The 243,793-nt window shown below is 41.0% G+C and overlaps 1 protein-coding gene across 6 annotated transcripts; it reads right to left on the bottom strand.

Moving 5' to 3' along the window:
* Window positions 1-1,570: 1,570 nt before the first annotated feature.
* On the bottom strand, window positions 1,571-203,968 carry Aig1 (androgen induced 1). 6 transcript variants are annotated; one of them, XM_027401987.2, is made up of 7 exons: window positions 203,687-203,968; window positions 164,227-164,382; window positions 144,106-144,207; window positions 38,181-38,296; window positions 7,280-7,443; window positions 6,727-6,858; window positions 1,571-2,223 (listed from the first exon to the last, which is right to left on the bottom strand). In XM_027401987.2, the coding sequence occupies exons 1-6, from the start codon at window positions 203,825-203,827 to the stop codon at window positions 6,752-6,754; spliced, it is 786 nt and encodes a 261-aa protein (XP_027257788.1). In that variant the 5' UTR covers window positions 203,828-203,968; the 3' UTR covers window positions 1,571-2,223; window positions 6,727-6,751. The 6 variants fall into 6 exon arrangements, with proteins under 6 accessions (XP_027257788.1, XP_027257789.1, XP_027257790.1 ...); XM_027401988.2 differs by lacking the exon at window positions 6,727-6,858; XM_027401989.2 differs by lacking the exons at window positions 1,571-2,223; window positions 6,727-6,858; window positions 7,280-7,443 and adding an exon at window positions 30,625-31,238.
* Window positions 203,969-243,793: the final 39,825 nt, after the last annotated feature.

Genomic DNA, 243,793 nt, shown 5'->3' with positions numbered 1-243,793 from the left:
CCTCCTCCTCCTCCTCCTCCTCCTCCTCCTCCTCCTTCTTCTTCTTCATCTTCTCCTTCCTTTCTAAGTCCATTAGTATTTTGTATATAGGCACAGATAGTTTACTAGGAGTTTCATAAGAAAATACAGAGTGATAGCTTCAATAAAGGCAATTTAGCTTCCTCAGTTCTGGAGGCTGTAGTCTAAGACTGAGACTTAGCTGGTTTAGCTTCTCTCTGTGACTTGCAGTTAGATTGAATTAGAGGCCTGTCAATGGCCCTATTTTAACTTAAACACTCCTTAAAAGGTATTATCTCCAAATACAGTCACATTCTGACTTACCAGACATTAAGGCTTCAACATGTGAATTGTAGGCAGTACAACTCAATTTGTACTTTGAATGTGTTCTTTGTTCAAAAGGGTGAGTTAAAGGCAGTTGTGAAGGTAACCACCAACTCAGGATCCTTCTGTCCTTGGCAATGACACTATTAATTTATAGGAGCTGCCCAAGGATGTGGTATTGCTTTGCTTTCCTGTTTCAGTAGATTTTTGCATGATCTTTTCCTATGATGTAGGGAACCAATATGGCAATGCCTCTCAGGTCAGCCATATTTCTGCCAATTATACCTCTAGAGATGGGACTTATAAATGAGTGAGTTCACCATTGAGGAAGTGGGTCTGGATTTCAGAAACCTTTGTTTCTGTTTCCTTTGGTTTCCGCTTTCTCCAGATGTCCTCTTTGCAGTCTTGCAGGATGAAGTCACTTTGTGTCTATTTTGCGATGTACAGGGTTAAGTTGTGTTTTCTTTTGAAAACTGTCCTAAAATCTAGTTCTTTCAGTACATAAATTAAAATATTTTATGGTCATTGATAGTGATATGTTTGGAATTCTTCCAAAATATTTTATGCTACTTGTTAAGAGTTTTTTGTTTTGTTTTGTTTATATTTTTTGGTAAGCATGGTTGTTAATTGAATTTTTCTTCTGGTTGAAATTTTTAATAAAATAGTGTTTAAAATTGGGTATATATTCTGTAATGTATGAACACATTTAGCACTAAAGCACATGTCTTTGAATTATCTGCCAATAAATCACCAGGAGCCTCATAAGACATTCTTTCTTCAGGGAATCCTGAGCCCTTTCTAGTAGTCAATTGGGGGGGAGGGTAATCAGGCTCCTTTATGAAGTGGTGGTTGTAGATAAAACAAGAGAACACATTTCTAGGTGCCCATGGGGGTGGGTTTTCTAGCACTTTCTAATTTGTATCATCAAATCAAGTCATTTTTTAGAACAAATGGTTTGATATTAATTGTTGATCTATCTTAGCATGTACAACCAATAGTTATACTAAGTAATGTTTTATAATTGGTATAACACTATTTTCCACCTTTCAAATAATCATGGTCAAGAGTTTATAAGTTAGATTCTTGAAGTATTCTTTCTAGAATTCTGAAAACATACCACTTTTAAAATGAAAATCATAGGAATGAATGGGGTATAGTCCATCTTCTTTTAACAGGTCTGCTTCAATAGAAACAAATAAGAATAGACACTTAAACCAGGTTGTTAAGACTGAGATGGACCATGCAGACATCACATTTGATTGGTTGATCTTTATTAACAGTAACGTTTGCATGTGGGGAGTATTTACATATTAAATAGGAGGATTCAAGCACACTTATCAATTTGACTAAATTGATACTATTACTAACACTGCTCACTTGAGGCAACCATGACTCTGTCACCACAGGAATCACCTTTCCTGCCTCCTCTTGGGCCCATATTGTGTCCCAGAGTCATTACTGAAGCCACATTTTAAGACTAAATATGAATACCTTGATCCACACCTGCCCCTCCAACTTTATCATACTCCTCAACAAGAAACAATCCATTTTTCTTGATTAAATGGAGTTATTATTGCAGAAATGAAAATTCAATGACCAACTTTAGTTTTAAAGCTAGAAAAGAGGTAAAAATGTCATCAATAATGAATTTGGACAGAGTACTTAAAACAACAAGGATGAGTTATTTTTGAAAGCAATACATCCTATTTTGCACATATTTGTATATAAAAGTTGTCCTCCCTCAGGGTCAGGGAGATAGGGTTGATGCTATGGCCCCTTTGAAGTTTTGTCTCCTCACTGCTGGTGCCAGGGCCAAAAGAATTCAAGGGTAGCTCCTTCCTGCTTCTCCTTTTAGATTTGGATCTCATTCCAGTTTAGGCTTCTCTTTCTCTTCTTCCATACCTAAAAATACAAACAAAAAGATTTATTTGAGCATCAGATGCAGCACTATTGGGGGGGGAGGTGTTCAGAGAACCTCTGTCTCCTATAGCTTACTTCCACCCACCTTTCCATCCCCTCCTGCTTCTCCTAGCTAAGAAGAAAAGCAATTTACAATGTTTTCTAGAAACGCCCTTAGTGGCCTCTCTCCCCACGCTTTCCTGACATCTCTATGACACAGTCTGGTCCTCGTGTTTCTGGGAGTAGGACCCTGGGGCAGGATGACTCCTGACTCATTGGTTTGCGTGATGGATACTCCAGCCGGATTGTTTCTTAACCAGCCCCCAGCAGCAGGAGCCATGTAGCTGATGCATTTAAACAGCTTCATTTATTTTTCACTTCAGAGTTTGGTCCATTCTCAAAGCTTGGATTTTGGGTTTCTGAAAGCCTAAGAGCTTTTCTTTTTGAAATTTACTATTTTTAAAAAAGTTCAAGGAGGCTTAATTAGTCACAGGAGCTGTTTCTGTTTACACACACACACACACACACACACACACACACACACACACACACACACACACACACACACACACACTTAACCCTACCCCTTGCCCCATGGTAGGGCATGAACCTGGAGCCTCAGTCATGCTAGGAATCACTGTACCCCTGACTATACTTTGGTCCCATACTTGTGTATGCTGAAACTCAAGTTCTGCCTGCTGGAGCCAACCCATCCTGATCTGCTTTTCCTGAAGGACCTGTATGTACTGGATCAGGAAGTCTCTGTCTATTGTCTGTAGTGAATGTTTGGTGATGGTTCATTTTCCTGGAGATGAAATTGTTCAGTCTGCTCTTGTAAGTTATACTTCAATCCAGAAATCCCACCAACTTCTTTTTTTCTTTTGCTTCTAGATTAACATTTTTCTAATCTCCCCCAAAGTTTTTGAATACTTCTTGTGTTTGTTTCAATAGTGATAAAAAACAAAGAAATTCAAAATACTGTCTTTCTGGTCCTGTTTGTATTCTTTTATAAATGCACAGATCTTTAGGGGCAGAGATCTTTAAGGGCAAAATTGTTTATGATTTTTTTTTTCCTTACTTACAGCCCTAGTGCTTGGCAGTGTCTATTTCATAGTGTCTGTGCAGCTAATCTTCGTTGGTAATAAATACACTTAGAGGAGGAGGTCTCTGAAAGCAGGACTAGCAGAAAAGCAATACACAACATAATAGAACCTCACAGTGATCAATCATAAACCCACCCTCAGTGGGTGGCAATTATTCTAGGGGTAATTAGGGCTCCCCCTCCTCCACCACTCCCAGCCAGCCTCATGGAGTCTGGAAGAGGCAGTGGAATGTGAATCAATGCTCTGAGAAGGTATCTTCTCTCATGGTCGATTTTCACAGGCCAAGAACCGGCTGAGATCTAAAACTGTTTCTAAAATACTTCCCATGGCTCACGTGAGGGAAACATCACATCTAGGCACAAGGGCTCAAGGAGAGAGGAGCTGGCTGAAAGGAAGAGCATACACTGCATCTCCGTTGTTGGGTAGGTAACCAAGGCAAAGACAGTAAACAATACAGTTTCCCTTCAGACAGCATGCACACACCCGAGTCCCCACTTCTGTCCCATGTTCTCTGCACAGGAATAAAGAAGCTGGGGATGGACGGGATGGAAAATCGTTCCTTATTGTTTGTTTGTTTTTGGTCTCTTTCCTCCAGAATATTCTGCTGATGGGTTGGTGTGGCAGCAATGGTGGAATCTTCAAAGGAGGACAGAGGAGGAGGATCTGGGCTTCCCTGACTTGGAAGGGAAATGGCTCTTCACATATACTGATTTTGCAGAGGGCAAAAATCACACAGCCATAAAAAACCAAACTAATCCAAACCAAACTAAACCAATGCCCCCCAAACAAACAAACAAACAAACAAACAGAAACCCATCAAAGAGCTAAGGCAGGCTGTTCCTGTGGAACACAGGGGCCAAGACTAACCCTAAGGGAGGTATCCACACATATTATCAAGCAGGGAGATGGTTCCACTAGGGTGTAGTGCTCAGAAAGTGAGAGCCTGAGGCTTCTGCCAGGGGTCAGGCACCCTGGCTGGTGTTGCAGGGAAGGGGCCTATCCCTGCATATGGAGGCCTGTGCCTAACTCCCTCCCCGGAGCCCCTCATGCCTATTCTCTCCGTCCTTGTCCCTACCTTTCACTCTTGAGCACTCGTGTTTCTGGTCTTCTAAAATTTGACTCTCGTAAGAGCAGCTGCTTTAGTCAGAGTTGCCAGAGTTAAAACAGAGTCTTAGCTGAAGAACAGAAATGCTTCAGGTGTCATGGGTTGAATTGCACAATCATATGCCAAAGTCCTGACCCACCGTACTTCAAAATGGGAGAGATTGCCCAGGGTGTGGCCAGATAATTGTTCTTAAAGAAATTAGGCATCTGACTCATGGATCCAAGCAATGGCTGCAGCACAAGCCAGAATGAGAGGCAGTCATCCAGAAAAACCTTCTGAAGGATGATGTTCTTCTCCTCGAATTGCAGGAGACACCAGCATTGTCTTTGAGAGTTTTATACTCAAAGAAATTACCAACCTGAACAAAAGGCTCAGACACAGCATGAACCTGAGGGCCAGTGACACAAGGACTTTCATTCCCTACCTCTTCCTTGGTTCCAGAGCACCCTGTCCCCAGACACAAACACCATGATCCCTGTCCAGGATTTGGGAGAGGGTGGATCTTCTATTCTCCAGGGTTTGGAAGGCAGGGCCCGACTCCTCCTCGTGAACCTCAGGGCTAAAGCATCCAGCCAAAGAGGATTATTCTCAAGCCTTTAAATTAAAGGAAATTTCCTCTGCTTGCTTTTAGACTTGCTTGGGGAGAGCCCTTCTACCTCCTTCATTTCTCCCATTTGGAAGGGGACTGTACATCCTAGGCCTGCTACACCACCATGTTTTAGAAGGAGGTAACTTTGTGTCTGGTTTTATAGGTTTACATGAACCAAATTTTATCCATACATGATTTGTAGGTTTATGTCATACTTCAGAAAAGACCTTTCTTTCTCTTTATCCCTTCCTTCCTTCCTTCCTTCCTTCCTTCCTTCCTTCCTTCCTTCCTTCCTTCCTTCCTTCCTTCTCTCTCTCTCTCTCTCTCTCTCTCTCTCTCTCTCTCTTTCTTTCTTTCTTTCTTTCTTTCTTCTTTGGATTAAACAGTTGATCCCAGAATGGCTTTTGGGGGCTACTAGAGTGAGGAGAATGCACTTCACAACAACAACAACAAAATTCTGATTTTTAAGTGTTGGTGCATTAAAAAAAATCTCGCTACATAGATAGAATAAAATGTTTTGGTATGGAAATTTAGTATGAAGGACTACAAAAATGGCTTAGTTGGGAAAGTACTTGACTTGCAAGCATGACCCCTGATTCATCTCCAGAGAACTTGTAATCCCAGTTGCTGAGGAGGCATATGAGTGTCAGACAAACATATTCACATACACACACACACACACACACACACACACACACACACACACACACACACACAGTTGTGAGAAGTCCATCAGTGGAAAGATGCTGGTTTGACACAAACAACAGTCCCTAAGGACTCCACTAAATAAATGTAGACAAAATTAATCTCTAAAGAGAAATAAGCTATAAACTGGTGACTGACTTTCATGCATGCCATGTAAGAAAACAACAGAGACCAGCAAAGCTGCACAGACAGTTCAGAAAACTCAGTGTTGCTATTCATTTTTAACTCCTTATTCAGCGTGGCTGGTAAGCAACATTCTTTAGTCTAGATTGGATATTTATCTCTTCTGCCATTCAGGCAACTCCTCAAGGAAGAAGCAGAGTTATGGTCAAATATCAGCCAGAATTGAGTACATCCAGGGGACAGAGGACGCCAGAAATTTTTTCCCAGGACTGCACATATTAGCCATTCTCTGAAGACAGTGAGGAAACAGTCTTGCATTTTATTTCAAGAACATTTTTAAGGGCACCAAATAATTCTATAATTTTAAAAGAGAAAGATCACTGCTTCCTTTGAATGGAGGAAACATCATGAAAAGACTAATGTCTGGTTCTCCAAGCTGTGGTCTGAAGGGATTAAAACCGGGGCCCATTTAGCATTGGCTGACATGTTTACTCACACCATCTCAGAAAAGCACACACAAAAACAATCAGATTCAATGACTGTGCAACCTCTGCTTTATTAGTCAAGTGGACTGAGCTCCTGCACAGTGACTGGCCTTCAGTCATGTGATCAACATTGGTGGCATCTAGAATGACAGACCATGTCTGAGGAGATGTCCAGATCTCCCTGAAACTCCCATAACAGCCTCAGGATGTGTTTCCATGCAGGACTCAGATCACTACATGGCCAAGGTCTTGCCTTTCCACCTTCCAATGTTTATGTATTCTTACATAGATTTTGGACAGGTTTGGCACAGCTTAGATAAGATTGTATGTCTTTCCAAGAAGGAGGCTTTGCTATAAATAGAAACAAAAGCGAAGTCAAGTCAAAGGTTAAGGGACCTTTAGCAGCAATGAAATATATTCTTTAGTGACTGCATCTCTCTGTGACCTTCCACTCTGGCAAAGGGCAGCCACCTGGACTGTTTATAGTTCTGGCTTCATGGTCACGAGATTCCTTTGAGGCTACCGCATCTATGAAAAGATGACATAAAGAGTGAGATCTGGTGACTTTTATGGAGGCTCTTCCAACAACTTACTATTTAATTTAGGGTCCTTTGGCTATGGCAGAATTCTGTTAATCATAACTGGCTTCACTTTTGTTTTCCTGTTAACACTGTGTTTTTTTCAATATAATTTTACAAACATGCTTCTTTTATCTTCAGGTTTGGATGTTTTACTACCTAATAAGACCAAGTGAGAAATAAACCTTTCAGGTAACATTGCCAACAGCTCCTAAATTAACACTGTAATAATAATAATAAAATACAAAAATGAAGCTTCCATGGAGAGCCCATGTGGAAGACTGAAGAGGAGGCTGCCGCAGAAGTTTTCCTTGGCCAAGGCTCTCGCAGGCAGTACTGTTCTTGTTTTATGTGCCCTGAACGATACTCACTTCTCTGTGTATCCCAGATATAGCTGTTCAGTACTTCTCCCAGCAGGTACAGGAAGTTCATTAGAATTGTTGTTGACCCAAAGAAGATGATCCTGGCTCCTGAGCCAATATGTTCCAGGAAAGGGTACACCCACATGCCGGTGACATGATGTATCCAGCACACCCTGCATTGGAATTGGAAAGGAGACAAAGATGGTGTCACGGCCATGACAGATGTCAAAGCTGTTGTGTTACCAATGCATGCCCATCACACCAATGAGGAGCTCCTGTATGGCCCACACTTAGGCTGTTAACATCTTGTAGAATTCTAGGACAGTTACTCCAAGCAAGAAGTCAACATTGATCTGTCAGTACCAACCCAACTGCTGCCTTTCTTTGCCTTTCTCTGCTGTGTGCTTCCTCTGTCCCAGGAACTGTGTCAGGACCCCACACTGCACTGAGTGACACGTCTCCCTAGTCTCCTCCTTCCTGGCAGTGTTTTCTCATCTTTAATGACACTTAAGAGGTTTTGGTCAGGTATTAGAAACTTCTGGGTGATTTAATACTGTTATACAATCCTTTTAATCTCTTCTTTATACAATGGAACAATGTAACATTAGGCAATCACCGTGTAATAAAGCTGAGTGAGTATAGGCCAGCTATCTTGCCATACAACCTTTCAGTGAGACAGGGACATGAATTGCAAGCACTGGAGCCACCAGCCCATCATGCTGCAGATACAGGCTTCCTGCTTCTCTAATCTACAGATCCTGTACTCACTTCTCCTCTAAACATTTGTGCATGCTTACTTGGAACCATCTTGTTTCTAGGCTGGATGTTTCTGGCTCTGTGGGAACACCAACATCAACCAGCATTGCTTCCCAGAGCTTAGTTGCAACATCTGCTTTACTATCTCCATCCTGGCATGGATACTGGTAGTGGTTTTCTGTATTATTTAGGGTTCACTATTTTACCAAAGAGTACCAGTTTTGGAGAGTGGAGAAAGTACAAATAACTATTACATTGGGAAGAAAGATTACTTTCTATATTTTAGAGTTTAAGAATGCGAACCCCCCCCACACACACACACGAAGGCTTCATCAGTGGCAGGAAACCATGGCTCTTCACTACAGAGCTTGCATTATCCAGGTGGGCAAAGCCATGGAGGCAGAACTTTGGGTGGTGATGCTGAAAGAATTTCACTTTTGAAATGAGCATAGCACGGACACACAAAGTCCAAATCACACATGAGTACTTTCATATGCATGTAAACATGCACATTTATGGTATTGAAACTTTAGAATTAGAATTCTAAACTTTAGTTTAGAATTCTGCTTTATCTCCAGAATAATTAAAAGTGGATCCTGTAACATCAATACATTAACACTCAGAGCAGTCAAAGTTTAAAGCAACCCACGTCCATCAAGAGATGAATGAATACACCAAGGGCTGTATATAATACACAATGGAATGCTATTTTGTATAAGGAAGAATACAACTTTAGTAAACACTACAGCATACTGAACCTTGAAAACATGATAATAAATAAATCACAGGACAGCTTCTGACAATTCCATTTATATGAGCCACTGAAGTAGGCAAACCGAGATACAGAGAGTACCATAGAAATCGCCATGTATTACATCTCTGTCAAGAATGCTCCCCACAACCCATGTATTGAAGGCTTAGTCTTTAAAGCAGCAGTATCTGTGGTGGGGCCTCTGGGAAGTGAATGGATCATGAGGACTTGGAACTAATCAATGGATTAACCCATTAATGAATTCTTAATAAGTCAACTCGCTACTGGGAAGTTGAGCAGGCTATAAGAGTTGAGCAGGCTATAAGATGTGGAGTCTAGTTAGAGCAAACAGGCTTCTGCGGCTTTTTTTTTTTTTTTTAAGATTTATTTTTTATGTATACAGTGTTCTGCCCTGCATGCCAGAAGAGGGCACCAGATCTCATGACAGATGGTTGTGAGCCACCATGTGGTTGCTGGGAATTAAACTCAGGACCTCTGGAAGAACAGCCAGTGCTCTTAACTGCTGAGCCATCTCTCCAGCCCCTGGGACATGCTTTTGAAGGGTACACTTCATCCCTGGCCCCTTCCCTCTCTCTTCCTTCCAGTTTCCATGAGATGAGCACCTTTCTAGCTCTACTGCTCCCTCATGGAAGCTGTCAGGCCAGTGGACCATGGGCTGAAACCTTTGAGATTGTGATGGACGAGAACCCTTTCCTCCTTTTACACTGTTTTATCTCAGGGGCTGAGGGGACTGGAGGAACAGGGAGTTTGTACTGAAGATGGTGAAAAATTTGGGGGCTAGATATAGTAACTATGTCATGTAAGTGCACATTTAGAAATGGCTGTTTCCATGGTATTGACTTACTCAAGGCAAAATACTTCTTTTAAAACAAAGTTAGCAAAAAAATTTTTTAAGCTGAAGCATTTGTGGAGGCCAACAAAAATTAAATTGTTGGAATTAGATTGTGGAGTTTGATAGGACCTGTCCTGCTAGTTCATAAATCACTGGCAGTTGGATCTTCCTTGTCTAGTTTCAACTAAGGTAAGGAGGTAGTATTGCAGGAACTAAGTGGCACCCGTGTAGAAAATATGCAATCTACCCAACTTAATGTCATGAGATAGTAAATTATTTTTACACATCAATTACAAAATTGTGACTTGACTCACTGCAAATGTTTCCTCCACTAGGCAAACTGGGGGCACGATTCAACTATGAATGTTAATTATACTCTGTATATCTGCTCTGGTGCTCTACTTGCCTTTGGTGGACTGAGCCTTTCATTTGCAGCTCTTAAAGATCACTTCTGATGCCAGGCCTGAGACTATAATGCACTTTTGATCTCATTGCAACCAAACTACAATGCCAAATGATAAAACCACTGTCATAATCTATGTGTCTTTAGACGACTTCTAAATTTCTATCTCCCAGGTGGGATCTTGGACAAATGATAATTCCAACTTAAGCTTTCCATGCCTCATCCTTGTACTACAGGACTTTCACATTATCTGTCATTTTTTTATTATCTTATAAAACCCCTTACAAGGGATATTTATCCTCATTTCACAAGTTAAAAAAAATCTGAGGCCAAATTAAATGACATAAAAAGCTTGAAAAGCTAGGAAAGAAACACACAACTGAGTTCCCTTTAAAATATTTTAGTGAATTTTTGATAAATTCACACATGTATATAATTCATTACAACCACACTCACCATCCCCTAATTACCCTTTCTTATCTCCCTCCATTCCCTTGGAACCGTTTCTTGCCAACAAGTCCTGGTTCTAGCTTCCTGCCTCTTCTTTCCTTGAATGAGAATAATTAGGATGCCTGTATGAGCATGGGTGCGGGGGATATTTGCTGGCTCTCGGGGAACTGAACGGTGCCCGCACTACTGAAGAAAAAAGCACCTCAGCAGACATTAATTGCCAATAGCTCTCCAATTAGGAGCGGGGTCTCAAGAGCCCCTCTCCCACCCATGCTTGGTTACCTTTTTGTTGTCTGGACTTGCTTTCCTTAAGGCACTTGATATTGTCTTAAACTACTCATATCTCTTCCCCCTTTCTGACTTTTTTCTTTTGATTTGGTAGGTCATCAGCTCATCCCAGGCATAGATGCAGAAGTCCTGTTATTTGGGGTTACACCTGGATTAGTGTGAATGATATACCCACTTGTCCTAACAGGCTATGATTTCATCATTTGTTTCCTTGACATTATCACAGTTAAAGTCTGCACAAAGATGACTCACGGCCTTGCTCATCTGTGAGTGGAGAGTTCTTAGTTCTTGGGTTGCTTTCAATTGCTGTCTCATTTTTAAAGCTTTCTCATCTAAGTGCCCGAATATGCTTAAGGCAATGGCACTTGCATTAAAATTTTTATCTTCAACCACAGTGTATGTGTGCATGCATGCCTGTGTATACATATATTTGTACACATTTATTAGTATTATAAGGCTTATGGATTATCCTCTTTATTAAGTATACCTCTAATCCATTTACTTGAAATTTGCAAGTGAAAGAAAATGACACTTACCCATGTCTCCCATTTGAGCACTTTGCAAACAGATCCAGCAGTAAACGAGGCAAGGGCAATGCCTGTCCTTGTGAGTCCAGTCTAGTGGGAGACCAAGTTATTACAAGAGCACTTGTAAGAGTATGGGTACAACTGCAGAAGGTCAGGAGCTGGAGAGCTGGCTCAGCTGTTAAAGGCTAAGGCTCCCAACAATGACAAAGGCCAGGATAGGATTGCCATGGGTGCATAGGGATTATTTCCCACTGTTACAAAGATTGCTCATGTTCAACTAGACATATTTGGATATTCTCTTGAATATTCAGCTTTCTTTCAAGCCATTCTTTCATAGCTGATATGTTTAAATGCCTTTCATCAATGTACAATACAATGTTTCCAACAATTTCACAACCATTGCTCTTTGTCTCTCCTCTCCAAGGCAAACTCTTAACTGGTGAATAATCACTGACTCCTCGTCTTTACTGTGTATTGCTCTTCTGCCAACATGCCTTAATTCTTTTTAAATATATAGATTTTATTTTATTGTGTTTGAGTGTTTTGCCTGAATGTCTGTGCACTATGTGTGTACAGAATCTATGCAGGCCAGAGGAGGGCATCAAATCCCCTGGGACTAGAGGTACAGACAGTTGGGAGTTACGATGGGGGTGCTGGGAATTGAGCACAGGTCCTCTTGAAAAATGCTCTTAACTACTGAGCCATCTCTCCTGTCCCTCAGCTTCATTTTTGATGTCCCCATACATCATGCTGGCTGGTTTGAACACCACTTCTCTCTCCTTTTTCCCTCTGCCACTTTGATCACTCTTTTTCTCCGTCTGTAAGTTCACTATTCATTACTCTACATTAAATGTGAATTTTATGGTTTTATTTTAAGTGCAGTACTGGTTGCCTTCAGCATGTAAGTGTATCACATGCTTTTTTGGGGCTATCAGAAGCCAGGAGAGGCTGTCAGATACCCTGGATTGGTGTTACAAAGGTTGTGAGTTACAAAGTGCATGCTGGGAACTGGACTCAGGTCCTCTGAGGGAGCAGTAAGTACTTTTAATGCTGAGCCATCTCTATAGCTATGAACTTTCCCTGAGGCTAGTTTCTAACTTTTTTTAAAAAAATGCTATACATTCCCTGTTGATAAATTCATTCACCGCCATGGTTTTACACCCACCACAGGCGAAGATATTTCACAAACTTTTATCCCTATCCAGTTCTGTTCTATGTTCTAGAAAACCTTCTCAGCTCTGAAAGCATCTCATTTTGCACATCTTAAATGCACTAATTCAGTCTATCTACAGCCAAAGTTATTTCCATTTCTCTCCAGACCTCCCAAATTTCTCATCTCTGATAATGGTTCAGCTTTGCAATTCCAACACCTGTCAACATTTCTCCCTTTCATCACACAGTCACTGCCCTGCCTTGTCTGATCAAGGCTACCCCAATCAACTCCACAAAACACTGATTTTTTCCAATTTCTGTCACCATCTTAATTTGTATGACAATTATCTCAGTCCAGAAGACTGTAATAGTTTCTAATTTGTGTCTTCTTCTCTCCGCCCACCCCCACCCCCCTTTATAATTGTCGTGGTGGGCACAGTGAGCTTTCTTAATCAGAAAAATGAACACATTATTACCCGGTGTCACGCTTTTAACAGGACAGTGGTCCTCCATTTTTGTTACAGACAGGAAGTGCAGACACCTGCCTCACAATGGCCTGCACCTGTCTGTCTGGCTTCAGGTCTCCTTGCTGCTCTTTACTCTCTAGTCATATCAATTTTCACCTGGCTCCCTGATTTTCCATGTTCCCTCCTTGCCATGCAGATTTTTATCTGCACCTCTTCCTACCTATGCTGGTAGTTACTCATACTATAGACCAGTGAAGTTGTATTTATCTTCAGATATCCTATTCGTGCTGTGACAATTCTGCAGCCAACACTTTTTTGCTCAGGAAATTTTCCCTGATCTGCCAGGTTAGTTCAAATGTAGTATGTTCTTAGAGAACCATGATCTTTGTGATTTTTAAAGCTCTTTGACTCGTACTTAAGCTTGAGTGATTACTTGAACTAGAGTACATATTTTGTGAAGTGAAAAGCTATAGCTATCTTTATTCCCCTTTGTCACCTTAGCACTTACCACCTTGCCTGTCACATGGCAGGAAAGTAGGTTGTTGACTGGAAGTCATTTAAGCTGTGACAGATGAGGGAGAATTAGTTGATTAAAGAAGGGAGGAAAGAACTTTCTAGCTAAAAGGAATATCCAAAGACTCAAGAAAAAGGAAAAACTCTAAGACAGTGAAGTAGAAAACATTGTTGCTGAGACAGGGATGGAGTACAGAAGGGGCTGGTGTCAGACTGTGGGTGGTCTTTTTAATCTTTCAAAAGTTAGACTACCAAGTGTCAAGAGAAAGAAGGGTTTGAAGCATATTAAATAAATGTGGGCAGATGGAACTGAAAACCAATTCTACCCAAAACAGTGGTGGCCTAAATAGAAGTGGTAGTTATTGGAAATGAAAATTAAAGGGTAGTTTCATAAGATATGTAGACCAGTATCAATCAAAGTATAGGTCATAAGCAATGACATGCTGGAAGTGAGAGCTAATTGTTATGAGTTTAGGAAGTCTGTGAGTTGGCTAGATGGTGGCTTGGATTCAACCATAGTGAGACTGTTTATACAAGGGCAAACAGTATACCTCAGGTGTCCTTTCTGTTCCCTGAAGCACTGGTTGTTCAGTATACACCAGTAACCATTGGTTACAAACATTAAAAACAAAAACAAGATAACAGAACAGAAAAAAGTCAGAAGGACTTGCATATAGTGATCAAAATTGGCTTGTAAAATGGAAATTTCAGTCATATGGAAATGCATGCATGAGTGTACACATACCACACCCCACACACACACACTAGGTCACAACACAAAATGTGTATTTTAAATTCATAGTAAAAATTAAAAATAAAAAGTACTGATTTCAGAAATAGAATTAGAGGACTTGGTGATTGACTGGGCTTATGCTGTGGGGCACTGGGATGAGTTAAGGATTAATCATAGATTCCTGGCTTGATGAGCCAGGTAGAAAGGGCTGCCATTTCCTGAGATAGGAAATAAGGCTTTGAGGGAGCTGCCTGCAGGGGATGAGGAGTTTTGTCTGGACATGCTCAGTGTGAATGTCCAAACAATATCCAAGTGGAGTTGTCCTGAAGGCTGTTAGCTACATGGGTTTGATGTGGCAACATGGACCTCAGGCTCATTGACAACAAGATGATAGTGGGATCTATCAGAACAGATTGTGACCATCCACGTGAGTGTGCATACTAAACATCAGGATAATGGTTCACAGAAGAGCTCCAAAAGGGTGAGAATGAGACTAAACAGCAAAATCATGGAATGTGGGTAAGTGATATGGAACAAGAAGGGGAGTACGGTTTCCTGAGGCCAGGGACTGGGTCAAAGACAGTGTCTATTAACACAGAAATGGAGAAGCAAGAGTTACTAGAACAATGGCTTTCCACTTCTAACGTGGAAGCAAGGACACTTTTAGATTGTGTGTGTGTGCGATTTGAATATTGACAGCATATTACATATCGGTATGTTACAACAAACTGACTTTCTCAAATCTCACAGCTCATTTGGCTACGTGGACAAAGATCACTTTGCTACAAAAATCATGAACTGGGACAGTGACAAGACGACCTGAGATATCATAATGAGGGCCACGTGTCACCCTTCCGTTTCCTGGCCGTTACCCTTATTTATCCTCAATGAACACAAGTAGCTATTGTAGCACCAGGAACCTTTTTATTTTCCTGATTATTTGAGAAGATTAAAAGGTTACTATTCAAATTTACATAAAGTGGCTTATGTAGGGAGCTGCCAGCAGGGGATGAGGAGTTTTGTCTGGACATGCTCAGTGTGAATGTCCAAACAATATCCAAGTGGAGTTGTCCATTTCAAGCCAAATAGCAGCTTGCAGCCAACTACACTTGAAAGGCTGGTGACAGGCACTGTATTTTACGGGACCACTTGTCTGCGAAAGGTGTTATATTTATGTCTTTTTGTAGCTGAGAACACTGAGGCCCAGTAAGTTTGAGGAGTGGAGAAGCTGGGGCCTGCATCTCAGAAGTTCAGTTCTCAGCTGTGTAGTTGGCTCTTCTACTGCTCCAGAGGTTAGCCGGTGATGGATGGGAACAGGGCCCCAGAATGCCTTTCATATGCTTAGAACCCAAAAGATGATTTAGGCAGGAAATCTCTCTATAAAGTATTTTTTTTACCCCCTCTGACTATAAAACTAATTCACATGATCGTTACGGAAAATGTGCGAGATGCAGAGCTGTTGCAAAATGCAAGATAAATCACTTTAAGTGAAGTTTTAACCCAAGACTGAATGTCTTATAAAACTCAAAGATCAGACTTTATAGCTTCCTTTGAGGAGAGGGAAACCACTGCACGGATGAAACACTCCTCCAGAAAAGGCGATGACTTATCTCTTCAACAGTCACACCATGTTTAACCCGTGGGGACTCACTACACTTGTCAGGCATAGCCTGGTTCCTGGGTAGGGCTGAGTGTGGACATCAGCTTCTGGCTTACTGTGTTTCTCTGGCTTACTGATGCTTCTGAAGGATGGTTCACAGGCAAGCTTGGCTGTCAGCTACTGTGTTGACCAAACTGTCTGTAGATATGTTCAATTTGAGGATTATTCTGAAGGTCCCATGGACTTTCTCCCAAGTGCTAATTTCACCAGGAACTGTTTGATTGCATTTTGGGAACTCTGGAAGTTTTTGTTTGTTTGTTTGTTTGTTTGTTCATAGACTCCTCCATTTGTTTAACACACGAGTCTCCACTTGTGGCATGAACAGTAGTGGCATGCTTAGGTTTGGTAATGAGAATGCAGTGTGGTGAGTTTGTCAAGACTTGCTACTACTGAATAGAGACTGTCAGACTATGTGAAGGGATACTTGTTTAGATGGGAAATGGGCTCAAATGTTCTCTCAAGTGAGGTCTGTGTAGAGCTAGAAACTGCAACAGTTTACAGATAAACACTAAGCAGACAGATTCAACTCTGAGTAGTGTTGAAATACCAGTAGGCTTACAAATACAGCTGCAGAAGCCTATTTTTGCACATTAGGGGCATTTTTCAAAGAAATACCTTGAGGCATAATAATGTAATACTCATTTACAATTTTTGATTATTTTCAATGAAGCTAATCCCACAGACCCTGGGAAGGCTTTCTGGGTGTGTGTGCCATGTAGTCACACAGTGCTCAGTGCTCAGAAGGTCCTAGACTTGTGTTAATAATCCACAATAACCATTTTGTATTCTTAATAATTTTTTAAACAAAGGTGTCCTCCTATTAGTTTTCACTGGGCCTCACAAATTACATACTCCTGTGTAAGTAGCTATGTCCTCTATACTTTGGAACAACTTCTAGCTTATTTATGTATTTTTGGGTCATCTCAAACATTATGAAATGTCTTTGATAGTGTTTCCAGGTTAGTAGAGAAGTTTAACCACTGCCTAATAATATGATCTAAATATGTGCCTGAGGTAGAAGTTGACACCGAGAATAGAGAGAACAGCAGAAACACAGGGCCAAGTACATAAATCGTGATGTGATTGGCAGATCACTAGTTACAAGCACCACCAACTTAAGTTAATTTTTTAATACCCAAGCAAATCAAACAAGCAATGACAAAAGCCTTTCCAGTGCTTCTCCTTATGTGGAAGTATATAACATTTTCCTGTACTCCATACAAGAATATTTTCAAGGTTACAAGTCCCTCCACCCATCCCTAGGGAAAGCGGCAAATTGTGCAAGCCTTTCGGAATGAATTCCTGTCATGAGGTCATGAGGGAATGTGTTTTCTTCCTGATTCTACATCACAAATATCGGAGCGATTTATCCATGAAGGCAGGCCAGTAATCGACTTCAGAAAGTTTCCCTTTCACACATCTCCTGGCACATGTCTACACTGGTTGCAAATGATTCGTTTCCATCGAGTCCCGCTCTCTCCAGTCTACCTGATTTTATGGTGATGTTTTCCTGGAGAGAATTCAATCTGAATGTCCCTCAATAAAACTCATGACTGGTTTTTTTCTTAACTTTAATCACTTGGAACTTCTCAAAGCACATCAAGCTGTCATATTGAACACCGGAGGGAACATGTGTTCTTTCAGGAGGGGGGTGGGCACTCAGCAAGGGACCATTACGGTCCATGCGATCATCAGAGTTGGCTGCTGAGGGGAGCCACACATTCAAACTGGGAGGTGAGGCAGGACTGCCTGAATTCCATAGTAGATATCATCACAATTCTTCGGAAATTAACTGCACTTACTAGTCTAACACTCAACCACATTAAATACTTTTCATTAGGACAATTAAAAATTCCTAATTGTCCTCTTGATTGCCTATTCCACTCCTCATTTCTCTGGATCAGTGGTTCTCAACCTTCCTAATGCTGTGACTCTTTAATACAGTTCCTCATGTTGTGTTGACCCCCAGCCATTAAAATCATTTTTGTTGCTACTTCATAACTGTAGTTTTTGCTACTGATATGAAACATAATTTAACCATCTGATATGAAGGTTATCTGAAAGGGTTGTTTGATCCCCCAGAGGGGTCGAGACGCACTGGTTGAGAAACGCTACTCTGGATACTTCTGGAGCTCCTGTATTAAGCAGTCCCCAGTGTCATGCTGTGCGGTGAGACCATCTCTGCTACCGTCACAGCAGCACTTCTCCCAGTGAGAAATGCTCGGTTTAATTCCTTTTCACTCACCATCTATGTAAAAAGCCTTTGTAGTGTCAGAGATGGGAACGCAACAGTAGACTGGTCTGTGACCCAGAACTAGCAGTCCCAGTCTCCGAGCAACATGGCTCTCATGTGACATGTGACACTCCCACAACTGTGCAAGACAGCTAGAGAAAGTTGCTGTTTCTTTCTAAAGTTTATTTGATGTTTGTTTCTCTGAATCAAACAATCAAAAGATTCAAAAGCTTTATTTTTCAAAAAGCAGAAAACTCCCTGCCTGCAGAATTGTGGCCCTTAGCCTCCTCCATATGCCTGGTTCTGCCCCTCAAGGAAAGCCACACCTAATTCCTTCAGCTATTTCTTCAAGCTTTTAGCATGTATTTATTTCTTTAAAGAGTGTGCTATAGGCACACCACCCCTAGCTGAGGGGCTATTGCATCTGATATTTTCTGTGAGAAAACAGTTTTCTTTAGTGATATGACCCTTGATAAGGTGATCACACACCAAGGTAGGCCCAACTCCCAAGAACATCTGGGCAACACAAACTAGAATTGATGGAGAAAGAAGAAGAAAAAAGAGTTAACCTCAAATTTGGGTGGTGTCCTGGCTAGTTTTATGTTGATTTGGTACAAGCTAGAGTCCTTTGAAAAGAGGGAATCTTAATTGAGAAAATACCCTTACTGGATTAGCCTGTGGGCAAGGCTGTGGTCCATTTTCTCAGTTGGTGAGTGATATGGGAAGGGCCAGCCCACTGGGAGTGCTGACACCCTTGGGCTGGGTGCTGTAAGAAAGCAGATTGATGCACCTCGCTAGGGCAGCACAATAGAGCCAACCCTGTTAGGGAAGGTGTGGGTGAGCCAACCCTGCCCAAAATTGTGAGCATGGGAGAGCTGTCCATATTACCCATCTGTCTTGTGGCACCATGGGTAGAGGAGCGTTTCCCTCCTTCACTATGCCCATTAACATCTGGGGAAGGTGGGAGAGCTGGCTCTGTGGTCATAACAGTGTGAGAGCCACCTCTGTTAGTGCAGGTGTGGATGATCCAGCCCCGAAGTTATGAGCATGAGAGAGCTGCCCCGATCTGGTGGACCAAGCTATCCAGGCCCAGACCTAAGGTTATAACTTGAAAGTAAAGATATATGGTCAAAGGGGTTTTCAGCGTTACTCACTGTATTACACTATAGCTTCCATAATGAGATTTTTAACATTTCCCCTTATTTTATCTTCATTTTTTTCTCTTAAATTTTGTTTTACTTGGGGTGTGTGCTGGGGTGGAGGGAGGACGAAAAGGGACAGGGAAATGAATGGGATCAAGATACATAATGTAAAAGACACATAGAATATATAAATAGATAGATATATAAAAGAGAAAGCAGATTGAGCAAGTCATGTACAGCAAGCCAGTAAGCAGCACTCCTCCATGGTCTCTGCTTCAGTTCCTGCATCCAGGTTCCTGTCCTGGACATAGACCAGTCTTCCACAAGTCACTTTTGATCATGGTGTTTTATCACAGCAACTGAAACACTAACTTGTAATATGAATTAGTAAGAGATTCAGAGAGAGGTATTGGGGTTCAATCTGAAGATCAGGGAAGCAAAGCAGCCAAGCTACCAGAGAGCTCTTACCTCTAACAGGGCTAGGGCTTTCCTATTCTCAATGTGGCTGGAGAATGAATGCCTGATACTGAGTCCTTGCTCCTGTCTTATATACTTCCCTAATGCTGGGATTAAAGGTATATCATCCCAGCAATGGGATTCCATTGAGATCATCTTTGTGTGAGCTGTTTCTCTTTAGGACTGGATCAATCTTGTGGAGTTGTGTGGCCTTGCACTCACGGAGATCCTTCTACCTCTTAATCCTTAGTCTTAGGATTAAGGTGTGTAGTATCACCTCCTCCTAGCTTCTGGTTGTTGGGATTAAAGGTGTGTGCCTGGCTTGTATGGCTTGTGGCTGACTTTGCTTTCTGAATCTTCAGGCTTTAATAAATCATAAATAATATATCGCCACACTAATATAGGTGTAAAGATATGGAAGGGTGGTTATGGAAGGAGATTGGGTTGAATATGTTTAAATTTTTGAAAAAGAAACAAATTGTTAAATAAAAAGAAATACAACTTCTTAAAGACAAGAAAAAGTTTCCTGTTGGTATGGGATGGGACATTCTGTGAGGTCCATAGATCTCCAGTGCTGCTCTAGTCTGTCCACATTATTAGTTTTCTGTCTGCACATATGTCTTTTGACATTGAAGTATTGATGTAACTTACAATGATAGTATTGCTATCCATTTCTCCTTTTAAGTTATGCAGTTTGTGTAACATATTTAGATACTTAAATATTAGACACATATTATTTATAATATGCTAATTTTTCCCATTAAGTTGATACTCTTATAATATGATGGCATTCTCTGGCTCTTGAAAGCAGATTTTGACTTAAAGTCTGTCTAATTTGATATACACATATACATATGTGTGTGAGTGTGCATGTGTGTGAGTGTGCATGTATGTATGTGTGTGTGTGTGTGTGTGTGTGTGTGTGTGTGTGTGTGTGTAGTTTCCCTTTATTCCTCCCTTTCCTATTTGTCTCCTCCTTTATTTATTTCTTCTCTTTTGTATTCTTATTTTTGAGATAAAGTCTCAGCTCATATTGGCTTCAAATTCACAATCTTACTGCCTTGGTCCCACAGTGTTGAGATTATATCTACCTCTTTCTTTGACAATCATCTGCATGTCATGCCTCTTTGTACCCCTTCAAATTCAGCCTGTGTCCCTAAATCTAGGTGAATTCCTTGTAGACAACATAAGTTGTATCCATAAATTGCATCTTGTTTCTTCTTAAATCCATTTAGACTCACTATATATCTTTTGACTGATGAGCTTAATCCATTCATATTTAAAGTACTTAGTGACGGGTAAAATATTCTTACCATTTTGCTGATCTTTTTTGTGTTTGTAATTTGCTTGTTCTCCTATCTTTTGTTGCTTCTCATAGTGGTTTGAGGATTTCTTTCTTCCTTTTTTGTTTTAAATAGTGGCATGTTTTTATTCTTATCTCTCTGTAATTATGTTTCTGTTATAAGCCCCTTCCTTTCATACTTATCAATATCTTGCTTCAAAATTCTTTTTTTAATTTGAATTAGAAAGATTATTTTACATGTCAATCCCAGTTTTCTCTCCCTCTCCTCCTTCCCTACTCCCCAACTAACATCCTACCTATCCCATACACTTTCTGCTCCTCAGGGAGAATGAGGCTTTTTATAGGGGTCTTCAGAGTCTGTCATATCCTTTGGGATAGGGCCTAGGCCTGTCCCCATGTGTCTAGGCTCAGGGAGTGTCCCTCCATGTAGGATGGGCTCCCAAAATCCATTCCTATGCTAGGGATAAGTACTGATGCACTACAAGGGGCCCCATAGATTTCCAAGGTCTCCTCACTGACACCCACGTCCATGGGGTCTAGATCAGTTCCATGCTGGTTTCCCAGCTATCAGTCTGGGAACCAAGAGTTCTCCCTTATTCAAGTCAGCTGATTCTGTGGGTTTCACCAGCCTGGTCTGGACCCCTTTGCTCATCACTCCTCCTTTTCTGAAACTGGATTGCAGTTCAGTTCAGTGTTTAGCTGTGGATGTCTGCTTCCACTTGCACCAGCTGCTGGATGAAGGCTATAGGATGGCATATAAGTCAGTCATCAATCTCATTATCAGGGGAGGGCATTTAAGGTAGCCTCTCCTCTGTTGCTTAGATTGTTAGTTGGGGTCATCTTTGTGGATCTCCAGACATTTCCCTAGTGCCTGATTTCTCTTTAAATCTATAATGTCTCCCTCTATTATGGTATCTCATATCTTGCTCTCTTCTGTTCTTCCCCCAACTCAACCTTCCTGTCCCCTCATGTCCTCCTCACCCCTCCTCTTCTCCCCTTCTCATTCTCCTAGTTCCCCCTCCCCCATGCTCCCAATTTGCTCAGGAGATCTTGTCCCTTTCCACATCTCTGGGGGACCATGTATATCTCTCTTGGGGTCCTCCTTGTTTCCTAGCTTCTCTGGCGGTGTGGATTGTAGGCTGGTATTCCTTTACTCTATGTCTAAAATCCACATATCAGTGAATACATACCCTATTTGTCTTTCTATGACTGGGTTACTTCGATCCCATGTTGTTGGATAGGATCAACATAGTAAAAATGGCAATCTTGCCAAAAGCAATCTACAGATTCAATGCAATTCCCATCAAAATTCTTATTACTCTGTTTGGAGTTGATGGCAACTCACCTTTAATCACATATAAATTTATGCACTTCTACTACCAACATTTATGTTCCTGACACCAGAGCCTTGTTTTTTGTATGTGTATCTACTCAGGGATCCTTGTGTTATTTTCTCAACACACTTACTTTTTGACTTTTGTACTAGTGATATTTGCTCCTTCATATGCTTCATACCACTGGCCATTATTTGTTCCAATTTGATACTGCTTTTTATTGATTTTGTAAAGCTTGACTCCTGGTCATGAACTCCTTATTGCTTCTTTGCTTTCTCTATAGGAGACTTTTTTCTTCATTTGTGAAATACAGTGTCTCTAGGTATAGTGTCACTGGCTGAGTTTTCTTTTTTTATAGTAGTTTGAACAGATCATTTTGTTTAGCGATATATTAGTTTGATAAAGAAATAACTTGTATGCAATGATGTGACTTTTTCCTTTTTTGCTGGAACACTTTTCTCTTTGACTTTGGTATTTTGCAATTTACTTCTAAGGATTCTTGGCTTAGACCTCTTTAAGTTCACCCTAATTATAAGCTTTATGAGGTTCAAAAATTTGAAATACATTTCTCTCCCCAGTTTGGGGGAGCTTTAAGCCACTATTTCTTTAAGTAGTCTCCCCCCAAAAAACCCTCCCATATTCCATATATTAATTCAGTTCCTGGAATCCCATTTGTCCTGAACAGATCCTCACTCTTTTACTCTGCTCTGCCTCTGCACCTGCTATCTCATGTTCTCATTGGTTGACGGGGTGGATACTGTCTGTTAGTGAACAGGTCTCCTGAATTTCTAGTTCTGTTGACCTTCAATTTCTCTGTGCACTGGAAACATCCACATTCCCATACCGTCTGCCCTAAAGGTACATGGAAACGTCAGAAAACTTTAAGCTACACTCCTTTAGCTTCTGATTTACTTTAACACTTCAATCCTGAGTCCTCAGTAACCCCACTTATGCTAAATATCATTATTTCTATACTTCATTCTCCTGTTTAAGTTTTCCTGTTTAAAATATTAAAAAGAGATAGTTTCTACATGACAGAAGCTTTTATATATCTTCATGAATGTGGCACCCACCTAAACCATTTATATTGAAGATTAAAACTATACCTAAAACCATGCCATGACCTATGTGGATTTCATGATTAAAGTAGCAGGAACAGAAGTACTACAGATGTACTGTTTCATAAATACTTTCCAATCTCCCAGCCTATGAGGGGCAGAAAGGAAAATCAAATGAAATATGATTAAGAGTTGTTTCTCCACTCATCTAAGAGGAAGGTGTGGTGTTTTATATGAGTGAGTAGCAGGATAATGTTGAGCCCTGGTAAGTCCTCTTTGGCTGGATAACTGAGTACTGTTTGACATCACTGTTCATTTCCTGAAGAATAAGAAGGGTTCATAGTCCATCCTGTATATGCAGCTAACAGATAAAATCATCAACTTACAACAAAAAGGAGGTGATATCACAATGCATTTATTTTAGGTAATAAGGACCATGAGAAAACCCAGGTGTTGAGACTCTGGGAAATATGAACACATACTTGGACTCAACAACAGCCAAACATTTTCATTCTCCGATGTTACTATTTCTTCCATACCGTTACATTGAATTCTTATGATCTTAGAATTACAAGCCTATCTACTGTAATAATCAGCTTTGATGAAATGGTTTTACTTCTCATTTAGTTCTACTTATTTCTATAGCAATAGTATGAGATGACTGGAGGCCATTACCATGCAAGAAGATCAAAGGGACACCAGTCCTCCTTAGCAGATCACTGCTTGAAAAGAAGACCTGAACAGACAACCTGCTTCACGTTGGAGTAGCACCTGGAGACCAGCCCTGACTACTGGCGTTCCCAATATTCCATTTCCTTTTCATTAAGTGGTAGCACGGTGAGTGTTCAGATTCGATCTGTTAGAAATGTGATGACAAAAGAAGGCTGCTACCATGGAAACCTACCAATGGCCTTTGTGGTGAGCTCCCTGCTACTCAGAAGCTAGCAAACTTCATACAATACAGGGGCGGTCAATGTTGGCCATGCAGCTTTCTCACAAGAGCCCTGATGATTAACGATAATGAATACCTTGAACGTGGCCATCTGAGGGAACATTATTTTTGTCTCATCTTATTGTTAGATAAGCACAGGGGAAGATGCCTTAAGACATGCTTTGGACTGCAAAGAGAGAGCCAATTCAAGACTGTTGCCCGCTATTTGTCTCATGAAAACAAACTACATCATTGCTTTAAGGAACTACATACTGAGGAATAAACTATTGAAAGCAAACAGAAAGAGAACCATTGCCTGCTTTTATTCAACAGATCAAGTTCACTTAGTTATCTGTATATCAGTTACTTCTATAGTGTAACTCCTTCAAGGGAAACTTCCACTCAACGGTTTAGTGGACAGTGTTATAAATCAAATTTTATTTTCTCTGTGTGGCTATTTCACTTATTCACATTTAGGCCACATCTCTACTGATTTAATATATGATTGAAAAACTTGTATTTTCTATAATTTGGTACCTTAAGAAGCATGTGTGCACAGTCAAAATATTAACTGAGTCAGCCAGTCTTTGTAGGTGATGGGAGCAGGCAACTGCTAGTAAATAGTGAAAAACACTTTCACCCTCTCTGATGTGTGTTAGGGTAGTGTTTCTTTTATTATTGTGGGTGTGCGCATATGCGTGTGTGTGTGTGTGTGTGTGTGTGTGTGTGTGTGTGTGTGTGTGTGTGTGTGCATATACTATGATTTGAGTATGGATACACTGGGAGCCTATCCTCATCTTCCACTTTTTGAGACAGGGTGTCTTATTTGCTGCAGAGTATGCCAAACTAGCTGGCCCACAAACTTTTGGGGATCCTCCTGTCTCCACCTCCCAGCACCCCACAGGAATGCTGAAATCACAGATGCATGCACTTCCACATCTGTCCTTCTGTGGCTTCTGGGGATTCAAACTTGCACTGGCACAGCAAGCACTGTAACTAGGGAGCCATCATCCTAGTCCTTCAGAGGCCATTTCGAGTGATGGGTTAGATTGGAAATCCTAGCTACTATTGTGCATTTCTCTGTCAGTGTGTAGCTCTATGAACATCCTCTTTCCTTTTTCCACTTGGATATGGAAATTATCACTGAGAGCGGGATGCTCGGTGTGGACAAAGAAAGAAAATGAGAGAGCTGATAATTTAATCATTTCTAACAACTCATTCTCAACGCTTTCTAGAAAGACAAATATGTTTTGACAAACATTACTTACTCTAGTTCTCACTTATTTTTTAAAGACACAGAATTCATCTCTGGTGAAATGCGACTGCCGGTTTGTGGGAAAGGCACCCACCCATCTGTTCTGTCCTGCATCTTAGATTTATCAACGTCCATGGATTTAAGTGGTCTATTTGTTGTTGCTCCCTCCCCTTTTTGAGGCAAGATCTTCCTTTGAGGCATTGACATGATAGCATTCCCACATCAGTCTCTAAGTGCTTGGATTACAGATGTGATCCTGCCTGGAATGAAGTTTTTGACAGCATACACTATCCCTTTGTTCTACTATTAATTATTTTGACTTAGAAAGCTCCTTCCAGACATTAGGCATTCCCCCAGGCCATGTGGCTAATGTGGGGAGTTCCATAGTTCTTGCCCATAAGATTACAGCCTGGTTGTGGTGTAGCTGGTGTGTGGGTAGATCAAAGCTGTGTCACCGAGGATGTTATGAGAGTCCTTGAAAGGGGAACTACAGGTGAGTCACAGTGTCAGCGATTCTTTGGAGTAGGCAATATCTGATCTGAGACTCCAAGACAGATTAAGAATGATGGCAAGGTCCAGACAAAGTAGTTCAGGCGGAGTGATGAACGTAACATGTGTCAGAGGTGAGTTCATGGAACTTCAAGTAGTTTAATGGAACTGTTATGTAGAGCTCCATAGAGGAGGCTTTTCTTATACTGTGTTCTCTAAGTTCAGCCAGGAATTTCCTATGTATGAGATCACCCACTCCCGTTCTCCATCAGCTCTCTCTCTGTGTCTCTGTCTCTGTCTCTCTCTCTTTCTCTCTCACTTGTGTGTTTGATACTTTCAAAGTTCCATCTCTATAAAAAAAATCTAACAAGAGAGTTGTCCAACAATTGAAAAATGCATAAATGAAATGTTACTTTGGGCTGGGGTGACAGTTAAGTCCCATAGTCAACCTGTATAGTACTTAAGCATAAGAACTCAAATCCCCCAGAATTCACACTTAAAGTCTGTTCTTGTAACCCCAGTCATGGGGGTAAAGACAGGAAGATCCTTGGGGGCTTGCTGGCCACCTGGCCTAAATTACTTGACCAGCTCCTTGTCTTGTGACCATCTTAGTTTCTGAGGCAGTACAGGTTGAAAACCCCTGTGCTGAAGTGGTGGAGATAGGAAGGTTCAACACCAAGTCTTTGGAGCTGGAAAGATGGCTCAACAGGTAAAGTGTTTGCCATTCAAGTTTGGTGACCTGAGTTTCATATCTGGAATACATATCAAGGTTGACACAGAGAACAGATAACACAAAGCCGTCCTCTGACCTCAGACATATGACATTTCATGGTGTACCCTTTTACTCCTGCATATTATGCATGTATACAACAATAATTTTAAAACGTGAGGTGGGTATTATCTAAGGAACACACACACACACACACACACACACACATACACACACACACAAGCACACATGCATGCACAAACATACTCAGGCACATATGCACATGCACTCACACAAAATGTCCACCTGTACCCAAATATACACATGCACCAGAACACACATGTACACACACACACACACACACACACACACACACTCTCACTCAGAATGTGGTATGTCTGTATATGAAGTATTATTCATAAAAAGGAGGGAGTTGCTCATACAAATTACAACATGCTAAATAAAAGAAGCCAATCATGAAAAGGCACACACTGTATATAATGTCCAGAATAGTCAAATGCATGTCGAGTGAAAACAGATTAGTCATTGCCACTGGTTGAGGGGTGGGGTGGGTAGACAATAAGGAGAAAAAGATTCTTCTGGGGATGGAACAAATGTCTGGGCGTTAGAGTAGTGATGATACATCTACAGCCTAGCACACGGATGGTGCATGTTAAAGGACGATTCGTGGTATGCAAATGATTTTCCTCTAAAACAAAGACAGCAAGGTAGAATTAATTATAGATAAAACAAGTTTCATCCTGTGTTGATAGTTGTTGAAAATAGATGATGGGGAGAAACTACACCATTCCCCCCAAATAAAACGAACAGACAAAAATCCAGATGCCTAACGGTTTACAAACCTTGATGCTCACATTTAGAACATTTCATATCAAAAAAGAAAGCCACAGTCAGAAGATAGCAAGTCTCATGATGGACTGTCATCAAACCTTAGCATTATGTTGTCTCTTCATTCATTCATTTCTGCAATTAACAAAGGCTCTAAGCTACACAATCTGCTCAAATAGTGGTTCTCAACATGTGGGGCGCAACTGCTTTGGGGGGGTCTCATATCAGATATTTGCATGACAATTCACAACAGTAGCAAAATTACAGTTATGAAATGCCAACAAAATAATTTTATGGTTGGGGGCCACCACAACAAGAGGCACTGTACTAAAGGGTCACAGCATTAGGCAGATTGAGCACTGCTGTGCTAGAAGGTTAGGCTACAGCCACAAACAGAAGAGGCATAGTCCTTACATTGAGATGTTTGGCAGAATGGAAGCCACTTAAGGGACAATTCCAATAAGTGACTGGGAAGAGGAAGCCCAGACCCAAGAAAGTTAGGGAATCAGGAGTTTTCTTGGAAGAAGTGTTGTTGTGGGTGGCAGCTAAGTAGGTCAGGGGATGGGATTGGAAGCAGAGTGACAGCTGAGAAGAAAAATGTGGAAAGCATGTGACGTCTGAAGGGAAGGAAGTGTGGCATGTGTATTAGATGGTTCACCAGAGTTACAGAAAGAGGTTTATTTGGGAGGAACTGGCTCACAGAGGAAGCATCTGCAAAGTCCCACTGTTCACTGTCTGGAAGCAGAAGGTCCAGAGTATCTCTTTCTCAATTTCATCATAAAAGAAAAAAAAATCACTAAGTCCATTTAGTGCTGCACACCCACTCGGGCAGTGGTTTTCAACTGTGGGTCACAAACCCTTTAGAGGTCAAATAACCCTTTCTCAGGGGTCACATATCAGATATCTGGCATATCAGGTGTTTACATCACATTTCATATCAGTAGCAAAATTACAGTTATGAAGTAGCAAGGAAATGACTCTATGGTTGGGGGTCACCACAGCATGAGGAACTGTATTAAAGGGATGTAGCATTAGGAAGGCTGAGAACCACTCATTAAGGCACCTATCAATGGCTGACCTCTTTCCACAAAGAATATCGAGTTCCTCACTCAGCAGCCATTAGCTCCTCAGAGAGGGGTAGGTATCCATAGTCCCTTCCCCATCCATACCAGAATTTTATCTTTCTTGTTCTTGATCTTTTCGTGGTCTTATTCGGGTAACAAGAGCTGCCACATGTTCATGTGTGTGACTGCCAGGTCATCAAGTCTGACGTCAGGTGCCTTAAGCCATCTTGTCAACACAATACTTTTCTAAAGTTTTTAATGGATTTTTGGTTAAAGTTTCATATATGTGGTGGGTAGCAAAGGGAAACCAAGGATCATGTGTTTCTGAAAGGGACTTCATCTGAAGTGACAACTCTTTGGCTCAGTGACAACTTCTCTTTTTTTTTCTTAATTTAAATTAGAAACAAGCTTGTTTTACATGTTAATCCCAGTTCCCTCTTCCTTCCCTCCTTCCCTGCCCCCCAACAATTTCTCATGAGTTACTCACCCCTCTAGGGAATGAACAGATCCAAAGAGAGTCCTCATGACAATTCTTGGATTCTCAAGAGGCTGGCAAGAATTTATGAATGAATTGTCACCTTTTTCTTGCAATCTCCTAGCAGAGTTTAGAAATCAGCTAATCTAAACCACAGGATTCCATTTACTTCTTATCCAATGTTTTTCCAACCAGATGTCATGGGGCTAAGTCACTTATTGCTCTTGCAAAATGGTTTGTATTTGTACCTGCAAATTTATGCATTGTCTCAATTTATGTAAGTTTTTTTGTATGTCATTCTCAGATTTTAGAGATGACTTACACATTTGCTTTTTCTATTTTCATGTGAAAATTTCATAGCCCACGGATACGTCATCATGCAAAGAAAAATAAAAGTGATAACAAAATGGAAATGTCCTCAAAAACTTCAAACTAGGAAAAACAAACTGTTGGGGGAGTTTTCAGTAGAAGAACTAACATGATAAAATCTGAATTTTAAAAACAAACTTTCTTGCCAAGCAGTGGAAAATGCATAGGAGACTGTGACAGGTTGCTAAGAAATTAGAGCAATGGGGAGGGGCTGGAAGAATAGGGCCCATAGAGCAGGCTGGGGACTGTCCACAAAAATGGGTGGCACAGGAAGGGGATAAAACACCTACCCACCCAGCTAGCTAGCTACCAACCATTAGAGAACCCACTCAAGGAAGGATGTTGTGATAAGACTGAAAAGAAAAAAAAATAAAAAAGAACTGAGGAGATGGCTAGGTTGGTAAAATGCCTGCTGAGCAAACATGGGAATTTTCTTTCCAGCATTTATATAAAAACATCTGGACCTGGTGAAAGCACCTGCAGTCCCATAGGTAGGGAGGAGGCCGAGACAGGTGGATGCCTGCAGTTTCCCGGCTAGTCAATCCAGCTGGATCCAGGAGCTCTAGCTTTAGTGAGACATCCTCTCTCAAAAACTGAGCTGGGGACTGGTTGAAGAAGAAACCCAAATTAGCACACACACACACACACACACACACACACACACACACACACACACACACACACGCGCGCGCACACACACACACACACACACACACACACCTCACACGAACGCACCATTATCAGAGAGAACTGAGGTTGAATTTATGCTGCTGCAATTACATTAAGTGTCAAAAGTTTTTGACTCTGTTTATACCCCATATATTTGGCTGTCCAATGAAGACCTCCTCTCTTTTGCCAGAAGGACATCTTCTTCTCTCTGGATTTTTTCAAAGTTTAATTCTTGTTCCTCCTCAATGGAGCACTGTATATGTCACTTCTGTGGGCAAGCTTTAGGTGACTCCCTAGCTAGGTCAGGGAACCTTGCATTTAATTTTACTGTATCCTGCAGAAGACCGCCATCTTTGTGAACAGAGCAAACGTTCTGCAAACTGCTTTCTTCTCCCATCTACACACTGCCTGGTATATGGAAGAACTCAATAGACACTTGTTTGAGAAAGTTAATGAACTTCGTGCTGTATCAACACATTCATATATTTCCGAATATGGAAGAATAAAAATATTATGGATAATGATGTCCAAAACAGCTGCTTCTCTACCTCTGCAAATTATTACGGGAGAGTCTCTTTAAACTGTTGGTAGTTCAAGTTTTTATGGTGATTTAAGAACAAGTTTTGCTTGTTATTTTCATTCATCTCCACTTTACATTCCATTTAGTCTTGACTGTGTACAGCTGTCCATTCTTCTGAGTTGGTAACTTTATTATTTTCAATTAGTTTTTATTTTGTGTCTCCAACACTGCTTAGTGTTACAAGAGAGGCACCTGTGTCCCTCTGGGTGATTGCTGGCTGTGGATGCCATGTGAGCCTGGGCAAGCCTAAAGCTACTGTAAAGGCATGCATGGAAACCCTCACATGCAGCCCACCAGAGGACATGCTCTGAGACTTCAGGTGCTCTCATGGTCTCAGAAGTCCAAGACAGATCTCCTCAGGAAAGCTAGGAGACTGTCAGTAAGTAAATTCTTCCTCTACTTGAAATGTTTCCAGTGTTTAAACTGGATCACCTCCCGAATGGGCTGTCGCTCCAGCAGAGTGTGGCCTTCGGGGTTTCTTCTTGAAGTTTATGAGCTTCTGTTGGCAATTTAAGTAAATCAGGCAGGTGGGAAAAGAGACAATAAAGCAGAGATTCAATCTTAGAGAAATGGGTGGCAGGGACATCGCAGACACTTTATGTGGTTATTATGGAGCAAAGTGTAAGACAGGTATGATGCATGTACATGTAATATATTCATTTCCATACTTTGCTTTCATTTAAAACTCACATACCATTATAATTTCACTTATTAAGCTAATGCAAGAATATTTTCTACATCATTCTGACTGTTGTCAAGTCCAAAGATTATTAACACTTAGAACCTAGAACCTGTAGACAAGGAGGCTCTATTTTCTTTAAGACTTCAGTTTTTGTTTTGTTTTGTTTTGTTTTGTTTTACTCTGGATAATGAGGGGAAGGGACTCGGAGAACAAATACTGAAACAAAATCAAAACCCCACAACTCTAGCTAGTTTTAAAATCCCATGATGAGAATTAATAAGAGACACCAATAATGCCCTATGGAGAAGCTAAACCAAATGTGGGGCACAAGAGAAGGATCCCTGAAAACAAGGCTGGGGCCTGAATGATGAGCAGGACTTACAGAGGTATGAGTGGGACTCCTAGTCTGGAAGAAGTGAGCTGGGCGGAGGTATGGAGAAAGGGAAAGCTTCAAGGCTGGGAGGAACTTACTCTGCTTTACAAGGGTGGCTGGATGACTAAGCCAAAGGGGAAGAGGAAAAGGACAGCAGAGTCAGCAGGATCAGGTAGTGAAGAGAAGCCTAAACTGTGAAAGGAAATTTGGACTTAGTCCATAGAAGCAAAGAGAAATCTACATAGTCAGCATATTTTTTAAGTGATATGATCTCTAGCCAGGCAGGAGAATGAGAGTGGTTCAGGATTTCAGATCAGAGTGTTAACCATGGAGGCAGAGCACAGTGTGAGGATTCGGAAGATGCCAAATGGCTGGTGGCCTGTTATACACTTCAGGATGTCCCGTGTATTTCTGGCATGACTACCAGGTGGGTGAGGATGCTGGGGGTGGGGGTGGGGGTGGGGGATGTGAGTTTGTAGATGGGATAGGGAGATCAGGTATGGCCTGAGGTGGTTTTGTAATTGGTAAGTGAGTAGATACAGTACTAGCTTGGAGTTTTTGACCTTATGGTCTGGAATGGAGGTATTGCAGTCACAGGAAAGACAGGCTGAGTTGGGGAGAATAAATGAGGCACTGGGCTCTGAAGAACTCCACCGTGGTATTTTGGGTAGATGGGAGAACTAGGAAACTCACCTGACCTGTGTCCCATTGGGGGCCTGGAGCAAACCACTCTCAGCTGTGATGCCCCTTTGTCCACAGAGACTCCTCATTAGAATAAAAGAAAACAATGCTTTCTCAAGCAAGTGCTTGTGAAAAATGAGCAGATTGGAATAATGGGAAAGCAATGACATTCTCAACTCTCAGGGGAAAGCTGAGCTCTGGAAATAACTTAATACATGAACCATAGGAACATTTCAGAAAAAACGCTTTCCACATTCCTAATAAGCTGCAGAGACACAATCAGCAAGGAGATTCAAGACCCATGAGAAGACGACGGCACAAAATGAAAATAAAAAAAGTTTGGGGATGAGAAAGAGACTCTGCAGACATGCAGGGTTTTGTTGTTGTTGTTGCTGCCTAGAGAGAATGCAGACCTTCCTGCAGGTCCCTATGTGTTCTTTAGTCTTCACAACTCAGAGCGACAGGTGCTTAGCTTATTCCCATTTTATAGGAGGCAACAATGAGGCCAAGAAAAGAACAGGAATTTTCCCCAAGTAGAGCACCCGCAACATCTATAGACTAATCCTATCCTCTGAGGAATGGAGCAATGAGGAAGGGCACTCAGGTGCCTCAGTGATTCAGCATGCTTGGAGAATGAAGAGGCCAAAGATGGCTACTGCATGGAGCAGCAGTGGTATGGTGGCCGATGTATGCCAGTTTCTCTGATTGGTGTATGTGTTGTACACGTGTGTGGTGCATACATGAACACAAGTGTAAGGGGTGTATGTATCCTTGCATGTACACATGAAGGCTAGGGAAGTTTGTCAGGTGTCTTCCTTTCCTCTCTCAGTTTCTACTTCTTACTACCTTGAGACAAGGTCACTTGTTGAACTGGAAGCTCATTGTTTTGGATAGGCTGGCTAGCCACAACTTCTCAGGATCTGCCTGTCTCTACCTGTCAGTGCTGGGGTTTGAGGCCTGTGGGGCTATGCATAGCTTTTCACATGTGTGCTGAGAATTCAAAATCAAGGGCTCATAATTACAAAGCAAGTGCCCCTTCTTACCCACTGAGTCATGGAAATCCTGACTAACTACCTCCATCTTTTTTCTTGACAAGGGCATTGAGGACCACAGGAGTCATGGCTGGTTCCCTTGACCTCTGACTGTGACAGTACACACATACTCCTCTCTCTCTCTCTCTCTCTCTCTCTCTCTCTCTCTCTCTCTCTCTCTTTCTCTCTCTTGCTTGCTCTTGAGAAATTTCTTGCCTCAAGGCTTCACTTGTCATTGGGCCACTGAGACACCTCAGTGCCAAACTTTCCTCTGTGAGCCAGATTCCCATGAAGCTTACCCATCTCTTGTACACAAATGGAAGAGCAATGGCTGTCTCACGGCTGTACCCACCTCCCCTCACTTGCCATGTCCCTCTGGGCTGTCTGACAGCTGTCCCTTCCCTCCCCTGCTGTGTCCTTTCTGGCTCTAGTGTGACAACTGAGGAAGGCTCTTAGATCAGATTCCAGCCTCAGCCCCACCATTTCCCAAGGATTCTCTCATGCTTGCCTTCAGTGAGTGTGTGGAACTTCTTCCTTCTCAGAAGGCTCCCCAGAACTCAAAGTCAGTTAGCAATGACACTCTTCCCCTTTCCTGGCTAGGCTGGGAGCAGAGAGTTGGGGAGATGCTGAGAGTCATGGTGAAGAGTGGGCTATTTGGTGATGGGGATGGAAGCTGAGTCCCTGGCTACCCCTACTTCTACCCCTTCACAAGCCCCAGGAGAGGCATCTCGCTTCAGAATTTGAGGCACTTATAACCTGGTTCTTTAAGCTTTGGCCCAGTTCTGCAATGCCAGAAAATAAGAAAAAAAAACACCCTCAAATACTATGGGATACATAAAAGTCAACAGGGAAGACTGTTTTGATGGAAGAAACTGTTGAGATTGAGCAGGGAAAAATGCAATCTTCTGGTTAAAGCACAATTCCATGTTGGCCATATTTGCTTGATTGTGGCTTTCATGTGATCTGAATTCCATTTTCTTTCTAGTTTTTCCTCATGTCTAAGAATATTATGTTTCAGAGTACATTTTAATATTTTTGTCAAAAAATCTTTTGTGTGTTTGAAGTAGATGCATATAAAGAGAAATGTGTTTTCAGCATGAGCTTGAGAAAAATACAGAAAGGTGCCAATAAGAGAACAAGACATAATCCAGGATTCTGTGGCTGTGATGAGTTTGGTGGGACATAGAATTCAGATCTGGAACCATGTGGGATTGGACCATAAAAGGGAAATCACACTGCATTCTGATTTTACTTTATTTTTTTTATGTTGGGAAGTTGTTTAATGAACACATTTGGGATAATGAGATTTGGAATATGGAATCTGTCTAAAACCATCAGGGCTGTGAGACAATAAAAATGATATTTTCGTGTCCCTCAGAGTTGTTTTGGACTTCTAAAGTGAAGACTGTGTGAATGAGGATTGTGAATCTCAGAGGCGGGTAGAGCTTAACACCCTAACTTGGATTCTCAAACCCTCAAGAAAAAACATTAGGAGCTTTTACTGCCATTTGTTGTGGGGCTTTTGACAACCAACTGCAGCAAAAAGAGAAAGGGTTTACTATGATGGTGGCCTTGTTCTCAGGGCTCCATTAAAGCATGGGGTAACCTCAACCCATGTGTACCCCCACCATCCTCTTCCATAATTTCAATCCAAGGAAGCTGGGGTCCAAAATGGTGAAGCAGGGGAGTGGGGCCCTAACTCAAGAAAGGGGCTTAATTCCTAGACTTGACTGCATTTGATGTTTTCTTCAAAACACACAAAAAAGCAAAAACTCACATAATAAATCAATCCATGGGACTACTCTTCACACAGGAGGAGGCAGCAGAGGGCATAGTTAATGGTGTAGACTCTGAACCATGTACCTGGGCTTGCACTATTGTTTTGACAATAGGCTCTTAGTTTGTCTTAGGCAAGCTAAGTATCCTCTGTGAGATTTCATTCCTTCTCTGTGAAATGGGTAAGACATGCCTATGTTGTAGAGTTATCTGAAGGAATTTAAATTAAATTAAAAGGAATTTGAACAAACACATGCATGGTGTCTGTCTCCATGGCTCTACTGAAGACCAAGCCCCGGCCCCCTCCGCATGCTCAGCATCCTACAAAAGGGTACAGAGACATGTATAGGAGGTGATGACAACGGGGAGGTGGCTAATAAAGGAGTAGAGAACTCCCCAGCAATGGACAGGAGGATATTTGTGTCTCTAACACTTGAGCAGCTGAGAGGGAAACTCAGCAGGCAGGCAGAAGTGCTTATGAGGAGTCTGGAGTGACCTTGGGAAGCTAAACTTGGAGAAGACCCACATGGAGTTGGGAGACATACATGCACGGTTGTGCCACCCATTGAAGGTATCTCTTCCTCACTTTCTCAACAATCCTATCTAAACGTAGGGGAGAACAGCTTAAGATGGAAAAGGAGACCTAGGAAATTGGAGAGTCAGAGTCCAACAAGAGTAGCCAGACAGCCTGGCCAGCAGCCCTGAGGCACAGTCAACTTGCCATACTCAGCATTGTAAAGGAGACCCATTTATTTTATAATTAGAACACGATAAGAGAAATGGTTTCCCCAATCTTGGCTTGAGGGTGGGTTCTGGAATGTTCGGTTACAACACTGGTATGCTATCATAAGATTTCATTTCCTGAATCTTTCACTGTTGTGTCACTGGTATGTTGGGCTCCAGGACAGCCTGGAAGGGAGCAAAAGCCAGTACCTTTTGACAACAATTAAACCCTTGAATTTATACAATGTGACATGACTCAAGGGGCATTGTTTAGCTTTTGGCAGAGCTATATAAATGCCTAGGGCAGAACACCAAAGGAAAAAAGTCTACTTTGAAAGCTCTCTCAGAACAAATCTGAGGGAATTTGCTGGTTAATGCAAGTACATGTCTAAACAAGTACTGGTTTGCCGAGGGAGTACATGGAGCTGGCAAGCCTCACTTGGCACAGAGAACATGAGTAATGCTTCATTTTAACGAGGGATCTTGGGGGTCTATAATGAGGCCTGTGTGGTATTTCCCATGTGTCTCTTTGGAACGTGGGCTGATTGTATACCCAGCGGAAGAAAAGCCATCAGGAAGAACATAGTTCGTGAAACCTCCAGGCTCTGCAAGATCATTTCACAGCACATGAATAAATTCTCAGAAATCCACCATAACTCCCAGAGAGAGCTTCCCTACCCTCACATAAGTCAATGCACTGCAGTGATGAGCTTGTGGAACAAGTGTTGGGGAAGAGAGCTGACTTTTAAGGCCAAAGGAAGTTCCAGATAGCACAGCTGAATGACTGTGCAACTTCCACATTTGATTCTTCTGAAAGCTAACAGTCTTTGAATGTCAAGTTCATATTCATAAAGCATGTAAGTTCATTTCTAAGATACAACATTATTTATTTCCATATCATCAGTGAGATAAATCTCTTGGACTTTTTCTATCAGAGAAAGTCTATATTTAAGAATCTGGGCAGGAAGGAAAAAAAATAAACAAGCAAACAAATAAACAAAAACAATGCCAACTATAAAGTAAGTGAATAGGAAAACAAACTTCCCAAGTCCTCATGAATAGTCTTTCACTAGTTGGTGGTCTGGCCAAAGGCAGATGTGGTGAACTCTATTGCCTGCATATTCTGAGGTCTGTACTCTGAGTATCACTTATATCCAGACACACATTTTTTTTCCCCTGGTGGTCAATCTTCTTTCTTCTCAGGCCTGTGATATCATATTGTTGTTCATATGAAGTGTGTGAAGTCTTATCCTGACTACTCTCTTCAATAGTTCTAGACTGGCTAGAGAAAAATGCTCCATGGAGACTGGGCCTCTGAGAGAGCTTAGGTTTTGAGCTGGGTTAAAAACCATTGTGAGGTATTTGGAAGAATGTTATCCAGTGTTCCAGGCTGAAAAGAGGGGATGGTGACCCCAAAACCCAGGACAAGAGAGTCTCAAGAGGAAGAGATACAGGAGGAAGCCTCTCTTTCTGGGTTAATATATCAAAGAGAACTTGGAATTATAAAGAGAAATTTGAAAATTCTTGGTGATAAATAAATGAGTATATGAAAGTGTTGAAACATGATAAAAACTGAAGTTAATATGAAGCAAAAATTCTTATCAGATACATTTGGCACCACAAGCTTGAGACTTAAGTGTGCCCAACAGATAACATGGAGATCTCATGTGGTTTATTTACCCCAATATCCTAAAACAAGTAAGCTAAATGCATTCTACTTATAATTCATCACTTTTGAATAGGTTTTGAGTAGGTCCATAAAATGTACATTTCACTTACATTGGTTGGTTCATTTGCTTTCACTCGTGTTTGTTGCAATCCCCACTCCCCCAACAAAAGCAACAACAAAAACAAAATCCCCAGCAAAAGAAAAAGCCTTTAAGCTATAAAACTAGTGTCCAAGAAAAACATTTAGTTTGAAAACAAGTTGAAAAACGTAGCCTTGGAAGGCGCACTGCTTACATGGGATTGTTCAACAAATTCCTGCTGTGTGAGGTTTGGCATATATTTCTAAAAATATAAGCATCTGGTGAAACAAGACAAAGCCCAGGTCTTGGACCAAATGAGGCACGCGGTGTGAATCTGTTAGTGATTATATCCATAATGCAATATGTGCCCACATTTAGCATTGCAGAATCTAATACAGTATGAACGCCCAGCAGGCACAGTCCTTACCATAATATATAGGCCACGGAGAAGGTACATATGGCGGCGAGTCCGCTGCTCCTGCTGGGATACTGATGGTGGGATGTCCTCATCTCGATTAATATAAAGGGTAAAACCGTTGTGTGCTGGAAAAGAGCAGGGAAGACTAGATTCTTATCATTGCCTCTTTGCAGTAATTTCTCTCCAACAGGAGAATGAATGGTATAAATTCCCAGGGAAGACCCACAACAGACAGCCGTGCATCACTTTCCCATGATAGAATGGATATAAAAACACGCATTGCCATTGCCGCAACTGTTCCATTAGTACTTTTTGTCGGTATCTAAAGTTCTGAAGTTTTATTTTATTTGATATTCACAATGGGAAATGTTTATAACATCAAAGAAAAACAAAAGGGGGACTTAAGAAAAGATACAAAGAGACCAAGAGACAGTTAAGTACATTGTCATGCTCCACTCACTCTCCATTTATACAGTCCAGGGCCCCTGCCAAGGGAATGGTCCTGCTCACCGTTGAAATAGGTCTTCTCACATCAAGCAATGTAATCAAGATACCCCCACCTCCCATAGGTATGTCAAGGTGACGATGAACACCAGCAGTCACGGTGTGTGTGCTAGTTTTTCTTTTTTGTGCACACTCCCTACATAGTTAAGATCACACTGTGAATACAGGTTTGTTTTGGGCTTACCACAGTTCAAGAATACTTAAAAAAATTAAGTTAAACACGTCCCCCCCATGTGTGTGTGTGTGTGTGTGAAATGAAAACAGCATTTCTTTTTTCCTTTTATTGAAGATAGATTTTTTTGTCTCTGATTACAGTTTTCCCTTTCTCTACTCCTCTGAGTTCTTGCTCATCTCTCCTCCCATCTGGATTCACACCCTTTCTGTCTCTCGTTAGAAAACAAACAGGCATCTAAAGGATAATCATAAAATATAATAAGATACAACAATTACAAATTGGACTAGGTCAAAACAAACAGAAGAGTCCAAGAAAAGGCACAAGAAATACAAACAGATGCAGAGACACACACTCAAAAATCCCATTTAAATTCAAAACTGGAAGTGATAACACATAAACCTGTAGGGTAATAAACAAACAAATAAACAAATAGAATTAAAACAACAAAAGCCCTGATATCATCTGTATATATTTTTAAATAAACACAGAGTGTTTCCATGTGGTCTTTCAAACATCCTTACTGTTTTTTATCTTTCTTCCCCCTTCCCCGTCTTCCCCTACATCCAGTTAAGTCGTGTCTGACTTTTCCCCCTTTCTACCTCCAAAACACTTATGATCTACTATTACCCTCCTTAGAGAGCTTTCTCCAACCCTCTTCTCCCAAAGGTCATTTTCTACTTTCTTGGCTTCTGTGGTTACTGCAGGTTATATATTCAAATCTACAGATTTGGAGCTATGATCTGTAAGTAAGAGAACACACCATTTGTCTTTCTGGCTCTGGGTTACCTCACTTAGTATAGGATTTCCCGGTTCTGTTCATTTACCTGCAAATTGGGTGATTATACTTTTCTTTACCTCTGAAAAGAATTCTATTGTGTATTTGCACCACATTTTCATTATCCATTCACCAGTTGCCAGAGATGCAGGCAGCTTCTATTTCCTGCATATCGTGAATAGAGCAGCAATAAACGTGGTCAAACACATCTCTGTAGTAGGATGTTGAGTTCTTCAGATATACGCCAAGGCATGCTACAATTCGGCTATAAGATAAATCTGTTTTCAGTTTTTTAAGAATTCTCCACACAGATTTTTACAGTGACTGCACCAGTTTGCATTCCCACCAACAGTGAATGACGGTTCCTTGTTCCCACATCCTTGCCAGCATTTATTGCCAGTTGTTTTCTTTATCTTAGCCATTCTGACTGGGGTCCAATGAAATCCCAAAGTAGTTTTAATTTGCTTTTTTCTTGATTGCTAAGCATGTTAGACACTTTCAAGGATATTTTTTTAATCATGTAAAAGATTCAATATGATAAAAGGCCTAGAGAATAGGAAAGGAGAGAACATATCTCAACATAAAGGATATATATGACAATCATCCTCCATCATCCTAAATGGAGAAAGACTTGAAGCAATCTCATTAAAACCAGAAAAAAGATGGGGCTGTGTACTGTTATTGCTCATTTATGACGTTTTAACATGCCATTCTAGAAGTCCCTTAAGAATGCCAGTCTTGACCTAAACTGTCTAAAAGTTGCTATGTATCCACATAGCAAATTTATATAACCAATTCCTGTTCTTGGGCAGCAAGGGACAAAAGGCTTTCAGCTTTTCATTTATTTTAAGTGTCATGGTATACATCCCTTCTTTTGAACATTAGATTGTTCTTTAGCATGAGAGGCAATGAAGACTTCAAGGCTCCTGACACACACTCTCAAATCTTATGTGTAGCAGCATCATGTGGGAAAAGGATGAGTTTGTACCAGTTTGCACCTGCACTGTGTAGCTATAGATGTGACTTCTGAAAGGAGAATCCCAAGGAGCTGAATGAAACATTCCTTTGTCCTGTCCTAGTGGCTCCTGTACATCCCAAGCATGGTGGAACTGACCACATTCGGAAGGCTAAAAAGAAGAAAACTGCCAAGTTTCTGAATTCCCCAAAGATCAAATAGTCTTGGTATGGGACTCTAACAGAAAGACATGTATGGTTTGAGTCTTACAGAAAATGCATGCTCCCTACACCCACACATCTTCTACCTTTGGAGACATGTTTGAGAGTGCAAAGGTGACAAAACTGACAATGGACCTATCAGTAGAATCTTTGTCCGGATCTTACTGCTATATTGTTTGTATATTCAAGGAAAAGGCAGGAAATCGAATGTTATGATTTTCAAACTCCATCATTTTAGCAATGGAATCAGGTGGCAGGTAAGTGTTGGCAGGTGAAAGACACGTTGGGGATATCAAAATAAGTATTTTTGGAAAAAGTTTCTGGCTCATATTTGTAGAGAAAATAGAAAGCTGCGGTTTTGTAATAAGTAGTAAAGTGCTGGTCATTCTTGGCCTCAGCATTCTCTTCTATATATCTCTGAGTATTCATTAGCAACAGTGTGACATTCCATGGATGTAAGGTGAGTGACTCCACAGATGGCTAGCTTTATATTTCATCTTCTATTTTTCCTATTGTCGTTGCTATTTTTGAAACAGTGCAATCAGCTCTGTAGTGAACTATGCAAGAAGCACTGTGTGCTAATGCAGAGCAGAACGCATTTTAGCGATGGATTCCACTGAAATTTCTCTTTTAATCTAGTTACCTCAGATGACACTGGCTGAGAATTTCACCAGCAGTTTGAGATATCAGAAGTAATATTACAGTATAAAAATCAAAATGCATGTCTCATCAAATGTTACACAGAAAAAAATCTGCAAGTTGTACTTTTACTCTGAGTACAATGTTGAACCTGAAGGCTTGGGTGGATTATAAGTGGCAGTGCTATGATTTGAGCTGGCTATTATGAAGAAATTTCTAAATTCTACTTCTTCATTCATTGATCCAAAATGAGTAGAAAATGAACCAACTGCAAATATGCTCTGCTGCCCAGTTACTTTCTTGTACCTAGCATGCCTGATGATGATCAGATGCTGTGTTTGGCAAGGTCACAGTGTGTGCTCTGCTGATTCCACCCAGGAAGTGGTTTGAAAAAAGGAAGATCTGATAGATCACCGCATCACTGGCATCCATTGCATGAAAAGGGGGCAATGAATTCCTTCAGTGCAGTGCCATGACCACTGACAAGAGTCCTTAGTGTGGCGAGCTGAATATATGGCCAGTGGCAAATTCAAAGGGAAATTTTATTTTAGCAATTTATTTCATCACTCATAATTTTCATACACAAGAGAATATACAGTCTTCCATCCAAACATTTTTGGTGCAAATTAGTCTTACTTATATATAGTATATATCAATAAGACAAACACAGTGCTAAGTATTTACTCCAAATATAAATGTTGCCTTAAAAATAAAAGTTTTATGAAATAAAAAAATGGTAGGTTATGTGTGCTCCAGCAATAACTGAGCTGGAAGACCAAGTCTGGCACAATAGAATGATGCTTACTTTACAACTATATGTACAAGGCTCCCAGTGTCAGCTGACTCCCAGGTAGCACTCCACCTCAAAGACTTGAGCACCAGGATATATTTTCAATTAGGACCATGGCTGCATGGGAATGGAAAGCTTGCCCTTTGCTTGCTGGGATACCTGTAGCACTTAGAAAAGACCCTGGCCTGTAGGACATATGGTAAATATGTGGTGATAATTTTTGAAATCATGTTCTAAGAGGATACTATTATATCCATTCTGCAGACCAGACAACAAAAGGCTCAGGTTATCCTCTACGAGTATCCCAGAGCTGCTAAGTGTGGAAGGATGATTAAAACCAGGCTGTTTTGAGTCCACCTCCAGTTCTTCACTTTGCATTAGAATCATATGTATATGAACCTAGAGCCTCACACATCCTAGGCAAGTGCTATACCAACGAGCTACATCCCTACCTTCCCACCTCCTTTCACTTGTTATTTTAATACAAGGTTTCACTAAGTCACTCTGAGTGAAGTCACTATGGTCTTAAACAAATTCTCCAGTCTAAGCGGGCCTTGAACTTTTGGTTCTTTTGCCTCAGCCCCAAGTGACTGGAATTATAGACCTGTGTCACCAGGCGTGCTCCAGAGTTGTATTTTAGGAAGACACCTGAGTTGAATAATACTAGACTTAGTAACCCTATAACAGAGATCATGGACATTGTCTTCCAACAGACCAAGTTATTTGAGGTTCATAAGAACCCACAAGGACCTTGTTGCAGAAAAAAATGATTTTTTTGTAGTCCCAGTAGCACACTGTCATTTCAATAACAGGAAACAAAAAAACCAGCTACCATGAAGCCATAATGAAGTGGTGTGGTGACAGTTATGGGTAGCTGGAAGCAGAACGAAAAATGATCTATTTTCTAAACATGAGTAATCATTGAAATTCTAGAGTGTTCTTCAGTAGAAGAAATACACTTTGGAGAAAGAAACATGGAGACAGTTTTGTCACCAGCTTGAAAGAATTACAGTGGATTGTTCTTTGCAATTGTTGTTACTATGAGCTGGATATGGCTTGTTCCCTCAGGGCTCGTGTGTCAGGAGATATGGTCTTTTGTGTAGTGAAGCAGGGACAGTGAACCTTTAAGAGGTGGAGACTAGCAATAAGTCCTTATGTCATTAGAGGCATACTCTTGGAAGAATTTATGAAACCCAACCTTTCTGCATAGAAATGTGGTCTCTTCCATCTGTTTACACTCCAGTTTGAGATACCACCTATCGTGATGTTATTACCAAGACTGAATCCCCATAATTATGGGCTAAATGCACCTCTTCCCTTTATAAAGTTTACCTGACTTATTAGGTAACTAATTATAGCAGAGAAAAGAGATTAACACAATTATCAGGAAACAACTCCTGAGTGACTGAGTTTGACTTGTTTCTGGGTACTATGGGGATGGCTGACTGCCAAATGATCTCAACTTTTTATCTGATCAATATAGAAGTTTCATTTTAGGAAACACTTGTCTAAGATATAAGTGGTCACCATGTACCAAACTCTGCTATTCACTATTACTACTTTTGATGACTAGTTGTATTTGGAAGACTGTATCCCAAATAGGGAAGCCTGAATCTCTCATGGACCATTCTATCTGTGTGTTTTCTTAAGGGGTTTGGATCGGTTCCCTGTGGTGCAGCAGAGTACTTCTGCCACTAACTGATCAATATCATGTGGCAAAGGTTTAACACAGAGTGGATACATGGGTTATGGTCTCCCCCCGCACAGAGCAGTCCTCAGACCCAACAGAGATATAGATACATAGAAGGACCTATGATTTACCTGTTACACGGTAAGTGAAGTGACAGAGGAGGCAAAAAGAGTGCTTTCAGAAGGTGCTCAAGGAACAGTATGGTGTAGTGATCCAGGACAATTAGAACACTGCCCTGTGGGACCTCGTATGGCCCCCACCTGCAGTCTTTGATAAGGAGGCACGGGACCCATTAGTAGATCTCCCATGCCCGTGCCTCCTTATCAAAGCTTGCAGGTGGGAAACTTGCACATTCTGAAGCTTAAAATCACACTTTGCAGAATAAGGGGACGGACTGACTTAATGCCTGTCAGTCATTAATAGAGGATAATGTTCTAAGTTTGGTTTGCACATGTATCAGAACTGAGTAATATACAGCTAGGCACAAAAGACACTGACCCAAGGCCCACGATGCTTTTAGGGACCCATAAATAAATTATTAACTTCTTTTGAGGCCCGAGGGAAAGACGGAACTTCAGAGTTGAAGATTATGCTCACTTTCTCCCACGACGTCCAAACAGCATACGGATAGATGAAAAGCTCTCTGAACACAAAACGGCCTAGGCCTAAAAACTAAGAAGAAGGCCTTGCTATAGCTGCTGGATTTAAAACAAACAAAACATTTTTTCTCGTTCAATTCACATCTTCTTAAATATATCTAAAGGGAAACTATTTATGCCTTAGAAATAGAATATCCCTTGCCATAAAGAAAAAAATAACCTCAAAACCAAATACAGTAAAAAATGAATCAACGTAAGGTGTTCACCAGACATGTTTGCTGGTCCAAGATCTTGATTACAAGGCCTTGCATGTATTAAATAGGGATGTTAATAGGCATTAAAGACACATTAACATGAAATAGAAACTTTCCTAATGGAATCAGAAGGACAATGAACAGGGTGATTTAAATCACTCTGTGATTTAGGAATATTTAATTCCAGGGCTCTGTGCCATACAGCTTACCTTGCATATTCCTTGGGCTTTGGCTATAAGTAGGAACTCTCCCCAAGGAGCCATGTGGTAAAGGCTTGATTCCCAGCTTGAGGCTGTTGGGATATGGTAGAAACTTGAAGAGGTGGGATCTGGTGGGAGGTATTCAGGTCACCAGGAGTGTGCACGAGAAAGACGCTGCGGGAACCTGGTCCCTTTTCCTTCTGTGCGTCACTTCTTGGCCATGAGGGTAGTTAGTGGCTTTGCTCTGCCTCCTATGCCTGCCAAGAGCAGCAGGACCAGCTAATTACAGACTGAAACTCCAAAACTCAGAGCCAAAACAAACCTTTGCTCCTCTCCATTGATTATCTCAGAAGTTCATTAGAGTAACCATGAATTGATTAATACAAATACAACCTGTACACTGGGATACCCTGGAAGAGGTTGTGCATAAGATAGAGAACTACCAGATTATTTGTGAATGGATGGGTTTCTGCCAAAAATACGGGGAGGTGTGCAAGTAGCAAGACCAGGTACTTATGCAGGAAGAATGTACTGTTCTGTAACAGTATTAAAGAAAAGGTTTATGCTGTGCATGGATACAGACTAAGACTTTTATGACTACTTGTGATGGCAGCCTATACACAAAGAGAAGTTTAAAAAGCAACCTCTATTATTGACTCAGAGAGGGATAAAACTACCAATGGTGGCACGAAGTCAGGGGAAGAGAGACGGTGGACTTGAGGACATCTCAAGATCATTTTATGTTCCTAGAACTGACAGCTGTAATCAAAACCAGAGATAAATAAGATTCAGAGACTGCTCAATGCCATTTCTGTAATCATTTTCCTCTATGAAACACCCCACCCCCATAGGGGAATACTTCTCTCTTACCATGTGGGAAAGCGGGACACAAAAAAGCAGCTTTGTTCAGTAACAGAGAAAAAATACTCCAGTGTCCACCTTTATGCATCTAGAGGGCATGGGTAGGCTCCATGGAGTTGTCACAGTCATAGGTCCATCACCTATCAGGTAAGTGTGTTCCTCTTTCATGTGAGGGCATCTAGGTTTCTTACATTCCCATGACAACAGATGATCACAAATCAAAGGATGTCCCTGCACATGTGCTTGTGAACATCCCTGTGTGCATCATATGTCAGTGTGCACCTGGGTGCCTTGGTGCACCCAGACTGAGGGCATGAGCAGACATGTGATTGAGCTTGCCTGAGAGGATAGAGTGAAGGGGTCCTTAATGAGGTCCATTAGGGTTACAGGTCCAGCAAAAATAAAGCAACGTGAAACCCTGCCCTAGTGCATTAAAAAAAAATGCAGACTCAGATTTCAACTTGAAATTTTTTTTCTTTTATCGCCTTGGTCACTTACATAAGAAAAGGGGATTAAACTGAGAAATCTTTATTTGGTAATAAACCAAGAAGGAACTTCCAGGTTTAAGAAATGAAGTCATATAATTTGAAGTGATACAAAGGGTAACATCATAAAAAAAATAGGAAAACCACAAGACATTGGTTGATTCACTGTCCAGCTGACTTCTGCACTCTGAACAGAAGCCCTGTGCTGGATGAGCATGGGAAAACCTCTTGTGGCCACTGTGGATTCAGAAGCAGTGAAGCTTGTCTCCTGTTGCAGGGAGATGGAACCAAGACACCAGGCAGCTTGGAAACAAACTGATGCAGGTTCATTTGAGTGACCTGAAGTTCTCAGGGTGTGGTCCAGTGGCAGGCATGGGGGATGGCAGTGGGAGTGGGGGTGGGGAGGCACACCCATTGTAAAGGCTCCACAAGGCTGGCTGACTGATAAGAACTTGTGCCATTAGGGAGAGCTAAAAAGTTGCCACCCTGAAATCTATTTATCTTACGTTCTCTTCATCTGCCCTAGCATCCTTGAGACTATAAAATACACTATTTTTTTTCGAAAGCACAAATAAAGGGTTAGGGTTCACCAATCCAAAAGCTAAAATATGTTATAAAAAAATAGCTTGACTTATGACTTCGTGTTCTGTTACTATAAAAACATCATAAAAGTGTCACCATATTGGACATGTTACTTGAGGTAACTAAATTGTTGTTTCTGAGCCATAGTGGTCATATTTGACTCCAGCATTGGTCTTTCCTTATTCTCTGTGAGGTAAGAGCAGTGTTTTCCAATGGGCAGTAGCAAACCCAAAATCTTACTTCTAAATTTGACTGAATGTTTTATTCTGAAATTCTATTATTTCTATTAAATGGTCAGTTCAAGGTGTGCCACCCCTGAGCTGACATACTAGGGAGTCCACAATGGAAGGAACTGCTGGTTTCAACTGCTCTGGTCTCATTTTTTCCAGATGCTTCCTCTTGTCATGGGCTTTTCTTTCCTAGGTGCGGAGGTACTGGTTTTAGTTTGGCAGTGCCTGTGAACATGATGTAGAATCTATTTTGATGGTGTCTTTGTGGCATAGTGTTGACCATCTGTTCCTGATTGCTGTGACGTCAAGTCAAATGACTTTTTACTCAGGAACAATCTCCTGTTTGAAATGAGATTAAAATTTTGTGACCCAGGGTCAAAGCACAGGTTCAGGTGTAACCAACACAACTGTCTGAATGTTCCAGGCACTTGCCAACTTCTTCATAGCCTGAGTTCTCTGTTTCAGATGCATTCAGATCTGACATCAGTTCCAACAACTCCTAGGATATGGTTTTAATCACTAGAACAAATCAACTAAATAGTGTCACACATTAAACACAGACTTGCATATTTTCGCATCATGGAAACAATTACACTGGGACAGTAACAAACTAGAGGGGCTGTTATAAAAGATACATTCACATGTATATTTAAAGAGACATGATGATAGTAAATTCCTTTTGCTGAATCTTCCTAATAATTGTTTTCATGTGGCGCTGAAGGTCTACAGCACTATACTGGGTACCATTGTGCTGTACATTTTCTCCTTATTTGCAGTCCAGTATCTTAAGGACCAACATTTGTAGCTTTTTTTTTAAAAAATGGATGCCAGAGATGGTGTACACTGTATTATAAAATGTTACAGTGGAGTTTTCAGTGGCCTACCTTTCATTACTGGGAACATCCCATAATTAGCATTGGTCATTCTCATAGCCTAGCCCCTCTAATTGTACCCTTAGACAGAAAGTGATGAGTGTGGTGAGCTCCAGGCATGGGAGACATGGTGACTTGTCCCCCAAACCTCTAAACTAATTTGGTGGATCAAGAAAAAATTACACACAGCAGCACACCTCCAAGCTGGATTTCTACAAGGGTCTAAAGGTAGACGTGCAGAAAAATGGGTCAGGGAAAGAGTTGGTGACAGGAGTAAAAGTAAGTCATGAGAATGCATGGCACAGTGCACCAGAGGGACATTACAATTGCATAACCTCAGAATACACGAGTGAAATGAGTGATGAAGGCAGCTGTGGGCTAAATTGTAGGGAATTTTTTTTTTCATGCATCATGCCAAGATCTTCTTCCTCCGTAAGCCTAAATTTCTGATGTGGAATTTAAAATACATGAAGACAAGGGAAACCAATTGGATATCAATAATAGAAAGACCAAGCTAGAGGCAGAGTTGAGGATGGTACAAGGAGAGGAGGGACTTACTTGCCATGGTATGCTCCTCTCTGACTTGTTTCTGTCCTGGTGGTTTTTGTCAAGGAAGGAACTCACTGCTCCTTTGGACTTTGTCTATTTCTTGCCTTCCTTCTAAGTCTCTCACCTTGTCTTTTCTACTTCTCTGTCTCACCTACAAGTCTCTACTCTGCTTTTTTCTCTCCTTAACCTTAATAATAAATGTGATACAAAACAAGCAAATGAGGAAAAGATAGAAAATACCTGCTGGTCTATAACTTTAAGTAATATCTATTTGAATACATGGAAATGGGACTTTTTCCATCCCTCTGTGTCAAAAATACTTCCCTCACTTTTAATTGACATGCTTGTATATGCTCCATCTACTGAGCTGATGCATGCTGAGTTTAGAGTAGATAATTTCCACTTTAATCTTACTCAATTTACATCAAAAATCCTTGTACAGTGGCTATATTCACCTTCATTTTCTATGTGAGGAACAGAGGATCAGGGGATTAACTTGTTAAAGAAAGTGCAGAATTCACATATTGTGCAACCAGTGTTTATCCAGATCTCCCTAACTCCTAAGCTGAGGTTTTCAACCAAGACACATGCTTCACATGTTCTTTTTTTCCCCCAGTGTTTTGAGACAGGGTTTCTTTGTGTAGCTTTGGATCCTGTCCTAGCACTCACTCTGTAAACCACGCTGGCCTCGAACTCACAGAGATCTGCCTGCCTTTGTCTCCTGAGTTCTGGTACTAAAGGTGTGTGCCACTACTGTCATGTCTCACACGTTCTTTTGTTCACTCATTTGTTCATACGTTCACTTAGTAAATATACTGACAGTACCTATCCAATCACAGGTACTTAAAACAGAAACTCAAAACATAGTCGGTGAAGATTCTTATTGGCCAGCTGTCAATGGGGATGCCTTTTAATTAGCCAAATACAAATGTGAAGTCTCTCACCTTGGAGAAAACATAATTCATTAGGGTTGCTAGCATGAGATCCTATGATAAAACTGGCTTATGTAATGCCTACAAATAATGATGTATTTTGTGAATTCCTTTATTGCATGCCAGGGGCTGTTCATATACATCAAAACCCAGGTATTTCTCAAATAACCCTCTAAGGGATATTCATTATTACTATCATAATCAAATCCATTTTATATAAAATAAAGCACAGGAAAGTTAGGAAAATTGCTCAGGTTTACCCAAGTAGAAGGTGCTGGATTTGAGCACAAATTCATGTAGTCTGCATTCTGGGTCTCACTGTGAATCTTTATGGTCTATGTTGTCTGTGAGACACCAGGAAATATGGTGGGGCAAGAGTCAATGGAAGAGCTTGTATTACTACAGAAGCATAATTGTCCTTGTCACAGATATGTCAGACAGAAGGAAGATGTAGCCCTGCCTTATCTATTCAAGCTGGCAAGATTCCAGGGGCTCAGGGCTGCCTGGACTCTGCTTTTAAACAGCAGAACATTCTTGATGCTTCTACGGGGAAGCAATGCTCATGTGTAGAGCCCTCGTTTAAGTAGAGAGGGAGGATGAGAGTAACCCCAGGGCATCATCCTAGAGAAGCTCTCAACCATGGGTGAGCCTTTCTTGTCTCTTCAAAAGTCTGTTCTCCTTAAAAGTATTTTGAATGGCAAGGAGAATACAGGCAAGGAACATCAATGAGACACAGTATAGGTGGAAGGTCAGGGAAACAGTATTCCTTGAATGACCAGGGCATCACAATACTTCCATCTGGGTCCTGAGGAAATACACTTAGGAGGGACTACTGAAGTTCATAGTTAAGAAAGGAAAGCTAACACATTTAACAACATACAGAACACAGAACAACACGCATCTGTGTTCTCGGACATTACTTTCTCAGCAGAATCCACTCATCTAGATGTATCAGCATCTCCAGTGTCAGAGTTTGGCTCTAAGAGTATGATTCTGGTCACCCGACTCCATTCTCTAACACCTACCAGCTACTTTCAAATGAGCTGATGCTTAGCATTGCCTTCAAAGGTCCTCACGATGGGATACAACCTACTTTGCAGATCAATTTCTTATAATTCTGGACTAACTGCTCTGTCACTAAAGACCTCAGGTTTTCACGTGTTTGTTTAGGTTCCACGATCTGACCAGATAGTTGGGATCTTTTCTTTGCCATGTACTTCAAGCAGTCATCTTCTACTCATTGACATATAGCTCACACTTTTCATGATAACACCCGTTAAACACTGGGTTTTAAATTAGTGGAGGTTGTGTGGACACTTGCAGATTGGTGTGTCTCAAGCTGCTGTGGATTTAGTCTCTCTTCTCTGCCATACTGTTCTGATACTCTAGATGATGGGACCTCAAGATAGACTCTGTCCAAATCCCTGAGTTATAACCTGGAAGGGAATTGCCCTGAGAGTCAAGGAGACTGCTGAAGACTTTGTGTGAGTGAGGAATAAATTCTGTAGGTTTGATCTATGGAGACTTCAGTGTTACACTGCTATATCTTAGGATAAACTGGTCTATCCTGACTAATGTAAGTCCATATTGCCAGACTTGCCTTAGAAATATTAGGCCCTGTTTTGATTTGCATGGCTACTGTCTACCTACATGATGATACTGGGTGACTTTATGTCAACCCATAGTTATGACTATGCAAGTGCATCAGTAATGTACTACATAGTGCTATAATCAGCCTGAGGGAAGGTGGCCCTGATATGCTGGGCACATGGGCACTTCCAGAAAGCATGAGTCAAATAAACTACAGTATGCTCAACTTTTGTTGTAGGGATTTCTAAGTCTCATATCCTTAAACAAGTCTTATTTTTCATTAGTTTTTATTAGAATCCCACCTGCAATTCATGAGAAATAAAAAAAAACACAAGTTCCTGAATGTAATATATAATGAGTAAATTTAAAAATACATTCAGTTTCAAGGGATAAAATTTATAATTATATATTTTAGGAAAGTGATTAAATATTTTATTCCAAATCATAGTCAGATGGGACTAAATCAGCAAGTAAACGCTACACATGCACAAAGTATAGAGAGGCATTAATTTTTGGAGTTAATAGTAACAATGCTTCCATCATTTAAAAAAAAATGTCATCGCAGCTCTCTGTCACAGCACTGAAGCAAGATTTCAGAGAATCTAAAGAGGGCTCTTCACCAAGTCCTCAAGTACAATGATTTCAAATGGTTTTAATTTAGCCTTGTTTATGATCAAATAAATGTTATTTTGATTGATTGGCAAACATCTACGACCAGCAATAAGAACAATTATGTTTGACATGGTGACATAAGAAAATCTATAACCCAAACCTTTAAAGCCTGATTTCAAATGTCAAATCTGACTTATGAGAACCAGCCATAATCCTGCTTCATGCAAAAAGCATGAGGTTAATCTGGAGCAAAGGACTGCTGCCAAGCATGCCCTGGCATAATTAATCAAGGATATTTCAGAAACATATCGTCTCCAAGAGATTATTGATTTGCTGTCACGATGAGTTTTTCTCGTGGCTGTGCTGGCGCTCTGGAGCTAGGCTGCACTGGCATGCATTTTCCCGTCGCTAAGCCTTGATCTGTCCTCCTGGACTCCTGCCTTCCTCGTGCTGACATCTGCAAACACTCACACTTGACAGCCTCATGCCCAAGTGTGGTGGCTTCCAAGTTGATTAGGATTATTTCAGAAGGGGTTTGGACTATTCTGAGTGTAATTGAAAGCAGAGAGCCATGAGTCTTGAGAGAGTAACATGCACTCGCAAATGGCATCATGTTCACAGAGAATTTGCATGTACACACACACACACACACACACTCACAAGCAGACACTGTATACTCACCTGTACTCATTCACATACATGGAAGCACTACCCATAAACACACAAGCACACACACACACACACACACACACACACACACACACACACACACACACATATATATATATATATATATGAATACATGTGAAAAGATACAATCATACTCACCCATGCACACCTAAGCATGCATCTATGGAAACAGATGCAAATACACATGTGCACATACTCCCAAGCATAACACATACCTCATGCATACCCATGTTGCAAGTATATATCTATGCAGACATATTCAATAAGCATACTCTCATGCATGCACACACAAGCACACAGTCATGTATGTAATTGCACACATACTTGTATAAGCACAGCTTCATATATTCAGAGACACATCGGTACAGGAGACCACTTCCTGAACATAACACCAGTAGCACAGACACTGAGATCAACAATTAACAAATGGGACCTCCTGAAACTGAGAAGTTTCGGTAAGGCAAAGGACATAGTCAGCAAGACAAAACGACAGCCCACAGACTGGGAAAAGATATTCACCAACCCCACATCTGACAGAGGGCTGATCTCCAAAATATACAAGAACTCAAGAAGCTAGTCTCCAAAACACCAAACAATCCAATTAAAAATGGGGTACAGAACTAAATAGACAATTCTCAATAGAGGAATCTAAAATGGCTGAAAGACACGTGAGAAAGTGTTCAACATCCTTAGCCATCAGGGAAATGCAAATCAAAACAACTCTGAGATACCATCTTACTCCTGTCAGAATGGCTAAAATCAAAAATACCAATGATGGTTTATGCTGGAGAGGATGCCGAGAAAGAGGAACACTCCTCCACTGCTGGTGGGTGTGCCAACTTGTACAGCCATTGTGGAAATCAGTATGGCGACTCCTCAAGAAAATGGGAATCAGTCTACCACAAGATCCAGCAATTCCACTCCTAGGCATACACCCAAAAGAAGCACATTCATATAACAAGGAATCTGTTCAATGATGTTCATAGCAGCACTATTTGTAATAGCCAGAAACTGGAAGCAGCCTAGATGCCCCTCAACCAAAGAATGGATAGAGAAATTGTGGTACATTTACACAATGGAGTACTACTCAGCAGAAAAAAACAATGGAATCTTGAAATTTGCAGGAAAATGGATGGAACTTGAAGAAACCATTCTGAGCAAGGTAACCCAATCACAAAAAGACAAACATGATATGTACTCACTCATATGTGGACCTGCTTTATGATACATAGTAGTGCTTTATCAGAGCTGTTTTTAATGATGTTGCTCAGAATGGTTTCCTCCCAGATGATGATTGAGAAGCTAATTTAAAAAAAAAATGGTGCCAAGTACCACAAGAGTAACAGAACTGTGCTGTTTTCTGGGATTTTGTTTTTTACTTTGTTGTTGTTGTTTGTTTGTTTGTTTTATGGAGTGTGCTGCATGTCTCTACAATTTTGTTCAAATTACTGCAGAACCTGGAAAAACTGTTGCTGCTATTGATGCATAACATATTGCCATTATTGGCATATATATATATATATATATATATATATATATATATATATATATATATATGCTAATTGAAACTCAAATATGTGATGAATCCAAGGTGTTTCAGTGAGTGCTCACCTGTGCATGCAAATTTGATTTCATCTTTAGTAAGTAGTAAAGTTATATGCTTGCCAAAAAAAAAATAAGTGACACACTGGAAGACAAATGTCACACAACTTCAATTTTATGTGTAACCTAGAAATGATGAACTTATGGGAACAGAGAGCAGAATTGTGGCTATTAGGCTTCAATGTGGGTCATTTAACATTGGGGAAATGATTGGTTTAAGGTTATAAAACTGCAGTTGGACAAGAGGCATGGACTCTGTGGTGTCTTGAGGTCTACTGAGAGCATGATAAATATGGTTGATAACAATATGCTATATTTTAAAAGTTGTGAGATAGTATACTTTAAGAGTTCTCAAAACAAAAATGATGAATATGTGTGATATAACATGTTAATTGGTTTAATTTAGCCATGCCATTGTGAACATACTCTATTATGTATCATAATTGTGCATGACTTTATTTATGAGCTAAATAAATGAATGGAAAAAATAGGTAAAAAAGTGCATATGCATACATGTAAAGGAAATGCCCATGTACTCATACACATGTACATATACATGCTACACACTTAAGGAATGTAGGTTTCAGTTTTAATCTTCAAGGTCATCTCTCACCTATTAGAAAAAATTGAAGTGGCTAGAGAAAGCACTATTTTAACTAAGGAAAGCCACTATAAATTAGCTCTTCTCCACAGTGTTTCTATAGCATCTGACTGGGCTGTCAGAAAGAGTTCTTGAAGTACAAAGTAGTAAAGTTTCTCCCAAGATGACAGGGGGAAATCAGGGAGGAAAGAGACATTTACCTCACAGCTCAAAACTTTTCTCCTTCCACTTTGCTTTTGCAAGGAGAGGATGACAGATTTTGATATAAGGCAATGTTAATGGTTATGGAAGTATAGATAGGTAGACAGTAGGCAACAGGTGAGTAAAGAACTCTCAGAATGGATAACACCTCTGTTACCCGGGGCACGGTATATCAAACGCTCATGCATTTTCTCATCTCTGCCCCTACACATTGCATGCCTTGCTTAGGCAACCCTCATGTTCACACAGACAACACTGAGCCCACATGGATGGGAACTCAAAGACCAAAAGGACTTTGCTCTTTGTGTGGAGGTGGGAAGAGGTTTAAGAACACTTGGCATTCTCCAAATCTAGTCCAGCTGGGGCCACTGGACACCAGGCCTGGCATCTGTAAAAGCCTGCAACAGTGTAAGGGAGGACTCTGTTCATGACTCAGGAATTTGTGTCTGTATTTGACTAATGCACTTGGTTGTCTTCAGAACCTCTACCCACGCTTCAGCCTTTATCTAGTTTGAGTAGAACACATACAAAGAAAAACAGACTAAGGATAAGCATCCAGAAGACCAGTGTACATTCACAAAGTCAACTGAAATCTATAATCAAATCGTGGATCAGGAAAAAGCCAAAGCTCCCAGACAATCACCTTCAGACCCCACTGTATCACAACTAATCCCCTCAAAGTTAACCAATATCCTGACTTCAGAGATGGCCAAGCAGTCGTGTGTGCTCTTGGCATTTTTATGAATGGAATTATTCCTGTGCATCTTGCTTTTGCTCCTCATCATTACATCTGAAACTCAAGCACATTGTACGTTTTCATTCTCATTGCAGATCAGTGAACTGAAACTCCTAGAGAAAGCTATACCTATGTTAAAAATTCTTTCAGGCTCATTGACAGATTAGGAGTTTGAGGCTGTGAAGAGTTGGAATGTTAAAGATCCAGGTCCAAACTATCTCCAGCTATCTTAAGTTCCCTTACCAGCTATTCACTGCTTATCTCTGTGTCTGGCCTAACCTCCTTCTGTCGGGTACAACACTTTGGAATGTATTAATTAAACCAGTAACTAATACCACCAACCCAACAGGAAGAATGTTATCGGGCAGCTCCTCAAGCATACAGCAGAGATTTCCCACTTGGCTGTAATGTGGGGTCTCCACCCTGTATTTGAAATGTGCCTTGATTTATGGCTTCCTTTTGTTCCAAAACTATAAAGACGTCACGATACCATTTCCACATTGGAATATTTTTTGGGCCAACCTGAATCAGTATTCCTGGACCATGGTCACTCATACTTGGCTCCAGAACAGGCACCATCTCTTATACTTGTGAGGGAAGAGCAGTGTTTTATGTCAACCATCTCCTGCCTTTGTGTGACTACAAGATAATTGATGAGTCAATTCTATCCTTAATGATATCTTTGCGGATTTGCGCATGCAGAAAGAAGGCTTCTGCATCTGGTCTTGTGAGTTCTTCTTTTGGTGATGGTCAGAGTAAACTCATTTCCTTGGGGCTTTACATGACCATCACTTTGGGGGAGCAGAGGTTACCATGGTGGCCTCCAGAATACTGGGATCCTTAGTTATGGGAATAAAATAAACAGGGTAGTACAGTGATAACTAGGTCATACTGATGGCAATTGGACTTTTACTCTTATAGAAGGAGTTGGAGTGTTGCTGGACCTGCACCTGAGATTCCAGCATTCCATGTGCCCACCCCACCCCCATCCCCTATAGCTACGTATGATTTTAGGGAGTCCTAAATTCAGGATGTGGAAGATTAACAGGGGCCAGGACTTCAGTAATGTAACTTGTATGAGGTCATCACTCATGCTGGGTGGGAGTTTCCAGTGACCGAGTTGTTTCTGAGCCACCCAACCATCTGTAAGTAACCCTTGCCATGCTCTGTAAGTTCGTCTGAGAAATCCATTGGTTTCCCAAGGTAGACTCAGTTGGCAGAAATGTTTTTTTGCCTGTTGTTGGTGCCCTGTCTGGAGCTAACCAATTTAGGTCTCTCCAGGAAAGGTAGAGTGACAATGAACTTGTCTGTGTAATTTCTGGACCATATGTGCTAGGGTGTGGAATTGCTGAGTCATATGACATGATCCAAGACACTTGCCTTGAAAAACCAAGTAAAACAAAAGAGCTTTGCAAAGTCATGTGACCATTTCCCTCCCTTCTGAGGACTGTGAGTTTCACTTGTTCTTATAGCCTTTAAATTACAAGGTTACAATTGCAAGTCTTCCTCATATCATCTTTTGATCCAAGCTACCCAGACGTCCATGATATTGTAGGTCATCAGGTTCCTTGGGAAGCTAGCTCTGAGGTGGAATATAGCACGCATTAGTTTCTTAGGGAGGAGGGTTCTGGAGAACCACCACTTTTCAGAAGGAAAAGAAGGAAGGGTAATAAACCTGGGGAAAAAATGGGCTTGTGCAGCAGCCTCAACAAAGGGCCAAGGCAACCCATCAGGGACCTTGAAGTAAAGAGGGTACCCCAGAGCTAACACAAAATGCAAGCACGGCTAAGTCTTTAGACTCTTATCATGAACCAGTTATAGGTTGTAGGTTGCCATAGGAAAGATGCTCAAGGCAGTGCTTTTCATATGATAACTGTTCTTGAAGGTTTAGGCAGAAGGTGGAAGTCTATAGTACCCCCAGGCACTGGGGCAAGGAGTTGTTTGGTGCTTCAATAGGGGCCTATATGGCATAACATAGTCATCTGCCAGACGTGGTTAGCTCTATGCCAAGGGATCCAGCTGGTTTGAATCTCTGCTTGTAAAATCCGTGGAATAAAAACTACATTGAGCAGAGTGACAATGCTACAGGGCTAGGAGTTAGCCTGTGCTGTCTTTATGAGGATTTTTGTTTTCAGGGAGGAAGAAGCTGGTTAGTATACAGTGACATTCCTTGTTGATAACCACTGAATGCTATTGTCAGCTACTGAATGTGCATATATAGTTCTCCATGGCAAATAAACCTCTTGACATGCAACTGGACTGCCTGTTAGCCATGGCCTAGCTGATATGTCACACTCTTTTCAAGCTCATTAGCTTTCTACAGCTGAACAAGATACAGGCTAGACCATCGATTGGTGAGCATACACTTGTGGGAATAAGGCTAGACAGAAGCATGCTTCTAGCTCTTCGACAGGAGTACTACCAGTTAGCTGTTGTTCCCATTTCTCTTCATGACCTTAGGTTTTACCCACCTTCCAATATTTTTAACAACTTTATTTGATAAATCACACACACACACACACACACACACACACACACACACACACACACACACACAATGTGCCATAATACTCTCCATTTTGTTATGTTAATCAAAGCAATTGCTCGTGGCTGGCTTCAGAACAGAATGAGAATGGAGGCATGATGCACTCTGCTTCAGGAGCTCAGCTAAATCAAGAAAGCCTGGCATTTTCATTAGCTTCCACAGCCTGATCAAGGTGGAGATACATTTTTACAAATCATCGATTGGTAATTTATGGCTTCCTATACTTAAGGCTTGTGCACAGCTATGAACCCTCCTCCATACCTGTTTTTGTTGGTCTCTATCTAGGAGGTAGGATCCCAGTGAATGACTAAGTAAACAGAAAAATCCCCAAGGTATGACTGGTGAGTGGAAAGCATGTTTCTTCCCCCCATGAAGCCATCCTCACTCATGGAGACTAGATCTTGAAGTAAGGCAGTATAGAAGGGGAGGGAGATCAGAGAGAAAGTTCAGTGGCTAAGGGCACTTGCTCATGCAAAAGACCATATCTGGTGAATAAAACTAAAAACAAAATCAAAGTAAGATAGGGAAAACTAAGGGGACGTGAGAATGGACAAGGAGCCCTCATCCTGGAGCCTGGCTGAAGTCTCTAATCAGAGTCAAGAATATTGACACAGCTAACAAGATCCACTGTGGAGACTGACGCTATAGAAATGGTATTTTTTTATAATGACATTTTCAATAAAAATGTTAAAATAGCAACAAACTATAAAGTCTAAGAGGAGATGACTTTGAGTTTCCCACTCCCAAACTTGTAATTTTCTCACCAACAAAGCTACAAACATTATTTATAGTCAAAACATATGCTTGACTTTCTTTTAACTTACAGATAATAAGGCTCCCTATGACCTGTCTGAGCTGGGTTCTCATTTTATGAGCTTTCCATCCTGACCAGCATGCTTCAGAAACAAGCCCATGATGTCATTCACCAAAAAAACCAAAGCAACAAAAAAAAAACAAACAGAAAGAAGTTTCCTAGAAATTCTTTAAACAATGTGATTTCAGAAGGCACCAAAATTGGGAACACGGCTGTTTTTATGAGTTGAGTAGCTGTCTTGGGAAGCCCACTCCTGTGTCTTGCACGTGTAATGTCCTTTTCCTAAGAAATCCCTTCCCCCACATAACAGTCATGTTTGAATCTATGTTAAAACCATTCTTTAATTAAGTCCAGCTTTGCTTCATTTTGACTTATACTGAAATTCTTGTCTGTGGTGAAGTCACAAATCCAAACTTTATCTTAGACGAGGTCCCTCAAAATGTCTCCCCCAATCTTTTATAACTGGCAGCATTGAGCCGTGTCTCCTGCTTTCACTGCCACTGACATAAGAGCTGAGGTGGTGGCCCGTTCCCCTTGAGTCCACCTCTGGCTCCAGCCAGTACACTTCCCTGAGTGTATCTGTTCTCACTTTGATTGTTAAGAATCCAAGATATGTGGGAGCTCCTGAAGAAGAGAACAGGGTGTGGTTGGAGATAACTTTTAGCCTTGAGAATTTCTGTAGCTCTGGGTCTTAGTAAAGATGAAGTGGGGTAGGGACCAACCATGGGGGAAAGACTGTCCAAAACGTTTACAGTGAGGAATACTATGGGCTAGATGAACTTAGCATAACAGCTAGTTCCTAGAACATGGGGGTAAAAGGAGGAAGAGGGTTAAGGTATGAAAAAAAAAAGGTGCACCATCCTGTAGTGAGAACCAGTTCATGGGTCGTGAAAAAGAAACTGGCCAAATGCATTGGTTGGTTTAAGAGATGTTTGCATCAATTGGTGAAAATAATCAAAGAGGAAAGAATGGCTAGGAGAAATAAGGGTGATTAGAGAGGGAGGGGAAGGGGGAGTGGAGAAGGAGTAGGAGAGGAAGAGGAGAGGGCGAGGAGAATGGAAGGGGAAGAGTGGGGAGGGAAGGGAAGAGGGGGTAAGAGCAAAGTTGGGAAGAGTAATACTTTTCTGGTTCATATGTGAATGGCTTGAGCTTAAATTCTTTGAGCTGTACTTGAACTGATTCTTGACTGCATTGTCGTTGTTCAGTTGATGGTTGCCTTTCCACCTTCACTGAGGTACAATTGACAGAGGAAAATTGAATACAACTTGATGTTTTGATGAATGTATATATTGTAAATGATTGTCCAAACCAAGCAAATTAACATATCCATCACTGTAAGTGCTGGTGTGTGTGTGTGTGTGTGTGTGTGTGTAATAGTCAAGGACCACATATAAGGTCATCTTAGGGGCCTTGTGTCTAACATGAGGTGACTAGGCCATATTCTTATTTTAATTTCCTTTTAACTCAACACCTTTGGAATATCCCAGAGAAGCAGGGTTGTAAGTCAGAGTGAAGAAAAGAAATGTTACTGAACGACACTTAGAAGCCCCTGGCTTGGTGACAGCTAACCTTCAGTAAAGTGAATTACACATGCATTCTAAGGCTGAACTTCATGTCCTCTCGGGGACAGACAGGAAAAAAAAAATGAACTTAGAATTATCAGACACATGTGGCTTCTTAATGCATTCTTGGGAAGTGAGGGCATGGGTGAGGACTGCGCAGACACACCGGGGACTCAGAAAGCATGACCCGGGACTTTCTGTCATTGTAAGTTCACAGGGAGGGCAGAGGGATGCCTGGTCCTTCCCGCAGGTCTCTCAGAAATCCGTCTCCTCCCAGCGAAGTAAACGGTGTGCAGCCCTTGCCAAACTTAAATTGCATCCATGTTATAGAGGAAAGAGGCTTTAGCACATTCCTTTGGGGAATGGCAGCAATTTATTTTGTTTGTTTCTAATGGAGAGGGTTAGTTCCAGAATCTCACTGTGAGGTCTGAGAGGCTGAGTTGAAGACCTCCAGGAAACAAGAAGGAGAGAGAGAGAGACAAGGCAAGGAGAGGCTTTCGGACTTTATCGGGTGATGGAGACAGCAGGACCATCCGTTTTTACAGCCAAGTCATAAAGTATAGTTCCCAAATTTACATCAGGAATACAATAAGCCCAATACTGTATGGTTAGTATTTTCCTGATTCTATTACTTAGAAAATAGATCACTAAATAGATCGTGTGTGTGTGTGTGTGTGTGTGTGTGTGTGTGTGTGTGTGTGTGTGTGTGTGTAATAGAGAGAGTATGTGTGTGTTTGTATGATTGTGTGTGCATGTGTGTGAGTAGGTATGTGTGCATATGTGTTTGCACATAGAAGCCAGATGTCCACAGGGGTATCTCCCTCTGTCACTCCTCATCTTATGTTCTTGAGGCAGTCACTCCAATTAGTGACCTGAACCTCACTAATTCAGCTGCCTGGCCATCAAGCCTCAAGATCTTCCTATCTACCTACCTCCCTAGTGACTCTGCATCCTGCTTTTATTGGGTGCTGGGGATCCAAACTCAGGCTCTCATTGCTTGTGCAGGAGGCACTTCACCAGCAGCACCATCTTCCTATCACTGATGTTTGCTTTTTGTTTTTAAATTAACTCTATCTCCACAACCCAGCAATTGACTGCAGCATCTTTGGGGGCTGTGTGTGTGTGTGTGTGTGTGTGTGTGTGTGTGTGTGTGTGTGTGTGTGTGTGTGTGTGTGGTTTTGTTTTTCTCTCCTTGCCACTCAGAATGTAAATGTCTTTGAGCCTGTGGCTTGTCCATCTTTTAGGGGGAAAGATCATAAATGCAAACAACCTGGGTGATGACATGAATCTGAAAAGACCCAGACTTCCCAGCATGAGTTGAGGGTGGGTGTGGGTGTGGGTGTTAGAAACATTAGCACAAGTTCTCACCTACTGGTCTCCCTAGAAAGCTGGTTTTATAATATAATTTAGTTTTGAAGGGTGAGCTCTGTCTCCTAATAAGAGAGGCATGTTGTCACGGAAAAGCAGCGAGCATCAGTATACCGCTTCAAGGTCAACACGGGTGGCATAAATAAGAAGAAAAACATCTCCCTCTCAGCCTTCCCAAGCCTGTAATGAGACGCTGGTGGCTTCTATGATAGATGGCCCTTTTTTAGTTTCAGCAGAGAGCAGTATGCTTTGGGTCTTCCGAATACTGTTTGATAGCTTCACAGAAACCAATCAATAACATACAGGTAACATTTTCTACAAGGCACATAAATCCTAGCCTAGGGAGACCAGCTGTTGTGAGATTCTGGATGGGTTCCAGTTTCCAACTGGGGCGTCTCAAGGAAATGATCCTGAATGTGGGGCTTTGTTTGGATTTCAATGGAACATAATCGGGTGACATCTGGTCCCCCACCTTGTGCTGGCTTGGCCACACTTCATCCACCATGGCTCTGGGCACCTCCTGCAGGGCTTCCTGCTAGTGCCAAGAACCAGCATCCCGCCCATCACCAGCTGCCAATCAGTTTTTCACAGTGGGGGACAAAAAGCAAACTTGGGGCCTTGAAGATGCCTGCTGGGAACAACTCATGAAAATGATCTTAAAATGCAATTTGGATCCCACTGCCGCCCTCCAAGTTACTGGACATCAGACAAAAGAGGGTTACAAAAATAACTTTGACAGGAGGAAGAAGGCTCAGGAGAGAATAAGGAAGGGACTGGAGATGAGCAGTGTGGGTATAAGCTGCTGGAAAGGAGGAGGAAGAGGAGTGAAAGAATTAGCAAAGAGGAGCAGTGAACAAACATACAGAGATGCAACTCTCGCACTAATCCATTTTCATGTGCAGAGTCCACTGACCTTTCCTTTAAAATAAAATCACCCAATGATGTGAGAATAAGGCAAAAAGCATGTTGCTGTGGTCACAGGACAAAGAATATGCCACTGACTCGACAGTACATGTACCCTATTACAAAGGGTCCTAAATCCCAACCCAAGGACAGCCATTCAATTTCTGGGAATCTATGTTAAAGAAATAACCATCCGCCTACATTAAAAAAAACAAATATACGATAAAACACAGACTTCCTCAGCTGCATTGCAAAACTATTTCTTTATGCTCTAAACACTAGCAAAATTATGAAAATAATCTCAGTTATCTGTAAGGCGCGAATGGCTGTTAAATTAAGGTATAGTCAGTTATTCATGGACTAACAAGATATTTAAAAAAGTAGACACTGAATATTAGCTATCAGATTCAGTCTAATTGATCATTCTTGTAAAGCTGTCTAAAATGAATACAATTATAACATCAACAGCTAGTAACATTGACCTTTCCTGTTTGTATTCATACATGTGTGGGAGTCAGAGGGCAGCTTTGTGGGATGACTCAGTTCTCTCCTTCCACCAGGTGAGTGCAAGGTATTGAATTCAGGTTTCAAACATGGCAGCAAGCACCTTGATCTGCTGAGCCATTTGTTGACCCTGTTTTTGTATTTTTTGAGATATTCTTTATGTATATAAAGCTATTATTACGGATAAATTAATGAAAACACTAGACGTCCATAGGGAACTGAAATAGGGAGCATTTTTTTGAGACAAGGTTTCTCTGTGGCTTTGGAGGTTGTCCTGGAACTAGCTCTTGTAGACCAGGCTGGTCTCAAACTCACAAAGATCTGCCTGACTCTGCCTCCCGAGTTCTGGGATTAAAGGCGTGTGCCACCAACACCCAACTAATAGCATTTTTAAAGATACAGAATTATGAAGAAACAGGGCAAGGCTTAGAACAATCACTGAGACAATCGGTAAAAGATGGAACCAATGGAAAGATTTTCAAATCAGAAATAAACTGGGGCGAGAAGAAAAACCCAGTATCAGATACATGAAGAACAAATAAGGGGAATTATCAAATGAAAGTGCTACAACTTAACACAGGTCACCTTTACTCTAGGATAAGGCCACACCGACTTCTCAACCTGGAAAAGCCCAGGACAACCTTGCTGAGGGCGGTTGTGCTCATCTAATCTTTCCTTACTTCTTGTACACAGTCATAGAGTCATTCCAAGTTCCAAGTGGGTCTCCTGGGACTCCAGTGCCCTCATACATATTCCTGTGGCTGCCAACTTGATTATTAGCCTCCCGCTTACTTCTGGTGTTAGTTTTGTGACAGATACTTCAGGCTAGCTGTGCATATTTGTTTGAGCTGTAACAGCAAGAGAAGAACACTAGAAAGGATTCTAATAACTATTTATATTAAAATGTTCTGAAAATGTGACCACAATGGCAAGGCAGAAAAGTGTAAATTGCCTGACTTTTGTCTGTGGTTCCATTGCAGCCATTTTCTATCCCTAGACTGGTCCCTTGGGAAACCCTAATGGAGTCATTAATTATTATGTGTTCAAAATATCTACTTGCTAGATTATAAAGCTTAAAAAAATAAAGAAGAGAAGCGAGTTGGGGATGGTGCAGTTGGCAAACTGTTTGTTCTACAAGCATAACGACCCTATTTCAAATATCCAGTACCCATGGGAAAAGCCGCCTTCTCAGATTGGGTCTGGAATCCCAGCATGGGAGAAGCAGAAACTGGTGGATCCCTAGGGCTAACTGGCAGCCAGCCTAGATGAATCAGTGAGTTTCAGGTTTAGAGAGACCTTACCTTAAATTAAAAAATAAGGCGGAGTGTAATCGAGGAAGACACCAAATGCTGACCTCTGTGTGTACATGCAGGTGTGTACACACCTACACAAACACATGCACCTCATACCACAAACACAACCACATGCCACACACACACACACACACACACACACACACACACACACACACACGCATGCACATACTCACACACACACTGACACATACATGCGTATATTTGCACACACAGAGTCTTCAGTTTCTGTTGTGATATTCTTTGACTTCCACTACCTCTTCATAGCCTATATAAATCTCTTCCACCATTCTAGAGACCTGGCAGCTCCCCTACTTCTTAAAACTCATGCATTTTCAAGTAGTACGTTAATATGCTTCCTGGCAATGGTTTCCTTCTTGTACAGGTAATAGCTTCTCAGAATTCCTTTGTTTTCTCTCTCTTCCCATTTTTCACTGCAGCTTGAAAAGCTATGACGAGATGAATTAGGCACCTCTTGTCTTCCAGCTCTACCATAGACACAAGGAGAGGTAGTGAGCATGCCGAGTCTTCCCAGCGCAAGCGATCCTTCCTGCCTTTTATGTGCAGATGGAGACATCAATTTTCAAAAGGAAAGGGTACCTTGAAAATGATGTAACTGTGTTTTGACAGCATAAAGTATTTGATATTTCCTATGCTATTTGGATTGGGCAAGCCATTTGCCTTCCTCGGGCACAGGTTAAATTCACAAGTGGATTTCATAAACAGCTGCTTTTACAAAGTGATATGAGGAAAATGCTTCCTATTGCAAATTCTTCTATTACTTACTTCACTCAACACCTGACCTGTAGTGGTTGCTGATAGCCTCTTAGCAGCTGTCCTTGGAACACATCATCCTATTCGATCTCTCAACAGCAAGGTACGTTAAGAGGCTGTGGCTCATAACTCACACTTGGTGAAAGATAGTCATTCAAAGAAATTGACCATAAGCTGACAACAGTTTGCTGATCTTAGAGTCCAAAGGTTATTGACCAACTTAAATTTATTGCTATAGAACCAAGGAGGGAAAAGACCTTCCAAAAGACCCATAGCTTACTACAAGGTTAGAACTTTGGTTTAAGGGGTGGTTGACCAGATTTCTTTTCTTCCTAGGAATGGGTGGCTGTTTGGGGGAAGTTGTTTTGGGAAATGCTTCAAGTGTAGCATTTATTGATTGGCTGGCTGCAGTTTTGGATCTTGGACCCAGGGTCTTGTTCCTGCTAAGCAAGTCCTCTGCCACAGAGCAACACCAACTGTATATACTGGAGAACTTAAAAGCAGGGCCGGAGAGGTAAGAAAAGTTAGGATTGCAATTTGTGTATATTTCCCAGCAGCTATCTTACTTGCCCTTAGATCCCCACATTTAACCAAAGCTCCTCTTGCTGTTTAGGCCAAAGCCATCGTTCTTCACACACCTTGTACCAATCCAGCTTCATGTGATCTGGAAGACTACACTCAAAAGCTACCAGGCTTCTTTGTTCTCTGTTCTTCAGGAACAAGTAAGATTCCAGTGAGTGTCACACGTTTGTGTTCAGGATGAGCATCTATGCATCTGAAACTGACTTGTCTATATATTAGAATTCTATTTTCCCCTTCTGAAGTGAAAATGTTGAAATCAAGACGAAGGATCCTTTGTTGTTGTGGTTGCTGACAGTGAGCAAAAGGAAGAAATTGATACCTTGGGACTTCCCCAGGCAAAGCAAAATGAACTGTCTAATGAATTGAAAGTTGTGGACAGTGGGAGGGCACTGAAGTAAGTTCTGAGCTGGAATTTAACATTATATTTATCAGTTTTGTGAACTTAGGGAAGATACTTAACTTCCATAAGCATCAGTTTGCACAGCTACAAATCGGGAAGAAGATGAGTATGCTAGCTGTTTTTGTTTTGTTTCGTCTTTTGTCAACTTGACACAAGCTAGTCATTGGAGAGGTGGGAGCCTCAAGTGAGAAAATGCCTCCATAAGACCAGGATGTAAGCAAGCTTGTAGGTCATTCTTAATTAGTGATTGATGGGATGGGGTGCCCAGACCATTGTGGGTGGTGACACCCCTGGTAGTACTGGTTCTATATGAAAGCAGGCTGAGCAAGCCATGGGGAGGAAGCCAGTAAGCAGCACCCCTCCATGGCCTCTGCATCAGCTTCTCCCTCCAGGTTCCAGCCCTGCCTGAGTTCCTGCCCTGACTTCTTTTGAGATGAACAATGATGTGGAATTGTAAGCCAAATAAACCCTTTCTTCCCCAAGTTGCTTTTGTTCACGGTATATTATTACAGCAATAAAAACCCTAACTGAGATAAGGAGTAGCCATCTACTTGGCAGTACATTAGCTTGTGCATACTAGACATTCCTGAGAGGGACTGGCAGGCAGGGACCATGGAATGTTTGTGTTACCATCATTTTATTGCTTCAGCTAGATTCTTCTTTGTGACCACAGCACTCCAAAGATTTCCCAGCGATTTTGAGATAGACTAGATATAACTGGCTCATAGAGGAATATGTAATTATGGATGAGTAGATGAATGGGCAGATTAAGTTTACTGCTTCCCAAAAGAAAGCAGAAGAAGAAAGTTCCAAGTATTTAAAAAAATAATGTATTCTTTTGCATGTGTGCACACATAGGTGTCTTCCTCAACAGTCTGTCACCTTTTTTTTTTTTTTTAAAGACAGGTCTCTCACTAAACTTGGAGCTCACTGATTCAGCTAGGCTGACTTGTCAGTAGGTTCCAGGGATTCAGCTGTCTCTGCCTCCCTAGAACAGGGGACTACGATCATGCAGAGTCAGGCCATGCAGCTTTTTCTGTGGGTGCCCAGGATCTGAATTCAGGTCTTCATGCATGCATGACAAGCACCTCACTGACCAATCTATCCCTCCAACTAGTTAATAAACACACATTATAATTATGCACACTGAACTGATGTAGTGGGATGGGATGAAGCATGGTGTTGTACTATACAGAAGATCTTGACTGCGATACAACTTTAGCCTAAAATTTATTGTAACTTTCATTTGGCCTCCAAATCACTACATCTAAATTCTATGGTTCAGAAGCCTTCCACCAGCTCCATCAAAGTTAAGTCCAAAGCCAATCTATGGTCAGCTCGTTTGCTTCATTATCTAAGCAACTGAAGCCCAAGGAGTCATTCTTGACTCCTTCCTTTTGTGTTTCTGGCTTGTAGTCCTAGACAGGGGACACTGGGAATAGAACAGTTTGGGAGGGATACTAATTTTGATTATGAGCATATTAAAAGTGAGAGACATTTAAGATCTGATTCAAGTAGGTCTAGAGGACACACATTACTAGAGGAAAAAAGAAGTTCTTTCATTAAGACAGAAGAGGTTAGGTAGGCACTAATGAGGTGGCTCCAAGGCTCAGAATGTTTGCTGCTTTTCTAGAGGACTGAATTTTAGTTTCCAGCCCTCTGGCAGGTATCTCAGAACCACCTCTAACTCCAGGTTCAGGAATCCAATGGCCTCCAAGGGCACTTACATATGGGGAATAGATACACAAGTGGGCACAGATTAAAACAAAATGAATAACTAAAAATGAAAAGAAAAAATCCAAGCAGTAAAGATAGACTGGGAGTATGGCTCAGTGGTGAAGCACTTGACTAGAATGTAAAAGGCTCTGGGTTCAATTCCAAGCACTGCGAATAAAACAAGTGAACAGAACTGAAAGTCTAACAGTAAATGTCGAGAAACTGCATGCTTAGGACCAGGTGGCTAAAGATGAGCCTGCAATACTAAGTAGAGAATGGGGCCAGAGAAATGAGAGGAAAGACAGAGGATGTAGCATCAAGGGAATCCATGGAGGGAATAAAGAGAAAGAATGGTCAGTGGCATTCAATACTCCTAAAAAGGCACAATGGGGACTGCAAAGTGTCACGTGATATCCCATTCAAATGGAGATTAGAGTCCTTATCAAAGTCTATTCCAGCTGACTCTGAGGATAGAAGACAAAGGCACAGTGGCTCTTGTTCTCCTATATCAACCTTAACTCTTAGGTCTAGAATTTAAGACCTTTCAGCCACACTCCCAAATTCTTGTCAACTTGAGGTTTCCTTTAGAGATGTGAGCATCTGAGCCTCAGGTACACCAAACTTTTCTAAGTTCTCTCTCCATACTCTACACATGGCCCCCTTTGATTTTCTCTGCCATCTCAGACCATGAAAGATTTGTAGCAGTGATCAGGGGCTGCTGGATAGCATGCATTGAAGAGAAGAACAATCTTAAACAAATAGGTTGAGTGAATTTCCCCAAAGAGCAAAGAATGAGGTTGTGGATAGCAGGTGCTATGTTCCTCAATGCTAGCAACAGCTAGTATGGTATCTCTATGCTGGGATCACTGAATTTGTCCTGAATCAGCACAAACAGATCTATTGATGTTCTGATGCTCAATGTGCTGGTGGTTGTTTTCAACTCATAAAAAGCCTGAATGGTCTCAAGCTTTTGTGAATCCATCTGGCCACATCTACCACTCTCCCTAAAGAGCTGTCTAGTAAGGACAGAGACTGATCTCTCCTGAAGGAGAGACTTAGGGCCTCCATTCTCTAGCACTGTATAGATATGCTTCACTCTCATGGGGGATGCCTGGGTTTTGTCTTTGGGAAAAATTAAACTCAAATACTACCAGTGCTCCTAGGTCAAGTTAGAGGATCCTGGACATCAACTTAATTTTTTTTTTGTCAAATGGGGATAATAATATCATCCTTGTGGGATTGTTGTGAAGATTAAATTACATAAATCCATGTCTTGGTTTATAACAGGCAGTCAGTAATAATTAGCTTTGCTCCTCCTTCATTTGCTTATACAATTCCAGTTATAAAAAGCAGAATGCCACACACAGTCCTTAAGCTAAAGCCTGGTCTGAAGTGATGAACACTTAGGATCTCAGCCTCTCATTAAGGCACACACCTCTTTTAGAATCATCTCCATCTGCAGACGTCCCTAGGTACAGGTGAGAGTTAGAATGAATGGAGAGATTACCAAGGTTTATTCCAGTCAAGAGGGCTTGTTCAATCAAGTGTGTGTGTGTGTGTGTGTGTGTGTGTGTGTGTGTGTGTGTGTGTGTGTGTGTGTGTGAAGAGAGGAGCCCCAGCTCTATAGTTCCATGTCTTTATGATACTTACTACTGTACCAGAACCCTAATGATAACTCAAGATACAAACGTCCATGTGTTGGTAAGTTAAAGCAGCAGTTTATAAATCTCAGTTTACAAGCTCTTCAAGGCCTAGAGCAAATACCACAAAGCACTCTGCCTTTATTCTTTGCTGGGTCTTTGGGGCTAGAAATGTGAGGAACAAAAACAGTAAAGATACCTTTCCAACTGGAAAGTTAAAAAGCAAGTATAGGGCTGGAGAGGTGGCTCAGTGGTTAAGAGTGTTTGCTGCTTTCACAGAAGACCTAGGTTTGGCTCTCAGCACCCACATGGTAGCTTACAACCCAACCATCCTTAACTCCAGTTCCAGGGGCTCTGAATGCTTCTCCCAGCTGTGAAAGCATCACACATATGTGGTACATACACATGTATGCAGGTATACATTAAAAATAAATCTTTATAAGAAATCAGATAGAAAGCCTTTGAAAAACTTTCCATACTGAACTATGAGTTCAAGGATGCTGAACTTCAGCACTGCAGAAACCATGCCTTGTGGTGCTTTCCCAGAACCTCAGAACTTCAGATGTGGAGGGTTCAGAAATTTGAGGTCATCCTTGACTACATTTGAACTTGAGGCCAGTTTGAGCTATATGGAATCTTGTCATACAAACAGAAACAAAACAAACAAACAAACAAAAAATGACAAGGGCCTTTGACATGATTCTTTCAAAAATAGCCACTCATGAGCAAGTCACAGCACATCTTAAATACATAGGTTTTGTCCCACTGTTTATGAGACTTTGGTGAAAATAAGACCAAAGATTAAGGCGTTAACAAAGCCGATCATAAGATTTTAAGATTAACAGTCCCTCTCTTTCACTGTCCTAAATAGAAAAGGGGAAGTAAGAATTATCTAATATTTCTATCTGACACTTTTATAAGAGTTTATGGTCAAAGAGAGTAGATTGGTTCCAGACAATTTTGCTTTTTCAAAGAAAACATAATTTTTTCCTACTGATACTTTAATATACACAAAGTGCTAAATAAACAGGACAAGAATCTGTTACACATTAATGATATAATAAAGATTTATATCTTAGAGGACCCCTCCCCATTCTCTTTTCTTTCAGTTATAGCTTTTCCATTTTTATTTGCTTGGCATCTGTGAAAGATTTTGTTTGGATTAAGAGCTCAATAACTCAAGTAGAAATTGAAAAATCACTGTGCAAGAAATATGGCTAAATCTATCAAAATAGAATTTCTCAATGGCAACTAAAAATCCATTGTTTGAGTTTAAGATATCTGTCAGTCAATAGTCCAAGTGTGTAATAAAATAGTAGTTGCAGATATAAGCATAAAAATGGACCCAACTAAAGTTGTAGGCTTGGACAGGAAAGATAGAAGACAGTGGTGGGAGTAATTTAAACCCGGCTGGAGTCTGCTTACCTTATGAGAACAAATGTGACAGACAGCCTTCAGGGTGGTATGGCTGAAGATGGAAAGAAGTTGTATTCATATTGAATTTCTTGACAAAAATGTCCTAGCTTTCCATGGTACCCATTTCCTGGTTACTTGTCTTCATCCATAACATTAGATGTGAATACATTGCCTACAGTGCAGGAAGCCTCACAGGGAAACTACTCTAGGAATGGCTTCCTTAGAAGGCAAAACAAGACATTCTTTAATATAGCTAAAAGTGGATCTATGTATAGACTTATACTTCCATCCATCCACCCATCCATACAATTCAAATTGCAAAACCAAAATAACAATAGAATTAACTGGAAAGACCACAGTCAACACTTAAGAATGTAAGGAAAGAACAAAGAAGAAAAAGAAGGTAGAGGAAGAGGAGGAAGCAAGGCATCCCCGAGTTTGTGCTTCAGGTTGTGTTTAGAGCCAGCTGAGCAGACCCTCCAACAGGAACTGCAGGGTTTGGTCTCTTGGTGGTCTATTTACATACCAGAGGAAGGTTCCCATTTAAATGGTTTAGTTGTTTTACATTTCCCATGATTCCCCTGGGAAGGCAATCTACTCTGAAAGTTCCATTCATCCATGGGTAATTTTAGGTGCTACTTTCTGTGGCATGTGGGACTAGTGAGGACCAGGCACGTTAAGACTCTTGCCTCTCTCTAAGTCACATTCTTGAAGTGGCTTTGTTTTCTTGCCCGTACTTTCCTCAGCTCTCTCAATAAAGAACCCCTTATTATTCTTTTGTTTATTGCCTCATACATTGGCAGACCCAGGTAATGGAGGAACCTGCCACTTTCAAGATATATTTTCTCCTTGAACAGAAGGGAACAGGTCTTTGAGGAGAAGTAGGTCAGCAGGAACTGAGTTCAAAGCATTCCTCAGTCATTAGTGTCTAAAAGAAAGATAATGTATTCTGTTGCATTTCTGGAAGGCTGAAATCATACAAGGCGGTACTGTGGGGTTGCTACCACCTCAGGTCTTGGGGAGAGAATCAAAGCTGGCTCATTCAGAACTCTGGAGAATGCTGGCAATCCTGGCTTATAGTGGCACCTCTATCTCTGACACTGTGGTCCATGGACTCCAACTCTTTTGGATATGTCGACTTTCCCTCCAGAGTTCTCATAAATAGACACTTGTGATGGCCCCTTTCCCATCCTGCACCTCAGGTTATCTAGGATAAACTCGACATAGGATCTTCAACTTAATTCTATCTTTTGCCACAGACAGACAGATTATCTTCTAGGTTCTGTGTGGATTTTTTAAAAAAGAAATGTTTGTGTTTCAATATAAATCATTCACAGGATCCCTTGAGATTAAAGTGTCCTTTTTGGCATTTTACTTTGCTCATGCCCAAACCAGAGTACTTGGTGTGAAAATATTTAAAACAGAAAAGACTATATGATTGTTTCAAGGACTGAAGGAAGGGATGAAAAGATACAAAGATGCTAGTGACAAGGACTATGGATAGAGGCACCAGAGAACCCAGGCTATGGGCACAAGGCTTAAATCAGAGGACCTTGCTGGGGCAAAGGCAGCCTGGCCACTGATGGAGTGCACCTCCCTCTGGATAGCCACAGTGTTATTGCCCATTCCCTCAATCTGTCTTTCCATTCCCTCCCCCACTCTTTTCTACCCCCTTTCTCTGTCTCTGTCCTTCTCCCTCCCTCCCCTCTCTCCCCTCTCATTCTCTCCCCCATGAACCCCCACCCTTGCTGTTCACTCACTCACATTTGTTTTGACGATCGAACCCAGGACTGTACATGCCAGGCCAATGCTCCACTACTGAGCTATAGTCCTCAGCCTGTTAAAAATTTTTCTTTTTTTTTCTTTTCCTTTTTCTTTTGAGACAGGGTCTCATTAAATTTTCCAGGCTGGTCTTGAACTTGCAAGCACCTTGCCTCAGATTCTCAATACTTGGGATCACATGTGGCACCAGGCTTCACTCACCAGTGCTGCTTTCTAAGAAGCTCCATGGTCCTCATCAAGTTCATAGTTTCTCTCTTTCTAGATTTCTAATGCATGGCTTCCTCGGCAGTATATCTTTAATTCCACTTTCTCCATAAACACTGGATAGAGGTAAAACCAGTACTCCACCCATGACAGCCTTCTGCACACAGGCACTGCTTTGTTGAAACCTGATAATTGTACTATAAATTTGCCGGGGGGCGGGAATGCTATGGATCATGTCTGGCGATGTCATTACATTCTTGCGTTTAGAGACTTTAAATGTATGACATTCAAAGAACATTAACAAATGGCAGAGATGCAGCAAGAGATACGGAGGGTGACAATAAGCAGATGTGACAAGATAGGAGTAGCTCTGAAAGTTCCACGATGGAGAAGTGCTCAACAGCACCAAAACCTGGAGTCCAGAGAAGAACAGGGAGGGAAGAGCTGAACTTGGAACTTGAGAAGCTCCCAGCTTGCTGGTGGGTTTCCAAAGCAACCAGCTGCAAGCAGCTCGGGTCCAGGGTCCAGTGTTGGCCTTAACAATGGTCCACTTCACTTCTCTATAAGCTTGGCTGTGAGGCTGCCTAGCAGGTTGCATGATTTCTCTTGCTTTCTTACCTACTATGGCTGTACTAACATTAGCAACCCATGCTTATTTCTTTCTCACAACCTAGGAGAATTGCATGCCCCTCATTGGTGTCAACAAATATCGACTGATTATGCATGACACTGTGACAGTAGTACACTGAGGAAGTCGCTTCCAGCCATCCTTTTGTTCCAGCAGAAGCTGAGCTGCATTAACCAAAGAACAAGAACACCTGGGAGAGACTTAAGGGGACTTTGCAACCAAGGTCATTAACGCCCAGTGTGAAAACACTGTAAAAGCTGAAACAGGTCGATAAAAACTCATATTACTCCATGGCATGCTTACTGCAATTTTTAACATGTTCACATGATTTAACTACTTGTTCTTTCCTTTTTAAGTAACAGAAGAGCCCCTATTACAAACCCAAATTAAACATAAGTGGAAGTTGGCTGCTCCATTTCCCCTTAAAGGAGGGCACAGCCTTCCAGGCTGGGAACTACCATCAAAGAATAGTTCGTTCTGCCTCCCTTCTTTTGGCAAGATCAAGACTTTAGATGCTGGCATTGTTCCAGATCTATTACCCTTGTGAAGGACCCCATGCTTCTGAATCTCCTGTGGAACTTAAAAAACAAACCTACTTCCTTATGACTTTCTTTGGGAGATTCTGATGGAGGCTTCGAACTAACTGATCATGTGAGGAGGAAGTGGAGGGTGAAGTACACTTTTTTTTTTTTGCTTTATTTTTGCCTTATTTAACTCAGAGCTTCAGTCCTGCCCAAGGGATGAGCTGGCCTTGCACATGGCATAGCAGCTCTGCAGGTGGGAGGTGCCCGCCCCTTGGATTTTCATCAATGATCCGTTCTATGTTTGCAGTGGTTTCCTATAAAAGCTGGTCTCTGAGGGTGGTAGGGAGTGTGAGTGTCCTCCCACTAAACTCCAAAACACTATCTGGGCCTGACAAGTAACTGAGAGACTGTCTTTAAAGAAACAAGCTGTAGCTTGGTATCTATTATTACACCCTAAATTTCAGGGTATTGGAGACAGCCTCCAAGATATAACTGTGCATTCAAAACTCTGTGAGGGAGTAATCCCTTATACACACAGCTGAGATGTGCCCGGTGCAAGTCAGATGCCAACCCTAACTCTGTCTTCTTAATCCTTAAATTAACTGATCATAAGACCATCAATATCATCTGGCTATAAACTCGAATTACTATGTTGATGTATTCTGGTATTTCCCCAAGCCCACAGAAACATTGGTATTACAGACAATATTATTATCAAGTCTAATAAAAACCTATTCACTCTTACTGCTTTAAGGTACTCTAGGGGAACCTCCCAGGTTCACTGTTGAGACAGATGCAAGTACTCAAGGCTTAGTTTACCAGTAGGGGCTTCTAGCAACCTCACCTAGAAAGCAGCAAGAGTCTATAAACAATGTTCTGAGAGGCCCTCACATCTTTGCAGAGGAACACAAAGGGGCAGAAGAACACAAAGAGATCAAGAACCCCCTGGATCAGATCCACCCAGGCTCAAATCCATGACCTACCATTTACCAGAAGTCTGGTTTTGTGAGAAACTATGAACATCCCTAGGTAGCAAAAAGTCATGTTCACATGTTCCTGAGAAAGACTGCCCAGAAGTGGGTCTTGGCTCTCACTCACCAGCTCAGAATTTCATGACCACTCCATGTTTGCATTTTTCATCTATCACATGCAAATTACATTAGTAGTGAAAACTCAACTTTACTCAACTTTACTTGGGTTTTGTTCTCCAGGTCCTTGCAATGTCCTGCTAATAGACCTGATTTTGTTAGTCTCTGAGTTTTTTGATAGCTTCACAAAGTGTCTTACAATGAGGACTTTGGGCCACTTCCATTGGTAGTATCTTAAATGGTCCCCAAAAGTGTGTATGTCAAAGGCTTGGCACTACTGGGATGAGGCAGAAACTCCTTAGGATATGGGGCCTTAGGTGAGCAAGTTAGATCATTGGCATGTGCTTGAAGTAGCTATTGAGACTCTGGCCCTTCCTTTCTCTTCTTTTGCTTGCCACTCTCCATGAAGTGAGCATTTTGCTTTGCCAAATACTCCTTGCTACTATATTGTGCTTTCCTGCAGGGTCAAATGTGACACGATTATAAAAGACCCAGAGACTGATATTGGAGTTGAAGCTTCAAGCTGAAGATCAGAGAAGCAAAACAGCCGGCCACTAGCTCTTACCTTGACCTGTGATCAGGCCAAAGGGGCAGTCCTCAGACTGCTCCTGACTTCATTGCTCCTCAGATTCACACAGACTGCTATGCCCTCCTCAACGTGGCTAGAGACTAATCTCAGACTGAATGCCTCTACCTTTTATAACTCTCAAATCCTGGAATTAAAGGTGTGAACTCTGATTCACTCTCTGGTAGCCCAGGGTGATCTTGGACTCAGAGCTCTATCTGCCTTTCTCCTAAATCCTGGGATTAAAGGTGTGTGCCACCACTGCCCAGCTTCTATAGCTAACTAGTGCGGCTGACTTGACTTTCTGAATCCTTAGGCAAGCTTTAATAAATCATAAATAATATACCACCACACTCAAAAGCAACAGAACCAGCTGCTTGTAGATTGAAAACCTCTCAAATCATGAATCAAGATAAAGATTTCCTTTCAAATTATCTCAGATATTTGGTCACAGTGATCATCAGTTCTACCTCTAGAAAGAACTGAAAACTAAAGGTCAGTCACATCATAATACATGATTGAGTTACTCCTGAACTCTGGGCCCCAAAGGTCATGTGAGATTCCTAGTTGGCAATACCCATAGAGCAAGGACAAGTATAAGCCCCACACCTGGACTCTGCTGGGCTTTGTTCCACATGCCTCATCCACTGGATGGTTTTAGCAGTACCTTTCTTTTTCATAAACCACATCCCTGGACATAACAGCTTTCCTACGTTCTATAAAGCCTTTTAGCAGATCTTTGTAACTCAAATTGGTTTGGAATTCTGCACTAAAGGCTGGTATTGGAAGTGAGGATGATGCTTTGTGAACACTCTTTCCTCTAACTTCAATTGGCTAATTGTTGAAAAAATTTGGTTCTCTCACATGGTTATTGAGAAGGTTATATGAGTTTGATCACATGAGACGCATTTAAGCTCCTTGGCAAATGTTAGGTTGATGAACTTCACTTATTAACATTCACTACTAATTTTTGCACTACTCCTTAATGTATATTGGTTTCTGTGTGGAATGACTCAGATGAATTGTTGAGTTTAATTCCTAGCTAACTCTGGAAAGAAACCTGAAAGAGACTCAGAGGGCTTCAACAGCTTCCCTACAAAGAGGCGATTGTTGGGCTTCAACAACTTTCCTGTGAAGAGGCAACTGTTAAGCAGAAGCAAAGGCTTGAATCCTGATCTTTGTGACCTGAACGAAAGCCTTATGTCTTGAACGTTTATGCTTCCAGTTGATCAGCTATATTTCTTCATAATATAGCCCCTCAGGAGGCCTGCATCAACCATGTTACTACTGTTGAAGTATTCAGATAATGCTTACAGGCTCAGACACCACCGAAGGGGAGCAGGAGCTCTTGGCTTTTCAATATTTATCCTTGCAGGGTATAAACTGAATCTACTGCAAGAAAATCTGGAAGAAGAGTTGCATGTTTGGGACTGCTTCACTGGCTCATGGTAAAGGAGAACACCCTCATCCCAAACTTGTTTATTTCCTTGCAAAGCAATTATCATTCTGTACAAATGGAGCTTCCAGAGGAGCAATAATTTCTCTTGATTGGATTTTGTACTGACATGCGAAATGAATAAACATTTTAGTTTCTGAATTAGAGTGTATCAAATTCCATTATAGTATCAATAAAATGAAAGAAGCAGTACATTTAGTGCAAAGCCCGGGGGGAAAAATTCAAATCACCATGAAATGTTGCATACTTAGAATCTATTTGAGCTAAGAGCTTCCCCCCACACTACACACACACACACACACACAGAGGGGGGTGGATCTAGATACTTAATTCTATCTGTTATACAATCTGTATCCATAAATACTTGTATTTTGTTCGTGTCATGTCAAAATAGAACACTGAGGACAGAAGCCCTCTTTCCTGGGTGTCTTCAACTGTTATTAGTATAAGCTGTGTGTGTTCTTAGAGGTGACAACATTGGCATATGCACCTGTCTAAGGCACTTCCTCCATTATCAAAGGCCACTCATCAGTATCCTATGATATAAAGTTCTTGGGAATATCTCTTGGCATCCAAGGATGTCACATGCTTCTGATTTAGTTTTTTTTTGACAAGAAAAAACCCTTAGCAAATTACTTGGCAATTAGAGAAGTCACACTCTTAACTTGAAACCTATTCCCCAGCTCCTGTCAGTGCCCTGCTTTAATCCAGGCTGAGAAAGGTCTTTGTAGGCCATGCAACTTAGATGCCCCATGCTTCACACACCTTGACTGAAAAGGGAACTAACTGCCTTGTCATTTCAATCTCATCCAGTCTCATTTCCTCTCAGAAACACTCACCCTTTCTGTCAGGAATAATCTGCTATTCCTTTATCTGTATGACAATGTCATTCAACTTAGAAATTTCATCATTTTCCCTCCTACTATTGTAGTAACTGTTGCCAGGTCTATTTCAGGAACTGTGTTTTATTCAGTTTTTTGCATTACCAATGCTAAACAGAAAAAGAAAACTTATTTCAATTTATAGTCTACCTGTTATAGTTGGAGAGGACATTCCTGGAGCACTGAAATGGAAGGATTTTTTTTTTTTAAAACCTAAATCCAAGTTTGGCAGAAAAGAGTGCTATGATTGATTAGTTATGTCTGTGTTGGGAGCAGGAGGGAAGACTTGAAGTGTGAGTGCCATATGTGCATCCTTCCTAGAGTGCAATAACGCCTGAGTGTGAAAGGGGTTTGCTTTAAAGTGAATGAGCATCTAGAATTAACAAAAGAGACTCGAAAACAGGTCAAAAATATTTATGATAGTTTTCCCCCTTCAACTCTGTCCAGAAAATCCTCATTCATTAAATCTTCTTCCCCCGCTTCTGTAAGGCAAAGGACACAGTCAGCAAGACAAAACGGCAGCCCACAGACTGGGAAAAGATATTCACCAACCCCACATCTGACAGAGGGCTGATCTCCAAAATATACAAAGAACTCAAGAAGCTAGTCTCCAAAACACCAAACAATCCAATTAAAAAGTGGGGTACAGAACTAAATAGACAATTTTCAATAGAGGAATCTAAAATGGCTGAAAGACATATAGAAAGTGTTCAACATCCTTAGCCATCAGGGAAATGCAAATCAAAACAACTCTGAGATACCATCTTGCTCCTGTCAGAATGGCTAAAATAAAAACACCAATGACAGTTTATGCTGGAGAGGATGTGGAGAAAGGGGAACACTTCTCCACTGCTGGTGGGAGTGCCAACTTGTACAGCCACTTTGGAAATCAGTATGGCGACTCCTCAAGAAAATGGGAATCAGTCTACCACAAGATCCAGCAATTCCACTCTTAGGCATACCCAAAAGAAGCACATTCATACAACAAGGACATCTGTTCAATGATGTTCATAGCAGCACTATTTGTAATAGCCAGAAACTGGAAGCAGCCTAGATGCCCCTCAACTGAAGAACAGATAGAGAAAATGTGGTACATTTACACAATGGAGTACTACTCAGCATAAAAAAAACAATGGACTCTTGAAATTTGCAGGAAAATGGATGGAACTAGAAGAAACCATTCTGATCGAGGTAACCCAATCACAAAAAGACAAACATGGTATGTACTCACTCATATGCGGATTTTAGACATAGAGCAAAGGATTACCAGCAGACAATCCACACTGCCAGAGAAGCTAAGAAACAAGGAGGACTCTAAGAGAGACATACGTGGTCCCCTGAAGAAGGGGAAAGGGACAAGATCTCCTGAGGAAATTGGGAGCACAGGAAGATGGGGGAAGGAGCTAGGAGAATGGGAAGGGGAGAAGAGGAGGGGTGAGGAAGATATGAGGGAGCAGAAAGGTTGAGTCAGGGGAAGAATTGAAGAAAACAAGAATGGAGATACCATAATAGAGGAGACATTTTAGGTTTACAGAGAAATCAGGCACTAGGGAAATGTCTGGAGAGCTACAAAGATGATACCAGCTAACAATCTAAGCAACAGAGGAGAGGCTACCTTAAATGCCCTCCTCTGATAATGAGATTGATGAGTGACTTATATGCCACCCGATACCACTCATCCAGCAGCTGGTGGAAGTAGAAGCCGACACCCACAACTAATCACTGAACTGAACTGGAATCCAGTTGCAGAGAAGGACGAGTGATGAGCAAAGGGGTCCAGACCAGGCTGGTGAAACCCACAGAAACAGCTGACCTGAACAACAGACTGATAGCTGGGATACCAACATGGGATCCAGACCCCAGGAACATGGGCTTCAATGAGGAAACCTCAGAAATCTACTGGACCTCTTGTAGTAGTTCAGTACTTATCCCCAGCATAGGTGTAGACTTTGGGAGCCCATTCCACATAGAGGGATACTCCCTGAGCCAAGACACACAGGGGTGGGCCTAGGCCCTATCCCAAAGGACACAATAGACTCCGATGACACCCTATGGAAGGCCTCACCCTCCAGTAGAAGCAGAAAGGATATATGATAGGTAGGGTTTTAGTTGGGGAGGGTGGTAGGGGAGGATGGGAGGGACAAGGGAACTGGGATTGACAGGTAAAACTATCTTGTTTTCTAATTCAAATAAAAAAAAAAAAACTTCTTTCCTGAAGCCCTTTATACTAAAGGGGATTTCTTTTCCTATTCTACACTCAGTAGTCATGAGGCAATCCTTTAGAATCATATAGCCAGGTAGCAATTAAGAATTCTTCCTGTTCTTAAGGAAATCACTGAAAGTCTTTTTACCCCCTCCACTGTGTTAAAGCAATCAATACATTGAAAATATTGACGATATCACTGTCTGTCACCTAATAAAATGTACAAGTTAAATCAAGGCAACTTAGGATAATGTATCTTGCAATAAGAGAGATCACCTGGTGGTTAGTAAGTACCAGGGATACTTTTGTGGTTCTTTATACTTGGCAGATCACTCTAAGAAAGATAAAGCTAGGATTCTATGCAACTTTTTAATTACCGGGAAGCACCTAGAGAATTCCAAGAATGCAAGGGCTTTCATTGGAGGGAACTCCTCAATGTTTTCACGATTCATTTGCCTTTGCAATAATATCACTCTAGTTGACACATTTTCAAATCACTTGGCTCTTATTAACTTTTCATTGAATTGTTTTAGACAAACTGTGAACTTGATAGATCCAGTATTAATCCTGTTTTACATGATGTTACCATCTTCAAATGTTCCCACCTAATCGATTTCTTGTTTACTAAAAATGGAAAAGAAGCTGAATAATTCTAAGGGAGAATGAAAATATACACGCTCTGTGGAGTAATGAAAACACTCTCTAGCCTGGCTTCACTGACCAGCTCCTTCTGTCCACGAACTCTATGTAGAACTAAGATGGAAATAATGCTGGTGGCACTATAAATAACTCTAGTGGGTCATCCATCCAGGGTATCAGATAGGCACGAGGCTCAGTAACAGCCTACTGCTTCCAACAGACCGCTTGTGACCCGATACAAAAATCCAAGGTAATAAGATAAAGACATGATAAGCAAGACACTCAACAGGGACGTATGCCCAATATTCCTCTTACGGAGGCATTACCACTTGTATGAAACAAAATGTACTATAGCGAGTTAATGGGTACCAGTTTAGCTTTCTTATATTCTTGTGATTAAAAAAAAAACTAGTTTAATTCTGTCTGGGCCTTAAACCTAAAAGCATAGGTTGGTAAAAAATGATCCATGGTTAGGGGTTAGACAGAGCTGGATGTGAAATTAGGTTCTGCTAATCATGGGCTAATCATTAACCTCAGTGACACTTTACTAACGTTTTCATATACAAAACGAGGCTAGCACTGTCTCCTTCACACAGTTATGGGGAGTAGACACTACACAAAAATGAAAATTCAAATTCAAATTTAAAAAGCATATCCACTTTATTATTGTTATCACAACACACGTACTTTCATGCCCTGGAATATGAATTGGAAATAAAATATAATTTTGATTGTTTTTTTTTTTCTTATGGCCCACTAATTCTTGTTTGTTTTTCCTTACCAGAGACTAGGATGCCTTGTGTTCCTTTCTCATCCCAGCACTCTTGTTTCTCTTGGAGTGTTAAGGTTTGAATATAAAGAACTTCTTGCAGCTGACGCACTGAAGGCTTGGTACCCAGTTGCTGGTGCTGTTCTGGTAGATGATTCAAACTTTAGGAAGTGGAACATGCCTGGAAGAAGCAAGGAACTGAAGAGATGGAAAGATACAACTGGCCCCCTGGCCCTGACTTCCTGACCAACACAAGGTGAACAGCCACACTCCAGTGTGCCATGAGGTTTGATCTCATCTCAGGCTTAAAGGAACACAATCAAGTGACCACGAATTGATATCCCTGAAATGATAAGTCCAGCTGAATCTTTCTTCCCTTAAATCATTGTTCTGGTGTGTACGGTCAAGGCAGGGAAAGAGAAAGACCAACACACAAGCTGTAGCTCAATTCTCCCCACTCTGCTGGAGGGGAGTTCTTCTTCTGGTTTTCTTCCTTACTGTCGGGGAAAAGACATGTAGACTGGATCAAAGCCTACCCATGGAGATATATGGTTATATGGACATATGAATTGACAGACAGACAGATATTCATGTATGGATATGTGAAATATCCTGTGTGTTTGTCTCCTCATCCATATACAATAGCAAGCATACTAGGCACTTCCTAGGGTTACTCTGGGGCTTAAATAAGTGGATATTTGCAAATTCTTTAGCCCAGTGGCTGACACACAAGTACTCACTAAAAAGAGAGATTGAAATGAAAGAGTAAAGTCATAGTCAGGATATGCAACAGCCGTGCTACATGGAAATAAGTTCTCTCCACCTAGTCTTCCTATTTGCTTCTTAGCACCCCAGTCAAGAAGTGGTTAAATGAAGATGGCCCAACTGGAGCATGTATGTGGAGCAAATGCTGGCAACCAGCAAGTCTGGTTTTAGCAGGGAGTGCAGGCTGGAGTGAGGAAGGGATCCACAGGATTCTAAGGTGGTTCAATCTTGCCCATGACATTAGAGACTCCATACAAGGATCTGGGAGAGTTCTGTGTTGAATTGATGTTTCTAGAATATACCCAGAGCCTGTCCTCTTCAAGTAATCACTTGAGACTTTCAAAGTTAATATTTTCCTTGTGTTTAGCACAGGGTCAGGTGTAAAGGCTGTGGCTCTTCACTGTTGAATATTTTCAGGTAAGGTTTTAGTTGTTCTCTGATGACAGACCATCTTGAAACATGGCTGATGTTCATAAAGGAAAATCTACAGAAACCCCAGTGATTTTTCCATAAGCTGAGAGCCAGCAGGAGCATGTGCTGCTTCCACCTGAGCAGTAAGTCTCTGTGGGAGTCCTGAAACGAGTTGCTGAGAGTATGGGCTGCAGTCAGGGCACCAGACATAGTTACAGAGCCGCAAAAGGAAGCACAGGAATTGTGACTGACACATACAAATTTCTTTAGCAACTTTCTCAAAGAATTTAATTACATAAAAGGTAGGGCTTGGGTTTCATTTGCCTAGTTTTTAGTTTTTTAAATTCATTTAAATATTTTTTAATGTTTGTTCATGTTAGACGATGGCTTTTGTTTTTGTTTTTTTGAGATAGGATCATACTCGGTAGCTCAGGCTGGCCTAAAACTTGCCACGTACACTAGGTTGGCCTCAACACTAAAGCATCCTCTTGCCTTGACCTTCTGAGTATGATGCTGAGATCACAGAGGCATGGACTGAAACTTAACCCAACCTGGTTGGATTAAAGATTAGCAAAATACAGCACAACAGACAAGCAAAAGAAAACCTCACAAACCAAAACCCAAAGCAAATGCTCCTTTACCGCCAGTAGCTAGGTTAGAAAATTCTGTTCACCCTTGGTCCAGAGAGAAGGGACAGAATTTTTGCTCAAGTCTGTGCTTTCATAATTCCATAATCCTGAAGAAAGGGGTGCCTGTGACTGTGGTGTTTGTTAGAAAAAAATGAGTATATTAAGGAAATGCCCCTATAAAGCCCCAGCTATTCCCTAACCATGTTATGATTGGATTTTTTGGTAAGGATCATTTGAGGGGGTAGTATGGACCTAATATACCAGAAGCTTCCCAACACACGCGTGCACACACGCACACACACACACGTATATGAAGGCAATATAAGTAAAATCCCCAAATAATAGGGAAGATAGAGCCCCAAGCCATCTTTTCTCACCAAAGGAAGCTTCCAGTACCAGGATTGAGTTATATATCTAATTGAGTTGTTGGCCAAAGGGGCCCCATGGGAACTCCAAACAACCCAGGATGTTGCCAAGACAATAGTTTCTTTTCACAAAGTGATGGCAAGGCCCCATTGCTGAAGACAATACCTACACAACACATTGAACATGAAGCAGTCACCCCTATGTTCTACAGTCTTAGGTACAGGAAGGTGCTCTGCTCACTATGAAAGGCAAAATACAAACATCAACCCAGCCTCAAACCCTTTGACTAAGAATGATGTCCTGCCTGCAAGAAATGCTAGGGCAATGATGGCACAATGTAGTAAACAATTAATACCTGATTTGACAGAAAGCCCACTCTGTTGTGATTTAAAAAAAAAAGTGGCATAAAAGAGAAAGATGCCATGAGACAGAGTTCAAATGGAGGGGTTTATTATTAGGGAAAGGGACCATAAAAGGGGGAAAGAGGAGGGGGAGACTGGCCTCCAGGGACAGGAGCAGCAGGAGAAAGGAAAAAAGGAGAGAGAGGGACAGGGAGAGGGACAGGGAGAGGGACAGGGACAGGGAGAAAGGAGGCTGGGAGGTAGCCAGGATCCTTTTAAAAGGGAATGTAGTGAATGTGCACAGGTGATGCTTGCTCTTAGTGGCTGCAGCTGAGGGTGTATCCTGTCAGAACCCCAAGGACAGGCCAGCAAAGTCTGAACACTAACACACTCCATGAGATGGAACCCACAACCGACACAATTTGGGTAGCCAAGAACCTGAGACTAGACAGCCCAGGATTCTAGGGTGTAACCAAATACTATTGGTCTAAAAACAAAAACAAGAAATGTAGCAATAAAATGGCATTCTGCTAAACTCATAGATCAGTGCTTTGTTCGGCCATCATCTTAGAAGCTTCCTCCTGAAGCAGATTGGAACAAATACAGATACTCACAGCTAGAAATTATGTACAGAGTGAGAGACTTTGGAACGAACACTCAGCCCTAAACAGGATGTCTTCAACAGATCCCTCCCCTCAGGGCTCAGGGAGCCCTGCTCAAGAGGAGTGTCCTTTGTGTATACATTAAGGCTTCTGGTTTAGCACTTTATGGGATTCCTGAGTGTGCAAATGACTGTATGTCTGTTTCTCATGCATTTTCTTGGACTCTTTCCTTCTGTTTGTTTGTTTTGTCCCATCCTGGTGGGTTAGGCTTTGTTTTCCCTTGTCTTTTATATTATATTATATTATATTTTGTTTTTATTCCTTAGAAGACCGTTTTACAATGAGAGACAGAAAGGGCATGGATTTGGATGATTTTCCCTTATAACAAAATCTTGGTAGACAGTGACAGATTTATTATAGGATCTGCCTCAGTATTCATGTGTGGCGTGTTCTTACTCATCACCGTTTCTCTTGTAGGTGGTTCCAAGACCAAGTAGCCACAGCTGGCCATAGTCACTAACTATTTCCTCTTCTCTCTTTTAACCCCACTGTTTCTTTTGCAAATATATTATAGCTTCCAGTTTAGTGTTCTTATGGAATTCCTCAGAGTGCAAACCAATGAGTCCGCATCTATATCTGTTTGTCGTGCCCTTTCTTAAGCTTTTTCTTCTGTCATCCATGGCATCCGAATCCAGCTAGGTCAGACACCATTAATTAGCTTCTCACTTTCTTCCTTGCAAATTAAACACAGACTTCACAGCTTCTGGAGAATCCCAGGATGTAGAAGAAGAACAGCAACTTCTATTCTAGATCTAAAGGATGGATTATCATTGGCTTGGAGCTTGGCATCTGACCTGGTTCTAACTAGCGAGCTAAAAAGGAGACTAGTAGGGCATGGCTCCCCTTCTGAAAGCAAAAAGCAAAAGCAAATGTCACAGCAGGAGGAAGGCTTTCTTCCTAAGATCTTTCTGCTTGGACAGTTATGAAAAAACAAGCCTGGGAATAACAGGGGCATCCTGTGGGCACAGAAGAAAGGATGTGTAGAGGGAAGGCTCATACACTAAGGGTGGCATGTCAAAACTAGAAAGAAATAACCTCCTGGCAACACTGTTAGAAACTTAAATAACACTGGAAAGTACCATCTGACTTCTTCCTGAGTGAGAAAATACATTTTCAAGCTGTTGGCCATCATCCTTTCTGCTATTTGCAAGCAAGAGTTTTCTGGTAGATGCCAATTCTCCAGACCTTAGCTTAGCCTTGTGTCTTTTCTGTTCCTCCACACTTCCAACCTCCAGCCTTCCTTCAAAGGTAAAGTTTAATAGAAAGTGGTTATTTAGAAATGAAGGGGACTCACAAGTTCTTATTAAATAACAGGAGAAAACACGGGAAAGAGAGGTTCAATGATTTTGGCAGGGCATCCAAACCAAACGTAGGCTCTACTATCCAGCTCTTTGGATTCTTAGCTTCCAGAAAGGCACCCAGAGCAGAGCCATGAACTCATGTGACAGTACCTCAGCCTTGCATGCTATATGACCTCAGCCTTGCATTTACATGACCTCAGCCTTGCATACTATATGACCTCAGCCTTACATGTTATATGACCTCAGCCTTGCGTGTTGCATGCTCTGTAGAAGGGTGATCTGATGAGTAGATGTATCCACAAGTTAATGCTTCCCAAGACAAAATTCTTTAATGTTGTATACTCAGGGCTCCACACAATGTAGCACACACAGCAGCGCTCTAAAATACATCTGGATGGATGAGTGAGTAGGCACCATTCATTGATATACGATGCTATAATGAAGATCTGAAGGGTGAACTTATAAAGGCACTGAAACTCAAGCCATGGTATTATTAATGCTAGGCAGTAAACAATCAGACTGTTGTTTTCTGGAGCCAGGCAGAGAGCTATAATTTTAGAGGAATTATTTACTAGTCACATGGTCACAGCAAGTTACCCCACTGGTTGGAGCCCCAAATTTCCTTAGATAGAGAAGTAAAGATAGTAACGGTCTCTCCTTCAAGGGGATATGATCTCTCCTAGTGAAAGCATGAAAATGGAATATGGTTCAGTACAGGCACAGCATCTATTGGGGTTGCTTGAAGCAAATGTGGTTAGCTATCGAGTGCTGAGTTGGATGTGGGTTGGCGGCTCATTTTGCTTACTGTTGAAGAGGGGACAAGTTAAGCAGATGGACAGATGACACAAGGATTGGAGCCTACTTTGTCAGAGGTTGTAAAAGTGAACCTCATGGCTGCCAGCTTGGCTGTTCTTCAAACAAGTCCTAACAAAGACTGTAAGTGGCTTCCAAGGGGGTAGGTACTCGGTGGGATGCTCTCTAAAGGGCAAAGGACAATATCAGTACATTCACAGCAGCTGGACACAGCACTAGCAATGGGCCTGGCCACAGGCTGATGAGACAGTAAGTCAGAGACTTGCCATCAGGGCACCTCACTCAGGGGTGCCTGAGAATGAGTCCTCCGAAAATCCTGACTCCAGAAAAACGACAAATTACCAACAGATGGCGTGAGTCACAGACGTGGAGTCCAAATGAGGCATCCGCACACGCAGGCAGAGGCCCTGCCCTGCTGGGCTGAGCTGGACAGCCGCAGCTCCAGGCCCAGATGGCTGCGAAGGTCACCAGGAGGGACACCAGCCGTATGTGCTCTACTGGCAAGCCTTCGAAATCACAGAAGCTTACAGGATCAAAGAACCAAAGTGTCCAAGGCAGGTAAAACAAATTCCTCTTGAGCTAATTGCTTGCAAGGTGTTCAGGACAGTCAGTTGCAAAATACTCTACGCTAAAGGTATGGAAGAAAATGGAAGAACTGGGAAGTCACTAGGCTCATAGGCAGCCTCTTTTCTAAAGCTGTCCATAAGCCTTGGAAGAGTTTGCTGGCCTTCCCTTGAAGAAGGTGAGAAAACCTCCACTAGAGAACACCACTCTGCCCCCGTCCCCAGAAGAAAGGAGCCTAGATTCTGAGCAAACATGCCTCGCTATACTTCCTATACTTAATTACCACGGGATCACACCTTTTGTTTATTTTATTTTATTAGTTCAAATTAGGCACAAGCTTGCTTCAGATGTCAATCCCTTCTCCCTCTCCCTCCCCTCCCCACCAACATCCCACCTGCCCCTAGCCATCCCCCCTCCACTCCCCAGGCAGAATAAGGCCTTCAAAAGGGGCTCCCCAAAGACTACCACATCATCCTGGGCCAGGCCTAGGTCCTTCCCCATGGGGATCACACCTTTTTAAGGCAGTCGTGTTATTCTGTTTTTCACCAACCCAAGCATTAAAAGAAATGCACAGGTTTATGGGGTTCTAGTTTTCTTTATGAGACTCCTGTGTCATGGAAAACTTACATACATTTGTAAGTATTTCTTTCATTCCATATTTTTTCAATATGGGCCTTAGCTATGGGTCTAGATTTTTATGTTTCCTATGAAGGTAGCAGGGAATGAAGAAGTTGGGAGCAAGGCATGCCAGGAAGGCATTTAGCATGAAAGGGCACTGTTTTCCTGAAGCGTATTCGATGGACTTCCTTTCTCATGCACTGGGTTAGAAGCCCTTCAGATACGTGCATTTCCCACGTATTTTCTTTGCCACTATTCTATAAAATGAAGCACACAATGAAAAACTTATCTAAACAGATTTCAGACTTGTTTTCTTCTTCCATCATCACAGACACACATTTCTATACAAAATCTCCCAGAGACCCATAGCGATGAAAGGAAATACTGAATTTTATTCAAGGAAAAACAAAACAAAACAAAACAAAAAAACACACATTGCCTGGAAGTTCTCACAGAATCCTGCTTGAAGGAAAGTCTGTCTTCTGGGTTCCTATAGTGACTTACATACAATGCAAGGTGGTTTCCTTGCAGGAAAATGCTTGTGCCCATTTCTATCACAAGAGCTTCAGCTGCTTGTACACCGTCACCTTTAAATTATGGATATTGAGCACACAGGTTTTTAGTGGGTCCTCAATAATAACAGATGGATGAAAGATTGAACAAACACATATACACACACAAGCCTATGTAGTCATAGCTTGAGTTTCTTATCCCCCACAAGTGAAGTGTGTTATGCTAAGAGGGACAGCTCCTTTTGTCAGAGTCCAAGATAATCTGACCATAATTCATTTCACCGTCTTGTAACCCTAACTTCTGGGGAAAAAGCTTGGGATCTTGGCAAGCTCCAACAAATTACACCTGGCCACTCTTCCCAATACGCCAACTGAATAGATTAATAAATTAAAAAATCAGAGAAGAGATGTGAACAGATAAAGTGACCCCAATTCTGTTTTGGGGTGATGACTTGGGCTTTGGGTTTAAGGAGAACTAGGGCAGGGGAATGAGAAGTCTGCATCAGTTATACAGTTGAGGACTAGGTTGTCTCCTTGATCACTGCCTCATATCCAGCCCTGTGAGGTGGCCTAAACAAGCCCTGTTGCTAGAGGAGACGAGGCAGTTCTGGGGGGATGATTACTTTTGTTTCTGGGTGAGATTTTGCCCTCAAGGATTACTGCCACAGACTAGGGGTGCTCTGTCCTGCTAGGTTCTGGTTTCCCTGGAAGCCAAGGTGACAATGACTATCTCTGTGCCTTCACCTTTGAAAAGGGATGTGACTGGTTAGACACACTCTAGAGTACTGACATTAGTTGAAAGACTAACATGCCATCTGCAGAAGTAAGCAGGAGACTTAGGAATGGAGACAGACAAACACAAGATGCAGGTAGAGAAATTAGGGTTTTACCCTATACTTACTTACCTTGCTTGCCCAAGGTTTGTTTTTAAAGCAAAAGTGGCTTCTTCTTCATCTCCTGCTTAAGCAAAAGTGGACATTTCCATCTCCTAACTGGATTTTGTTCATGTTATATTATGGATATTCACCACTACACTCAGAAAGGCCATTCTTTAAGTTAAATTTTACACACTTATTTCCCACTCATCAATGGTGTTGAGATTTACATTCTAGAGAGGAGGGGAGGGGAAGAGAAGGGAGGGGAGAGGTGGAGAAAGGAGGTTAAGGGAGAGGTAGGGTAGGGAAGGGAGGGGAGGGGAAAAGTGGGAAGAAGAGGGCAGGGAAGGGGAAGGGAAGGGAGGGACCAAGGTAAGCCCAGACTTGGGCTCTTTCCTTCCATTACTATTTATTTCTCTAGCATGTGAAAGCTTTGTTTGCCACTAAGGACAGCAGATCTGGTCAGAGTTCAATCAGTACTTCCTTCTCCTTTGAAACAGCTTCTGAGATGCTTTGATGTCCCCAGACAGATGGAAAGTCTATGGATCCTCTCTTTTCTTTGGCAGAAACCCTTAGGGGTACCCACGGGCATATCACTAGTCACCCTAATCTATCTCTGAAAAAGAGTCACTGCCGAAAGCCACAGCTTCCCACAGCATTGCTGCAGTTTTGTGGCGTGGATGTACTTGTCCTTCTTTTGAGCACCTGTGATGAAGAGAAGGAAATCTGTTCCTTGGAAAAAGCTCCTTGCCTGGTGGGTGTTTCATTTAATGATGTGGAAAGCAAAGGCCAAGCCTTCCCTCCACATGAAGATAATGGTCTCCCCAACAGTACAGACAGACTTGCATCCTCAAGGGTCTTTAGCTGGGTGCCCCTCAAGCACCATGGACAGAGGTCAAACAGTCAAGAGTTGGCTTCCCAACATAACTCAGACTATTGATTCTGTTCTTAAAAGAAAAACAAAGGGACCTGTTGGACAACTTCCTCACTCAGTAATATGTAGAGAAGAATAACAGCTATTCACACTGGGCTCAGCGAAGTGACAGTGTCCACTTTACTAGTACATGGGACTATTAACTGTTGCAGTTTCCTGGTCTCTGATGTGAACAAAACAAAAATAACCATCCAAGTTTTTTTCATCTCAGGACTTGACTTTGAAAGTTAAGATTTTAAATTTTATCTTTAAGTTATAAGTTGTAAGAACTAACTAGGAGGGTGGTTAGATGGTGATGGCCAGGAGTGACATCTCTTACTTCAGCCACTTTCAGGGCTATCGAGACAAAGGAGTTGGGAGGTGCATGGAGTGCTGCAGACCCCAGGTGTCCAGAAATGGGGCACAGGACGGACACCTTTTCAATAAAAAGAGAAACACAGTAAGGTATCTGCCCTTGGCTTCTGAGCTTGTGGGCTGCTTAGTTAACAAGCATGTTTGAAGGCTGTTGAGGATAGACCCCTTCATCGTAATCAGCAACCTTTAAAACCAGGAACTGGAACTGGGAGCCTTTGACTGCTGGTTAAAAGACAGGATTCTATCTATAGCTCTGCCTCTTTGTAGAGATGGCATCCAAAACTGCCCAGAAGATCCTAAGATTACTACCCAATAAGAGGTGTTCTGGCGAGTAACAAAGACTTGCATTTTTTCCTCCCAAATGGACCTGTTGATCACCCTCAGAAAAAATGACCCTATGAAAGCTGTTGTAAAAAACTTGAGAAATAGTATTAAAGCCAACTTTAAAATGTAGGTTGGCTAAGTGAGTTCCCTTTCCATTGCTCGTTGTCAGCTTTTGTTTCCCTCCACAGGACCCCTACTTGTTGCCTACTCTCATCTGTGACTGTTTCCCTCTGAAATGCTCCTTTGGTTATGTCCAGCCTCCCCTTGTGAGTATCTCACATTATTCTGCCTCTCACCTATATTATCCTCTGTGACTTGTCTAAATTCCAAAAGATCATGAGGATGGAGGAGCAGAAGGCAGGCCAACAGTAACATTTGTCGCTTCCATCATGATGATTAGGGAGACTAGCAGAGGCCTGGGAGCACCCAGAACAGAGGAAAAAGAGCAGGGCCAACATGTCACTCTGCAAGAACGCCACTTTCAGGTTCATCTGCTCCATATTCTACATATAAATGTGCATTGCTATGAAGCATTTTGAACAAGAAAATAGCGGAACTCAAAGAGTTATTGGGAGGCAAAACATCAGAAAGGTAGACCAGAAAGCATAAGGAAAAGTCCCTGCAAAGTAGGTAAGCCTGAGAAGAAGATCCAGGATGCTTATCTTTGGCCTTAAGAGAACATGATAGAGAACCCAATTAGGTGCTGGATGTGATCATCAAATGCATGTCCTACTCAACACATCTGTCATTTCAGAAAAAGATGGTAAGGCAGTTTTATCAGAAAAGAAAGGCATTGTTATCTAGCATATTGGCAAAAAGGTGTGTGATTGTGCATTTCCCACTTATAGGACAGCCAGCCTGACACATGGACTTGGTGATGGCACACTGCCTGTGCTGAGAGACTGTGGAGAACTATCTGCCTAGGAAATATGAAACATGTCCCATTTAGCCTGTACCTAATGGTGTCCATATCCAAAGACTCCCCACCATAACCTTAATTATTGTTAGTCTAGAATATGACTCAGATTCAGAAAGCATTGAAGAATTGAGATGTCTGTTAATGAACAGGGTTTATATATATCAAAAAAAACCCTTATGAAGCAGAAACAGAGCACATAGAGAAGCATAGTTTTGCACCATGCCATCCTAATCCATGTTCATATAGTTGCCAGAACAACCTCCCAGATCCTCAAATTATACCCATATAATGTGTTTTAACAGCATCAAAGGCTTCATAGTATCTTCATGGGTAAACTGAAGCTTTGCTCCCTTGGCATCTAAGGGATCCCAGCCTGGATTCCGTCTACCTTTCCTTTTGCTCTACCAGCACCCACATACAACCTGGGCTATAGGCATATCAAAGAAACCACATTTGTCAACATTCAGTCATCTGTATCTGTGCTGCCAAATCCAGTGGGTACCAGACACAAGTGAGTCCCTGAGCACTTGGAAAATGGTTAGGTGGACAGAACAAGGACAATCAGTGTGAAATACACACCAGATTTTAAGGAGCTAACAAAATAAGGAATATGAAATACTGTAAATACTGGTTACCTGCTATTTTTCTGTTGCTGTAATAAAGTTCTCTGATAAAAGAAACTTATGGGGAAAGGGGGTTATTTTGGTTTACAGTTTTAGAAGGATAGAGTTCACCATTGTGGGAAAGGCATGGGGACAGAGCAGGAGGCCAGCTTGTCACATCGCATCAGCATTCAGGAAGCAGAGGAAACAGGAAGTGGGCCAGGCTATGAAACCTCAAAGGCAGTTGCCAGTGACGCACTTCCTCCAGATAAGCCCTACTTCCTAAATGTGCTATAATTTACTGCCACCTAAGTACCCAGTGTTCAAACACACGAGTTTATGGGTTATTATTTTACACTTACACCACAACAGCTACTAAATAAATGATAACATTTACTATATGTTTAATAAAATATAATACTCTATTTAATTTCAACCATCCCTGTATATTTTTGATTAGTCTACCTTGCATTATATTTCTGTTGGACAGTGTTGGCCTTCAGTTATTCCCATATTCTCAGCTGAGAGGCCCTCCTGTCTTTGAACAAGAGATGGTCCCATTGCTTTCTGTATGATTCAGCTTCAAGGGCTAGGGATACGGCTCAGCCAGAGGCGTGATGATTGCCTAGCACGCACCATGCCTAGATGTGATCCCCAAAACCACATAAGATAAACATGGTGGTGCAAACCTGTGACGTTAGGGCTTGAGTAACAGGAAGATCAGAAATTCAAAGTCATCTGTGATTTTTATATAGCCTGGGATACATGAGACCCTTTGTCTTAAAAACAAATATACATACTTACTTACAACGTACAAACCAACTTTGCATGTGCAAGGAACCTTTAGGAATGTTTTCAAGCTTGGAATGTTATTTTAAATTGAGCTTTAAAGCAGAGAGATCAAGAAATGACCTGTAGAGTCTGATGTCTTGTTATTTACTATCTCTAAATGATAAAGCCTTTGGAAATCTGAAGGCTGTACATAAAGTGCTATTGTATAATATACAGTAGCCACATTCATCCTTGACTATATCCAGAGAGAATATTTCTGAAAGTCTAATACCAGAATCATCCAAACAATAACACTATTATATAAAAAAAGACTAAGAAAAAACCTAATGGCACCGTCCTGGTCATCATTTTAAGGGGAAAGTAGACCACGAACATGGTATTAGCTGCTAAATACGAATGACGAGTCCACACTGCATGGTGCCTAGGCCATTTGAGGTGTATAATCAAGAGTGACATCATTGGGCTGTAGAGAGGCTCAGCAGTTTGTTCCCAAGGACCAGGTTAGGTTACCAACACATATATCACATGGCTCACAAACACCTGTATCTATAGTTCCAGGGGGCTCCAGTGCCCTCTCATGGCCTCTGAGGATACGTGCACATGTGTGGTGCATGTACAAACAAGGGCGTGTGTGCGCATGTGCACACACACACACACACACACACACACACACACACACACACACACACACACAAACACTTAAATTGTTTTAAGTGACATATAGCATATAGCATTGGTAATCATTTCTATAGTCCAGTGAGATTTAAAGCATTATGTTTCCAATATGAAGACACACATTATATAACAAAGTATATCTCCTTGCATCTTCCAACAAGTTGTACTTCTGGAGCAGAACTGATGTTGGGGTGTTGTGAATGGCTCACAGGCACACTCAACCTGTAATGTAGCAACTATGGAAACTCCAAGGCTATGTAGAGGAACACACTACATAAGCAGTCTCACAACAGTTAAAACGTTAAGTCTCCTCAGACTAATTCCTTATTTGGAATTAGGAGTGTTGAGGACAACCAGTTCTAACTATGCATGACACTCAGCTGTTTCTATGTTCCCAATAGGGCCATAAAGACACATTTGGCAGGTATCCTGAAATCAGATTTTGTCCCCACTGAAGGCATGGGATACACTTGGGGCAACATTCTGCTTCCTAAAGCTGAAGGCATCCCAGGTTCTTCCATTAGCCCCAAATCTGTATTTCTGTAATGGTACCAGAATCTTTGCCTGGCATACCTCTAGGTCATGTTTCATGTGGCTACAGAAGCAACTTGTACCTTTTGCAGGGACTACACATCAAACTCTGAAATGGGGAAAGAGCTGGTGTTTCGTTCTGATACCTTGATAAGAGAAAGAACATATTTGAAATATCTCCATACCTCTCTAGGCAGACAGACGAGGGATACTCTTCTTTTGCCTGCTCTCCAGAACAGACTCACCTTAGGACTGAAATCCCACATCACTGACTAATGGTGTGGATGTCAACTGCTTTTGCATTTGGTGTGGATATCCCAGTGATTGTCAAGTCCAAGCTCCTGAACACCCTTTGTTTGTACAAGTAACACTGGTTCGGCTCTCACTAATGGCTGCTTAGCCCCTCCTTCCTGTATCTCAGCTGTTCTCTCCTTCTAGGTGGCCTGTCATGGCTAGACGATGCCTCTACTCTCTATAATTGCCAGTGTACCACTCCATCGTCATTGAGGCTAGACTTGGTAGCCCTACAACCTATGAAGAGCCACTGCCTTAGCTAGCCAAATTTTCTCTTCTAACTGGAACCTGAGTTGGTTGTTCCTCTCAAGAATAGTCCCATCTGAAGGTCAAAGTTGATCTAGCTTACAAAACAACATTTCAAGGTCAACTTGGGATACATGAGACCCTGTCTTAAACAAACAAACAAATGAGGAGGAGGAGGGTGGAGAAACAGCAGTGTTTGAAGTGTTTTCCTCACTAGGCAAGAAGAAAATATAAGCAGAGGGCAAAAAGCTAAATAATTGATGCCCAAAATATAGAGGAGGATGAAGTAGGCCTCAGAGTACAGCTAAGCTGTAGGATAGATGGCAAGGTGCTGACACTTCCGATGGATCTGCAGCTTCCCTGCTCGGTGGCCCCAACTCCTTCCAGGCAGTCTAGGGTTCCCAGACTGTAGGAATTTACAGACTGCTGAGGACCCAAGGCAGCCAAGGAAGTCTGAGTTTGATGAACGAATCCTGAAGTACTTGTGAGGCTTCTCTACATGAAAAGATTTAATCCCAAAGACATAAAGACATGACCTCCACCTGTTTTTACTGTGATGTGTCAGGCTGTCAAAGAGCCTGTTTGGTATTGGCATTTTTGTTTGTTTAATTTGTGTTGGTTTCTATCAATTTTATAGTCTCTTAGATCAAAGTGCACATTCCTCCAGGTCCCAAACTACAGAATACATACCATGTATTTGTTTTTAAACAACTACCTCCTAATACCATCCAGGCAAAATCAGGATGAAGAAGGAGCCTGGGACAGAGGCATTGCTGCCACAATGACAGCCCCTTTCCATTAAGCACTATATAGCACAATCAAGTCATACTTGCCAGGTTCCCATTGTATCTTCAAATTTTCAACTGGTACCCTGTGTGGCCCCAGCACTGACTACACATTTTCTGACAGGCAGGTTGACTGGGTGGAGTTAAAATTCTTGTTTTCTGAGTACAAGTTGCTATGTTTTATCCTTATTAAAAATACTAACTCAATGGTTCACCTTTAGACAGTGAATTAAAATATCATTCTCCAGAGGAGGAAGTAGACAATGGAGACAAGATGCTCATCAGCTGAACTTGACATCCAATAGTGCCCTGAGATGCAATTTGAATGAGCTATACTCCTCTGTAACTCTAGCAATATTTTAAGGGCCACTCAAATTAAGCAGTTTCTATGTAGTTTTCATAAAACTGTATTTGTTTGGAGGATTAAGCATTGAAAAGTCAATAAAAGTAAACTATCCATATTTGTTAACCCCAGGAACTCATGCTGAGATGAAAGTGATTTAAAAATATTCAGAGCAGTAAAAAAAAAAAAGAAAAACTAATTGAACAATTATTTAATGTAAGGAAAACCTTATGAATTAAGGGGGGTCTAGAACTGTCCTTTCAAGACAAGACTCAACAGATGACACCCACTTCCCTACGTCAGAGCACATTCCAAAGTCAAACACATACATAAATGTTGAATCACGAAAACTCAGAAAATGACAGGATTCCTTTTTGTAGCCTTACATGGATTTACCAGCAATTCCAAACTCTTTTCAGATAGAGCTTGCTATAAGAGATTGGGGAAAATAGAAAATGTCTTCTTTTTAATTTATAAAATTAAATTTTGGGAGCATTGGAGAGATGGACCAGCCATTTAGAGTGTTTGCCCTATCTTCCAAAGGACCAGAGTTTGGTTCCCACCCTCCACATTGGACAACTCACACCCACCTATAACTCCAGCTCCAGAAGATCAGATGCCCTCTTGTGGTCCCTGTGGGTGTCTACATGCATATGACATATACTTATACACATATGCATAAATAAAAAAATCATTAAAAATATAGCATCTTAACCACAGATGTTCTCTTGAAAAGCAAAACTCCAACTTTATCTTATTGAATACAACACAATTGCAAAATCTAGTATGTCAAAAAAGAAATAGTAGAGTCAAATGGTCTTTGTGCATGTGTGTATGCATGTTCATGAGTATTTATTTGTGGGTGTGTATACATTCTTATGTGTAATGAGTGCTTATGCACTGTGTGCAAGGAAGCAGAAGTCAGAGGAAAACATCAGGTACCATCTATCCTGTGTTTTTAGGCAGTGTCTCTTACTGGCTTGGAACTTAGCAAATAGGCTAGGCTGACAAACAAGTGAGTCCCAGGGAGTCCTTCTTGTCTCCATATCCCCAGAGCTGGGATTAGAAATATATGCCTCCGTGCTTTGCGTTTTCACATGGGTTTTGAGGACTGTATACTTGCAAGGCAAGTACTTTGCCAGATGAGCTATCCTCCAGCCCTTGGGTCACAATTCGAAGCATCTCACATTGGAGTTTGGGAACAGTCATCATGGAGACCAATTTTTTAAATTATATTTATTATTACTATAATTATCTCAGTCCAATATACACAAGCCCCCTACATTTACTGTCTCCCACCCTTTTTCTGATGTGATATCTAAGGCATAAACCTGTTTCACTACAACAAAAAGGAGAGCGAACATCAATGCTTAGGCTAGGAGGGAAACTTCTAGAAAAGTCTGAAGGTAAAGAGAGGCTAGGAAAAGTGGCTCTTCTTTATGAAGGAACAAGAAGGGGAGGCAGGAAAGCTCCATTTATCAGGGACAACATCTAGGCAAAAACACAGAGAAGACAAGGTGGGTAGGAGATGGTTGTGTTCTCCAAGAACATGGTAGGAAAATCAGTCTTTGGAATTGAGCTGAATAGAGTTGTTAATCCCAAGGAAGACACTGAAATGCCATCTTGGGAAGCTTTATCTGTTTGAAGTGAGCCATGAGAATTATTAAGGGAACTAGAGGCAGAGGATAGATTAAGAGATGTAGCTTCAGAACATTAATCTGGCAACAATACATAGAAACATTAGAGGGGAAAATGGAAAGCAAGGAGCCAGGCAGATACATACTACTACTGTCTAAGGAACAAGCACTATGGACACGGAGATAGGATCAGGAAGAGTGACACGGAAGGAGAAACAGAAATCTCTAGAGACAAACACCATTGGAGCAGGGAGGAAGGGAAAAGGAAAGAATGTTTACTGAGGATCCACCACATACCACACTACCATCCACAGGATGAACAGCACTGCTTGCCTTCGGACAGTTCAAATTTATGCCATGGGATAATTACCAATATGGTCACCTTCACCCTCCATGTGCTCTGATTTGGATGATATATTTAAAAAGCATGTTTAATTAATTAATTAATTAATTAATTGTTTATTCATTGCAGTATTGGAAATTGAAACCAGCATGTTAGATAAGTGCTCTGCCACTTGGCTATACCTCAGCCCCACACATGCATGTTTTATAACATAATTCCCTCTTTTTTCTCAACACAATCCACCAGATCACACATCCAGAAGCCGAGGCTCTGACAAGTGATTTATATAATGGTGTGTGACTGGTCAGTGGTAATATCTAGATAAGAATCTAGTTCTATACTCTTCCTAAACCCATGGACTTTCTACCTGTGTCTACTTAAGTGGTTGTTTGTGGCCTGTAGCATGTAGGGACGTAAGCATGAACAAAGGTAGTGTGTGTGTGTGTGCGCCTGTGTGTGTGTGTCTGTGTGTGTGTGTGTGTGTGTGTGTGTGTGTGTGTGTGTGTGTGGTGCATCCTAGTTGGAGGTGTGGTCTCTTGGGCTATGGAAGGACACTGCAGCAGTTGGAGACACTGGCTGGAGCTCATTTACAAAGTGACACTCTTGTTAGAGATGTATGAGCTTTCTAAATGAACAGATGTAGGAATTGAAACCCTGGGATCAAATGACATCACCACACATGAGCCATGGGACAAAGGGCATAACTGATGCCTGCAGCAGCCATGCACACATAACACAGTGAAAGGCAAGAGGACAGTGGAGAGGGGCAGGAAAAACTGTCTGTAAGAATGAGCGAATATTTCCCCTGGAAACAATCTGCACTTTGAGACAGAAATAACACATGCACTAAAATGATGGCCTATCTCTTTTAGTTATTACTTTTTAGACAAGATCTCACTATGTAATCAGTTCCAAATCCCCATGATCCTCTGTTGCTTGAGCTTTGTGTCCGGGCAGTCCCGGGACCCCAGTAATGCCCCAGCTTGTTGTTACTCCTTTGGCAGCATCACCACTCAACGGCTCAAATTCTAAAGTTGTATGTATATATTACCATGCCCAGCAGCAGCACACTCTGAAAAATATTTACGTTTATTTATTTATGAGTGTTTGCATGCACCACACTGCAGCACGCATGCCACAGCAATCCTGTGACCAAAGGACAATTTGAAGGAGTGGGTTCTCACCTTCTACATGGGTTCTGGGGACTAAATTCAATTCATCAAGCTTGATGGCAAGTGCCTTTACCTGCTGAGTCATCTTGTATATCCAGTAGCTCATTTCCTAATAAAATTTCACAAACAGAATACTTTCTGATATTTTAATGGACAAGACATTGTAATTACTTTACCTAAAGAAGTTATTTTGGTAGAAGTCTCACTAACAGAATATTCTAAGCTATACTCATTCAATTTTTGCCCTCTTTTTCATCCTAGGATATAGAATTAGATACTTAAAAAATGCAATGAGTTTATAGCAATATCACTAGCATTTTACAAGTGGGATAAGACAAAGTGCAGTGTTTTTATTGTTCAAGCATAGGTGAATACAACTCAGATGCTATTGTCATGAATGTGTAGTGAGGATGGAAAGGGAATTGGAGACAAAAGAACAAAGTAGGGAAAGCATTTGAAAAGTAATACTTAGGCTACACATAGCACTTCATGTCTGCCATCCCAGCACCCAGGAAGCTAAGGAGAATCGCCATGAGTTCAAGGCTAGCCTGGATTTTGTCGTTCAGTTTCAAGAAAACCAGTAAGTAAATGAATAACAATGCCCTCAAACTTAAAATCCACTTACATATAGAAAAAGTGACTTTATTAACAAGAACCTGAGTTACATATCTTGTTATTACTTCATACTTTAAGCCCCTATGAGTCAAAGGTTCTCAAATCTGAGCCTAATCACCCAGATCCTCAATGATGACAGTCCAGATGGCTGAATCACATCTTAGGAGGTTTGGATACAATTGGTCAGGATGGTCCCTGAGAATACCTGTCTCTAACCAGGGACCAGGAATGCCAATGCTCCTAGTCCAGGGACCTCACTCCCATAGCCACTGGCTTACACTCCAGTCTTTGTGTCAGGCAGAGGCTGGCTGGATGCTGCTGCCTCATGCACAATGACAATGGAGCACAGGCATCCGCAAAGGCTGGGCTTCTCATGGCACTCTGGAAAATGATTCAACAACATGACTTGGAAGAGTGGTCCAACTTTTTGCCTCATTGTCTGTGTTCTGAATCCAACCTAGTTTAATATTTTGGAAAATGTTACCCTTTTCCGTACCAAGCAAAGTAAATATTTGGTCAGTTGTTAAGGATGAGCTGCAGAGCGAGACCTAAAGATGTATCCAAATTCAGCAGGAAGGCTGGGAGCTGCTTTGCAACTTTCTCCAGACTGTGATTTGTAATGGGCTTCAGGAGCCAGAAGAAATACCAACCATTTGATCTATTAAGAAAAGGCTGAATGAACCTTTTCACAGCAGAATATTTTTTTCCACACTGACTCTTCATTACACTTGGCAGTGAGAGGAGAAAAGGGAGACCAAATGCTTTTCTGTCAGGAGGATTCTATATGGGCATTGTTCTCAGATGGCTAAGTCAGAAGCAGCAAGTTTCAAATTGGAAGAAATTTTTAACAACCCATGTGGTTTGACAATCGACACAACTAGGGCCCAGGGAAGGTCAATGCCATTTACCAGAAAAACCAGACGGTGACAGAATTGAAGCTCAGAGGTGACAGAATAAAACTCAGAGGCTCTTGACCCTGGACCAACACTTATCTTACCACAACCCCCCAATTCTCAGAGATAAGAATAACAGTGAGTTGGGCCAGTGAGATGTCTCAGCAGGTAAAGGTGCTTGTCTGGGATACATGGGAAGAATAGACTCCTATCAGCTGTCCTCTGTCGTAGCACAGGTAGTATGGCATGTGCACATCGCGCGCACGCGCGCGCACACACACACACACACACACACACACACACACACACACACACACTGATATATATATATATATATATATATATATATATATATATGAAAAAGTTTTAAAGCTGAAACCCAAATTCTCGTGACTGTATCTTTATGTAGCATGTATCCTGATAATCAATAACCCAATTGCTTGCTGAGGGTGTTGATACAAGGGTTCTCAAGACTCCTTTTCTTCCTTTCTAAGCATTTTCTAATTTGCCATCTACTGCGATGATTTGGACCTCTTTAGCATAACTGTGTGACGAAGAAGTATAGAAATAGGATCCTAATTATGATGAAATTCACATTTTTGTCAAGAAACTATCTGGGGAAATGGTATGGGTTTTATGTGTCTCCAGCAAAGCACATGTTAGAAGCTAAGTCCTCAAAGTTATGTGTGGATGGTCTTCTGAGGTGAAGTCATTGAAAGAAAATTGGCACTAGATAAGGCCAATTGAGTTTGGATTCTGCTATGGCTAATCTTGGTTGTCAACTTGACACATCTAGAAGAAGGGAACTTCAATTGAGAAACTCCCTCTATCAGACTTGCCTGTGGGCATGTCTGTGGGGCATCTTGGTTGCTTGTTGATGGAGGAGAAGCCAGCCTATTATGGGTTGTACCATTCTGAGGCAGGTGGGTCTAGACTATATAAGAAAAGTAACTAACCATGAGGCTAGGAGCAAGGCAGTAAACAGTGTCCCTCCAGGGTTTCTACTTCAGCCCCTGCTTCAGTTCCCATCTTAACTTCCCTCAGTGATGGATTGTGACAACCTTGGAGTTGTATTCTGAAATAACCCATTTCCTCCTCAAGTTGCTTTTGGTCAGTGTTTTTTTTTTTTGTTTTTTGTTTTTTGCTTAATTTTCTTTCTTTGTTCCCTCCCTTCTTTCTTTCTTTCTTTCTTTCTTTCTTTCTTTCTTTCTTTCTTTCTTTCTTTCTTTCTTTCTTTCTTTTAGCTCAAATTAGGAACAAGCTTGCTTTACATATTAATCCCTTCTCCCTCTCCCTCTCCTCCCCCCCTTCCCCAGCCCCTCACCAGCCCTCCACTCCATCCTCCCTCCGCTCTTGGTCAGTGTTTTATACAAAGCAACGGGAAAACAAACTAGAGCAGGCCTTCAGAGGCATTAGTGGTGAGAAGAACAGAGAGCAGAGCCATCATTCTAGCTCTGTCTGCCACGTAATGCTCTCTGCCACACTATTGCCATGTGTTTGGATGTCTCATCTTCCATAGGCATGAGCTTAATAAACTTATTTATAAATTACCTCATATGATATTCAGTAATAGCAACAGAAAATTGACTAGAATGGGAGCCTATACAGGGGGTAAGGGATATTATCACAAAGGATAATAGATCAATTTGGTTTTACTAATGTGCATTTCATCTCCAACTGGTAGCTAGAGAGAATCTACTGCATTGTTATAGAGGGATAAAATGGGGTCAGCAGTGCCATAAAGCAATTTCCTCAGAATTGAAACCTTCCCTAGAGGGAGGAGCAAGGAGGCCCATGAAACTCTAGATGTAAACATACTCAGCATATCTACGAAAACTGAAGCCTAGGGGCTTCACCAGGGCCAGTTGAACTGCTATACAAGCAGTTCATAGGTGCTGGGGGGAGAAGACTTACCAAAAGAGGGGAGAGAGAGGCTTCTCCAACCTGTCCATTGCAAAGCTGCCTGCCAGTCATGCAGAGAGCTTTCCCTAAGAGCTTTCTGTGAGTGGTTAACCATGTTGGGGTGGGCTTTTTGATAATGCCATTACATCTGAGCCATCCCTGTTCCTGGCAGTAACCCCTCACCCGCACATTTATATCCAATCTTAATAAAAACTAATTGATTCTCCAAGTTAATAGACTCATTATTTGGGTCTATCACGGGTTCCCTATGTGGTGTGAGGTGACACTATGCATTGTGATTCCCCAAGAAAACTCTCCTAACAAGGGCTAAGTGAAAGATGCACAATTGTAAACATCTGCTCAAGGTATGAAAGAACCCTGGACAAAGAAGAGGTTTCCAATAGTGATCTTGCTGCAGCTAAGAGGAAGTATGCTTTACTGTTGATCAAAGAGAGCTCCCATAACACCAAGAGTGAACAGCAATTGGTATGAAAAATCTCACTGCATTTTATTCTTGTTCCATCAGGTAGATATGGACATCAATGAGAGTTGAGAATGGCTGCATGAAATGCCAAAAGGGCAGTCAAGATCTGTTCTTAGGTCAAACATGACTTGAAATCCAGACTCTGAAATTTAGTGCTGATGTGACTTAGGGTTGCCAGGTAACCTCTGTATGCCTCACCTTCTTCACCCACACCAGAGAGACAACAATACCTAGTTCTCCATTTTGTTGATTCACTCTCCAGGTACTTACAAAGCATCCACCATGAGCTTAGCATGTCTCAAGGTGCCAGGTGATGGAGAAGACATCTAAGATCTCTGTGCTTTATGGATTCACCCTTTGGCATGTGCAGAGGGATGAAGAAAATATTCAAATATGATGAGTGAATTAAATTCATTGAGAGCCATTAATGCTGTGAACAAGATGAAACAACATCTCTTAGAAGGTGTTATATAAATGAAAACTTGAAAGATAAGGAAGGGCCAGCTTTGAGATACTCTGGAGAGGAGCAGTAACTAGGCCTGCTGACCACAATCCCCTGTCTCTGCTGCCTTTGTGTTTCCTGAGTGGAAACGAGGATTTGACGATGCAGCTGGTGGCAAGGGCTAAGGGAAAAAAGGTAAGGTAGAATGACTGGCAGATTAGCTCACCGTACAAAGGAAGTACTTTGTAAGAGGTATCATTGAGTCATTATTCAAACTTTTAAAAAAGCTTTCGTGATTTATTAGTGTCCCCCGTAAAGCCAGACATAGGCTATTGCTTTTCCAACCTGTGACACCTATATCCAGGCCTTGCTACACAGGAAGGGCTGGCTCCATGCCACTTTGTTTATCTCACCTGCTCAATACAACCCCAGCAGGACTATATTTTAACAAGCAGAACATACAGGTTTTAGACTTGGAAATGAAGTTGGTCTGGAGGGATTTCAATTTTCATATCATGACGAGATGTTTGAAGCTTTCTTGGAGCAGCCTTAGAAGTCCTGAGGAACAGCGGGTTAGGGGAGGCAAGGAGGGAAGGACTCCAGGTCTTAAGCTTGTATTTCAACCAAGGGAGTTCCAAAGATGTCTATTTTATGTTTTATTTTTTTCACTGAAATTCTAAGTTGTGCTTCTAGAAGACAAACAAACACAAAGAAAGCCTAACAACTGAAAGCCACTAATTGACTCTCAAAGTTACTCAGGGTCATTGGTTAAACAGAGATGACCTGAAACTAGCATAGCTCCTGACTCTCAAGGTAATACTTTCTCATGTGCTTTGTAACATGACATAACAATGTCTATTTTGATCTTGATAGATAGGGAACCTAAGGCTCGACTTTGTGTTGGTCAGTATGTACTGCCTTTCACAGATGCATCTACCTGAGGTCTGATGTTCCCCCAAACGCCACTTCCATCTCGTTGGTTTTTACGACAACTGACAGACTTGCTTCTAGGGTCTTGCAGTTCACAAAGGCTTCATTGGAATCAGCGTGTTTCAGTTAGAATGTTTTGAAGAGATTTGAAGAAAAACAAGAGTAATTTATGAGAGGACTATACAAATGTTGCCTTGCTTTTTTTTTTTTTTCCCCACTTGAGGGGAAATTAAGGCTGAAAATTGTTGAGAGAGAAAACTACAGAATCCGAGGCAAGAAAGTCGCAGGAGTTTAGGAATGCAAGAACAGATGTGATTTTCAAATGCGGAGCTCGGATAAAGGGTCCACCAAACCGGAACCACTAACTTAGAATACGGGAATTGTTTATGTTGTTTAAACTCAAGTTTAGAGGTGGGTCCCGCCTTTTAAGACATTAGCGGCAGAGTTAGAGAGATAATGAATTCTGCAAAGATTTGAAAAGACATGTTAAACACTTGCTTTAGGGACAAGAAACGAGGCGGGAGGGCAGGATCACTTGGTAGCAACTTTCCTATTCGGAAAAGAATTGTAACAATGGAGAAAATACATCTTGTGCTTTGGATCACAAAAAGTAATACTGACTTCAAAAGGGGCACTCTACCATGCTTCCCAGATAAGCTGCCTATTGTTGTCTATGTTACCCTCCTTTGGTGACTTATTGCTAGTAGCTAAAGCAGGTGTATTTTCAAGTTCAAGTTACTCTCAGAAAGGCTAACAAGTTTCTTTTCAAAGGAGAATAAAGATGTTTCCCAAGGATCACACAACTACACTGAAAAGCAAACTCCCACAGAAGAGTGTCCTAGTAACCCATATTACTGCATTCACACTCTTTGCCTTTCATTCAAGTTTCTAAAGAGTAGTGAATTCACAAGCCAGAAGATTCAACTAGCAATATACACATTAGAAATGTGGGGAATACAGCAAGGCAGGCTTCCTTCCATCACATGAATGCTGGCAGGGGTGTGGAGAGTATGGCTTCCTGAATGGCAGTGGGTGTCATAGATCAACACAGGCCTGCTGGAACATAGTTTGGTAATACACACTGAGCTATAAACATGGCCAGACCATGTGACCAGCAATCCCTCTTCTGGGAATGTATCTTAAATAACTAAAAGTATAAGAAAATTTCTATGCATAAAGATCTTTAAAAATCACAATTTTAGAATAGGTGAGATTATTATTTTTTAACTCAGTTCAATAAAAGCTGCTTGGATACTAGGAGCTCAATATAATAGGAATTGTATATTTACAACTTAATACTTGTGCTCTTTGGAATATCATACAACCCTAGGAAAGGAATCTGTTGAAATACTCAGAGGTCAAAATGTATGTGATGAGCTGAATTTCAAAAGCTAATCACCAGCAACCAATTTAACACAGTTCTTGGGAATAAAAGTATGTGGAAGGATCCAGAAGGAAACAGAGCAAAATGATCACAATGATGGAATAGTAGTAGGTCATGTTTCCCTGTTCTTTATTTTCTTATAATGTGATTCTATTGCCTTTTAAGTAGTGATAATGGAAACAAGAATAGAAATACTGAAAATACAAAGCAGCAGCAGAAGGGGGAAGAAAGGAAGAAACTGGAGATAAAGAACAAATACACTCTAGAACTTTGTTTCATGGAAACTGCTTTTGTTATATTTCTTTAGCAGCTGGTTATTAATGATGATTTGTTAATTCAATAAACTAGTTTATTTTTTGATGGAGACTTATAAAGGCTTTAAACCAGAGATTTACTGTCCTCTGCTCATGGAGGTCTTCAGAGTTTCACATAAACAAGAGTTCCTCTGTAAATGAGCTAAGGGAACACCTAAAATGATTCACACTTCAAGCAAATAATAAAATAGACCTACAAAGGGTCTGACCAGCTGGCTGGCAAGGATTCAGACATCCACGAACACAGTAAAAGTACCTTGTAACAGGCCAAAATCAGTTTGCAACTGAAAAACAAGTGATATCCTGGCATCTCCACCAAGATGGGCAACTGCTTTCTGTCCAGGTGGTGAGATAAAGAGGGGAAGGGAGCCCAAGGTGGAAAGAACCGCCAAGTCTGAGAGCAAAAGGGACTCATTGTGGGGGAGGGGCTCACTCTGGGGAGGGGCTCACCATGGGGGAGGGCTCACTGTGGGGGGTCTCACTGTGAGGGAGGGCTCCCAGTATGCTGAGTCTCCCAAAGCACTGAGTCCAGCTAACCTGGCTCTGCTCCCCTCAGGAGACCTGGAGACCCTGAGGTCAACTGAGAATGGGACTCAAATGCACACCTGCTGAAACAGGGTAGGATTGTTTAGATCTGGATGGTTTGGGGTTTGATGCTTCTGTTTCAAGGCCATATTTTTACAAAGTCTTCCTTAAAGGGCCTTGAAAACTCTTGGATTTCTCTTCCGTCTTTAACCAAGCACAGATGGATTTGAACTTCATGTTCCTTGTAGCGACTTTTGTCTTCTGTGGTGGTTGTCATCCAAACACTGGCCCTGGATGGCCAGTTGATAGTAGCTGACGTTAGCTGGACTGAACTAGGCGGTCCACTACTAGGTGCTGTATGCTGCTGGAACCACATTCTGGATATTAAGACATCTCTGCATCCAACCTAATCTACAATATCAATTCCAGATACTCTGTTTCTCTGTGAGCCTGCTTCCCAGATCCTTTTCCCTAGGAATTTCCTTGTCAATCTATTATTGTTCCTATCTACAGGCAGTAGACATTGACTCTGGACATCATAAAAATAATAAGCAGAAAGCTGGCATTATAGGATATAATGGAGTCTGAATGCTTAAACTCCCACAGTGTTGCCAACGAGATAGCTAGAAGTTTTGCAGGGAGAATCAAGCAAGTATCCCACTCAGAAACTTTGTGTCAGAAAAAAAAATGTAATTAATGAAAAGTATAAAAGCATTTCAATACAGTTTCTGTAGCAGTACCCAGTGACAAGCCACTGATGGCTTCTATAGTGGCTTTCCCATTAATGATTCTGCCCACCCTGCTGGAGCTACTTTCATATCTGATAAAGCCATCTGTAAAATAATGAGCCTAATTACAGACTCTCTCAACTGTGGTTCCCTTCTTGCTAACATGTTGCTTGAGCTCTGTCAGTAGTGGCCACTTCCTTCCACCTATTCCCATGTACCTGGAGATGACACAGGTAAGGAAGCCCTGACCTATGTTAGTAAAGCTCAGATGCAGTCCTAGGGTCCTTTGCATCCCAAGGTCTAGTTCCCTCCATGTGCCAGGTGGCATTTGCTATTCCTACTCTGTTCTCCATTGTTCTTCTTTTATAGGCGAGCTAAACCAGAGAACCCAAGGCATCCTGACAACATCAGACAAAGTCTTTGCTGAAAAGAATCTCCAAGAGCAGATCTTGCCCTGCTGCTAAACATCAATTCTACTTGTACAGTCTCCCTGGTAACAGAGAAGAGAGTAATAAGTCAGCATCCTGGAAGCTGAAAGTTTTGTCACATAATTCAAACAGGTTTCAGGGCCTCTCGGCATGGTGCTCTTCATTCAGGTCGCACAGAAGGAGCCTTTTGTCCTCCATGTCCCTGTCCACACACCTGATGACTTCCCCATTTAGATCCTGCAGGAATCCTCAGAAAGGAACACAATTGAACTCAGAGAAACTCAGAAAAGCCCCAGATCTGATTCAGCTGGTCTTCATAATCAAGGGGCTTGAAAAAGGACATGTCAGAACTCTGTATAGAACGGGAGAAAGGAGAGGAAGTCTACTGAAGGGGGGGGAGAGAAAAGAAACAAGAAAAATTGTAGTTTCTCCAATTTAAATCCATCTTCAGCTCAACAAATAAGATGTATTCACCAGACTGGAGAAGGCTACATGTCCATCAGAAAGACTCAAGGTCACAGTGCCTCAGAACAGCGTTCAAGAAAGGATAGCTAATGGGAAAAATGCAACCTGGACTTGCCTTTTAATTACAATTTTATTTCAGCAGTCACCCCTTCATTTCTGTGTCATCTATGGCTGCTCTTGCATTATAGCCAAAGTGAACAGTTAGGGCAGAGACTGTGTGGCCTGCAAAGCTTGTAATATTTAGTATCTGGTCTTTTACAGAAAAAAAAAAGACTAACCATTTTCTTGTAGTGTTAATTTATGTGTTTCATATGAGGAAGTACAGAGGGCAGGAACACAGGACAAATCAGGACATTAAAGGCAAGGCTGTTTTTTATCATGGTTCTCATCTCTAGGTGACTTCATGGTCCACAGTAGCTGCATGGGCTAGTCAAAAAGTTAAAATTCAGGTCAGAAGCAAGAGGGAAAAACAGATGGTTTGGGGTCCGTTCCATCTCTCTGAGAGTCGACTTCTCCATTAACTGGCCTTCCTGGTGATTCCATAAAACTTCCTTTTAATTCTGTTTGCTACACTCTAGTGATTTGCTATGTCTCACAGAAAAGGGCATGAGATATATAAAGATTTTGTCTGTTGGTTAATTTTACTCAGCTAAAAAACAGGAATCCATTGTTCTGGAGAAAGGAGAGAAACTTAGTTACAAATTCTGGTTAGTGGTATCACAAGTAACAGGATTTATGGATAACCCATACTCTTTCCATTTGGGAGTAGAAATTTATAAAAAAGGAAGAATTTGCATTCTCACTATAAAAGCTTTTGTTTGCTACTTAGCAACTGTGCATATTAACCAATGATATATTGGTCAGTAACTGAGCAATTAATTCCTTCAACAGGACTTGCTGAGCAGCCACCATGCTCCAGGCACAGGGTGAAGGACATAAAGTGCAGTCACCCCTAATTTCTGTCATCTGGAGGTCCGGGGTCAATGTGGGAGAGAAATCTGTAAATATGGAACGGTTCTTTGTAGGTTCATGGGAGGAACATTCTCAGGCTATGCACACTGATCCAACAAAGAAAACACATAAGAAAGGTGTGAGACTCATTGAATACTAAAGAAACATTTGTGGGGTAAGAAAGAGAGGCATGTATCTTTTAATATTAGGAAGCAGTGTGTATAGAAGTCTGGAGAGATTGAAAGCATGACTATATGGGTCCCAGCACTGGTATGTGATGGATGGATGGGAGTCAGTCTGAGATAGACAAAGACAACTTCTGGTACAGAAGCAAACGTAGCACAAAGACCTTGCATCTAATCTAGGTATTAATGAGTAACCACTGATATTTCAGAAGGATCATTCTGGTCAGTGGGGAGGGTTGAGGTGGAACAGCAGGCAGGAAGATAGGGAAGAAGATTTCAATTTACACAATTATTACACATTGTGCCCTCCCCACAATTAAGTTAAAGTGGGATTTCATGCCTTTGAATGGGATCTATTCACCTAATAGCTAAGTAAAGAGATACAATGGATAGTAAAACGCAGTACTTATCTAATTATCCCAGTCACCTTAAGGAACCTTATCATACAGAGTAACCTGGGCATCAGAACACTGGAATGGTTTGCTTCTGTTCTCACAGGCAGTGGGCGGTGGAGCAGAGCTTACACTGAGGTCTTCTGAGCCCAAGACCAGGGCTCTTTCTGGGACATGTCAAGAGCAATGAACATTCCAGACTCAACCTGTCACCCATAAATCCAACCCAGCCAGTCCTATTTGCATGCTTTGGCAGTCACATATGCTAGTGGCATTAGTTTAGGAAAACGCTGAAGCATTTCCCTTCCATTGCTTTCTGAGGCACGATATCAAGAGTATTTTATTAGGCTCTGGCAAAGACTCTTCTTAGGAAAAATCAAGCATATATTTTATTATTCTTTTGTTTAGTGATGTGGCATTTATTCAAACACACATAAAAGATCTATTTCTCTATCATTCTAACTCTATTTGATTATAGTCTACCTTCCATCATTTATATAAGGAGCCATATGGATCCCCATTGATCTTGGTTAAAGCTGCTAGTCAACAAAAATTTACAGTATTTTAATTTTGAGCTATTTTTACAATTTTCATTTCAGAAAAATCCGTCTAGATACCCTTTGATTTTCAAGTTCAGTTTCACTTAAAATACTGCCCCTCATTTACTATGATACACAATACATTGTCAAAGCATTCAAAACCCTGCCTGCTATTGACCATTTCTGTCTTTTTTCCTGACTGGACAGTAAAATCCTTACCCTTGTTTCTGCACTACCACTAGATGAAAAGTATGGGGAACTGGGGGTGTATCTCAGCAGTAGAGAACCTGCACAACTCACACCAATACTGTATCTTTTTTGGGGGGGGCATCAACTGTGTTAGTATTGAACATGCATAAATGACTCCTTCTCTTTGCCATTAATTCCAAACAAGGACTAATTATTCATATAGAACCTACATTGTATTGAGGAACATATATAGGGATGTTGAAATGTACATTGTATTATTGAAGTGAATGCTATAGGTCATTACAAAGTACTGCTAAGTATTTACATCTGTAAGCATGGAAAAGGTACAACGAAAGTACCAGAGGACAGACATTTTCAGCTTTACTACATCTACTGGGATCACAGGGGTTTTCATTGCTCACCCCTGAGCTACACTGTTGTGTGGAACATGATTATAAATATTCATGGGTGATGAAAGTATCTAAAGGCAAAGATAGGGTTAAAGCAAAGATCTTTCAGGCTCAGAGGTACCCTTCTGTAATTACCAATACATGTCCTTCATACTCCAGAGGCTGAGGGAAGAGTATCGAGACTGAGGTCAACCTGGGCTATACAGTAAGACCCTGTTCAAAGGAGGTAGAGGAGAGGAAATCTGTCCACAGACTATCAAATTAAAAAGGAAAATAACATAAAACACCATAGCTTTCACCAACAAGACATTTAGACATGTATGCTTTTTTTTTCCTTTGACACCTAAGTGAAATAGAAATGTTTGTTAATATTTATAGGAAGAAAAGAACTGAAAATCTTAACAATGGGCATGTGTTTGCCATATGGATTTTGCTTTACAATAAATGCTCTATTGAGCTTCTCTCCTTGGTCTGGTTTCCTTATATTTATTGCTACAGGTTAATTTCATTTTTATTATCTCCTGGTAAAAATTGACTGAAGGCACTGTGGTAAATCACCCTAAAAAGGAATTGAACAGCTCTCTGTGGTTGAACACCACCAGTCGTCTTCCTGTATATAAGGCACTCATTCCACAGTTGTACATCTTTCCTGATCTCAAGGCTCTGTCAAGCACACAGCAAGTTTGCCTTTTAATTGTTTTATAATTGATATCTTCTGAAACTTTCATCTACTCCTCTGGTTCCTGGTTTTTCACTCATTTTCTTTTTTATTTGTTTATTTCCTGTATGTGCATTTCCAAAAGCTCCAGGGAGGGAAGTGGGCTAGACAATCATTCATTCACATGCACATAATTACTCACGGGACACTGAAGAGGAATATGAGGAGCACTACTAAAATACTCTGGAGATCTGTTCCTAGAGCCTGGGTTATAGAAGTGAACCCAGCAAGACACTGTCTTCCTTGAGTATGATGGGGAGGGACTGGAGAAGCTACTGAACAGCTGGAGAGGGAGCTTAATCATTGACCTGCTGGAGTGGCAGAGGCAGGAGGGTCCCCAGAGCTCACTTTCAAGCCTATTTTCCCAATTGGATGACACCAAGGACAGTGAGAGACCCTGTCTCAAAAAGAAAGAAAAAAAAAGATGGATGGTGTCTGTTCAACGAGCCAGAGGTTGTCTTCTGGTCTCCACAAGTCTACTTGTGTATGTTCACATGAACACACTCATACATACACATGTACATATGGTGTCAGGGTGGTTAGTGAACAGGGAATCTTTAATAGAGCTCTGAGGGAAATCAACTGCAGAATTGTGTTTAGTTCCTGTGACTGCTGTACTAAATTGCAACCACCAATGGCAATTGATGACTTTAAAGTTCTGGAGGTTAAAGTCAAACAGGCCTCAATAAGAAGGATCTGAAGTATTTTCAATCCCATGTTTCTCGTGAAAATTCTACAGCGCAGCCTTTGTTTGTTTTGCCAGTCCTATGTCTACAGGGGCCCCTTGATTCACAGTTCTCCTCCATCTTTAAAACCATCACTTCTCATCTCAGAGTGGACTCTGTGATTACACAGGGCCAATTGGACAATCCAGAGCTGATAGCAATGTAAATTTCACCCACAATTTACTTTTTTAGACATGGTCTGACTATGAAGCCCAAGCTGGCCTGAAACTCATGATTCCCCTTCCAAGTGCTGTTATCACAGGTGTGTAATACCTTCAATTTTTATTCTCTCTTTGTCATATAATATATTCAAAGATTTGGGCGTTAAGACAACAAGGTCTTTGGGGGAGTCATTCAACTGTCTCCTACAGTGACACAATAGAACTATGATTCTAGCATCTTGCTTAGTATATACAGAGAATATTTGGTGAATGATTCAGAGCTATGTATTTGCTTCTCAGTAAATGGTGAGAACATGAGCTGTTTTCTTGACTGAAGGAGCTGCAGAGGTGAAGTGGTTGTTTTTCAACGTTTCAGATTAATTGAATGTTCCCAGTACAGAGAAATGTTCGGGGCACACAACAGCAGGCTCTGGGGGAGCTTTCTGGTAGCTGTTCCCCTTTTCTTGGTTGCTCTTGGAAGCCAGCTGGGACCTAGTAGCTAGTGCAGGACTCTGGTGGTCCTCTCCTCTCCTCTCCTCCCCTCTCCTCTCCTCCCCTCCCCTCCACTCTCTCCTCTCCTCTCCTCTCCTCTCTCTCCTCTCCTCTCCTCTCCTCTCCTCTTCTCTCCTCTCCTCTCCCTCCCCCTTGCTTCTGCTGCTTCCCCTAGAGCTTTCTCACCCTGATTTCTGTTCTCTCAGCAATCTGCCTGAATTATAAATGGGAATTTTCTTCCTGAGATCATTTTCCAGAAAATAAGACTAAGTTTGAACATAGCTAGGGAAACGAAAATAGTTCAGAGAGGCCTCTGAGAGGTGAACGTTGGGCTCCGGTAGTTTCTGTGGGGCTCCTTTGGTGAACATGTTGGTGGTGAGTTTAAATTTGAATTTCTGCAGTGGAGGCTTGATTTTATGATGGTACTATTTTGCTGGATGCAGCTGAAGCATCCTATTCCTCTGACTAAATTACAGCCTTCTGTTCCTAAAAAGGTCTCATAAGGATTAAGCCTTGACAGTCCAACAAAACCTAGTGGCATTGACCCTTCCTCCCCCTGATTATATAATATTGTTGGCAGCGTATGTGCCACCCTGCTTCACTTATTTGCAGCCATCCATTTCACTATGGATTCTTGGCTGTCTTTTCCACGCAACTGTAAGCTCTCAGCAGGAAGAAGGAAGCAGCCCATCTCTTATGTTGCTGGTACTTCACACAGTGGCATCTGAGTACTACAGCTAGAAGTTGCTGTATTTGATGATTTCATAATGAGTGTTGCTGGAAAACACTATAGAAAAAAAATTGACTTCCTCTGTTGCTTTTACCTGTGCAATGGGCTATGGACTGTGTCCATCAAGAAGATATTGGCATTCATTTCTCAGAGGAAACAGGTGATGACAAGGTAAAGGGGAACATCCATGAATAGCAGCAGCAGCCATGTGAAGACAATGCCCTGTAGAGCATGTCTTAGCATACTTCCTCAAGATACCATTCTCCTTTCCTTTTCTACTGAGTTTGATCAATCTAGACAGACAAACACTTACACTTTGACACAGAATGAAGAATACACATAATACCTTCAAGCAGTAAGTCCGTCTACTTAATTTGAGAGAATAAGCCTTCCAAGCTAACTTAACATGTGCATCAGTGTTTGGTTTATGTTCAGCCAAATAAGCTATGAAAAACTGGAAATGTTCTCTGATTCCCCTCTGATTTGTCCTTAAGTTCACTCCCAGAACTAAATGCCAGTAGATACTCATTTATTTTGCATTCTATGGCCAAGAACAAGAGTAGCCTAGGGTTGTTTCTTTTTTTTTTCCTTCTGCTATGAGAACCCAAAGAACTGATGTCATATTTTTTTTAGAAATGAGGGTCTAGCAAATTATATCAAATGTATAATTACATTTAGAAGGTGTGTGTGTGTGTGTGTGTGTGTGTGTGTGTGTGTGTGTGTTGTCATGGTTTCAAAAGATCTAAAATGAAACTCTTCTTCATGTAGCTATAACATTCACTTGGATGGTTGGTTGCCTTCTGTAAACAGGCTTTCCTACAAAGCTGTAGCTTGCTGCTATGGAAGCAATGCCATTAACAGAAATAACAGTGGTGCCACAAATCTTCAGGGATTTTTTTTAATGGAAAGGAAAATTCTAAAACTAAAAATACACTTTTTATTTGCAACTATGGGAATACAAACACTAGAAAAACACAAGAGGACTGTATAATTAAGACATGGAAGGTATTCTATGGTGGTTTTAAAGAAAGGGGAGTCATACAATGGAATCTCTAGAGCAAAGGAGGAAAAAGAAAAAGATTTCACTAAAGAGAGAGCCAGGAGGGGGTAACATCTCTTACAAGTTTCTTCAGAGCACACCCAATGTGGAATTTCTATAGATCTGAGTATGGCAGCGATGCACACTCACCCGAATACCTTTAGAGTTTACATTATGGATTACACCATGGACCCTGCACCCACAAAGAGAAACAACCCTCTATCATAGAGACCTAGTCACGGTCCCCTGACCCTAATTGTTAATTTACCACCTTGATTGACAAGTACTTTACAGAATCCACTAAAATGTATCAAGGTATAAAAATGCTAAAATACATGAGAAACACTCTCTTTTTTTTAGAAAGCAAAGTTTTTATTTCATTTTTTTTATGTGGGGAGGGGACACAGCACAAGTATTGGAGCTCAGATGAATGGTTTCAGTAGTCACTCTCCCATCCACCATGTTGGTCCTGGGGAGGACACTCAGGTCACTAGACTTGGTGGCAGGCATCTTTGACCTCTGATCAGCTCAGTGGCTCAACACCCTATTGCTGTTGATATTATTTAATAGTTTCATACATGTACATATTGGGTTTTGATCAGTTTGATCCCTTATTCCTACCCTCTCACTACTTTCCCCTTCAAATTTTATGTGGTCTTTTTTAACCCTACCCAATCCACTTAGTGCTGACTGGATGTGCGTGGGTGTGGGATCATCTAGTAGAGCTCAGACAGCTTATCAGGGACCATATCAATGAAGAAAACTGCCTGTCCCCCAGCAGCCAGGTGGCAATAGCACCTCAGCTTAATGTTGGGACTTCACAAGCACCTCTCTCCCCTTTTTATGCTGAGGTTGTGGATGGTTTGGCTTTGTGCAGGTCTTGGCAGGTAGACACAGATGATGTGAGTTCATTATAGCACCCTCCTCTTCATTTCCATTCTATAAACCAAGCCCACCTGGACTTCTGAAGGCATAGTATCAACATCAGTAGTCTAGCTCATTTAAATAATGCGTGTATTAACATTATAAGCAGAGCCCACAAAATGATGTTCTGCATGCTTAAACTTAATGATCTTATTATGTTAGCTGTAAATTATTTATACAAATGTTCATTCATAAACTTTCATTGCTGAACTTTTTTCCTTTAATTAAGCGGGTCTTCTTCTTTTTTCCTTTTTGGATCTTTTGCTTTCTTTGGAATTTAAAAGCTTTCTGATGATTAAAAGGAGAAATCCTGTTTTCTATACCAAAGTCACTGTGAGGCTATGGTAGAGTTGTAGTGGAAAAGCAAAGCCTTCCTTATATTTTTCTTATCAAATAGATGTTTGAAAATCCTAAAAATATAAGAAAAAAAGTAGAACTGGTTCCGTGAGCAGTCTGGCGGCTACCTTTTCATTTATAAAGTTGAGTGTGTTCTACCCAGGATGTTTTTATTCACTTAAATTTTCAATGGTGAATGGATTTAAAATATTATTGAAGATTTTTATAATAGGGAAATATAGTTAATGATTAAAAAAATACCCTAAGAAGGAAATAAAGGTAGTTATGACTTAAATTAGATGTAGAAAGATTCCTGGCCAACATTACATCAGTGCAGCACGGTAGAGAGCTGCCAGCCACGTACAATGGACAGTGAAGAATTCAATTTTAATTTTAGTAGCTAATGATATGTCACACACATGGCTATGTCGGCTTTGCTAACCTCTTGGATCTGATAGTACCACTGGGCAAGCAATAGAAGCAAGTACACACTTCAAAAGGAGAAGTAAAGTGTGACCAATACTGTCATGTTGTCTTGCTCCTCTAAAGACAGATAAAACAAATAATACATGCAGATGATGGTAAATGATTTGGAAGAGTAAACCTACATAACAATTTCACTGTATTTCTATTGGCAGGTCCATCAAAATTAATTCCTCAAGCATTGTGCTATCCATAAATCCTCAGGTTGGTGTTTATCATCTGATCCTCACCACGATAATTATTTTACCCCACAATCTGTATTTTATTAAAAACTTTAGATTGAAGAATTCTTTGCTGTTAGCTGGAAGAAATCATGAAGACCTCAGAGTGTTGTAACAGCACATTAATGAAATATTACATTAATCAATGACACCACAGACACACAGCCTTTTAAAAGAAAACAACTGTAAAAAATCCACATCTGTGTTGTATGTGCAAGTGTGATCCTGATTTGGCAAGATGTCACATTCCAAATTCAGCTGTTCTGAAGCCAATCCAATGTGTGTACTTTGTATCAGCAACAGAAAACATGGATTGGGCAAAGGTAATATATTTATGTATTCATCATCTATCACTGGGATGCACAATATGAAAATAATTAGCTGCAGAGCCAAAGACAGTCATTCCTTTAAAATTAATTAGCATGCTTCTAAAGATCTTTATCAAAAGATTGCAAACAGACATAGCTGCAAGAGTCCCCTCAACTGAGCAGCAATATGACAATCTAACATCAGGGTAGCTATGAATACTTGCCAAACTGTCACCCTTGTGTGGCTGACTTTCCAGGAGAGGGCTGCTAGAAGTTATCTGGATAATTTGTAGAAAGCAGCTTTCACATTTTACCGCTCAAGCCCCCAGCCTGTGGCTAGTCAGCTCTGGGAAGTATGCCACAGACGAGATTATTTTCCAGGGTTGTCAAGATACCACCACTTATGTGCTCTACCAACCTGACTGAACTACCCAAGAGTTTCACATGGTACATGAGATATGCAAAGAACATCAACAACCTAAACCAGCAGGCTTGGAAACCATGCCTTTATATAGAACTCTGTGACACATACTAGTTAAACAGTGATATGGGTACTCTCAGAATGAGTAGATGTCCTGCAGGTGGCCTGTGGACAGCAGGTAAGCAGCAGAACCTTCATTACATGACCCTCTCGTCCTGGATTCTACCCACGCTACTTTAACTGATGACATTCCTTGGCACAGGAAACCCCATTAAATGTGTTGGTGGTATTCTCTCACCAGAGCTTTAAGGCCCTCTGTTCCCCTCCCAGGGCAATCTCTGGGGACACAACACAGTGAAACCAGATCCTTCTATGCTGCCTGGACTCCTCAATCCATCATAAACAGGTTTGCTCTCTGCTATTGTGATGCTTCTTTCCTGAGGAGAATGTTCCAGAATTCAAGATCCAGGTCCCCTTTACTGTGGGAATTCCCTGTCACTTCTAGTGTTTCCCAAAGAGGAGGCAGGTCTAGTAGCACAAATGTGTCAATGAGGTTTTGTATAGACTGCTGGAAAACAAGTCAGCTATGTTCTGGGTCTTCCTTTCTGAAGGAATTTGGAGACCCAAGGCCAAATTATTTGATTTATCATTCAAGAGCCCAGGAGGCAAGCCACCTCAGTCATTCTGGTACTCCACTCATCCATACTCCAGAGGCCCAGAAGTGGAAGTGATGGACAGGAGGCACTGGAAGTCTCTAAACTGTAGAATCTCCTTCCAGGAGTTAAAAGATCATCCCTGGGATAGGAAACATCCCCAACACCATGTTTTTTTTTCTCCTCAGCTCTTTTTCTGATGGGGCTGTTAGGCTCTTCCTCCCCAGAAAAGACCCTTTATTTGTGTTTCAAAATATTGACTTATAATTAACAAAACTAAACCCCAACTCTCCAATCTCTTATGAATTGTGAGACTCAATTTCAGAAGTAATCAACCAAGAATTTACACATTTTCTGCAATTAGCCTGACCCTAAAGCTGAAAATCTCCAGGATGTGAGGTAAAAGGGAATTATCAAGAATAAAAACAATGGTTAGAGTTTCAAAAGACAAACCTTGTCTAACTACACTTGACTTGAGAATGCTTACTTTATACCTGCAAACTGCTACTACATTAAACTCCTGATACATCTTACATCAATGATACACCAGCAGCGAGGGGGTAAAGACAATTAGAGGAATTCTCTTTGAAACACAGCATTGCAAGAATACAGCAGGCTGAATTTGAAGCCTGGTGTTGCACTAGTTTCACACTTGGGGCAGTCAGTAGCTTCTCAGGCCTCAGGTCCCTCCTCAATTAAATGGTAACACAATAACTTAGGGGTTCTTAGGGTTAGATGAACTCACTCAGGCAGTACCCTGGTGCCCAGGAACATCTTTTTTTGATGTAGGAGAAGATGTAGGAAAGAAAGACATCATTAATTAGTTTTACAATGACTTGCTAGCTTCCAAGGTAGAACCAGAGCTTTCTATTTCCTCCAAATCATTGTCTTTCCCAAGAACTATAGAAGTTGAAGAGAAAAACACAAGCCTGCTTTAACTGCATTCCCCTTCTGTCCTGGTAGAAGAGGAAGAAAATGACTTTCCATTCCTCACTAGAGAATTACAGCAGATTATTAATTTCTTGATAAGAGGGACAACCACATTTCTCAGATTTCTAAGGTCCCTTCTACTTCTGGGGCCCACTGATACTGTTCCTGTCACCAAATGTAGTTCTATTCACTCTAAGTAGCCCACAAGATTCTTTAAAAACATACACAGCCAATCTCAAATTTGAAGTAGAAGGTGATATAGTGATGCCTACAGCACAGTGTTGGGCTACAGTAGAGTTACATCAGAGAGCTCTGCTTTTAGGGCCTATACAACTCAGTTATATTAGGGAATGTTCTGGGCAAATAACATTGAATAAAGCAATAGCATTTGCTCAGGGACTTCCTAGTGGAGTACAGACAGTATGGACTTACAGTCTTTGTAACCCAATGACTCACTGTAATGGCTTGAGCGGGAAAGTTGACAGTGCTGCTATTTCCTGAGATGAAGAACGGGTTTTGAGTAGCCGTGGTGGCTCACACTTATAGTCCCATCACTGAAGTGAGGGTGTGTGTGTGTGTGTGTGTGTGTGTGTGTGTGTGGAAGAAGTAGAATGATTGTTTTATGAGACTACCTTGAGTTACATGATGAGTTCCAAACTGAGTGAGGATGTTTCAAATGTTTTAAGAGAATGAGAGTTGAGAGTGTGTGTGGGGGAAGGTGGGGAGCTGCAAGTGGTTCATGAGGCAGGACCAAAGCTTAAATAAAATATAAACACAAGAGCTTCCTCTACTTAGGTGAAGCCACGGAGTATCAAGAGATCCTCCAGGAGGCTGTAGGAAGAGAAGAGAATCCAGCCTTGGTCCCGATGCTCTTGGCTTGTGAGTATTCCATATAGGAGAGACCTACCGGGAAATTAGAGTAGTCTCTAGAAGAAAAACCAGAGGCTGGAAAGAGGGACTCAAGGAAAACTGGCCAATTAAGTTTTTCAAAATTGCTGAGTCGAGGTACAGTAAGAAGTTCTGAGTTGCACAGCAGCACTTGACTCGGCAGTCACTGATAGCTCTGCCAATCAGTGCTGGTAGAATAAATACAGAGGTTTGCTGATGGGCAGACTAGCCAAAACACATGAGCTCTAGGTTCAGGGAGAGACCCTGCCTCAAAGGAATAAGGTGGGGGGAGCAATAGAGGAGGACATCTCCTTCCTCTGGTTTCCTCGAGCACAGGTGTGCACACCTGCATACACACGTGCACAAAAGATGTTCTGAGAACTCAGTGTGTGGAGGAGGGAGAAAATACAGTGATTGTTCTATCAATGACTCATATCATCCATAGTGTCAGCTGTAATCATTGCATCACTTCCATAGCGATGCAGTCATCAGGACTCCCATTTGCTAACAACACTGCCTTGGAAAACACTCTTTTTCCCAACCGCTTTAGTACTAAACTTCTCATCAGCCTCCAGCTTCAGCTATCAGCTTCAGCCATCAACCACCCACATGACTCTGTGTATCCTCAACACCATGGTTGACACGGGCATTTCATCTTACCTCTCACGAGAACCTCACTCAACGCTTCAGGTCCCTGAAAAAGCATCACTCCTGCAACACCGTTTCTGTATTTTCTGCCTTCTTTTTACAAGGGCATCCAGGTACTCACACTCAAAATCCCCTGCCTCTGTTTGCTGTCAGCAAGGGGCCAGCTCATGGTATCTGGCTCAGAGCCTCTCCCTTGGTGGTCCCTGCCCGGACCTTTCTCCATACCACCTGCATCTGTCACAAGCCTACTCCTCCCTCACGGTTTACAAGCATCCTTTCCAAGAAACTTTTTCTCATCTTTTCAGTTTGATGTGCTCTCCTCACACAGGCCGTCTAGTTGATTTCTCTTCAGTGAGATGTGAGGGAATGTCTGATCTTCCAGATTAGATTTTATTCGACAAAAAGGGGCATCGCCTCACACTCATGTTTACCTTCCCCTTATTACTGCACACAGCAGTCATGAAATTTTTATTTAATTAACTCAAAAATAAACTGTTAACAAGTGTTGTATATAAAAATAAAATTTATAAAAGGCAGCCACCCTCTTGTGTCTTTCCCAATAAATCTCTTGTGTGAAAAAAAAAAGTAAAATTTATGAGTGCATGTATTCACACAGATGAAATGATAGGCTGGGAAGTTTAGAAGGAACTTAACGAGAGCACAGCCCTGACAGCATACGAACACTGAGACATAGCCAAATATTGTTTTTATTTCTTGGAACTAGAATTTATTTAACTTTTATTATGGAACATTTCAGATATAGAGTAAGAAAGAATAGCTTACTGCCCAGCACACAGCTTAAATCAATGGTATGTTCCCAATCTAGTCTATTTTGTCTCCTTGGATTCTTTCCTTTCTTTTTCTACTTCATGTTGCTAGGATCTTTCTTATTAGCACCTTCATCAGGGAGGGTGTGTCAAAGGCTGTTATTGCCCCACATCATATCATCTCCTATCCCCCTCTTCTATGAAAGTAAAACTCCTGGCATCAAAAAACTTTATTTCCTAGACTCCTCCACTGCTTTGTATCTGTGGGACCAAGCAACTATGCTAAGCAAAGATGATGTGCAATTTTGAGTTCATGCCTTGACCAGAAAGAAAGGTGCTTTCTTTTTCCTTGAGGTCCTTACAGCAGGCTGGTATGCAGATACAGAGCAAACTCGTAATGTATAAGAATATATTATATATAAAATATATTGAATCTATAAGACATTTCAAAAATCAATACAATGATAGGCCTCCCTAAGATATTAATTATGGAAAATAAATAAGGCTGTTTGTATTATGAAAGATAGCACAGTACTTGGTGATATATACATGGAAGTATCAATAAATTTCCCTCCCTTGGGTCCCCAAGTACACCTTAGTTAGAATGTCAGACATTTTCCAGTATCTGCTATCAAGGGATTCTTACAAAGCAGCAGATTTGTCACCGATTAGGGGACCTTGCAACTTACAAAGCTGGCTTCCTTTTAAAAAACAGTGAAAGCAGCTATGGGAGATACTTGTGAACAAAAACCTTGGGACTTCTCTATGGCTACCACTGCCCATTTAAAACTGATGCTTATCGGGGTACATCGTTTGAGTCACAGTAACTGATATAATATGCAACCCTGTTAATTCAGAAATGAGGCTGGGGAAGTCTAAATGGGAAACTCTTATTGGTTAGACCAGTAAAGAATATACAGTAATCCATTGGGGCTGGTGCGAGGATCCAGTAAATAATGAAATCTAAGAGGCTTTAGTCTCTTATGTGACTATGCGCTCATGCTCCTGTATACAAGCCCTGTGGGGTTATATTACTTATGATTTAATAAAGTTCGCCTGAGGGCTCAGGATGCAAAGCCAGCCACAACTATAGAGGTCAGGCTGTGGTGGCACACACCTTTAATTCCAGGTCTTGGGAGACAGAGGCAGACAGATCTCTGTTAATGCAAGGCCACACTGAGCTACACAAAATTGATCCAGTCTAAAAGGGAAACAGCTCATAAAAGGTGATCTCAGCACATGGGATCACATGCCTTTAATCCCAGCTCTAGGGAGGTGGAGACAGGAGTGATATGGCTGGGTAGAGAGAGGAATTTAAGGAGGGAGGAAACAGGAACTGGAAGCATTTTGCCTCTGAGGATTCGTGGAGACAGGATCAGCCATTTTGGTCTGAGGTAGAAGTAAGAGCTGGTGGCTTGGCTGCTTTGCTTCTCTGATCTTCAGCTTGAAGCTTGAACTCCAATATCCGTCTCTGGGTTTTTATTAATCGTGTTACAAATCACCTCTAGTTCACCTATATACAAATAAGTGATCAAGGCAGATGAATTTTTTTCAAATGAATAAAGTTCAATGAATAATTTGTTGAATTAGGGATGAACAACACATGGATCCAAAGCACTTAAAGTAACATCCAATCCCACCTCAGTGTCCTACGAGTCACATGGTTACATCTAACAGATGAAAAATGTAGCTGGCCTAAATGCCAGGAAGAAGAGAGGAGGACATGGAGATCCATTGGCAACTTCTGCCACTGTCAGCAATTAGCATGAAAAACAATTCAGTGATCTACGTTATTCACCTTCAACTGCAGTAGGAGGAAAATATACTTAGAAAACTTGCTCAGAAATGCCACTAACAGCACCTTTTTAAAAAACACCTCTTATGGAGGTGAGTTGGACAAGAGCCCCAGCAGTTAAGAGCATTTATTGTACTTACAGAGAATCTGGGTTTGGTTCCTAGTACCCACTGTGACTTATAATCATCCTTAACTCCAGTTGCAGGTGATCCAACCCCCTTTTCTAACCTCCATGGGTACCAGGCATGCATGTGCATGGGTACCAGACATACATGTGCATGAGTATCAGCCATACAACATACATGCAAGCCAAACACATACATAAAAATAAATAACTATTTTATTCCCTCAAGTGATACACAAACAAAATTCAGTAAATATAACTTGTTAAAGAATTGGTTAGAAAAAATAAACAAACAGTCCTGAACTCCTAGAAATAATTTCTCTAAGTATTATGTTATTAATTTAAAAGGCGGTTTTCATATACAAAACACTAAAATGTTTAGTTACAAAAAGATTCAATTCTTAGATTATTTTCTTATAGTTAAAAAAAGAAATGCTTTGCTGGAGAACATCTGAACTTTTAAGAGTTATTAATTTCAAGTTCTCTTTTCCTAAATGGTGATGTTCTAGATCCTGGGCCTGCAACACACTGGTGGCTCCCAACCACACACATTCATCACAACTGCTGTCAGAGTCTCCGAGCCACACTGGAGAAACTTGCTAAGAGTCTGATGTCTATTATGCTTCACAATGATGATGTTTCCAGAAATGAAGGGAATTACACATTAATAAAGCAATGAAGCTATGCAGGTAACCATAACAACTTGTCTAAACTCAAAAACAATCTATGTTCCTGAAGTTTTCATTTCATTCTTTCCTCTCTTTCTTTCTCTTTCTTTCTTTCTTTCTCTGTCTTTCTTTCTCTGTCTTTCGTTCTTTCTTTCTTTCTTTCTTTCTTTCTTTCTTTCTTTCTTTCTTTCTTTCTCTTGCCTTTTAATTGCCAATAGGATCAGAGAAATTGGTGAAAAGAAGCAGTGCTTAGCCCACTGTGACACGCCTGCCAGGAACTTCCAATTGCCTCATGGTTCCTACATGCCTATATATACCTTGAAGAATAACAAAAACCTGGACCCTTGCCCAGCATCTGTACAGAACTTGTGGCCAGAGAACAAATTCACCAAATTGAGTCCTGTTTCATTTATTTCCCACCTTTTGAATCTCCATAAAAACAAGTGGTTGATCTCCAGCAGCACATCGTTAGAAATTCTCAAGGTTCCTCAAGATCTAAATCACAGACTGGAAACTTCAAAGGACAAGGATTATTCAAAGCTTCCGTTCACAGTTTCTGACTTATGTGAATCCCAAATTGGTCAGTTCTGGAAACACACACACACACACACACACACACACACACACACACACGAGTGTGCGCACATACTGAGGAGATCTTTTTTTTTTTTTTTTTCATTGATTTCTGTCTGCTGTCTGCACCGACTCTGTTTTCCTGGCTCCTTTCTTTGTAGTCACTGGACTCTGCTTAGCAGGCATGCAAGCAGCTGTGCCTTTGTATCCCAGGTGGCTCGCTTTTTCTGGAAATGCTCCTCTTCTTAGTTTTCTTGGGACCTTCTCCCAGAGATAGTCCTTCGTCCCTGCAAAGACCCCGTCCTAGTCTCCCTTCACTAGCTCCTCTGCCACCCTCCCCTAGTGTGGGCACTAGCCAAGGCTCCATGCTTAACCTTCTCTCCCTTCTCCAACCCTGGCTGCTCTCTTCAGTTCTTCCCCTTCAATCCTGGAGGACGAAGTCTTGGAAAGATTGTCTGAACCATCTTCCACTTGCTCAAAACTTTCTCACAACCCTGTCAGCTGGTAGGATAAAACTGCATCCCTTTGGCCAGGACAAGAGAGTATAGTTGGCTGCCCTGGGTGAGCCTAGGGCTTCCCCCCTTTGCAGGTCAGTTTGAGGAGGACCATGTTTCTGTGCTGTTTCCAACACCACACATGCAGTTTGTAGGATGGGGTCACCTTCCCTTTCACGTCCTATCTGTCTACCACACACACATATCCAAATATCTTGCTCATGCAAGACTTTCACTAGCCTCTTGTTTCTTGAAAGATAAACCCCAAACCTCTTTTTGGTGACAGGACTCTCGTAGATCAGAGCCTCTCCTTAATTTTCTAACCACCTTTCCCTCCACGTTTAGTTACACTGGATTAAAGTTCCCTAATCTCAGCATAAATGGAAATTGCTCTTATCATTCAACATTCCCAGTTTCAGTGGTTCAGACTTATCACCACAGGCTTCAGTCCTCCCTCCTCAGAATGTTCATTTTTCATTCTCCCTAAAAGGAACCACATCAGCACCCAGAACGGTCCCAGGCAGAGGGGGGCTATCTGATCCCCATAAATATGCTGGTCCTTACTATGACTCCTCTGCCTTCTCTGAGTGACACCCACTTCCTAATGACCCTGGAACAGTACTTTTTACAGGAAAGCTTCTCCCCTGTCAGCATGACTAGGTGGAACAAACTTGTTCCTATGGCACTCTGTGACATGTTGGGTGTGTCATGAAAACATCTGGGAGCGGCTCATAGAAATCATACGGGGATACCCCCACGTAGAGGCAGAGTAGCTGATTCACAGCAGGTCCTCTTCACTCACCAGCTGCATCTGAGATGTGTTGTCATGAGCCCTTGCAAATCGGTGTGAATCCTAATGTTCTTGCAATGGCTTTTTTCGAGGAGATAGATGAATCACAATCCTAATCATGTGATTGCACTCCTTTCCGCTCACTGAGCATAAATCTCACAGGGAGAATGGGGCTTCCTGCTTTGTCTGATAGCATGAATGGCAAGTACTATCTACCTGCTAGACTCTAGCAGAAGGTATCTCTCCCATCAAGATTTACAGTAGGAGGAAATGAATCACAGGTTTTGAGGACTCACTGGAGTGGCCACTTTCGGTGGCCATGCACAGCTGCTCCCTTGATTGACACTCTCAAATAACCACACGAGGTATCTGAAGAGCCTCCGGCTCCCCAGATCACATCTGTTTCCACTCCTCTGCCAGTGTTCAAGTTGCAAGATTCTAGGGATTGCAATGACTGATGTTATTGATTTGATGCTTCACGTCTACCAGGTTTCACATCTACTGTTCAGCATTGCTAATGCCCAAAATGATTCACCTTTAGACAGAATGGAAAGGATGGATAAAGCTAGCCTTAAAAATTATCACTTATTATATAACAAAAGTTTTGTGGGGAAACTATTTTGAGTTATAAGTACTAGTGTATGCATGCACTCAAACAGACACACACACACAATTCTGAGACTTAACTCATTTGTACTTCAAGGCTGCCTAGTACATATCACTAAAATAAAAGCTTCACCTCTATATTGCCATTAAGTTTAAAAAAAAAAAAACAGGATCTAAAGCAAAATGTTTTCTTTCCTTCCCCTTCCTTGCTTGCTTCCTTCCCTCCTTTTCTCTCTTCCCTGTTTCCTTATTCTCACCTTTCTTTCACTCCTCTTCCTACCCAGGCTTTCCCAAGCATACTTTCCTTGAAAATCTCCTCTAGTCTAAGCTGAATTGGCAGGAGAACCTCCAAAACAGCGTTATGACCATGACTCACTTCATTGTAATTCTGCTTATAGGATTTATGGAAAAGAGTGGGATCCAAGAAAATAAAATAAAACTTTAAAAATCCCTCTGACAAGTAAAAGAAAAACCCTTTCTAAGGGAAATAGAGTTATATAAAAGATTTATATTTTGTTTCATGTAACAGAGGAAACCCATATCCCCTGTTAACTGCAGTCTCTAATTAGTTACAGACCATTGAACTCCATAAATATTTTTAAGGATTAATAGCAAGTGACACATATAGTATACATTTAATCTTTAATAAGTGGTAATATTAATTCATTTTTCCTAAAATCTAGACAGAGTGCCAGTATATTAGTCCCCTAGAAACCAAGGCAAAGAAGCCATGTTGTCAACCAGCCCATTAGAGTTGAGTGTGGCTGGGTGTTTCTACTTACACATTTGTCTCTTTGCCACCACACTTACATCCAGTTTAACTCCAGAGGTCACCAAGATGGCTTACCTCTTTGTTTTTATTCCACAAGTATCTTTCCTTGAACTTCAAGGATGCTACAGAGACAAATCCAAAGGTACTGAAACCTGCTTCAAAACCATGTTTAAAAAGCACAGGGGGTATGCAAGTCTTTTCAGAATCTGTGAGCTCTTATGTAGATGATGCCTGGGCCAACAGGAATCCAAACTAATGACTCAGAAAAAGAAAGGATGTTGTGTAGATCGCTACTGATGGACCTGGCTTCTAAAGGAAATGAGATTGCAGTAGGGATCATATATTTTTTAACCATCTGTATTGGCATAAATGCAAATGAAGAAAACATCTGACAGATACAGTAGCACCCTACATGTGGTTTATTCTCCAACACCCCAGTAGATGCCTGAAACCTCAGCAAGTTCCCAATGACAAGATATAAAAGCAGAGAGGACAAAGAGTCACCACCATGTTAGAACAGCTTTGGGAAGGAGGCTCCTGTTCAGTTTGGACCTGAGCAAAGATGTGAAAAGAAGCCTTTCAATAAGTCCCTACGAGGATGCAGGAGATGGCGCCATGGTGAGCTTCCAGGCAAGCATGAGGCCCTATCTCAAAAACCAAGGTGAACAGCTTGAGTAATGACAAGCATTTCCTCTACAAACACATACTCACATAGTACCTCTTACAACACACACACACACACACACACACACACAAATATGCACAACAAAAACTGCTTTACAATTTACTTGTGTGTGTATATAAACCATTTCACGAGTCTAAAAAGCCTATAATAGTGAAATTCTGAATATGGCTTTCAATGTCAAGTACTATTTGACTCCTTTGAATAACAATAAGAACCCTTCTTCCCTAATACCTAAAATATTTACTAAAGAGATAATGAAAATATCAACAGAACAAGAAAGGAAGTGGGATTTCGGAGGTCATCGGGCACCTGAGCACAGAAACTGTACCATTAAATTTCACTGCTTGGACCTTTTCTTTTTATTGTGCCTCTTGGCTTTTCTGATCTATGGTGTGTGACATCAAATACCAGAAGTTCTGGTGTTCTCCGCCTCCCTTTCCTTATGCTCTCCTGAAGAATTATAAACATTGTGTTCTCTCAAACATGTTAGGCACAACCTTGGTGGCGATGAGGTCATGAGGGCAGTACACTGGTGAAGGGGATTAATAGCCTTATAAAAGGGCTGAGGGAAACTTTTGCACCTTTAGCCATTTGAAGGCACAGTGAAAAAAAAATGGTCTGGAACCCAGAAAAGTGCCCTTATCAGGTCCTAACCATGATGGCATCCTGACCTGAACTTCCAGCATCCAAACTGTGGGAAACAGCCTAGCATATTATCCTCAGCAGAACTTTATGAAAAAACACCCAGTTTGACCTCAAGATAATGGCTGTGGTTTTTGTGAATGTGTTGTTTGCTTGCTTGCCTGCCTGCCTGCTGGCTTGCTTTTGTTTCTCTGAGACATGGTTTCATGTAACCTATGCTGGCACTGAACTCTATTAAGCAAAGGATGACCTCAAGCTCCTTGTGATCTGGTCACCTCCTTCCAAGTGTTGGGTTCAGGTATGTGCCCCCACACTCAGCAGCATCACCGGTTTAAATATGTTTTGGTATAAAGTGAGCAGTTGTGTGATTGACAATCACAATGCATAATTTTGATCTTTTGCTCATCTGCATGACTTACTTGGAGAACTCTAAAATGACGATTATGGAAGACTTGAGCTTATAAGCAAAAATGCCATCATTTTAGAGATTCCAACTTACAGATTTGAACTTACAGAAATACCAAATTAGTTACTGAAAAAGAAAATCCCAGATGAAGTAACAAGAAAGCTGCTGCTTGTAGTATGGCTCCTTTGTTATACAGAGGCACACTGAGCAGGATAGTCATTGTTTGGAAAGCTGTCCTAATTGTACAAGTACAAGTGACTTTAGTCTTCTCAGAGTTCTAGGAGAGTTGAATGGTCTTTATTACCTTTTGTAAAAGAAGTGCATAATGTTATTTTGCATAAAACTGAGAGCTGTCCAATGAGAATATCCAACCCTCCCCAGTGTTCCTTGCCCTGGCACCATGCCTAACCAGATCTTAGACAACCTTGATCCTACCACAGGCCAAGCAAGATCCCAGGAAAGTGAAGTGGAGACAGAAGAGGCACTTGCAAAGTCATATGAATCAGGACTTCTAAACAAGGTTAAAGCATGACTTCATTTTATCCAGATTCTTGGAGCCAGCCTACTTGCCAGGATGAGAAGTGCAATGGGGTAACATCATGAGCCACACAGATAGTACTTGGTAATGTGGAAAACGACAGAATAGAAACTATGGTCACCAGCAACTAATGTGTTTAAATAGCAACACAGTTTACTGTGTAGCTAAGCACAGTAAGAGGAGAAGAAATGCTGCCTTCCTGGATCCTAGATCCCATGGATCAAAATCCCACCCACGGGCAGCTTACAACTAAAAGGAGAGTTACCTAATCCTACTTGCCCACTAATTGCATCTTTATCTTCATCTCTCTCTCTTTTTTTTTTGAGATTCACACTCATTAGTTCTCATCTCTCAATTTAAGACATACATACATACATACATACATACATACATACATACATAATACATACAATGCCTCTGTATTTCCTCCAGCAAATGGTTGGGAGAAGTGGAGAGACTTACCTAAGGGAAACAACAGGAAGACATCAGTTTTCTTCATTACCTAATTTTTCCAGCATTTTACAATGTGCATCATCAGAAGCCAAGAGTGAGCATCATTGCACAGAGATGTTAAGATCTGGTAATCCAATACCCAACTCAGAGCACTAGTTCTGACAGCACTGCACATATTCTCCAACTCATTAGAAAGCCGGTACTTCTTGAAGGCCCATATTTCATGTATTTGGCAAAACTCTATTTCAAGGTCATTTTCAACTGCTCTTCTTGGGCAGAGCTGTGTGCATGGAACAGCACCAGCATGGCACCAGGTCAACACTTTAGTCATCACAGGAGCAAGCTTTCTGTGGAGAGGCAGCCTGCTTCAAAGTCAGACGGGCACTTAGAAAATATAGCAAGAAAAGTCAAAGATTGGAAATGTTATAGAGAAGAAGGTCGCAATGTCTTGAATTGCTTGCTCTCCTTGCAGAAGGTTGCTTTTCATATTTTAGACAGACAGTACAGGTCTACCCCAGTGTGAAAAACTTTTTTTTTTTAAATGTGGTAAGTGAATCTGTGCATATGTCTTCAATTGAATTTGGTGCCGAGTGCCAAGAGTCCACCAAGCTGATCATACTGTGGGTCTCTGTAAAAGCCTACCATGGTGGAATCTAGTTGCTATAGCTGCAAATCAAACAAATAAATGAGACATCGTGGAATGTAGCAAAATAGCTGTGGTCTGAGTAGTCCACATTTGCCATATGTGTGAAGATTAGCAGTCAAATTTGAATCTAAGCAGCACTCTTTGCAATAGGTGCAACTGAGGAGAAATGCTAAAATATGCTCAAGGAATTTGTGAATTCCTGGTCCAAGGACAAATGCCTTATATCATATATACACTTTTTAGAAATTTTTGTAATCTTTTCATGTAAGAAGTATGTACAAATGCAGTGTTTCTGCAATTACAAAATTTCTATCAGCATTTTCCTTGGAATTTCAGAGTTTGACACTAACTCACTATTGACTATATGACAAGAAAGAATGATTTGCTATAGGGAGGATTGATATTTTATTTTATTTTATTTTATGGGACTATAGTTAATGGACCTACTATGTATGAGGTCCTGTGATTTGCATGTCCGTAGTGTACCTCATGATTCCCATAACAAGCTGCAAGTTCCTCATAATAGAATTCAGCTGAGACACACATGACTTTGATAGTGAACTATATTTTGACCAACCTCATACATCATTTATATCAAGCTATTTTTCAAGAATAATAAAACCAGGGAAAACTCTAGAGGTCACTTGATTCATTCCCCTTTTCAGATGACTCCAAAGTTGGTAGCTATGGGAAGTATAAGCTGGAGAAATATGTAGGCATCTTTTGGAGTGAGTTAAAGGGAGGCTATAAAAGTCACATTGCTGCATATGTAGCGATGGCAACAGAGTTGTAGCACATACAGGAAGTAGCTCATGAGCACCAGTACCTGGATGTGTAAGACAACCAGGTTATTGTAAGACCAAATAGATTAATGTAGGTAAAGATAAGAGGGATTACAATTAAGGGAAAACAATCCCACCAATCAGAGCTAATTTTCATTCTTCGTTTAAAGCAAATCTTAATTAGTGCACTTTGTGCAAACTCATCCCTGGTTATGGATCCAAAGACAAAGAGAACAATAGGAAATTGTCATTGCTTGGATGAAAAGAAAAATCTATTTTCCTTTTGTTTATCAAAAGAATAATGGATATTTATCAATGTCCTAATATCAGACACTAAATGCTTAAGTTTTAGTGAAACATGTTTGATGAAATAGAACAATAATTTACACTTAAACGCATCTCCTTAACTAGATGTTACAAGGCTCTTGAAGACTTCCCAAGAAACAAAGGTAACAAGCAGGGTACTGGGTGGGTCACTCCCAATCTGAAGACCTTCTGGATTTGTAAGCATGGGCAGGTTGTCATACTGCCACACAATTCTGATGTAAAGAGAAAAGACTGGTACTGGAGATTGTCATCTGTCAATGAGTCCAACAGGGATGCACAAGACTTTAGAATGGATTGCAGAAAGGCTAGATTATGGAACATGAAAATGAAATGGCAATCATAAAGTACAAGTTTAGGGCCACATGAAGAAAATAGTACATGTTCAGTTCAGATAGTATCACCAGAGTATGAAAGCAGGGATCCATCCATCCATCCATCCATCCATCCTAGAATATTTCCTGAGTGCTACTATATCCCAGGTACTGAGTCAGATATACCAATACATAGAAAAAGCTGAGAACTGTGTAGCAGGGGTACCTGAGGAGCAAAAAGGCTTGTAAATCATAGAAAGTCAATGGAGAGGTGTTGCTTACATGGAAAGACTCAGGGAGAGTTGAGTTTTAGCAGAAGAATCAGAAATTGGTATAGACTTGGTCCTGGGGAGAGTTTAGAGGAGACTTGTGGCTAGGGTCCCCTGTTACTGACAGTATTGTAGGGGAGAATACTGAAGACCAAACCTTACCTTGTGAAGAGCATAAATGAGCTCAGGGAAGTCAGACAAGCACATCTGTATCACCAAAGGATGGGGACAAATTGAGTATTTAGAGTCAGAATCAAACAGCCATGAGGAGTGTGTGGGAAGGAGGCTAGGACAAACACTTTGAAATGGATTTCTACACTCTGCATGCTTGGAAATAGAAGCACACACTTATGACAAGAATGTGGAGACCACCAGCATATTCTTGCTTTCCTCCATGATCCATAGCCACTGTGAGGGCCTGTGATGATGCTTTTCAATTCTCAGACTGTGGTCAGCACAAGGACCCCTCAAGAACTCTAGATACCTAGAGTCCAATCAGCCGAGGAGGCCAACATTGACCTTTCTCTGCAGGCTTTGACTCTAGGCAACCATTTGTTTCCTGCCCATTCCAGCCCCACCTGTTCCCTCATGAGTTCCTTTATAATGTTACTCTTTCTCCACATAGGCATGCATACGCATAGTTATTCCATGTTTCTCCAATCCTACTACTGTGTCTTACCTGTCCCTTCTGCCACTACACAACTATCTCTATCAAATGTGCATGTCTCCAGGCAAGGTGACTGTGGATTTAGTATTTTCTGGTCAAAATGTCAAATATTTTCTTGCTGATTTTATGCACCTTCTCCCAGTAAAGCAACTTCAACTCAATGGTGCTACTCTAGGCACCAAAATTGAAAGCAAATGCATTATTTTGTTAAATTCCAATATAGTCACTCACTGATCACCAAATTCTTTGTAGTGGCTTCTCCATAGACCATCCTACATTTACACTGAGTTTGACAAAATAGAATCCACTAGGAATATAATTAAGGGTTATACGGTTGAGAGAAAAAACATCAGCAATGATGTTAAACCTTATCCTACTCACATCAGATAAAAAGGGCATAAAAGTTTTGATGCCGAGTATAATTAACCTCAAAAATGTTTAGGCAATACCAATAAGCAAGGATAATGGTTACATTGCTTTACTGTGTGTTGTGCAAAGTCCATATGATACTGAAAAATGGGTACAGGCAAGATGAGGCACCATAAAAAGGGACTAAGCATGACAAAGAGGAACCTCCATAGCATTTCCTCACTAGCATTTACTGAGTGTGTGGCACTTCTAGAATTTTTAGAAAGGATTTGTGGGGATAAGGGACTGCTTTTCCTTTGGCCTAAAAGCCACTGTGTAGAGTAAACAATAAATGGAAAGCAAGCAATGCATGGATAAAGCCACGTTGCACAGTACAGAGCCTACTTGACTTAGGAGACCAAGATTCCCTTCACTCACAGTTGATCCCTGAGCAAGAAATGTACTAGAAGCTACTAGAACATCCATTCTCTGTGAAGGGTAGCCTAGGTTATCAAAAGGACTGGCTAAAGATAAACAGAGGAGACTGGGAAAGGAAAGAAGGTGCAGCAGGAGGAGAAAAGGCCAGCTGCCACAGCTCAGTTAAGGAACTGAAACCTCAAAGTGAAGTGGGTACAGTGGGTATAAGAAGAGACCTGAGTAAGTTTGGAAGATCTAATAGGATTCAACTGTGGAGATGTATTACAAGGGAACTCATGGATACATCTGGCTATGCTGCAATGGCAACACATGGTGAGTGACAAGATTTAGAGGAGAGGGAATTAATGAATTGGTTTTAATATGTCAAAATTAGAGTATGATGGCCCGCACTGAAACCAGAAGACACAGACATGGAATGGTTCCTATGTCTATTTCCAAGTGGAAATCATCACCAGAAGGGGGAACCTGCTCAGAGAATATATGAGAGCAACCCAGAGGACAGGTGTTCAGATCCTACATGAAGACAGTTGGCTGACCTGAACTGGAGAAAAGCCTTTGTCCAACCCTGTGATAGTGTTTTCCATAGGGGATAAACTCCCATGGCCATGGCTCCCCATTGGCTCTCCATTCTTGGATATGCCCAATTAGAGGCCACTACCAGGAATTAATCAGAGATTGCTCTGAAGCTTTTGTATTACATGGAATATACACTGGAGGACCTTAGAATCACAAGTGTCAGATTCTGGGACTGTCTGGCTGGGACACCAATGTGGATTTTTGTTTTTCCTCTTTACTTTCTTTGGCAAATGCACTGATGTTAGCTGAGGTTGGCACTTCAATTAAAAGGGAACTGGGAAGGATATGGGTTTTGGAATTCTGCCAAGGAATTGGGTTGTGACTCATAAATGATCTGTCTGTGGCATGAAGGAGGAAGCCAGTGCATAGGACAGCACCTTCCTGCCTGCCACCACCCCTCCACAAAATATGAAGATCCAGCAACAAATGAATGGAAAACAGATGAATTAAATTTATTTGAAATATCTCTGGATTTAAGGATTAAGGGGAAAGGCCCTTAAGTGAACCACACTTTGGGTTTTGATGGCCCCAAGAGCTCTGAACAGAGCTTAGAGGGCTGTTTGGAACTAATACCACTGCTGGGCCTCTTCATATTTTAAATGAAGGGGGATAGTGACATTAAAAAAGAAGAAGAATTAAATCCCCAACATTAAAATTTAATGCTGCAAAACTTAACATGAAAGAATTGAACTTGGGAGTGCATATAGTTATGAAAGAAAATTCAGAGTGGAGGAAGCAATTCCTGTAAAACGTGATGCTCAGAAAGGGTCTGTCATGCAGCCTCCATTTATTTTAGTTTTCAGGGCCTTATTTGTTTGGAGGATTCCTAAAAAGTTTTTGACCTCTGTTTATGCTTCTAATTTTTATTTCCCAAGATTTTTAGATGTCTTCTAGTTACTTTAGAATGAATGCAAAAGCAAAACAAAACAAAACAAAAAACAAAACCAAACAAAAAAAAACAAACAAAAAAACGAGAAAAGCCCATTCTTATCTCTGGTGTGTTTATAACAGTCTTATTTCCACCAGCAACTCCCTTCATGCAGTGTCTCATATGAGAGAGGCACAGACGCTATGGACCATGAGTTGCACAATCTGTGAATCCCAAGGCTGAAAACATTCCATAAGTCATGTTATCTACCAAAATAATGTCAGATCTTGAGTTCTTGCAAAACCAACCATAATGCAAGTAGCACTTAATGCCTTCTCTTCTGGGAAAACCAGATGTAGAAAGCCTTTCATAGCTACCAAATGTCAAATAATATTGAACAGAATAAATACTTGCCTAAATTATGCCTCTTGTGGGGATCAGTTAAATATAACAAGACATGACAAATCAAGTATGAGAAGGGGTAAGGTTTATTTTTTTCGTTGTAAATTATATGGTGAGTGAACATTCTTGCTGTGATTATTACAATATAAAGAAAGATTCTGCCTGCTTTTGGATCTGTTCTAATGATGATGATGATAATGCCCTAACCTTCCACACGGTTTTGCCCAGCATTTTCAATCATTAAACAAGGTCTTCCACAGCAGAGGCATGTCTCATTATTGGTTCTTTGCTGAAAGTCTGCAATCTTCCTAGATCTGAAATATTTATGCAGTGCTTTTCATGACACCACTGGCAATGCCTGAAAAGTCTAACTTTGGATGAAAAGAAAGGTTCTGGGCTCAATTTTCACAACCCACAGACAGATCAGAAAACATGAGCTTTTCTCTGTCCGAGTGAAAAATGGTCCTGCAGAGACTACTCTGTCCTTGCAGCATTGCTCTCTACATATTGCAAACATATTCAAACACAGCATCTGCATCCTTTGACACCGTTCCCCTACCCCTGTGTTTTTCTCATCCTGTAACCCCAGAATGCCCAACAGTCTATTGTAAATAAGGAAGGTTTTCAAAACGTTTTCTGGGTTGTATTAGCATTTGGTCTCTACTGGTTGCAGGCCTTCCAAAAAACTCAACTACATCTGTCTGTGATCAAAATCAGTAGTTGGGTACTGTGGTGACTTGAATAAGAATGGTCCTCATAGGCTCAAATATTTGAATGCTTAGTCACACGAGAATGGCAGTATTTGAAGGGATTAAAAGGACAAGGATAGTTTCAGAGGTTTAGCCCATTTTTCTCATGGTGGAAAGCATGGCAGCATGCAGGTGGGTACTGCAGCAGTACCTGAGATCCATATCAAGGTCTCATGGTCTGTAAGTAGAGAAAGACAGACTTCGGACTTGACATGGGATATTTGCTTGCATTTCTGTATTCATTTTGTGTAGTTATCAGTGGTAGGAAGATACAAGTGTATAATTCTTCTAAGCACCCATGGCAAATATATCAAATATCCTTCCACGTCAATGCTTGCCAAATGTCTTATCAGTATACTCTGTGGGTGGAGCTGTTGGGAATACAAATGCAAATAGGGTTCAAGACAGAAGAAATTTGTATTGCATTTTAAACATGGGCTGAAATAAAATATGCTATTGTATAGTTTATATTTTTCATTATAATAAATTAAATTTAGGGGCTATTTTGGAGAGCACAGAGGCAAATTCTTAGCTATACAACGGGGTTGAGTTAGTGTTGTCACTCACATATTGACCCATTTCCCCCGCTTTGATTCAAATAAAATCTAGGATAAGTTCCTCTGGACAACAGGAGCAGATAGAACACTCCCCTTTAGTAAGAAGTGAGTCTAACTTTTGGCATCACTAACATTAATTAAAATAAATGACTTGTGAATTTCAGATCCTGTGAGTCCAGAGTCAGTCACCTCACTGATTTTATGCCCAGCATTTCCATGTTTCAATTCCAGAGTTGGTGATATTCTTTGCAATGGGGCTAGGATTTACTTACAAGCTTTATCCCAGTTCTGTGATCCCTGTGCTCTAGATCCCTAGAAAATATTTAGGGAATCTTCAGTGAATATGCACAAGAACAGGCACGTTCTTTCTTGGGGTGCTTTTAACTATATATATTTAAGTACTATGGTAATCTGTTATAACTTTCTTGAATTGGTATTTTACTAGTGTTTTGACATTCCTCAAAAATAGGTAGTGGACATTTATCACCCATGTCACCTCTGGTTCCTGCAACCAAGCTCCTATTCTTTCCCCCGATTTAACCATGATGTTGACATTTTAATACTACAATAAAACCCATTCACAACTATTGCTCGTCTACTCTACCTTTATGACTAATACAAGCATTGGATGTGAGAGAAAGCTTTATCACCCTCTGCAAGATGTTTCCTCCCATTTGGACCCTGCTTATTTGGTTTGGCAGGATTAGTGCAAATAAGAACCCCTTAAATTGACTATACCTCTCCCACTGAGACTTCCACAACCATGTTAGAAAGGTCCTTGATGACTCCAACAAGAAACTTAAGCCCCCACACTAACAAAAGAGGCAGATAGGCCTGGAAAGCCAGTACTATTACAGAATTACTGAAAGTTACTAGTTAAGCAAATGAACTAAGACACACCATATCCTTCTACATTTTCAGCTGTGTTTTCATAAAACAAACCAGGGAAATCTGTGACTGGCTGATCCAGTGGTTTAAATGAGACATGTCCCTCATAAGCTCAAGTATTTGCACACGTGGTCCTCACTTGTTGGTGCTGCTGGGGAAGTTTGTGGAACCTTTGGGAAACAGAGCATTTCTGGATAAAGTATGTCACTGAGAGAACACTCTAAGAGTTCACAGTCTTGCCTTGCTTCCTGTTAACTTCCCTGTTGAGCTTGAACTCTCAGCTTCCTGCTCATGCCTATAGCTTGCTGATATTCCTCCTGCCATGATGGACTCTCCTCCCTCTGGAACTGTAAGCCCAAATAAACTTTTTCTTCCTTAAGTTACCTTGGTCATTTTACTACAGCAATAGAAAGGTAACTAACAAATAAGTATTGTAAAAGTGATATATTTTTACTCTACTATATTTTAATCTACAAATATAGTAGTAAAATATTTCAAACTTTAACATTTGAACCTAACTGAACATATTTAATTTTTAAAATTGCGTATCTCTTATAACACATTTTTATAAAAATTAATTTTTGTGATTCCAGAAATTATCAAACTAAAGAATCAACATAATATTCTATTTAATTAATGTTTGCAGTAAAATATATATGAAATAAGAGAAAGGTGAATGAAAATTGAGGGATATTCCTCAGCTACCATGTACTGCTACCATGTGCAAGTTCTTTGGTCATTAATTCTGGGATCATGAATTGTAACATGCAAAGAAATGGCCATTTATCTCTGCTGGGTAATCAAATTCAATGTGAAAGAATCTACTGACCTACAAATCTCAGAGGATTTGACAGGTTAGTTAATTTATCTTTCCTCTTTCTTAAATATTCGTGTCATTCAATTCCTCCTTGCGTTTCTAAGTTGCCCCACATTTTCCAAAAGAAAAACCATTAACTTTTTCAAGTAAGTTTGGAGGAAAACCTGAGCCAAGTTCAAGTTCTAATGGCTACATATAAGGTTAATAAGCCCTTTGTCTGAAACATTAAAACTTCAGAGCAAGGATCTGCAAATGAAATAATTAATTCTCTGATCTGGAGATAACACTGTGCAGTACAAGGATGTAAATAATAAGCCAAATAGGACAAGTGTGAGGTTGACAATAATGATGTCATTATGTTTCTACCTAAAACCTCCTAGCATTAACAGGGGTACACTGTATTCCCCTACTGGGGAGTAGGCAACTGTTTCAGAGAGCTCCCTTTCCTAATTCACTCAGTTTGGATTCCTAATAAAAACTGCCATGAGCCCCTAACACTTTTCCTCATATTTGGAGATACTATGACAAAATTTGTTTCATTTTTAGATAAAAACAAGCTTGATAGTGACCAAAGCCTGCTCCTAACAATGTATTTGATTTAGTATCTATAGTGTCAAGGGCATCTCTATTTATATTCTTGCTTTGAGGAGCAACAAATGGCATGAAATATTTTTCCTAAAATGCCTAGTTAATTGTCTGGTTTTTCTTCAACAGCTGCACTACGCCATACAGTTTGAAACAAAACTTCAAAATACTTTCAAAATATTTCTTCTGCATTTTGACCTACACTTGTAAACACTATAAAAATTAACATTTTTAAAGAGTTAGTTAATGTCTCACATATTCATACAAAACACAAACTATTAATAAGTGTATACATTTGAAACTAAATAGGCATGAGCTCAGATCTCATGCTATCACCCTAGCTAAGTGATTTGGGGAAGAGTATATAATTTTTGAGCCTTGGTTTTTTCATCATTTATAAATGAGGTAACTAATTACTTGTTCATAGAGGCACTATGAAAAATTAAAGATGTAATCACTGTAGAATTCCTAACACAAAATGGTCTAAAGAAACAAAGGCAATCAGATATAAGTAGATAGCATTGTGAAAACCTACAGTACTTAATTCATCCCTCAATTTATCAAGCACATATTGACCCTAGCATATGCAAGGCATCTGGGCAAAGGGCTTAGGATTCAAAGGCTGATGCTTTGTACAGGACCTTAACATTTTTATGAGGGTAAACACATTTATATTACAAATAGGGTAGTGTGTACAAACATGAAAAGCAGAACAGCAAAGTTTGCTTGGGGAGTTTGGAAATATTTCATAAGACAATAAATAATTGACCTAATTGGATGAACAGGAGTGTGGTGGTTTGAATAAGAATGACCCTCATAGGCTCATTTTTTTGAATGCTTAGTCACCAGGATATGCAACTGTTTAAAAGGATTAGAAGGATTAGGAGATGTGGCTTTTTTAGAGAAGATGTGGCCTTGTTGTAGGAACTGTGTCAAAGGGGCAGGCTGTGAGGTTTCAAAAGTCCATTTGTAGCCCAGACTCTACCCTCTCCATCCTGCTGCCTACTGATCAGTTTCCACCCACTCCATCCTGCTGCCCACTGATCAAGATATAGAAGTCTTAGCTACTTCTCCAGCACCATATCTGCCTGTTTGCCTCAATTCTCCATGCCATGATAATGGACAAAGCCTCTGAAACTGTAAACAAAGACCCAACTAAAGGTTTTCTCCTATAAGAACTGCATTGGCATATGGGTGGAACTCTCAAAAAAAAAATCATCCAGAGTGAGGGTAACCCAGACCCAAAAAAAGGATAAATATATTATGTATTCACTCATATGTGGATATTAGCTGATAAGTACATGATAACCAATTTACAGTCCATACACCCAGAGAAGTTAGCTATAAAGGAAGAGACTGGGGAGATACATGGGTCTCCCTGGGAGTAAGAAATAGAATGAATTCTATGAGAGAATTGGAGGATGGTAATAGGATGATGAGATTGGAAGAGGGAAAGGGTTGAGGGAGGGAATGTGGATTTAATTTAGGGGTGGTAAAGAAATCTAGTGCAGTGGAATCTTCCTGAAATATATGAAAGCAATCACAATGATTTGTCCAAATAATGGGAAAGACAGAGTCCCAACTGGCCATATCTTGCTAGCAAATGAAGCTTCCAGTACAAGGACTGGGTTATACTCAATGGAATTGTTGACCAAAGGGATCCCATGGAAATTCCCAAACAACTAAGGCTGTTGCCAAAACTATGGCTGCTCTCCACAAACTGACAGCAAGGTCCCATGAAGACATCACCCACACTATTCATTGAACATGGAGAGGTTTAGCTGGTGCTGACATAGAACCTTCACCTCTATGTTACAGTGGTACTCTGCAGGCTACCAAAAGGGAAATGTAAACACCAACCCAACCACAAACCCTTTGATCTACAATGCTGTCCTGCCTGCAAGACATGCTAGGATGATGGTGTCACAAAGCTTATGGGAGTAACCAACAAACATCTGATTTGACTTAAGACACACTCTATGAGATGGAGCCCATACCCAACACAGCTTGGATGACTAAGAACCAGAAACTAGATAGCCCAGAGACCTGCCATAAGAACAAAGTAGTGATAAATGACTCCTGATGATATTCCGCTATACTCATAGATCAGTGCCTTGTTCAGCCATCATCAGAGAAGCTTCTTCCTATAGCACATGAGAACAAATACAGTCAGACATTATGCAGACCTTGGAACACACAGCTCTAAATTGGACGTCTCCACTAAACCCATCCACTTGGTGCTCCGGAAACCCCTTGGAAGAGGAGGTAGAAAAAGTGTAAGAACCAGAGTAGATCGAAGGCACCAGGAAAACAAGTCCTTCTAAATCACAAGATGGAACCAGCAAGCACAGAGCCAGTCTGGATTCCACCAGGTCTTCTGCATATATATTAAAGCTTTCAGTTTAGTGTTTTATGGGACTCCTGAGTGTGTGAATAAGCGGGTCTCCTGTACTTATGTCTTCTCTTGAATTTTTTGCTTCTGTTGATTTGCCTTGTCCAACTTTCATGTGATAGTTTTTGTTTTAACTTCTTATATTTTATTGTGTTATTATCTCTTAGAAGCCTGTTCTTTTCTAATAAGAGACATTGGGGAAATGGATCTGTATGGGAAGGGAGGTGGGGAGGAACTAGGAGGAGTAGGGGGAGTAGAAACTGTAATCAGGATGCACTGTAAATCTATTTTCAGTGAAAGGGGGCGGGGGAGTTGCCTTGGTCATGGTGTCTCTTCACATCAATGGAAACCCAAGGTAAGACAAAGATTCTGTAGAGAACATGAGGGGGACTTGGGGCAGGAAATGATAAAGACTAACAAGACCCGGCTTTTATGTAGGAAATTAGATCAACAGGTTAATTTTTCAGCAGCTCTAACTGATCTCAAAGAAAATTCCAACTATCTGATGCACCACTTTGGATAGTGGCCTTTAAGAAAGACAGAGTAAAGTGCCTCTGTATAATAACATTGTTAGTACATTGTGCTTTGTTTAGAATGTCCCACAATTGAGGACAGAAGAGGAATAACAGAAAAATCTGTAATTTTGGACCTAAGACTCATGATTTCTAGCTCTTGCTTCCCCTATAATTTCTGTGATGGGTTGCCCTTTTCAACGGGAACATCCTGGGATTATTCTAAAAATTGCCTTTCATTAATAACAAAACTGTGCTCAATTTTAGAAGCTGAAAAGAGGATACACAACTTCTCTATAGAAAACATAACCTTCAAATCTTGTAAAGTGGTGAACAAACTATCCAAATTGTTTGATTTGAAACAAATGAGAGCTTCGTGCCACACCTAACGTGATGGAGAGAATTAGCCAGGAAAGAGAAGGAAAACAACTCAGGCAAAACTCCCAGCAAGAGAGGACCTTGGCAAGGTGAGTAAGTCCATTGCTAATGACATTTTCAATGGGGGATGGAGAGATGGCTCAGCAGTTATGCATGCTTACTGCCTACAGAAGCTCCGGGTTGGGTTCCTATTGCCTATATCAGGTAGTTTACAACCTCCAGTTCAGGTATCCAACAGCCTCTTCTGGCCTCCATGGACACCTGCACACATAAGGCTCACATAAATTCAATGCAAACACCCACACAAAATGATGAATATATATATGAATATAAATATATATATTTACATATATATATATATATATATTAATTTTTAAAAGAAACCTAGTCCTCAAATGTCTGCTACAGATCGTGGAGGAATAAAACAGTCTTGCTATATGTCTGAGAAAACAGCGGGAAGTACAACAGTTACTTCCAAAGCAGTCCCTCTGAAGCAAGATGAGGGTGGAACCTAGGGCCAATGGCTATGGGGGTTGAATTAATACTTGAAGTATGATGACTGTTATTCTTTTGTTTAAAAAGAAGAAAAGAGAAATGCTGAGACTTGAGACATAAGACTATAAGTTTATTATAAGGTTCGGCAGAATGGGGAGACTAAGAAGAGGAACAGGGGGTAAATGGCTGACCGCCATGGCCGGTCGCCATAGAGAGAGCACATAGGTGAGAGAGTAGAAAGGAAGCTGAGAGGAAACAGAGAGAGGGAACAGAGAGAGGGAACAGAGAGTGGGAACAGAGGAAACAGAGAGAGTAAAGGGGCAGGGACTTGTCTTCTAAAGGGGTCCTCTGCACCTGCGTGTAGACTTAGTTCCCATGGAACCTTGGGTTGACCAGGGTACTGCCTGTTCCACCAGGTAACAGGGGCAGGCCAGCATAATGCCTGAACCTTTCAATGATAAACTTCTAATGGCTCATTCATCCAGGAATGAGCTGGTTTTACAATTTGACACCACTGGCACCTCCTATAAATGGACTCATCTACTACATAGTTTACACAACAACTCAATGCCACAGAAAGAAATATTATTTATTATCAGTATTCTTCTCTCATTGTAATCTTCCAAGATTTCATTAATACGTAGGTTCCTGTGATAGGAAGTCTGAGTTAAAGAATAGTTCTTTAGCAAATTTTGTTTCATCAAAGGAAGCTTTTTATTTTAATCTACTTACCATTCCGTGGTTCAGCCAACCTGGGATAAAGTTGTCAAGCAATTTGGGGTATATCATCTCTCTGTCATAGGCATAGATGGTCCAGAATACCGCAACAACAAACTGGAAGGGAAAGGAAATCTTTTGTTTCAATTTCATCTTTTACAACACAAAACTGATTAGTTATTTGTTTTAAAAACCCAAGAGAATTTGGAATTTATGCTAAGACAGCAGTAAACCAATGAATGACTAGAAAAATGATTCCTGCTTCACTCTGTAGTAGTAACCAAAGGGGTGTCAAGCCCCTCTTTGGTCTCCAACGATTTTCTTTTAGACAGAGGAGCTGCTTGAAAGGGAGAGAGAAAAGACTTGTTGTTAAGAAGAACACCATCTCAGGGCTAATTGTGCCAGTCTGATTCCTCTCAAAGGGTGGGGAAAAGGAAGATTCCAAATTCTCTTGGAGTAACTTAACTTGGAAATTTATCTGAATTATAGAGGTTTCTTTGGGCCCAATAGCAGCACAGTAATCCAGAGAGAGTAGAAGCAGTATTTATTTGAATGCTTATTTATTGGCTTTATTATTTGTTTTTATTATTTATTTGATTATTCTTCAAACTAACAGTGAGAGATAAAGTTCAGATTCAAATAAAGAAATGAATGGCCCATGGTCTTAGCCATCAGCACAGAGTTTAACAGACAATTTTTTTGTAAATCATACACACACACACACACCTCTATATAATGACTTTTAAAATTCTATAGAATTAAAACAATGCAGCATGAATATAGACAGTTTTGTTTTGGTTTTTGTAATTATAGGTTATCTATAGTATTTTAATTGAACTTTAAATAAGATACTAGGTTATTCTTGGTAGCTCAAGACTAATAATCAAAAGGTGCCAAAATTCTTTCCCAACTGTCTTCTTTGAAATCTGTGTGGTTTTCTCCCTTGAAATCTAAGGTGTTGCAAATATTTACTCTTTTATAAAATGCAAAGATTAATCATTACAGCCAGTGACTGTAAGCCTCTACACATTGTTTTAGAGTCAGATTGGACATCTCTCCTCCCAGTTAATTACCTTGCTTTTGGATGTATGATTTTTCACTACCTGCTTACAAATGTACAAGAGTAAAACAAAAGAAAAATTAATTATTAGCTCAAGGAAAATTATGTTAACTTTTCAAATACAATGAGTAATTTTTAAGTTATCCATGATTTTGAACTATTTGCCATCTTAGACTTCATGTTGTTATGGCCATTCATAACAACTACACTCACAAAGTAGATATTTGGTAGTTATTTTAAACTTTTAAAATGATTTATTTATTTTCTATTTCATGTGCACTGATATTTTGCCTGTATGCATGTCTGTGTGACAGTGTCAGATCTTCTGGAACTAGAGTTACAGGCAGTGGTGAGCTTTCATGTGCGTGCTAGGAATTGAACCCAGGTCCTCTGGAAGAGCAACCGGTGCTCTTAACTGCTGAGTTATCTCTCCAGCCACTGTTTTAAACTTTTATTATATTACCTGCCATCTCCAGCTACTATTTTAAACTTATATTACCTGCCAACATTATATCCTTAAAGTAGGCAAGAATATATAAATTGTTTCATTTTTTCCATGCTATAAATGGAGAAACCAAGATTTTCATTGTTGCTTTAATAGCATTTATTTGTGCATAAGATTTCACATACCATACATGGAATGAACTCTCAAAATAACCATTAGTTATGATCTCACCAATTTTGCTAATAATGTAAAAGAGTCTACAAAGCAATTACTTTACCTATTTATTATGAATAAAGATTGCTAAGGAAAGCTTATAACTACCATGCTTTTAGGAATACATACAAATTTATGTAATGCATACATAGAGTCCAGTAACAACATAAAAATGTAGGCCATTTCCCCACTGAATGATCTTCAAATTGGTAGTCTAGACAGTTTCGTAAGGTTAGGTCCAGACTGCAAGAAGAAGGTGATCATGGGAGCAGGGAGGGGCTGGGGGGGGAAGGAATCCCACTTACAGCAGGGTTGGGAAGGATGGGAGAAGACTAAGAAGTCTTTTTAAAATGGGTGGGTCGGGGATCTAGGGAGCATCCTGAATGGCTAGAAGTCAGAAGACATGGAAGACAGAATAAATGAAACATAAAGTCCAGAACACCACAATAAGAATGAACAGTTGCAAATGAAGCCCACCTTCTCTACAGTGAGAGGGGGCACTCTTGCTGGCAACTGGAAAGTAGGCTGAGCCCAGAATGGAAATAACCTGAGGCACTTGTAGGGGATAATGTATGAGGATGTCACTGAGAATATAAAAAAGGAAGACTCTGATAGTCTTGATGGCTCCCCTGAGACTTGATGACATATTTTTCTAGTAGAACCAACCAGGATGTTTCCCAGGGCTGTGAGGTCTGTGAGAAAGAATTCAGAGAGGATGCTGGGAGTTTCAAATTGCTGTGAGTTAGATGGTTGAGAAGATCTGAGATGAAGAAGCTTTGAGAATGAGGGTATCCTTTCATGACCAACCAGCCTTTCTAAACTGCTGCTTTGAGAGGGACAGTTGTCAATAGGTTACAGGAGATGCCTCTTGTAAACCGTTTTCAAAACCAGACTCTCAATGAAAGACAAAACTTCCTATTTCCACTTTGTTCTTTCTGTATATATTTGACAACTGGGTGAGAAAAAGCCAAATATGGCTGATTTGATGGCTTGGTGCCAGGGATACACTACCAGGTCCACAGCCACGCCATTACTAACTGCAGGCACGTGCTTTACAGTCTGGATACTCAGTGTGGTTCATGAATCAACAGTATCCACATCACTGTCAGATCTGATGAGCCCTGAGTCTCACCCTGCAGTATCTGACCCTACACTTTAATAAACTCTGGAGAATGTTCCTGCTTCGAGAGGCATCTTCTACCACTATATTTTTCCAGCCTTCTCATTGGAATGATGATATCCCAGGTGTTAATATTCAGGCAACTGTACTGGCCTGTCTTTGGGGTTCTGACAGGATAGACCCTCAGATGCAGCCACTAAGAGCATCTCTTGTGCACATTCACTGTGTTCCCTTTTAAAAGGGCCCTGTCCACCTACTCTCTCTCTCTCTCTCTCTCTCTCTCTCTCTCTCTCTCTCTCTCTCTCTCTCTCCTTTTCTCTGCCCCTCCTTTTCTCTCTCTTCCTCCCTGACGGAGGGGGGGGGCCGCAAAAATATCAGACTCTTTCCCAGGAGCCCGAATCTCCCATTGTCTTCCAGATGCCAGCTAATTACCTCTGGTTGGCTTGGCCTCAGTGGAGAATGTCTCCTAGTTTGCATAACAACAGACCTAGGCCCTGGGTGTGCCTACACCTGTTCTTAGGGCTTGTTTACCTGCCTAGGGACTGTTTAGGTGTGCCTCTAGGGTTAAAAGAATTTTTTGATATCAGCTTTATACATGATAGTAGATGTCTTCTGCAGTCACCCCCACTGTTGGAAAACTATTTAAGAGGATGCTTGAATAAATCGTGGACTCCAGACTCCAGCATGGACTGAGAGCCCTCCTGAAATGACAAGATGTCTGTGTCTCCTCTTTTTCGCCACCATTGGGTAGCTAGGAGTTTTCCGGTCCAGCACTCACCAACTCAGGGATGGACCCAGGGTCATTCAGCTGGCTACAATCGCAGCCCCAAAGACATCAGTCGGGAATAGATAGCCTCTGTAGTATGGGACTGGTATAAGTTGGGCCCCGAAAAATCTCCCTTTTCCTCCATCCTCTCCCACCTCCCTCCCTTTCTCTCTTTCTATCCCCACCTCTCTCTATGCTTCTCTCTTCTCTTCTGCCACTCCTGTCCCCAAAGGCCCATCTGCCCTCTCCCAAGCCTACTTTCCCCCTATTAAAAAAAAAACAACCCTCCACCTGTTAGAACCCTGGAAAACTCAGGTATCCCGGGTCCCAGGCCATGACCGCAGTCACCCCAATCACCAGGTGGATTCGAGAGCTTGATGCAAACTGCATGAGGCTTTATTGTAATTTAACGAGCTAACCCCATGTTAGCTCCGGTCTTTCACCCACTGACCATGGCAGATGGCTCGCAAAGATCCTGAGAAGCCACAGGACAGATACCTTATAGGGCAGCGTAAGGGGAGTGTCTAGGGTTATGCACAGGCTCACTATTGGTGTGCCTCCAGCCTTGGAGGGCTTGCCCTGTGTTGATTGGTCAACTGGTTGTTATGGCCCATAGGCCCTCCCAGGGTGGTTGCTATGCTCTGCGTCATTGCTGTGTGCTTGTCCATAAAGTACACCCAAGGTCGTAAAGCATAGCACCACCAGCTAACTTCTGATTGGTTCCTTCTCACGAGGCAGGCATCTGACTTCCTAGTGTCCAGGACAAGGTCATACAAGCACGTGTTCGGCCGCTATGACTGCCGAAAGGGGAGCTGGTCCCTTCACAACCAAGCTCTGTCGCATGGCATCTTTCTCTCATGTGCTGCTTTTCTAAATTATAAGACCAGGTTCAGTAGCTTCTCATTCAGAAGATCCTCTATTCCCCTTCTAGACTACACCAGGTGACTTTGATCTGGGAAATCTCTGTCCTAATACACAAATATGTCAGGGCTTTTTCCTCTGGTCTGACTGCAAAGTAATTCATAATAAACAATTTGCTTTAAATAGTTTCTTGGTTACTTTCCTTGTTGTTCAGATAAAATACCCCCAAAAAAGCAACTTCAGAAAGTGTTTGTTTTAGAAGGTTACAGTCCATCATCATGGTCATAGTAGCAGCAGGAGCTTGAAGCAGCTGTTCATGTCAACTCCACAGTCAAGAACTCCTCTACCCCAAGGATCAAGGAACATCACGGAAGTCGGGGCAGAGAGTTTATAAGAGGATGAGGAGGAATGATGGGAAATGCCATCCAGAGGATGTTCAAATAACTTAAACACAAAAGCAAAGAGCATGAAAGTTGGTATTCAGTTTACTTTCTCCTTTTTATATAGTTTAGGAGCCCAGACTAGGGAATGGTGCCACCCACCATGGGTCGGTTTTCTCACTACAATTAGCCTAACCAAGATAATAGCCCGCAGACAGGCCAAGAAGTCCACCTGCTAGATGATTATATAGTCCATCAAGCTGACACTGAGATTAACCATCATATGTGGTAAAGCCATGCCTATTTCTGTGGGTAAGGATTTGGTGTTAGTGTAAACACTCAGGCAAGCAGTGACTTCAGATTAGTGTGGAGCTACTGGTGGAAACCCCTTCAACTTTGCTGAACAGCACAATCTAATCATGAGGCTGAAATGCCTTTATATTATAAACCCATCCCAACTCAAAGGGAGGAATTATACAGACCAAACCAAGGGGCAGAATCCTGGGACCATACTAAAAATCTTAGTTTCAGAATGGTTTTAATGTCCTTCCATCCTTTGGACTTTCATTTAAATCTTACAATCTCAGGTTGTTAAATTTTTACAAATATCTTGTCAGAATTCTCAGTGTTATTGTTTGAGAACTGGCCTCCTGGCTACATTGAGACTTCCTATCAGTAGTAGCACAGGTTGTCCATGTACTAAGTTTGTTTTTCATTGCTCTCAGAAGTATATTGAGTTAACAATTTGTATAGCTATTCATAATATTTGCTGAATCTAATAGGTATTTCACATTTGCGGAAGCTATTGTGTGCTGCTACATTTTTATGTATTCTTTGTTGCTAATTTATAAAAACAAAGTTTTAAATAGTGGCATTGTTTCCTGTGCCTTTATTAAACTTGATTACTAGTTTTTAGTAACTATTTTAAATTTTATTTATTCTTTTTGTGTGTGTTGTATCCAAAATAACAAAACTCTCTTATAAACCACATGCTTGTTGTTCTGTTACTTAAGTCCTTAACACAAGTTAAGTAGAAGTAATTCACAGCAAAGCCTTTATCTTTTTCTCTGTTGTAGAGAAAATGCTCAACTTCTCAAATGAAGTTTGACATAGCTGCAGTTTTTCTTAGATATCTTTTTTAAAGTTGAGGAAGATCTCATAGAATTTTACTTGGGAGATACACACATTTGGTATAAGTGATAACATTTTTCAGATGGTTTTTTTGTTGCATCTCTTAAGACAACTACCCTAAGATTTTCTTCTTATTCTGTCATTCAGTGACATATTAATTTATTTTGAATGCCAAACTAACACCCCATAGCTGGTTATTGTAAGTTATTTGCATATGCTGCTGGACTCCAATTACTGATATTTTGTTCAAGATCTGGGTCTTATTTTACCTCTATTCATGAAGTATACGGATCCATAATTTTATTTTCTCAAGGTGTTGTCATCTGATTTTGGTAGGAGGAAATTGAATGGGTTCAAAAGAATGAGTTGGAATTATTTCTTCCTTTGTTTTCTAAAGGACTTTGTGCAACAATTCTTTTTTTTTTTTGCAGATTTTTTTATTTGAATTGAAAGACCCCCGTGGAGGTACTTTCGTAGAAGGAGACCGGTACCCAGGAATCAGCGAGACCACGAACTTGGATGCAAACTGCAAGAGGCTTTATTGGAGACACGGGTACCCGGGCGACTTAGCTTCTGTGAGGCCAAGCGCGCCGAGCCAAGGGAAAGGGGTCCTTATATAGGGAAAAAGGCGCAAGCTAGAAGCAGGGATTCTATTGGATAATTCTAATGAGGCATTGTACAGAGCTATTCCCATTGGTCAATGTAAATGAGGCGCTATACAGGGTTATTCAAATGAGGCGAAGTATAGAGTCATTCAAATGAGGTGAAACACAGAGTCTTTCAAATGAGGTGAAATACAGAATCATTTCTATTGGATGGTTCAAATGAGACACAGAGCCATTCCAGATCAGCATATTCTCAAGGTCTGGTGTCTGGTACAACAGATTCAATTCCCTCCGCGTCCAGATAGCTGACCTTGGGACGGAGTGTTCCCCATCAGGTGGGGGTGTGGGGGCGGGGCCCCGGGCCGGCCTAACTGGTGCTCTCGCCCTCGGGCCAACGCACCTGGTGCTCGCCCTCGGGCCGGCCCACCTGGTGCTCGTTGCTCGGCCCCAGCCCCGGGGCGTGGTGCCATACGGGCAGGCCGGGGGCGCGCCCTGCCGGGGTGGACCAGCTTGGGAGAGGGCCTGGCGGCGGCAGGGGCAGAAATCGGGGAGGCGGAGGGATCCGCCCCGTGTCCCATTAGCCGCCGACCGGAGGAGGAAGCAAACTTGAGGAAGAAAGCTAAGGGGCAGGAGTCTTTCAGAATTAGAAACAAGATTGTTTTGCATGACAATCCCAATTCCCTCTCCCTCCCGTCCTCCCGTCCTCCCCTACCACCTCCCCCAACTAAAACCCTATCTATCACATATCCTTTCTGCCCCCCCACCCCCGATGGTGAGGCTTTCTATAGGGTGTCATCAGAGTCCTGTATCCTTTGGGATAGGGCCTAGGCCCTATCCCTCTATTTCGGATGTATCCCTCTATTTGGGATGGGCTCACAAAGTCGACACCTATACTAGGGATAAGTACTGAACAGGAGGTCCTGTAGATTTCCGAGGTTTCCTCACTGAAACCCATGTTCCTGGGGTCTGGATCAGTCCCATGCTGGTATCTCAGCTATCAGTCTGGGGAACAAGAGCTCCCCGATGTTCAGGTCAGCTGTTTCTGTGGGTTTCACCAGCCTGATCTGGACCCATTTGTGCAACAATTCTTTATATAAGTAATAAACATCTTCAGTAAAGCCATCAGAAAAGGTAATTATGAATGCATTGTTTTATATAAACAGGACTATTCTATTTTTTTCCTTGCCCTGATTTTAATCATCTTTGCCTTTTACAGAATTTCTACACTTTATCATTTTGAGTGGAGAATGGTGGGGCTATGCTGGGGATCCATCCATGACCTTGCATGTGTTGAGAAAACAGGCTACTCCTGAACTATATTTTCATCTCAGTCTTTACAAAGATGTTTATATATTTTACCATGGAAACTGGCAAATTGTAAGTGTTTCCTCCAGTGAGTTGATGGTCAAACATTTGCTAGCACAGCACCACTGACAGCTACTCTCTGTTTGTAGGGAGTGACCGTTAAAGGAAGGTAGGTAGCACTGTGTGGTTCTTGATCATGAAGGTTGTGATCCGTGTCCTACCATTGAGGGAATTTACGCAGATTATTCACAGTGACTTTCAAGAAAATGTGAATCACCTTGCTAGGTATAACACTAGAAGGCCAGGAGGCACAGCTAACTGAGTAATCAGTGTTCCAAATAATTCTTTAGATACAAACACAGCACAGATGGTAGGAACTTGGCTTCCTGCACTGATAGTCTGTTGGTGGTATGGTCATCAAAACCCAAAATAACTTTGAACTCTACTACCAGGGCATGGATAAGAAATGATAGTCCCATGATGATCTAAATGACACAGGGACATTCTGCTATTGCAACCAAGTGCCTTCTCTGGCCAGACCCAACAGCCAGCTACCCCATATAGCACATATGCTGCTTCTCCGCTGCTGGGACCGGAATACTGCACATGAACCGTGGAAGTGGAAGGTGCATGAGCACTGTACAAACCTTCGGGATTCAAAACCAAGCACTTGAGTGACAGCACTAATGTCCCACTTGAAATTACTAGAAATTAACACCCAAAGAGAACTAGACACAATGCAAGGTCTACATCTCTCTGAAAGAAGTTTCTCACACCAAGTTATAGAGAGACCAAAAACTTGAGCTTTAGTCCACTTCTACAGTTTAAGTCATACATTGACTTTCACACACTGATATTTGGAGGATTCAGTAGCCACCTCTCACTAACAGGAAAAATGAAACAGAGAAATGCATAGATGATTGGCATTATAAGCCAAATCAACCTAAGACATACTTAAACATTTCACCTAAACACAAACAAATATACCTTCTGATGAACATCTCATAGAAGTTCTCCCAAACTGACTAAATGCGCAGACACAAAGAAAGTCTCAACAGATACAAGAAAATTTAAATAACACTCTACACCCTATCTGACCACCTCAAATTAAAGCTGGATATCAACAACAGAAAGCTTACAAACTCATGGAAACTGAACAACTCACTACTGAAACTATTCATTAAAGACTTTCCAGAAATGAGTGAAATTGATACACAACATACCCAAATTTATGGGACACAATGAAGTTGGCTCAAAGAGGCAAGTTCATATCACTAAGTGACTTCATTTTAAAAAATGTGCTTTAGTATGGCTGGCTTACAGTTGTTTAGCCTCTACAATATGTAGGTTGGAGACTTGACAAGCAATATCTTTTGGCATCACAACTATGTTGAGGTAAACACTTCAAGCAATAGCTACAATTACGTTTCTGATTTTATAGATGAAGAAATACACTCAGAGAAATTAAATTATTTTCTCAACATCAGAATGAAAAAGTGACCAGCCCAGAATCTGAAGCCAGATGGTAAGAACCCCAGCATCAATGTTTTTAAGCTCTGTAAATACTTTCTTGTACATAGAGCATACTAGAACTTTCAGATAGATTAATAATTGGATGCATGAATTAAAAGCCAGAAATTTTCAGAACTAATTCTGAATCCTCTAGAAAATCCTACAGTTGTGAAGAACACAAAGAATTTCAGATGAGTGAATACAGCTAATGATTCTGGGAAAAACACATAAGTATACACACACACACACACACACACACACACACACACTATGTGCACATACACATGTTTGCACACAAAGAAAGACAGGGACAGAGCATGCATACACATATTTTAAAAACCACTAAGTTGGTCATCTAGGTTAAACATGAGGCCATAATTGAGCAGAACTGAATGTGAGATAAACAGGGAAAATCCATCATCTCTATTCTTCATAAACATATTAGTGGAATTTGAAGCATCTCAAATGAAGAATATTTGACCATGTACATCCTACTTATAGAAAATCCCTATCTATAGGATGAAGAAGCAACACTGACTTAGATTATCTGCTGCTCCTGAGTTGTGTCTGAGCCTTGCCTTGCCCATATTCCTGCTCACCCAAATACAAGTTACTCCTTAGAATGTCAGATTGACTGGATGGTTCCTGCTATGGTTTGAGCCTGGATTATCCCCTCCAAAATGCATATTAGGCTTATTCTCCAATGATTGCCTTATGTTTCATGCAGTTGAGATCACCCCGTCATGTGGTCATTTTGACATTATGGATACAATAGTTAACCTTTTCAGGAATTCACAGTCAGATCCATTTTAAATTGAATTCCACATCAAAATGAATAAAATAAATCCTTTTCTCTTTGACAAGTGATAGTAAACAATATAATTAATCTGGTCTCCATAAAGCTCACATGCAGACATGTTTTATGTTTGAGAACTACTGTCCATCAATTAGCACTGATGTAAGCAGCTTATTTTCTAAAGCAATCTGAAAACCCTTGCCCACTGCAAAAGCATTAACTAATCCAACCCCTGCTATTCTGCATTCCTCTTTAATTTTTAGTAAAGGGGGACTAGAGTCTAGTCATATATACAATTACCATAACCTGATTATCCAAAGGGAGGCCTTAAGTACATAGGAGAGCTGTCTAGCTAAATAAAACATGAACTTAAAGCTGTCATCTGAGAATAAAATTAAGAAAAATCTAATTTATATAATCTAATAAAACTTAATGGATTAATTGAATTGTCCCTTTTAGAAACATCCACCATTAGATGACTACATGTCAATGAGACCTCACCCTCAGTTATTTGAAAATAGCATTCGTATGCCATGATATTAGTCTAATACCAGAAGGTGTATAGTGACTAAATGAAGCACAGCCTTCCCAAGCAAAATGGGGATACAGGAGATATATGACCAAAGTAGTGAGTAGTCTTAGGTAGTCAAAAACAACTGGATACTTAACAGCTTTGCAGAAACACCAATGCCATCTGGTCGTTATCAAGAGAGCTTTCTGGTCTACCTAGCAAGCTGTCTTAGTTAGGGTTTCTATTGCTGTGAAGAGAAACCATGGCCATGGTTACTTGTTTACAGTTTCAGAGGTCCAGTCCATTATCCTCATGGTGGGGAGTATGACTGCATGCAGGCAGATGTGGTTTCAGAGAAGTAGCTGAGAGTCTTGTGACACTGAGCAAAGCTTAAGCAAAAGAGACCTCAAAGCCCACCTCCATAGTGACACACTTCCTCCAACAAAGGCACAACTACTCTAACAAAGCCACACCTCTGAATAGTGCTGCTCATTTGGGGGCCATTTTTTTTTCTTTTTCAAACCAACACTTTCTACTCTCTGGCCCTCAAAAGTTTGTAGCCATATCATAATGTGGCCAGGATGGATGGCAGCTCTTTTCCCTCCATTATCACAACCTGAAGAAACAAGTTCCTTCTTGTTGTCTAATGTCTCTTGGTTATGTATGATTCATAGAATTAGTGAAATAGAATGATAATGATTAACACAGTAACTTTCGTGTAACACTCAACATAGGTTGGTTGAATATGTCAGACAGTCTACTGGAAAGTTTCTGCCCACTCTGAGGATATATAAAAGAATAAGAAAGTTCTTATGTTTCTCTTACATCATGAAGACATGTATTCAAACAGTCAAGATTACTTTCAGGGGTTCTTTGTTGAACAACACAATGACCAAGGAGTCTGGACTATTACTATCTGATTATCTAATGTGATTTAACATCACCTCAAATCCTAGTTGAAAATAGTTGGATCCAGACATTACAAATTTACAAAGGAAAGTGGATTTGATGGCAAATGTTCTTGATAAAGTAGATCAAAATGGCTTTTTGGAATTCATAGTGAAATATTTTTGAATAGATATAATTCATTTGTTAGGATGTATGCCCATGTAGAATGTGCTAGATCATTCTTGCCAAAAATACTTTTTAAAGTTGTGCATCTACAGTCTGTGGCTTCTCAGAACCCTGCAGATTTTTTTTATACATTATACCATACACAGCTAGATTTTTAAAACATGTCTCCTGGTTATGTATGATTTATAGAATTAGTGACATTGCACCATAATGGTTAACACAGTAACATAGTACAATTTTTAAAAAAAAAATGTAGCAAAACCACATGGAAAAAACTTTTAACATATTTTAAGAAACACATTTGGTAAGCCTATGGTACTTGAGTCTACATACCATTGTTGAAATAAGAAGACAGAGTTGGAAATAATTTCTTTCTTAGCAAAAGATGTACTTTGCAAACTGTCTTATGAAACTGCAAAAACCATGGTCTCACTAACATGAAACAATCTGTCAAGGGTAAGCACCAATGGCACACATGAACATTCTTTTGCAAAAGATTTTCTAAAAAGTGACAAAACAGTAATTTTTGTCTGGAATCTGCAGAGTCCCTTCCCTTATTCTGATACATCCTCCAGATTAGAAATGTTGGTCAAGTCAGGCTTTATATAAGACACCGAGAATATCAGTAAGACAAACACTGAGAAGCAAGGCTAAATCTGGTAGGTAAGAACGGTTTACTTTTTAAGAGCAAGCACTCCACTTGGTAAAGGTTTTGGTCCGACTCCTGCTTGATTCAGTAACACCATTTACCAGCCAAATAACCTCAAGCAGGCCAACTGTACAAAGGCAACTCATCTCATCTGGGAAATAAGGTGAGAATGTTGGCAGTGCATCCTTAACTTCTCTGAGAGGTAAACAACTCAGAGTAAAGCCATCGTTAGCATGGTACCTGTCCCACAAGGAGCACACAGGAGTTAGAAGATAGGACTTAGCTTTTAGGTCATTTGTAGGTTATACCATCAAGGGAAGAGAGGTGGTGAAAACCCTCAGGAAGCCCAAGGGAAATTGCTTGTTTACAGGCTATAATAAAACTAGAGGCAACAGTAAAGGCCACTGAGTATGTGATGTGTTCTCTAAAACCCCAAGGTAACAGGGTGGGGGCAAAGCAGCAGTTAGCATTTCTAGATACACAGACATAAATGTTAACTGTGTAGATACATTTGGAGTGGATCCTTTGTTGATTCAATACTGATTTAAATTTTCTACTGTAACAGTGGTCCCCTGGAGACTTGCTCATTCATTTTATTCCCTGGACATAGGAACAGTGACACTTCTTTCTGGCTAGTCATCTGCACTTGTGTGAAAGCATTCATTCCTCTTGTTTTGTAGTGGATTTGTAAGGCCAACAATAGGAAGAGCGAAGCTCTCAAGGCTCACATGCCAATGTGGGCAACCCTTCTCAGTCATGCCTTTATGCTTGGGCATACCACTAATTTGGGCATACCACTAATAAAATTCTTATTTCATAGTCCTTTACAATCTCCACTGTGTGAGCAATGAACAGACAAGCAGAGAAACAAAGTGGCACTGAAGGGCTCTTTCTAGTACTCTCTGTGATGAAGGTCGTCTCTTCATCCTAACATGGTACCAAAGCTCACCAATGCAGCCCACATTCCTAGGACATGTGTTGGTACCTATGTATAAATCAAATACAGACCCAACCTACAAAAAATAGACAATCTCTAGAGAGGAACTTCTGGGAAGGTGGCTCTTCAAAGATGTTTAGGAAGCAGTACTACTGGTTTGGTTTCAGAAGGAGTGTTGCTGGTTTAGTAGCACTGAGTATAAACTGTGGTCACACTGTCTCCTCACCCTCTCCCACCTTCCATCCTCCCACAGTGTTTCGTGCACAGAAGATATAAAAAGAGATGAATAAAAGTCCTAACTAGCTACAGCATGTAAACAGCAACCTCAAAACATCCATAGCAAACGCTATATATATATATATATATATATATATATATATATATATAATAAGTGAGGTAGAAAGAAACAGAGAAAAAGAAAGAATTATAAAGGGGGCAGGGTAAGTGAGGAGATAAATAGAGAAGAAACAAAAATGTGAAATGTTCCATTTGTCTGTTTAATCACCACTCACTGCCCCTTTTCCCTGGCACCCACCAAAAACCTGTACAGTCCTATTTCTGAAGACCAGAATCACCTATTTTATAATATACACATACTATTTAATACTATTGAAGATCAAGTCTAATTATTTGCACTCCCAAATTTCAAATAAATACATTACTTAACAATTAAAATATGGAAAGGTAATATCTTCATTTTCTTAGGTAATTTGGAAATTTTTGCCTCTGGGAACCTTTGTGAAATGACATACAGGAGAATGATAATTTTCTACAAGTTCCAGGGAAAGGGGCTGCCATAGGAAGATTGTATACATTGAACCTAGCTGTCTGAAGCCCTGAGTTGGTAGTCTAAACCTAGGGCCACCGCTGACAAGTTCTATAGAGAGTTTCAGAAATTAAACATAAATCGTTGTCCTAGAAATCTACTTTTCTCCTGTAATGACTTCATTAAATCTAAATTTTAAATAGTTTGTGACAAAACTTAAAGTGTACTGAGATAAAGTACTCAGAATGACACTGAGAATTAATGGCAGGCATAGACTACAACAGAAAGCATTCACACTTGGTTTCTGCTTTCCTGCATCTATATTTTCTATTAGCATAAGCGAAGAGTATGTGACCTAGAATCCTATTCATTTCCACTTTCAGTTTTACAAAGATTCTTAAAAGCCCCACACTTGTTTTGGCAGCAAGAGTGTATCCCTTAAGGACAAACCATAGTCAATTGAAGCCCTCACTATAGCATTCCTTCCTTTTGCTCCCATCTGCTTTCTTGGATCCCATCACAGTTCATTTTAGGAATAAATGGTTTTAACCAGTGAGACCTGACAAATCTGTTCCTGAAGGATCAGGAATGACACGTTTGCCTGTTAGTGAAAATCCTTGGAGAAGTGCCTGGAGAGCTGTATTCCTCTCTATGCCTTGGGAGCACATGCAAGAGATGTGGTCCCTGTTGCTTTATCAAGTACGTTTTTGGGTTTTTTTTTTTTATGTTTTGGAACCTTAGGCAGCAAGTGTACAATCAACATAGGTGGCACTGAGAGTCAAAGGAGAAAAATACTGGGACTGGAGAGATGGCTGAGTGCTTAAAAGCACTTGCTGCTTTTTCAGATGACTAGAGTTCAATTCCCAGCACCCAATCCTCGAAACAGAGCTCAAAAATCAATCTTTCTGGCAAGTCTCCAGAACCTTCCATCGCTAATACTTTCCCCTTCTTTCACACCACTTCTCTATACCTTAGAGACACGTGTGTATATTGTCCAGTTTAATTAACTGCTAATGTGGTGTCCTTAAAGTGAAACCTGACATATTCAAATTTCTTTCAGTGATGAGATTTTGTGCTTACATATGTCTGGCAATAGACTGTAATGGATAATTTTTCATACTTTATTTTGAATGTTCCTCCTCTATAAACATTCTATCACTGGGCAATTAAACCCAGTTCCTCATTCCTGTGCGATTAACTCAACAGAAAGTGGACAAGGTTTCTGTTAATTATATTTTAACATATTGTGGAGGCGGCATGTATATGTGTGGGCATACACATACCATGGATTGAAAGTAGAAGTTTATTAGACAGTTTATTAGAACCAGTTTTCTCCTTCCACTATGGGCCCCAGGAATCAAACTCAAGACACCAGGCTTTATAACAAAACAGTACTTGGCTGATATCATATTTTAGTCTCAGAGGTGAAAAGAAAGAAAAGGAGCATTTAAATGCACAAGATAATATCTAAGGCTTAAAAAAACTAGAAAAGGATTTGATTTTAGGTATTTATATGAAAATGTGATACAGTCTTAGCAGATAAGTGTATTTTAAAGTTAAATCTAGAATTCACAGAATAAATTAAGTGAGAAACTTCAAAAAATATTTCCCTCTAAATTTCAAATTTCCTAGAGTTAGCATTGAGGTGTTAAAGTTAGTTTTCCTTGCGTTTCCTAAGGAAGAGATAACACGCAGTCTTCATCACAAGTAAGAACCTAGTAGTTGGCTGTACATGTAAAATCTTCAAGTGTTTACAAGACATATTATAACACCAGAAATGGTTACTTGGCAAACAACTTTGAAACTAAATTTGGTAAGAAGGACAAATTCCAGGCAAGCTCATTTACGCACATGTGGGTTTGCTCTGACACTGGAGGCGCCCATCCCAGGACAGAGCAGGTCCAAACCTTCAGGGCCAACACAAACACACTCAGAGAGGGGCATTCACTTCTTCACTTTGGGATGGTTAAGGCAGCATCTGGACTGGAGCAAGCCAAGGCAGCACCAGGACAAAGATGTACTGGTGACATGGGAAGATTTGATTATGAGTACTATTCAAACTCAGCAGCTGCAGATGAATAGGGTTGCATGGGTCTGAATGAAGAGAAAACATGCAATTGTTCCTTTTGCATGGATGGCGGTCACAGACACATTTAGGGTTTTGGAAAGGGGCATTTTCAAACTCCTCGTCCTCTTTTATTTTCTTTTTTAGCTAAAAGGCCATGCCTACTTTCTCACCTATAATGGGATTCGCCATCATCAGAGTCAACAAATTCACAGGAGACAAAGGACATTCTTCCCTGAGCCGATTCTAAGAAGCTCCAGGGCTTCCAGACTGCATAATATCACAGAATTGTTTGTAACGCTTCTCTAAAAGGGTGACAGGGTTGAGAAATGAACTGCACATGGTAAGAACATCCTCTAGAGGGTTATCCCTGCAAAATGAGCTGCAAGGCTAGGGGAGTGGTGGTGGTTTCTGGCCATTAGCATCTCTAATCAAGGGCAGCCTTGCTTTTTATGAAAATGGACACAGCGATTGATAATAGGTGTTATGTTCTCTCAAGTCCCCCTGCCCGGACTCTCCAAGTCACAATGAGACAAAAGTTCACTTTAATTGTCTTTGATTGGGATATTTCATTATTTTTACATATCCTGGGGGTAAAAGGTACCATGAAGGGGCCTTGTGTAGCAAATACATAGGGACACAGAAAAAATGGAGAAGTAACCTTAGAAAAAGAAAAGTGAAGTTAGATGACAAAATTAAGTGTTTGGCTGAAGATTTATTTTGAGTTAAAATGTTTATAGCATTAAATTTCTTTCTTCTGTAAATATGCCATGTAATAAAATTAGTGGAATTTTAGAATAATCTATCTCTCAGGCACTTTGCTTTCTTTTTTTTCAACTCAAAATGATTTTTCTTCTTGCATTAGAGTGAGGAGTGTGGTGGGATCTGGGTAACAGACACAAAGTCAATAACAGTGCATAGAAAGAGAGCCTATGAACACCATCTCAGTTTTAGAGAATACCAACAAAGATTTTATCAATGGGGGAGAGATAAGAAATCATCGGGAAGTGGGAGACAACAAAACATGGAGTCATTCTTAAAATTTAGGGGAGAAATTGAAGTGGGAAGTGACTCTGGAAGAGGGGTGGAACACTGGAAATAGTGACAACTGGTGTCAAGACCAATAAAATAGAGCTACACAAACTGCTAACTCTGCACATCCCCAATTGCAGAGCTCTGGTCACTCCCTGTTCACCAGTAAGCACAGAGGATACCAGTAAGCACAGGGAAAAGACAAGGCTACTGTCAGGAGCTTACCAACCTGGAAAAGGACATGCTCATGCTGGGAAAGCACAATGTGTAACATTGGTTAAATGCAGATGGTAAAGATAAAGTGTTGCTCCTCTCCCTCTAAACCCAGAGAAAATTTCACACAGACACTCAGATTTAAAGGCATGGTTCTTTTGTGTAGAAAGTATATGTCTTTACATTTTATGCCATGAGAATTTCTTCTTACATGATTCATAGAAAGTAGATGAATTTACCTTCTGAGACAAGATTTCATTATGAAGCCCAGATGGCCTGAATCAATAATCATCCTTCTGCCTCAGCCTCCAGAGTACTGTGATTACATGTCTGTGTTAGCACATGGCTAAGTATTTGAACTGTATGAAGAAAAATCAAAGAACACACACACACACACACACACACACACACACACACACACACACACACAGTGATATCTTTCTTCCACAAATAAAGCCTCTCTGGGGGTCAGAGAATGGAGGTTGCCACTAGCTAACTATAGAGGTCTGGAAGTCTGTGCAGACAGGCAGGAAGTGACATAGCTGGGCAGTAACAGTATATAAGCAGGGATAAACAGGAACTCACTCTCTTCTCTGTGGAGATGCTTAGGAGGTAAGGTATGCTGTGGCTTGCTTCTTCTCTCTGATCTCTCAGCATTTCCCTCTCTATCTGACTCTGGCCTTTTATTATCTAGACCATTAAGGACTCCATTTACACACTGGCGCCCATCATGGGGGCCTGAATCCATGACCCTGAGATTAAGAGTCTCATGCTCTACCAACTGAGCTATCACCACATAAATACTCACACACATATATATCACATGAAACATTCAAACAAGAGGATTTGAGAGGTCTGGACAGCTTCCATCTGAATACTCATGCACTTAGAACTTCAGGAAAAAGGTGAGGGAATGAGAAGGTTTATGATTGGATTCTAAGGTTCTCTGATTCTTGTGTTATTCTAAAGAGCACAGGGCTACTTCATCCATGAAAATACAATTCAGCACGAAGAAATTGGCAACTCAGTGCTAAGAACATGGATCTCTGCCAACATTGACTTGGCAAATATGAAAAAGAGCCAAAGGAAGGATTTAAAGAACTTTCTGACTCCTCTCGTGGTGAACTTGGATTCAGTACATGCACTAGCCATGACCTTGGAGCTTCTGTTTGTTCCTGCCAGAATCAGGAAACAAATGGAAGGTCTCAAACTGTGTTATATAAGGTACTTCTAACTTGCTCTACAATCTCAGATATACAAAATTCCCTCCTTCTTCCAGCTACCCATGAATTATAAGTCTATGGTGTCTCATGGGGCCTGTAAAGAAACATGGTTAGTGTGTAGACAATGGAAAATTAACAGGCTTGTGAAGGAAGCTGAGCTTTTGAGAGGACCTAACTGAAAACAGAAAATCAATGGAGCCAGACAGACCCAAACATTGAGCCTCATTACTTAAGTAATACCAGCTAATGGCACAGTTGGGTAAGAGAAGTGCTAGCTAATGGTGATTTCCTCTTAAGTCCAAAGTGCTTAAACAGTTGACCCACTGGACAGTTATTATTTTAAGTTTAGGCTGCTCAGGAAAATGTTAGGTACTGAACCATGTGCTGTGTGTGTGTGTGTGTGTGTGTGTGAGAGAGAGAGAGAGAGAGAGAGAGAGAGAGAGAGAGAGAGAGAGAGAGAGAGAGAGAAAGGGGGTGTACATATATGTGCCCATATACGTGAAAGCTAGAGGACAATCTCAGGTATTGTGCTTCAGAAACCATACTCCCTGTTTTCTGAGTCAAGGTGTCTCCCTGATTTGGAATTCATTGGTAGTATATTCTGGCTGGCCAACTAGGCCCAGAGATTCCATATCTCTCCTTCCACAGTACTAAGATTATAAGCACAAACTACCACACCCAGTTTCCTTTTGGTTTTGGTTTCAGGTTTTTTGGTTTGTTTTGTTTTGTTTTTTAAGACTGGTTCTGGGGATTGAATGCAAGCCTCATGTTTGCATGGCAACTATTTCAGCAACTGATAGATCTCAGGCCTCATATGCTGAAGGCTTAATTCCCTAGAACCTCAGAACATGACAGTGGGTGAGGTTAAATGCAGCCACTGGAGAGTTCTGATTGACACAATGGATCTTCCAATAAGAAGAGGGAATCAAAACCCTGACTGGCCCAGGGGAAAGAGAATGTAACAGTATGAAGGCAGCTTCTAAAAGCCAAAGAGACAGGCATCAAAAGAAACCAACTCCAAGATTTCTTGCTCTCAGACATCCAGTCTCCAGCACCATGAGAAAATACATTTTTCTATAGTGCTGGCCACATTAGAAAACAAACCCAGGGCCAATGTGTAGATCAGTGGTGGAGAGCCCACGAGGTCCTGGGTTCTGTCCCCAGTACCAGCTAAGGACAGAACTCTTCTATGAAGAGTCCTCTTGTCCTCTTTTCTTTTTTCTTTTTTTTTCTTTTTTTTTTTTTTTTTGAGATAGATTTCCCCTATGTTGTGTGTAGCCTTGGGAACTCACTCTGTAGACCAGGCTGGCCTTGAACTCACAGAGCTCTGCCTGCCTCTGCCTCTGCCTCTCGAGTGCTGGAATTAAAGGCGCAGGCCACCACCTCCCTGCAACCCTCATGTTTTTTACAAAACAGTTCTGAAGTAGGACCCACAGTTCTCATGTGCTAAGTACATCTTGCATCATACTCACAACCCCGACAGGAAAGGCGAGCACGGCCAGCGTCCAGTCCCGCAGAGAGATGAGCTTCCTAAGCTGCCGTTCTTGCTCCTGGTTCCCGCTGTCTCTTGTCAGGAGAGTGGAGAGATCAGTCAGCACGCAGATACCGAAGAAGACAGCCTGGATGACCTGCAAGGAGGCAACCACCCGAGCTGATCAGCAAGAGCGACAGAGACCCACACTCGAGAACACAAAGGCAGCTTCATACATGAAGAGAATATGCCCATAGCTTCATTACAGAGCCCACTGTGAGAACGAAGACCAGAGGCTTTTGTTGTTGTTTGCTTGTTTGCCCATTTGTTTACAATTAACAAGGTAAGTGAGAGAATTCGCCTTAAACACACTTCTTCCATCCTCTCTCCCCAAGGCTCAGGGAACATCACAGAGAATGGGGTGGGAAGACTGTCAGAGCCTGAGATGCGGGAGCACTGCTGCATGGGGGAGGATTGTTGATAAACAGTGCCTTCTGGACATGACGGACCGGTTGCACTCATGAGCCCTGAGCGGCTACAGTCCCCTGCAAAACAGCTTCACAAGATGAAACCAGTAAAAATTCCAGTATAAGTGGAGGAGTGGCTCACAAAGCCCCACCCAAAGCTGAAGCACTTGAAGGCTGCTGGAGCAGGGAGAGTCAGTTTTCTCCAGGGGTGTGCTCCAGTGGATGGCCTCACACCCAAGCACATAAGGCAGCAGTGACAGAATGGATGTGATGGTTTAAAAGAGAAGAGCCCCACAGGCAAGCCTACACCATTTTTTCCAGTGATCTCTCTCTCTCTCTCTCTCTCTCTCTCTCTCTCTCTCTCTCTCTCTCTCTCTCTGTGTGTGTGTGTGTGTGTGTGTGTGTGTGTGTGTGTGTGTGACTTGAGCTCATGGATCAGGCAGAAACTCTCAGATAATACTCCAGTGCCATGCCTGCCTGCCTCTGCCAAGCTCCCCACCATGATGGTCATGGACTAACCCACTGAAACTGTAAGCAAGTCCCCACTTGAAGGCCTTCTTTTGTAAGTTGCCTTCTTCATGGTATTTTTTTTTATAGCAATACAAAAGTAACTAAGATGAGTTATAAGAAGTTGGAAGAGGAATGAGGAGAAGCTGGAGGGGGCACTTGGGTAGATAGAATCAAAATACATGAATAAAATTCCCAGGAATAATTTTTTTTAAAATCATGCTACCTTAAAAGACCTGCCATTAATCTGCCAAAACAGGAAATTTGAATAAATTACTCCAAATTGGAAAAAAAAGCCATCACCAACAAAATGAGCCATTTTTATTCTTCTGAGGATAATGAAGATGTACACACACACACACACACACACACACACACACACACACACACCCCTATGTAGACTCAACAGAAAGAATATTAATTATCAAACTGCATATCCATTATTTTAAAGTTTGCATCTGTAGTCTGTTTCTACTCACTAGTGAGGCCTAGTAAATGCCTAAGACGAGAATGCAAAAGGGTGGACACAACCTAACAAATCACAAGCTAAATGTGGAGAGACCAGCTGTGTATTAATCTTTTAGTTATAGGCCTTTCATTTTCTGCCATGGGAGTGATAGAAATCTAGTCATAAAGAAATCAATTGAGCACAAAAATCCACTCTTTTAGAGAGCAACTTGCCACTATGAAGACTGAATGACTATTAGGTTTTTAGTACTTATGAAATGAAATCTTCCCAAAGTAATGTAGAGATGCTGTGACCATTGTCTCTATCCAGTTGCCAGTACTACAAATCAATTACAAATGGAATTATTCACAACAGTCATACTTCCCTTGGACCAAGGCATGATGAGAACCCTGAAATAGTACAAACCAATAATTTGTCAACTTCCTGAAGCAGGGCCAAAGTTGTGGATGCTGAGTGCAGGCAGCATACCAGAGCATAGTTAAAAGAAATTACAGAAAGGGCAGAAAATGTATTTCCTGGGTCAGATCTTACGTACTTAACAACAAAGAACAGATAGATTCAGAAATTCCCTGACTTCTTCAAGCAGAAATAATTTACTGATGACTTGGTTTTAAAGGATATAATTCTCCTTATTTTATAGAATACAACAAATGCTTGAGAAACAATAGGACATTTCCACGTTGGCAGTGGGAGTTTTGTGCATGGTTCCTCACTTGGGCACTAAATAACATCTGGTTCCAGCTGTGATCTCACCCTGCAGCACACAGGGTTAGTAGCATAGGATTTGGGGACCTCCTCCAAACCCTGCTATTACTAGTCAACCAAAGCCATGGTCATGCTCCAGTTTTCCTCATAATTTAAATTGGTTTTTAGCTTCCATGGCTTAGACTCTATTGTCATTTTATAAATAGCCAGAGCAGGAGATGTTGAGACTGCCACAAGTGAGAAGAACACGTAAGTGGGGAACTAACGGCATCAGGTTCTGATAACCAGAGATAAATGACTCACAGAACAATTCCATACTTAGGAAATTTCTCAAGTCCTATCATAGGATTTAAGATGTTTGAACCTCTCTGGAAGTCTTCATGGGTTGTGAGACATCAGTGACCACGCCAGGGAATGATATGCTCCGTGACTGTTAGTCAGTGTTCTGTGTGACCAATACCTAGGAGAATTCAAAGTACAGCCACAATGAGATACCATTTCTCATCAAACTAGTGACACAAGTAAGTCTGACTCAACCAGAAAGTTTCTAGTGGGAACACAGCTTGGACAAACATTGTGAAGGACAATGGACAAACAGGAGCATAGAGATTCCTATGCACTCTTGCCCTGGTGAGTGGGGTAGGAAACCAGTGATTCTTAATCTGTGGGTTGTGACCTTTTTGGGGGCCAAATAACCTTTTCACAGGGATTGCCTAAGACAATCGGAAAACACAGATATTTGTATTACCATTCATAACAGTAACGAAATTATAGTCACGAAGTAGCAATGAAAACAGTTTTATGGTTGGGGGTCACCATAGCGTGAGGAACTGTATTAAAGGGTCACAGCATTAGGAAAGTGGAGAGCCACTGCCCTACAGAAACCTTGATACCTGTGAGTAGCCACACCTGGTGAAGATCAGTTTCTGCAATTACAGTTTTGCCAGAGTTGAAGCAATTTTCATGATTTTTAATATCAGACTGAATAACTTGTGCCAGAGTTATACAATGGAATTCACATCTCATAACAAAAACTTTTCAACCTTGACAATGAAATATTAAACTAAAAACAGAAACAAGAAATAGCATATTTTGACACTATTAAAATAAGTTGTGAAAATGCAAATATAAGGGTACATGCACAGGCAGTAAAATAGGAAGAAACACATGGGAATTAATAACACTGAACTTGGCCTGGAGAGACGGCTTAGTGTTACGATTTGCTGCTCTTCCAGAGGACCTGAGCTCAGTCCCCAGCATCCACTAAGTCTCCCAACTGCTTGTTATGCCAGTTCCAGAGAATCCAACACCCCGGTCTCTGTGGGCACACACATGTGGTGCACACTCACACAGATGCACAAAACATGTGTGAATAAAAGTAAAACCAAATAATAACACTGAACTCAGATGCCTCTGGAAAAGAAGAGACTGTGAGAACACACGAGCTCCGATTTCCTAAAATTGATGATTGAATCTATTGACACTATATTATTTTTACTGTATTTTAGTTCATATTTTTAGTATCTGTTCTTTCTAACTCAGCCTCCTCTAATTCTAGGGCCGGGGAGTCATGGCAGGTTTGGGTGAGCTCAATATGTTTAGCATTGTACCATATGCAAATACCTACAGGATTGTTTTTCTACAGGCAAAGAAAGTGGAAATTTGGCTTGGTGCCAACAAAGCATAAATATCCAGAAGTCACTCGCTTTATATAACCTGAGAAAGAACAAAAAAAAAATTCATTTGTGGACAGGTGCAAGGAAAAAGGTCTAGTTTAAACTTTTACAATAGTTTCCAAATACACATGAATTCACTACTATTCTTCACCTTAAAATGCCAGGATATAGTCACTATATTCTTTGTGCCTTGATGAGCTAATATAAAATATTTGGGCTTTTCCTGAAAGTATATTAGTCAATTTTTTTCTGATATGAATGTGAAGACTTTTGCAACTATTAGTTAAGCAGATTAAGCATACCTTACTCAAAAATCCATATGCTCCAAAATAAGAAAAATCTGAGTGTCAACATGGCACCACAGGCAGCAAATGCCACAGTTAACTTCATATAATGAGCCAACATCAAAATGCAAATCTACAGCATCCCCATGAGAAAAAGACCCTCTAAACCCTTCATCTGTGATGCATAACTGTGTTTTATGAATCAATCAAGAGTATTGTACAAAGTTAACTTCCAGCAGCTGCACTTGAAAAAGATGGTCCTACCTCTTGCCACCAGCATGGGAGAGTTAGCCCCTATGACATGGGTCTAGAAGAGCTGACTCTGTCCCTCAACTGAGGGGGCAGTGCCAGTGCCCAGACTGACCAGCTCAGCTACCACCCAGTCCCACATCCTAAGCCTTGGGTTGGTCCACCCTAACATTTACCCCATCTATGACCTGCTGGAGTGCATGAAGGGACTGGTCCTGCAAAATGATAGCCGTAGGATCTCCATGGCTCCAGACAACAGTAGAATGTCTGAGAAGAGCTTCTGTGAGTGTCCAGTGATGATGGTGTGCCAGAGACCTTGAACCAGCCAATGATTCATTGCAATGAACATTTTGTGGGTGGGACTGATTGGACCAAAGGGAGTACTGGGTGACACACTGTAGCTCTCAATGCCACCAGAAATGAAGAGATGGAGGAGTGAGATATTTTTGTTGTTTACCTTGTTTTTAATTAACGGGGGAGCATGCTGCAGGGGTAAGGAGTGGATAGAAAGGGACTGGAAGATGAGTGGGATTGGGGTACATGATGTGAAATCCCTAAAGAATTATGCAAAAAATATTTTTTTTTTAAAAAAAATACCTTCCAGCTAAATGCACAAGGCACATTAACAAACGGATTTTGTGTTAGACATTGGTCCCATCCTCAGGTCAGGCCACTGCTCACAGATTGTGTACATACAAACACTGCAAAAACTAGAAAAACGTAACACTCATAGTTCCAAGCATTTTTAATAAGGCATATTCAACCTGTGTCACATTAAGAAATTGATACTGTTGAATATGAGGCCAGGTAAAGGATTTTTATGTAAACAGACATCTTGTTGACTTGGGAAAAGCATGCTTTTATGAAGTTATAAAAGGAAAGAGAAGTGGAAAATGTAAAAGAAGGGGGGAACCAGAAACATTCTAGGAGAGGAGAAAACCAAACAGATGTGTAATAAACAGTATGTAGTAGCTGGTATCACAACTTGACAGAGATAGAAAACCTAGGAGACATATATCTCTGAGCATGCCTGTGAGGGAGTTTCTAGATTAGGTTCATTGAGGTTGGAGACCCACCCTAAATGTAGGTGCCACCATCCCATGGGCTGGGGGTCTGGACAAAATGGAGAGAGTGGGCTAGAACCATCTTTGTGTTCTCTCTCTCTCTCTCTCTCTCTCTCTCTCTCTCTCTCTCTCTCTCTCTCTCTCTTTCTCTCTCTCTCTCTCCTTGTTTTTGGCTGCAGAAATCACCCCTTCTTTTCTTCTGCTGCTTCTATCAGATACTTTGTTACAACCATGACAAGAGTAATTAATACGTATTCTAAACAATCATTTGCAGAATAGTGTATCCTCACCTTAAGCAATGCGTCACCTAACACATCTGTGCCCTCACAAGTGCTTGGTGGCTTCCCTGCGCCTCTCTGTAGTCTTCTCAGTTGCCTCTCTCCAGCTTGCATACAGTGACCTCAACCTTACCAGAACTACTAGGAGCACCTCCCCAAGTGAGAACTCACAGTGAGGAGAGGGAGGCACTTCAAAAGCGTTTCCTGGTGTCTAAGGTTAAAAAGGAGGAGGAGGAAGAACTTGTGGGAGCTGTTACTATTTCTTTAACACACTCACTGGGAATGTACGTGGATGGTAACACACTTGCCTGGCTTGTACAAGGTCACAGGATCAGTACACAGCACTGCTAAAGAAAAGAAAGTCTGTCTTTAGCTTTAATCATCAAACAACAACTGGTAAAACTTCTTAAAACTTCTACCATTCCTTGACAATGGATTGACTTTTGGTTACTTGCCTAAAGAAAGAGTTTGCCAACGTTGAGACACTACTTTAGGTTTCTATCACATTTACTAGAGTTTGAATCCCACAGACTGTTATGAGATCCCCTTGGGGACATCTTACCCATGTTCTTCTAATGCCTTGAGGTACCACTCTGTCCACTGAAACCTCACTAAACTGTTTACAATGTAATGCTATGTGGAGATGCACAAACAAGTCTTAAGCAGGGTTACCTTGAAGTATAATTTGGCTGCAACCATTCTGCAGAGCTGGCATTTCCACCCATCAGCTCAGCAGGACATGGATGTACACCATCTGGCCGTGAGTTCTTAGCAGGTTGGTTGCTCTTATTATTTTTTATCTCATATAAATGGAGTGGCCCAATGTACCATATCACTCCAATAAATATAGATATTGATCCGAAAAACAAAGCCATCTCACAGTGTTTGGAGTCATTCAGTGTTTTCTCTTCTAGAATGTTCTCAACAGTTCCATTACGCTTGTATCGCTTCTCCACCTCCTCTTCCTATCCAGAAATCATAGCTTAGTTACTTATTCAATTTTGAATGAGGGTTCATTTTCTTGAGCATAAAAACATACCCACATTCCTTTCATATTTTCACACATGATCAATTTTAAATAAATATACATTAGGATTTTCTTTATCTCCAGAATGCATTAAATACTTTTAATATTCTGTGCAATGGGAGAAATTCCCTAGACTTGTAGCGTTTGTTCCTGAAGAGATATTACCTTTTTGTCCAGACCACATTTTATTTGACTCCAATATACCATTTTCAGTATCTTAAACAAAATGAAATTGCTCCAAATTATATTCCATATAATAAGTTTTGATATTACCTAGTTCCTAATTTGAACATTTCTACTGAACTGAACTCAAGCAAGACACACAAAATGGCAACAAAGTAGAAACAGCAGCAATATGAAGTAAGAAATGCAATTATTATTTACAGAATTCTAAACAAGCAGAATGCAGCACCTTGACTATAAGGTTTTCTGGGCTGCCATCTATAGTGCCACTCGGTAGTGATGCTTCATTAAAAGACTGGGGTGAAGAATGCCATGTTGGTATTGAAGATCCTGCTATTTTTCCAGTGAGCTTTTGCCATAGCAGACAGAAACGACATGGAAAGGGGGGAACTCAAAGGGGAAGCAACAGGAAACAGAGTGACACAGGTCATGGAATAAAGAACTGGGGAGAGAACAGATGGGAAGGAGGTAGCCAGATTTATCGTGTCATAAAGAAAGGCCCGGAGGAGTCTCTGTGTGAGGACGAGAACATTAATTAAGGAGGAAATGATGAGGAAGTAATGAAAAAACCTACCTGTGCTCTTATAATTAGAGAGTATAAGGGCATAGCCAGGCATTGGAGGAATCCATACATAATCCAAAAAACAGAAGAGCAGGCAGGTAGGCTACATGTGGTTTATATCTATGGTCTAAATATATATGTGACACACACATATATTATCATACACACAATATAAAGCATTATGTATCTTAAAGACAAAGAGATTTCTCCTTCACAGAAAAAGTAAATAAAACATTTGGAAAAGTGGTGTAGACTTGAGCCCTTCCCATATGTTACCTCTAGTCATATAAAGGCCTGTAGTACAGGAATGGTTAATTTCTTTTCAGTTCATAAAACTGGCAATAAACTCCTTACTGGAAATCAGCCTATCTGGTATCTATGTGGTAGTGAGGGGAGGTATACTGAAAGAATTAAGCAACATGAGGGAAGGACACAAGAGTCATCACCCAGAGGGACTGCAATGCATTCTCTCTGGGGAAAGCCCTCATTCCACATCTATCAGAATCTTTAGGTAAAAGGGTAAACCAGCATCATGAGATGAATGACTCAGTGTACAGACAGACAAGAGAATTCTGCAGGGCTTTCCTCTGCATTTGTGTTCAGTATCTTCCTCCCCAGAGACAACTGAACATCTTACAGCCATTGTACTGTAACAGGAATGGGTCATCAGTGACTTGGAGTCCCTTACCAGTGGCATGTTAAAATGCTACTCTGTAAAGAAGCCAATGCCTTTAAAAGTCCATGTGCTCTTTACCCCTGAGCCCCATGCACTGAGATTGTGCCCATTAGTTCCACCAGCTGGTGAATTATCCTCTCTGACCCACGGAGGTTAGCTTGACCAAGCCAACATGAACCCATCACACTAATAACTGGACCTCTTATTTTCTAAAGCTATTATTTAAGTGATGTGCTTGAAGTCTATTCATTTTCAAGAAGCCTTCAGCACAGCATTTCTGAGATAGACTAACTGCACCAACAAGCTCTTGGTTTTCGGGCTATGATTTAGAATCTCTGCCCACTGGCATAGACATTTACCTCATACCACTCCATCTCATTACTGTAAATCGATGAAACAAGCCTAAGTCACCACTAGCAGGCCATCCATTTAGATATAAGGAAAAAACGATAAACTTTTCAGTCCAAAATAATGTAGCATAATAAGCATCTTGGAAAGGGAAGGCTTGGCAGGGAAATTTGTGACCGTGTCTAAGGACCAAGGGAACAGTCATCTGAAGAAGGTAACTGGATATGCTTCACAAAGGCAAGGGCACAGCATGCCACGTTCCATCAAAACTCAGTAAGAGGGTAGAAGGAAACTTCCACAGACTTCCTTCTCTGCAGCAAACAATAAGAGAAAGTCTCAACCTGCCAGTGTTCTGACTACGTTTGCACAGCTAGTGGGAGCGTCCTGCTCTGATACTGGGAACTACTCCAAAGACTCGGAAACTTATAGATTTCATAAGAACTGTTAATGTTAGCATGGATCCCTTTTGAGCACTGAATTAAAACCACTATTGATTACTCAAACAAGTATTTATTGATTGACCACTAGGTACAAACACTAAATAAACTATGAATGCAGAAATACAGGCTGTTAAATTATTGCACATTTTTCTGTCCATGAGAATATGTCCAGACCGGCCTAACCTCCAACTTAGCAGTAGCTGTATTTGCTAAATATTTAGTTTTAAGCACAATAATAGTGAAGAATTATTATGAGGAGAAAGGGATGATACATGGGGGTGGAGTGATTTTAAAACCGAATAAAGTTTTTTAGTACCGTAAAATACACTTCCTCCAAGTTTTTTACTCCCCATGACAATTTATCTCACAGGTGGCCTCAGTGTGGAATGATGTCATTAAAGGTCTAAAAGCCTAAAACCTAAATCACACAAGCTTTTGAACTGAGTCAGGATCAGATGTGATCTTAACTGATAGATGACATAAAATCAGATAACTACCCAGAATGCATGCAGGATCTGTATTGTATACAGTAGAAGAAAGGGCCTGTGAAATTACATTAATGAAGTTGATTAAATAACAACCCCTAAACTGGGCATGGTGGCCAACTCCTTTAATCCCAGCCCTGGGAGGGCAAAGGTAAGTGGATTTCTGAGTTCAAGGCCAGCCTGGTCTACAGAGCGAGTGCCAGGACAGCCAGGGGTCCACAGAGAAACGCTGTCTGGAAAAAAAAGAAAAAAATCTTATAAATAAATACATGCACACATTAAAGTAACCCTAACCTTAGAAGTTTCTCTATTAAATATTTTAAATCTATTGACATGGGTCATTCCAAAATTGAGTCTACATAATTATTTTGTTTATAGATGTACAGAAAGATGAATTGTTGGGAGAGAACCAAATGGCAAGAATAATTCATGAAGGCAGTCCTGTCTCTAAATTCTGACCTATATTGTGGGAAACAGGACCTATTCTAGACAAACATTTCAAGGTAAGTTTTATGAGGTTTCATCCCTTCTAAGACAATGTCTGTTATTGTTAGCTCAAATTGGTGACTGTCCCACTACAATGGCTTTCAAATGGAATACTTTGGAGTTTGCCAGTGCATACACTGAAAGCACACACATAGTTGAAACATTCTTTCAAGTTAACTTTTTTGTTGGCTTATTTATAACCATACAATATTTGCCTTTAGGTTAAGAGTAGTTACGTGGCCCCAGGGTCCTTTTAGTCCAGGAAAGTATGAGACTAGTGTCACAAAAATTCCACTACAATCTGAGTTAAGTGGCAGTGTGGATCTTAGATAAATTAAAATTCCCTAAGACACTTTATAATTCCATAGTTACAGAAAAAGAAAATGCCAAGGATTCTGCTTTGTATGTGGAATGCAAAAGGATGTTTATTTCTGTGCTATCCCTTTGGAAACCAGGGCACTTTCAGTCAAGTTTCAGGTGCACAGCCCATGAACAGTCTTCTGCATATCTCATGAACACAGAATAGACAACATGGGACATGAGAATTATAGCCATGCCTCTGCCCTGTACCATGACCTGCTTTTTTTTAAAGAAAAAAAATAAGTATTTTATTTATATAGGAAACCAATAATTACATCCACTCAACAATTTCCTAGATAAAAATGTAAATACATCTACTAACTTCTTAACAAAGTTATTATTTTTAGATTATTTTGAGGAATATGAATTGAATATTAGCCCGGGAATACAGATCCAACAAGCTTTGGAAAGAGCAAAGAAATCACATTCCATCCCTCAGTCAGTTATCGCCTTCTCCTACCTATACCAGGATGCAGTCTCTGGCTACCTTGAAATTTTTGTCACTAGATTCAAGTGTAATGAAATCACTAGGTTTGCTATTGTATATGTGTCTTGACTTTTGCAGGTTATATGAGGGTAAGATTTTGTTTTCGTTCAATAGTGTATCTCAGGGGCTTAGTGCAACATCTGGAACATAGTGTTAGTAGGCATTGCCTCATTACAGAATTAATTTCAGTGATAAAGACTGCAGAGTAGAGTGGGAAGGGACCTGACTAGGACTAACAATAGAGTAGCCAGGAAATGCTACTGTAGTAGCCAGGAAGGAGACAATGGTGAAAAGTCTCTATTGAGACGCATATTGAGTTGTTTTTTGTTTTTGTTTTGTTTTGTTTTGTTTTTCCCAGTAATGTTCAGTGCCCTTATTTTAGGGCCATTGGATGGGGACTGCTGGATTGATGGTTTGCAAGGCAAATCCAATAAGCCACTGGGGTATAAAGGTATCAAATGAATAATTAGAGCTAGATCATGTACCTTAGAGGGTCATAGAAAAACATGAACAGACAAGAAGCAGAAGGAGAGTGGAGTGGTGTGTGTGAACATCTGGATGGGAGCCTGTGGTCCCAGAACAAAAACCAAGCTATTGTCACCAAAAATACCCAGGTGTGGCCACAGCAAACAGGTCCTGAGGTAGGAAAAAAATACTATTCAGAGAAACAGGAATAAGAAAGACTGTGGAATAAATCTCACATACTAATTGTGTTCTTATATATGCTGGGGCAAAATAGGTAGGTAAGTAAATAAAGAAATAAAGGACACTGGAATCAAAATACAAAATAACAGTTTCCATTCAGCAGCACAGGAGCTGAAGCAAAAGTATGGAGAGTTTTAGGCCTGCCTTGGCTAGGTATTGGGTTCTACACCAGCCTGGGTAACTTAGTGAGACCAGCCCAAAGTAAAAATCTTTTAAAAGGGTGAGACTATCACCCAGTGACAGAGCACTTGCCTAGCGAAAACAAGGGCTTAGGTTCAATCCTCAGCTCTAGGGACGTAAAAATAAAGAAAATCATGGATTGTAATATTCTAGAAACTTAGTATAAATTGTCAGGTGTTTATAAAAAATGGCTACTAACTGATTGCTTTGAATAAATAGAAATATAAATTAGAATTTTTCTGCTCAGATACCTTTTTGATTAAAGTAATATCTTCTTTTGTTTTTGCCATGTTTTATTCTTATAAGCAATGTATACACTTAAATACTAAAAGAAAATATTCAATAGCCAAACCTGCACATGAATAACAATGAAAAATGCTGAATATACCCTGAGAAGAATCAGGTATGTCATATTGCTATTGCTGTGGATAAAAGAAAGAAATGAATCCAAAATCCTCTGGAGACATTCCAACAGGCAGTAATGCAGTTATTCCTCTAAAAGCGTTTATCTGGAAATTTCTAAGAGGAAATAATTCAAGACCCACACATCAATAAATAAAATACCATTTTAAATTTTAAACTCGGTAAGAACTTGGTAAGAGTCCTAAGATCTCAGAAAACAAAATATGGAATTGATGTTGACTTGTGAGTTGCATCTACTTGGACTGCTAGCAATAATTTCTTCAGTAGAAAAACAAAGTGTTTGTTAAAGAAGAGAAATCACAAAATAGGCTAAATTTTACAATAGAACTGACACCAAAATTTATAGTACATGTCAGAGAATGCTGAGGATAAGAGTGGGTTTGGTGTACTATACTAAACTATACCTCAGCTTGGCATGTTTGGGGGATTTTTTTTCCCCTCACATTATTTACCTTTCAAACCCAACTCCATTATCTCATTGATAAAACATGGCTAAAATTCCAGGTGCCAAGGATTTACACCACATATTCTCTACCCTGGAGTTTATGAATGAATGTCACCAGAGGCCTTGTTTGTTGGTTGGTTTTTGTTTTATATCTGTCTGTCTTAGGAGACTCAGGAGGTTGTTCTGTGCTCTTCATCTTTATGTTTTTATGTTCAGTCTACTTGGCTAGATACCCCTACTGCCTTTAAGAAAGTCATTTTCCCTCTCCAAACTTCCACCCTGTCTTCTGGCAAACAGTTACCGTGTGAACTTCCCATGAAGACATGAGCTCTCACTCAGAAACATCTGGAACCCAGGCTCCCATTTAATGCTGACTTGACTCTGTATCTGCCTTTGAATCACTACAACACCCTACCACATGGTAAGTCAGAATGGAGCATATAGTCTATGATCCATACCTTCCAAACAACAGTACCCAAACCAACAAATACAATGAACATATCTCAAAATGTGTAGACTCCTGATCATTTCTGCTTCAAAAACTGAAACAAGGACAAAAAAATTATAGCCCTTTTCCCTCATATGCATATGTGGTCAATTTGACGTGAATTTTAGGGACTCTGCCAAATTCTCAAGTTCATTCATGGTCTACTACCATGGCCAGCCATGCAAAAAGACTGGAATTCCTTGGTCTAGGTGAAGCAGGTCTCTCTAATTCTGATCTATAGAAGGTTCTGTCCACCATCCCCCTAGCTGTGTAGAATACATGGAATGTTTTAGAACAGCTCTTAGCCACAAGGGTACTCATCTGGGCTGGAGATAGAGGGAAACAGTCATAAGACTTCCACATCACAGGACTGTTTTATGGACTACATCATATTTCCGAGAGAACCAGACTGAAAACATACAAGGCAAACTATACTTTGCAATTGAACTTTCAGACAAAGTCAGAGTATTTTGACGCTAAACACAGGATTTTGTCAGAGAGCCTGTGAGCATACGGGACAAAATGTTTACTCTTTCAAATCTCAACTACATACCCTGAAAATGTACTTTGGAGCTACTCTCTTCCACTAACCACATGATATTTACCTACACTTGGAGCTACTGTTTGTTAAAACTTAATTCCCATTCAGTTGTCTGCATCCGCAGAGTCAATGAATGTTCTCTGGAGATGAGCTGGCAAAAGTGACTAAACCGTTGCCAAGGCTATTCCTGGAGACGATCTTCATTCTAAGGGTTATTCTCCATGCACCATTCCTCTGGGGATGCCCACATGCACTTCAGTAGAACTCGTTTGACCCAGAAGGCGCTCCTCCCACCACGTCTTTAAAACACCTGTCATACAGAACTCGTCAAACTGCACAGTAATTACCTGCTGGTCCTTCTGTTTCATTTTCCACACTGTGAGAGCCTCCTGGGCTGAAAGAAAGTCATTCATCTTAGCCTCCACAGAGCCTGACATGGTCCCTACTTATAAAACCACCCTGTAGGAGGAGGATACAGACATGATAGCCATATTCCTTGCTTTCAATGAGGTCACAGTGAAATCAATGTATACAACACACTACAATATAATCCATAGTAAGGGTGACAGATGAGAAAAATGCATCCCTTATAGTAGGTTCTTTCTAAGCTGAGACTTGAAGAATGATGGAAGGGAAGTGAGGGATAAGGACCCGCCTATTATATGCAAAAGCAAATCAAGAAGAAAGACGGGCAGAAATGAACAAGGAACTGCAATCAGAAGGAGGCCATGTCAACAGATGAGTCTGGAGGCACCAGGAGGGGGCATCATGATTAGATTTTTAAAGCCATATCAAAGGTCTTTGGGCCAAAGGAAGAACTGATTTTCTGCTGAACCTAAACAGAGAAGTACACATTGTAAAACCCCTGGAGAACTGATATTGGGCTGGAGGGTGACAATAATGAAGGCAGACGGGCCAGTTGAGAAGTAGTTCGGGCAAGCCAGCTATGAGGTTGTGTGGGAAGAGGATCCATGCTGCAGAGATGTTAAGGATACTGAAATCTTAAAGTGTGATGTTTTCTGTGGACATGGGAAACAAAATGACAAAGGAGAACCAAAGACCACTCACTTCCAGGTTGAGGGCTACAATGGTGAATCCTGACTATCAACCTGATTGGATTAGAAGCACACATGTGGACAGGTCTTTCAGGGTTAAATAAGGCTTGCTCTAAATGTGAGCAGCACCATACCACAGGCTGGGGCCCGGATGATAAAAAGGGAGAAGAGCAGAAAAGCATGTGTCCATAGTCCCCAATCCCGGCCCTTGTCCCTGACTCTCATGAACTGAAAAAGCGGTTGCACGGCTCTCTTCCATCATGAGGAACTGAAACCTCTAACACCATGACCAAGTTAAACAATCTCTGCCTTTTAGATATCGTTCTCTGGTATTTGTCAGAGGCAGACAACTGACTAACACATGGGTTTGGTGGAAGATGTGCCAGTTGCCAAAGTGAAGAGCACACTGGAGTTTCCTCATAACAATATGTTATGTTTTGAGTCTTTGGGGCTCTAAACTAAAGTAATCCAACAGGAAGTTGAACATAGGCACTTGGACAGTTAGACAGACACAAAAATCCACAGAATGCTGATCATCAAGAGAGCCATGTGGCCAGGTGGTGATGGCGCATGCCTTCAATCCCAGCACTTGGGAGGCAGAGGCAGGCAGATCTGTGTGAGTTTGAGACCAGCCTGGTCTACAGAGCAAGTTCCAGGACAGGCTCCACAACTACAGAGAAACCCTGTCTAGAAAAAACAGAAAAGAAGAAGAAGGAAAAGGACGAGGAGGAGGAGGAGGAAAAAGGAGGAGGAGGAGGAGGAGGAGGAGGAGGAAGAGGAGGAGGAGGAGGAGGAAGAGGAAAGAAAGTCATGTGAAACAAAAGGTTTCACCATAAAGAGTACTTAAAAAAGAAAAAAGGAAAAAAAAAAGCCTGAGGAAGAACCTGGTGGGAAGGGGGCACAGAAAGACCAGGAGAGGAGATATGCCAAGGAAACTGGGCAGGGAAATCTTCACAGGGACATTTCAACAACCTCAAATGAAAATACAAAAATGAGCATTTGTTCACTGGATCCGGCAAGCAGGGGCCCTATGAGCCTTGGTCAGGTGAGCAGGTTTAATGGGCCTTCATGCTAGGAGTCCTTGTGGGAAGGGTATTGGAGAAGATAGTCTGAAGTCAGTGAAAATGAGGAAAGACTTCATTCCCAAAGCATGATGGGAAATGAGAGAAAAAAATAAAAGGTAGCAACCTGGAGGAACTCCAGAATACTTTATCCCTTAAATAATATGTTTTTAAGTCATTAGTATAATTCATTACATATTAGAGAGATTCCCTTTATTTAATGGAAAGTACACTTGACTAATTCAAAAACAGACAGTATTCTTTACTCAGTCATCTTGACAATGTTCAACCATTAACTTTAAAATGTTTAAGCTCTACTGACTGGCAATAATAAATCAAAGATTTAGAAAGGATTGTAAAGGATACAATCCATTTGTTTTAGAATGGCCATTTCTTTAGCATCAATGACAGTGTATCAGAAATTTAAAGCATATACTGGTTTCTTCATTCAGCCATCCATACCCTAACTCAAGACATTCAGTATGCTCAATACACTCTACCATTCTGCCCACACACATCTGCTGCTTTTAAGGATATCCAAGATTCCATCTGGACAGGACATTCTGCATCACACCTACCTCAAACCAACAACAGAAAAAAAACCCACACCTCCTCCTCAAGGTGAAGGACACTTCCTCTCTTCAGCTTCAAAATAGTTTCTCTGTTAACATGCTGCTAAGTGTGTGAGTCTAAAGCAAGGTTTTCATTGCTAGGGGAAAAAGGCACCTAAGGAGAAAAAGGCTGCTGGAAGAATCAAGAACTCCACAAAGACAAACACAGAAATGGAGGACTAGGCTATGTTGCTAGAAAGAACAATATTGGAAAATGTCTATTATCCCTAAGTTATGGGTTAAGGGTTTTTTTGTTATGCCAATTAATAGTTTAAACTCTTTATTTAAAATTTGGCAAGCTTATTCCAAAATTAAATGGAAATTAAAAAGGCCACGAATAATGAAAATAATCTCTAGGAACTAAGTTGCAGGACTAACACTGTGGGACCAGGACCTCCAAGGCTGAATTTACAGACATAGTCAATAAAAGTGTGGCATCAGTGCAAGAATAGGCAAGTAGACCAGGAAAGCAGAGTCCAGACCAACTTACAGCAAACCTGCCACAGGACAATGGATGGTCATGGGAGAACACAATAACCCTAGACTCCTTCCTCCCACCATACACAAAAGTACCAATGGATGGATAGAAATAAATCTAAGATGACAAACCTTCTGGAAGACAGCACAGGAAAATTCCCTTGTGATCTTCAATAAGATAAATACTACATGAAAGGAAAAGAAATCCCCACAGCAATGACTTAGATTGATAACCTGGGCCTCAGCAAAGTAAAGAATTCAAATATAGCATAAATAGAGCAGCTAGAGAGATGGCTCAGCTGGTAAAGTGCCCGTTTTGCAAGCATGGAGACCCGAGTTCTAGCCCCAGAACTGCTTGTTATAAAACGCCTGGTGTGGTAGCTCACGCTTGGCATCCTAGTTGGAAGGCAGAGATGGGAGGATCAGGACTGCCTCCAGCTGGCCTAACTTCATCAGCAAGTCCTGGGTCAAAGAGAGAATTTGCCTCAAAAACAAACTGGTGGCATCTGAGGAATAACATCTGAGATTAACCTCAGCCTACACATCCATGAGCACACATGTATACACAGACACAGACACACACACACACACACACACACACACACACACACACACACACACACACACGGAGAGAGGGGGGAATAGCACACATATGGGGGTAAGTCACAGATGTGGGGGAATAAATTACCCTATGTATCTGAAAAGGGTTCACATTCTTTACTCAGAAGTATTTTCTACAAACCAGAAACTAAAAGTGAGATCTCTCAACTTTATTTTAGTGGGTAAAGGGCTCAATAGGCATTTCACAGAACTCAAGCAGCCATGAAGCAAATAAAAATGTTTAACTTTTAACATCATAAAAATTCAAGTTCAAACTATAATAAAATATTACTAAAGACTCATCCTAATAAGTGGAATGCTTTTTAAGTAAATTTAAAAATAATGCCACAAAGTGTTACTGAAAATACAGAATAACTGGAGCTCCTAAACACTGCCATGAGGAACAGACATTACTAAAGCTGCCTGAGGAAATCATTTGGCATTATCTTCTCAGCTAAACACAAAGGTCTCTATCACTCCCCAATGTTACTCCTACACAGACGTACCCACACATATGTACACACACACACACACACACACACACACACACACACACACACACACACACACCACATGCATATGCTCACAGAAGCCTTACTCAGAATACTCAGAATTGAAAGTAACTCAAAAATACACCAGAAATAAAATGGAAAGCAATACTAAAACACACCAAAAGGACCTCAGATAGCAGTGGTAAGATCAAATGCCCCCACAAGCATCCATCCATAAACTCCACAGACAGCTATTAAGCAAACAGTCTAGGGAAAACATAATACAAACTATAGGATTCCACTATAAGCAGTGCTAATCTTGTGATGGGGTCTTTGACAGACTAAAGATCCCCAGAGGATGTAGAAAGCTTAGCATGTTGACGAGGTGGTGATGACATCACTTGGTGAGCTGTTCCAGTAAGATTTGAGTACTTCTCAGTATGTCTGTGAGGCTTTGACATAACTCTATGAATAATGGAGCAAAATCACACAAAGCAAATCAGAGCAGCAAGTAGAAGCAAGTTATTCTGATGGGGCAAGGACTTTTCACCATGTCACCACTAAGAATTCTGTCTGGGGCCTGAAGCTAGCTTAGGCTCATGGAGGAGTTCAGGTGAGGATCCAGGATCCGAAGAAATCAGGAAACAGTTGTTCAGCAGCATGTTAGAAAATGTCCATATTTACCACATCTACAGTGGTAAATTGCCTCTAAGCACTGAAACAGTATGCTTGCAAATGCACCCATATCCTTCAGCAGGACAAATGCAAAATGCATATGGATACTTCACTGTACAGCTCCTGATGTGAGTTGATTAGTTGATTAGGCTCAGTAATAGTTGTTAAGTGGGTTGCTTTAATCATTTATAATGTTCCAGACTCCTTGAACTAAACTCCAGGGCTAGTTATCAAGTGTTAAAGTCTGACATTCCCCTTTAATTGGCGGGCGGGGTATGAACTATATGCCAGGCCCAGTATAACTTCCCTTTAAAATAAAGAAAATAATGTTAGATGTGATCATTACTGAGGCCCTTTTCAAAGTTTTTTTGTCTTTTTAAATTAATTTTTATTTAAATTAAAATGTCTTATTTTACATCCCAAACCCAGTTCCCTCTCCCTCCCACCCTCCCATTCCCCCCACCAACCCTACATCCCATCCACCCCGCCATCCACTCCTCAGGGAAGGTGAGATCTCCCATGGAGGATCATCAGAGTCTGTCACATCATTTTGGGTAGGACCTAGGTGATGGGGATAGTCCTTCTGTGTATATGTTTGTCTTATTGATTGATAAATAAAGCACTGTTGGCCAATAGGAAAGCAAGATAGGTGGGGCTATGAGTCTAGGAGGGTTCTGGGAAATGTAGTAAAGACAGGAGTCGCAATGTGATCCCGGGAAGAAAGGACACACATGTCTGGTGTCCTCAATAAGATAAGTCCTTATAAAATATATAGATTAATAGTTATGGTTAATACTTAAGACAGAGCTAGCAAATAAGAACTCTTAATCATTGGCCAGCAGCATTGTACCTAATATTAATCTCTGTGTTATTTTGGGGATTCTAATGTGGCGGCAGAACTCAGGTAGCTGGCTGAAAGAGTTATTGTTATACCTAGGCCCTCCCCGTGTATCTAGGCTGAGAGTATCCCTCCATAGGAAATGGGATTCCAAAGCCCATTCATGCACTGGGGATAAATATTGTTCCACTGCCAGAGGCCCCATAGACAGCCCAAGACCCTCAACTAACACCCACGTTCAGGGGGCCTGGTTTGGTCTTATGCTGGTTCCCCAACTGTCAGCCTGGGGTCTGTGAGCTCCCACCTGCTCAGGTCAGTGGTTTCTATGGGTCCCCCCTCCCCGCACTCACCCCTCCACCTATGATCTTGTTCCCTTTGCTCATCACTCCTCCCTCTCTACAACTGGATTCCAGGAGTTCACTTCAGTGCTTAGCTGTGAATCTCTGCTTCTGCTTCCATTAGCTACTGGATGAAAGCTTTAGGATGGCATTTAAGGTAGTTATCAATCTCATTTTAGGGGGAAGGACATCTAAGGTAGCCTCTCCACTATTGCTTAGATTCTTAGTTGGGGTCATCCTTGTGGATTCCTGCAGATTTCCCTAGTGCCAGTTTCTCGTTAAGCCCATAAAGGCTCCCTCTATTAAGGTATCTCTTTCCTTGCTCTCCTTCTCTGTTCTTCCCCCAACTTGACCTTCCTGATCCCTCATGTTCTCTTCCCTGCTCCAAATCTCCCCTCCTCTTTCTCCTACCTCCCACCCCCTCCCTCCATGCTCCCAATTTACTCAGGAGATCTTGTCCCTTTCCCCTTCTCAGGGGGGTCCATGTCTCTCTCTCTCTCTCTCTCTCTCTCTCTCTCTCTCTCTCTCCTCTCTCTCTCTCTGTGTGTGTGTGTGTGTGTGTGTGTGTGTGTGTGATTATCCTTTACTTAATAGGTAACATTCACATTTTTTGTCTATCCTAGCTCCCTCTCCCTTCCCTCCTCCCCCACCAGCCCCCCAATCCATTCCCCCTCCGCTCCCAAGGGAGGGTGAGGTCCTAAACTCCAAAGTCTGTCATATCAATCAGGGCAGGGCCTAGGCTCTCCCCCATGTGTCCAGGCTGAGAGAGCATCCCTCCATGTGGAATGGGCTTCCAAAGTCCATTCATACACCAGGGATAAAGAGGCAGCCTCACTGACACCCATGTTCAAAGGTTCTGGATCAGTCCCATGCTGGCCTCCAAGCCATCAGTTTGGGGTCCATGAGCTCCCCCTTCCTCAGGTCAGCTGTTTCTGTGGGTTTCACCAGCCTGGTCTTGACCCCTTTGCTCATCACTCCTCCCTCTCTGCAACTGGGTTCCAGGAGTTCAGTTCAGTGTTTAGCTGTGGGGTGTCTGCCTCTGCTTCCATCAGCCACTGGATGAAGGCTCTAGGATGACATATAAGGTAGTCATCAATCTCATTATCAGGGAAGGGCACTTAAGGTATCCTCTCCACTATTGCTTAGATTGCCAGATGGTGTTATCCTTGTAGATCTCTGGAAATCTCTCCTCAAGCCTATAATAGCTCCCTCTATTATGGTATCTCTCATCCATGTATGTCTCTCTTAGGGTCCTCTTTGTTGAATGTCTAATTATTTTTTAGGCAAAACTTACAGTCAAATTAAATTCTTATTTTCCACTGTCAGACAACCAGATTGGTGTCTTGTGACAGTCATCATCAGAGAGGCTTTCTCTAGCAGCAGATGGGAGCAGATGTGGAGCCCTACAGCCAGACATGTGGATAGAGAGAGCCTAGACTGGAGGTCTCCTTTGGTCCTTCCCCTTAGAGCTCAGGGAATCCATGGAAGATGGGGCAGAAAATTTGTAGGAGTCAGAAGAGATGGAGGACACCAGGAGAAGATGACCCACTAAATCAACTAATCAGGTTTCATATGGGCTCACAGAGACGAAACCTGCTAGCACGAGGCCTGTAGGGTCCTCTGAATATGTTATGGCTGTTAGTCTGGCATTTTAGTAGGATTTATAACTGTGGAAGCAGGTGTATCTCTCTTTTGCCTGCTCTTGGGACCCTTTTCCTCCTATTGGGTTGCCTTGTACAAGCTCGGTATGAGGGATTTTGCCTTGTCTATTGAATTTTGTTTTGTCGTGTTTGGTTGGTGTCTTTTGGAGGCCTGCTCTTTGCTGTTGAGAGATGGAAGGGGAGTAGATCTCAAGGGAGAGGGACGGTGGCAGGGAGCTGGGAGGAGTAGAGAGAGGGTAAACTGTGGTTGGGATGTACTGTATGAGAGAAGAATCTATTTTCAATTTTAAAAAGATTTTTTAAATAAATTCTAATTTTCCTGTTTCCTTTAAAACACTAGTTGCCAGTACTGTCTATCTAAATCACACTAATACAAAATATAAATAGAATTCTTCTCATTATTTTTAAATGAAAAGAAAGTCTCCTACCTCCTCTAAAATCAAGATAAACATAAGGTCAATAAAAAGAACCTGTTTATAGAGTTTTCAAAGAGGACAGAGAAGTCTTCTTGTAAACCTAAGGCCCAGACACCCAAGTGGCAATGGGAAGGGACAAGGATGAGAAGGTGGTAACAGCACAAGCAGCAGCAGAGCCAGTGGGTTATGTCCAGGTGTGACAAGGTTTCCGTCACACCTGTAAAAGCCACAGAAAAAGTAAGTATTTGAAAATCAGTGGGACACCGATGGCAAACAAACACCCTGTACTTTGCTAGGATTCAGCTGTGCCTGGGTTTTCTTAAACAGCTGGGCACAGGTCTGCCACTGACACTCATGTTTAGGTTTGGCATGAGGCCTCCCAAACAACAAAGCAGGTGACATTCCACAAATACATGCTTCTAATAAATCATTCTGTCAGCTAGATGGTAACATTTACATCTCTTCCTTCCAACTCCTAATTGGCTAATCAGTTGCAAATCCAAATTACATAGTACGGAAGGCAATAAAGAGCACACTCGTGTAAGCAGCATCACAATGGGCCATTGTGCTGTCAAGTTTACCCTGTTGAAACATGCTATTTCTGTTTGGGTAAAGAAAGACTTCATAATGAGAGCATTTTTATGAAGGCCCTAATCAAGCAAAACCAAGGAACACAATATTTAGTTTAGGGTACATATTATTTTAAAGAGGATTAAATCCTAGGGTGGTAGAGACTTCAGGCAGGAGGCAAAAAGATTGGCCAGAAAAAAAAGATGTGTGTGTGTGTGAAAACTGCAATGGTGGTCAATCTAGTTCCTTAATAATTTATTTACATGCTACACTGTTTCATCAGTTATTCTATGATTAAAAGTTTTTCGAGCCCCTCTTACTTACAATGTGCAGGCAACAGGAGAGAGAACCCACAAGTTCAGGGGAAGGAGAGCATGCCAGCTTAGCTTCTGCAGAGTGAGAAGCATGCTGGTCTTTGCACCTTTTCTAGATGCAACGCTTATGGGGGCTTTGCAGGACTTGAAGTAAGTGAAAAGAACTGCTAAGATTTACCGCTCAACGTTCAGTCAAAACCAGATGTGCCCATATTGAAATGGAGTAAAAGAAAATATGTGGTTGTTGCTCCTAAATGATAACATAAAAAAACGGATTTTTTTAAATAAAAAAAATTCAGCAAAATGTCTCCAAGATAACTGAACATTTTTCAAAATCATGTGCTTTGACATATGAATGAAGAATTTTTTCTCTAATCTTAGGTCATTTCCCAAAAATGAACAGATCATTTCCCATTACCTAGTAACTACCAACTGAATTAAATGTTTAAGAGCTACATATTCTTGCTGGAGTGTTTATAATTTTAGTACAGTTTTAAAGAGAAGATAGCCACTAGGAGAAGTAAAGATGCTAATGAAAATTCAATTAGTCCTTTAGTGAAGGGTTGTGCAACAAAGTATTGGATGCTGGTAGTATTCATGTAGATGAAGAACAATGAGGTAGAGGTGGTTGAGGAGTGAAGTCAAGAACTGTTTTAATATAAATTTGAAAAGAGACAGCTGTACAGGGGATTTGAGGCTTAGAAGAGACAGATGTTATAAGTTTCACTTTGGAGGACCATCATCACCTGGAGAGCCTTTCAACGCAGGATACAAAATGAGCTTCCCCCAGCCCACCCCACCTACTCCCCCCAATCCAGAGGCATGAATGTAGTCTGGAAAGGGAGGAAGCCTAGAAATGATTCCTGGGGAATTCAACACTTAGGAGGAAGAGGAGGAGGAGGAGGAGGAGGAGGAGGAGGAGGAGGGAGGAGGAAGAGGAGGAAGAAGAAGAAGAAGAAGAAGAAGAAGAAGAAGAAGAAGAAGAAGAAGAAGAAGAAGAAGAAGAAGAGGAGGAGGAGGAGGAGGAGGAGGAGGAGGAGGAGAGGAGGAAGAGGAAGGGAGGAGGAGGAGGAGGAGGAGGAGGAAGAGGAGGAGGAGGAGGAGGAGGAGGAGGAGAATACAACCAGGAGGAATAAAATAGGAAACCACAACAGTGGTTCGATGATACCCAAAACAATCAGGATTCCTAGAGGTCAGGCTCTGTGGTAGTGCTGCAAGGAGCACTACCAAACATTTCTGGGAGCTTAGGTTACATAAAGCCTCAGCAATGCTATGCTATGGTATTAACTGACCCGGTGGTCAGTAGTGGCCTTAATTAAAGCTGATTCCTTGGAATCGGGTGTTTTTAACAAGAGTAGGGGAAGAGGAAGCTGAAACCAGAACTTCCAATTTTAGCTTTCAAGTTTTTCTGAAAACACATCCAGAGAAATCGGGTGGCATTCGACAATTCAAGATAAAAACAAATTTTATTTTGTTATGTTTAAGATGACAGATGGCACAGTGCGTTTGTATGCTGATGGAAACAGGACAGTCAAAATGGAAAACAGTACAACAGGGAAGGGAGAAGAGACAGTCTGTGCCATTCAGAAGGCAAAAGGTTTTGAAGTCCAGTGTATTCACAAAAGAGTTGATCATTGTGAAAGGAAGGGTAGATGGACAGTTTCAAGTAAAGATAAGAAGGTATGTTTGTGAGTGACAGTCATGCAAGTTCCTTCTGATTGATTTTCTTCTCTCACTGAGACAAGAACATGGTCCTTGTTCTCACTGACTTAAAATTGCTATCTGGGTGAAAATAATGACTGTGGAGTGCCTATCCTCAAACAGAACATCTATATAACACAACCACTACACCTAAGACACAAGGAAACATCATCAAAGAGGAAAGAGGAAGATTGTAAGAGCCAGAGAATCAGGATATCTGCTGTGTGACAGTTTCTTCTGGATAGGACAGGGACGTTGCCACCATGAGCTTTAAACAATATGGCTGCCTAAAAGAAAACTTTGAAGATCACACTAGTCCACATGCCAACACAGATGCAGGAAAAATTCACAAAACTTCATGCCTAGATAAAGAGCTATGGGCAGTGAATGACTGCTGAGGAAGGGAGAACCAGGTTTCTTTGGTTGGCTGGTTAGTTGGTTGGTTGGTTGGCTGGCTGGCTGACTGGCTGACTGGTTGCTTAATTTATCCAAGGACAAGAACTCAATTCCAAGTGGTCAACTCTTAACCTATGCAAATAAAGGTGATAAACACACACAAATATATATACATACATAATATACACACACACTCACACACTCACACACATACACACACATATAAAGAAGTCCTGAACTCAAAAAGAAACTGGGGAGACATTGGAGAAATTTTAAAAAAGTGTGAGAATAGTGCAAATACATTGTATTCATGTATGAAATACTTAAACAAACAAACAAACAAATAAATATAGTTCTCTGGAGAACTAAACACACTGGTGAAGAGAATAGATGTCCAAGATACTAGGACTGAGAAAAGTGAAAAGCATTCTGTGAGGAGAGGACGCTGTCTACAAGCATATAGTGAACCATTTGAGACCGGCAGTCATAACTGCCCAGCCACATAGACAAGAATCCTTCTGTGACTTCCTTTAATATGGTTCTGCTGCTTGGATAGGCATGACTAGGTGAGAAGTTGTGCTTGCTCAAGAGTACAGATCTTCCAAGTAGAAAAGAGTGACGATTGAAAAGAATTAGTGCTTAAAGACATGCTATACAGCCCAAGAGACACGTAGTATCACTAATATTAATGGGCTCATCAAAGAATATAATCGTCCCAATAAATTGGTGACATAATTAATAAGAGGTCATGTTTAGCATTATCATTTTATATTCAGCTATAAAGAAATGCCTTGTGAAACAGACATGTTCTTTCAGAGCACACAGTGAGCTATAAGTTAGCCACAGATCTCTGAAAATATCCATGGTAGGAGCTCTGAATTCAGTCCATTTTCCTGTAGTTAATGATAGATGTCACTGAGCAGCCTCAAGAAGTTTTCCTGCCTTTGGCTTTCCCCCAGTTTTAAAAAGTGAGGAACACCTACAGGAGACTGGACAGAGAATAGAACAGAAGGCTGGGGTTGTATTAGTAACTTTTCTGTAGCTGTGATGCAATACCATGACCTAAGCATCTAAAGGAAGACAGGGTTTCTTGTGCCTTCCAGTGCCAGAGGGACAGAGTCCATAATGGCAGGAAGGGTATGACAGCAGGAGCAGGAAGCAGAGCAGTATTTTATTACACATAGCAGAGAGAAAGAGGAGGAAGTCGGGCCGAGGCTATAGACCTTCAGGGTTCACTCCCAGTCTCAGGGATGTACTTCCTCCAGCAAGGCTCTGCCACCTAAAGGCTCCATGATCTCCAGTGCCACCAACTGAGGATCAAATATTCAAATATCTGAGCCTATGGGAGGCAATTCTTATGCAAAGCACCACAGGGCCTTTGCTTTCCTCACTCAGTTCCTGAAGGGACCCTATGCCATACACAGGCTGCTGCAGCATGTCTAGCAGTGGTAGCCTGCCCCCAGTTTCCAGTTTGCAAGGGTTCTGCTGTGTTTTGCCCTGTATACATAGGTAAATATTTCCTTAACTACACTTGTTCAAATTACTCACTTATAGTATTGGAAAACTTCTGCATAAATATAGATGTGACCTGTTTGAACAGGAAATATGCAAGAGTGTTTTAAAAAAGGATATCTACGTGTGTGTGGGGGGGTGCATGAGCATGTGGAGGATAGAGGTCAAATTTGCCGGTCATTCCTCATTAACCATCTACCTAGTTTTTGAGACAAGTTCTCTCATTGGCCTGGGGCTCACCGATTAATTTAGATTCGCTAGCCAGGGAGCCAAGAGGTATCGGCCTACGTCTTCCTCTCCAGTGTTGAGCAAACAGTCATTTGCCATCATGCCTGTCTATTTTTTTTAATCATTTTTTATTTGAATTGGAAACAAGATTGATTTACATGACAATCCCAGTTCCCTTCTCCCTCCCCTCATCCCCTACCACCCCCCAACTAAAACCCTACCTATCACATACCCTTTCTTCTATTCTTCACCTGACTCAACCTTTCTGCTCCTCATGACCTCTGCATTCTTCCTCTTCTTCCCTTCTCATTCTCATAGCTCCCTCCCTCCTCTTCCCATGCTCTCAGTTTGCTCAGGGGATTGTGACTCTTTCCCCTTCTCCAGGGGACAATGTTTGTCTCTCTTAGGGTCCTCCTTGTTTACTAGTTTCTCTATGCCTGTCTATTTTAAGTGAGTTCTGGAGGATGAAACTCAGTACTTGCTTGTGAATCAAGTACTTTACTGACTGAGCTCTGTCTCCACTCCTTGTATACTTTTATTTTATTTTATTAGTTCAAATTAGGAACAAGCTTGCTTCAGATGTCAATCCCTTCTCCATCTCCCTCCCCTCCCCCCAACATCCCACCTGCCCCTAGCCATCCCCCCTCCACTCCCCAGGCAGGGTAAGGCCCTCAAAAGGGGCTCCCCAAAGTCTACCACATCATCCTGAGACAGGCCTAGGCCCTACCCCATGTGTCCAGGTCAAGAGAGCATCCCTTCACAAGGGATGGGCCCTCAAAATCCCTTCTTTTTTTAAGACCTTACATATTTAATACAGTGTGTTACCCCTGTACAAATGGAAAAGAATTAAGTTCAACATTTCTAGACCAATATGGCTGTTAATTTTTGTACAATGCCAACTCAACACGGTAAACTAGGATGTTTTTTTCCAAAGTTGACAGCACAGCTAAAGTTTCCAAAAATTCAAATTACATATTTTTTATATATATATAAAGACCAATAATGGCAGTATGTTATGCATCAATAGCAGCAACAGCTTTTCCAGGTTCTGCAGTCATTTGAACAAAAGTGTAGAGACATCCAGCACTCTCCATTTTAAAAAAAAAAGTGAAAAACTAAATCCCAGAAAACAGCACAGTTTTGTTACTCTTGTGGTACCTGGAACCAATTTTTTTTTTTAATTAGCTTCTCAATCATCATCTGGAAGGAAACCATTCTGAGCAACATCATTAAAAACAGCTCTGATGGTCCCTACTATGTATCATAAAGCAGGTCCACATATGAGTGAGTACATATCATGTTTGTCTTTTTGTGATTGCATTACCTCACTCAGAATGGTTTCTTCGAGTTCCATCCATTTTCCTGCAAATTTCAAGATTCCATTTTTTTTCTGCTGAGTAGTACTCCATTGTGTAAATGTTCTTGTACACTTTTTAACAAGAGCAAGGATATGTGTAAGAATATGACAGAAAAGGGATGTGTCACGGAACAGCAAAGAAACTTCCATCAGACTCCTAATGGTGAAAAGCCAACTTTTCAAATTGGACCTCATCAATCACTCATGGCCATGCTAAGTACAATTGTAATGGAAGATGAACAGAATGCACAAACATTCACGTGGTGACCATACACAGAAAGCCATACTAATCTCTTCAGCCACGTTGCTTCTATACTAATTAGGATTAGGACATGAAGATTTATGTTTGGCTCAGATATTTATGAGCCCAAACCAAACGTAGCTAATAGCACTGCGTTTTATACACTCAGAGTCAAAGACAGAGTAAGCGAGTCACTTACGTTTATGAGATATGTGGTGAAAGGTTTGCAGTGCCTGGACAGGAACCAGCTAGGCTGAAGAGACTTGAGTGATTGTTGGCATTTGTACTGTAGACATTCCACTCTAGAGGGCTAACTGGAGTGTAGACAGACCTTTGCTCTGGTATTGGAAGGATTGCAAAGTGATCTAAAGTTAAGACCTGCTCTTAATAACTTAGTATTGCTATTCTGTGTCGAAGAATTCATCCCCAGAAAATAATCAAAGATGTGCATAAGATTTATCTATTCATACATTGGCTAGGACAATCAATAGACACACCCACATGAAGGAATATACCTTTATTTAAATGTATGATGACATGGGAAAATGTTTACAAAATATTGCTTAAGAACCAGGTATTAAAACCATATGCAGGCTACTTCTGGGGCTAGTCCAAATACAAGCAAGCTGCTATCACCTGTCATTCCAAGTGATCACTAAAAACTGAACAGAACAGGAAAATCAGCTATCAGGGAAGTTTGGAAAATGCACAACGCAGGGTGATCAGACGCTAATGTGGATACGAATGAGAAGTACAGGATGAGCTCCAAGGCCTTGCAAGTCTCTCTGTCCCCTGGATGTAAGCTGAGAGCAGCTGGATCCAGGAACAATACAGCAAGCAAGGGCAGCAGAAACTCCTCAGGAAACCCTTCTTCTCAGCTTGAGGACTAGCAAAACTTCCATGTTCTAGAAATGGAGAGTCCACCTCTCTGTGCCTGTCCCCACATTAGCATAAGTATCTACTCCCCTTGGCCCTTGCCAGCCCCATAAAAACCTTTCCTCTATACTAATACAGTAGGAAAAAAAGAATTGGTCCCAAGAAAATAAGCACAGTAAGTAGGTTATAAAAGAGTGTATTTTATCTCTTTTCTTGCCTTTTCACTGTGAGCCACACCCCAGTTGTGTGGACTGCATGACAGAATGGGACACTAACAGTCAAGAAGACACCATCCTTTGAGACAGGGGAAGCAGGGCACAGATCACATGACAGACATAACTGGAAAGAAAAACTGAAGAATGCTAATACACAAGTGCGTAAGGACTGACATCAGTCCCAGGCACAAACAGAAAAGACCCAAAGAAACAGAGTGGTGGCTTCAAAACAGGAAATGCCACCTCAGTCAGTGTTCATATCCCAGCTAACCTGAGTAGTGCAAGATCCTGTCAGACTCCAAAAGCAGAGAGCACACTGAAATTTCTATGGACACCAAAAACCTCCATGAGACAGGATATGAAACTAAAACCCAAACAGGATGATATCCTACTAAAACAAACCAACGAATAAACATTTCCATATGACTTTGAAATGGCCCAGAATCTCACACAAATAATTGTTTAAAAGGTTGGGGGCATTAAACCCAAAAACTTGATGTGCACAAATACACAGAAAAATAAGACATACACATACATATATTTCTAGATCAACAGATGCTAAATCAAAGTTGGTTCAGACATTGTAATAACAAGGCAAAGAGTTCAAAGCGACTCTTTGGAACTATTCTTTAAGGTAAATGTGAAAACTGTTGAAATGGATGATGAGTAGAAATGCATTTCCAGGCAACAGCAACTGTGAAAGGGAACCAGATGGTCATTTCATATCTAAAACATCCATTATCTGTTCTGGATGAGTTTACTGTCAACTTGACACAAGCTGGAGTTGTCTGGAAAGAGGAGGTGCAGTGAGAAAATGCCCCTATCCAGACTGCCCGTGGGCAAGACCAAAGGGCATTTTCTTGATTAATGATTGATGTGTTATCTTAGGGTTTCTATGGCTGCAATGAAACACTATAACCAAAAAAGCAAGTTGGGGAGGAAAGGGTTTATTTGGCTTATACTTCTGAATCATAGTCCATCATTGGAGGAAGTCAGAACAGGAACTCAAGCAGCCCTGGAACCTGGAAGCAGGAGCTGATGCAGACACCCTGGAGGGGTGCTGCTTACTGGCTTGCTTTGCCTGGCTTGCTCAGCCTGCTTTCTTATCAAACCCAGTACCATCAGCCTAGTGATGGCACCACCCTCCTTGGGCTGTGCCCTCCCACATTGATCACTAAATGAGAAAATGCTTTACAGCTGGATCTCAACTGAGGCTCCTTCCTCTCTTATGACTCTAGCTTGTGTCAAGTTGACACACAAAACCAGCCATATACGAGGGTGGGCCCAGCTAGCTCTCTGTGGGCAGAACGACTTCTGGATCTTGGATGGTATAAGAAAGCAGGCTGAACAAACCCTAAGGAGTAAGACAGTAAACAGTGTTCCTCAATATCCTCTGCTTCAATTCATGCTTCCAGGCTCCTACCCTAAGTTCCTTCCCTGACTTCTCTCAGTGTCAGAGTACAACCTGAAAGTTGTAAGATAAAATAAACCCTTTCCTACTCAAGTTGGTTTTGGTCAAGGTATTTTTATCACAGCATTAGAAACCCTAAATAAGAGAATATTCAATTTTTTAAAAAAAACTAAAGGGATGTGCTCAGTAGAAGAAAATGGGTGGCAGACAAATCAGTAACTTTGAACCTAGATCAATAGAAATTGTGCAACCAAAAAAAGTGACAACCCATTAAACTGTGACACAATAATCAAAATGCCAGAGTCCCAGAGAAAGAGATAAATAAAGAGGTACAGGAAAAAATAACTGAAGAAATAATGGATGAAAACTTCCCCAGCACATGGGAGGCAAAGGCAGGCAGATCTCTTGTCAGTTCAAGGCCAGCCTGATCTACATAGTTGAGTTCCCAGACAGTCAGAGCTATGTAGTGAGACCCTGTCTCAGGAAAAAAAAAAAAAGGAGGAGGAAGATTTCACAAATTGAATAAAAAGAGTAAAATTAACAAATGAACAAAAAATCTACAATTGCAACTGCCATTGTTAGCTCTTGAGCATTTATGAGAAAGAAATGAAAGCTCATGATCACAAAAAGAAACCTGATCACTAATATCCACAGCACCTTTCTTTATAATACTCCAGAGTAGAAACAATCCTTATGTCATTTAATGTGTGAATGGCTAAACAAACTTGGTTACATCCATTAGAATGAAATATTAACAATGTGTATGAGCTTCTGGAGAATTATTGTGAATTAAAAAAGACAATTCCAAACAGTCAGAAATGTATATTTCTAGTTAAATAACATGCTTAAATTGATTCTTTGAAATTATGGCAACAGAGAGCAAATTTAAGATTGCCAAGTGGTCAGGGATAGAGTGGAAGATAAAGGCTACATTGAGGGATCCTTCTGAGGATAGACAGTATCCATACCTTAGGATGTACAGTGTTCATACCTTAAATGCTTCAGTACCAGTCTTTTGGGTGCAAAATGTTATCACTGGGGAGAATTGGGTATAGACTACTACAAAGGATCCCTCTGTCTTTCTTACAACAGTTGATAAACAGATAAAATAGAAGAGACCTCCACATACTGAAAAGTACATAGCTTGAACTCATACACCGCCAGGGTCTCTGCAACAAGGTGCAGCCATTCAGGAAATCACTGTGGTGCTCTCATGTTATGTTAAATGTGTGTTTATAGTGACCAAGCAATCGCACTCAAGGTACACACCTTCTACAAAGGAAAACTTGTGTTCATATAAAAACTGGAACCACAAATGTTAACAGCAGTACTTTTCCTTGTTTCTGCAAACTTGCAAGGCTCAAATACAATTCCATGTGTTAAAAAATTAGACAAACTGGCCTAAGATAGCTCAGAGGGTAAAGGCTCTTGAAACCTAGTAATACAAGCTTGATATTCTAAGTTTAGTCCCTAGAACCCGAAAAAAGATGGAACAAGAGAACACCACATGGTTGTCCACCAACCAATACGCATGTGTCATGGCACATGAACACACACACAGAAACACACACACACACACACACACACACACACACACACACACACACACACACACATACACACACACACACACACACACACACACACACACACACATATAAAGGCAATAAAAATAGATTAAATAAAATTGACCAACTGTGGTAGATTTAACAACATGGAACACACACACTACTGATGCAAAGAAGCATTCATTAATTTGAGAATTATGGTAAGTGAATAAAAAAATAGAATAAGAAACATATAATGCTCTTTCTATTTTGTTTCTAGGAAACAGTAAGACTATAGGAAAAGAGCATAAATAACATTGTAAAGCAAATCTGTAACTACAACACTTCAGGGGAGTGTTTGACTCTGAAGAGTAAAAATACAATGTTTTAGATAGTCGTGATAATAATTACAAAATTCTATTCATCTATCAAAACAGAAAAAATCCATAAAAGTATATTTAATGTATGGAAATTTAAAATAAATTTACAGAAAATGTGTGCAGATAATGATCTTGTGTTTATATTAATATATGCATGACTGACAGTAAATATTAAAATACTAGCATTGGTATCTGAGTAATATTTGTAATTTGAAAATAACATACATAATATTTTTAATCTGTCATATATGTACATATGTGCATATATGCATACACATATCTGTATTATAACATTTTGTGTATTTTTGTGGGCACATAAATGTCCAATAAATAACATCTAGAAACACCAAGAGGTAAAGAAATTAGGGAGAATTAAGATGGAAATACTTTCCTCCCTATGGTTCCCTGTATTTTACAAATATTTCCCCTTTTTAATATTTTTAAATTACAAAATAATGATTTGTGGTAACAGATGTACAAATTTTCTATAATGACTAAGCACTGCTTTTGAAGTTAACATTTCCCATGATATAAAAGTGTCCACACGTGTAAATATGTGTCAATAGATGAAAGCAGGCATGTCTCCACCCCCCACCCCAGAATATGTTCTACTCCACAATGGAGCTTGTCAAAGGGTGTGTCACTTTCAGACAGAGCCTTCTCGATACACTGGGACTCAGTGCACTTCGAGAGAGAAATGAGCCTTGTAACAGTCTCACACAGGCTGCACAGAGAAAGCCCTGCTATTACAGAACCCCAGGCAGCCAGATTTTTCCGGGCTTGGTTAGAGCACAAGAACATCTGATTCAACGTGGAAAATTGTACTATTGTTCGCGCCTCCACAGAAACATGTGACATTTCAGGACAACACAGAAAAACAGATGAAAACCCTCAAAAGTAGTTACCAATTTTGCTAAATGTTAGACCAGGCGTGGGGGAACGGCAAGGGTGGGGACAGTGTGACCTCAACCTCTAGTCACATGATTTTCTAAAATTTCAATGCCATTCTCAGCTAAAGGGGGGAATGGGTGGATCGATGGGGAGAATGGGGAGAAGATCGATCCACCCATTCCCCCTCCCCTGACCAACCAATGCTTCTGTTCTATATCTAATCCAAAAGGAGCCTAAGAGAGAGAGAGAGAGAGAGAGAGAGAGAGAGAGAGAGAGAGAGAGAGAGAGAGAGAAAGGAGATTAAATGCAAAGGATTATCCTCCTGTTTTTTTTCTCCTAGATTAGCAAAATAACTAACAAAAAGAAACTATTGGATTGTTCAAGTTCAAGTGTTCACTTACATTGGAGTGTCCTGCAGAAAAGCAGGCAGTCACATCCTCTGTGTAATGTCCAAAAGAATTAAAAACAAAAACTAACTAACTTTGTTCAGGGAGATTGATGAATTACTGGCCTCCATATGGTACTTGTTGCTTTGACTGGCAAAACTACACACCACAGTTACATAGCAACATACAGAAGAATACCAAGGTAATGTATTTCTGATTCAGATTAAGCCACGAGCTGCAGTCAAGATGGTCCTTCATAAGTATGTAAGGGAACATAAGACTAACTAAAATGCAAAGTGCAGTTGCTTGGGCATTTTATTCTGTCTGCCACTAACATTTTCGTAATTGCCAAAAGTTCTCATGTCTAAAGCGAAATATGTATACTCCAGAGACATCAGCTTGACCATCTCCTGCACTTTGGGATACAGCCCAAGATCTTTATTATTCTGTTCCTTCTATAGTTTTCTCAAATTCTTCTTGCAACAGATAATAGAATAGATAATGCTAACAACAATGTGAACCAATTTTCAATCCATTCACTCAGATAAAAATAAGACCTTGCCTTGGTCTTTCATAAAATTATGAAACATCAATTTTAAGAATGCTTAATTATCTGGGTATGGTGGCACTTGCCTTTAATCCTAGAATTGAGAAGACAAAGACAGGGGGATGTCTTTCAGTTCAAGCCCAGCCAGGGGTACACAGTTGAGACTTTGTCTCAAAAAACAAATCAAGCAAACAAAAGAATGTTGAGTTATAATACTAAAAAGGATTTATCTATTATGCTACCAGTGTCCTAAATATGAGGATATGAGTGACAGTCTCAAAGAGTCAGTGCCCGGAAGAGACTACCCCATGATTGGTTTTTAATCTTCCATTATTTCAACTCTAGGGACAATATGAGAATGTAATATTTTTATATGTCTTGGCTCCCCTGAAGATTATTTCTATATGTTTTTCAATTGTAGTAACTAACCCACCACCTATATATCTATTTTATTTCAAGCTGTAATTTTTGCATGTTTTAAGTATGTCATAGTTTAAGGCAACTTAAGCTATAATTAATGTATGCAGGCATTTCACATTAAATTACGAAACAGCACAGCCTAGAACACCATTTATCAAATTAGAATGTGGGCAGGCATCACCTGATGATCTTATTAAGATGCAATTTCTGGCTGAGAAGGTGTTAAGGTTTAAGTGTGGAATGTTTCCCATAGGCTCCCATGTTTGAACACTTGGTCCCCACCAACTGAGCATATTTTGGAAGGTTATAGAAACTTGAGGAGGTTGGGCCTCCTTGGAGGAAAGGCATGAGTACGGGTGAGCCTTTACGTTTTGCTCCCCAGCTCCATTCTCTGCTTCCTGACATCAAAAGACCCTCTACTTCACACTCCTGTCAATGCGCCTTCCCCTTCATGGAGGTCTATATCCTTTCTGTCACACTGTAAACCAAATTAAACTGTTAGTCCCTTAATTCCCTTCTTTGGGGGTATTTTGTCACAGCCAGGGAGAAATGACTAAACCAAAAGGTAGGAGTTAGAGAGTGGCACCTGGGACAAGCTGGTCATGTGTCTCTCAGCTGACACTTGGAGCATGGGGGAAGGGGAGGTGAAAGAAAGCATCCAGCCAGTGCTTGAATGAAAAGTCAGTATGAAAGCAATGAGCAAAACGCTGCCCTGAGAAATGGTAACTCTCAAAACGGTAAGTAACAAAACCATAGCAGATGAGAATACCAGACCTCACTTATTTTAGGAACTTGAATCCAACATCATTGCTAAGTTTTAATGACAAATATCCAGCTCATGTTTTCAAGGGAGTTGAGTCGGCCTCCTTTGTTAGACATTCTACTGTACACATCTAACTAATGTTTGGATCAAAACGCTTTAAGATTGGCTCTGATGTTTTGGAAGGAGGGAGGACAAGAAAACAATGTTCATCAACTATTTGGAAAGAGATCGTTTCCACTTATTCAGACATTTACTTAGAACCTCTTGCTCCAAGCACTACCATGAGGGCTTATACAACACCGTCGCCTTTTGTTTCATTTATGCTGAATTTATTCTAATTCTTTGTTTTAATTATCTCTGGGAATAATTACTATGCAAGCTGAAGAAGAACTGTGCAGCTAGTGAATGCAGGCATGAATCCAGATCATCTGAAGAAAACTCATCAGTAATAACACTGACTAAGAGAATATCCAAACAACTTGTTTAATTTCCCTCTCCCGGCATGTTTACAATTAAGAGTAGTCCTTCTGGCTCAGGGTGTTGTATGGCAATAGTTTCTGAGATGGTTCACAGCAAAGCAAAGGCCTACTTTTCCCCGTGTTGTGTGGTCTTTTTACAATCTCCCACTGCCCAATGTTACACATACTCCATGTGAAGAAGCAGGTAAAATCCTATGTCTCCACAAAATCCAAAATGAAACAATGGTCTAATATGCAAAGATGACCAGCCAAATGATTGCATTCAGTTGTGAGGATGATTTCTCTAAACCAGAGGCTTGACAACCAAGAATGTTCTTTTTTCTATCGCTGCTAGGACAAGTTACCAAAACTTTAGTGGCCTACACTACATAAGCTTATTATTTTATAGCTCTGGAAGTCACAAGCCTAAAAACAGGTTTCCCTGAGATAAAACTCAGCAAATCTGTATAGCCTCCAGAAATGCTAGGGGAAAATCCAATTCTTTGCCCCTCTCTGGCCTGAAGGTCTCCTTTTCCATCTTCACAACCGATGATGATGCCAATCTGTCCCTTACTTCAAAGGTCACCCCTTCCTCTTCCTCCTCATCTTGAGTCTTCCCCTGTTTTCTCATTCTGTTTTTAAGGAGGTTCATGAGTACACAGAGCCCAGTTAATTATTCTGCATCGTCCAGAAAAATTAAGCTCAGTTGTTAAGCAGTCTAAATTCTACCTGGAGCCGTAATTCCTCTCTTGTCAGGTAATTTAACATAGTCATGGATTCTGGGCTTGGAGATGTAGAAATTTGGGGGTTCCATGATTCTCCCTACCACATCCATGTGGTCTTTTTCCACTTACTAACCTGAATTCTCCAATAACACTCTTGTTCTCTTACAGTTTTCCCACACTAATAAAAGCAACTCTCAGGCAATAATAATAATCAGAGATTACCGGTAGCAACAAGCTGTGTTTCAACTTTTGACCACAGGCTTTGAATCTACTAGAATGACTCTCCTACCCAAAGAAAGATTTGAATTGGGCCAGGATAGCCACCACCACATAATCACCTGTACCTGGATATGTGAGTCCAAGTTTTCTGACTCCTGTTGGAGGAAACTGATGCAGCAGGACTAGAACCCAGCTGCGACTGTCAGGATTAGTGCCCTTTCTACATCTGATCCAAGTTGGCCAGAAATTGGAACTTCTCATTAAAATTGTGAAAAGCAATGGTCCTCTTCAAAAATTGACTAGAATCATTAAAATTGCCCAAGATGCTAGTAAATAAAGTTTATTCACTGTCGTTTACACACACACACACACACACACACACACACACAGGAATGTAAAATTAAATGGTAACTTTCATTAGGATCCTCTTTTTATGCCATCACAAGGGTCTGACAGGTTGGCTGTTTGAACAGCTGTACAATGCCCCAAGGACTTAAACCCTCCAATAGAAAAATAACACTTTGCATGCTTTTTGGAATACATTTCAGATGGAGTTTCTCTTAGGAACTACTGGTTAAGCGTAATTATTCTATTTCAATCAGGAGCCACAGAATGTGACAAGTTTGAGTGATTGGATTGAAGCTCTAGATAAACAGAGGGCTAAAGCAGAAATGTGAAGTAAAGTTTTAAATCTGCATAGTTAAGTGCTATTAAGCAGAAGCCAGTCCAACCATTGAATACAAAAATAGAAAGGGCATGGCAGCCTAGCAAACTGACCCTATTACTGCTTCAAGTCACATGGAGGTTATAATAGGAGGGAGATTGTTTCTTGTGAGCCTTGCTTTCTAACTTATAATAAGCAGTGCCGATGTGTGAAGCAGCAACCCCATCTTGGATTAACCAGCACCCCCAATTCCTATCCCTCACACCCAGTGACCTATGTCTCTGTTCCCAGCACAAGACCTATGTAAGGCAAAGGAACAGTAGAACAGTATTCATAAAAGCTATGGCTCCATCTTTGGCAACACTCAAATGGGCCAATTCCAGGGAAGAGCTGACTCGGGAATGAGAGAAGGCCTTAACTCTAAAGGACTCTGAAAATCTATACACATATTTTTTAATGGCATGTGAGCATCACTGATGTGAGCATCAAACACCCTTAAGAAGAAATGGGCTTCCTGGTGCCTTGTACATGCTCTAAAGTCTTTCTGTACATAACTATCAGGGCCTGACTCTGACTATGCAAACATCTGCTGTACTACATACACATCTGGCAAAGCCACTCTCCACTGATTAGTCTATCAGCTTCTCCAGGAAGGTAATCCTGGTGACAACCATCTACCAGAAAGTGACAAGGAGTGGAGAGCAAAGCCCCATTATGTGTTCCCCAGGTGGACAGAAAGAAAGAACACTGTCAAGGAATTCATATGTTCAGAGGGAAGTATATCTTATATAATGCAAGTAGAAAGTCTTTGAAAGCCTCTAGCTGCATTTCTACAAGTATTCTACACCTCTGGAAAGATCTTCAAATAGACTCAAATTTGTCAAAATGAAGGGTCAGCAAAATCTGTGGCAACTTTGTGGATGTGCCAACTTTATGGATAATCTCAGAGAGTCCTAGCAGTCCAGGAGTTGGTTGTATATTTTTCCCTGTGGTTTTTAAATTGCTTTTGTTTCCACACACTGTCCATGTCTGGAAACCTTTTGACTTGGTCTTGGTGACTTTTCACTCAGAAGTTCCAGGTCTACCTCATGTCATGACTGGGCACTGTGTCTACCCTCTGGTTATCTACAAGAGTGCTTTCAGTATCCAAGGTAGGAAAACTTTAAAATAATAATTATAGTCTCCTGCACCTCTTTAAAAGTATCATGTGTCCGGGGAAGAGATGATTATGCAAACTACAAACTTTCACTGTTGAAGACTGGAAGTTCCAAGTGTGTCAGGTCAAGCCACACCAGGAACCGTTCTCTAGGGTGTTTCTAGTGGAAAGGTTAAAAACACAGTGTTGACAATGGGCAGAAAAGCATGTGAGAAGAAGGTTTTATTCTGTGATTTCTCTGCCTCCGATGGAGGGGATCGGGGGCTTCTGAGCCATGCTCCAAGAAACCAGACAACAGTCGGTCTCCTGCATGAGTGCTGCAAGTTTACCTTGGCAGGTGGCTCTGGAAAAGCACTTCGGGACCAAGGCTGACAGACGCTTTTGGTGGTGGACGCCTCTTCCCATGACACTTCTGAGAAGCAGACCTGTGCCCATTTGGCTGTGCCCCCATCATTTTACCTCTCCTACCTACCAGGTAAAAGGAGAGAGGGGCATCCAGGCCTTCATGGGAGCCCAGCCAGCTTGGCTGTTGGTGGCACACACATGCTAGTGTTTGTGTGTCACACACACACACACACACACACACACACACACACACACACACACACACACACACACACACACACACACACACACACACACACAAACACAAATACACACCACACGGGGAGGGGCGGTGCAGGCTGGACACGGGGGCGGGGAAGTGGGGGATAGCCTATGGCCTTACCAGATCAATGAAGGTCAGGAACTTCCAGCTCCCCCCATAGGTCTGATGGGAGGGCATTTCGATGGCCTTGTAGTTGCACAGGATGGAGCAATAGGACAGCAGGATGGCCACCCGCAGCACCTGGCAGGGGACAAGCGCCATGTTCGCGCGGCCTGGCCCAGCGGGGCTGCTTGTGGGGCGGGAGGACTGGTTCACGGTGCCCGGTTGCGCCGTGGGAACCGGGGCGCGGCGCGGCGAGGGGCGGAGCGCAGGAGGCGGGGCGCGTCCCGGGGGACAGACGCCGCTGCGAGCGCACCGGCGACCTGCGCGGGCGGGGCGAGAGTGCGGCCGACGCGGGCTGGCGGCCTGGTGTCATCTCTGGCGTCATCTGCGTCATTCTGCAGCTGCGTTCGAGGCCCGGGCCGGGCGCCCCCTAGGCGGTCCTCGAGGTCTGCCGCCAGCCTGCCTAGCGGAAGCACGGCCCGGGTGAAGGCGGACCAGCATCCCGGGGCTGCTGGTGCTCGCCCTGGAGATGCTCGCTGCCGCCGCACACGCTGGAGTCAGTGCGTGTAAAGTCACACACGGTGATTCCTATTACTTAGGATTCGCTTGAGAGTTTAAAGCTGATCAGCATTAATGTCTGTGTGTGAAACCCCTTATAAATTCCACAAGGCTTTATTAATTAATCAATATGTAACAGAAGATTAAACATGAGCTTCAGACAAGTTCTTTTAAAACTTTTTTTACGCACGCTCTCGTGTGTGTGTGTGTGTGTGTGTGTGTGTGTGTGTGTGTGTGTGTGTGTGTGTGTGTGTGTGTGTGTACCACAGGACAAGTGTGGAGGTCAGAGGACAACTGGTGTGAGTAATCCACTATCAAACTCAGGTCATGCATGAGGCTTGACTGCAAGTGCCTTTACCAGCTGAGCCATTTCAACGACTAGGCTGAGTTTTATAAATAGAAATCTATGATGATTGTCATTACTGCTATGAGAGAAACTACATTCCGTTTTAAAAGCCAAACCACCCGGAGGAAGTAAATCTCACCCACGCATGTGTGATTTAATACAAATCAGTCGGAGTTAAAATTCCTTTTGCACTTCGACATTTCCCCCCTTATACTACAGTTCCAGTGATCAATGGGAGGAAAGTAAACCTAAAGTTGATTCCCTCAGCCTTCCAGTAAATGTTGTCACAGGGAAGTTGCAACAGTCTGTGGGCAGCGTAGGATTTTTTTTTTTTTAAATCATGATCATATTTCAACCAACCAGATGAAGGGTCCGGTTATGAGAAGACCACATAGGTATTTCCTGTGGATCCATTCAAAACAGGTGTCCCCTTCAAATAGTCTCTGAGTCAGAGAGTGTGAGGGAAAGGGGAAAGCATAGTAGCATGTACTCCTGAAGTTTTCCAACCAACCGGGGAGGAGAGCCCTTAGCTCTTTTCAAATGACCCAATTATACGGAAAGAAACTGAAGCCACAAGCATAAAAGCATTCTTCATTCACAATTTAGACACTCATCCTCATTTTAAAGTCGGGTCTATCTGTGTGTGTGGCCTTGCTGAATATTCATGACTGCCAGAAAAAAATTAATTTATTGAAGATCTCCTCAGTCTTACTAAGACCTTAATGGAGTTTTATAAAATGAAGTGACGTTTCAAAGTTGGGATAACCTCTCCTACTTAGATTTTAGAATGTTGTTAATAACATTTCCTTTCCTTCATAATTATAAAGTAAAATATTATGATTATAAAACCATTTAAAATTTGACTGTGGATGTATTTACTATGACATCAAGTGTTTTGTTGCTTTGTTTTCAGAGGCATGTTTTGAACCCATTTTAACACCATAGTGAGAAGATTTTATGTTCCTAAGAATGAAACATTTTTCATAAACCTTGACTGAAATCATGTTTTGTAAGAATGTCAGTCTCCAATCCTCAAGTCTTCTTGCTTATCACTTAACATAGAGGCTCTCTGTTTTCTTGGATTTTATTTTTTTGTCTTAATTAGGTAATTAGGCTTTTCTATTGCTGTGAAGAGACACCATGGCCACAGAAACTTTTATAAGGAAAACATTTCATTGGGGCTTGCTTACAGTTTCACACGTTCAGTTCATTATCATCATGGCAGGGAGCATGGTGGCATGCAGGCAGATGTGGTGCTGGAGGAGTAGCTGAGACTCCTATATCTTGCAGACAACAGGAAGTTGACTGAGACACTGGGCAATATCCTGAGCATAAGAAACCTCAAAACCAGCTCCCACAGTGACATACTTCCTCCAACAAGGCCATACCCACTCCATAAAAGCCACACCTCCTAATAGTGACACTCCCCATGAGATTATGGGAGACAATTACATTCAAACTACCAACACAAGGCTTCTCTGTATGACAGCTCTGACTGTCCTGGAACTCACTTTGTAGACCAAACTGGTCTTGAACTCACAGAAATCCACCTGCCTCTGCCTCCCAAACGCTGGGATTAAAGGTGTTCACCACCACCACCCAGCTCTCCCTTTGCTTTTTAGTCCATATCTTAACATCCTACTCAAGGCTTATAGGCTTTCTCTGTGAGATGATAGCAATATGAATATCAACTATATTTCCAATTTATCAAGCACAGTGTTGCATGGATTTTAAACCTCACTCAAAATGCTGTTCCTTCTAAGAAATAGATTATTTATTTCTACTTACATGATTCCACATTGGATTTTGAGAGTACCAGACTCACTGCGTGGAAGAAATGCCTGAGTGTCACATTCTTCCCTTTTCCATTGTGGTGCACAATTAGTGAGGTGAAAGGAGGAAAACCAGCTTCGTCCACTTGAGTTTTGTGAACATAATAAACAAACACCCAGAGAAGATGCAGAACTGTGTTTTATCTTTTAGTTATATCAGAGCTTTTAATGTGAGGGCTGAAAATATTTTGCTGTAAGTACTTCTAAAAACTGGCACAAGATCTTCAGTGTGTGTGTGTGTGTGTGTGTGTGTGCGCGCATGTGTAGGGAAAGATTGGCACATTGGTACATTGTATGGCATATCAGTGATGATAATACCTGGTAGTTTGGGAAATGGCAGGGACCACTGTGTCTCCCTTATGTTCTGTTCCAAGAGCCAACTTTGCATAACCAGAGGTCTTGCTTTGAAATCTAGGAGGAAGTTCAACAACAGGCCCTTACAATAACCAGTGATCATGTATATTTTGGATTCTTCATTGATATTAAACAAATATTTCTGACAGTTTTTCTATATTTGAACAAATCAGCTATCCCCTTCACATTTATTCTTAGCTCAAAGGTGAAAGTCAAGAGGTTTGGGCATGTCAAAAATCCTCAGTGTGAACAAACAGCAATCAAAAGTCTTAGAAATAGGAGACTGACATTCTCATACAACAATATCTCAGTCAGGGGTTAGACCATATGTTTCACTTTAAAAACTATAAAATCATCTCACCATGGTTAGCAAATCACAAAATAAGCAAAAGCAAATCTATTAAACTAGGTTCAAAATACTCCATTAAAAACAACACAGAAGCCTTTTTTGCATGTTATATTATTCACCCAAAAGAAAACTGCTAGTAGTTAAATTTGAAACCTTTGAGTTACATCTTTTCCTTCATTGTAAAAGTAGCATATTTGCAATATTAAAATAATAAAACCATAACATACAGCATTATCCCCACCCAGAATACTTCTTCTTCTCTCTGCCAGTCTTTATAAAGCCAAAAGTTAACTGGATATGGCATAATCTACATAATAATTTGCATCATATACATTAAATTAACTTTAAATTTTTGGGTTTTTTTTTTCTTTTTCAAGACAGGGTTTATCTATGTAGCCCTGGAAATCCTGGAAGTTGCTCCTTGGACCAAGCTGGTTTGGAACTCACAGAGATCCACCTGCCTCTGTCTTCCAATGGATGGAATTAAAGGCATGAGCTACCACTGGCCTATTAAATTTCTCTTATTTAAAATAAGCAAAAACTTGTAAAAATAAAATTAAAATAAATCACATTTAATGATTTTTATAACACTACATCAATCACATGGAATTTCATGTTTGGGTCAGACTCCATCCCCCCACCCCACCCCCCCACCCCCACCCCCGCACCTCCGCCTAAGTAGCTCCCAATACTGTTATGAATGCACTCTTCACAGGTTCTGAAGTTTTAACTAGGAAAGCCACTATTTAAAGGTGTTTGGAGCCTATAACCAATAAGAAACCATGTTTTTATATCTTAACATATATACTTGTTTTCTTTCACTTTATTTTATAAGTATATACATATATGTACACATGAGTGTGGGTTCCCAGGGAGGCCAGAAGGAGCATCAGATCCCCTGGAGCTGGAGATACAGGAAGCTGTGAGCACCTAACATGTGTGCTTGTTCATGCATGTTTATATGAATTGAGGTGCCGAGAAGACTGCTTTTGCCTTGGTGGTCAACTGGAAAAGATAAAGATGTAGGCCAAATTAAAACATACTCTTTTCCTTCAGTTGAAGCTCAAGAGAATGTTTTTAAAAGGTCCGAATACAAAATGAAGGGAAAATGCATTTAATTAATAAGGGTTTTTTTTTTCTAATAAGCTGTAAGAGGATTTTCCCCCCAACTATGGGCCAAATGAACAATAGATAGTGTAAAGAGCATGGCCAGTGGGCTGTGAGGCATTCAGCAATGAGGAACTCCACACAAGATTTGCCTTTCAAATATGCTCAGTTTATTCGCACAAGCATTCCTTACAATGTCCTGCCGTTATAAAGATCGTGGTAGTCTCATCTGTAAACAGAAATCTCACCAAGGGGGAACCCAGGGCAGGAAATGCTGCTGGCTTCCATGGCGAATCCTCTCTCGTGAGAGATCGCTTACAGAGAAAATTCAGTTTAGCTGTGACAAGCCAAGAGGTTGGTACCGTTGGGAGTTCCAGGAGGTCCTTGAGAGCCTCAGGCAGTGGCATGTGTGAACTCAGGAAAGGTACCAGAAAAACTGTGATGATTGCTTGAACCAAAGTCACCCACTGGCCGGTTTCAAAGTCCCTTTGCTGATGGGGATCCACACAGAGGCTCCAGGTACTGTGTCTCAGGAGCAGAGCAGAGCAAGCCTGGGGCAGCCTCCAAAATTCCGATTTTTTTTTTTTTGTATTGCTTCAATAGGCATTAGCTTTGCATTCTCAGGGCTCAAAGTTTAGGTTGATTCATTAACATATTGGGGCCACTTTGGGGTACTCTCCTTAGCACATCAGAACCTACCTTAAGCTTGGCTCATATCAGAGCTGGCTTCTGGTTGGTTCCTTTATACATCTTACAAGCATTACATTACTCCCAGCCACACAAAATGGCTTTGCTCATGTTCCTAACAAGTACTAGTGCTTGCACTGATGTTGCTGGTTAGAGCAGACTCGCTGACCTACAAATGGGCTGTTTTCGAAAGAGAACTCTATGAAGGCATGAGATTTCTAAAGAACTCCTCGGAGGACTGTTGCAAAACTTTAGAAAAAGCAGTGTGTGGGCTACTTATGAATCACTGAAAGCTTTCGTGGGGATTAGAAACAACCCACTCACTTCTGGTGCTGACCCTGCCTTGGCCAGTACTGCCCACTCTGTTGGAAATGCTACCCATATACACATCCAAACCCACATCTTTTAGAGAAACTTGCTATGTAAGTTCATGCAGTCTCACTTTCCCTTCTTGAGACTCAGGAGGTAGACTTCCTGCTCTCAGCAACCCAACTGGATGGCTTACTGGAAATCGAGATTTGGCATCCACTGGCTGCATCGTTTCCTCCTTGGAAACAGTCTTTCTGCAGTATTCCTAAATTCTGTCTGCCATGTAAGAAGCAGCCAGAGAGAGCCAGATGACTCCAGAGTGTGTATCTCTTAAATTGCAGTATCCCTGGAGACATGGTGAGGTGAGGATCGTGTACCACCAAAGGTGTGTTTGGGGAAGATACTGCTGGGAGAAGATATATCTTTAGAAGCTTGTTGGGTGGCTGGTAATGACTGGAAAGAGGCATCTCATAAAGCATTCTAGAGTAAGAGTGATGCTAACTAACCCCCTGCCCATGAGTATCACAGAAATTGCAGATTTATTTCATTAAGCAGAATGTGTAGAACTATGGACCAGAACTATTGCTCTAAGTAGTATAAAAGAAGAGAACATCCCTGCCAGGGAATCCTTTCAGCCTGTTAAGAGTTGAATACATAAATGATTTTGCATGTCTTCATTATAATGAAGTGATGGATACTTAAGGAGATAGCTGTGTTTAACCAGATTACACGTTGTATATGTGCATGAAGACATCACACAATATGACATTGATGTTTTGTCCTTTTTTGGATCACTAAGAAATAAATTTAACTGAGAAGTTAAAACAAAACAAACCAACCAAACAACAAAAAAAAGATTTATTGCAATGCCTTAAATGCAAATTCTTCAGAGACCCAGTGTGCATCATAACTAAGAAAAGCTAGATATAAGTAATAAGACAGCTTCCGGTGAAAGTCTCATGCTGTTTCATAATGTGGTAGGAAAGTACAACAGGCAAACACGTGTGGAAGAAATGTGGTACTCACACCTGTAGTAACAAACACTTTTCCACGAGAAAGCCACTAGTCCTGTGTTGTGCCCTAACCACCTGTATTAGTTGCTTTTTACTTGCTAGGATGAAACAGCATGACAAAGGCAACCTACAGAAGGAAGAGTTTCCTTGGCTTCAGGTTCCTTGGGGTTTAAGAGGCCACAATGGCAAAGCAGAATCACTAGGCAGCAGGCATGGTGGCTGGAGCAAAAGCTAAGAAGGGTTCATATCTTGAACCACAAAGTCTGAAAGGGGACAAACTGGGAAAGGCCAGAGTCTCTAAACTCTCAAAGCCTGACCCCATCAACATACTTCCTCCAGCAAGAACGCTATCTTCTAAACCTACCCAAACAGCGTTACCAATTGTGGACCAAGTATTCAAACATCTGAGCCTATGGGAGGCATACTCATTCAAATGACCACACTATCTCTTAAGAGTCCCACTCCCAACAATACCGAAAGGGCAGTCCTATATCAACATGAGTTTCAGAGGGGTCAAATCATATCCAAGCCATAGCATTTTACCAGACAAAAGAAAAATGTGCCCATGTGCTGTTGTCAGCCAGCAAGCCACAGTTCACAATGTCTGGGTCAGTCATTTGACAGAGTACCCTCTGACTACGAGTATCAACAGAACACTGCCATCCTTCTCCAGCCTCAACAGCCCGCCTCATTTGCAAGAGTTAAGACTAACATGAGCACAGTTGACAATTCCCTGCTACAAGAAGAAGGGGAACAAAACAATGGATTTTCCAAGATGGAAGCTCTTTTTCTGATGAATGCTGGCCAATGGGTGCAGGTGGAGGTGAAAACGTGTGGCAATGCACTGTTCCTTAAGAAAGATTTGCCCAAGCAGATGCCACATGCAACTTCCCACCTTGGCCTCACCAGTCTTCATTCACCCATGTGGCCCTAGTTGAGAAAACAACTGTTCTGGATGGACACAGGCCCAAGCCCAAACCAGGAATAAATCAACACATACAGCAAACACTGAAAATTGAATGGTGTCCCTCAAAGAGCTATGTCAAAGTTCCAATTGCTGATGTCCCCCAAAATGACCTTATTTGGTAATTAGATCGTCACAGTTATAATTACCTAAGACAGTGTTATATTAGGGTAGAGTGAACTCCTAATCCAACCCGACTGGTACCCTCATAGGAAGAAAATTTAGAGTGAACATCATGTGAAGACAGTAGCAGAGGCTGGACTGATGACAAACCAAGGAGTGCCAAGATCAATGACATTTCCAAAGCTAGGAGAGAGGTTTATAATAGGTTCTTCCTTCCCAGCCTTTGGAAGAAACCATCCCTGCTGGCACCTTAAGTTTGTATTTATAGCCTTCACAACAGAGAAAATAAACCCAGTTGCTTCATTCACCTAGACACATTCATAGGCCTGCTCTAGCCAACAAATGCAGAGGAGAAGAAAAGATATTGGAGGACCACTATACATTTCTACCACAACATCCAATTAAGACTCTGTGCTAGCCAGGCATTGGTGGCGAACGCCTTTAATCCCAGCACTCGGGAGGCAGAGGCAGATGGATCTCTGTGAGTTCGAGGCCAGCCTGGTGTCTAGAGCAAGTGCCAGGATAGGCTCCAAAGCTACACAGAGAAAACCCTGTCTTGAAAAACAAAAACAAAAAAACAAAAAACAAAAAACACACAAAAAAAGACTCAGTGCTGGTTGTTTCTTCTCTGTGACCCTTCTCAAAATTTATTTCTATCACTGCTGTCTTACTGAACAACCTGCAGCTGACTTTCCTGCCTACACTTTTGCATCTCTGTGTTTCCTTTATCACTGCCTAAAACATAGATCAGATCACTTCTCTGACCTGACAATTCCTCACAGCCTTTGGGAAATCTCACTCCCTTAGAATATCAACTAGCACCTTCTGAGGGTTAGTTGTCTACCCAATTTCTGACTTCATTTATTGCTTTGCTTTAAATAGCCAAGCATTCCAATAACATCACAATAGTTGCTTTTCCATCCAAGCTCAGTGACTTGCTTTTCCATGGCCCTGAGGCACCAATGACTCATACATAGCACCTTCTCCATCTGGTGAAATCCTAGCCATCTCCCAAGGGTCAATCAGCTCTGCCTGGAACTCTACAAAAGTGCCTACTTTGCATGGCACTTTTCCAGATAGAAAACATTTTTACCTTGCAATAAACAAAACTTTGGCATCTTTTCTTAATGTTCAGGGAATATCTTCCCTTGATCCTCTCTACATATCAGCCATCATCTGCACAGAAGGGCCTGACTGGGATGCCCTTCACTTTGGTATCCAGGCCCTAAGTGAGGTAGATCTCAGTGAGTATTGTTTGTCTGAGAATATATCTTTGTTCAATTCTAAACAAAAATTTTGCTGTATAAAGCATCATAAGCTGATGAGTATTTTTTTGTCAACACTTGAAACAATTCACTTTGAGTCATCTTGTTTTCATGATGACTTCAGAATAATTTTTGATCCAACTTAGCTCCAGTCTTCATGAATACCTTTGAGAGCATTATGACCCAGGCAACTTAGAGAAGGAAGAGTTTATTGGGGTTTCTGGATATGAGTCTATTATTGTCGTGGTTGGACAACATGGCAGCAGCAAACTGAGAACTCATATCCCGAACTGCAAGCACAAGGCAGAGAGAGTGAAGTGGGAATGGCACATGGCTTTGAAACTTCAAAAGCCTGCCCCCAGTGACATATTTCCTCAAGCGTATCATATCTCTTTAACTGACCCAAACAGAACCACCAACTGTGGACCAAATACTGAGGCATCCGAGTCTATGGTGAACATTCACATTCAAGCCACCATAGGTAGTAAACGTTTTTTTAACTTTGTGTAGCCTCATTTCATTATGTTTGGAACCTTTGCAATCCTATCTTCTAGATATTCATAAGTCTTCATACATATGGTTTGTTGTGGACTAATCGTGCTGTGCTGGGGAAAACTAGAATGTATTCTTTCCTCCTGGCTATATTTTAGTAGTCACTACCCAAGCTTTTTCTCATTCTCTCCCCGTGTGTGCATCTAGCTTCCAGTAATCCCTATTGTACTTTCTTCTTCTTCCAAGGTCATCTTTTGTAGTGTCTACACATTGGTGTGAAAATGCAGCATTTGGCTTAGTTCATTTAAAATATGGTCTCCTACTTCCAAAATCCATTCTGTTGTAACTGACAGAATTTCATTCTTTCTGGGGTCAAATAATACTCCATTGTATATGTATTCATTCACAGGGCAGTGCATTAGTTAAATTATATAAATGTCAAGAAATTTTTGAAGAAGCTGCAGTCCTTTGGAGTTTCAAAGTAAATTAGAAAAAAATGTTGAGTGTCTTGCTAAGACTCCTGGTCTTCCTGTTGTCTCTCAGTTCCAAAGAAACTGGGAAAGAGCAAGCTAGGTACCAGTATCAATTCTAAAACAATATAGGTGGTTGAGAAAGTGTGCTTGGACCTGAGGCAAAAAATGAACATAGCTGTGTAGAGCCCTCCGAAGAGAAAACTATGACTATTCCATGAGAGCACTTACCTGACACAATTTTAAAATGGGATTCTTCCATTTTCACCACTTAAAGAGCCACTTGTGGCCAGAAGTAATGGACATAGAAAAAAAATTATAAGTTTTTATGTTCTGAATAGGAGAGAAGACATTCCATTATACAGGTCAGTGGGAACCTGAAACTGCTGAAAACAACGCTAATATAAGCATCAGAAAACATTATGTCCCTCATGCGGCATAGACTCATAGGGCCAAGCAAACTAATACCTAGAGTTTAACTCTATAGTAAAAGATTTTTTTCTTATTTTTAACTTTCTTTTTATGCATTCTTTGTGTCTTTCCCATCATGCATCTTGATCACATTCATGTCAGCCCTCTGCCCTTGTAATCCCACCCCCACCCAAGACAAAATAAAATTTAAGAGAATAAAAGAAAAGGAAGAGAAAAATCTCATCATGGAAGTTGTAATGTGACACACTGAGTCACACCAAAAACTCCTTTGTCCATATATCTTTACTTGCAAATGTTCATTGCAAAGAGACATTGGTCTGGCTCAAGGCATTTGGTTTCTGTTACACTATTGATGTTGGACCATTATTGGGATTCCCCCTTGGTTATTCTGTTGTTGTCCTGTGTCATGGAGATCTTGCAGCTTTGGGTCTGCAAGATTAGCCCCTTCATGTGCTCCTGTAAATCATGGATTGGCTAGAGGTTTGGGTGAGCCAACTCATAATCCTGATTCTGGGCCTGGGTAGTTGCAGAGTTGGTCAGCCTGCCATCTGTCCCCTGTCTTCACCACCAGGGTGAGCTCTCTAGCATTGTCCTTGTTTGTTCACCCCTGGCAGCAATGAGCAAGGGGCGGGGCCAGTTCTCCCACTTTCACATCCTCAGGGTCAGCTCTCCCACACCTACACCTTCAGGTGAGGTGTAGGGGCCACTCTCCCAAGTGCTGGAGTTGTTGAGGTGAAGGAACAGCTCTATTGCTATTATGATCTCAGAGCCAGCTCTTCCACCTGCCACAAGTGGTAAAGGGCAGGTGGGAGGGACCCATCTCTTCTCCCCCCACACTACTATATGGCAGATATAGGGTGGTCACCAACACTTGAGGGAATAACAGATTTTTTTTTAACTCAATTATACAGACTACAAAAATTTCTTTGTTCTTTATTGTTGTAGAATTTTATACCTACATGCATGTTTTTATAAAGTCTTACCCTCATTCCCTCTCATCTAATTTATCCTGTATCCCTGCTACCTCCAATTTGATATTCTCTTTTTCTTTTAAAGTCTACTTAGTGCCTCCAGTATGTCCTTGGGTATAGGGGCATCTTCTGAATCATATACAGCCTTTCAGTGGCTACATCCTATAAGAAAACTCACTCTCCGTTTCCAAGCAACCTCCAATTGCCAATATCTTTTCAGCTTGGGGTGGGACGTCATGACCACCTCTACCCTGTATGTTGAAATTTTGTATGGCTCAAGCTTGCATGGGTTAGTTGCATGCTGTTACAGCCACTGCGAGGTTATGTGTACAACCACCCTGTTGTATCTGGAAAATACTACATTGTTATAATCCTCTATCATCTCTGGTTCTGACAATTGTTTCACTCCCTGTTCCATGGAGATCTCCCAGCCTTAGGAGTGAATGTGACATAGATGTTCAGTGCAGGACTGAGCACTCCACAGTCTGTCTTTCTCTTCTCTCTAACTAGTTGTGGGGTTTTATGTTGATTTCCAAGTAATGCAAATATAAGCTTCACTGATGAGAAATGACAATGCACTAATCTATGGGTATAATAATAAGTGTTTAGGAGAGTTGGTATAACACTATGTTCATCTAGAAGACTAATAGAAAGTAGTAGGTTCTCTGCTAGGGCCCAAGATCTAGTTAGCCACGATTCATTTTTGGTTCCCTTAATGATGCCAGGCATGATTTCCATTCTGTATAGCTGGCCTTAAATCCAACTAGAAAGTGTTATAGAATATTATTTTAAGGTGTGTTACATTTTTGTAACGTGAGCTTTCTGGTCGAGCTGGTCCCACCGCCCTTCTCTGCACCAAAGAAGCACACAGATGCTATATTGATTATGAAAGTGTTGGCCAATTAGCTTGGGCTTCTTTTTTTCTGGTTTTTTGAGACAGGGTTTCTCTGTGGCTTTGGAGGCCATCCTGGAACTAGCTCTTGTAGACCAGGCTGGTCTCAAACTCACATAGATCCTCCTGCCTCTGCCTCCCGAGTGCTGGGATTAAAGGCGTGTGCCACCACTGCCCAGCTTGGCTTGGGCTTCTTATTGGCTAGCTCTAACTTAATTATTATTAACCCATAACTACCAACCTCTCTGTTTCCTCATGGTCTTCTCTTACCTGAGAAAGGTCCAGGGACCTGTTACTCCTCTGGTGTCCTACATGTTGCCTGCTCAGCCAGCATGCCCACAGAGAAGAGAAGAGAGCAATTTCCTGTTTGTCCCTGCTTATATTCTGATCCTCCTTGTCTCCTAGTCCCATCTATCTTGCTTCCCTATTGGCCAGCAGTGCTTTATTCATCAACCAATGAGACAAACATATACACAGAAGAACATTCCCCATCAACATTTGTTTATGCTGTGGAACATTTGTTTAAGGATGTAATGTGCTGCTTTTTTATGCTGCATTTGTTTAACTCAGTGAAGGTGTGATTCTTTGCCTGTCTAAAACACCCGATGATCTAATAAAGAGCTGAAACAGCCAATAGTGAGGTAGGAGAGGGTAAACAGGGACAGCAGGCAAAGAGAATAAATAGGAGGAGAAAAAAAGAAGAGGAATGAGAGAGCAAGGAGAGGAGGATGCCTGGGGCCAGCCAGCCAGCTAGCCACAGAGTAAGAGTGGAAGTAAGATATACAGAAGTAAGAAAAGGAAACCCCCAGAAGCAAAAGATAGGCAGGATATTGTAAGTTAAGAAAAGCTGGCAAGAAAAAACAGGCATGTATAAATAGTAATAAGTCTCTGAGTATTTATTTGGGATGGGGGTAGCGGGCTCCCAAAAGAGGGTAAGAGTAAGGTAGAAACCCACAACAAGAAAGTGGTTTGTCATCTCATAACATTCATGCACTATTGGACTAATGGACATATCTTGCCAGTTGTAGCCCACAACTTGGTTACAATGACAATAATTTTCCTCCCTCAATAGCATGCATAGCACCTTCCAGCACCATGAACTCCAGTCAGTATGAATGAAACCTTCAGGTTAATACTAGCTTAATTTTGCCATGTTCTCAAGTATCTGATACCTTCAGCAATATGTCTTTACATCAAGTACTATAGGGTAACCAAGAGTAACACAAAATAGCCTGCAATGTTTGCAAAGGTCCATGGAAGTCCACTGCCCAACAACTCCAAAAATATTCTTTAACTGATGAATTTGTGCTTAGAACATGACTGATGCAAAGTGACTAAGCAGAACTGGGAAACAGAACTCTTGTGAAATGAGGGAGTGTGTGTTATATCTGGTGAATCTGTTTAATAGAAAGTGAAAAGACAGATGATAGTACTTTCCATATTACAGTATGATTTCAAATGCTCAGAGCTACAATGAAGATGCTATACAAGTTCCCTAATTACATTAGAGGTCATTGTAACTGTCCATCTTTTATTCTCAAAGCCTAACTTACATTTCTCAAACTCAATATAATCAATTGTCCATGGAAACTGAAAATGCAGTCCCAGTACTATATGCTTCCAACAACAGTGGATAAATATGTCTAGGATCAAGAATAAACTATAAAGTAACAGAAGACATGTTAAGGCCAGCAGAGATAAATTCTCCAGAAAGGGTGTAGTACGCTATGATAGACCAGTTCACTGACAACAAGGAGAACAACCTAGGTAGATTATCTGTGAAGAAACCAGAAAGATTCAGAGATAAGCAGTGCATGGATTCAATTTCAGAGACGTGAGAACTTTGTCCTGGTGGGCTGATGATGTCAAGCACATTTCTCTCCTTGAGAAAAAGGCTGCTTGTAGTTCAGGACCAAGAACAGAGCAAGGTCAGGGGAAAATATGTATCTTGGAGGGGGAGTAAAAAGCAGCCATTAGAGACTTCAATGGCATTAGATGAGGATGGCCTCAGCACATGGTTAAGACACTGACTAAATTCTAAGAGTTAATTGAAGAGTAGGAGAACACATGGAAGTAGCAGTGATAAGACCTGAGAACTAGATCTTGCCTCAATTTGTTCACAAAACATTACTACACATGTATGTGTCTACAGGTACCTGTGTATAGCTGACCCTTATGGAAAGAATGCTGTGACAGATATGAAACTGTTACCTGGGAAATCTGGATGAAAGAAATGGGGATTTGTCCTAGCATTCTTTAAATTTTTCGTAAATTTAAATTACCAATGTAAAGTATTTGAAATCAAATTTACCAACTCAGTTTTGAACAGTCTATCAGACACTAATGGATACAAGAATTACTATCTAGAAATGCATCAGGAAAAATAAGCCAAGTGAGACAGAAAAAAGAATGGGGTAATAAGTGAAAGAAACCTATAAACATGAAAAAGGTTTTATTGTAATATTATAGTTTCAAGGACAAGGAGGAAGAAATAGGTCAGAAGCATTGTCCAAAGGGATACTACCTAGAGATCTTCTGATGTAGTTAAAACACACATCATTCCTGCTTGAAGTTTAAGGAACTCTCAAGCAGGACAATCATAGGGAATACTGCAACCAGGCAACTCCAAAGGAAGGGATAGAAATGATCTTAAGATCTGCTGCAGGGATAACCATAATACCCAATAATACCAGTAGGGCTGGCATCTGGCTTCTTCACAGAAACAACAGGAGCCAGACACCACAGTAGCTCTGTCTTGAGACTTGGGAAATAACTAAGAACCAGCTTATAAAAAATGACATTTAAGGGAGAAGGCGAAATGAAAACATTGACAAACAACCCAACACCACCCAAAAGTAGAAAAAACAGAAAGAGAAAAGCAAAGCTGACATAATCTCTATCCAGAAGTCTCACAAGCTGGGATGTGGAGAGGACTTCAGCTGTCAAAAGAAAACATGAAAAATTGCAAGTATAGAAATTAAGATGAGGGAGCCTCCTGAGGCCTAGGGACTGTGCACAGGAGATCACAGTCCTGGCAGACCAGGTTATCCAGAGTCTGCCGATGTCATGGTGCTAGTCCCGCCTCCACCCTATGGGAAGAGGAGAGCAATTGGAGTATTGGACCTGCTTGTACCCAGTAGAAGAGAACCTTGGACCTGTACCCACCAGGAGAGGGAGAGACCCTACAGGCACCCATTGGAAGAAGGGATTGGAAGACAACAGTATGAGAACACATTCAACAACAGAAAGATTAATATGATCCCACCAGAGTCTAGGGAATTCATACCAGCAAGACCTGAACATCCCAGTACAGATGAAACAGAGGAGAACAACCCTAAAAATAGCTTTCTGATAGAAACCCTCAAAGAGGAAATGAGAAAATCCCAAAAAGAAATGGAAGAAAAAACAAAATAAATTCAAGAAATGAAGGAAAAGACACACCAAAAATTGTAAGAAATAAACAAATCTCTTAAACAAAACAAGAAAAGCCAAGAAAAACAAGTGAAGGAAACAATTCAAACAGTTTAAGACTTGAAAGATGAAATAGAGACAGAAAAAAAAACAGTCTGAGGGAATGCTGGAAATAGAAAAGCTGGGTAAATGATCAGGAACTACTAAATGATGCAAGCATAACCAACAGAATACAAGAGATGGAAGACAGAATCCCAGGCTTTGAAGATACACTAGGAGAAATAGATTTATCGACCAAAAAAAAAATCTTAAGACCAATAAATCTCTGACACAAAATAACCCAGGAAATATAGGATACCATGGATAGGGCAAACCTAAGAATAATAGGTATAGAAGAAGGTGAAAAAACCCAACTCAAAGGTGCAGAATACATATTCAACAAAATCATAAAAGAAAACCTCCCCAAACTAAAGAAAGACATGCCAATGAAAGTACAAGAAGCTTACAGAACATCAAAACAATGTCCCCTCATACAGAATAAAGAAGGAATATTAAGAACAGCAAAGTAAAAAGGCCAAATAACATATAAAGGCAAACCTATCAGAATTACACCTGACTTCTCCATGGAAACACTGAAAGCCAGAAGGTCCAGTATAGATATTCTACCAACACTAAGAGACCATAAATATCAGCCCAGGCTACTATATCAAGCAAAGCTTTCGATCACTATAGATGGAGAAAACAAGATATTCCATGACAAAACCAGATTTAAACAATACATATCAACTGATCCAGCAGAACAGAAAGTTCTGGAAGGAAAACTCCAACCCAATGAAGTTAATTATGATCACAAAAACATAGGCAATGGATAATCCCACTTTACCAATACGCAAAAGAAAAAAAAAAGGAGGGAGGGACCCACACACAATACCACCACCACCACCAATAAATCCAAAACAAGAAAGAATTAACACTCACTGATCCTTAATTTCCCTCAATATTGATGGTCTTAACTCACCTATAAAAAGACACAGGCTAACAGAACGGATATGAAGACAGAATCCATCCCTCTGCAGCATACAAGAAACACACCTCCACTTCAAAGACAGACATTACCTCAGAGTAAAGGGTTGAGATGAGATATTCCAAATGGACCCAAGAAACAACATAGCAAACTTCAACAGATACAAATAAATAAATAAATGGAATAATCCCCTGTATCTTATCACACCACCATGCTTTAAAGTTAGAATTCAACAACAACGCAAATTGCAGAAACCCTACAAACTCATAGAAATTGAAAAATTTGAAATTGCACCATTCCTGGTTCAAGGAAGAAATAAAAATTAAAATTAAGGACTTCCTAGAATTCAATGAAAATGAACACACAACATACCCTGGACACTTTGAAAGCAGTGCTAAGCAGAAAGTTCATAGCTCTAAGTGCCTACATGAAGAAACTGGAGAATAGTCACACTAGAGAATTAACAGCACAACTGAAAGCTCTAGATCAAAAAAGAAGCAAAATCACCTGAGAGGAGTAGATTATCAAATTATCAAATTGAGGGCTGAAATCAATAAAGTAGAAACAAAGAAAACAATACAAATAAATCAATGCAATGAAGAGTTGTCTCTTTGAGAAAATCAACAAGATAGACAAACCTTTATTCAAACTAACTAAAAGGCAGAGAGAGAACATGCAAATTAAAATCAGAAATGAAAAAGAGGAGCATGGGGGGAGGGGAGAGAGAGTTAGGAGAAAGAAGGTGAGTAAAGGAGGAGAAAGGAGGACATAAGAGTGCAGCAAGATTGAGTCAGGGGAAGAATAGAGGAAAGCAAGAAAAGAGATACCATAATAGAGTCATTATAGGTTTAAAGAAAAATCTGGCACTAAGGAATTGTCCAAAGATCTACAAGGAGGACCCTAACTACCAATCTAAGCAATACTGGAGAGGCTACTTTAAATGCCCATCTCAGATAGCGAGATTGATGACTACCTTATATGCCATCCTAGAGCCTTCATCCAGTAGCTGATGGAAGCAGAAGCAGACATCCACAGCTAAACACTTCACTGAACTCCTGGAATCCAGTTGTAGAGAGAGGGTAGTGATGAGCAAAGGGGTCAAGACTAGGATGGAGAAACCTACAGAAACAGCTGACCTGAGCGAGGAGGAGGTCATGGACCCCAGACTGATAGCTGAGAAACCAGCATAGGACTGATCCAGACCCCCTGAATGTGGGTGTCAATTAGGAGGCCTGGGTAAACTATGGGGCCTCTGGTAGTGGATCAGGATTTATCCCTATTGTAGGAATCGACTTTGGGAGCCCGCCCCACATAGAGGGATACTTCCTCAGCCTAGACACACAGGGAGGGCCTAGGCCCTGATCTAAATGATGTGACAGACTTTGAAGATCCTCCATGGAAGGTCTCACCCTTCCTGGGGAGCACAAAGGTAATGGGATAGGGATTCAGTGAGGGGCAGGGGAAGAGGGGAACGAGAGGGAACTGGGATTGACACATAAAACAAGCTTGTTTCTAATTTAAATACAAATTTTTAAAAAAGAAATTAAGATGAGCGTGAAGAACAGGGGTGTGGAAATGCTGAAATTATTGTACACGAGGAGATAACGCAGTAACATAATACAGAATTTTTTTCATTCTGTTTTTTAAGATTTATTCTTCTCTCACATATTACATCCTAACCACAGTTCCCCCCTCCATTCTCCTTCCAGTCCTCCCCACTACCTCCACTCTGCCACAGATCCATGCCTCATTGGCTTCCCTTCAGAAAATGGAAGGCCTTCCAGGGTCATCAACCAAATGTGCATATCATGTTGCAATAAGACTAGGCACATCCCCTCATATTGAGGCTGGACAAGGCAACCCAGTAGAGGGAAGAATTTCCAAAAGGAGGCAAAAGAGTCAGAGAATGCCCCAGCTCCCACTGTTAGGAGTCTCACAAAAACAACATATCACAGCCATATCATCTGTGTGGAGGACCTAGGTCAGGTTCATACAGGCTCCCTGAATGTCAGTTCACTCTGTGAGTCCCTGTGAGCCCAGGTTAGTCGATTCTGTAGCATTTCTTGTGGTGTCCTTGACACCTCTAGGTCCTACAACCCTTCCCTTCGTAATATGGAATTTAGGATTTTGTAGAACCGAAAGAATAATAACCATGCCACAGCAGTTCTCAACCTGTAGGTTGTGACCCTATCACAGGGGTCACATAAGACCATCAGAAAACAGATATGTACATTGCAGTTCATCACAGTAGCAAAACTACAGTTATGAAGCAGCAACAAAAATAACTTAATGCTGGGAGTCACCACAACATAAGGAACTGTATTCAAGTGTCACATCTTTAGGAAGGCTGAGAACCACTGTGCTAAGAGAAAGGAAGGGGATAAAGGGCTAAGACTCTAGTAACTTGGAAAGAGCAAAAGTACAACTTGACACATAAGCTGGATGTGGTGGAACACACACACAGTCTCAGCACTTTGGAGGTAGGCTGGAGGAGAAACAATTCAAGGACAGCCTGGACTGCACATAACACAACAAAAGAGAGGAAGAGGGAGAAGAAGAAGGGGTAGTAGAAAAGAAAGGGGTAGGAGACTGTATATCAAGAGCTTTGACTCACAGTTTGTTATTTACAGGACAGTCACAAATAGGATTGTAAAAGCAACAGCATCAGTAAATTCTCACTGAGAACAAGAATATATACTCATCTGTGGCATAATGAGAGTAAAGATGGTAGGCCTGGATGGCTAATCTGGGGTGAATTTCCTATTTTAAAACAGGCTGATTGCCAATATTAGTTCTCATTTGCTGTATAACTTAGCATGTGTTCAGGTTCAAAGGATCAGGAGACTGATCTCTAAGGGGTTATGATTTGGCCCACCAAAGCATCTCTCTAGAATTTGTCAACTAAGCAAAGTAAAGCTAGGAAAGACTTTAATAACCCAAGGAAGAAATCATTTGAGAACCTATAAAGAGCTCTCCAGTCAGTACACAAGGTATTTACAAAAAGTTACTAGTCACCAGATCATAAATAAAATCTCACTTAAAAGAAGAGGGAAAAAAGGACATGGATTAGCTTTATATCTCAGAATAGGATCTTCTTCATAGAGACTTTTAGCCTTGCATCTCCACTGATGTTTCTGAAATTTCCTGCAGCAAGGACTCATGGGAAATAGTGAGGGTTTTGTCAAGGATTGAAATGCCTGTGTGTGGCAACAGAGAGTCATCGAGCCCCAAAACAAACCCAAGAGCCATAGCAAAGTAGGGAACCTGACCAACAAATTCAGAAACCCGTGCCTAGAAATCAGTATCAAATCATTTCCAGTCTTGTCTAAACTTGCATTGTTCCACGAACCATCATGGGTCCAGCAGTCACACAAAAGGCCATGTGAGATGATACCAGAGGCTGATTGGTAAAACCAGCTTTAGAATAGGGCTGATGGTGTAGGCAGAAGGAAATGATGGTGGAAGCATCTAAAAACACAAGAACAAAACTTTAGTATGGCAGGACATCAACTTGGACAGAAAGGAAAGAATATTAGAATAAACTTGGGTGGTTCTCTTAGAACATTGAGAACTCAAAATAGAAGCAAAAATGTCCTCAATAGAAGGTTGCTGGGAAGAGACCAACCACACTAGCTAAGTAAAAAAGTATGTCTGTCTATGGGCATGACCATAGATCTTTATAGCATCACCTTCAAGGCTAACAAATTTCATTTCCTTTAGCATTTTATAACTCTTTGGAGAGACAATTTTTAAAATGCTGCTGTTTATGCTCTTAAAATTTTAGAGCATATATATAGCTGGAAATTTGAATGTGATAGGGCAAAATCCATATGGTAGTAAAATTTGTTTTTTTAAATAAATTATTAACTGGCTGTTCTTTTATCTAAGTAGAAGAGTCATGACTTTTGCTTAGCATTTCCTTTTAAAGAAGTTATAAAACGAAGCTATAAAAGGAGTCACAACATCCTGCTGAGACAATGGATGATAAAGTCCAGGCAAACAGCTATTGGCACAAACTAGTCTTTCTCCTTATAGGAAGGGAAATTTCAGAGTAATTCTGCAAACACAGTAGTTTTTATAGAGTGAGGGCAACACTGTGTAGTAAAATGTGCGTTTGGCTGGGAACAGGCCACTGGATCTGTTTGGTCCAGTGTGCTATTTATTAAGACATGCAATTACATAGCTTGGCTTGGGCACCCTCTCAATACCTGGATCCTCAACCTCTGTATCAGAAACTGGGCTTGAATAGATGATCTCTAAAGGAGAAGAACTCTAAGGTGTTTGTAGCTTCTGAATAGAAATTTCAAATTTTAACACAACGAAATAAGACAAACACACACACACACACACACACACACACACACACACACACACACACACACACGCACACACACATCCATGTCACAAGGAATTGATAAATGACATCAGGATATAAAGGAAGACTTCAAAAAGATGTAAGCATAGGACTAAACTGTTAAAATGAAAATAATGAAGACCCAGGAATGGCAGCTCTTGTCTTCAAGCCTAGAGCGTGAGAGTCTAAGGCAGAGAATTGTCACTAATTTGAGGTCAACCAAGATCATACAGTGAGTTAATGGCTAGCCTGGGCCACCTAGTGAGACTCCCACCTCAAAAAAAAGCTATATGGTCAATATCCAATGAGAACACATAAAAAATTGTCATAGAATAAATAAAAATATTGCTGAAAAAGCAACCAAAAAAGAGAGAATGTGGGAATGAGGAGGAGAAGGAGCAACAGGAGGGGGATGGAAAAGAGCAGGAGAGAAGAAAGACACAAGTGAGGGAATGCATTATCTTTTCAGTGATCATAAAATTTTAAAAATTTCCATTTTCTAACTCTACCTTCCTCACATTGTCTTACTGAGAGTAACTGTTGCTATGATGAAGCACTGTGACTGAAAGAAACCTGGGGAGAAAAGGGTTTATCTGTCTTATACTTCCACATTGTAGTCCATCCTTGAAGGAAGTCAGGGCAGGAACTCCAACAGGGCAGGAACCTAGAGACAGGAGCAGATGGGGGCTGTTTACTGGCTTGCTTAGCCTACTTTCTTATAAAACCCGGGACCACCAACCCAGAGGTGTCCCACCCACTATGTCCTGGGTCCTTCCCCATCAATGCTAATTAAGAAAATGCCTTACAGTTGGGTCTTATGGAGGCATTTTCTCAGTTGAGGTCCCCTTCTTTCAGGTAACTTTAGCTTGTGTCCAGTTGACATAAAACTATGTATTATGTATTAAAGTTTTTTTCCAGCTAATGCTATTGGACTGAAAGTAAAAAGCATATTGTTATTTATACAAGACTATTGTGGGCTAGATATTTGTGTCTCTTCTCCCAGACTTTTCTGTTAATACCTAAAGCCCAGTGCTATAATGTTAGAAAGTAGAACTTTTAAGACATGGCTGAGTCATAAGGGTGGTGTCCTCATGTGTGGGACAGACCCTTCACTCCTTCCACTTGGGCAAACTCAACGGGAAGGTGCCCTTTGAATCAGAGGGGCCAATGGTACGTCATCATGGCCTTCTCAGCTCTTTAAGTGTAAGCAGTAATTTCCTGTTGTTTATAAGCCACTTGGTTTATGATCTTTCTGTTATAGCAATCTCAACAGACTACAAAGAGCAGAAAGGTAAAGAGGCCATCTTTGGTCAGTGATAGAGCACTTTTCTAGTATGAACAAAGCCCTAGGTTCAATAATTTCTCTTGTCTCATAACAATAGCAGGCAGCTTTTATCCATAATACATTCAAAATATATACATAAATGCCACATCACTAGGGAAATGTTTTGAATTTTATAGAATTACCTTTACATCAAATAAATTGTTGGAAAGGTAATATAAAAAAAGAAATCACCTTAAGATTTAAAGATTAAAAAGCACTTGATGAGACTAGGAAAGTAATTAAGACAGTAGAGTGCTTGCCACTTATGCTAGTTTGCTTCTCTGTTGCCAAGATAAAACACTGACCAAAACAAACTTGGGGAGGAAAGGATTTGTCTGCATTACAGATTATAGTTCACCAGTAAGAGGAGCCTATTGTGGGATATTTGGATTGCACTATGATACTTCTGAGACTGTCCAATAAAGTTATACGTTGAATCAGTGGGCAGAGTCAGTGCTTTGCTGACCCAAATTGGCATAGAGAAGCCAGCAAATTGGACAGAGAAGACACCCAAGAAGGAAAGGGCAGGGACTAGAGTTTGAGCTCTCTTGGTTGGGCTGTGGGTGGCAGACAATAATTAAAATATCAGTAGATTCATATGCAGCTGCTAAGCCAACAGAAAGGCATCAAAAGCCAAGGCAGGAATCTGGAGGCAGAAAGGAAGGAGCCATGAACAGAAGGAAGGAGCCATGAAGGAACACTGCTTACTGGCTTGTTCCCCATGACTTGCTCATCTCTTCACAAACCGGACTACTTTCTCACGAGTGGCACTACTTACAATGGGCAGAGCCCTCCTACACAGACATGCCCACAGGCCTATCATATGAAGGCCTCCCTCAATTATGGTTCCTTCTTCCAAAGTAACTCTAGTTTGGGTCAAGCTGACCAACATACTGCCTAAACATGAAAATCTGAGTTTGAGCCCCAGAACCCACATTTAAAAATCCAAACATGCTTCTGCATGCTTGTAATCCAGGGGAGTAATGCAGGGGTGTCTAAGACAGGTTATATCCTGGGCTCAATGACCAGCCAGTGTAGACCCGAATGGTGGTGAATGACACTTAATAAATGGCACCAGAACTTGACTTGTCTTATGGCCTACACACACACACACACACACACACACACACACACACACACACACACACACACACAGTGCTATAGTCTGGACAGTGGCACCTATTGTTAACATCTTGTCCTCCTATGGTACATTTCTAACAACAATTGAGTTGATATTGATGCCTTGTAATCTAAGTTTTATTTGAATATCCTTAGTCGTTACCTATTCTTTCTGTCTCAGAATCCAGTTGGCATTCAATTTAGTCCACACTCTACTCATTTGAGCCTTTGAAATTCCTAGTTTCACAGCTGGCCCTCATGATCTCATATTCAAGAACTATTGCTCTCCAGAGTCAAGCTATATTTAAGCAGTGGACTCCCGCAGGCAGAAGCCTTGGTATCTGGCACCAGTCTTTGTCAAGCTGACCTCATACTAGAGGCTCCTGCTGAGCTAACCAAGCTGTCTCCAAGTGTGAGCCTTCCTTGGTGCCTTATTCCAGTATCTTCCCTGAGACTCAGGCCCTTTGCTTTTCATTTGCTCAGGAAAAAATTCTCCACTGACCTTCCATTCCCATGCTTACATCGTAGTCACACCCTTCAGGGCAGGGTCTTCCAAGGTGATCTTTCCCCATTCCCAGGCTTGCTAGATAGCTCTGGTTCTAGAATGTGGGCTTCTGCTTTAGTCTGATTGAGGAATTTTGTTAGATAATCTAGCTGGCTCCCTTCAGAAAACTGGGAGTTTATTTTTCTTCCAGGAAAATCTTCAATAAACATCAGACTCTGCCCTTAAAATCCATTCCCCCAGCTAAGATGTAGTTTCTCTATGGACTCCCGGTCTCCTGCGAGGGCACACACTCCTTATGATGCTGGCATAAATTCGTGAAGAGCCACTCTGAAATACTTGGTAAGGACTCCTAGACAGCGTTCTCCTCTATAGGAAATGCAGGACCAGGGCCCATGCAATGCTCCCACCCTCATCCAGGCCTGGCCTTTCTACCCCACTAAGCCTAATCAAGATAGTCCTTCATAGGCCAGCCTAAAGGCTTATGTCCTAGCTGATTTTAGAGCCTATCTGGCTGATAATCAGTGTGAACCATCACACAACGTTACACAAGATCTCAGTAATTTGTGGAGGCAAAGCACAGGAGCTCATAGGAGCAGAAAGCATAATGCTGGTTTCCAGGTTCCATGTGTCAGGGAGAAAGAAAATGAGTAGATGCCAACTGAGGAATATAAAACTTCAATTAGGGAGAATAAGTTCAAAGAATAAATTACACAAAATATTGCCTAGAGTTAATAACAGTACGTTATACTCTTGAAACTCATAGAGTAGATATTTTAAGTGTTCTCATTGTGAAAACAGTATGTGAAATGACGCAGAAGTTCATTCTCTCTATCCAGTCTTTCTATAACATAAAGGTATCTTTCCAAGTATCATATTGTGGTGATATATTGTTTATGATTTAATAAAGCTTGCCTGTGATCAGAATGCAAAACTAGCCTCACTAGTTAACCATAGACACCAGGTTAGCGGAGGGGGGATAGCATACCTTTAATCCCAGGACTCAGGAAGCAGAGGCAGATGGAGCTCTGTGAGTCCAAGGCCATCCAGCTCTATATGTGAGAGTGAATCCGTCTAAAAGAATAACAGAGCTCATGCTGTTAATCCCAGTACTAGAGAGGTATATAAGCAAAGGGTCTCATGTGAGATTCAGTTTCCAGTCACAGGGAATACAGGATCTTCGTTTCAGCTTTGGTAGAGGTAAGAACTACTGGCTGACTACTTTGCTTCTCTGATCTTCAGTTTGAACCCCAATATCTGTCTCTGGGTTTTTAATATTCATGCTACATCATATGAACATGATAAATATATATAATTTTTATCAATCTTAAGTTAATTTTAAAATGAGAAGAGACTTTAAAATTTTAAAGCTAGTTTTGATTTAAAAACATTTACTTTTAAAACAATATTTCTTATCCTATTCATATTCCTAGTCTTTTCTTCCATAAGCTTCCCACAGCTCAAAGGATAAAATTATTATGTAGAAGCATAATAAAAGGCATTCTTAGGAATCCAAGAGAGGCTCAAAATTCAATTGAAAAATCACTATTCACCCATGCACACTGGTGTCTACACAAGGACCCAGTAAGCCAAAAAAAGCACATGCCAGACAAATAGGAAGGTTACAGCATGAAACAAACATGTAGAATAACACACTGGGAAAACTGACTCTTCAAGAGCAACTATGAAGTATTTAGAAAACAGGTTTTACCATGGTTGGATGGAAGAATGCAAGCATGGCCAGGGATCTGCTTATACAGAAATAAGTGAGTTTCCATGTCTTTTACACAAAGCTATTCCCACATTTCTTAAAATACAGTAATGGTGGGCCAGTGAGATGGCTAAGTGGATAAAGGGCACTTGCTGTACACACTGCTGAACTAAATTCCTTCCCCCAAACCCAAGCAAAGGTAGGCAGAGAGAACTGACTCCACAGCATTGTCTTCTGACCTTCACACATGTGCCATGATGTGTACATGTGTGCATACACACACTCTCACAACAATTATGACAATAATTATAAACAAAAATTAATATAAAAGTGAAGTTCATAACAGCTCAATTACTGTATATAACTGCTAAGTCAATGAGTGAAGATGACAGACTTCAATATTTATTGCTTCTATGAAAATTTTATGATTGTATTTAGTGTATCTTAATCATACCTGCCCTTCATTCCCCACTGCCAGCTTTTCCCATGATCCTCCTAAGCTTCTCCCTCCCAACTTCATATCCTCCTTTGACAAGTATTTATTTATTTATTTTAATTAATTGAATCCAATTAGTGCTGCCCTTCTGCTAATGACCTAAGTAATGGGGAAGCCTACTAGTAGCTACACTCCTAAAGAAAAGTGCCCCCCCCATAAGCCATCAGCTACTTTAACACCTCAGCTATGGGTGGGGTGGGGGAGTGGCTTGAGAGACATTCTCAGATCAGGCTCAGTCTGTCCCCAGGGTGCAGAAGCAGATGTGTTTTGGCTTGTACTGTGGTACTGACAAAATTCTCTTTCTGTTGTGTGAACTTCTGTGGAGACACGGAATAGACATCTAATCACCTCATGCTGGGTTTGTTTCCACAAGACAGAAAAGGGAATAGATGCAAGTTAAGGAAAGAGTTTTGGTGAGGACAGACAGGAGGTCAAGAAGACCACTGAGAGAACACTGTGACCACTAACTAGCTCATATACCTGTGAGCAAAACAGTTAATATAGTTGAAATTCGGTTGCTGCTTATAGAACTTTGCATTGAATGCCCTTAAACACTAACACATCTCCAACACAAAACAGAATATTTCTACACTGTAAAGGCAGACAATACAGTTCAGGTTTCAAGTGTGGCTGAAATGGTTATGTATGGCTTGGTCATGTTTTCGTAAGAGAGTAGAGGGTAACAAGTATGAGTCACTGGGTTGTGGAGGACTCTGGGAGAAATAAGACAGTTTCTCTTCTTAAGATGAGGTTTACCAAGGATAATATCTAATATTTATTCATTCTTCTTTTCCTTTAAGCATTGACTTCATAATTATATCCTCAGAGCAATCCATTGTTGAACTTTATCTGACTGTAAAGGAAAGGAAACAATTGAGAAATGTGATTAAGAAAATTGTGCTTCAATATTCAGTACAGAACCATGAGCCTCTAAAGTAGTGACTCTGGACCCCAAATTCTGTAGCACCACCTGTCTCTGAAGGCAGAAGGAATACCTCCTAAGAGGCTCCTCCCACAAAGGATTCAGGAGCTCATGGACAGGAAGACTTAGTCCCTTAAATGCCAACACATTAAAAACAAAACAAACAAACAACCCACTGTACATTTACTGCTTGCTTGTTTTGTCCTATTCTTCTTGGTTTTTATTTTATTATTTTTAGATACATGTTTTATATCTAATGACAGAGAAAGAAGAGTGTGGATGACCGGGTGAGGAGGCGAGGAGGATCTTGGCGGGTTGGGTGAGGAGAAACCGTGATCAGAATATATTGTAGGAAAAATTCTATTTTTCAATAAAGGCATTTATTTTATTTGAGTGTGTGTGTGTGTGTGTGTGTGTGTGTGTGTGTGTGTGTGTGTGTGTGTGTGTGTGTGCGTGTGCCTGAGTATGTGTCTGTGTGCACACAGAGGAAAGAATGGGTACATGCTCTTAACCACTGAACCATCTCTCCAGCCCCTTAAGTAGCATTCATTTTAATGTGTTAAGACAAAGTCAGAATATCCTCACATGCAAACAGCTGAATCAAAGCAGCATCCACCATCACAAATGGAGGAAGAAAACAGGGTCTGGTAGACTAAGCAAGACAGTTCTTTGGGCAACTGGTTTGAGCCTATGCTTCATGACCTTAGTTGTTGGGAGTGCCTCCCAAGCTCTAACAGTGAAATGACTCTACACCTCACTCATTTGAAGAACAAGAAGCTCTTTGACCTGTTCCAGTGAGTGAAAACTGTATCTCTTGGATTTTGAAAATATACCTCTTAGAATACTTTCCATCTTTAAGGCAATGAACATGCAATTAAAATAAACTATGCTTGTTCTATGGAGTTTTCCCTAATCTACTTTTTCTCTCTCAGATTTTCTAAACTATACTCTTCATTAATTTCTGCACGGTTCCATTTAATATTTTTATATGGATCATTGATAGTTGGATTGTTGATAGTGGACAGTTGAAACTGGATGGCAAAATTGTGTTTGGGGATCGGTAACTATATATCCAATTTTTAATTGATTTATCTGACAGGTATTCAGCACTCTCCCACAGTGTACTAGATACAGAACAGAAAGCAAAGGAAAATTAAAAGTTTACCCCCCCCCCGCCCACTTTTCCATTTTAGCAACAGAAGAAAGAAGATGAATAGTGAGCAGAAAGAAAAAATTCAGAAAAGTGTAAATACAATGAATAAAATTAAGCACACAGGGCAATAGTAACTGAGATGGTAAGGCACAGCCACTCTGACAGTGTTTGAACTGAACCATGAAGATTAATGTGAGGGCTTTCTAGTGGAATATGCAATAAGTGCAAATATCAGATAAAACAAGATGACTGAAGACTAAAGGAAAAGACTAGTGTGGTTAGAGTATAGAGTGGGGCCTAGCAGAACTTACTCAGCAAGGCAGGAACTAGATTGCAAAAGGCTTTGCCTTTCCTGGGAGGGTATCTGTTTCATTCTAAGGACAATGGCACCATGATACACTTAAGTCTATTGACACTTTACAACCTGGTAAAAACATTTGTTTGGAATGGAAAATGGAATGAAGGAGACAAACCATAATACTAACTAACATATCCAAGTGGAATCCATCTTAACTGATAATCACAGCTCTGCCTCTCCTCCCTTCCAAGAGAGTGTTTAGCTTCAGCAGAATTTTATCTAAATCCCCTTTTGTATTATGACAAAAGGATCAGAATCCCCAAAATGCTTGTTTGTAGCTCTGGTGTTGTTATTGGTAATGGAATTGCTTGTCCAGGCTAGTACTAACTTTGCAAACACCTGTAAGTAAAAGGTAGATGCGTATTTCTGAAATGAGCACAGACATAGTGAGGTAGCTTCAGGAAAGAGAACAACAGCCTCTTCTGCTAAGAGCTAGGCACATACTGCAAAGTTGAGATAACATGTCTCAGGTTTCTATACTGAACTGGTGGCAGGACACAGCTCCCTCAAATTTGCAATCCTCTCTTTGTAGCTTGAATAATAAGAACCTAGAGACAGATATTGGGGTTCAAACTGAAGATCAGAGAAGCAAAGCAGTCATCCAGTAGCTCTTACCTCTACAAAGGCTGAAATGGAGATCTCGTCGTCCTTGTAACTGGAAGCTAAATCTCCCATGAGATCCTGTGCCTCTTCCTTAAATACCTCTCTAGTGCTGGGATTAAAGGCATGAGCTCTGTTACTCTTTTAGACTGATGCACTCTTATGTTGGTCTTGGTTGGATTCACAGAGGTCCATCTGCCTCTGTCTCCTGAGTCCTGGGATTAAATGTATATCCCACCACTGCCCAGCTTCCATAGTTAACTAGTGTGTCTGGCTTTGCATTCTGATCTTCAGTGACTTTATTAGATTATAAACAATATATCACTATATCTCTTCTCCTAAACCTTTTCATTAATTCTCTAATGAATGTTAAAAGTTCCCCCAGAGGTCGGAGCAGCTGGCTCAATGAGTAACATGCCTGCGACATGTGCATGGGAATCTGAGATAGAATATCCATAACACATGGAAAAAGTATGACAGTGTATTTCAGCAACCACAGCTCTGAGGGGCAAGATAGATAGACCCTGGGGCTTCCTGGTCATCCACTCCAGCCAAAATAGAGCTCCAGGTTCAGTGAGAGACCCAATTTTCAAAAAATAAGGTAGAGTGTCAGAGACAAAGACATCTGATATCAATCTTTGGCCTCCACATGGGCAAGCATACATGTCTGTACACATGTCCATGTACCACCCTCATGCCTACACATGCACATACATTATCCTGAAAAGCTTGAGTACCATTTGAGGCATGTCGCAGATTTTAATTCTGACTACAAAGAAATCCAAAAGGCAAAGCCATGCAGCTCAGTCCTTTTGGACACACACACACACACACACACACACACACACACACACACACACACACACACAAAGCTGCTTCAAATTACCCAGATTTCAATATTCCAGTTTCTCTTCAGTTTGTAATCACCATTAGGACTCTATTGACAACAGAGTTTTTGCCAATTATGCTACCGAACGCTATGTTTAAAAAAACAATTACAGATGGCAAACTATTTGGCAAGTGTCTTCTATAAAAATAAAGTAATAATTCTCTAAATTGATTTGCTGGTCCATCAGAGAACTAAGGCAGATGAATCTGGAGTTCTTCTCCTTTTTTTCTATGCTTTGGTCAGTTTTGCACAGAAAGTTGGCAGAGGAAACTTCAGTACTTTCCATTTTGAGAAGATTGCCAAGTAGAGTCCATTTCTTTCCAGAAGAACCTTGAAAATAATCCTTTAATTTTAAGCAAAGAAAGTTTTGTGGCAAAAAAAGTCTCCCTTAATGAGGGTCTTTCATTTGGATAGTATTCTTAATGCTTGTTCCTCCATCAGAGTATAAATTGTTATCACAGATCAGCATCAGCAGAGTAACTCCTTTCTCCAATGGATCTGGCTCAGCAGGCATGATGAAAATATGATACTTGTCTGGAATGCCCATTTGAAGCATCAGCCCCTATACTTCCATGGGTTTTCTCCTAGAAGCTGTTGCTCCTTTCCAAAAGTGTCACTCAGGGGATTCATAAAAGGGAGGCAGACAAAAAGGTACTAAAAGAGATATATATAGGAGGCATGACATATGTGGACCATGTAGGAGTCAGACGGGTAGAAAACATTTGAGAGCATATTTGATCATTATTGCTTTGAAAGTTGCATGAGTGGATACATGCACACACATGCACACACACACTTATAGACACTCAAAGGCTTTTGTCTTATGTACTTATATCCATTCTTGGTCATAAAGGATGCTGCTGGGAGAAAAGTATTCCTTGTACTTTCTACATGAATAATAGAGTCATCCTGCGGATAATGCAAGTATCTTGTCACAAACCCACTATGCTAACTTTAACTGACATAATCAGACATCTTGAATTTTAACACTAAACAGATTTAAAATGACTTATGCGCCAATCTACACGTTGAATTTAATGATTTGTACAATCTCTGGTAGCCCATTGCCTTCTGAGAACGCCACATCATATTATATATGCTGCGATAGTCACCACTAGATGCTTCCAACCACTGATTCTATGTTGTGTAAAGGGTCCTTTTCACATTGAGGTTTCCAGTAGGAACATAAAATCTTAAACGAATACCAAGAGCATTATTTTTCAAAAAGCCAAACTGAAGTTAGGGGAAGAAAAATAAGTCAGCATTTAATGGATGGAACAGAGAGTGGAAACATCTGACAGAACAGTAGGAAACTTCACTCTGTTCTGAATGCCTCACCACTACTCACACCATCTGTCATGCATTTCTCGTGAAATAAACAATTTCAGAAATGTTTTGGCCAGGGGAGATGCATTTTGCTATTTCACCCATCTATTTGTCCTATATGGACTAAAGACGATGGGCTTGAAGAAAATCATTTTGCAGGAGACCCCTTGACCCTGGTAGCAAGTAGCACTTTTATTTGGAGGCACTAGTGAAGGACATGAGCTACAGATAGAATAGGAAACAGGACGGTGTGTGTGTGTGGGCGGGGGAGGGGGGCTCGAAGAGAAAGGTATTGCTGCCAAGAGCAAACACTGAATTTCCTGCAGTTTTTATTTCCCGAAATCAGAGTGGCTGGGAGAGGGTTGGCTTGGAAGAGCTGGGGGAGGGGAGAGGAATGGTAAGCGCTCGGGGGTGGGGGGGAGGAGCAGGGTCTCCATACAATTTTTGAACTACTTCCACAATCTGGTAATACTTTTATGCCAGAGGAAAGATGACACTCTCTCCATTATTTGCAGCTCTCTGACTATGTCTCAGTTGACTGTACAAGTCCCTCCCTCCATTCTATATGTGAAAGTCAGCTTTTCCTAGTATCCTTCCCTTAATATTCTGAGGGCATTTCTCGTAACACTACAATGACACCTTTGAATTTGACCGTTGGTGGCTTGGTGTAATAATTTTAATACCACAGTTGAGAATGTTTTCTCTATTTAATGAGTCATAGTCAATTTTTCTCCTATGTGTCTTCTTCGCTGGAAAACAGAATTTTTTTTCTCCTAGTAAGAATACTGGGGCAGTAGATCCTCAGGTTCAGTGTTGCTCTGTGCTCATGGGAAAGTCACTTTATCCCCTGTCTCTTCCATTGTAGTTTTGTTCCTCAGGAAAAAGGTAAAGGTAGGATGTGATAATATATTTATAGTGCCTGGTTCATACTGAGAGACAAACATTTATCCCCTCTTGTAAGTCTTTCCTCCTTGTTCCCATTGCTTTGTACCTCTTTCCCGTCATGCTCCCTTACCTGGAATTCTTTTTCTTCTTCCTCTTCATTGTTCTTCATTGTTCTTCATTGTTCTTTGCTGACGTAATAAGGGTGTATTGGGCTAAGAAGGAGCATCCCTTTTAGAGCACACTACTATGGAAAAGAGAATTTTAAGGCTCTATAGCTCAAGTTTTATGAATCAATAAAAAGTAACATGTTTTATCAAACACCTTTAGTGTTTAGTTATTCTATATATCACTCTCTCCCTTTTCCCTACCCTCCCATCTATCTCCACACTTAACATTTTTCCTCCATCAGTCTCCTTCCCCACTTCTACCTTAGCAAGGTGTGCCTACTGGTGCAATAATGGCATGATAAGCATTGCCTGAAATTCTACCTAAACTCAGGGACTCACACAGACCAAAAGGAGACATGAAACTAAAAAGGGAACTTGTTGAGAAGAGGTTTAGTGACGGGAAGAGAGAAAAGATAGGGTGATAGGGGGTGAGGACTAAGATTCGTTATATGCATACATGAAGCTTTTAAAATTGCAAAGGGGTAGACCATCAGAAGTCTTCTAGCCTTTACTTGTGGTTTTTGAAATTGAGTTTATCCTTCACTGATGTACTTCAGAACTTTCTGAGGTCCAGTTGTATTTCTTATTTTATTCCTATATACCTCTTTATAATTTCTTCATCCCTTTGGATGAAGAAGTAGTTTTTCCTCATTCTTCACTGTCCTCTAATTGTGTAACCCTTTGAGATTAAGAATGATTTCTTTTCATAAAAACCCAGTGGTATCGTGCTGAATCTTGGCTGTTGAGTGTCCCCAAAGGCTTATGTGTTAAAGGCTTGTTCTCAGATGGTAGAACTTTAGAAGGTTGGGCCTATTGTGAAGCTCAAGGGCCATGGGGTACACACCCTAGAAGGGAACTGTGGATCCTGTTTGCTTTCTGTTTGTTTTTCTCTTGGAGCATATGATGTGAGCAGTTTCACTCCAATACACGTTCCTGCAATGATGTGCTGTCTCTAAAGAACAATGGGGACCACTGGGTCATGGACTCGAACTTCCAATTGTGTTCCAGAATAAGACCTTTCCCTTTGTAAATTCATTATATCAGGTATTCTGTTGTAGTAACAGGAAGCTGACTAACTTATCCTGTTCGTCCAAATTTGCTCCTTGCACACTGATGCTAATGCTAATTACCCACTACACTTACCTGGTAGTTAGTGGGATAAAATTTCCCTTCACATTCCTTACTTTCATAGATGGCCTCATTTCAAATCATGGTGTCTTTTTCTAAATACTTTTTAACCACTTCTTCGCTCTTTTGCTTGTTTCTTACAGATACTTGAAAATTCTTAAACGCTATCTTTGCCCATGTAATTTTTAATAGGGTCTTCCTCTTGGAATTTCCTATTGGCCCTTCTAATCTTTCCCCTCCTTCAGATACCAGGTAATAACAGCTATAACAAAATTTTACATGCCATTTTAAATATTTCTCCATTGTTCAGAAACTTGCTTTTCAGTTGTTTGTTTCTGCTTCTTCAAGCTAGCAGTGAAATCAGGTTTCAAGTCTTCCCAGCCAGTAGAGTACTTTGTGTTTATTCTGTGTATAGTCTTCTGTAATGATGTGTGCTTCTACCTAAATAGACAAGAATCCCATGTGGTAATGGGGTCATTACTTCAGACTCTTTCTGGCCAACAGTACGAGGTAGGGAAGTATATGTAGTATTGCTAGGAGTCATAAAAGAGAAAGTGGAGAGTACAGATTTATTTGTGGCTCAGAGTAGTGATTTACTTCAAGACACCAGTGTGCAAATGAGCTCACTCATGTTTCTTAAAATCAGAGATTTGCTTAGGGCTATTTAAAAACATTAAGATTGTAGGCTATTACTTCATACGAGCAAGATAAACCAGGTCCTGGCCAAGTGACAGTAACCTAGCTCTCTAGCTCTGTTTTGTAACAGCAACAAAGCCAACTTCTCTAGGCCATGCTTCTCCCATTTACTTTCCCAAGCTCGTCTAATATACTCCGTGCTGTCTTTTGTGTGTGTTTATGACCAGTGATGGTAACTTTTAGATGGTAACTCTTAGAAACAAATATTTGCATTGGTGTGCCATGATGCCCAAATGTCTCAGAACAATGGTAACTGGCTAACATCCATCTAGCTTTTAGTATTAAGTATTCAGCGGTTATTTTCTTTTTGTCTTTTTTTTCCCCAGTCTTGAGCCTAGGCCTTGCTATGTAAGCCTGGCTTTCCTGGAACTCACTGATTGTAGCAATCCTCCTACCTCTATCTTACAAGGGCTGAGCTTATTGGCATGTACCATCTTGCCTAGCATGCCTTCTTATGTGTTATATTTTTCCACAGTCTCTCTACTGTCCTTTCTTTTCAGAAGTCAAATTATATATGTGCCTTTCCCCATCATGATTGGCTGAAGTTCAATAAACTAAGCCTAGGAGGCAGTGTTGAAGATATAAATTGAAAATAGAACAAAGATTCCTTAAATATAAGGCATTAGGTATTTTAGGAACTGTGGGCAAAATGCTGGGCCAATGCAGGAGTCCTGTCTGTGCCACTAATGGTATACAGAGCAGAAGGGATTCAGGTGCAGGAGATGGTCATCCCATTCAGGCACATAAAAGCTAATCTTCCCAGGAAGGGGATGTAAGGTCTTGTTGACCTGGTGACAGGGAGATCAGCATAGCTTCCACAACCAAACATGATAGGGTAAAGGTGATGGGGGATGTCCTTCTGTATGCTGTGAATATATGTTTCTCTTATTGGTTGTTAAATAAAGCTGTTTCAGCCAATGGACAGGGAGGATGTAGACAGACAGGAAGTATAGGCAGGGCCACCAGACTAGGAGAATGCTGGGAAGAGGAACTCAGTGGGTGAATCTTGAGAGAGACACCATGCAGCTGCCAAGAAGCAAAAGACCCGGGCATCACTGGTAAGCCTAGACCACTCGGAGATACACAGATTAATAGAAATGAGTTAATAATTAAGAGAGAGCTGGCCAATAAGAAGCCTAAGCCATTGGCCAAACAGTTTATAATTAATGCCTCTGTGCATTTATTTGGGACTGAATGGCTACAGGACTGGGCAGGACAGAAACTTCAGTCCACAGAAAGGCATACATGTGGTGCTCTGCAGCTGCTGAAAGGAAAGGACACTCAAGAGACTGTGGGGCAATAGAATGCATAGGAGGATATGCTAGGCATGATGCGTATAAACTCAGCCCTTGGATGGCAGAAGGCAGAGGGTTGCAACAGTCAGTGAGTTCAGGTGAGCAAGGGCTACACAGCAAGACAGAGGCGCAAAACACATGCTCTCTTTAAGCCTTCTTGAAAGATGATTTCTTATTGCTTTGGTTTCTAATAATTTGCTAACCATGCCATTGGTACAAGATTCTTTAATGCTCTTACCATGTTAGCGAAGCTTGTCTCTTACCTTGCACTTGTCATTTTCCCAATGTTTCAAGAGTATTCATCACTGACAATCTTCTCACTTTTTCATCTACAATACTTCTTTCATTATTTCTAAATATGCTATCTGAATTGCTTGAAGTGGAATGATACATTGGATTCACCCTGACCAGTTAAAATCCAGGAGTCAGGAAGGAGGAAATGACAGTGAGCCACATGTGACAATTGATGACGTGAACATACTAAAGTAACATATTAATTGAGTCTCCTTCCAGGGATTTCTTTCTTTCTTTCTTTCTTTCTTTCTTTCTTTCTTTCTTTCTTTCTTTCTTTCTTCCTTCCTTCCTTCCTTCCTTCCTTCCTTCCTTTCCTTTTTATTCTTTGTTCATATATTGCATTCTGACCATAATTTCCCCTTTCCCCCACCTCCTTTCTCTCACAGATCCATGCCCCCTCCATGTCCCTGCAGAAAAGAGCAGGCCTCCCAGGGACATCAACTAAACATGGTGGCATAAAGGCTCCAATAAGATCAGGCACATACACCTCAAGGAAGACCATCCTATCACAAGGGCGCTTTCTCAACTATGCTCATAACAGCTTTATTCATAACAGGCAGGCATTTCTTACACACTGTGATCAGACCACGTGCAGCCAAAAATAACTACAAAATAATGAACTTAGTTAAAGCATTATGAGATTCTTTTTGCATTTTTTGGTACCTCAGTTGTGTGGTTCTCAGATGTAAATTTTGTAGATGACATTATTGTTAAGTCAATGTTGAAAGGTTGGCCCTCCCGTAGAGTGAAACCCATTGTGCACACTATGGCATATATGGTCATTCAGTTATCCAAGGACTCTTATTGCTCCTTTCTTCTATCACTTCATTGATTTTAGGATGTACAAACCCTAAAAGCAGCAGTTCTCATCCTGTGGATCACGAGCCCTTTGGGGGTCAAATGGCCCTTTCACAGGGTTCAGATATTTACATTACTCTTCATAACAGCAGCAAAATTGCAGTTTTGAAGTAGCATTGGAATAATTTTATGACTGGGGGTCACCACAACTTGAGGAAATCTATGAAAGGGTCACAGCCTTGGGAAGGTTGAGAACCATTGCTTTAAAGGATCTTGGTGGGATCCAGCTTCTATTTGCCTCTGTGGGCTTCATGCTAGTCATCTTTTCACACTACATTATTCTACAAATTTGAAAAGTCTATGCTCTCTTTAAACCTTTCTAGTGGTTGTTGTTGCCTCTGTAGTATATGATATGCCAACCTGTTCATCGCTCTTATTCCCCCAAATAATGTCAATCCATACTGTGGATCTTAGCTTAGACCTCATTTCTTCTGGGAACTCCATCTCTCCAAACTATGCAAGGTGGAAATCAGAGCTTTTGCAGGATTCTTTTACCCTCCTCATGTTTCTCTCACATGGTTCTGGATGGCTATTGCCCATTTATCAGAACAATTCCCTCACAGATTAGCTCCAGGAGGGCAGGCCAGTACCTGTCCTGTGTGCTTACTATAAATCCTAGCATATCCAAGGACAGTGAAGTGGTATTTTTGTGAATCTGTGAAGGGAAATTTTCCAGCACCATTTGATATACACAAATATCACCATTTGGTGTTCCTTCTTTTGTCTTCTTGCCCATCAGCATGGAAACATGGTGAAGTCCTCCCTGTCTCATTCCTTGTCTCTCTGAGGCTAGATGATGCCTTTAGGAAACCATGTGACAAATAATCAGGGTTCACTGCAAGCAAATATAACAATGAGGTGTTGTGGCCGAAGGACTCCCACACTTTCTCCTCACACATGATCCGGCTCACTGCACTGCCCATCAGCTTCCAGTAATGTCCCTCCCACCCCCTTAGTGTACTTACATGTATAGATTATTCCCTGCCATTCCTCTGGGATTATGATACATTCTTTTCCTTCTGGTTTGATAAACTGGAAAGGACAGCCAGAATATTTGATTTCTCTTACTGGATAATTTCCCTTACTGGATAAAAGCCCCTTTCTCATAGTAGTTATCCTGGACCCTGTTGCCTCCTTGGTTCTGGTTCTAGAGGGATGAATGTTGGCTGCTATGCTGAATGTGTATGATCCCTGAAGCAATACGGAGAGTCAGGTACTTGCTCTTTTTTTTTATAAGAAATTATTTTTTATTAGTTCAAATTAGAAACAAGCCTGCTTCACATATCAATCCCTGCTCTCTCTCCCTCCCCTCCTCCCCTTTCCTCCACAAATTCCCCACCCTACTCCCCCTCTGCTTCCCAGGAAGGGTAAGGCCCTCCATGGGGGATCCCCAAAGTCTGTCCTATCATCCTGGGCAGGGCCTAGGCCCTACCCCGAGTGTCCAGGCTGAGAAAGCATCCTTCCACCTGTGATGGGATCCCAAAGTCCTTTCTTACACCAGGGATAAATACTGATCTACTACCAGAGGCCCCATAGAGTGTCGAGGCTTCCTCACTGACATCCACATTCAGGGTGTCTGGATCAGTCCCATGCTGACCTCCCAGCCATCAGTCTGGGGTCCATGAACTCGTCCTTGTTCAGGTCAGCTGTTTCTGTGGGTTTCACCAGCCCTGTCTTGATCTCTTTGCTCATCACTCCTCCCTCTCTGCAACTGCGTTCCAGAGTTCAGTTCAGTGTTTTGCTGTGGGTGTCTGCCTCTGCTTCCATCAGCTACTGGATGAAGGCTCTAGGATGGCATATTAGGTAGTCATCAGTCTCATTATAGAGGAAGGGCATTAAGCTGCCCACCAAAACACCAAACAATGAAATTAAAAAGTGGGGTGCTGTAGGGGGAAATGCTGCCCACACCTGCTTGAGGGCTAGCACAGGTAACACTTGCGTGGTCAGCGTGACATAGCAAGGCTTTAAATATGAGGGATGCATGCATGTGGCCCTCTCTGTTCCCTCTCCCACCTGGTTGGACAACGTCACCTGTTCCAGCCCTCAAGCGGGCACGGTCAGCTTTTCCCCCTACAGGGTGCAGAACTAAATAGAGAATTCTCAACAGAGGAATCTAAAATGGCTGAAAGATGCTTAAGAAAGTGCTCAACATCCTTAGCCATCAGGGAAATGCAATTCAAAACAACTCTGAAATACCATCTTACACCAGCCAGAATGGCTAAAATCAAAAACACCAATGACAGTCTATGCTGGAGAGTATGTAGAGGAAAAGGAACACTCCTCCCTTGCTGGTGGGAGTGCAAACTTGTACGACCACTTTGGAAATCAGTTTTATCAGGAAAATGGGAATCAGTCTACCTCAAGATCCAGCAATTTCTCTTTTGGGCATATACCCAAAGAATGCACATTCATGCAACAAAGATATATGTTCAAGATGTTCATAGCAGCACTGTTTGTAATAGCCAGAACCTGGAAGCAACCTAGATGCCCCTCAACTGAAAAATGGATAGAGAAAATGTAGTACATTTACACAATGGAGTACTACTCAGTGGGAAAAAACCAATGGTATCTTGAAATTTGCAGGCAAATGGATGGAACTAGAAGAAACCATCCTAAGTGATGTAACCCAGACACAGAAAGACAAACATAGTATGTACTCACTCAGATATGGATTTTAGACCTAAAGCAAAGGATTACCAGCCTACAATTCATACCACCAGAGAAGTTAGGAAGCAAGGAGGACCCCAAGAGAGGCATACATGGTCCCCTGGAGAAGAGGAAAGGGACAAGATCTCCTGAGCAAATTGGGAGCATGGGGGGAGGGGAGAGGGAGCTGGTAGAAAGAGAAGGAGAGAAGAGGAGGGGAGAGAAGCAAATGGGGGAACAGGAAGGTTGAGTTGAGGGAAGAATAGAGGAGAGCAGGATGAGAGAAACCATAATAGAGGGAGCCATTATAGGTTTGAGGAGAGATCTGGCACTAGGGAGATTTCTAGAGATCTACAAGGATGGTACTTGCTCTTTTGCCAGTATCATTAGCCTGTGAGTTGTTGAAGCCACTTGACATTGCATGAGACATGTCCCTGTCCAGAATTTTTGCTACAAGTGAAAATATTTATGATTTCTTGGGCTCTTTCTCAACCTTCCATGCCCCCTGTTTAATCATAAATATTTTTTTTATTTTTTACTTTTTTTTTTTTTTTGGTTTTTCGAGACAGGATTTCTCTGTATTGTTTTGGACCCTGTCCTGGAACTTACTCTGTAGACCAAGCTGGCCTTGAACTCACAGACATCCACCTGCCTCTGTCTCCCAAGTGTTGGGATTAAAAGCAAGCATCACCAATGCCTGGCAATCATAAATGATTTATAATACTTCTTTTGTAATAATGAAAAAAGAAACTGACTAGTGTAATCAACCTGTACATCTTTTTTTTTTATATTGACATAATGCA

Source organism: Cricetulus griseus, chromosome 2, assembly GCF_003668045.3.
Source record: "Cricetulus griseus strain 17A/GY chromosome 2, alternate assembly CriGri-PICRH-1.0, whole genome shotgun sequence".
Classification (NCBI taxonomy): domain Eukaryota; kingdom Metazoa; phylum Chordata; class Mammalia; order Rodentia; family Cricetidae; genus Cricetulus; species Cricetulus griseus.
The sequence above is the reverse complement of the archived record's forward strand: the minus strand, read 5'-3'. Positions and strand labels throughout refer to the sequence as shown.

Excerpts from the sequence above, each read along its gene's own strand:
- Aig1 (XM_027401987.2), bottom strand. The coding sequence starts at position 203,827 with ATGGCGCTTGTCCCCTGCCAGGTGCTGCGGGTGGCCATCCTGCTGTCC. Across the intron at positions 164,383-203,686 it reads TCCTGACCTTCATTGATCTG|GTCATCCAGGCTGTCTTCTT; the intron begins GTAAGGCCATAG and ends GCCTCCTTGCAG. Across the intron at positions 6,859-7,279 it reads TATCTGGGATACACAGAGAA|ATGCGGTAGCCTCAAAGGAA; the intron begins GTGAGTATCGTT and ends ATCTTTTCATAG.